The sequence below is a fragment of the Hesperophylax consimilis genome, chromosome 13 (assembly GCF_061612785.1).
Source record: "Hesperophylax consimilis isolate HC1 chromosome 13, BYU_Hcon_1.0, whole genome shotgun sequence".
NCBI classification, from domain to species: Eukaryota; Metazoa; Arthropoda; class Insecta; order Trichoptera; family Limnephilidae; genus Hesperophylax; species Hesperophylax consimilis.
Window position 1 is genome coordinate 24,236,941 of NC_142848.1, and position 288,358 is coordinate 24,525,298.

General features: G+C 34.7%; 11 protein-coding genes across 12 annotated transcripts; 6 read left to right on the forward strand and 5 right to left on the reverse strand.

Moving 5' to 3' along the window:
* Nucleotides 1–21,253: 21,253 nt before the first annotated feature.
* Nucleotides 21,254–69,753, reverse strand: Nedd4 (E3 ubiquitin-protein ligase Nedd4). Of its 2 annotated transcripts, XM_089638901.1 has the most exons (20): nucleotides 68,934–69,753; nucleotides 59,475–59,554; nucleotides 56,185–56,266; nucleotides 52,862–52,900; nucleotides 50,167–50,339; nucleotides 45,385–45,547; nucleotides 43,583–43,707; nucleotides 41,492–41,609; nucleotides 37,712–38,293; nucleotides 31,732–31,843; nucleotides 31,041–31,139; nucleotides 30,364–30,534; nucleotides 28,942–29,066; nucleotides 28,190–28,331; nucleotides 27,621–27,830; nucleotides 26,889–26,995; nucleotides 26,281–26,414; nucleotides 25,398–25,626; nucleotides 24,831–25,000; nucleotides 21,254–23,037 (listed from the first exon to the last, which is right to left on the reverse strand). In XM_089638901.1, exons 1-20 carry the CDS (start codon nucleotides 69,099–69,101, stop codon nucleotides 22,935–22,937), a joined length of 3,132 nt encoding a protein of 1,043 aa, XP_089495027.1. In that variant the 5' UTR covers nucleotides 69,102–69,753; the 3' UTR covers nucleotides 21,254–22,934. The 2 variants fall into 2 exon arrangements, with proteins under 2 accessions (XP_089495027.1, XP_089495028.1); XM_089638902.1 differs by lacking the exon at nucleotides 37,712–38,293 and having other exon boundaries at nucleotides 52,862–52,918.
* A 1,002-nt stretch (nucleotides 69,754–70,755) lies between these two features.
* Edc3 (Enhancer of mRNA-decapping protein 3) lies at nucleotides 70,756–83,768 on the reverse strand. The gene is made up of 6 exons (XM_089638603.1): nucleotides 83,317–83,768; nucleotides 77,130–77,497; nucleotides 74,275–74,537; nucleotides 72,812–72,956; nucleotides 72,112–72,316; nucleotides 70,756–71,927 (listed from the first exon to the last, which is right to left on the reverse strand). Exons 1-6 carry the CDS (start codon nucleotides 83,472–83,474, stop codon nucleotides 71,453–71,455), a joined length of 1,614 nt encoding a protein of 537 aa, XP_089494729.1. The 5' UTR covers nucleotides 83,475–83,768; the 3' UTR covers nucleotides 70,756–71,452.
* A 1,267-nt stretch (nucleotides 83,769–85,035) lies between these two features.
* Nucleotides 85,036–104,613, forward strand: GatB (glutamyl-tRNA(Gln) amidotransferase subunit B, mitochondrial). Its single transcript, XM_089638604.1, has 5 exons — nucleotides 85,036–85,570; nucleotides 94,899–95,069; nucleotides 96,161–96,313; nucleotides 96,906–97,078; nucleotides 103,682–104,613. The coding sequence occupies exons 1-5, from the start codon at nucleotides 85,145–85,147 to the stop codon at nucleotides 104,331–104,333; spliced, it is 1,575 nt and encodes a 524-aa protein (XP_089494730.1). The 5' UTR covers nucleotides 85,036–85,144; the 3' UTR covers nucleotides 104,334–104,613.
* Nucleotides 104,614–105,196: 583 nt separating this feature from the next.
* On the forward strand, nucleotides 105,197–168,887 carry LOC149418644 (adenylate cyclase type 10-like). The gene is made up of 32 exons (XM_089639138.1): nucleotides 105,197–105,314; nucleotides 106,954–107,111; nucleotides 108,237–108,512; nucleotides 109,431–109,531; nucleotides 111,348–111,525; nucleotides 114,246–114,365; nucleotides 116,081–116,300; nucleotides 116,824–117,020; nucleotides 118,286–118,359; nucleotides 119,439–119,599; nucleotides 120,612–120,762; nucleotides 126,109–126,213; nucleotides 127,234–127,485; nucleotides 128,201–128,472; nucleotides 129,441–129,527; nucleotides 130,422–130,584; nucleotides 132,625–132,739; nucleotides 135,009–135,149; nucleotides 139,220–139,323; nucleotides 144,918–145,034; nucleotides 145,845–145,893; nucleotides 147,000–147,113; nucleotides 149,365–149,477; nucleotides 151,556–151,737; nucleotides 152,937–153,093; nucleotides 155,505–155,639; nucleotides 155,727–155,848; nucleotides 156,847–157,046; nucleotides 159,380–159,545; nucleotides 164,554–164,805; nucleotides 167,735–167,873; nucleotides 168,641–168,887. The coding sequence occupies exons 1-32, from the start codon at nucleotides 105,208–105,210 to the stop codon at nucleotides 168,782–168,784; spliced, it is 4,872 nt and encodes a 1,623-aa protein (XP_089495264.1). The 5' UTR covers nucleotides 105,197–105,207; the 3' UTR covers nucleotides 168,785–168,887.
* A 138-nt stretch (nucleotides 168,888–169,025) lies between these two features.
* Nucleotides 169,026–175,959, reverse strand: LOC149418645 (neuralized-like protein 2). Its single transcript, XM_089638903.1, has 2 exons — nucleotides 175,102–175,959; nucleotides 169,026–173,913 (listed from the first exon to the last, which is right to left on the reverse strand). The coding sequence occupies exons 1-2, from the start codon at nucleotides 175,787–175,789 to the stop codon at nucleotides 173,801–173,803; spliced, it is 801 nt and encodes a 266-aa protein (XP_089495029.1). The 5' UTR covers nucleotides 175,790–175,959; the 3' UTR covers nucleotides 169,026–173,800.
* A 1,701-nt stretch (nucleotides 175,960–177,660) lies between these two features.
* Nucleotides 177,661–181,419, forward strand: LOC149418646 (uncharacterized). Its single transcript, XM_089638605.1, has 2 exons — nucleotides 177,661–178,330; nucleotides 180,902–181,419. Exon 1 carries the CDS (start codon nucleotides 177,923–177,925, stop codon nucleotides 178,304–178,306), a length of 384 nt encoding a protein of 127 aa, XP_089494731.1. The 5' UTR covers nucleotides 177,661–177,922; the 3' UTR covers nucleotides 178,307–178,330; nucleotides 180,902–181,419.
* A 945-nt stretch (nucleotides 181,420–182,364) lies between these two features.
* Nucleotides 182,365–203,230, reverse strand: LOC149418647 (inhibitor of Bruton tyrosine kinase). Its single transcript, XM_089638904.1, has 14 exons — nucleotides 203,076–203,230; nucleotides 202,464–202,843; nucleotides 201,618–201,810; nucleotides 200,949–201,166; nucleotides 200,009–200,206; nucleotides 199,199–199,429; nucleotides 198,380–198,669; nucleotides 195,033–195,336; nucleotides 193,929–194,051; nucleotides 192,064–192,406; nucleotides 191,571–191,760; nucleotides 190,264–190,465; nucleotides 187,323–188,654; nucleotides 182,365–186,605 (listed from the first exon to the last, which is right to left on the reverse strand). Exons 2-14 carry the CDS (start codon nucleotides 202,632–202,634, stop codon nucleotides 186,462–186,464), a joined length of 3,939 nt encoding a protein of 1,312 aa, XP_089495030.1. The 5' UTR covers nucleotides 202,635–202,843; nucleotides 203,076–203,230; the 3' UTR covers nucleotides 182,365–186,461.
* Nucleotides 203,231–204,799: 1,569 nt separating this feature from the next.
* ND-18 (NADH:ubiquinone oxidoreductase subunit 18) lies at nucleotides 204,800–208,212 on the forward strand. Its single transcript, XM_089638606.1, has 3 exons — nucleotides 204,800–204,936; nucleotides 205,025–205,193; nucleotides 207,440–208,212. Exons 1-3 carry the CDS (start codon nucleotides 204,890–204,892, stop codon nucleotides 207,794–207,796), a joined length of 573 nt encoding a protein of 190 aa, XP_089494732.1. The 5' UTR covers nucleotides 204,800–204,889; the 3' UTR covers nucleotides 207,797–208,212.
* Nucleotides 208,213–216,617: 8,405 nt separating this feature from the next.
* Stoml2 (stomatin like 2) lies at nucleotides 216,618–226,180 on the reverse strand. Its single transcript, XM_089638607.1, has 7 exons — nucleotides 226,024–226,180; nucleotides 225,798–225,905; nucleotides 224,060–224,267; nucleotides 222,780–222,968; nucleotides 220,377–220,648; nucleotides 219,294–219,422; nucleotides 216,618–217,656 (listed from the first exon to the last, which is right to left on the reverse strand). Exons 1-7 carry the CDS (start codon nucleotides 226,066–226,068, stop codon nucleotides 217,411–217,413), a joined length of 1,197 nt encoding a protein of 398 aa, XP_089494733.1. The 5' UTR covers nucleotides 226,069–226,180; the 3' UTR covers nucleotides 216,618–217,410.
* Nucleotides 226,181–256,169: 29,989 nt separating this feature from the next.
* Nucleotides 256,170–259,364, forward strand: LOC149418650 (transmembrane reductase CYB561D2-like). The gene is made up of 3 exons (XM_089639139.1): nucleotides 256,170–256,211; nucleotides 256,883–257,075; nucleotides 259,060–259,364. The coding sequence occupies exons 1-3, from the start codon at nucleotides 256,170–256,172 to the stop codon at nucleotides 259,362–259,364; spliced, it is 540 nt and encodes a 179-aa protein (XP_089495265.1).
* A 9,098-nt stretch (nucleotides 259,365–268,462) lies between these two features.
* LOC149418651 (transmembrane reductase CYB561D2-like) lies at nucleotides 268,463–272,925 on the forward strand. The gene is made up of 3 exons (XM_089639140.1): nucleotides 268,463–268,504; nucleotides 270,632–270,824; nucleotides 272,621–272,925. Exons 1-3 carry the CDS (start codon nucleotides 268,463–268,465, stop codon nucleotides 272,923–272,925), a joined length of 540 nt encoding a protein of 179 aa, XP_089495266.1.
* Nucleotides 272,926–288,358: the final 15,433 nt, after the last annotated feature.

Below are 288,358 nucleotides of genomic sequence, written 5' to 3' on the forward strand. Positions count from 1 at the left end.
CTCCAAAGGTAAACAACAAAATCACTTTAGCATGGATCTATGTGAAGCATTTCTTGCAAGCAATATCCCTCTATACAAACTGACAAATCCTGCCTTGAAGGATTTTCTCAAAAAATATTGCCTAAATCAAAATATACCGGATGAATCTACTTTACATAAAAATTACATACCATCAATTTATCTACATGTGCTGGAAGAAATACGCAATGAACTCAAGGATAACATCATATGGATTTCAGCTGACGAAACCACCGACACTTGCAGCCGTTACATTGCAAATTTGATTGTTGGTGCATTAAAACTTGAACCTTCACCTTCCTATTTGGTGGCCTGCAGAGAACTTGAAAAGGCAAATCATTCTACGATCGCCAGATTTGTGAATGAGGGTATAAAAAACATATTTCCTGAATCTTCTGCGGTTGAAAATGTGTATGTGTTGCTCTCAGATGCTGCCCCCTATATGATCAAAGCAGGCAAAGCCCTCCAAGTATTTTATCCCAATTTGATTCATGTGACGTGTTTTGCTCACGGAATTCACAGACTCGCCGAAGAAGTGAGATCCACGTTTGCGAATGTAAATAACCTGATTTCATCAGCAAAGAAAGTGTTTCTTAAGGCGCCTGCTCGTATAAAGGCCTACAAAGAAAAACTGCCAAATATCCCTTTACCTCCTGAGCCAGTAATAACACGTTGGGGTACATGGATCGAAGCTGCGATGTTTTACCATGAACATTTTGAAGCCATCAAGGGTGTTATCAATGACTTCGATAGTGCAGAGGCTTTGGCAGTTTTCCAGTGCAAAGAATCGTTTGACGACGCCAGTATTAAAAAAAAAACTAGCTATGATTACCACTCATTTCGCCTACATACCTGCAAGTATAAAAACGCTTGAAACTCATGGATTGGCGTTGAATGCATCTATCCAGGTTATGAAGGAAATTCGCCTTATGAATTCCTCGTTGCCAAAGCTATTCCCGAGTAAACTCAAAGCAAAATTTGAAAACATACTGAATAATAACCCAGGGTTTGAACCTTTGTGCCAAATTGATAACTTCATCAACGGGGCAGGTGAAATTTAGCCCGGAACAATAAGTTAAAAAATCGCACCCAAATTTAAATTCTGTACAGCCACATCAGTAGACGTAGAACGTTCCTTTTCCGCTTAAAAACTTATATATTAAGCGATCGTAGACACAATTTGTCTACAGAACATTTAGAACAGTACTTAGTCATATACGTTTTTAAAGGTAAATTCTAAATTTTATTGTTAAATACATTTTATAATTGATATTTTCGAAAATATAATTGTTATCCTTGAGAACTAATAGCTTACTAAAATAAAAAAAATGTAAAAATACGACTTCCTGTATTATTTCATGTTGCATATTTTGACCCTTTTTATGGATTTTCGTGCATATTTTAGCTATTTTTATTGCATATTTGCATGCATATTTTGGGCTATTTTTGTTGCATATAATCCGGTCTCTAGTGATGACATTAACGTAAGGTAAACATAACCAAGAAGAGTGGATAAATATCTCACAAAATAGTATTGTTGTTGTAATAACATGATAGGATTGTTTAACATATTGGCGAGATTATACTAACAGTGAAATATGATGTAGGGATGTCGTGCCTACAACCGAAGCGTGTGTAAACAAGCGTTAAAAAAAGAGAATTAAATGAAAAGAGAGAGAGAAGAATACTAAAAGTTTCACTTCCGTTGTGCGTAGGCTTGCCACACACTGTATTTTTTTAAAATATTACATTTGGTTTTTATTTTTTTAATTAATCATTAATCAATTATCCTTAAATTCATAACGCGATTCAATCAATAAAAATTACAAATGGGTTCATATAATCAATTATTTGAAAAATGTATCCAATGAATATTGATACAGTACTTCTTGGTTCACCTTCTAAATATGTTTTGAGCTTATATTATTGTATTTCATGTTTATATTTACAAATTAAATTATTGTACATGTCATATTATTGTAGAGTTTGTTATTCAGCTTTTGATAAAACGCTGTCCTGAGAAAATGAGCTGTGACGAAAGATACTTTAAAGCTCATTTTCTTTCTTAGGACAGCGCTTTGTCAGCTGGGACTTTGTGGTCTTGGGTGACATTTTACTTATGTTTTAGGCTAATGAATTGGGTTTTCGGTAGGTTCCGAAGCAGAATTATATTGTCTATGGTCGGGACTTTTTTTAAATTTCCTCTTTCCTTTGTCGATGTTGTGGTCTGACGTCACCGATGCGCGGTGTCTTACAATTTTGCCAGATCTAAGGTAATATAAAAACACAACCGATATTCCGCGATATCCCAAAAGAGGTCCACCTAAATGATAAAAAAACTACCCAAGGTCAAGTTATCTGCGGGCTTATTTCTAAGCACTTTCAATCTGTTTATAAACCTCACAATCATCACAATGCAAACTATTCACCACAAATATCTGAAGATTTCTGTAACGAAAGCCTCGGTATGATGGGACTGTTTCGCCCATTGAGTTATACATCAATGGTTTCGCCCTCAACAATATTAATTAAATGTAAGAATTTGAGAACCAATATAGTCCAGTCAAGTTAAACATGAAAAGGGGGTTGTGCTTGCAAAAGGTCCAGTCATTCTGAATTTTTTATATGTTGTTAGGACCTAAACCAGTATTAAAAAAAAAAATTTGCAACTTCGAAAGTGCTGTGCGAGCGGCGGTGGACCTAAAAAACCAGGAAATTTTCGGATTTTTTTCAGTTTTTGCTCAATATCTCAGTAAAGGAAGGGTCTGACCGGTGTAGTCGGTATACAAACTTTTAAAGTAGACTAAATTTGCTATAATTTGAAACCAAAGCAAGCTATATAAAGCCATTGGTTTTCAAGATACAGTTCTTCAAAAATAGGCAATGTTTTCCAAAAAGTGAAATTTTTTCGAAATTGTCACCTATTTTGTCAAATAATTTCTAAAATACGCATCCCACGTCAATTATTGTATAAAATAAAGTTGTTATAAATTTAATAAGCTTTTATTCGAGACTAGATTGATATCTGTAGACTAAACGGTTCTCTCAAAAATGGCAGATAACCAAAAACAGTCATAAGTGGGTTTTGGGTGAAATGCAAATAAACTGTTCTCACGTCTTTTTATGGTTTTATTTATCAAACAGTTTTGATGAAAAAAAGAAAAGATATTACATCTATCGGAAATTACGTCATCTTCAAACATTATTTTATATACCTACATACTAAAATGCTTGATAAATTACATCAAGGACAAATTACATGTACACAAAAAATAAAACTAATATAAATCATGTAGGTATTGTGTCTTGGTTGCCAAATCATGTCTTTCTTTTTATCTTAGCTGGGAGAGGCGCCCAGTCTGTAGTCGGGTCATCTTCATCGTCCGAGCATTTCAGCTCCACATCCGGGACGTTAATGCAAAATTTGCCACCGCATGACTGACAGAGGACTGAGCAGTGGAGCCCAGCCTTTCTACACGAGCAGCTCCCAGAGCATCCTTTCTTGCATTTACATGAAATTTTTCGCAAAAGGGCAAGAGGTGCGGGATCCATCGTGGTGGGGATGGAGGTGAGTCCTTGAGAAGACAGCTTTCACCCCCATTCAGTGGGATTCAGGTTGACTCCCCGCCACTTCTGCACTTGGAGGTAGCACCTTGCTGCATGGTGGCCTGCAGCATCTTCCGTCGGTAGCAAACGGGCGAGGTATATGTTTGTTGAAGTGACAAACGTCTTATACCTCAGGAAATCCAAAGTATCCCTCGCGATGTCACCCCCATATAGAGCCACGAAGCACTTGATACCTGCTTCACTCACGGCTTGTGGGGTAGAGTCTGGCCGAAGGAAGACCTCCACTTGCTCAGCAAGTGGTTCACTCTTGCTCAGAAGGTGAAGTGGTATCGCACCCGGCAAACGCGTGGGTAAATAGTACCGTTCCTGGTAATTGTCGGGAGTCCTGGTTGTTGTAAGAGGTCGTAGAGTAGTGACAGCAACCAGCTTCACTCTTCGTGCTCTTCTGAAGATAGACGTTTGTCTCTTCAGCGAATAAACCATTGAGAAGAACGAGCAGGTCGACATGTTCTCCCACTATGACGACCCGATTGGCATCTGCTCTTTTTGATAACGCCATCATGACGATCTCTCGATCAGCATATTCTTCGGCAACAGCCACTTCTACTCCCTCCTTCTGAAAGGCGTTACAGAGAAGAGTTATAAGGCGTCTCTTATTGTTTTCATTGCCCAATACATGCTCTTAAGCAATTTGAATTACTGTGGATTCATCGAACGTCAATTCGCAGCTGGAATGAGCTGCGTAGCGCCAGAGTCGTTCCGCTGTTTTTTTGGTAGCATCTTTGGGGTAGCCGTCAAAAACGATGGAGACGTTCTTCCCAAAGTGGTTTCGGACGTAGGTGGTATAACGCGCCAAAAGTGCTCGAACCGTGCTTTTCCGCTGCCACACGACCTTGTGCAAGAGGTAGCCACCATCCAAAATGACGTGAGTCCTGGCATCTATCGGCGTGTGGCTGGAAAGAGGAGTGAAGGCAGAGTACAGAGTAGATTGTGTGCCCTTGCGCATCCCTTGTTCATTGAACAGAGACATCGGGAACGAGGCCAACTCATACTTGAAGTCATCCTGTTCAGATTTATTTGCAATACACACTCGCTGAAAAATTGTGAGCGGATCCACAGTAACTCTTCTGTTTTTGTCCGGCAGTTTAACGGTTGAGGTGATCGATGCCAGCGTTGTAACTTTATTTTTCCGTTTTATTACTACCTTGTCGTACATTTTCCCGACAATTTTTATCACTCCTTCCGTTTCAACTCTCTGGGCTGTGTGGCAATTAATTTCAGGACCTGCCAGTAAACCACTACTGATAGAAATTAAACTGTCAGTTTTGGGAAATGGAGGGTGGAGAGCAAACCAGTTTTTTAGTTTTTCCACATCACTATTATCTCGGATGATTCGAGAAGGTCTCATGTCTACATACTGCTCTCCAGTAGGACATGATAAGCTGCAAAAACTTTCCAGTTCTTCACAAATGTTCAACATAAATACCATTCCTGTTGTCCACCTTGCCAGAACACTTTCGGAGATTCCCCTTCCTTGGGTCAACCCACCGTAGGTTTTCATGGATCGCATCAGCTTCTGCTCAATTGTTAGGTCTGACCACAACCCAGACCAAAACTTGTCAGACCGGCGAATGGTGAAGGATCCTTTTGTGAACATGTCGTATTCACTTTTATCCATCCGATCTTGTAGAGCCATCATATCCTGAAGATAGAGGTGCGCGCTCTTAGCATACAAAAAATGTCCAGCTGCGTGGAAAAAAGGGAGCATCTTGTGGACAGTGTACAAATGAAGGTTCCAATCACCAGCACGCTCTACCTGGATGAATAGTTTTATCAAAGTGGTCATACGAAAGTATTGGACCCACAACTGTGATGTTGGACCATTCGCTTCAATTTTCTCCAAGGCACTTTTAAATTTTGCCTTTAGTATTTGGTAGGTATCAATTTCTTCTGCTGATATAGTGAGAGACCTTTCAGTGTCTCGCAGCAATTTTTCAGTCTCGTCTCGCTCCTCAGGAGTTATGTCAACCTCATAAAAAACAATGCTGGTCAGTGTGAGGTTTGCCAAAATGTGGGCTCGAACAGCTCGTGAATATGCGTGCCCATTCAAAATTTTGTCAACACTGTGGCCTGCGTAGATGGTGGTTGGTAGCTCTTTCAGACCGCTCCCACCCATTATTGTGCCAATGCATCCCATAGAGGACAGTAAGAGGTGAAATCCACCAAGCCCTGGAAGGGCCGGGTGCGGGTAAGGAGGTCAAGGGGGGGGGGGACAGTAAAAATATTTGGCTAAAATATTAGTGGTGCTTTTAAATTTGGGTTAAGTAAGTTTCTCAATTATTGTAATCTTTAAATTTGACTGAAGGTCGTTATACTAGTCGATAATTATGCCATAAAATAAACCCATGATGACTCATGGGTATAGGTACTAATGGGTACTTGAAATTTGAAATAATCGAAATTATATTATAACCCTAGGATAAACCCACGATGATTAATGGATTTACTTCACAGCACAATAAAACCATAAAAAGACGTGAGAACAATTTATTTGCATTTCACCCAAAACCCACTTATGACTGTTTTTGGTTATCTGCCATTTTTGAGAGAACCGTTTAGTCTACAGATATCAATCTAGTCTCGAATAAAAGCTTATTAAATTTATAACAACTTTATTTTTAAAATATTTGACGTGAGATGCGTATTTTAGAAATTATTTTACAAAATAAGTGACCATTTCGATAAATTTTCACTTTTTGGAAAAAATTGCCTATTTTTGAAGAACTGTATCTTGAAAACCAATGGTTTTATATAGCTTGCTTTAGTCTCAAATTATAGCAAATTTAGTCTACTTTAAAAGTATGTATACGGACTACACCAGTCAGACCCTTCCTTTACTGAGATATTGAGCAAAAACTGAAAAAAATCCGAACATTTCCTGGTTTTTTAGGTCCACCGCCGCTCGCACAGCACTTTCGAAGTTGCAAAAAAAAATTTTTAATACTGGTTTAGGTCCTAACAACATATAAAAAATTCAGAATGACTGGACCTTTTGCAAGCACGGATGTACATCTTGACTGGACTAATAAGGGATTAGGTCCTGTTGGTATTCCGCCAATATTTTTGAAAATGTGCAGAGATGTTCTTGCCAGACATGGTTTAACAAATCATTACAAGAAGGTGTTTTTCCAGTCAAACGGAAAACGGTTTTTTTAACCCCCATATTTAAAAAAGGTTGTAAGAGCGATATAAAAAATTATAGACCCATCTCTAAACTTCATTGAAAAAGGAGTTACGTTACATACTGTTTGAGTCAATAATATATTGTATATAACTGTCTATAGCACATGTAAGTAAATACAGGGTTTTCCAATAAGAGGTGTTATTTTGAATAGCCCGCTATTTCGGTAGATGTTATTTTTGAAGCTGTCATTTTTTGACATTTGACAAGTAGAAACTACGCCATTAATAAAAATGGAACGATACACGCTTCAACAACGCATTGAAATTATTAAAATTCACTTGAGTGAATCAAATGCAAATCATCTTGAGTGATGAGGCCCATTTCCACCTTGGTGGCTTCGTCAACAAGCAAAATTGTCGCATCTGGGGCTCGGAAAACCCAAGAGTTATTGTTGAAAAGCCTCTCTATCCTCGACGTGTGACTGTTTGGTGCGGTTTATGGTCCGGCGGAGTCATCGGACCTTACTTTTTTGAAATGAGGCTGGAGCAACAGTTACGGTGAATGGATTGCGCTATCGAGAGATGATTAATGATTTTTTATGGCCGGAATTGGATGATATTGATCTGGGCAACGTTTACTTTCAACAAGACGGCGCTACGGGCCACACAAGCAACGAAACCATTGTTCTTTTACGAGTGAATATCAAAATAACACCTCTTATTGGAAAATCCTGTATATTATCATTGAGCAACACGGGTTTTTCCCTCGGCGTTCCACAACAACTAACTAAACTTTTCGAATACTCCCAGTACATCCGCGATAGCTTCGAAAAACGTTTACAAGTGGATGCCATCTACACGGATTTTTGCAAAGCATTTGACCAGTTAAATCAATCATTACTCATCAAGAAGCTGGAAACGTTTGGCATAAATGGAAATACTTTGAAATGGTTCGAAAGTTACATTACAGAAAGAAAACTGCAAACGGTTGTAGGAGGGTACTCCGCGGATCTTTTTACTATAACGTCGGGGATTCCGCAGGGCTCGCATCTTGGACCTTTGCTGTTTTTAATCTTTATCAACGACATAGTTTTAAGAATAAAAACATCAAAATATCCCCTGTTTGCCGATGACCTTAAGTTGTACAAAAAAATTACATCATTAGAAGATTGAACCGATTTGCAAAAAGACTTCAAATTGTTCATCAAAATGTTTTAAAAGTACAGAATTAACTTTAACATTATATAAATCAATTGTGCGAAGTATTCTCGAATACGCATCAACAATTTGGTCTCCCAATTATGAGATTCATAATTATAGGATTGAATCCATACAAATAAAAACTAACCCGTGTAATTGCTTATCGTGAAGGTTTATCTGGTCAATTCGGAACATATAATGACCGAATTTTGCACTATAAACTACACTCACTGACAGCCAGACGTAAACTTTCTGATGTACTGCTTCTACACAAAATTATACATGCATCAGTTGATACACCAAACATTTTATCCCAAATTAACATCAATATACCTTCTAGAAAATCAACAAGGAGGATAAGAGACATATTCTATATTAAAGCCTACCACACAAATACAGGATATTTCTCCCCTGTACAACGAACATTAAGAAATTATAACATTATACATGGCTCTAATAATGAAATAGACATTTTTAATGACCAATTTAAAAAAAAACGTATTACCATTAATCATATTAAGCTGATATTGTGACGAAGCCCTTTGTTTAAAGAGAAGCAATATTGTACCTACCTAATCAGTGTCTCACCATTACATGTGTGACAATAACAGATCGTTTATGAACATATTTGTATTTACCTTTTACCCATTGTTATTTGTCATTTACTTCTGCATATTTAGCTTTTGTTATTACTATAATTTTTGGTATTATTATCTATTTAAACATCCATGTATGTAAATTTTTGGGCACCATGCCTGTTTTATGTAGGTACTTAAATAAAAATAAAATAAGTTAAGTTGTTTGTTGAAAAATTGAACAACAGTTTAACCCTCCCAAACCAGAGGAGGTAATACACATCTCTAAGTTGTTTTCTGCGTAACATACTCTATAATTTAGATAATCCTAGAAAAACTATTCGTAATCAACCTGCATAAATAAAATTATTCCGTAATTATTTTTTTAAAGATATTAAATAATATCTATTCAATCCCGACGAAATTACTCTCCCTTCCCACAGCGGCTCCCCATTACCTTAAAAAAATCCTCGCCACAAACAAGGGGCGAGTGCAGATGTTAAAAATACATTTTACTGGAAAGGGCTACAATAATATGTATTTATCCAATGTATATAAACCCTAGTTTAAGACAAAAATTGTACCAGTCTGAAGATGGCCCTAACAGGTTGAAACCGGTCACGGTCAAATAAAAACAAGTGGAAAAAAGTTTAAAATTGTGTTCTTTATATATATTTATAATGGAATTGCACCACGAAATAACAGTTTCAAATATTAAAATATTAATATGTATTTGTTTTACGCTCCATTTTGTATCTCTTTTAGCATTTTGCATTTCAGGAGAAGATGGACTATGTCCAGTTATAACTGTATCTACAAAATAAAAATGGTAAATGATATTTGAGTTTTACTGGAAAGGGCAAAAGAAATATTAAGAGACACAATAAGGAAGTTGAGTCCATTTTTTGTTTTTTTTTTTATCAATGTTCGCATTCAAACTTAAATACAAGTATTATTTTTTTTTTTTAAGTTTGTTTTCATAGTTAAATTAATTCTCAAAGCTTAAATTTTATTAAGCCCGCCAAAACGAGCGGAATCCGAGCGGTAAGAGGCGGGGTGTGGGTGTGACGTCATTCAAACTGTGAGAACCACGTCGCTTAAACATTTTGTATGGAAAAAAATTTAATTCTTCAATAAGGAATTCCAGTAATTTTTTTACCAATGTTAACCGTCTATTAGAATTGATGTTATTAAAAAAAAAAAAAAAAAAATGATTAAGATTTCATAGTTAAATTAATATTTTAAGTTAGAATATTTGCTTCTCCCGCCCGGCACGGTATTGAAGACGCTATTTGTTGACCGCCGCGCAGAAAAGTACAGACCAAAAGTAAAATAACGGTTTACAGCCCAGTTCACTGTGAGACTTTTCTGCGCGGCAGCCTGAAGTGTATCACATGTAATGTGACATGCATAATAATAAAAACTTCTAAGCGATGCAATAAACAACATACATATTATTATAAAGCACTATACGAATATGTATCTTTGGAAATCCATTTCATATAATAATAACAACAAATACCTACATATATTTGACAATAGATGGGAGCTATTTTTTTCACATAGATCCTATTGACAAAGGGGTTTCTCCGGGAATGCAGCTGGTTTTCAGCAGTGCCTTATTATATGGTAAACAAAAGATGAAATATTTAAAAGCCATCACCACATTATAATTATATTATAATGAGTAGAGAATAATTATCATATCATGCGAAATCAATAAATATACCTGGTAAATGTCAGATGGGTAGAATTCGCAATGATTATTATACTGTAAAAATGTATTATATTTATCGTAACGTACAAATGAACACAATTAATAATTTGATATACTTACTTGAAAGCTTTAACTCCACAACCGGCTGTGATTTGGCCCAAATAAACGTTTGGCCTATACACCTCTCTCATCTAAACCGACCATCTCTCATGTAATAGAAAGAGATGCACCATAAACATTGCGGTGACGCGTTCTACGTACAGCCACGATACAATACATGTGACGTCAGAATTCTTTCGACCAATCGTGGAGCGTATTCAGTTTATTGCTATTTAATGCTTTTTCAAGAACGTTTAACTAATTCTAAGAATAATAATATAGAAATATTTATCTATTTAGAATCAATATTTTTTGATCTACATGAACATATTTTTTATAAGTCAAAATATTTTTCACTCAACTTCCTTATTGCTCCGCATTACTTGGGGGACCTTAGTGACCCCATTTTTACATTCAAGTACGTAATGGTTAAAAACAATAATATTTTAACCTGAAAAAAAATACTCTTTTACGACTTTTTTTACATTCATTTTTTAGTTTTTGCTGTCAATCAGTAAAAATCAACCTGTAAAAACTAAGTTTTTTTACAATAAGGTATTTTAAAACTTTTTTTTGGTTTGGCTGAGGATTGAACCTTCCTACCCAGGAACTGGAGCCGAAAACTCTACCATCCTCGCCAAATGCCGATTGGGTAGAACCGACGTTTATTTCATATTTTAACTGCTTTAATGTCATCCGATTTCAGAGAAATGCGCATATCTCCGCGTGTGTGTATGTGATTGCCACCAAAAGTTGATTGAATGCATTGTCATCGAAAACGAGTCTATATGTCAAGTTTTAGCTAGATCGGATATCGGGAAGTGGGTTATTTTGCGCTTCCAAAATTTGCATTCATTCATTACCGAAAACTAAAGTGAAATTCAAATAAACGTATTTAATAATGTTCTAAAAATCAAATGGTGTTGTGGCGGTTCCTATTGCATATATCACCACGCTAGCGCATCTGTGGCTTGCACACTGATTGCAGACCCAGCTTCATTCCATTTATAAAATATATTATTATTAAAAACTAGTACTTACAGGTGAAATGATATTCCATTTGTTTTGAAGTTCACTTGGCGTGTCGCATTTTCAAAAAGTTGCACTGAACAAGATGGCATTTTTAATAAAACGAAGACGAGCTGTACTCGTCAAAAACACAAACTCGACTAAACGAACGAAATCTTTACATATTTAAATCACGCTCAGTAGACCATGATCCGTCGACAGTCGGGCATCCCTCATAGCATATCTCCTTATATTTTATTATCTTTGTATTTGTTATATCTCTGCTTACTTGCAGATTTCTGTGTTAGGAACTCTTTGATAAAGTAAAAGGTTCTTTACTATAATTGCGTTTATTTACGTTACAATAAATAAGTCTGGATTTAGCTACACTGTTCATTACCCGAGCGTTGGTAATTCTCTGTTTCTAGAAGCTTGTTGTCTGGCAATAATATCCCACAGGCAATTGCTACACTCTAGCGACATCTGTCGGACTCTGGAGTAAGCTTTATGACTGGTGCCATCTATCGCTTGAAAACCCAACTTATTACCAAACATCACAGTATTCGATAAACTAATCCGTGATTTGTCGAGTCCGTATTCAATACCTTCCTTCACAAGGTAATAAGGGTCATTCACACAATATACCTTTCACATCGTTAGGTATACAAGCAAAAAATGTGTTATAACTCTCGGTGCAGTGGGTTAAAAAACGTATTGTTAACAAAATGTCTGAAGAATGAGTTTGTGAATTGCTTGTAAAGTTTGTCTGTTTTACATACATTACATATGCAAAATTACATACATACTACAATATTAACCTGTTATATTTCATCAAACATATTGATATTTACCACAAAAAATGGTTATGCTCTAATTTCAGATCTTAGATTATAAAAATAAGTACATTCAGTGTGTGCTGTCAAGTGTGAAGGGTGAATTCCTCAACCTAATCTATACGTGATCCATCGGCAGTTATACCCGTAAGTGGATTTTGCATATCATGTGATCCATGAATTTTCAATAAAACTTTCTGCGTGATAAGATAGATTGAGTTAACCGGTTCGCTGCCACAAAATTTTGAGGCTGTAAACAAACTAAACTGTTTAACCAATCGGGGACGGCGGCAGTCGACTTGTTAACTTTACTTTGCTGACATCATAGATCTATCGATGTGCAAATTTACCCAACAGACACTACATTAATATATTTCAATTGAGGTGCCGCCATACGCACTAAAGATATACGGGGTTGGAACGGAATTCGTTAAATTAAGTTGTACATAATTGAAGTGATAAAGTCAAGACATTACAAAAAAAGGAACACAGATAATTCCGATTTACAAATAACCTAACAGTATTTGATTTCCTCCTACTACCGTTAATAGATGTGAAAAATGTTGTTTGTGCCATGACGGAGGACTTAGCCAGACGAGGAATTGAACCCGAGACATCTGGGAGGATCTGAAACTTTGGACCACTCAAAAACTAACCGATCATAATACAAAAAATTCAATAATGAAACCCATCATAAAATATGTATGTGTTTTCAATTTAATTTATTTCATATATTAAAAATGGACAGTATAATATAATTGAAATAATTTGATAATAATATAAATATTTTTTATCATAATAATAAACTTAGATCAGTATTGCTAAATAACTTTAAGGAATTTTAGTGTTTAAATAGAGTCTATGAATTGGACGAAAACATTAACATTTGTTACAGAATTTGTCTTCAAATTGAAAAGTTGAGGGGTGAAGTATTAGCGATGTAAAGAGGAAAGTGAAGCTGAGAAATTCATTCCATTCAATCAGAAAACATTATCATTCACTTTCCAAACTAATAAAGCTAACAATTATTTGATTTCACATGTGTATTTTGTTAAACAAAAGATCAGAACAAAATACAAATTCCTTTGTACAATATCATATCCTTAAAATATATTCAATGCTTCAAATAATGGTTTAAATAATAATATAATTGGAAAGAATGAATAAACAAATAAAATTATGAATTATCTACAGGTGATTATAATTTATATTATTTACACTGTAATCTCAGAATCACTCGAAAATGTTCAGATTCCATTTATCCTTAACAAATTATAGTTCTAGCATAGGCACTTAATTAATGTCAAACATTAAAACAATTGTGTATTTCTTTCCATTTTACACACAACATACAATGCTTATCCGCCAGGGCTTGGCAGAAACGCATTCTGTAATAAAATTACTGTTGCAATCAGTTTTGTGGCATTCGCTAAATTAATACATAATACAACAATAAACAAATTAAATACCTTTTTACATCCGTATACATATTAGTTAACTTCAAAAGCAGTATAAGTAAAATGATGAGACGTTTTAAGCTACATCACATCTGATGACCACCAAATTGACCATCAGCGTCATCTTGCATTTTTTCACTCTAATTTTTTTTACATTTTAAAGGGTCCCCGTTAAATGCAGATTCCCGACTGATTTCAGCTTTTGATTGGCTGACACGCACATCAACATAACCGTTATGCTTGACAGCTGAATACAATTTGAAAAGCTAAAACAGAGCGATTATAGATGTATAACGGGGATCGTTCACAAATGACAAAATAACTATTGTCTCTTTACATAAAGGCTACCTGAAATCTTTTGATGCAGAGGAAAAGTTAGTGATACATTTAAAGGGTAATTAAAAAATATATGTGTAACATTTAACATACAGAGAAGAAGGTAATATTGATAAAATATCAACACATACCATGTTTAAAAGAAATCATTTCGCTGAGATCAGAGTAAAACACAACCAAACAAAACGTCCAAAATCTAGTGCCTTTTTACAAATTATAGATAGATTTCTCTCCATTTCTAGAGTATTGAAAGATTTCAAATTCGTGTTACATGATTATAATAATTATTATTCAATACTTATAATTTGATGATTAGAGCAACTTAAAGATTTTTTATTCGGTCGAGGAAGGATTTCTAAAGCATTCAGCAATTTTTTAAAAACTTTTTATCATGTTTACAGAACCACAGCTTTTAAAAAAATAGTAACATTTTACTATTTAGAAAAGTGGTCTTTATTGACGTTTGAACAAATACAATGTTTTTGTTAAGTCAGTTATCCTTTTTTATTCTACATGTGAGCTGTCAAAAGAATTTTGAACAAATACAATGTTTTTGTTAAGTCAGTTATCCTTTTTTATTCTACATGTGAGCTGTCAAAAGAATTTTTCCAAATATAGGCAAAAATGAGTCAAATAATAAATGATTAGTTCACAATTCCGTTAAAACAACTGAGATCGTCCATATCGTCAGTTTTAAAATATCAAAAGCCGACCCAGTATCAAAAAAAAAAAAACCTGTGTCGAGTTTTATATAAATAAATAAATGGCAAAGCAAATCAGATTAATTTCAAAAATAAACTCAATTTTTTTTAGGTATTTCCACAGACATATGAATATATAGACTAGAAATTAAAGGTGAGGGGTAAAATCAACTGTTGAAGAACGAAGGGGGTAAAGCTGACTGTGATTCGTCAATAAATCAATCTGACAGTATATAGGCATCTCGCATTATAATATCACCATTTAGTTCTTAAAAGTAAAATCTGCTTTTGAATGAATAGACATTTTTACATGGGAGCGCAAATTACTCGCCACGTTATGAACAAATTTGCGAAGTCCAAATTCGGCAAAAAAAATTTCTTCTATTTTCAGAGTCGAATATTTTGTTTACGTATTTAGTTAAGACACTTTTATAAGTGTTCATAATTTACTTCCCAGTAACAACGATGCGCACACTTGAGAATCGCTACATTCGACCAATGTTGGCTCGATGTGATAGTATATGTTTCTACAACTGATTCACATTATACGACGTGAATAAGCTTAAAATGATGCTTACATATGGAATGTAATACGACAATTGGGTTTATTCTCTTTTTCACATCTATTTTTACAAGTTTTCATATCACAAGCCACTATTTTGCCGTGTTATTTCATAAAATGCCTCGACCATAGCTCGACGCTAGTTCGAACAAGAATGATGACGTCACATTCTCAAGATTCACGGGAAGCCATACGCGAGCCCAGCCGGCTCCAATGGAACCGGTATGGGTAGTGGGGAATAATACGCTTTTAATCACTTAGGGCAGGTCTACTAATATTCATATGTCTATGGGTATTTCCATTTTTAATTACAAAAATTATTGCCATTAATTTTTCCAAGCCAATAAAGAACGCTCATTGACAACATTCTACCGAGCATAAATAATGTTTTTAATTTTTAGAAAATTTTGATTTTTTTATGTTTGAAAGTTTTTTCCAAAGCTATTAAATATTTTATTTTAGAAAAAAGTTTAATAATACCATGGCAAATTTTTTCCAATAATTAATACATTTTGGACCAAAAACTTTTATTTTAAATTCTGTACCTATTATTGAATCCTGTTAGCTTATTTAAAATTAATAAGAGAACTCACACTTGTAGTTGAGCAAACTCTGTAAAATTTTAGACACAGCAAATCAATTAGTCTTTTTTTTTACTTAAATACTATTTTTTACACCGGTTATGTAAATTATTTAATAACTAAACCATTTATACTCGGCTAAATGTTGTGGATTTATGAACACAAAACGAAAACATCATTTGTTTCACTGATTCACAGTACATTAAAGTACAAAATAAGAAATGCCAACTACATTCAATAAGTTAGTTATAAGTGGTTATTTTCTTGAGAAACTTCAGAAAAAATGCTTAAATATTTTCTTTAAATCTTCAGTTATGATTTCTAATTTCCTTGAAATGTTCAGTTATAACTGTTTGTTTTTGTTAAATCTTCAGTTAAAAGTGCTTTTATACATTAAATTTTCAGTCATTAGTGATTATTTTCTTTAAATCTTCAGTAAATAGTGCTTATTTTCAAAAAATCTTCAGTAAAAGTGATTAATTTCCTTGAATCTTCAGTTGTAAATGTTCATAATCCACTCGAACGACGGGTGCTCAGTTTTCGATTTGGTTATTCGATTAAATTAATGTCATTCCTCAAAATATTAATAATGGAAACATACAAGAACAGCTTACTGCGGTTTAAAGCCAATGAATCCACCCAGATTTCCCCGTTTATCCTATATTTTAAGGTTCTATAAATTTGGCACATTATGGCAAGCGATCGCTCAAGACGTTTTGCAAACTGGCCATAATATGCCAAAAATTGTTCGAGTGGTTAGTAATGGTTTTTTAAATCTTTATATTTATTATAAAAGCACAAATGTATTTCTCTTTCCTATGTCTTAAAATATCAAATGAGAGAACCTGCTGCCAAATGTAACCATGTTACCAACATTCTCTATATGTATATGTAATTGAAATATTATAGAAGAATTATTAAAGACAATGCCAGTAGAAGATTAGAACCTTTTAGAATGGTGCAGTAGAAGAAAAACTTCAAGATAAAGAGCGGTTGCCTCTAGACTAAGTTGAAACACGGTAGCATCCAGGCGGTAGCATAAATAATAAAACTCTCCCATGAAAACAGTGGAGTCATCCAATCCGTAAAAATGGGTTTCTAACAACAAAAAATACTTTAAAACTTGTTGTTTCCGCTAACTTTCTAGCTGACAGTACTGCAATTTTGTTGGGATGTTTCAAACTCCATCACATTTGGTGACCAAGACCCGCCCTAAGGAGCTAGCAGCACTGATCCCTGGTGCACCAGTGCACATGCGTGCACCTCAACGGACACGAGCGGAACACTCGTTAACAGTTGATGTTGGCTTTATGAAAATGGGTCTTTTCTTCCGACTCCTTTTTGTATAAGTTGGCTCGTATGTGGAACTAGCTACCGATATCTGTTTGTCTAGATTTGTGCAATCCAGGCCTATTCAAAACCCGCATTAATATATCCCTTCTTACAGCCCCTACCTTAACCCGTCCCATAATGCTGCCCAACCAGATCGCGACATAGTTCCCCTGTTTTTACAATGTACAAACAGGAGCGCTCTTGGGAGGTGTCACATAAAAAAATAAATCAAATCGACAATCAGCACCATTTTGAATTTTTGATATTTGAACAATACCGGTTAAACTAGTTTAATGCCCATTTTAGTTTTTGATTTATTTGCAGTCAGCTGTCCAGCATAATTGTCATGAGATTATGAACATTGGCATTATAATGGAACTATTTGTGGTCAACTGTTAAGCATAAAGGTCATGTCGTTATGAGAATCGGCGTATAACGGATCTATTTGCCGTCAGCTCTCGAGAACAATGGTCATGTTATTATGAGAATCAGAATATAGCGGATCTATTTGCCGTCAGCTGTTCAGCATAGTGGTCATGTTGTTAAGAGAATCGGCATGTAACGGATGTATTTGCTGCCAGCTCTCCAGCACAATGGTCAGGTTGTAATGAGAATCGGCGTATAGTGAATTTTGAAACACCCCAACCAAAGACTTATTTTGTAAATAGACATAACTGAAATACCTAACTAGTTCTTAAGAAGAGACACAAATAAATCAAAGAAAATTCCCATTCGTTCCCAAATGTACAAGACTTTCACACAATCATCTGAACATGCCACTAATGTTTGTCAGTTGTGCCTCTTCTAAGATTTTTTTCCCTATATGTTACACAGCGCTAAGACTACCACAATTTCAATTCCAACTTCAATATTATAAATGAAACAAATAAATATGTACAACTTTATCACACTAATTAGTTTACTTTAAGATTTGTCTTTCATCCTATTGGTTCTACAAACAGATTGTGATTTTTTGTTGTTGTTGACCTTTTCAAAATTAAATAAAAACAGTAGGTACTTAAAATTTCTTCAAAAATAATTTATCATTACAAAATGCAATGGTACGGCTTACCGAAGTTAAAGCCAGCTATCGATCTCAATGGTCAATTAAAATCCATTAAACAATTCTTACTGCATACATAAATATAATATGAGGGGGTACCCAAAAGAAACCGAACTGATGTTGGGGGGCTTAGTTTTTGTAGTACCGGGTTCTGCCGGAAGAACCGTGTACAGCTATCTTTCCTCAGTCGTCGTCCATTTTTGAGAACCAAAAATGTTTGTGGTTCTCAAATGAAGAACAAACTCTGAATGGATGACTCCTCTCACATCGAAAAAACAAATCAGCATTGTCTTGAAGTTTGATCTCACTTGACGAGCTTGGGGAGAGGTGAATTTGCAGTCTTCCATTGTATTGTCGCTTTGTTTCATCCATAGCACCATGATTCATCACCTGTGACGACCTTGGATAAAAATTTTAGTTCATTTGGAACTCTATTCACGAAAATCAGCCATCTCAAAAATGACAAGCACACAAAACAACAGTCACCAAAAAATTCACACCAGCCGAAAGGACGACTTCTCCAGTGCAGTGTTTGGCATACTGACTGGGGAAAGGTAGCTGTACACAGTTCTACCGGCAGAACCCGGTACTACAAATACTAACCCCCCCCGCAACTTAGGTTACGTTTCTTTTGGGTACCCCCTCGTATATACAGGCTCATACGACCAACGTTTAAACATGTTTCAAAACAGCTCTAAATGCCTATTTATGGCAATGTCAAATGTAGCGGGAGTTCAAACACCTTAACCTTAACTGAGCAGTTATTCGCCGAAAAAGTTGTAAGCAAAGTCGTCATAAAAGAGACTGTGTATAAAAATTATTAAAATATTCTTTAACATAACTTCAGGGGGTATTTACCAAAACTGTTAAGTAACTACTTATCGAGTAACTTTAATCATAGGATTAACATGGCAGTAAAAACAGACATTTACTTGATGGGTAGCATTACTCGTAGATGGTGAAACAGATTATATACACTACTCAACAAGTAGCACTAATCAGCAGTTTACTAGAGGTAGTGAAATACCCCCTTCAATCATTAATTTGTAACAAAACAGTGATGGTAAATATAATTTAGCAAATAAATGATTTCATAACAATTTAAAAAAAAAAAAAAATTGCACAATAATACACGGAGATGCAAACCCAACATTATTCAAAATTGACTATTTTACAGGATATAAAAAAAAACGACAGCAAGTTGAAGCATTTGAAATTATTTGAACGATATTGTAACGAACCAATCTCCATGCATCTAAAAAATCTGATTAAACTTCTAATGATATATGTACAACTGTTGTCGTTGTCAAATGGAATTTCAGGATAATGAGGTGTTGTAGGATATATCATTGTGATGATGGATTGACATCAGTGTGATGCTATTTGATTCTAAATTAAATTACTCGCAGTAATAATTAAGGAACTTTAAGTTTCGAGCATACATTCTAACAGTCGGTCAATGACCATTTTCTATGCTAGAGTAATAGGATTAAAAAAAAAATTCCACCTAAATGCAAACATATATATTGTTTTTGATAAACTTTCGATTGCAAAGTGAAAAAAGTCACTGACCAGACTATTCTTTTTACTATAAAAAAAGTTACGTCCTTATTTGTAATAAGAGATAAGTTCAACAAGCCTCCTTTTATTAGAGCTAAAGAATAATTCATTTAAACAGTACAGTGCGGAAATGTTATTTTTTAATATGGCAACATATAGTAACTATCCGAAACAAAAATAAAACATTATTTATCTTACTTTAACTATTGAAAAAGATTGATGTATTTTATCAGAAGTCTCAAAATCGATTATAAACCGAGGTATCTATTTTCCGATGCAGTAAAAATTCTCAAAAAATAGTGAGCTCCTCAATGACGTTACAATATATATAGAAGTGCTGTAGAAATGTAGAAGTGGCAAGCAAAAAGTATGTCAATTGTAGTTCTTTCAATTTCGTAGTTTTTGTACTAACGGCACTGACTTGATCACTTAACACCTCAAAATCCCAGGCCTGTACTCTAGTCAGCCTTTAGGTACTATTCGACCCAACTTTTAAATCTCCGCTCGGTCCTATCGTTTAATTTGTTCATACACATATATTCTATGAATGTCTATCTTTTTCAAACATGAACAATGTTTGAATTGAGAATTTACTGGAAACATTAGAGTGTTTCTCAGCTCGTCTGCCATGATAAGCCGGGTCGGTAAGCATTCGACATAAACCGAGTGCTGTAAGACCCTATGCAGAAAAGTAAGCTTGCGACAGAAGGTAACGGTACAATTGCTTACCGAACCCTGAGACAACGGGCTTACTTGCCACATTTTATCTTAATTTCGTGAGACATAACAAGTCTAAATGTATTGTAACGTCATTGGAGCTCTGAAATCATGAAAATTCTTTATTCCCGAATGTGAGGAGGTTAGTGCAGCCCCCTCCCATATTCGGGAATAGAGAATTTTCATGATGTACATTTAAGGTCGAAGCAGCTATTTTAAGCTAGCAACGTCAGTTACACCAAGAGCTGTGGAGCTTTAAAATATTCAATATTCTTTTAACTGTAAAAAAAGGTGCCGTATTAATAGATTACATATATGTAATTATTTATCAATAATTGTTCAATAAGAAAAAAAAGAGTGCCGAAATCTTAGGCAAAACCCAGTAAGCAATAAAATGAATATAATAATTATTAGTACAAGGTTTTGATTCAAGACAAAGAATTGTCATCTTCGTGTTTTATTTCCTGTATTAGAAAAAGCAAAATGACCTAATATTGCATTTACATAATGATCTTAAAGTGAATTGAAGAACAATATTGTACAAGAAGAGAGAATTTTAAAAATGAACTAGATTAAAAAATTGCGATTTTTTTTTACTAATAATTTGCCTAGCTTTTAGGAAATATATATTTTTTTAAATAAGTTATAATACATTCAAAAATATTTTAAAAGCTTCATATTTTTAATAATAACTAAGCATTATTTTATTGATTATTGTATGTTGTGTAATGAAGGACACACCAGTGCATTACGAAAAATATATAATTTTATTTATTTACAAATTTCACACAAAGAAATCTATCTAAATATTACAATGGATAAAATAACAGATAATAAATACCTTCTATACACAAACAGGAATCTGTACAATTCGTATTCTATCATTAGAACGGCATTTAGAAATATATTAGTGACCAAATTATGGTACAGAACATTACAAATTCTGAGATTTAATTGAATATCTAACCTATAAATTGAAAAAAATATATCAAAGATTCAGTCCTGCTACTCCGAACATAAAAACATTTTTCTATTGATTTCCACATTTTAACATCTGATGTACAATCTCTAAATCTATTTATATAAAGTGTCTGTTTGTTTGTGGCGGGTGGCATGGATTTGTTTTTTATACAAATCTACAGTTTTATTCCGATATTGTAGAAAAAAATTTGGCAGTCTTGACCTTCAAACAAGAGGAATATCACTGTACACATGAAATTTCGAAAAACTTTGTGAAAAGCCCGGGCAACGCCGGGGACTTCAGCTAGTACCTTATAATGGACGCCTTAACATTTTCTAGTTATCTTGGAGAGCCAACTCAACCTCAACACAGGCTTGTCCTAGTGAGGTTAAAAATTCTCACATAAAAAGAGATACAATGCAAAGAAACAATAAACAATTACAATATTAAAAAAAAAAAATTATTTGAAATTAAAAAGCGGAAATCAATACAAACACATATTCATATTAGTTGCATTCTCGATTTTATTTCGGTTTACAGCTCAGATTTTCAGTTAAATATTAGATTTTGTAATATTCCGTACAAGAATTGGTTGCTTGTTTGGAGTGTCGCTAAGCTGATGATTCTTCACTTCACCGGTATTTTAGCAAAAGACATTAATAAGTTTTAGAAACTTTATACACAAAATAAAACTTATATTAACTGCTCGTACAGATTGAAACGCATTTTGTTTTATTGTGATTTTTGATAGGATTTTTTTTATATTATGCCACGTTGCGCTATGACAAAAAAATTACTTTATTATTGTTTTTATAATTTAAAATTTGTTTTGCACTTATTTGTATGTATGTTCATTCATTTATACTTTTGGGATATGTGGGATTGCACTAACCTCCCCACATTCTGGAATAAAGAATTTATTATTGTTACTATCGCAGAGCCGTGAAAATATCACAGATACACAATCGTTCGCGACAAATCGGTATCATTTTTTAAAATGGCGATTAATCTAATTTTCTCTTGAAAATATTATAATAGGTAGGTACTTTACCGCTTTTTTGAATTTTTCAAACAAACGCTTCCAATTTTGAATATGACACTTAAATTCCAAGCAAATCTGAGTTCCAGAATTGAACAGGAGTTATAGACAGATAGACTGAGTCACAGCCGACATTAGTATCTTTAATTATAACAACAAACTAAGGAGATATATTTGCAAATAGAATAAGTAACATACGACATAGTAATGTGATCACAAATATACAAAGATGTCAAAATTACTAATAAGTTTTAATCAGCGCCCTCTAATGATAAGAATATGAAGCGTGCATTCCCTTCTGTAATATCAGAGTAAATATTATAAGGAGCAGGTTAGTGTATGTGTATGTTTGTGTATGTGTGTGTATGTGTATGTATGTGTGTGTATGTGTATGTGTTGATTAGAGATATATATGAATAAATAGTTCAGTCGACGCCGGCGAAGCCCTGCGAGCCCTCGATGGCTTTCACCAGTTTATCTCGCAGCTGCTGGTAGCTCTCGTACGGGGGTAGGTCCAGCCGGTTGAAGCTGGACAAGGAACACACAATCATTAGTCATGTAAAGAGTTAACTTGTAAATGGCTGGTTTCAGTGATTTGCCTGCAACACAAATGACAGAGTTACAAGGCATTGTGAGCAGCTGCAGTTGTTCAATAAGGGGTCTCGGGCTTTACCTAACACCCCACATTATTTTCAGACAAATTACTTCATAACCACTCGAGCGATGGATACCCAAATTTGGGTAGGTGATTTTTATGAATTATATGTGTCCATATTAATATTTGAAGGCATAATATTAATTACATCGAATGGCCGAATCGAAAATTGAACACTTGGTAAAATCCATCGCTCGTGTGGCTAAATAATACTATATAAAAATACAAACAATCGGGATCATATTTAGCAGCAAAGATACAAGATAATGTGCAATTGAAATGAAAACTATCATAAAGGTAATACTTAAAATACATAGAATGATTGACAGTGACCATTCAACATGTTTGACGTACTAGATATAATAAACGCCAAATATACATAAAAACACTACTAACGTACATTTTTGATCAAAAAACAAAATTTCAACAAACACTGATAGACCAGTTAGACGAGCATACGTACAAAACATAAAAACTCTGTTGATAAGCACAAGCTTTGGATAAAGACACCACAAATACCAGCCAATAAGAGCATTTCACAATCTTGCACTCGACATAAAAATTTTGGAAAACATTTAATTAAAAAATGGATTAAAGAACGAAAAAGGATGTATGTATTATAAAAAAGGATGTATGTACTATAAAAAAGGACGTATGTATTGCAAAAAAGGATGTATGTACAAAAAAAAGGATGTATGTATTACAAAAAAGGATGTGTGTATTATAAAAAATAATGTATATATTATAAAAAAGGATGTATGTGTTACAAAAAAAGGATGTATGTATTACAAAAAAGGATGTATGTGTTACAAAAAAGGATGTATGTACCTATTACAAAAAAGGATGTATGCATTACAAAAATTTACCTACATAGTACACATATCATACACAACCGGACTAATAATTAAATTCATATTGCTTAGTTTTTATAACTACATACTTAATTACTGTATTTTATTTTATTTCTTAATTTTTCATTTAAATTATAATTTTGCATAATTTCAGTACAATTCATTTTATTTACATACAATTTGTCACATAAAATTGTGAAATGGGGGCCTCAGCACACGTAATCTCCAAGTGAGGCTCACATTACCAATTAAAATTTTATAAAAAAATACAACTTTGTATAAAAAAAAAAATTATGCCTATAATTACTGCTATCTGTTGACCCGTTTGTAAATGGAGATAATCGCCTAGCATAATGATATATATATACCTACTTCTTCTTTCTTCTATGTACATAGCCAGGCACAAACACGTTTTATAAATGTTCTGTTTATGTCTCAAAGAAAATAAATCCATAAATGTAAAGAATGGAGAGATGGAAAATATGCAAATATTTGTATGTGGTCGACATGCGCCACAGTGCGTCGATTTTACTACTCGTTCTAGTGGTCCATAGCTTGGACAATGGAATGGTTTGCAGACCTACATGTTTCCTCCCTCCTACAACGTGGGTCTCTTCAAAACTCAGCTTGATTCCTTTCTTTCCTCATAAAGACCCTTTATATAGCATCCCCTAAAGATTTCCCTCATTGCCTCAAGGGTTTCCTCGTTGGAGGAGGTTTGATGATAGAATGTTATAAATGGGTGTAGATTAGACTAACAACTTGATATCTCAAATATCAGGTTGAGATCACTGCTGATATTGAGGCTTGCTTACCACGTGTGCGCCCTGGGGTAGTTGTCAGGGGTGCCCCACTTCTCCACGGTGAAGAGTTGCGGCCCGTTGGAGCCGTACAGCTCCTTGAACCCATTCATCGGCACCCGGGATGTGCCCGTCACAAACTGCAGCAGGCGAGATCTCATCTCGTTGGAGAATGACAGAACCACCTGGAAAACATTAAAAATCAACATGAATGACATGTATTCCTTCCTCCTGTTACATGGGTCTCTTCAAGACCCATGTTCACTCCTTTCTCTCCTCAAAATGACCCTCTACACCGCGTCCCCAAAGATGATACAGGCCCTGAGGGAATTTATCCTAGTATCCCTTAGAGAGATTATATTGTAGTATCCCTTAGAGAGAGTGTATAGAACTCTACTTTCACTTTAAATTAAGGTAAAAGGGTTTATGACAGTAGCAGGAGAAAAAGAGTGCTAACCCCCAGAACCTCGTAACAACAAGGTGGTTGGTAGTATCCCTTAGAGAGAGTGTAGTAGAACTCTACTTTCACTTTATATTAAGGTAACAGGATATATGACAGTAGCAAGAATAAAGAGCGCTTACCCTCCAGAACCACTGCACGACGAGGTGGTTGGCATGGTAGTCTCCCTTATAGAGCGAGTTGGCACGCCAGTCGCGTACGTCGATGTGCTGGATGCCGCAAAGCAGCAGCTCCAGCTCATGCTCATCAAAGATCTTCAGCAGCGGCAGTGGCACCAGTCCGCCAAGCCCCTCCAGGAAGGCCGACATCTGCTCCTGCACGCGGCTTACAAATCTCCACTGGATCACCAGCCTGTCATACATTCAATACACAACTCTTACATATGACATACACAGGCATCGTGTCTGCATATTTTTCTGTTTATTTATTTATTTACGCCCTATTTCGGGGCTTTTGCATGTGAATATTAAGAAATATACATTATTTATTGTACACAACTGATTAAAAATACATTGAAAATACATAGTTTATGAGAAAGCAGTTAAAAGGAGCTATCAGCGGTATAATGCCGTTATAGGCAAAAAGGCAGCTGAAAATTTTCAATCCACATTCTGATTAACCTACTTTTTATTATATTAGGTTGGTAAAGGTCTCTTATATCAGAATGTAACCATTGAAAATTTCCAGATCTCTTTTTGCTTATGACGGCAGTATAGTAGTCCCGTAGAGAAGTCATAGTTCTGGCATATTCTGTCTTTTTCATTTTCATAAAAGAAGTGTGAAAAAGTTGTTGATGACATATGTACGACCTTTGTCTGGGACTACTAAATACCTTTATTGGTTGAAATAAAGATTTAATTCGAACGAGCCATAAGTAATAACAATGGTAAAAATATTTTACAAATTCGAATATGTAATGTTTGGGAAACATAACCTCAAGACAGCTTACAAAGATCAAGCTTCGAAACCCATAATAGGTAAGGTTAGGTTACAATTCTGACGTACCTGATGTATTCATCCTTATTAGAATTGTCAACTGCAATATTGGCACCGTTGGGTTTAAGTTCTCTCTGATTTGTTTTTCCAAATTGGTCTTCGTCTACACAGAATGTCACGTCTAATTCTGAAGGGTCGTTTTCCTAAAAAAAAAAGGATTAAGGCTTGGTAAATTGGTTGTTGGTAATTGGTTTAAGATAGGAAAATGCATCGCATTCATTTCGGGAGGCGATTTCACATAAAAAGATAAATTTAAAATTTCGAAGATTTTTTTAATTCAAAAGCCTGAAAATAAAATAATCCTCCTCAAAACAAAAGGAAATCAAAATTCACAAAAAGGCTTCAAGAAGAGCAAGTTGAATAAATGGATATTACTATTAGGTCTATACTATCATTTGAGTTGCAAAACGCACTCTAGAAGTTTATGCTATTTTCGAGACATTTGAGAAAAACCATTTGAACCGTTTTTTTTATTTATTCAATTTGTATTCTTTTTGTATTCAAGGAGTTCCAAACTGTTTTTCATGACTACCTCGAAATTAACAAACTGCGTGGGTTTTGCATCTCCAGAACTTAATATGCAATTTTTAATAAAAATATATGGGTAATTTTAGTACCTTTATCCACATGAGCGAATTGTAATATTCCCAATCCACTGATTCCATATCTTTTAAGTCTATAGATTTTCCTAACATCATTTTATAAAAAGGCCTAATGAAAAATGCTGAAACAAAAAATACAGAGGCCATTAGAAATGTTATAAAAAATACACCATTACAAAACAATAGAATTTAAAAAATAAGGGGAAATTTTTAGTGTACAAAATTAAACTGATATCTTGCTACAGTCAACTTTGCAGTTGTTGGGCAGAAGAAAGGGTGTGATTTATTGGTAGTTTTCTGACATTCCTTGATAACTTGTCACATTGCGTTCCGGATGGGGAATAGTTTTTATTTTTGATCGAACATAGATTTTTTGGAAAGAAAAAACTAATGGATTCTATAGATTATTCATTTGTTACTTCCTCCATTGGCAGCTTGCAAAGTTAACCGTTGTTTGATAAAAAGAGTCAGACATTTTGTCATTGGAAAAATAAATGTAATATTAAAAAACAAAGATGTTCTAGGTGCACTGTATAAAATAGTTTATGATCTTTTTTAATTTGACCACAACACAAATAGGCCGATTGAAGCTGATAAGCGGAACGACACTGCGTACGGGTGTCTCTGATTCAGAGACCCTGCAGAAAGCCCAGGATCTGAGAGACTCTAACTACCATGTGACACCACAATCGTAGATGATCCTGCATTTTGAGGTCTGAGATTCAGAAGAAATAGAGATGATCTTACCGTCTAGCAGCTTCCCGTGGTACACAGCCATGCCGGCCACCCGGCCGATGAACTTGAAGTAGTTGAGGTGCTCCTCGTTGCACACGCCGCTGGCCGGGTTGATCTGCAGCGTGTAGTTGTCCATGGCCGAGTACTCAAACAGGCCGTAGTATGGGTTGAACATCTCCTTCGACAGCAGGAAGAACCACTCACGGGCCAGACCGCCGTAATCTACAAAAAAAACTTATTTATCAATACAAAATCCTTTGCTCTCAAGTTAAAGAACTGTTGGTCATCTGTCTTCACCATTCGGGTCTAGACAATATAATATAATACCATGTCAGTTATAAACAAACATCTGTCAGATTATAAATTTATTTTCAAATATTCGCACTTAAGATTTTGATATTTTGGGAGAACTCTGCAGATTGAAAGATTCATGAATGCACAAACTTTGTCATTTATTTTATCCATTTTATTACTTCTTTACCTGAACTACAAGATATACAGTAAAATCGTCAAGTAAAGTTTTTCAATTGTAGAAATAAATAATATATTTTTTATATTTGCAAAAAATATACATTTCTTACCTAAACCAACTTCAGACTCAAATTCAACCCAGAGTTTGGTTTTGAGCAGGTCCAGGCGGCCCACGCAGCTGATAATTCTGTAGGAGTCCTCCAGGATGGAGCCTCTTCTCACCTTTATCTCAAATTTATTTGGTACATTACTCTGAAATAATAAAATAAAACAAAAAATCAATATCTCCTCTTCATGTTGTGGGCTGCATTCGTCTTACCTATGGTTTGGCCGGTGACCGGATAAATCATTACATCTTTAAAAAGTTATATAACGTCATGGAAAGTTATGAAACAAAAACTTTATTAACTGGGTTAAGTAGGTTAGGTTAGATTAGATTTTAAAAAAAAAAATCATCGTTTCTAATGACTTTATATTACTTTTTAAAAGTGTGTTGAATTGTCACTGTGTTGAGTTATCATGGAACCGTAAAGCTTTGACTAATTCAAAGTGTGTAAAGCTTTGACTAATTCACAGTGTGTAAAGCTTTGACTAATTCAAAGTGTGTAAAGCTTTGACTAATTCAAAGTGTGTAAAGCTTTGACTAATTCACAGTGTGTAAAGCTTTGACTAATTCAGAGTGTGTAAAGCTTTGACTAATTCACAGTGTGTAAAGCTTTGACTAATTCAGAGTGTGTAAAGCTTTGACTAATTCAGAGTGTGTAAAGCTTTGACTAATTCAAAGTGTGTAAAGCTTTGACTAATTCAAAGTGTGTAAAGCTTTGACTAGTTTAAACATTTTGTTGTAAAGTAGTGTACTCACAGGTTTACGTAATTGATTCTTTAGATATTCATATTTCCTTTTGTAATCTCGGGAGTAGGGCACGGCGGGCCCGGCGATCTGAGGGTTGGACATGCGCGGGTCTTCCCACTGCGTCGTTCGCGTATCTGAAAACAACACATCACACAACTTTATAATGTGGCGAGATGATGTATGAATGTAAATGAAGCATCCTAAGACAGAGATGTGTACAATTCTCTCTGGCTGCCCCTGCGTTGGTAATGGGGTGGTGGTCGGTTATTAATAACTGCAAAAATCATTCTAATAATTTCTCTCCGGCCTGTCGTCTTTGGGAATGCTGTGAGGAGGGTTTTTTTGAGGAAGTAGTTAATCTAAGTTATTCCAGAGCTGAGTTAAGTTGTAAAAACGACCACTTCTCAAGTGAAAATTAACAACCGGTGCCGAAAGGATCAATGATGCTAGTTCTTCAGAGCACCTTCAATTGAAATAATAACCAATCGAGCGATGGAGATTTCCGGAAGTTCAGTTTTCAGTTCAATTCGATTTAATTAATATCATACCTCCAAATATTCATACGGAACACATGAACTGCTTGCTGCGTAAGAAAAGTTTTCAAAGCAGACGTTTATACTTGAAAGAATGCGTTTGATTAAAATAAAATAAAAAAAATACAATTTCTTATTAAATACTCTAAAAATACATACATTAGAAGATAGACGTAAAATAAACGATTTAACGTTCTTATTCAAAATATTTAACTCTAAATTCGACTGTTGTGAACTCCTGCAACTTATAAACATACATACACCCACAGTAACAACATGACAAAATACAATATTCTACAGCAGCACACATAAGCGTAACTACATTGCCCACTCTCCGATACAACGACTTCACACCATGGGAAATCATTACTTGGGTGATGTTGACATATTCAATACCAACTTGGCAAGTTTTGTGGATCATTTAAAACATTTATTTCAACAATACTCCTAAACACATCATGTAAACCAACAAATAGCTGTAATTTTCTGTTTTTGTTTCTTGTGTTTGTATAACTTGTTACATAGCTTCTATCAAATGTAATTTTATTCTTATTTTTTATGTTTGAAAGTATTTGTCAAATTAAAATTATACTACCAACCATGTAAAAGCCCTCTGGGCGTTAAATAAATAAATAAATAAATATGGGAATCCATCATGGATTGCCCGTTTATGCAAAAGTTTTCAAAGCAGACGTTTATACTTGAAAGAATGCGTTTGATTCAATATGGGAATCCATCATGGAGCCCGTTTCTGCAAGTTTTTTCGGGTATTTTGGAGTCTTCCGATCAGAGGTGGTTACCAAACTTCACAGTGGAGCAAAAACCAAGTTTAATAAACTATACATTGTCTATATTCATCAAATGATAATAATAATAATCAAATAATATCACAACTCACTGTGATCTATAAAGAATATCCTCCCGTCGGAGTGCAGCCTCTCTTCCCAGCCTTCGGGCAGGGGTCCCAGCTGGTCCTCGGCCGTAACGGAGGAGGAGCGCCGCGAACCCCCGCGGGCTCCCTCGCCGCCTCCGCTCTCGCCACCACCGCTGGGCATGGGGGACGCTCGACCTAAAATAACCACAGACAATTTAATACTGTTATTAATTTTTTTAAATGTGGGTAGTTAAAGTTTGATAAATAATAAGAGAAAAAATTGAAAGCCACTGCATTGTTTAAATTGCTTTAAACGGCAAAATTTCCTGTAAAACCATAAGTTTTGTAAGTGGGTACCTACCTACTTAATTATAAACCATATATTTTATGCAACAATTTTTTAAAATTTCAATAGGAATTATACAATTCGTACAAAGAAATGTCACTATCTCAGTGACAATTCTTTTTTAAAACTTTCTTCAGGCAGGCAACATAATATTTTTTAAAAAAACAAATTAAAAAAGTCCAAATAAACAAAAAAAATTTGAAAAAAAAATCTTCATTGAACCATTTAAAACGGCCACCATCTTGAACCGGAAGCAGAATGTGTAAACAAATTTACAGACAAAATGCAAAACGGTCGAGTTGGTCGAAAACAGACAAGGCTCAGTCAATAAAATATTATTTAAAAATGTATTTACCTGTTCTGGGATCGACCCATGAGGTGGTTTTTTCATTGTGATCTATGAAGAACATTCTCCCGTTGGGCGCCAGCTGCATGGTCCACCCTGTTGGTAAGCCTGCAAAATTAATACCTATTCACTCTTCCAAACTTACTGGCAACTGAAGTTCACTGGCAATGTTGCTAAGCTGATAAATTACAAGTAAAAAATATGTGTTTTTTAACATAAATTTCAAATAATATCAATTTAATTTAAAAGTACCTACATAAAACCGTCAAGCAATTATTAATTTTCTACATAATAATTTTTGAAAGCATTTTCTAGCAGTCGAAATCCTTGGCACTGGACCCAGAGTTTGTAGGTTATTAAATAAATTTAATTAAAAAAATTAAAAAAACAATTATATGTACACCGTATATTTGCGCCATGTCCCAGAGTGGTAGACTCTGATAAAAACTACAATAAAGTAAATCAACCATTCAGCCTCAAAATGTAGCTTAAAATGGCGTTAGCCATGTTTAGTGACCAGAAATGAATAGTCGGGTGCTTAGCCATAGTTGAGCCATAGTTCTACTGGCTCTAGGCAATTGGGACTAGTGTAATTGTACAGAATTCATTCAAGGTAGCAAAAAATACTTTTTATCAGGGTAATCATATAAAAAGGGAACTTCTTAAGAGGGTTACACTGTAATACGGTGTATTTCCAAACCTTCGCTGCCAGGGACTGGCTGCGCACTGTTGGCTGAGCCCCGCCCACTCTGACTGTCCTGCGAGGTCTCCGTTCCTGAGGTGGAGTGTCCCGAGTCCACGTTATCTTCAATCTGAAAAATATATTTATTACTAACTGGAAAACTGAGTGTATTCGGTGGGCAGTTTTTGAACCCTATTTAAAAGGTGCCTACTTTGAATTGCTGATAATACAGTGAAACCCTCATAATACATTGTGCGCACATTAAAAGAAATTACAAGCTTTAACCCTTCCTTGCCGGTGCTGTCAACTGATTGGACATGTCTATAATTATTGTATTGTATTGTTCATATTTTAGGTGTTTACAGCAATACATTTATGTATTGGATAAAATAGTTTAACCACTTAATACTCGTTTATTTTTTTTAACAAAAATGAAACTAAAAACATCAGGTTATTTTATTTTTTATAAAGAGTTAACATAATTTAAAATTGACTAGTTCAAAAAAAAAAACAAAACAGAAGCAATAAAAAATGTAAAAAAACTTAACCATATTCAAAAAAATAAAACAAGACTAACTATAATAAAAAAAAATGGAGAGCGCAGTTTGTTTGTTTATACAAGTCAAAAGACCAAACTGCGAGCAGTGTTCGGGTTGTCGCGGTACGATACACGCGCCGTCCGCGAACACCGCTCGTTCAAAAGCATTAAGTGGTTAAATATTTAGTATTTAAAATGCAAAAGAAAAAAATATTTTTTCCACATTTTCAGCACTAATACACAATATGTGACTGGAATATTGACTCCAAAACTCTTCTGACCTCAAGTATATTCTGTCAGAATATTTCCGCTTTGCAATTAAATCCAAATAAATGGAATATTTCTGAACGTAACCGAAAACTACAAACTGTTTTGAAAGGTGATTTTGAAATACGCTTCCAAATATTATTATTAGCAAAAATCATATATTTTTGAAATATTAAATTATTTAATGCAAACATAAAAAATAAATAAAAATGGCTCACTTGACGATTTTGCAACTAAAATTACTGATAACAAGATAATATGTAAAAACGCATGCATTTTATTAAAAAAATGTTTCTACAAACGTTATTGTAACCATATAAAAATCACAAAGTTTTTCAAATTGCGATTGAAACCTCTGGTTCCACTAAGGTGCACATTTTAATTCTTTTGTTGTTAATTTACAGATTTGAATACAAAGTGTGGTGTTTTTTTTCTTTCTAACACTGTTTAGATCATATTTCAACACCATGACAGTAAGGGAGATACAAATTTTAAATCGGTAAGTGAAGGGTTAATAATTCGTGTTTTTTCGCTCCCTTGAAAATTTATAGTAAAAATGGTCTAATTAATCCCATAGGCCGCCAAAACTCTCTTATATGGTTCTTCAAGCAACCAGAAAAAATTTCTTAAAAAACCTTTTATTTGAGATAAATTATGGGGATTAATTAGGGAAACCCTTATATTTGAGATAAATTAAGGGGATTAATTAGGGAAAACCTTATATTTGAGATAAATTAAGAGGATTACTTAGGAGAACCATATATTTGAGATAAATGAAGAGGCTTAGTTAGGGAAATATAAATTAAGCCATTTTTCAATTTCAGGTGACTGAAAAAAACAAAACTTCTTAAATGTGGAAACTTATTATGTGGGAATCTTATATGATGGTTTCACTGTATAAGCGCTGAGAAAATGTTGCTTTAATTATTGATTTGTGACTCAAAATGTGAAAAATAAAAATATCTTGTGATTATTAATGGAAATTGACAATTTTCAATTTAACCTGTTAACTGCCCGTGTCACCTAAAGGCGCCAATGCCAGCATTACTCACATGTCCATCGCTCCTAAAGGTGTACCCGATCAAAAACTCTCTAACACTGAGATCCGACATCATGACATTGGCGTAGCTAAAATTTCTAGGTCAACACAACTAATTTCAGCTTAAAAACATAATTTCTATCATGAGCTATTGAGCTCAAACATTCATTTGAATTTAATTTTTTGAATGCAAATCTTGGAAGTAGAAATTAACCCGCTTCCCGACATCCGATCGGACAAACTCGGCATATAGACTCGAATGTCAGTCTTATCCAATAGGGATTTGGCTTGGTTGGTAGAGTTCTCGATTCCAGTTCCTGGATAGGAAGGTTCAATCCTCAGTCAAACCAAAAAATATAATTAAAATTTTGGTTTTATTAGACATTTGAAAATAGATAATAAAAAAACCTTGTTTTTTACGGGTTGATTTTATTATTATATACTGTCCATTTTTTTTAAATTTTGAAAATATTTATTGAAATAACTTATATCACGTAATTAATTTATAAAAGTATTGGCGTGGGATAAATATTGACAATACAACGACGAGGGGCAGTTAACAAGTTGAAAACTTTTAAATGTAAAATATGCAACCAAAATAGATCACTATACCATGACAAATATTTATGATGATATCATTACATGACATGTAAAAATATGTATATGAAAAATCACCAGTGAAGTTAATTTTTACATTAAATAAATAAAAACATGCATACAAAATATAAAGCATACCCAGGAAAAATAAATAGATACATATATAAATTGTGCTATCATATACATTGTGTAATATAATAAGAACAAACATTTATAATAGCAAAAAACATAAAACAACAGGCTAAATGTATCGATACAGTGCACATGCAGTAATTAAGGTGTATGTACATACTACATAATGTGTGTATAAAGAAATAATACATGGAAATAGCAACATTTACAGAACACACTTAAGTTTGCAGTCGGTGGCGTTTCTAGTGTAGATTTTGTGGTAACAAAAAAATATGTAAAATTTTTTTAAAGTTTGTTGATTCGTTGGTTTCAACTCTGGTCCCCTGCAAATTTAAGTGTGTCAGGTCGTATTAGGAACGATTACCAAATTATGGACGAATACGGCGATTGAAAAGGAAGCCGGCAAACGTGCAGGATAAGACAGAACATAATATTATAGTACTTTGGTAACCTGCAAATTTAAGTGCGTTAAGCCGTACTAGGCACGACTAACAAATTACCGACGAATACGACGATTGAAACGAAAGCCGTCAAAGGTTCAGGATGAAACAAAACATAAAATTAGACAAATAAATGTGTAAGGTTGGAAAATCTTATAAGTAGGCTTCAAATTAGGCTATTTATTAAATTTATAATTATAATAAAAACTGCCTTGAACGATGGAGATTTCCGGGCATTCTGTTTTGGATTCGGCAGTGCTAATTCAAAAAATCAAACCTTCAAATAATATGAAAACATTTAAAATTCCTTACTGTGGTTTAAAGCCAATGAATATTTCATCACTTATCTTATATTTGTATGTTTAATAACCGAGTTATTTGGGGAAATTTAAAAATAAATTCGAAAAAATTGTGTACCTAAATTTAGGCAGTCATCACTCAAGGCCTAGAGCGATGAGACCTAAATATGGGTAGCCATCATTGGACTGGTTAAATGGAATGAGTGGGTTTTGCATTAGTGATATAATCTGGTATAAGATTTTCCAAGAGACCGCATAATTTTTTTTTCTTATATGGGAAAAAGAAAAAAACTAGAAGTGCCTTATAAAAATTTGAAAGGAAACAAATGTTCCATGTAGCCTATTTAGCACGCGCTCTGTCTCACTTGCAATCGCCTGACATTTTAAATCTCCATCCCATTTGAATATCGAAAACAGTTTTGTATTGGAAATTAGAGGCCCGATTGGCAAAATATTTGGATCACGAAACGTTTTCGGATCAAGGCATTTCTTATCTTCTTCCTTATTCTGTGGAAAAACCTTATATGTGGAAAACATCTTAAGAGGGTTTCACTGTACTTAATCGTGCCATAAGTCCTTGGATTATTATTTCTTTCACAAGTGATATAGACAAAACAATAATAAACAATAAGACAATTTGAAACACTAAAATACAATACACGTTTCTGTTTAATTGCATAATATTCTACTCTACTCTGTTATATATATTTTACTCTACTCTGTCAGAGGACCATAGTAATTTATTTAAATATGTATTTTAATAACAAATTCGAACAAAAGCTTTTAGAGTCTACAGTCGACAGTGAGACGATAATGGGACGCAATGAGCTAAAAATTAAAAATAATTTTTTAATTCTACATAATATGTTTTTATACAAATGACGTGTGATAAATATATAAATAAATGGGCACAATTACAGTACAACTAATATGAGAAAGCATTAATTAGCATCTCCATCTACTCAGTCACCGAATAGAGCCACAGTTTAACGGGATGTTGTGGTTTACTAGGTGTAAAAATGAACTGAAAACATATCATTTAAAAAATAGAAATATTTATTGTCAGCATTAAATAAAGCCGTCTATCATAATAAATGGGAGTTTTTACAGACAGCACCATGATATGAAAAACTGATTATGAAAATGATTCAATGATGGTTAAAATACAATGTTTTTTTATATAACCTCGGCTTACAACTAAAATCAAACAATTTTTGTTGTTTTGGAATAACTTAGTGAGTAAAACCTCAAATTGTAATATTTAATTACTGAAGATAATATTAGCGATTGCTAAACGAAAATCTGAATCAGAAAAATTAGAGAACGGTCACATCTAGGACTCAAACCCAGGAAATTACCAGGATTCCTGGGTTCGAGTCCTAAATGTGACCGTATCTTTTTCTGTTTCAGATTTTCATTTAGGAATCGCTAATATTGTATTCAATAATTAAAATCCAACAAGTTCATTAAAAACAGATTACAGTAAAAAGCATTAAATATGGTCCAGTAGGGTAGTTAACCCTATTAAATATGGTCCAGTAGGGTAGTTAACCCTACAAAATATTTTTTATAGCGGCTTTGATAAGCCTCTCAACCATAGACATATGAATATTAGTAGACCTGCCCTAAGTGATTAAAAGCGTATTATTCCCCACTCCCCATACCGGTTCCATTGGAGCCGGCTGGGCTCGCGTATGGCTTCCCGTGAATCTTGAGAACGTGACGTCATCATTCTTGTTCGAACTAGCGTCGAGCTATGGTCGAGGCATTTTATGAAATAACACGGCAAAATAGTGGCTTGTGATATGAAAACTTGTAAAAATAGATGTGAAAAAGAGAATAAACCCAATTGTCGTATTACATTCCATATGTAAGCATCATTTTAAGCTTATTCACGTCGTATAATATGAATCAGTTGTAGAAACATATACTATCACATCGAGCCAACATTGGTCGAATGCAGCGATTCTCAAGTGTGCGCATCGTTGTTACTGGGAAGTAAATTATGAACACTTATAAAAGTGTCTTAACTAAATACGTAAACAAAATATTCAACTCTGAAAAAAGAAGAAATTTTTTTTGCCGAATTTGGACTTCGCAAATTTGTTCATAACGTGGCGAGTAATTTGCGCTCCCATGTAAAAATGTCTATTCATTCAAAAGCAGATTTTACTTTTAAGAACTAAATGGTGATATTATAATGCGAGATGCCTATATACTGTCAGATTGATTTATTGACGAATCACAGTCAGCTTTACCCCCTTCGTTCTTCAACAGTTGATTTTACCCCTCACCTTTAATTTCTAGTCTATATATTCATATGTCTGTGCTCTCAACGCACTGTGGGTTGTGCCCGTATGTATGTTTTTCTGCACTTAGAGGGATAATTAACTCTTTTTGGACCAAAACAGCCTTAGTTGCAAGCCGACGATATATATATAATATATAACTCATTGAATGTTTTTCAATTATTATTGGAACCATTTAAGACACATGCCGGACAACATCAAGATTGTCAACATTACTTGTAAAATAATGAAATTAAAAAGTGAAACAATGATGGTATTATTATTGTACAATCTTGAGTGTAGTCGGTATTAGATTTAAATGGGAATCAGTTGACAGTAAGCAATTGAACGATGGAAGACAGACAAAGCACACACGACGGCCACTCGCCCCCCCTTACCTCCGAGATGAAGGAATCTTCAGAAGGGTGGGAAGAGGGCCGGCGGGGAGACACGGGGGATCCCATGAGGCTGCCCGCCAAGGGGGAACTGAAATGGTTTTCGTCCATGGTCAACCCCGTTACCGCATCGCTGTTCAGAGCCTCCGTTACTACACTCTGCTCTGTCGCTGCACTTTGCGACAATTCATGTTCGTCATCTGTCCCGGTTTCACCAGGCGCATCATGTGTGGCATTTTCATCATCAGCGACATCGTTCGAAGTAGCTTGTTCGCCACTTGTAGAAGCAACTGGGTCACTTAAGGTTATAACAACATCTGCTGTGTCAGTTGTATCTGTTTCGTCGCCTTCGAGTATCACAGTGTTTTCAACAGATACATTAGACGATGCTTCAGCCGTTTCTTGGTTATCGTCTTCGTGGAATTGAGGCAGAGAGTTGGCTTCCTCGATGAGCTCTTCTTCTCTCCGATCCTCGGCGAGTTGTGAGAGCTTGTGTCGCAGCTCGGGGCTGTGAATGGGGGAGGGATTGGGGGTCCCCTGCTGGGAATTGATCCGACTAATCTGATCGCTGTGTAGTCCATCATCCTGTTTGTTTATTGAACAGTTTTGAGGTAAACAAGGGACAAACAAACATATTTAATTGCAAATCATAATTAAAAAAATCCCAAATGAATCCACCATCAAAATTCAAAGATAATTAATTATTTGATTACGACAGATATTATTTTTGGTGCAGTCATTTGGTCGGTTGGTTTGTTAGGCAGCAGCGCGGCATGAACAATTGATGGACGCATGCAACAAAAAGTAAATCATTACGGACATCATGCAAGTACTGCTACGAGACAACTGCTACTAAATTAATTTATTATAAAATTGCAATTATTAAGTAAAACAGTACATCAGATCTATATGAAGAAATAATTATACTAAACAAAGCGAAAAGAAAATCCTTCTTTATCTATCTCAAAAATGAGTACACAACTTATTTGTTCTAGATGCGTATCGTATAACATATTGTTGACAAATAAACGTTAGCCCAGCATCACCAGCAACATCCAGATGAAAAATCATTTTTATAATAGAATACAGTAGAAAATGGGTAATTTTACATTTAATGCATAATGTTTTGCTCGAAATGCTGCCCTTGTCTATTGTAACTCTAGGTTTTCTTTATTTTGTATTGAAAATAAATATGTATAAACATGATTATTTGTTGGTACAAGCCATTAAAACAAGCATTACTTTTTGCAGTGTTAGATTTACCAATAAGCTGAACTGGTAGGTCCTTGTCCTTAAAATAGGCTCCATCTTACGGGAATCCAACATACAGACTCTAGTCTGAGATAGGAACCATTGGCTCCTTTCTAATAATGCTTGGTTAATTTTCATAGTGGAATTTTTTTATGAAAATCAGTCTCAAGGATAGTATAGCTTGTGGGCCAAACGGAAGGTAAATCCGGCACTGAATTAGTCCTGAGTCGATCGTGATAGACCCAATCACGAATCACCAATGATCGATTGGGTACACGATTTAAAAAAAAAGATTTGATCGATGAGCTGTCAGGTGAGTCAGCACCCGTGATACGTGTGGCAAGCTACCATAGATGTATAAGTTCTGTAGACCGGGTGTCTCGAATCTGATTCTCGCGACAAAGAAATAGAGATGGTAGATACTTGAAATAGGCTGTCTTAGAACAGCAGTGGCAGTCCATTTTAGATTAACCACCCCTATTTTCATGTCTTGAGAACGAGACTCGAAATGCCCGGTCTACACAATTTATACATCAATGGTCTATCAATGACATTTGTACTTTTAACCCAATGATCGACCCAGGTCATGTAAAATATATATATATATATACATATATATTTATTTTTTTTACATTAACCCCATACGGGAGGCCCTGGGGAAAATAATTTCCCTCAGGGCCTATGCCATCTTTTGAGATGCTGTGTGGAGGGTCATTTTTAAGGAAAGAAAAGAGAGGAAGTTCTGGGAAGGTAAAGGGAATGAGGTTTGGGTAGGAATCTAGGGATCAGTATGTTCAGGAATAGTTTTTCATATCTACTGAATAATTTTATTTTTGGCATTTGGTCAGTATCGTTTATTCGACAGCGATACATATAAAATGTGTAAGTATGTATGTATTATATAATAAACAGTACCTTTAAACCAAATATGGAAAAAGAAGAGACATAATACCAATTTTAAAAAAATGAGCAGTTCTTTAAGCTTGCAGAGTCTTTAACCCAAGCAAAGTCCAAGAGATTATTCAAAATCAACAAAAAGAGTTAAAAAAAACACAAGTGTATTTATATAGTACAACAAAAGTAATTTGAGGTTAGTATGTCATGTGAATGTATATTATATTCAAGCAATTTATTTACTTCAAATCAAACCATTCAAAACTTTGTAGACCGACGAGTTGGGTTACCTTACTTACACTTTCGGTAACTATACCGCTGTTTTGCTTGCTAGAGCTGACCATCTTACCAGTCACTAGGGTTTATCATTGTTTTTTTAGGACATTTCCGTTAGTCCTCTATGTATTCTAGCAACTATCGCATGGTAACCGGATAACTTAACACAATGAAAATTCAATACACCTTAAGAAAGTGATATAAAGTCATGAAAAGTGATGAACCAAAAACTAGGTTAACTCTTGACAGGCCAAGATGTTTTATGGGCTTTTAAACTATAGAAATCCCAATTATTCAGTCAATTATTAATGGTAACTTATGTATTTGCGCAGGAATACGTAAAATACTAAAATGTTATGTCAAGTATTTAAGCTAATATAAGGACGATAGTAAATTTGGGTACTACCTACTCCCCCACATGGCTGCAGGATAGTTAAATAAATTATGTAGATTAGGTTTATATGTTACTTTTTTTCATCGCTTTTAATGACGTATCATTTTTTAAAGGTTGTTATTGAATTGAATTGTTATCATGGAACCCTGTCGCATGTTTCTAATAATTTCTTTCTGCCACGTTTTTTGTTTGAATAAGTTTACAAAATGGAATCTTTTTGCAAGTGTAAACATGGATTCCGCGATAACTCATCAAAATTCAACACACCTATAAAAAGTGCTTTAAAGTTATGAAAAGTGATGAAACAAAAACATCACTTTTGACAACAACATTGTTTAATCACTTCTCAAAACTTTATAGCACTTTTTATGGGTGTGTTAAATTGTCATTTTGATGAGTTATCCAGTCACCATAAACATGACAACCTAATTTTAAATCAAAAACTAGAAATTTAACAAAAGATGAGGTAGAGGTGTTTGTTTGTTTTTACGAAATGCCTGTTTTATTTTTTAATATATTTTGTGTCGGATTGGTGAGAGAACGTACTGTAATTCAAACGGGAAACTTTATACATATAAGCTTTGTGAAGCGAATACGCTTCCGATTGCTGTTGTACATATGTATTAATAAATATTGTTTAATTTAGCATTTTGTCTTAGATTTTAATAGAGGACTAAAACAATTCATCTAGAAAATAAAACATTCCGATCTAGTTTAAAAGTTGATCAATTTTGATTTAGTAAATGATGTTGTAATAATAAATTATTACATTGGTACTGACTTTGAAAAGAAAAGAAAAAACTTTAATTTTTATTAGAAACATATGAATTTTGAAAAAGAGCATTCATTCATATATTTTTAAGTACCTTACATAAAGACAGATCTATAAGATAATATGGATGAAGCAAGTGATATTGATAATGTAAAGCAAGGCCGTACAAAGTGAGGTGAGTGGAGTTGGGACGTACCTGAGGGTTGGTCTGGGTCGCCGGGACGTTGGGTGAACTGGAGTCATGGGAGATGTGAAACCTTCTCTGGAACTCCGTCACCGCTGTCTCCATACGATTCGCGTCGCCACTTTCATTGCTGTAAATAGTACAAGTAAAATAGGATTTGATAAATGAAAAAATTCATGCATTGATGAAACTTTGGAGAGATAAGACAGTTTTCAGTGAAGAAACATGAAAACAACAGAATTATTCATGTTAAAAATATTTTATTACGTAGAAATAAGAATAAAACAGTAGTTAAATTAATATTATTTACATCATACTATTCCTCACAATTTAAATTAACTTCTGTCTCCTTATAACTAGTGCATATAGGGACAAGTGCATATAGGGACAAGTGCACATGGGGACAAGTGCGCATGGGCACAAGTGCATATGGGGACAAGTGCAAACGGGGATAAGTGCATATGGGGACAAGTGCGCATGGGCACAAGTGCATATGGGGACAAGTGCAAACGGGGATAAGTGCATATGGGGACAAGTGCATATGGGGACAAGTGCGTTTGGGGACAAGTGCATGTACTCGAAGGTACTAGTACAATAGTACCAAAATGCATGAAAAATTACACATACATACATTCTTCTTGGCATTATTTAGTAGAAATGAAGATCTGCTAAGTCCACCCAAAATAAAGTGATAGAACACCCCTCTAAGAGGTTAACCCTAGTTATTTTCGTATTTATTTATTAATAACTTGTCTTATTTCACCAAATATTGATACTATCGACTTAGGAGTGGTCTCATTCGATTCAGCACAAATAAAAATATCAGTGTCAACGCGAAAATACCTCCTGTGTGCCAAAAAAGTAATTGTTCAGAAGGAGTTAAAAGCGGATTTTTAAAAACACGCTTTTACATACATTACTGAATCTAAATCTACAAAGCGTATTTTTGATATTTAAAAAAAAAACTGTAACTCTTAACCCTCGATCACTCGCGCGGTTTTTTGCGTCGTGGTCACTCGCGGGGTGTTGTGGCCACCCCACATACTAAAAGTACATTTTTCTACATAAGTATAGTATCAGTTAATGGAATTATACCAGCATGTTATTATTTAGTGTTGTATGACGTATGTAAATAAAAAACGTAAATTTTATAAATCAACTTTATTACTGTTCTACAAAACATTATAATAATCAGCCTTTTTAGTCAAAATATTGAGATCTTTCTTCAAAGAACCAAAAAAAACAACTTCTTAGTTTTTAACATGAACTTTCTCATTGAAAATCATAAATATAAGGGTTAATTAACAAAATCAAATAAAATTTTCTTATTTATCGTAACAAACCTAATAAAGTAACCTCCGCAAAAGTATAACACGAGCACTCGCGGGGTGTCGTGACCACCCCACGCAAATTGAAACGTCCTCACGTTGCGAGTGCTCGCGCCACACTGCCCCTCCCTCCCCGTGTCGACGGGTTTAACGGTCACATAAGGTACTGAGACGCGCGGACTCTTAACTAGACAAATTATTGGTTACTTTGTGATGTGACATTATAATTTAAAATTAAACAATAACTTTGTAAACATCACTTATAGGTAAATACTTAATGCCGACCGGGTTTTGCTACAACCGTAGCTTCATCAGGGCAGTATAATACTAAACATCTAATATCTAAATTAACATGTGTTGATATCACGGTGAGTGGACAGTCTGAGCTACAGTGGAAGAGGTAGGGATAGGTGGGAGATTGAGAGGCGAGTGCTCTTTGTCAATAGGGAACAATCTGAGTATAGGACTTTTATTTAGGTTTATTTGGTTGTTGATGACTTTGCTATTGACGTTGAAGGAAAGCCAAAAACGTATCCTAAGGGCCTCCTATGCGGAGCTAAAGTAAAAAAATACATATATTTTTCATTCCCAAGATAAAGTCAAATTTTCAATATTTATACTTTTTTGTGTGAATTTATTACTTATGGCACATTATCAATGCTATGTACACGTTGTGCACCAATACACTTAAACTATGTCTTTGAAAGCTTCCTACGTGAGAAAGAGACTAAAGTCATTTAGGGCTCCATGCTAGAAAACAATGCGAGAACCTTACCTTAAGGTGGGGCGCTCCCACTGCGTGCTGCGGGCCACGTGGTTGACGTAGTAGGTACGGCCATTGGCATCTTGCCGCTCCTCCCAGCCGCTGGGCAGCGGGGGCTGGTTGTCACTGACCACCACCTGCAACATACATGCAGACATAACATACAAGCCACTGAACACAAAATCCCTATTAGTGTAATAAACTGATTTAAAATAAAACTGCTCTCAACAATTTACATAAATCTTTCGAAGACTCCACGCAGACCAATGAAATCGATTATAAGTTCAAATACTAATGTACTAACGGACGGATTGCAGTCATTGAAACATACAAAACGGGCAACCCTTGAAATGCCAACGAATCCTTAGCGAATTTCCTAGTAACTCACGGCACTGTGCTATTTTGAACCCTAAAAAATGTTCCTAGCATACTATAATAAATTTTATTTTCTTGGCAAGGAAATAATGTATCTTAAAATTATTTCAGTTTGTCATTTTGTCACTTGCAAATATATTTATTTTATCTGTGAAAAAGCACATCGCATAAATAAATACCGATCGCGAATTCCGGACTATATTCTTCTTCTTCTTTCATAAGGTGGGGGGGTCAGAGGGGGACATCTAAGTCTGCCAGCCATTCTAGGGCCTCAGGCGTCACCATGTGAACCTCATCAATCTCGCCGGGGAATGAATGGAGCGGGCATTCGTTGACCACATGTTCAGTGGTCTGCACAGCACCACATTCACACATCGCCGACTCTTTAAGGCCCCATCTGTGCATCATGTGGGCACAGCGGCTATGGGAGCACCATAATCTATTGATGGCGGACCAGGTTTTGCGAGGCAGTAAGAACCCAGGCTGTCTCTCGGTGGGGTGCTGTATGAGATGGGCATTTCCCACGTTGGCCGTTTGCCACTCAAGTTTCCACCTATCTTCTGGGGTGAGAGGTAATCGGAGGAGCCTCTCTCCTTTCGCCCAGAAGGGCTTTCGGGACTTCAAGCGGCATGCCGGGTGGGAGACGACATCTTCGTGCAAAGGTATTGCGCTTTTTTGCAGCGCCTTCTTGTATTCCCTCAGTGTTGCAATTTCTCGCCTGATGTTTGGCGGGGTTATCTCTACAAGTACGGGGAGCCAAGGGAGAGGAATAGATTTTAAAGTCCCGCTGATGGTTCACATTGTGGCATAAAGCTGAACGTCTACCATGGAAGTGTGGGCGCTTTTAGCCCATACTGGAGCACAGTATTCAGCCGTTGAGAAAACCAGGGCAATGGATGGTGTTCTGAGCGTGTTGGCGTTGCATCCCCAGCTAGTTCCAACTAGCTTATTAACTAAGTTAAGCCTTGTTCTAGTTTTTTACCCACTGTTTCCATGTGTTACCGGTAGTTCCAGCTCCTGTCCAAAGTAACTCCAAGATAGCGGGGGTGGGGGTCATGGTAAATATTTTTTCTATCAAACTGAACACAGAGTTTGGCATTCGCTTGTGAATTACTAAGATTACTAAGTTTTCGACCCATTTGGCTTTGGTCGCCAATTGAGAAAAATATTCTTCCATAGCCTTCAGAATTGAGGATATCTTCTGCTGCTTTAAAGGTTTTGGCTCGATCTGTGACGGAGATGTCATCTGCGTAAGCAAATTTTCTGCCTTCAGTGTGAGGGAGGTCTCGAGTGTAGATATTAAAAAGCGATGGGGCCAGCACTGAGCCCTGGGCAAGGCCATTATTGAGGGGTATTTTTTTGCTTTTTCGCTCCGACTAACATTACCACTATACGATAAAAACAATTTATGAAGATTAGTATAATAAATAAAAACTTACCGACTCCACAATCCCCGTGGGCGAGGGTGGTTCAATAAGTTCCCATTCCTCCGGCTGGGCGGGGGACGCCTGACCATTGATAGAGGGTGGAGGGCTGCCGGAGGCCGCAGCTCCGATTAGCGCGTGGTAAATCTCCAGATGACCGCGCACACGTGACCTAGCACTGTGTACACAGAATAAAACACTTATACATATGGTTTAAATAACATACTTTTTTTCAGTAATTAAGAAGATAAAACTGCTCATCTACTTATCTTGGCTTAAAGCCAACACATAGTATCTCCACTTGGTGGCAAAAATACATTATGAACTAGAACTAGTAAAAATATAACATTTCTAACACAGGTATTTACAAATTTCAACGAGTTAAAATCAAATTTTGCCAGAAATATATATATTTTTAATAGGTTTATTTCCACAAATATTTGTGGAGATACAATATCTTAGCTTTAAGCTATGATTGTTTAACTTATCAAGTGCCAAAAATGCCTATTGGATATGAAAAATTTGTATCCATTGAGCGCCAGTGTATCCGTATGGTAATTTGATATTAATACATTTTGTTAGTGGGATTTTTGTCTTCAGGGAGCTCGGCGTTGCAAAGGTTAAAAGAACATTTATAAATATAAAAATGGAGTTTCATTAAATATGAACTTGTGGTCGGTTCTAGCTGAAAGTTTCTCAAAAACCGACATAACTACGTAACTTCTTAATACATAATGCATTCTTTTACCCTTTTGTAGCACAAAATAGATGCGTTTTCAGACCAACTCATTTTATGCAAGTTTTTGCTAGTTCATACAAGTAGATATCAATCGGTTTTATGCTCAAAATTTTAGATAATCAATAAAATCTACAAATGTATAATTGTATGTATAAGTGCAATCATTTCCAAATCACGATTGCTAGATTGCACAACATGATTACATGAGCTTTTCTATTATCTATTCTTCTACAATGAATAAGCAGAAACATGCTTGTGCTGTGATTTTTTCACTCGCAAGAAGTGTGGAATGTTCTGATATGTCTAAGACTACATATTCGCAATACTGTACACAATTTCATGAATTACAACAAAATAAAGATAGCGAAGCCTTTGTCTGTTTCCCTTGCATAATGTTTTCTATTCTCTATACTTCTACAATAAAGAATCAGAAACGTGCTTGTGTTGTGATTTTTATCTCACAAATATGGAATGGTCTGATGTTATGTTTAAGGTTATTTGTAATACTGTACACAGCTTCATGTGGTACAACAAAATAAAGATGGCGAAGCCTTTGTCTGTTTCTACTGCATAATGGTCTGAGCATTGGACTTAGAGTTGAGAGATTTCAGGTTCCATTTCCAATCCAGAGTAAAAATCTATTTGCACAAATATGGATGCTGTCAGTCTGCTTCTTCATAGTTACGTTTGATGTAAAACCGTTTTTTTTCATTCATGTTACGAGGCGTATCCAGAAAGTAAGTGTACTGAGGCTCTCACGACCGAATGAATTTTATTTTCGATATGTTTGCTACACTTACGTGTAGCCTGACTCTTCCCCTCCGCAACGAGACCGGGTCAGTACGTTGAGAAGTGTCGACGCGACAACACGTTTTGTGAAAAATGTCAATCCAATCTCAATTCAAAGATATAATTAGTACTTTCTGTGAGATGTAACAGATAACTCAAATACTTGTGTATGGTATAATGATTTACGTCAATAAAGATCCCATCTCTTCCAGGAAGTGGACATAATCTGTAATAATTATTAATTGGTAATATATAAGTTATTATAATTGGATGCGGTGTCGATGCGCATTTTTTTTGCAGATCCAAAAGTCCAGGATTCCTGAAAAAGTGTAAAGTCCTGAAAAGTGACAATTTATAAAAATGTTCACTATGTTTATTCCTACAACTAGTATAGTTTTAAGCAGTTTTAAAACAATTCATAATGCACATGGTAATACAGAAACCAATAAAGCTGTATAAACACTCCAATATAAATATTATGAATAAACAAAATAATATTTTAGTGAAAAATAAAAATTAATAATCCTGCATAATTTGGGTTAACGGCCCTCAGAATTGAACAACGACAATTCAAATGTGACCAATTCTTAATGATAGTAACGTTTTTGATTATTATTAGTATAAAGATAAAATAATAATAACTTTGATTCAGACCTTCCAGACTCGAGGAGCTAACCCCGAATTAAAAATAATAGAACTACATAAAGGATTTAATTTATAAAAATTTTGACCAATTAATTATATTGAAACACAGGAAAAATTGGAAGAAAATATTGACTTTTCTGAAATCCGATTAGTGTTTCATTAGAGTGTTGAAAAATTTTAATTTTACAATAATGCGAATTTTGCCATTTTGACAAGAAAACACGAAATTTGCAATATTCTGATGTTTTAAAATATTTCTTTCTCTATGGTTTTTACAAGCTTAAATAGCCATAAAATGAAAAGAACCTAACTTAAAAACCTAACCTAAAAAAAACGGAGTTCTCCACTTTTTTGCTGCATGTTTACATATCAACTGCTTTCCCAAAAAAAAAAGCGAAAATTGCCAAAAATAATGCGAATCTCGCCGAACAATAATGCGAAATTTTCAGGTTCCTATTACATTTGTAATAAATGCCTGTAATGATGAAATGTGTTAAATTTGTGAATTCATTATTACCTTACAGATGAATATTTCTTTAGAATGGTGTGATAACTAAGTTCTATTGATTAAAATAAAATAAAACTTACAGCCATACCCAACTTAAGCACTACGCTCTTTGAACAAGTGTCTCGGAGATATTTTTCCCAAATATTTTATATGATGTAGGCCAGTTAGTTTAGTCGTCGCGAGTTCAATCCTCTGCAAGTCCTCCATCATTGCTCAAACAATATTTTATGCTTATATTGATGGTAGTAGGAGGAATTAAAACATTATCAGGTTATTCGTAACCTCAAATGTTTGTCTTTCTTTAACCTTTAGAATACAATCTATCCCACCACACAACACATTTGACACAATGTATGTGTTTTTGTATATTATGGTTTGTGGAGTTGTAAAACCCGCTCGAGTTTACGAGTTTTGCTAAAAGCTTCATAACTCAAGTTTTGGGAAACGTAGCCTCATTCTAAAAAATGTTTTGGAAAGATTATGAAATCCACTATCGCATTGTGTTGTTATACGTAAATATTTGCGTTTCTAAATATACATTTTATGAAAACGTCGAAAATATGTAAAAATCGCTTACCATTATTTCAAAGCCGTGAAAAATGTACTTTTTTCTGAGTATCATAAAGAAATAACATTTTATATATTGAAGAAATATAATTAAAAACTATTAGTCACCTCAAAATATTAACCATCCAAACTAAAATATTTTTAATAAATTATTTAGAAACGCAATAAATTATGAACGAACAAGATGACAGATTCAATCGGCTTAGATAATGCACCTCTACGTTCCATAGATACTCTTGAATACAGACGCGTAGCGTTATTCATTATCGATACTCTGTTTTTAAATCATGGCAATCCGTATACTAGTGATGGAAATAAATCGATTTTTGTAAAATCTCACGCGTTTACGTGAAAAGACGTTCTAATGTCTTGACCGCTATTATCATATTTACGTCTTTTGACTTTCTAATGTTCGGAGTGATTAATACACAATGACAAATTATTTTTTGTTTGTGTTTTGATTGTTCGTGAATTTCTTTTAAATCACAATATGCACGAACTATTAAATTAAACGATTAAACTTGCACACATGGCTGATATATTCGAGCATTTGAATGAACTTAATAAAAAACTCAAACTTTGGCAGAAAGATGTTTGGAAATGTAACAAAGGACCAACCACAGTACAATTGAAAACATACAATTAATTGTGGATCTGGCCCAACAACATTTAAGTATGCTTCAGCAAAAATTTTAACAGTATTTTTATTCCATTAATACGGAACAATACGATTGGATTCAAAATCCTCTTGCAACCAATACAATAAATTTTACAGAAGCACTGCCTCTATATAATTCGAGAGGAATTTACAGATTTATATAATGACATGACTTTAAAACTTCACTTCTCCGTAGTTCCATTAGATGTTTTCTGGATTTACATTATCCTATACGAATATCCTCGCATTTTCGACACAGCAATCTTAACAGGACTTCCATTTTCAACGACATATTTAAGTGAGCAAAGTTTTTCAACGTTTGTATTAATTAAAAATGATAAGTGGTCAAAGTCGTGCTGTCAAAAATCGAGCCGAATATAAAACTTTTGTGTTCATTGAAACAAGCGCAGGTATCACATTAATTTATTATTATTTTATAATTAATAAATATGTTATAGTTATATGTGTGTATACTTTTCAAATAAAATAAAAAAAAAACAAAAAATTTGTGTATCAATTTAATACCTATATATTTTAGCTATTGGTGTGCCGTGGAATTCTAGGAAGAATTTTGGTGTCTTAGGTGAGAAAAGGTTGCGGAGCACTGATGTAGATCATCTCCCGAAGTTTGTGCACTTTGTGCACCCCATACACCCTGTATATCAAATGATAAGCATACCTTATAACACATCACTTATTGAATTTAATATATAGACAGCACGACTCATATATGTGACACATATGCGACAATTGCATAGATCAGGTAAATAAACTAGTTTCAAAAGTGGGGTATGCCTGTAAGCAACTACAGACCACGTGGGAATAAATAATAACAAGGACAGCTGAGGCGCATGCAGCGAAGGGGCCCCGCGCTCCGCTGGGACTACTTACGCTGACCTTCGGGGCCTGAGGGGGTACTTGAGGGCGGGGGCCGGGGAGGCGGGAGAAGGGCCCTCGCGGGGCGCTCCGGCCAGGGGCAGTTCAACCATACCGAGGAAGTCATCCCTCGACAGACGGTTCTCGTCAAACACCTGCAACACAACCTTGTGCTCGGACGGTTTCACCTGGATTGTCGTAAATAAACATTAGAAAATTGTTAAATATTATGAACAGACACCAAAATAAACCTACATTTCCATATTTCATTGGTCTACCTTCCACTCTAGCGACTAAATTCACATTAAAGTATTGTGTAAACTATGGTTAACCACAGAAAAATTAAAATGTACAAGTTTTATGAAACTACCGACCGCAATTTGAAAAAAAAGTTTGAGAATTTTTGCGAAATTTTTATTAATTATAATAAATTATATTTATATGAAACTACAGAAAAGTGAAGAGACGATAACATTTGTCTAATAAAATAAGTGTGTTTTTGTATATTTTTTATTAATTATATTTATATGAAACGACAAAAAAGTGAAGCGACGATAACGTTTGTAATTCATTTGTCTAATAAAATAAGTGTGTTTTTATATATTTTTTCGCTATCAGTAATTTTAGTTACCAAAAACGTCAAGTGAGCAATTTTTTTTATGTCTGCATTCAAAATTTTAAATATTTCAAAAAATATAAGTTTATTTCTAATAATAAAATATGAGAGTGTATTTCATCACCTTTCAAGAACAGTCTTTAGTTTTCTGATATATTCCATTTACTTGGATTTTATTGCAAAGTGGAAATACTCCCGACCGTCTGACAGAATATGGCCGAGGCCCGGGGAGTTAGTAGACGGTGACCTTCCACTTATTTCGAAGGTCAAATTGATAAAAGAATGCTGCATTTTGGAATTTATTGAAATTTATAGGTTTTGATCTTTGATTGAATGATGGATTTCGCAAAATAATTATAGAATTATTTAGTCACTGCTGTGGACGAAATTGATAAGCCCAATAATAAATATACCTAGCTTTGTTTATCAGTACAATATAATGTGTTCTTGTTCTTTGTAATGAATCTCCTATTCAAAGAATAAAGAATGAATCACATTGTCACTACCATCGCAATATTATGCAGGACTGATAAACAAACTGGTTACATGAGGAATATCTACATAGAAATTAACAAGCCACAATAAATTATTGCTCTTCACGGAAGTGTCACTGATAAGAATGAAAATGAAAAAAATCTTTTTTTACCAAGCAACTTGATTGTACTAGTTCACGGCAGTTTCAACAAAAGTTTTGGTATTAACTTTTCAAAATATAAAAATGCGCGCCACAAATTTTTTTTATTATCGATTCATACGGTGCTTTAAAAAGACATTTTTCAAAAAATAATCTGTGTGCGAAAGGAAGAAGAAATATGTCAAAATAATTTTGCAAAATTTTGTGGTTGACGTGTTTTTCTGTTTTTCATACACTGAATCATAACACAACATATAACATGGGCAGTTTGTATTGCATCCTGTCACACAATTTTGAATGGTTTTTTTCATAGTTACGTATTATAGAAAAATGGAAAAATATTTATTTTTAACATACAAATTTATTGATTAACTTTATGTAGTCAGTTAAATACAACAATCGAACCTGGATATATTATTTATCAATCATTTAGATCAAAAGGGAGTGAGTTTTTACCATGTCCACGTCATCTCTATATTCAATTAAACAAAATCTCATTTCATTATTAATTTTAGGAATGTAAGATTGAATTTTTGGTGTCATAACTTACATAATATATATTTTTTAAATATACAGTTTAACGTAAAATTGGACCAGCATTGAAAAAAAAATCGCATTTAACTTTTCTGATATAGAATATGTTACTTACATTCCGTGACTGTATTAATTTATTTATTAAAATTATGTACAATTCACATATACATCAACAATGTTTTGTATTTATTAAGTGATAAATTGAAGATGTCCACTGAAGAAACTACATTATTACCCTCCATTAGTATTCTGCACTGAAACCTGACTTTCAGTAATCCAGTATCGGTGGAAATTTTTAAGTGATACCTAAAACTAATAGAGGACAAGTACAAACTATCGGTATTTGCCCATACCTGCTTTCTTTTAATATGCCCGACATCTCTCGATCGCTTGCAAATAGGAGTTAAGTAGGGCGGAACAGAGATAAAGTATCGAATCGGGATTCACGGTCATAAAAACCCTCATTCTAGGAATTGAATTATTACAATAACAAATAATATACTATCCTTTTGTTGAAATACCAATGTAAACGAAAGGCACGAAGATACATATAATAAGAAGATTTGCATTACGATTCGTTAATTATGGACATATAGTTGAGACCTTTACAAAGAGATTGGTATATAATATTCATACAAAAACATTGAATAATTCCGTCTTTTCTGCCATTGAAATGAAGCCGGCGCAAAAGGTAGAATTACCCTTCCCGGCGTTAAGCATCAATCGACCAAACGGGTAGAAATACCTTTCCCGGCCGAAGTGTGTTAAGAAAGAAACCATTTCATAACAATTTTGGTTTCAAAAACATTTCTAACAATAAAGTTATTAACAGAAAGGTATAAAAATACAACTTATTAAATATTTTGGAAAATTTAAAGAATATTAGCTTAGAACTAAAAAGGTTAGTAAAAAAAGTAGGTACTTACCCTAAATACGAACTCCTCATTCCAAATGGGATTCAAAGTCTGGAAACGAAAGATAAACTACTTGAATGAGATTATCAGTTACACATTAAGGCAAAGAAATAAAATACAAACAAAAAAAACCAAAATAAAAAAAATAAGCTACAAAAGAATAATCAGTATTAACATGAATTAATCATCATTATGTATTTATTTGGATTAATTACGAATGATTTATTTATAAATTTTGAGGGATTATATAAGGTGTCCGGAAACTAATGTTACAAGTGGAAAATTGGTGGATCCATATCACATTTGGAATCGATCTTGCGGTATAACTTTTTTTAATTTGAACTTTCGTTTTCGAGTAAATCAAGTCTGAAGTTGGAATTTATTGCTGAGAAAAAAGAAAAAAAATGGAAATGCCCAAATCGAAGTTTTGTTTTATTGGATTTTCTGTATGATTCATCAATTAGTTTCTGGGTGTATATTGTACAATCGATTTTCTTAATTTAATATTGACTAGCACCAAATTTTTTTAGGAATGCCATGTAGCCCAGTGGATTTAATTTTTTTAAGATTTAATCAAATTATTCATTTCTTTTTAATTAACTTATCTTGAAAATACTTGGTGATCGGCTGTCAACTTTTGTGCTGTTATGCTTGTCGGCTGATTGCAATTTGGTCTAAAGCTGAAGTGGGCTGAGAATTAGCGTTTAATGGGGACAGTTGAAACGTTGAAATTTCAAATTGACGCTAATCGTCGATTTGTTCGTCAAATGTGACAGGGGACAACACACCTTACCAGGCGCGGCTCGCGCTAACGCTCACTCAGGCACTGAACAGCCATACGTCTCGTGTAATATTATTATCTTGTAATACAGCCCTTGGGTTAGGGATCCTATTTGGCATTGACATTATTAGTTTTTTGTTTGTTTTACAGTTGAAAGGGAACCTTTTGTTTACATGTGTTTTTGTTACTTACTGCAAACTTCACACCAAAATTCATTAGCTCAGTAAACAACCGCACCGAAAGGTGAAACGTTTGTTAATTATCAGATTTGTTATGTAGAATTATTTTGGTATCTCTTTTCTTATATAATTATAAAAATCTCTTCATATAATTGAATAAAACTCTTTTAAAATTAATGACGTCATTTTTTAAATTTTATACTATAGAAACAAACAGTGCATGAGTTACAGCGATGAAACAATATACAGGAATAAGATATTTCATGTTGGGTACCTATGATATGTTTCCTTGTAATATCTGCTAAGTGGTATGTTTATTCCTTAATTACCAGGTGACGCCTGTATGCAGTATATAGGTGTGTGGGTAATGTATGTGTGAGTGTTTGTGTGGGTGTGTCTGTATGTATGCGCATTGAACAGTTTATATTATTGCCATGATGCCACGTTTGAATTTGGGCAGTGAGTCTGAAGAAATGTCAATGTTTGAGTTATGATAAATGTGGAGTATATAATAAAAGGGTCGAAGAATTGATCTCTGTAAATAGGTAAGATAGCCACACTTACATTTAAAAGTTACATATATATATATATATTACGTTTTGATGAATTACTCGGTGAACCAACAAACATTTAGGGCACCGGGCGCGCCTGCACTTGAACGGGCCTGCCTACCCTTAGTACTAATGATTGCTGACTTCAAATTAATATCCCGATCACACCCAATGCAAACAACTGTAATTAATTTTGTCTAAAATTTACTTTGAATTCCGGGTTAGTGATTTTGGTCCAATAAAAATTATTAAAAAATATAATTTCAGATGTGACGATTGAAACATTAAAAAATACCTAATTCTATTTTTCAATAAACATATTGAATTAATGTCGCCGTTGTTACAATACTTGGTGGTGTAGTAGTCAGCATAGTTGCCTTCCAAGTAGTTTGGGGTTGAATTCTTGGCCATAGCAATTTTTTAATTAATATTTATAGGTATAATTTTTAATACTCTACTTGAAAAGAAGGTTGCAAAAATTAATGTTTAAAAAACCTAAAATTATAATATCCCGTGATTCGGACTAGTTGATAAACAATAAACATGATGGAACAGGTTTTCCGCTAATTGTTTAAAGTTTATGGTAGCAAATAAGTTATCTCCAAAGAAGGCCAATATAAGGAGAAAAAAAATCTGCTTAATATTACTCTTTATTCGCACAGGCATTGCTTGAAATAGAGATAATAAAAGTATTTATTTAATGATTCATTCACAATAAATGGTCATTTTAATCACACACTAATGTCCACAGTACATCAAACAAGAAAAGTACACAAAGTGTAATTAAATATGATTCAAATTTAGTTTTCAATTTCTGATGACCAGATCGATTAAAATCAAGTAATTACCTTGAATAAATGCACCATATGAGAAATTCGCAACATATTGTTATTAATAATTCCATTCTTAAAAAAAGTGTCTTCCGTAAGAGATCTACGAATCACTCTTGATTCTAAATTCATAATTGATGTACACACATTAATGACATTAACCTGTGGAACACCAGGCTTATTAACTTTTTGAGGGAAATCAATAATGGAATCAAAAATGAACTCCAAAGTGTTTCATGTGCAAGCGATTCTGTTTTTTGCAAAAAAATTATGCACTTTCTCATGGCATACAGGTTAAAAACGCATTTCAAAAATTCCAGCTAAGACGAAATTGAAATGTCAAAGACAGCCATCTTAGATCATACAACGGTGTACTATTCAAGATTAAGTGTATCATTCACACTTTATCACAAAATAGATTTTTTTAATGGATTTTAAAAATAGACCACTTACAAAATATTGTGTATATATTTCATAAAGATCGAAGCGTCCTAAGCATTATTTTTTTGACTTGATTTGAGGACGCTCTCCGGTGTACTTTTACTTAAGCGAGCAGATATACGTTAGCCTAGCTGCTCTGCCCCTTCTTAAGACTCTCGGCTTTATATACACAAACAGTCAGAACGAACCTAACAAAGAGATGCCAGACTTGAAGAAAATGAACTGTTTGAACAAGCAGAAGGCATTACTGATAGATTTTTCAGTAAAAAAAAAAACTTTAAACGCTGCTGGAACTAGAATTGTTTTAAAATTATTTTTTAGGTATTTTTAAAAATCACAATATGGGCTTATTTTGAGGGCCGGCCAACAGTCTGCCTTTAGATTATGCTTTCTCTTGTTTTCAACTTCTGGTCTTTTTCGTAAAGCCGATCTTATATCCTCTGCATAAATGATATTATCGTATATATATTACGGGAAAATAATGATATAAAGAAATAAATTTAAAAAACTGAAAATAAACAAACTCAAAAGAAGAGCAATGTAAGTAAAATACCTTTTTTTTGGTTTTCGTGAAAACTGAATCCACCACAACGTCGCCATTGACAGTGCTGAGGTCGACGCGTACATATGGATCGCTGAAAACAATAAAAATGTATATTGAATTAAACTGTAAGGAAGGCTCTCAACTAGCCATCAGGAGGTTGTGGGTTCAAATTCCAGCATGAGTGAGTAAATTTCATTCGATTAATTTTCACAATTTATTCATTTAAAATAATAACATATTGTCAGTGTTGTGCAAGAAGTAATTAAGTGACATTTTTGGTAAAATTGAGCAATAAAACATTTTGGGTTGTTTTTTTATTAAAACTCTGAGGACAAAAATACATTCGTACGTTTTTGGCTTAAGGCGATGCACTACGTCGTGTAATATTTTAAATTGAGCCGCTATCAATAACAACCCTTACGTAGATGGCGATAAGGTTTAAATTCCCACTTGACACCATTCGCCTGTTTTGATTTATGCAAGAAAAAAACATGGCCAAAAAGTATCTTTTATTTTATTTTGTGGATGTTCAGGCATAAATATTTAATTTTTTTTCGATCATTTTATAAATAACTTAAGTTGTCACATTATACAATAAAATCATAACCGAAAATGGGTTCGTAAGTAGGAAATTTTTAACTTTAAAGCAGTTTTCATAGGCCTTATAAATTATTTTTTTCTGGGCTTATAAAAAGACTTCTGTAAAAAATACTCAATTATTTCAAAGGCCAAAATGTACTCTACTCGCAGTATTTAATTAAAGCATCTGAAACATTTTTAGGCGGCTAAATTTTCAAACCAAAAACACGTGATTTTGCATTACTACGTATTGCATCGCCTTAAGAACAGCTGCTCTAGGGAAAGAAATTTTATAAAAATAGAAATCATCACGTCAGTTAATGATTTTATATTTTCTTTGAATGTTGCGCTACACTGACGATATCGTATATTTGTGGCATGTTCCAGAATGGTAGATAATTTCAGCATCACCTTGTGGAAAGGCTATCATTCTTTGGTGTTCAAATCTGAATAGCCAGTTACCTCCCCACCTTCCTCCTCCCCCTCCCATCTACCTTTAGCCTCCCATCACTCTCCAATTGGGGATGCCATAGTCTCAGTTGGAGTAATTAGAGGACAGTTGGATCAGTCGGGACTCAGCAGTAGAAAACTCTTATGTGAATTAGTTTTCTTAAAAATTGGTATAGATCACACTTCAAAGGATTATCTGTTCCATGCGTGTTGCGCTTCCTCCCCAATTGAACCAACATTTCGGACAGTCTTGCAGTGTCCATGATCAGGTTGAATTTAGTTGTTAGTTTTCAATCTTGACCTTATTGGTGTTAATGAATTATGTAAAAGCTGACTTGAACTTGAGATGGTGAAGCAAAACTGGATCAATATATTCAATGATGGGGGATTAATTTTAACCTTTCAAAATGTCAGCAGGTCTATCTGTTCCACATAAAGTACATGCTGTAGAATGCAGATCTTTTAAGGCACGGAAGATTCATTAATATGAAGCAAGTAAAAATTTATAAATCTACTAAATGTATAATAACATTGACCTTTTTTAAATAAATGCTCCAACTCTAAGCAAACAAATCTGTGTTTCTTTTTCAATATTAACCACTTAATACTCGTTTTTTTTTTAACAAAAATGAAACTAAAAACATCAGGTTATTTCATTTTTTAACAAAATTTAAAATTGACCAGTTCAACAAAAAACGAAACAGAAGCAATAAAAAATGTAAAAAAACTTAACCATTTTCAAAAAAAATAAAACAAGACTAACTATAATAAAAAATAAAAACGATAAAAACATCTGGCGAGCGCAGTTCGTTTGTTTATCTTGTATAACGCAAACAAGTCAAAAGACGCGAGCAGTGTTCGGGTTGTCGCGGTACGATACACGCGCCGTCAAAAGCATTAAGTGGCTAAAAGATAACTACATAGTATAATAAATAAAGTACGTTTTGCTCAGCTCAAAATCAATGCATTGTACATATCTTAATATATAAAAATCACATGTCACTGTGTTTGTAAACGCTAATCTCCGAAACCGCCCAACCGATTGCAATGAAATTTTGTGAACGCGTATGGTTGGTTCCAGCTTGAAATATAGGATAGTTTTGGACCCAATAGGTGGCGCTGTTGTCATGATCAAATTTGATTGAAAAAAAAAATTGTGTTCAGATTTCATTACCAAAATCATATACAACCACAAATTTTAACGTCCCTACATAGAAGACGGTCTGTAACGGGACAACGTCTTATATTATAAAATGCATTCCAAATGGTTGAGTTAAATTCTAACTGGTTTCTAATGTTAATATGAGTCGTGTAATTTCTATACCCGCTATATCAACTTTCATTGATTTGGAGAAAACTGCAAAAAACTGTCACATCTCTAGCGTACATAAGTAAATGCATAACAATTTTTTATATAATGAATTGGAGTAATAAAATTTCGAAAAGCATTTATTTTTCTATATATGTCTAGCAATAATTAAGTAATTTCGATAAATAAAATGGATATAGCGGATTTTGATACTCACTTCGTGATTTTGAAAGTCAACTGAGCCGACATGGCGGGTTTAGAAACTCACGAGTAGATCATTTTGACACACGAGCGTGGCGTCAGAGCGGCGGCCATATTGTATTTTGGCAAAATAACTGCTTGTGATTCGTTGAATCCGATATAGCGGATTTTGATAGTAACTTTCTGTATGATATAGCGGATTTGGTTTCTCACTCGCAGTTTTAACATGGTTTTTGGTCGCGATAAGGAGGGTTTTGAAACTCAATTTTAGGCTCCTCTTGTTGCTCGCAAAAATGTGAACAAGATGTCATACTCAGATCATTTTGTCAAAAAATCGGATATAGCGGGTATAGAAATTATAGGATTCATATATAAAAATTCAGCCTGCATATGTTTGTGCTCGCAAAACTTCGAAAGCAGTTGACCGATATCGCTGAAAATTTCAAAGTTTGTTGTTATTAGTGCCAGAAGTGTTTAGAGGTAGAAATAGTAGAAGAAGTAGGGGCGCCCGAGGAATACTTAACGCAATATCTCTGTACGGTAATGAGATATAGAGTCGAATTAAAGTCGATGTAATGTAGTTGTTTAACAGTATTGTGGTATACAGTAGTGAATGGTGGAAGAAATCGGGGGCGCCCGTGAAAGACATTAGCAATAGCGAAGAATCGCGGGGGATCCACTAGTATATATATAAAACAAACAAAAAAAAAATTGTTACACAGATAAAATTTTTTGTATAAAATAAATAAACAATTGTTACCTCGCACCGAAGATGTCTTTCTTAGCCAAGGCATGGCCGGCAATCACCTTCAACCGAAGCAAACAGGAGTTCTCGTCCGACTGGAAGATAAAAAAACAAAACAAATAAAACATAGGTTTTAACAAATGGAAATTCTTCACTTTATTAATATTTGGAGGCCATCAAAATAAAGCAATGTGAAGTAGTGTCAACCCATAGGGGTAGAAAAAATGCACTTACAAAGGGATTAACCAACACCCGTGTGTGGAATTACATAAAACAGTACCACAAGCAAGAACTAAACGCAGTTGACAATGCGGTTCGTGGATTAGTTGGTTCAAATTCCGGAATTATTTAATGTGTACAACTCATAATGATACTCCCTCCCTAAACACGGGTTTTTCTGAATTAGGAAGGAATTAACTTACATCAAGAAACATATATTTATCTTAAATACAAAAAAAATTCATTGTAATTTCTTATTTAAAAATTTGTCAACAATATGAGATATTATTTACTTATTTATTGGAAAATTTGTATAGCGCCGCTTTTGTGAGATATCACCTCAGGGGCGCTTTACAGTTGATGCAGGTATTACAAAAAATATAAATATTACAAAAATAAAGTTAAATAAAATGAAGTAAAGGAACATGTGACACGAAGATAGAAGATGTACGATTCATGAAAATGAAAATTCAACAGACCTTTAAAAAGTGATAGTCATTAAAAGTGATGAAATAAAAACTAGGTTTAATAGTTACCTATATACATGCTGAAGAATGCAGATCTTTTAAGGCTCGGAAGAATCAATAATATGAAACAAATATAAATTTATAAACCTATTTAATATTATGTAACCTATTTAACGTAGTTTTTGTTTTATCACTTTTCATGACTTTATGCCACTTTTTGTAGGTGTGTTGAATTGTCATTTTAGTGACATACCCGGTCACCATTATGTACATGTATTTCGAAAAATAATTGGGATTTACAACAGCTGATGCTAGAAACTTTTAGTGAAGTTGCAATGGATAACTCTGAATCAGTTAATTAGTGCACTACATTGTTGATTTTAACAGCCACCTCTCGTCTGGAGCTCCAAAATTCATGAAAAAAAAACAGTTGACTCTGTGCAGAAAAGAGTGGTCGGTTTTATAGATTCACCTATCTTAAACACTGTAGTTGGGGTATTCCGATATATCGGCATGACACTTTATGCCCCTTGAGTGCGACGTGCCGATATATAGGCCGGGCCATAGAAAACGTCTTGCGTTATCTACCGGTACAAAACTGGGCCACCGCACGTGGAAAACGTGTCCCTGTCAACTGCTCATTTGACATTGGTAATATTGACAATTACTTCTTTTTTTTTCGGTAATTTTTTACTCAGTTCGAGGTATTTACTTACAGATCGATTCATTTTCTACTGGATTATCGATTCATTTTCTACTGGATTATCGATTCATTTTCTACTGGATTATCGATTCATTTTCTACTGGATTATCGATTCATTTCCTACTGGATTATCGATTCATTTTCTACTGGATTATCGATTCATTTTCTACTGGATTATCGATTCATTTTCTACTGGATTATCGATTCATTTTCTACTGGATTATCGATTCATTTTCGACTTTTTATACTTAAACACTGACAGAACGGGCAATAATCATTACATGTGTTTGTAAATGTAAATATGCAAGTTAGCTGTAAGTCTAGTTTTAAGCCATACAGCAGTATTATATATTAAGACCCATATGGTTACAAATATGTATGTATTAGTTTTCAAATCAGTAGTTATAAGTCTTAGCTGTAAGTCGCTAGCTATAAGTCTAATATGTGAGTCACTAGTTATAAGTCTCAGTTGTTAGTTGCTAACCATGTACATAAAAGTCTTAGTTACAAGTCACTAGTTATAAATGTTATGTAAGTCACTAGTTATGAATCTCAGCTTTGAATTATTAGTTATAAGTTAGGGGCCATCAAGTATTATGTAAGCACTAAAGGGGGGCAGGGGGGTCTTTGCTTTGCTTATTTTTGATGACATGGGGGGGTGGGGGGGTCGAGATAGTGATTACGTCAGCACTGCTCAGCAGTAGTTATTTTTTTTTACACATTGTCTATGTTTGAAAACAGAATACATATTCGGGGATTCCCACAAATAATTAATAAGTTTAGGTACTCGCTTAAAAAACAGAATACATTAATAGAAAAATGCATACAGGTACCAATTTTTACGTAAGCATGGGAGGGGGGGGTAAGAGCTTTGCTTACTTTTGGTGACAAGGGGGAAGAGGGGGTAAATAATTGTAATAAATCTGCTTACGTAATACTTGAACGGCCCTTTATAAGTAAAATAAAAAAAGTTGTAAAGCGACTTTCCCACGAAAACTGCGCTCCATAAATAATCTAATCATTATTATTCTAGTGAAACTAAGAAAAAATAATAAATGCACTTAACGATTTAACAAACGGACTGCAGTCTGATGAGTGAGAGCAGCTAAGGATCGCTAATCCAGAAAACATAAAGGGGGGCCTATGTCCACAACTAAACATAAAAAAGCTCACGAAGAAGTGGAATAATCCAACTTTTTCTAATATAACTGTTGTCCACTTTCAAATTAAATGTTTCACTTAAGGTTGAGTCATTGAGACTGAATGAGGACATTATTAATGAAGGGGTTCATTATTAATCTTTTGAGGAAAACCACAAGTTAAAAGGACACTTAAAAAAATATATAAACAGATGACTCCGAAATTTCCTACCAGGGAACCCAAAAAAGACAGCCACCAATAACTGGACAGCTGTCCAAATGATGGAACGGAGATGTCAAATAATAATTATTTTTATTTTAAAACAGTAAACAAATCATTTTATTTTATTTTTTCATTATTTAGATACAACCGACATGTTTCGTGGGCTATACTCAACTCATGACGGGTTGTTTCAGAGAATTTGAACAATTCGTCAAATTTTAACATTCGTTTTCGGGTTCTGTGAAAGTCCTATTCAAATTCTGCAATTATTTATTTATTTAATTATTTATTTCATCCAAATCCAAAATATTTTTTTCTGTTTCAGTTTACAAAATTATTATGTGTTAGTCAAATCAAATTAAATACCTTTATTAAAATATTCCACTACTTGATGAAAAAAACTTCAATAGGGTATGCTTATATATTGAAATTGATGTACTAAATATATCAACAACATCGTAGTATTTGTTTCCTAGCTGTTGAATCCGTCGCATAGGAGTGTGATATTGGACATTGAATTATAATTATATCATTATACATAGAATATAGTTTAATAGAACTAAATTAAAACAGACTAACTAACTAACAAACCATCACGCCATTTCTCCGCAGGGGTAGGCAGAGAGGACGGACCACCAAACAACTCGGTCTTGGCACACACTTCTTGCCTCATTCACATTCATACATCATCTCATACATACTCTTCTATTATTCTGACTCTTGACATGGCCCGACTGGAGTATCTGATTCACTTGATCGTGCCATGTCTTCCTCGGGCGTCCCCGACTCCTGCTACCATTCGCATTTGCATAATATATCCTCCTTACACTCCTATCTTTGCTCATTCGCTCTACATGCCCAAACCATCTAAGCGTCCCTTTCTTAATCTTACTCATTACGCTTACGTCAGCCTTGCACTCTTTGCGGATCTCCACATTCCTCACACGATCAAACATGGTTTTACCACACATACGCCTCAGGGATCTCATTTCACCAGCATTCAATCTACATTCATCCTTTCTTTGCCAGTTCCATGCCTCACTTCCATACAACAAGGTAGGTACCAGAACTCCGTTGTGGACTGCTAACTTAGCTTCTTTGGACAAATTTTTGTTAGCGCCAACTGCGTTCAGTCTTCCATTAACGAAATTACCTGCATTTACCCTTCTTTGAATATCTCTGTCAGCCTTCCCATCTCTCTTAAACATACTTCCTAAATACACAAACTCATCCACCTGCTTCAAGTATTAAAACAGAACTTGAAAATGGACGTTGAAATTTGATGAATTGTTCAAATTCTCCGAAACAATCCGTCCTTAACCGTTCAGGCTGATTTGTTCGGTTTGCGAAAAAACAGCTATTACGCGTAGAGTCAATTTGTTCACTTTTATATCATATAGTCTCACACAAATCGTTGTATCTCCCTTACTTTTATGGTGAGAAATATGAACTCAACAGTGATAGAAAGAGGAAACACCACGCATTATATTAAAAACCAGAAGATAACCACAGAAGAATTAAAATAAATACCTCTATTCAGTGGCGGCTCTTCTACGATGGTCTTTTGGTCAATGATCTCCCAAAAGTGGAATAATATAAAAAAAGGATTTAACAAATTACCCAATAATTAATTTAGTATTTATATTCATGCAGATTTGTATGTTTTTTCGATTCGTTCCAGTGCCATTTAGCGTCCAAATAAGAAGCTATTAAATATATGTAGCGTGGGTCACTTTAAATTTTGTCCCAAAACTATCTCCTTTCTTTATCTTTGCTATACAAAAGAGGTAACCACTAGCCACTAGCAATATGTATTAGCATTTCATATTTTTTTTTTTCGATTGACCTTCAACTACTGGACCCCTAGAACCGTCTCTTCTCTATGAAACCAAAGGTTCCGACCGCAATTTGAGAAAAAAAATTTTTATATGAAACGATAAAAAAGTGAGCTGTCAATAATGTTTATAATTCATTTGTCTAGTAAAATATGTATCTTTTTATCATTATCTGCAATTTTATTTCAGTGTTTAGACGAAAAAACTTAAGATGATCCATTTTTTAAACTTTTCTTATGTTTGATTTCAAAATATTAACATTTAGAAAATTATATGTTTATTCGTTTGGTAAAATTTGAATGTGAATTTTACCACCAACCACAGTTTTTCATCAGTTTTTAGTATTTAGATAGATTCATACATTTTCTATTTATTTGGATTTTATTGCGAAGCGGAAATGAACAAAAATTCTCCAACTTTCTGACAGCTAAGCTAAGAAATATAATGGTTAATATGCCAGAGACCGGAGGGGTTAAAATTTATTTGAATAGAAAAAAGGTTAAAACAAAGGTTTTATTATTAGTATTATTTTAAATGGTGACAAAAAAAAATTGTGCTAAAAGAAATAATTATTTTTTGTTGTTATTTTATGATCATCAAGTCAATCCACACTATGCAAGTGCATTATATAAGCATAATAAATACAAAACAATACAAGAACCCCAGAGATCAAATGGGAAAATAATTCACCGACTCCAGATATTTTCATATAAGAGGGTTCGGCTCGGTAAAACTCCTAACCGGACCGATAAATCCTACTGATCCCTCAATATAAATAATATTAAAAAAAAATTGTTTTACTATTATTGTTATTATCAATCCTATTTTATCATTATATACATTATTTTATCATTGAAAACACTTCGACCATTTTTACTCTTCCAATGGTGAAATCAGAAACCACAGAAAATATAAATGCCAATGGTGCTTTCCACTATCGGCAGATATAAGTTGGTGGAAGTTATATGCATAAACCATGTATGAACACCGTTATAGAAATAATATGGTCATGCCTTTGAATATTCATTTCCGTACCTAGGCCTAACCTATCAATCCTTGCATACATATTCATGTGAAGATTGAATAACCACAATGACACCGTTTGTGATATCAAACCATCTTTTAATCACACTAAGGCCCTTTTTCCACTGCCGCGACTACCGCCGTACATCTACGCGGTATATTTACACACAGGGGAATGGAAAATAGTGCATTTCATACAATTTGATATTTCGGCCATGTTTTTTTTCTTGTTTGATGTATTCGTATTGAGCGTGGCCAGCGATTCTAAAATTTACCCATTCTAGTTTTGAAATTATCGAGAATTCAACAATGATAGGTGGCAACGCAGGTCTCATGATGTACGGACTACGAGCGAAAAGTTGTATCCCTTTGGGAAGAAATACGACTGCTTGAAAAGATTTGCTCTTACTCTGCTGTTATGTTTTTTTTTTACCTTGGCAAAAGCACAGAGAAGACTATTATGTAGGCAACAAAAACATTTCTATTAGCAAACACAATGAGAAAATCTGACCCATTCTAGTCTATGCATCCTCTTTCACTCACAAATGGACCTTGTAATTCCTACCCAGGTTTCAAATATTATTGTAGGATTAACATTGTAGAATTAAGAAAACACACAGTTCTACAAAGAAAATAAATCTTGTCTTCTGAGTCAATTACCACAACCGGACGGTAGAACGGTTACAAAAGATATTGTGCTAATCAAATAGCATATACGTGTGAGAAATTGTTATAATAATTTAGATTCAGGGATCACAAAACGAAGTTGTGAGTTTGACTTACCCCGTACTCAAAATCTTCCAGCTGATAAATATACAAAACGACAACTGTTTTTTTTTTTATTAGTTGCACCAAATGATTCAATGTGTGAGATTCGAGTATTTATTTACAGTATTCACTTTACTTTGGAAATGTTTTCATAATATAAGTACAGAATCAGTATGTAATAATCATTGAACGTTCTTCAGATAAGTATCGATGTTTCGTTTAAAAATATTTATAGGCACTAAGTTGACATTGTTAAATTACAGTTAGGTATAAACCAGTTCTACTTACTTGTTCGGTTTCGTCAGGATTAGGGACATAGCCGTATGCTGTAGTTTGGGCCATCGCCCAAATGTTAATTTACGTAATTAATAGTCAGCAGCCTTCCAAACAAAAATATTCCATCTGAGGCATACGCGTGACAATTTTTGGGAATGGTTTCGCCAAAGGACGACTTCTCGCGTTAACATGGACGTGTTACTAATGAACTATTTAACCAAAATAGGGATTGATCACAAACTTAGGGCCGTTTGAACACAGATTGGGTATATTTTGGCATAATATGATTAAACAAATTTACATAAAAGCCTTATGATGAACCTTAATATCACTGCTGTCAAATGTCATGAGAATGACACATACTCTAGCGACAAATTATTGAACAATATGAACTTAACATTTTCCAGTAAGAACTTTATTTTTATCGATACATATTTACTACTCTATTTATTAATAACTTACGACCTCAATAATGAGTTATTTTGTATTAATCGTTTGTGTTTCATTGTTCTGTATGAATTATTTACGAATTGTATATTTATTCTTTATTTTATTTGCGTAATATTTCAAAAGTAAAGAATATTTTTTCTTAATGGCAACTTTGGTAAAAACTGCGCGAAGTTTTGTTAGTTCGAATCAGAATAAAGTATGTGTACAAACACGCCTTTATTTTTGAATTCGGTTTTTGTATTTTTGCGAATTATTTTCCCGCTATAATTTTAGACTAAGCTGGTTGGAAGAGGTCGGCCCGATGCAATAAATCCATCAATATATAATATGTATAATTCAAACGCATATAAATACAGATAGTGTTCAATTTACTCAATTAAATCCCAATCGATGGGATATTTCTGAACATAGGTATCTGAAAACTAAGAGCTGGTTTTTAGAGGTGAAAATATATAAAATACACTTTAAAATTTTGTTAAATATAAAAAGTTTTGCAAATGTAAAAATGTATTCTAAACATTATGACCACCTCTCTTTTTTGTCATTTCATATAAAAAATAATTAATAAATATATCCATTTTTTTTCTAAAATTATTGTCGGATACTTTGTTTTTTAGAGGTGTACATTTTAATATAAGTATTCTTTGATTAACTTCTATAGTTGAATATAAAGCTTGTGTTTTCTCTTTTAACACCCTTTTGTTCTAACTATGACGGTAAGGGAGATACAATGATTTCTTTGAGACCATACCAGTCAAAAAAGCAAACGAATTGACTCTGCGGGTACTTGCCGGTTGTTCCCAAAACAGAATGTGTTTTCCAACAAATATTTATCTATTATCAATATCAGGAGATCAGAAACATCAACAAAACATTTCAACAAATGATAATCTGAGATTCATACTATCACTGATCATAGCTTCAGAAATCATTTGATTATGTTTCCTGCAATATAATATTTTTACTTTCTTTCCTCAATTAATAGTTTGAAACGAATTCTTGAATTTATCTGTATAAATAAAAATGTAAATGTTTGTTTGTTCAAAATCTTAAATCTCCGAAATCTTTGAAATTTTGACAAAACGTTGCATTCTAGTACGTGTGTTTTTATATACCTGTATTATATAGATGTCACCTGTGACAGATAAAAACAGCGCCATCTGTTGGAAAAACATGTTATCTGTTGGATGTAAAAGCAACACGAGCTATTGTTTCTCTATCTTCATAGACAGACTGAGCCAGAGCAATGCGTGGCTGGGTACATTTAGATACTCAATATATATATATTTTTTTTTTTTTTTTTTTTCATAATGGATTCATAAATTTATTTTAAAATACTTCATCAGTTTCAGTTTCATAACAATGAGAAACAACAACTTGTATTGTACATATTAATATATGCATTAGAAATGTCATAAAACGGTTCAGTCTTAGGACAGGTTGTTTCGGAGGATTTGAACAATTCATCAAATTTCAATGTTGATTTCCGGGTTCTGTGAAAGTCCTATTCAAGTTCTGTTATTATATCAGCATAGGGTAGTTGCTTGACAGAACTGAAATAAAAACAGAACTTGAAAAAATCTTTCACAGAACCTGAAAATTAACTTTGAAATTTGAAGAATTGTTCAAATTCTCCGAAACAACCCGTCCTTAATGGTTAATAATTTACATAATACACCCATACACATTGACTAATACCATCAATGTCCATAGTATCATATATTGTAGTATTTAAGTACTGGATGCATTCTGAAGATTAGTTTATCCCTATCTGAACAAAGATCTTATTTTCTATCAAGCCTTATCTAGAAATTATTCTATTCGCCCGAAAAAGAAGAAAAAAGAAAAAGCCTGTGCAATGAAAAAAATATTATGAAAGGAATAATAAAGATATTATAGAGTATATTATTATAGGTTAAGTTTTGTTTTCAATTCCTCGGAGATTGAAGGTGAAATTTAAAAATTGCTCAATTGCTCCTTGAAAAACCTTATTACAGAGCTAGGTATACTCAGGGCCGCCCCTACGCAGCGCCCTTGAGGTGATTTTGCACAAAAACGGCGCTATATAAATCATCCAAATATTATTAGTATTATTACGCAGGTGCAATTGGAGAAGTTCACTCTGGACACCTAAGTGACAAGGCTCTGATAATAAAACACCTAACCGTCATAACACATTGCCCTTGAGATTATTTTTCATAAAACGGTTCTACACAGAAATACAAATCATCCGAATATTATTAATTACGGTGATCACCTGCCTGGGCGTCTGCCGGTTATGACAAGGGGAGCCAAAATTTTACTTGCGCCAGGCGCTGTTTGTCTCAGGGTATACTGTAGTCATAGTTGTAATCCAAACAATGAATTTTACCGCTATATTATGGAGCGATCTTCTGGGTTCGAGAGAAGCAGAAGGTACAGCTGAAGATCGTCTTCTGGCTGCCCAGGAGTTAGAGCGAGGTCTCTGGTTGTTCATGGCCCTCTGGGCGGGAGAGACGACGGGCGCAAAGGCCGCTATATGCTGCAGGGCGGCAGGCATCTTGGTTTATCATCAGGAACAGCTTCAATATATTCAATGTCCCCCTTCACACAAGTACTAAACGCAATTATTCAAAAAATAATTTAAGTACTTTCATTTATCACACTGCAACACCCTTCCAAACAGACCAGAATGAAGAATTTAAAATTATTTTATAGTACCTACTTAAATTTATCACTCTGGCAACTACGTCGTAATGAAATTATGGTTGTTTTCGTACAAAAATATTCAATAAAATGAATATTTTGAAAGTTTTACTATTCTACATGTTATTGCTGATGTTGAATATTGTTTGTCTATGACACGTGATTAGCTACATTTGCACTCAAATACGCACTTTTCACAATAAAATTTAGCTTCCTGCAATGGAGCAGAATTATGATATATCTGTCTTTGTACTAATTAAAACTTTGGAGAATTGGACAAAAACTTGCACAAATACTTTCTATAATTTCACTTCAAACATACTACTGTTTCTTCTATGATGCAAAAAGCACATTAAAAAAAATTATCTATCTTTACTTATCACTTGGATAAAAATAACCTGATATTGATCAATGCTCAAAAGTTACACTGATTTTAGCCGTGGACACATTTTGCAGATATAATGGGTGCATTACCACAAGAGAGATAGCAATAATTTAATTATTAAAATCTCAGCACAGCCAAAAGATAAAGTAAGAACAAACAGTTGGCGGTGTTTATCAAGGTCCTAGTAATCAGTGCGAGATAACGCAGCACAAGTCAACACTTATGACATACATCTCAGAGAGGAGACAAGATGCTGTGAAAATTAATGAAACAATATGAAATTTAGTTAGTTTTATAGTTTAATTTTAGAGTTCCGTAAATAAATTCATTATTTTTCTTAACTTCTCCAGAAACTCCAAAGATGACAATACACAGTGGTACTTACATGTATATTATTTCAGTCCCTACCTGAATATTTTTACGTAGATAATCTTTCCGTAATATAATATACACGGTGTCCGAAAAACTGGTGATTTACATCACATAGAGAACCCAGAAATTATTTTTTTTTTGATCTTAGCATTTGATTTTTTTTTATAAAACTAAAGGGTTAAACAAAACTATTAAAGCCGGGTCTACACGTCGACGCATTTTAAAAGAAATTATATAGCTTACTTTAACCCCCTAGTGATTTTTTTCAAATTTTACCTAAAAATGGTAAATAAATTACAGTGATTTATTTACCATTTCCATGTGACAAAGATAAAAAATAAAATGAAAAAATTTAATTTTTTTTTACATTTTTTTGGCAATTAAAAATTTTTGACCCGAGTCAAAACGCTTCAACAAAGTTTAAAAAAAAAAACGAAAGCTCAAATCAAATGTGATGTAGATTCATAATTTTCCCGGTTGTACTACAAGTTTCTGGACAACGTGTACATATTTACGAGTATTAGATATGCTGTTGAATTTCTGAATTTTCCATAAGTGTCAAACCTCACAAAACACATTTTTAAATGAATAAACAATATTATCTGATAAAAAAAACATTTCACCATCTACATATTGTTCTTTCATCGTTGGGTGGGAAAGGTTATCATAAAAATAAAATGTTTTTTTTAATATGTCAACACTTTTGTATTATTTTTTTGTCCAAATATTCGTTTTAAAAAATTGATAAAATAGATCAGTAAAATGAGTGATACAATAATTAATGTAAAAAAAATAATAAAACGCACACAATTGTCATTTTAATATTAATATTGTTCGTTTGGTGAAAACTTCTAATGAAATGATTATTTCCATTCATACAAAATAAGAAGTAGTCATAGCATTAAAACGGTAAAGAAAAAATATCTGTTTAATTTCTTAGTCTATGTTTGTAGGTGACATTACCATGAAATAAAATTAGAGTAAAATTGTAAGTAATAAAAAAAATGCAAACCGAATCTGTCATCGTCAATTCAATAGAACTATTCAACTTTAAACATATTTCAATAAACTGTCACATAGATAGAATTATTTAAATTGTCAACAACGTATTAGAGAAATCGCAAACATTGTTCAGTTACACATAATACATAATATTTCGATGATTTTACTAATTATTCTTAGTGTGCCAATTGGGATTGACAATACGTAAATAATATGTTCACAATACAACACATCAAGACACATTTTTTTTAAAGAGACAGAAAACATGGACATTCAATCAATCTAATTCGCACCGTTGGATGGCCATCTGTCATAAAGGTACATTAGTTTAAAATCACCGTAAAACACGGCCAAAATGTTTAAGTTATATTTAATATGTCAAAAAGAAAGCATTCTAAATAGGTTTTGTCGAATCTGATCAGGTTTGACAGCGGTTTACGAATGAATTAAGAATCATTTGGATGGAGAGGGATCACAAACTTGGATCCGAAAGGGGAGCTGTATTTGATGCCGAGATCTGTGAAGATCTTTTGAGGGATCGCCACGTTGCAAAGATATAATTTCCCATTGTCGAGGGAATGGGAGAGGGGTAACCCGGGCAGGATGGAGTATTTGGTGATGATGCCGGGGGTTCCCACGGCCGGGGGATCCAGCGCCAGGACGGGGGCCCTACTCTGGCTGGTCCATTCTGTCAAGTGGGGGTAGGCGGTGGGTTCCTCAGTGTCCTCGGAGAGGGCGGTGATGATAAGGTCAACGGAGGGCAGGTCTAGGATGTTGGTAGTGATCTTGTTGCCGGTCATCTGGTAGACGTTGAGGTGCTGGCGCAGAACGCCCTGGATGTCGGCGCCGGCCACCAGCACCACGGTGGATACGCCGTGGCACGCCAAGTGCCTGGCACACGTCACGCCAACGGCGCCTTGCCTGCAAATATTAAAAGTCTTAATTATATTCTTATATTCATCAGAAAGAATAGATCATATAATAAAACAATATTGTTATCTCTGTTTGTCTAAATATTTTAAAGGTAACATGTTGAAGTTATGTTTTATATATAATTGACGCGATGATAGCTCACACTTGCGAGTGAGCTATTCAATAGGCTCACCTGTGGGGCCCGATGAGGAATGCCACGGTGGGCACCTGGTGCGTGTTGCAGGGGTGCAGGCGGCGCCCCCCACCCAACAGCTGAAGCGCCACTTCAGCCCCCGCGCGCCCCAGAAGCTCACCACCGCCGAGCCCCACTCTCGCACACGCCGTACTCACTCGGCCGCGCAACTCGCGGGTCACGGTCGGGATCACGAGGCCGTCATCTGGAATGAAGCAAGAATGTGATTAGATATATGCAGCCAACCGCTGCAACATAATTTTCAAACCCCAATCGATCGCATTGCGAACAAAACCTTAATTTAATCGAGATAGGTACCCCAGTCAAATGAATGAAGACAGATTTGAAATTGAGGAAATGGAATTTTAAGAGTTATCAGGATATCACCGGTTACGGCTAGCGACTGTTGGTCAAAAAAACAATCAGCAAATGTCTAAAGTAAACATTAATTAAATCAGTAGTTCCGCAAAACAAAATCATTTGAGTTTGACATTTCCTGATGAGGTACTGTTTGCTAAGCCATAGGTAAAATTTAGCAGTGTTTCCATCAGAGGGCAATTTTTTTCCCCAATATTGATCAAATTATTCATTCTAATTACAAAATGTGTCAGTGTTGCCATGATAGGACAATGGATTTACCCGATATTGATAAAATTATTTATTCTGCACCAGCGCGGTAATGCCCAATATAATAAAATACCTGTCACATATTCCAATGCACCGCGGCTTTCTTCAGGAATAACTATAGCTCTGTAGGTTGCCGGCTGTGAGGTGAGAATATTCTCATCATGCCGATACTTCTGCGTGCTGAGATTGTTACGCCTTAAGTGGTCAGTTTGCCTCACCTAAAATAAAACACAATGAAATATGCATTACAATTTATGTGAATTGTTTTAGCGTGTTTAACACATGGAAAGACTGCAATACAGACATTATCAGGGACGGTAGGAGAGCTTCTGTGTATGACAAGTAACTTCGAAAATGGCCAGAGAGAAGGTGGAGATAAAAGGTTCCTCTCCACATGTTTACATTTATTTTACGGAGTAAATTCTTAGTTTCAACACTTTTCAAAGATTATGGGAAATGCATCGACTAGAGATAGATTGTAATTGACATTATGATTGAAATATTAACAGGTTCTTTGCCAATTCTACCATTTGGCAGAGTTTGAATATTTAAAGAAATTCCGCACCCGCCAAATGACGTGTAAATCCAGCACCAATACAACTTTCAATGCTGGATTTACTTAGATGTAGATGGATAGAATACATTTAGGATGGTTCTGTGCTTGAATGAATCAAAAAATATTGCCCAAAATGCGGTTTTATACTACTTAATCTAGTTACAATGTGTTGAATATGTATGACAGCACTTTCCAAGTTTTCATATCGTAGTTTTACAAGCCTTCACTGTCCAAAACTGGCAGAAAACCTCCTAAGTCACTTTTTTCAAATATTTATAGCAGGGTCCTGGTCTCCATTAAACAAGTGAAAGAAGTTATAAAGCTTCAATTTATAATGGAACTTTGCAATGTTAAATCTTTTAATAAAATTATGCTTGTCCATCTTATTGCTCCTAACTGTCTGGATCTATTGGGACTATGGCACCTCAATTGGGGTCTGAAATTCGTGGGGAGGGGAAGGAGATAGGGTCGAGGAAGGTTGGGTTAGGTTAGAACTACCTGACCATTGAGATCTGGTCACTAAACTCATCTACAGTAGAAACCCGTTAATTCGAACCCTGATAATTCGAAAAAATGCGTAATTCGAAATTGTAGCCAAAAAAATATCCCGGGAAAATTTGTTTCATACAATTTTTTTTTTTCTGAAATTTTTTTGTCCATGCACATAAATTTATTCGGCGGTGATTACCTGCGAGCCGATTGGCTGCGAAAATTAGATTTACACGGGAATAATTTCTATTATTACGAATTTACTCCAAAGATACTACCCGAATTTGAAGGGGTGGCTGAGGAAAACATTCCTAATTTCGTGGGAATTGATTAATTCGAAATTTGATTTTTGATGTCCCGCAGATTTCTAATTAACTAGGTTCTAGTGTATTACCATTTCAAGTAATGTTTATATCCTGAACTGTGACCTTTTACCAAGGTGATACTGAGAGTATCTACCACATTGAGCAAATAAACAAATAATAACATACTACATCAGGCTTCTGCGCCTGGTTCAATTCCTCCCACAGCGCCTGTTTATCAAACAGGGCTAGGTTCTTCTCGAAATCAAAGTCTTGCGTCATGGTCTGGTCGTCGCCGGGCGTTCCGAAGCAAGCGTCGTTGCGCTTCTTCTGCTTGTCCTGCTTCTTGTTGGGGGTGCCGCCCATCCCGGACATCCCAGACATCCCAGACATCCCCGGCATACCAGACATGCTGGACATGCCCGACATGCTCTGCTGTCCCATGCTCATGCCTGAAATTTCATAACAATATTAATAAATATTAAAAAAAACATGTTACTCCATATGCCGGACTGCAAGCGATTAATTTTACAATACCTTTTTTTAAAAAATCATCGTGTCTAAATAAGATGTATGGTAAGCAACAATATTCAAAATTTTTTTGGAAATAATCTTGTTGCCAGCGAGGATTAATTTGGATGCCGAAGTAGACTTAATCTCATCATACCCGAGGGCTTACGCATTAGAAACAATAAAAAAAAATTCTTCAGTTTTCATTTAGAAAACGTCTGTTGTTTGAAAACGTACCGATTAGGGCAGGGGGGGAGTATCATATGTGATACTTGAGGTCTTAGTCACATACAAAAACGGTTATTTTATCTTCTTCATCAATATTATTAGGAACTGTTTTTGCAGCTTTATATGTAAAAACATGGGCAGATTAATAAATAACAAAATAATCTAATAGATTATGTAAAAATTAGTTTTTTAATAAATGTGTAAAAATTTCTATCTTGTGTATATATTATATTATAGGAACTATTTTCATTGTGGACAAAAACAAATTACTCAAATACCCAAGACATCAAGACTTTAACCATTTTACTGGACATCATTTTTCATCATTGGAAAATGCATTGCCTTTTTGGCATAAGATCTCCATGCAATAAAAGGGTACCATGCCACATCCTGATTGCTGGAGGTCCTGTTTGTCTCATCGCCATGATGTCTATTTTCATTTTCGTTTCTCAATCCTGACACTAAAGAGTATCCAAATTTCCACTTGAAGCTATGGTAATCAAAGACCTCTATGGGAGCGTAAAAATTATTGGCTTTCGAATGATATTCAAACCATGATGCTGTAGTGGCAAAATCAAAAAGTGATTACAAAGTGACACGTTGTGGATAGGGCTTCGTCTAGCAGATCAACCCCCCACCCCATGTATTTAATAAATAAATCATTTTGTTGTAAGAGTTGACATAAGCTGGTTAAGCTATAGTGATGTGCAGTTTATCTGATTATGACTATCTCTTTCATTCGTTAGGGGGTTCGAGGCTCGTGATGAAAAAGGAAAATTAATTAATCTGCTCTTGAGCCATTTTATGTTGGCAATTTTACCATGGCTTATATCATTGCCTCTCACCATACAGTCACTAGGACCACGATTGGTTCATTTTAGCTGAGAATTGGTTCTAAAATTTACAGTTTTTGGAGAACTTACTGTTCTTTATGGTAACCAGCGCCAAGAATTGTTCTTTCTTGAAGATTTTTTAATGGTATTGACGTTTGTTTAGTATTGAAACAGTTTTGGATAATATCTACCATTTTTCCCATCATATACCTACTATCCATTTCCTTCCTTATAAACAGCCTTACGCACATTGGAAAGAAGATGATTTGTTGCACTGTAAATTGCCGCAAGTCAACATTCGAAATCGTGTTGTGTAGCAAGAAGGTGCAATCGTCGTGTCATCGTCGTATTATTCACATGCTTTGTGCTCTGTTTGCAAATATTAAAATCATATTAAAGATTATCTCGTTTTGGAGGAAATTTCACCCCGTGAACAGTGCAAGTTCGTCGAGAGCCCTATTGTCGGGATTCTTGGAAATTCAAGGTAGGCTGTTCCTTCATTCCACTTTTCCCGTGATTTTTCAAAACCCAATTGAATGAGCTTTATATTGTCGTTTATTTTGTGGATTTGATTTACAGTTCATTTCCGTGTAATAGAACACGTTACATTGTGATATGTAATACCTGCCTAGAGCCTGTCTACCTGTAAAGAGTCAGCCAGCATTAGCAGGTAACAACTTCCAACATCGTTTTGTTCAGATGAAGGATAATTGGGTCACCAAGAACTTTTAGGATTGTGACCATGTCTTGTAACGGGAAGTTATCTGCAGTTCCTCCAGTTACCATCTGACTCCACATCCATAGTATCTTGACTCAAATGCTCTACTTGTTTGCATGTCGTCGTCATCATCACTACCCTAGCGATGGCTGCATTCCAAATTTGAATAATTTGGGATCATAGGCAGTAACAGCTCTTGTTCAATTTTGCTGTCATTCATCTCTGAAATTATTAATAAGTTAACCTAAAGGCCCCAGGTATCGCCTATGATACCTATGATACAAAAAAAAACATGAAAACCTTCAAGAAAATATTATGACTAGCTGCACCCCGCCGCAAGTTACCTTGGCTCAATCTGTCTGTGCAGAAAGAGAAACAATAGCTAGTGTTACTTATATGTCCAACAGATTGCGCTATTTAAAAAAAGCATGTTTGTCCAACAGATGGTGCTGATTAAAAAAAGCATGTTTTTAGATGTCACAGGTGACGTCTATATGATAAAAAGTAAATAAAAACGCATGTGTATTCGCAATCGGTGAAGAACGTTTGGAGATTTAAAATTTTGTTACATTTTTATTTGTATAGATTATACAGATGTCACCTGTGACAGGTAAAAACATGCTTTTTTTTTTAAACAGCGCCATCTGTTGGACGTACAAACAACATGCGCTATTGTTTCTCTATCTGCACAGACAGACTGAGCCACAGCAACGCGTGGCGGGGTACAGCTAGTGTACAATAAAAAAGAAACATACCTCCTCCATTGCTGTTTTTGTTCGACCTCCCTTGAATATCAATAGGTTTGCTCTTCGCATTATTGTTGCCATTATTGTTTGACGGCTGTGGTGCAATTTGGAAACCGTTTGTGTATCCACAATTCTGTTTCTGGTTTTGATTCTGGTTTTGGTTGAACTGTGGCGTGGTGAAGTTCTGGAACTTTTGGGATATAAAGCTACTGTTGGGTAGGCTCTGACTGCCGGGGTTTCCATCGCTGGTGGAGGGCAAGGGCTCCACTGGAACGACTTTCTGCGACTTCTTCTTGGAGACCTCAACTGTACTATGCGGCTTCTTCTTAATGTCAGAATTTGCTTCAATTATTTCAATTTCTTTTATGTCTGAAGCTCTGCAATAAACAACAAATGTATTAATAAGATTAAAAAATAAAAAAAATTATTAGATTGAGACCGAGACTGTATAAAAGAAAGGTCCCGAGTTCGAGTCTCCGTTATATAATCATAGTATTAGTATTTTGCTATTTTTTATTAGATTTTTGTTGTAAGTACCTATCTTATATTATATTATATTTTTGTTTATTGCAGAAACAAACAGTACATAATTACATAGATGACAATAGTTACAAAATTATAAAAGTTAGTAAAATAATTGGTACCAATGACATGTCGCTGACATATATGCATATGAGGTATATTATACATTTTACGGTTAAGTTACATTTTTAAGTTAAGTTAAATTAGTGTGCTGGGGAAGGAGAGAGGTGCGTGTGAGTGTTTGTGTGTGAGTAAGTGTGCATGTGTGTCTGTGTGTGGTTGTATGTGTTATGTGGGCGAATTCAGTGTGCTAAAAAAGTTTTTCTTAAATAGAGGGAGAGAATCAAAAAATATATCGATAAAATATATAAAAATATAATAATTATGTATGTATCTTTGGAGATATCCACATTTCTCACATGATCATACATGGTTTTACCACACACTAAGGGATCTCATTTCAACAGCATTCAGTCTACTTTCATCCTTTCTCTGCCAGTTCTATGCCTCACTTTCATACATCAATCAGGGTGGGTACCAGCACTCCATTGAGGACTGCTAACTTCGCTTCTTTGGACAATTTTTTCTTAGCACCAACTGCGTTCAGTCCTCTATTAATGGAGTTACCTGCATTTACCCTTCTTTCAATATCTCTGTCAGCCTTCCCATCTCTCATAAACATACTTCCTAAATGCACAAACTAATCCACCTGCAACAAGTATTCCTCATTCACAACTATACTGCACAATGTTTTCGTACTCTCTTTTTCAAACATCATTACTTTAGACTTACTTACATTCATCAGTAACTCATTCTTCATGCATACTTCGTTCATCCTAGACACGAGAGACTGAAGATCTTCCATACTAGTGGTGAGTCCAAAAACGACAAACATGTTTGCACAACATGTTTGGAGTTGAAAAATGCCCAAACTGTTATTTATAATCCGCACAAACAGTTTGTCCGTTTTGTCGACTCTTCTAACTTATATCAAGAAAGCACGAGTATGAATGAAAAAGAACTATTCCAAACGAATAACATTATCTTATTCTCTCGCACTAACGTCGTAATAATATGTAAGAGTGAGATAGGTCTGTTGCAGGCGAAAAACAGTACCTGTTATTCCGGGAAAAAACACTATCTTAACGTTTCACACTTAAGGCCCATTACGGGTAAAGAGCGAGAAGGCAATCCACAACAGGTAAGGGCTGTTTTCTGTAAGGCACCCTGTTTAGCTGTTTTTTCCGGGAAAAAACACTATCTTAACGTTTCACACTTAACACCCATTACGGGCAAAGAGTGAGAAGGGAATCCTGTTATTTTTAAAACGGGTTGAAATTGAAATCACATAAATAAGGGGCTGTTTTCCGTTTTCCATTCAGTTGTTTATTATTACAAAACGAGAACGAGAGTAACGAGAAAAACGAACAGACCTCACCAAAAGGCTTGTATACTGATTGTTGATAGTGTAAAGTTGTTTATTTTCTGAACGACGAATTCTTGGTTATGTGAATATAACTTAATTTTAATGATACCTAGCTATCTCGCCCCTATAGATAGCAGGGTTTTATTACTTTTATTGTTATGGGCTGTAACTTACAGTTACGCTACTAACCCATTACTAATTCACACAAATTACCTCAAAAACGGCTTGTTTTTTTTCAACAGTTTGGGCAAACAGTTGACGTTTTACAAATAACAGTTTGTTTTCGTTTTTTAAAAAGAACAAAAACGCCCACCACTATTCCATACTGACGGGTAGGAAATATGCATACATTATTTAAATAACTCAAACATACAACCTAATAACCTATTTTGTGCATGTTTACATCTCCATCTCCCCTCCAGCGTTTTAGGGTCATATACGACCGGGCGTCCATATTTTGTAAAAGTATTTTTCTCTATCATGCGGAAAGAGAAATAATAATTCTTTCCAGTTTGCCTCAAATATTTAAACGGGAATCCATTAATAAAATCCTAAAAATAGCCAAAATAAATAATTCATATTTCGCGCCGCTATCGTAACAATCGGTTTAACTTTAAAAATTATTTTTTATCATATAAACGCGATAAAAGTTAAGTCATAGATTTCTTACAAATTCACCAAAAAAAACAATGTGTTCTCTCAATTTTTTCTACGATTGGAGTAGAAAATTAAGTAAAAATGTGGTTAGCATTTTTGACAACATTTTTCACATTTGATATTAAAATTTTATTATTTAGAAATAGTAGCATTTATTTTAAATGCATACACCGGAAAGACATTTTTGTCTAGTTTCTAAAATTTGTTTTGACGGAAAATTAAAAATAAGATAAATATAGCCAGTGGCGGCTCTTCTAAGAAGATCATTTGGGCAATGACCTCCTAAAAATATGCTGCAATAATTTATAAGATTTAACAAACTACCCGACTATTAATTTAGTTTTTATTTGTCCAGATTCATAAGTTTTTTCAATTTTTTCCAGTGTCATCTAGCGTCCACATAAGAAGCTATTGCATTTCCAAGAGTGGGTCACTTTAAATTTTGTTAAAAAAAAACGATCTCCTTTCTTTCTCTTTGCTATAGACACAAAGGAAGTAAACAATATCATGTCTGACGTATGCTTAGTAACATACAAAATTTATTTTTAAGGTGTTTTTGGATATTACAGCGGTGAGATAGAAATATCTACGACCTAGGATTATTAAGGTATTAGAGCAGAGGTTCCCAAACTTTTTTGCCCCGTAGACCACTTGCCAAATATATTTTTTTCCGTAGACCCCCTGCCTGCCGAATATTGAATTTTCCTAAAACTATTAACGTCACATGTGATAATCATTTATTTTTTTCGTAAAAAGATTCCCTTCCCTTGCCTGCCCTACAACCGGGTGACGATATAGTTCCTCTGTTTTTGCATTGTGAAGACAGGGGCGCCCTTGTGAGGTATTACACCAAATGAATAGCGCTTATTTCGATCAGTTCTTCGATCAGTTTCGATCAAATTCCATTTCCACAGTCAAAATGTCCTCAAACTTAGTTTTGAAGTCTGTATGAAGTACATCTAAATGTTGAACGTCATTATTACCCTGGACATTTTTATTAGTATGTATTAAGTAAACTGTGTTATTTGTGTTAGGTGTATTGTGTCATTTACGGAACTCCTAAATATTGAGTTGAGGTAAATGGGGGTCCGTTCGTATGTACCCCCATTTGAATCTCGTGGACCCCCAAATTTTTTTCTTGCTGACATAGACCCCCAGCAAGCCGATATCGACCCCTGGGGGGTCCATATAGACCACTTTGGGAACCTCTGTATTAGAGGGAGATGTGAAAAAATGTGATGAACGATAGCAACTTGAATATTAGTTTGTGAAATTATGCTAATCATTGTTGATGTAATTTGCATGGATTAATTTAAAATGTCAAACTCTGTGGATATCGTATTGAAAGAAATCGCAAACAATTAATTGAATCATGACAGACATATTCAAATAAAGGGACAATTAGTTTATGTTACAAGAGAGAAAAATAAAGAGGTTAAAAACAATATTTTAAAATGAAAAGTTATAATTTTTGTCAGTGGTTTTGCGGGTGCAATGTAATGTATATGTACTTTTGCTTTGTTTGTTTACTTTTTAAATCTACTTATAAACAATGGATGGAGGTTGGAGTTAGTGATTTAAAAAAAATTAGGAGGAAAAGATCTTTCAAAAGAAAAAAAACATTAATTAGTTATGTGTAATGTAAATAATCTTAAATAATATTGTACGGCTTCAGAATATGCGAATAAATTAGTCGGCAAATTGGTTACATACTTTGGAGTTTTTATAATAATACAATACGCAATAACAACATGTATTAACATTTCGTATTCTTTTTTTTCGATTGATCTTCACTTCTGAACTCCTAGACCTACCTCTGTATATAGCGCATTTAAAATACACAGAAAACATTGCAAACTTAACAAATTTATTGAAAGTACTGAAGGATTAAATAGTTGTGTCTATTATTAATTAAGTTGAAATCAAGTTTTGCTATTTTTTTTTAATGCTTGTGCAAAAGTATCTCAATATCAATTTTTTTTATAAATTGGCATATATTGGCTTTGAGTGACAGAACATTTTCTTTTCATCGTCGTAGGCTCTTATTAAAGTTATTGAGATGATCAAACATGTCACGAAGATAGGCTAGTTCTAACAACCAGACAGAATTGCAAATTCTGATTTTTCAGAATCAATCTTCAGCCGTATGACGCCAATCTGGGTCTAATATTTATGAGATGTGCACACCATTACTGCCATGGTAACTAAAAACACAGTGTCTTTCTTGAGACTCTCAACTGAGTTTTTAGTTACCACGGCAGATTAACACACTCTAATTTTTTTTTTTTTTATTTACTAAAAGGGGATAGTGCCTTTAAAGTTATAAAACCGCCGAATTAGAGCATAATTTTAGAATTTTTGGAAAAAACCGAATAGTACCAAAGATATGAGCCATCAAAACGTTTGCGGCCAGCCGAAAAGCGTGTCATCACAGTACATGCATGACAGTACTGAAGCACGGCCATTCGAACTACAAATTGTACCGAGATGTCACGAGACACAATTGCATATATTTTAACAATATTCACTTTGCAAGCTCATAATGCGGTAGTTTTTGGAGATATTGAAAAACTATTGTTATTATCTCAATACAGGGTTTTCCAATAAGAGGTGTTTTTTTGATATTCAATCGTAAAAGATCAATGGTTTCGTTGCTTGTGTGGCACGTAGCGCCGTCTTGTTGAAAGTAAACGTTGTCCAGATCAATACCATCCAATTCCAGCCATAAAAAATCATTAATCATCTCTCGATAGCGCAATCCATTCACCGTAACTGTTGCTCTAGCCTCATTTTCGAAAAAGTAAGGTCCAATGACTCCGCCTGACCATAAACCGCACCAAACAGTCACACGTTGAGAATAGAGAGGCTTTTCAACAATAACTCTAGGGTTTTCCGAGCCCCAGATGCGACAATTTTGCTTGTTGACGAAGCCACCGAGGTGGAAATGGGCCTCATCACTCAAGATGATGTGCATTTGATTCACTCAAGTGAATTTTAATCATTTCTATGTGTTGTTGAAGCAAGTATCGTTCCATTTTTATTAATGGCGTATTTTCTACTAGTCAAATGTCAAAAAATGACAGCTTCAAAAGTAACATCTACCGAAATAGCGGGCTATTCAAAATAACACCTCTTATTGGAAAATCCTGTATAATACACATTCATCAAAATAAAATTTTAAAATATGAGACGACCTCAAATACCACAATGAAATGTAACACTTTAATAATTATAGTTAATAAAATATGTAAAGCATTTAGAAAACATGATATTTGGGTATTCCTACAATAAACTAGTTATTTACGATACAAATAAACTAAAGGTGAGGTTAACCTCATTCTTTCGAAACCTCGTATATATATTGCGAAATTGTTTTCTTTCTTTTTAATGTGCACATAAAAGGTACACCAACATTTAAAACTATAACAGATTGAAAGATTGTATAAAAATATAGAAATTATTTTAATTTATCATTATATTGAGTTGTAGGTACATTTGACATTTCGACATTACAACAATGCATATTATTCAATAATATTATGATTTTCAAAAAAATTGAAACTAGACGTAAAATACATGTAAATGACTTACTTTAATGTGACTTGAGGCTTTGGGTACGGAAAACCATTCCGAAAGGCTCTAGTGAGAGTGATCGTAGAACCATCAGCTTCTATTATCGTCCCCTGATAGCATCCAAGGGGCTCGTCGCAATTTATAGAAACACCGCATCCGATCCAAGAAGTCATCATCGGAGATATTTAAAACTTATAGCTACCAAAAATTATAAAGAACCCGAGTTTACGTAATTTATTAAATTTCTAAATGAACCATACGCGAAAAACATAAATGCGTATTTCATAAATCACCGCCTCAGCGATCGACCGGATTCGATGTAATCAAAATTTTCGTACAGCCGTTTGGTTTTGGTTATAGTTAAAAAGTGGTTTTTAATTTAATATTTTCGGGATAACTGTTTTTATTTTAATGTGAACAAAAATGTCAAAAACACTTTTACAACATTTCCCGTTTGCCGTGGCTCTCGGAGCATCCATAGAAGAAAAAATAATCCATTAATTTGACAGCTGACTTTCATAGACATTTCGGAAAATATGGATGAAGCTATTGGACATAATAATATGTGAGAAAGCCGGACACATCAAAGACCTAAAAAGCCCTGTCCGGAGTAATTCGAGGACAATTTGAAACCGAGGGGTGAGGGGAAAGATATATTATGGAAAATTCCAAAACTTTTTAACATTAACTCTACACAGGAGGCCTGAAGAAAATAATTTCTCTAAGGGCCTATGTCATCTTTTGAAATGCTGTGTAGCGGGTATTTATCGAGGAAAGGAAGGAGACGAAGTCCAGGAGTCACGGACATATGAATATTCCTCCCACTGCGGTGCAAGGCGATGGGTAGAGAGACTAAAGAGAAGTAAAATAATAAATAAACAGAATAAACCACTCACCCGGGCTCCCCTGCTAAATCACAAAACGTAGATATTCACTTGGGGTAACCTATGGTCCCAAGGTTGTTCGCCGCCCCAAGAACCATTCAATAAATGATTATTGGGGCGGCGGTACCTAAACCCGCCTCCAATTTTTTTTTTTTTAATGAAAATAATCATAAGTTGTTATAACTGCATTAACAAGACAAAAATTAAATAATAATATTTGGCATTGAAACGTGTAGATTAGTATTAATTTTAAAATGGTGTAAACAAAGTGTTTCATTTTCATATAAAATAATAATAGTTCGTTGTGTACCACTTTGCATACAAATCAGTTCAAAAGTTGGTCATACAAGATGGCTGCCAGGCAATTTCCCCTCACCCTAGATTTGGCTTCAATACCATTGGTACAAAATTGCACTATTGCTCTGTTTAGGTCCATGCGGCACATATGCGGCGCCATTTGACTCGGAAATATTTGGACGCGGTCCAAATTATCGAAAATTACACGACTGGGCCGAGCCAGGCCGGTTTGATCTACTAATTCACCGTCGAATGAACCTTTTGAATATATGAATTCAAATCGTACATAGGTAGTGATGGGTACATAAAAAAGTTTTTTTTCCACACATATTCAACAAATGTAATTAAAATAAAAGTCTCCGGAGCAGTCTCAGCCTAGTGAGGTGGGTTCACACAAAAAGTAATTGTATCTATTTATAAAAAAAGCCGTTAGTAACATAAGCTCGTTTTTTGGACCATTACCATGGATGCATAAATAAACTACTCACATAGAGGAATGATCCAAAAACCTAGGTACAAAAAAATGCATCTGGCAATACTGGCCACTACTGTCAAATATTGGCAGTTGACTTGTCAAAATAAAGAAATAACCTCTTACCTTTGCAATAATTTCTTTGCGAAGTAAAAAAAATGCAAAACAATTGATAAACACAAATATCAACAATATGATTAATAATATTTTAACTGGTCTTTCAAAATCTTGTTATTGTAAACATTTCAATCTTTGCGGTAGGAAACTCCAGAGTTCTTCAGCAAAGGCAAAAGCAAAAGAATGGAAAACTGTTGTAGGTTTGGAAGTTCACGCTCAAATTTCATCGAATTCTAAACTTTTCTCAGGGGCGCAAACAGAATTTGGAGCACTGGTGAATAATTGCGTTTCTCCCTTTGATGCTGCCATTCCCGGGACTCTGCCCGTCCTTAACAGGCGGTGTGTGGAAGCGGCTGTGATGACAGCTGTTGCGCTTGACTGCACCATCAATAAAGTATCTACGTTTGACAGGAAGCACTACTTCTATGCAGATCTTCCAGCTGGGTATCAAATTACACAACAGCGAGCACCCATAGCGCAGGATGGGAAACTAGAGTTTCAAGTAAGTACCTAGGCATTTTTATACAGGAAAATTGGACACGGTTTATATACTTGTTTTAATTTAAAAACAGGTAATTATATATGGAGCTCGTGGGATTGCACCACCCTCTCTGAGATCTGGAATAAAAAATTAAAAAATATATACACGGTGTCCGGAAACTCGTAGTACAAGCGGGAAACTGGAGAATCTACACCACATGGGGAACCCAAATAAACATAAAGTTTTTTGATTTGAGCATTTTCACAAAAAAAAAAAAAAAAACAAAAAAAAATATTTTTCGGCTATTTTAGGGTTAAAGTTTTTTCTGGTGTTTAGGGTTGAACAACAGATGTTTTAACCCTGCAGAGCAGAAATATTTTATGATTACACCGGATTAAATGAAGGGTGATTTCAAAATAATGCTTCAAATCCGAGTTTCTTCATCATTTGTTTTACTTTCAAATAGTTTTAATTAGTTGGGTACTTTGATCTTCAGTAATAATTTATAAGAATTTGATTAAAAAAAAAAAAAAATCAACTTCTAACTCGATTTACTCGATAACGAAAGCTCAAATCAAAAAAAAATATACTACAAAATCGACTCCAAATGTGATGTAGATTCACCAGTTTCCCGCTTGTACTACGAGTTTCCGGACACCCTGTATATATACATCCCTAAGCGCCGCACTTTTAGGCACAGATTACGGAAATTACACTTTGTTTCAACAGTTATTACCATGAACAACTAACTATTGCTAAAAATAAGTTATTTTTTTATTTATTTCTATATAATATTTACTGTGTTCACATAATTATTTATATTTGTACATGATATATTTCAAACTTATAACTATAATATGTTGTGTGTAAGGTAGGTTTGAGAAGGTGAAACTGTATGTGAGTGATATTGTGGGTGTTTCGTGAACACCTCACTAGGAGAACCTGTGCTGAGGTGTTTACGTGGTTTTGTATAGGTGTGACAAGTATTTATGTGTTGTAGAAGAAAGTTTTTATTTTTTATAAGTTTTAATTTTAATTTGTTTTTTTTTTTTGGTTTTTGTAAATTGAATATTCATAAAATTTTAATGGTTTTTGTAAATTGAATATTCATAATAAATATGTAAAAAAATATATTAATATATATTAACATATATGTGAGTGCATATATTTGTATTGTAAGTGTGAGTATAGTTGGTAAAATCTCGAAAAACGTGTTTATTTATTATACACTTTTTATGGTTTAGTTATGTTTGGTTTGGAGTTATTATGTTTTGAAAAAATAAAATATCTTGGTTGTTGATCCAGGATGTGAAATGTTTTTTGTGAATGTTTGCGGATGTATTTGTAGTTAGTAGTTGCTTCAGAGTAATGGGCATACAATTAAACAGTTTAGTAGCGTAGTATTGAAAGTGTCTTTGTCCGTGTGTGGTGTGTGTTATTGGTATGTTTAGTGTTTTATTTGTTAAGTATCTGGTTTTTAACGAGGTTTTTGTTTGAATTGGAATATGGAGTTTGTGTTGGAGGAGGTGTAGTAATGCAGATTTGGCATAAAGTTGTCTTATTGACAAGACTTCTAATGTTTTGTAAATTTCGCTTGATTCTGTGTCGAATGGTACTCTTAAGATTATTTTAATTATCGCCCTTTGAATTGGGTCAATAAGGAAGTTGAGTCTTTTTTTAAAATTTTTTTTATCAATGTTCAAACTTAAATACTGATATTTTTTTTTTTTTTTTTTAAGTCTGTTTTCATAATTAAATTAATTCTCAAAGCTTAAATTTTATTAAGCCCGCCAAAACGAGCGGAATCCGAGCGGTAAGAGGCGGGGTGTGGGTGTGACGTCATTCAAACTGTGAGAACCACGTCGCTTAAACATTTTGTATGGAAAAAAATTTAATTCTTCAATAAGGAATTCCAGTAATTTTTTTTACCAATGTTAACCGTCTATTAGAATTGATGTTATTAAAAAAAACAAGAAAATTGATTAAGATTTCATAGTTAAATTAATATTTTAAGTTAGAATATTTGCTTCTCCCGCCCGGCACGGTATTGAAGACGCTATTTGTTGACCGCCGCGCAGAAAAGTAAAGACCAAAAGTAAAATAACGGTTTACAGCCCAGTTCACTGTGAGACTTTTCTGCGTGGAGGCCTGAAGTGTAATCACATGTAATGTGACATGTATAATAATTAGGATCCGGCAACGCGGTGGCTTTACCAGTGCTGTACTCAAGGGAAAAATAATTACCTACTTATGAAACACTTATTTATAGACCTCTTTCCAGTTTTAGTATGCCAGGAGTCAAGTATGTTGTCAACAATAAAACTCTATTGACTTAATAAAAATAATTACATATAGAAAAGTTTTCTCGGAGAAGCCTATTAGAAATAACTTTCACACCTCTTATTAATAATATCTTTATTTAATACTTACCTGTTGTGAATTCGAACAGAATGTACATTGTACATGATGCAGGATTAATTCATTTTGACGTCAACATTATTTTTATAATATAGTATAAGAATCCATTCCATATTTTCTGGTGATAAATTATACCTATTTTCAAAAATCCACTCATATAATATATAGAAAATGATCGTTCAACATCGACAGATGTCAGTGGAGCAAATTTATAGAGTTGTGTTGAATCGATGGTAACATTTAAATTTTCACTAATGCTCCGTAATTTATCGTAGCTAGGGTTTCTATTTAATATGGCATAGAATCTTTTTTCTGCCCACTCTTCATTGCTCCACGATAAAAGAGTACTTATTTCATCTATAATTTCGAACAATTCGACGACAAAGCTTAGGATCCTCGAGTTTTTTAAAAGCATTTGGAATTGTTCCGAAATATTCCATTATAAAAATTAGGTCACCCTTAATACTCGCATCTTCAAACAATAATTTAGCTATTGCCACAGCGTCCTTTTCATTTAAAATTGAAACTACACTTTTTATTTTTTCGAAATGTTGACCATAGTAAACAGCAGCTTTGAGCCAAGTTGCCCAACGCGTTAATATAGGCTCTGGTGGTAGTGCAATATCTGGAATCATGGTTTTAAATATGTCTACTCTTGTTGGTGCTTTCAAAAATATTTTTTTAACACAGGAAATAAGATCATCCACTTTTTTATATTTATCCCGCACAGTTGAAGCGACTAGATTTAGTGAATGAGCCAAACAGGTAAAGTGTATCATATTGGGAAAAACATCTTTAAGTTCGCATCCGGCTTTTAGCATATAAGGGGCAGAGTCTGTTTTAAAAATTAAAAGTTTTTCGAAGTTATTGACTGCAGATTTCTGCCACAAAAAAATTAAACTGTTTTTTACAAAATCCTTTATGGTTTCGGCATTGGTTTTTGGTAAAACCTTGCTAGCAATCAAATATAACCGAGTTACAATGTCTCCTAGTAGTTTTACGACCAGATTAGCTATATTGCGTCCAAACTTATCGGTCGTTTCATCAACTGTCGCCCATATATATGAATGTCCTAATTTTTTTTCTGATATCGTTAATTTCACTACAAAACACTTTATTTAAATACACTTTTCGGAGAGTAGATTCACTCGGAAGATTCATAGTCGAACATTTACAACAAAAATATTTCGAAAAAAAAGACGGAAATTAAAATTGTCTACTTTTGTCCATGGGATATTACAACATAGCTAAATCAAAATATAAATCTGTTTTAGACTTATCATTTGTCTTCATTATCAAATGATTTCTGCTTGAAACGTGCTTAGTTACTGTATATTTTTTTTATTATTTTAAAGAAATATCACACACGTCACAATAAATCACCCCACAATCAAATTTTAGTTCAGGTGAAACGAAGGTTATTGCCACGTTGGGCGGTATTGAAACGAGATTATAAGGTGAAGGGCATGATTACCTCAGGAAATGTTGTAACATAAGTGTAGTGAATAAAAGAAAGGAGAAAATGAATTCCAAAATACAACATTTATTACTACATCTTTTAAATAACATGAGAACTCTTTTAATTAATGACAAATATCTCAGGCGTGTGCATCAGCCGAAGGTTGAATGCACGATTGGAAATTTAAAAATTGCAATGAGAGCGACAAATGGATGGTGACATTTAATGTAAAAACTAACCTGATGATAAGTAATAATGGGCGCCAAGCGATGCGGTAGGCAAAGCTATATTTATATGCAGAACGAAGGATGACCAAAGGTAAAATTATTAAACTGCGGCGTCATCACCGTTTGTAAATTGTCAGCTCATGGCGGAGTTCGTGTCTTCCCTGCTAAGCGATGTTCCGGAAGCGCAGCCAGTTGAATACTGAATTCTCGAGCTCCTCGTCTTGACCGTGAGCCCGTCCCTCGTTGTCGCCGAGTTGCCATAGTTGCAGAGTTGCCATAGCTAGCAGCTGTAAATTAGAGATGGGCACTGAATGTTGCTAAAACTCTGTAGCGGGCAGGAAATGACTGCTACACAGGATGGGGTTTTATCCACTTATTTATTAGATTAATTGAAGGTACTATAAACGCGGCCATAATTCGTAACTAATTTCTAAAAAATGAAATATTTTCTATCGGCTTGTCGTTTAAAAATATTTGTTTTAAAGTAAGACATACCGATACTATTGTCTCTTTTCTTTCCCATATTTTGTTCATTGAATAGAAAAAGACGAAATTATTATTATCGATTGCCTACGTGATACGATAAACAAAAGTATCAGATTTCATCTTTCCTGTGCTGAGCTTCAGTTAACAAGTCAAGTAAAGTCATTTTTACCACAAAAAGGACAAAGAGCAGTACGCCATATAATATTATTTTAGTGTAATTGATATAAACCTTTCCACATAAACTCAAATTTTGTATACCGTAGTTGAATCACAGTAGCTGACCTATATAGTGATATAGTGATATCAACAACGAAACTGGATTGTCTATATTAATATTTTTTAATTTTAATTTTAACCTTGATTTCATATTTTCTATATACAGGGTGTCCGGAAACTCGTAGTACAAGCGGGAAACTGGTGAATCTACATCACATTTGGAGTCGATTTTGTAGTATATTTTTTTTTTTATTTGAGCTTTCGTTACCGAGTAAATCGAGTTTGAAGTTGATTTTTTTTTTTTTTTTTTTTTTTTTTTTAATCAAATTCTTATAAATTATTACTGAAGATCAAAGTACCCAACTAATTAAAACTATTTGAAAGTAAAACAAATGAAGAAACTCGGATTTGAAGCATTATTTTGAAATCACCCTTCATTTAACCCGGTGTAATCATAAAATATTTCTGCTCTGCAGGGTTAAAACATCTGTTATTCAACCCTAAACACCAGAAAAAACTTTAACCCTAAAATAGCCGAAAAATATTTTTTTTTGGTTTTTTTTTTTTTTTGAAAATGCTCAAATCAAAAAACTTTATGTTTTTTGGGTTCCCCATGTGGTGTAGATTCTCCAGTTTCCCGCTTGTACTACGAGTTTCCGGACACCGTGTATATAAAAATCAATGTACGTTTGGATGTCTGAATTTGGCGATTTGTTGTTCACACACCTGGAAAGGTTTCTATGTACCTAAAAGTGAGTTCTGGCAACATAAAATTTGTGCATAAAATCCATTGTTTCCTATCCGATTGCAAAGAAAATTTGGTGAGTTATTGTGTGGATGCAAGAGAAGGTTTCTATATATAATGGTGAGCTCTGGTGTTTTGAAATTTGTATAAAATTCCCTTATTTTGTATACTATTCATCTGATTGCGATGAAACTTTGGCGAGTTGTTGTGCAAGTTGTTGTGCACACGCCTGGAAAGGTTTCTATACATAAAAGTGAGCTCTGGCATTATTAAGTGTGTATAATTTTTTTCCTATACCATTCTTCCTATAGCAATGAAACTTTGGCCAGTTGTGTGGATGCTAGGAAAGGTTTCTGTAAATAATGGTGAGCTCTGCGTTATGAAATTTTAATAAAAATTCCCTTTTTTCTGTATCATTCATCCTATTGTGATGAAACTTTGTTAAATTTTAGTGTTGCGCGCGGTTAGTGTCAAAACAAGCAGGGCGAGAAGGGGAGGGGTAACAAGGGAAAGGGAATAAAAATAATAACATGACATTTATATAGCGCACTTTTGTGTTATTTCACTTCAAGTGGAACGGGGACGCATGGGTAAGGACACGTAGGGATTATCACTCTTTCTTTGAATGGTATAGCAACGCATGCAGGGCAGGCGCTAGTATTTCATAAAAAAAATACAATCGATATCACAAAACATTCAGTATATATTTAGGCACAAAAATGTGGTTATTCCCCGTATGAAAATTAATTTCTTTAAAAAATAATGTAAAATTGAGAATTTGTTCAGACCAAGCCTCTAGTATGTATACTATATGCAGCTGCAAAAGGACAGTATGTTTAAAACGAATTTAACCCGTTGAATAACGATAATTTAATTGTTTTGCCTTTAATAATGAGCGGCCCTGGAATTCTTCAAAAAGCCACCGCGATTCCGGATCCTAATAATAATAAAAACTTCTAAGCGATGCAATAAACAACATATTATTATAAAGCACTATACGAATATGTATCTTTAGAAATCCATTTCATATAATAATAACAACAAATACGTACATATATTTGACAAATCCAAATAAACGTTTGGCCTATACACCTCTCTCATCTAAACCGACCATCTCTCATGTAATAGAAAGAGATGCACCATAGACATTGCGGTGATCCGTTGTACGTACAAGCCACGACACATGTGACGTCAGAATTCTTTCGACCAATCGTGGAGCGTATTCAGTTTATTGCTATTTAATGCTTTTTCAAGAATGTTTAACTAATTCTAAGAATAATAATATAGAAATATAGAAATATATTTAGAATCGATATTTTTTGATCTACATGAACATATTTTTTATAAGTCAAAATATTTTTCACTCAACTTCCTTATTGTCATTCTTGTAGCACTTCCCCAAGCTAGTATTCCATATGTGGCAATGGATTGACACAGTGAAAAATATATGGATCTGAGTATTGTTAGAGGGAAAATGTTTTTGATGGACTTCATTAGGTACATGACTCGTTTTAGTTTATTAGTGATGAAAGTAATGTGGTCAGTCCAGCGTAAGTGTGTATCAATAATAACCCCTAGATATTTTATTTGTTTTACCCTTTCTAAATGTTCGCATTGGCAATTAAATGAAGTTTGTTCACAGTCTATGTTAGTTGGAGGTTGGCCTATTCTTATTCTTAGTTTGGGTTAATTAAGTAATTTATGCGTACTTAGGTTGAAACAAAACTAACCCAAGTGTCACTCCATCCAAAATTCCAAATGGCGACAAATAAATAATTTTATAAGGTGAATTTTAAATGAAAATGTAATTATAATGCATCTATTACCATCTATCCCCATGTAAATCGTTGTTTCTCGTAGTAATTAAGTTGAAACAAAGTGTAATTACCATAATCTGGTAATGTTGGTAATGTAGTTTTAGTGATTTGTCTTGTATGTAGTATTTTTATAGTTTACTTTTTATTTTATGTTTCTGTTACGTTTTACTAATATTGTTTCATATTTAGTTTTATTATTATTTATTTTTCACTATACTTGTAATCACAGTTTTAAATTTGTGTATTCATAGATCTATTTTGTACCTATTTTATAATGGATTACGTCTTCATACTGTTTTCATCTTATTAATAATATTTGGCTAATTTATATAGCGGCGTTTTCGTGAAAAATCACCTCAAAGGCGCTGTACAAATATATTTATTAAATAATAAATACTAAAACTACTGAATTAAAACTAGTGACTTACATATAAGACTTATAGCTAGTGACTTACGACTAAGACCTTTAACTACTGTCTTAATGACATATATATTTACTTATGTAGAAACTTACAGCAAACATACTTCGATAAATACTCTTTCTAATTTTACTAGTGCCAGAAGAAGAAGGAAGTTCTACAATATTAGGGTGTTTCATAATTGATTTTAGAACATGGGTGCAAACTTCGCCCAATGGTTTAGCTGGATTTATAGAAAAGTATACATATGTATCTTAAATGAATTAATGAAATTAATTGTCAATCTTTACCGTATTTAGATGATTCATCTGCCAACAATTAAACCGGTTGACGTGTTATGTTCCCACTAATATTGTCCATAGGTAGGCAAGTCAATAGCATTTTGACTTTATCATGAGTAGTTGAACGGAATCACCAGAGAATTTATGTGTGTGTATCAACAATTACAGTATAAAAAATAGGAAAAAAAAGTAATATTTGGATAGAATGACGGATTTATGGAAATGAGTGTCTGAAAAAGTGAGTTTTTAATTTGGATCTAAATTCTGTTGGGCTGGTTATACATCTCGATTCTATAGGAAATCTTTATTCCAAGCCTTAGGGCCGGATACTCAGAATGCACGATCACCAAACTTAGTGTTCGGATTTGGCTTAGGCTCTTTCAGCTTTCCAATTGCGATGATGTCGCTGTTCAAGAGTTGACTGCCTCAGACCAGTATTTTCCGGAATGCATAGCTCAGAAATATACGGTGGCGCCATTTCGTTGATAGCTTTAAACACCATCCAGCATAACATGTACTGGATCCCTTCAGGACATTTCAGCTAGTGAAGATTTCGGAGGTGTTCTGAAATGTGCGAAACCTTGGGTACCCCGGTGATTAGACTTGCTGCAGTGTTGATCACTGATTGTAGTTTACCAGTTTGGCATTTAGGAAGAAATACATAGATGCCGTTGCAATAATCAAGACGTGATACTATATATGAGTTCACAAGTAGTTTAGTTGCCTCTGTTGAAAGGTTCCTATGAACTGACTTAAGTTGTCTTAGGTAGAAGAACCCCGTGCTAACAGCCTTGACTCTAACCTGACTTTTAACGAAAGGTCTGAATCCATATAAACTCCCAGAAGTTGGACAGTTGATTTTGCAGTCAAGTCGGTCAGAAAAATCTATCTTCTATATAATATAGATATTCTCCTGTGTACACTTCATCATGTATCACTTATATGTAAAAGCCTTCTTAGGCGTATAAATAAATAATTTGTGCCTATTAGAAATGCGGCGGTTTGGGAAATATTTACCTAAATACACTGTTAGATAACAATGAGAATCAATTATTTTTCAACTGGAAATGGAACATAATGCATTTTTATGTGTTTCAAACTCCATCACATTGGTGAACATCAAATCAACGATCAGTGCTATTTTGTTGTGTTGAGTATATTAAGTTTTGAAATTTGAATGCTCGCTGTTAAATGCTGATTCTGATCATTAGTTTTTGATCAAATGGTGATCAGCAGTCAAGCATAACAAGATGACCGTTATTAACCCTTCACCTGCTTTAGGTGTTCCAGTCGGGGTTGAAGCCTTACACAAAGTCGTCCACTATAAAACAGATCCAGCTGGAACAGGACAGCGGCAAGTCTCTGCACGATGCGGAACTGGGGCGCTCCTTGGTGGACCTCAACAGGGCCGGTACACCACTGATTGAAATCGTATTTGAACCAGACTTAGAGGTATGAAAAAGTTCTTTGCATTTATGATCTTTACTCCAATTGTTCTGATGAACCAGATTCCTCCACTAACAATGTGTGGAGAGCCAACATTCTGTATTACTTACGGAGATCTTGCTTACTTTTAGGTTTCTCAGATTGAAGTTATAAATGGTTTTCTCACAGTGAAATCTCGATCAAACGTTCCTCAAATATATTGCGTCGATCTTTCTTCTGAGCATTGTTTTACCGCATTAATCATTTTAAGCCTGCAGTCTTTGTACTATATTTTACTCGATCAATTGTTTTTCAAAATATGAGCATGCAAAACCATATTTCGTAAATAAATGTTTGGTTCATATTAATGGTACTCGTAAACAATGAGCGGAACATTCGAAATTTTTGACATTAGTCATTAGACATTCAAACACAGCTGCAATCTTTTTAATGTGTGGAAAATATTTAACTAGAAAGGTACACACTGCCACAATGGTAAAGGGTCGAAAGAGAAGATCTCCCTTTTATTTTGCATCAACAGCGACCGAACTGACATACGCGAGCCCCTCGTCATTGGCAAATCGCTGAAGCCTAGGTGTTTTTAGAATACAAAAACTTTACCTGTAAAATATTATGCAAGCAACCAGACATGGATGACTATGAATATTTTTAATTTGTTTTTGAGGGGTCTTGATTCAGAAACGAGCGTAAAACAACAAAATATTTTATGGTTTTTAGACAGCTCAGCCAAATGTTATGACATTTGTATGAATGTAGCTTTTTTCTATATACCTGCATACATTGTTTTCTCGCATTTGTAGACGTTGTTTTTTTCAATGAGTCCCTTCAAAAACTATAGTTAGAGATTTCACTGTATTTACATAATTGAGTGGACTAAACTTTGATTTGTTTCTTAGTAAGAAGACACCGATTTCATGCTTACGTTGGAATTACATTCTTTTAGGATCTCGTCATTTGTAATTCGGTTACCACAAATTACATTTCAGGGATTCTACTCTATTCATCCTATTTTCACTCTCCGCCAGTTCCATAGCTCACTGCAATGGAACAAGAATAGATCAGAACTCTGTGAATTATACCTAACATTGACTATGTAGGATGGAGAGGAGGCAGCCTCGCTGGTGCGGGAGTTGGTGCTTATCCTCATGCGGCTGGGCTGCTGCAGTGGACGAATGCAGGAGGGGGCCCTGCGGGTGGATGCCAATGTGTCTGTCAATCTGGCTGGAGAGAGCTTTGGGACACGCACCGAGGTATTTCTCTTCTTATGTTGAAATAATTGAATTTGTACAATATTCTTCTGGTGCTCTCTCCTGTCGGAGAGTTGTTATAATCAGGGCAATCTTACAACCCAGCAGAACAACAGATGAACAACTCTGTGGAACTGTATTCACACCTGTTTATGTAGATTAAGAAGTCATGAACTGCGGTAGAATCATACTAATTCACCACTTCGGGGTTTGGCACCTTGAAGTTAAATTCAAATGAAAGCAATCCAAATAAAAAACATGAATACATATTTATGTATTCATTCATGATAAAAACGCAAGTGTTTGGTATATTAAAAACCATCAATGCATCTGTGGCAAGTAACTTCTCTCGCACATGTGATTAGCCAATAGTGCCAATTCTGATATTAAACAGTCTAAACACAAATTAATTCCTTTTACGAATTTATTCTTCTAAATACGACTTTAAAATTAAATATCAAAGCCACTTAGGCATTAGAAGTTAGAAGTAATTGCTTGAAACCGTCAATTCGATTTTGTACCAGTCCATATATTTCCAGCGTTACATGATATTGAATCACATTAGATAGTGCTTATTTTGTTTTTATTTGAACAGATAAAGAATATAGGTTCTGTTCGCGGTGTGGCAGGTGCCATAAAGTACGAGGCGGCGCGGCAGGTGGCAGTCCTGGAGGCCGGAGGCACCATCGTCAACCAAACCATGACCTGGGACGCTCTCCTCAAGGCCACCCTGGCCATGAGAGACAAGGAAGTTCAACAAGACTACAGGTATTATTTTGAAATATATTAATTATCACAAATGCATCACAAAGGAGGATAGGTGAATGAATCTAATTCTAATGACTGCTTTGTTAGAGCTATCCTCTCCTAGTTTTACTAGGAGAAGATAACTTAGTCCTGCATCATTACACAAGCAACATCTTCCTTTTATTTTTATTTATTTATTTATTGCATCTCACTATACATAAAACACTTTTTTTCACATAAAAATCAACCTCACTAGGACTAAGCCTATATCGAGGTTAACAATTTACATTTAAGTGAAGCAAACATAAGAGTAATCACAAACATAAAGTAATTCTACATACAAACACAAAATATTTCAAAATTAAAGAAAAAATAACTATTAGATGTGTTACCAGATGGGTAATTTGACAGTATATCGTAACAATATTTGAACCATAACTAATCATTAATCATTATTCAAAAGAAGAAGCAAAGTAGATAATAAAGACAGATAGGGTGACATTCAGTTTTTAGAAAATGGGACTTATATAAAATCTTATTATTTAAGAAAGGACAAGGATGAAAAAAATATAGTCAATACAAAATATAAAATATTCCATCATTATAGTTTATAATGATAGAAGTATAAAGTAGAGGAAGAATAGTAAGTGAAGGACCGACGACCTGAAATAAACTTCTGGTTTTGGAAGTGTGAGAGAGTCACCAAGAATTGAAAATATAAGACTCTTGAGGGTGGCCGGTTTTTGAACACATTGACGGACCCTTTGCAGGAAAACAGAGGTTTGTGATATGACATATGCCATCACAATTGGATCGTCTTAAACCATATAGAACTAAGTCAAAAAACTTACATTTGAGAAAACGATGGTTTTGCGTTTGGTAATGCTGTGTAAATACCACCATCACTATGGAACTAAATTGTGACCTAAATTTAAGATAAAGGCTTAGATTGAGTTTTGAACATATATTTATTATTCCAGCATATTTAACATATCAATTAAAAATCATTTAAAAAAGTTAGTTCACTCTGGTTGAATACTTCGGTAAGTTAGTTCAAAGTTAGTGCACTCTGGCTGGTTATATTATGTGACTAATCTCTTCCATTGCATACATTAAGTGAACTAAGTTCATTCTTCGAAAAACTCGTCGTCTGAAGCAAGTTCTAGGCCATCAACATCTTCATCACTTGCATTTCCTGATTCTTCTTTTGTACGCAATGCTTCAAAAAATGGGTGATGAATCGGTGGAACATACTTTAATAGTGACATTATGTCATTCTTCTTTGCTTGTGCGATTCGATTTCCTGCAGGGTACAGTTGGGTTAAAACTACCTTGCTAACATTGAATGGTTTTCCCCGGAGTCGCTTATTGAGGTTCACTTCATAGAATTCAACTGCATCGTTGAGAGTGTACTTGAACTTCAAAATGCCTGGTCTTGATTTCACAACACATATTAAACGCATTTTTAACCATTCTACTTTCATTTTTTTGTTAGCGACAGTGGTTTTTTTCCTGTTTGTGAGAAATGATAAAATCGGTTTGGTAGAGACAAAATTTTCAGGGATCATCGTCGAGACTTCAAAGGATTGCTTTCGTGGTCGACATTCACGAATAATAGCGTTGTAATCTTCCACGGAATACACATTTTTGTGATACTTTAGATGTTTTTCAATGTCCCCAAAATCGCTGTCGTTAGGAAGGAAGCTATGTCCTGGCACTGGAAATTTGTGTTCTATAATGTCGATTGGGTTGTCATCTCTCTGAACAATGTACATTATTGCTGCTGCCATCTTGATGTTCCGGTTTTGTCCACCGCAAGAGTCGGACCAGAGCACAAGGTGGTTGGAATTAATTTCGTTAGATGCTAAGTATTTTAGAAGACATGATGCAATTTCGTTTGGCCCACGAGAAGCAAGTCCTTCGTGCCAAACATGCATAGTAGCCTTATCATTCTTGCATTCATGCATTCCTAGGTTATAAACTGAGAGCTGACGCTTATAATATGCTTCACCTGTAGATATCTTGGGTATTGGCAAAGTTTTCTGTAGGTCGAAAGTCAGCATTTCAATTTCTCCTTTTTTTGCAAGCACTATATCATTTTTTTTGGAAGTCTGCGTAGCTTCAACACGGGCGTGGTGAAGAGCAAGGTCTGCTTTCAACTTGTTCATTTTGTCTTTGTCTTGTTCTGACAAAGGTTTTCCTTCTTCTGCCCTTATTTGCACATTAAGGCTATCACAAGTCTTGCATGTATCCTTCTGTGGTGTCTTGAACTTGAGATTAAAAGATCTACGAAAAACTCTCTCGTATGATGATTGACTTACTGGCTTATTGTTTTTGAATTTGCAATCATCGCAATACAACCTGTACATCATGCATAGGTTTAACCCTGGCTGCAGATACTTGCAATTGGGGTTTTTGATACGCGTGTAGTGACTGATGTAGCGAGGAAAGCTTTTAATGTGGTCGTGAACGAGTTTTTCAGTGGCAGCATCAAGTTTATTTCCTGGCACATGGCGCCCCCTGTTATCGGTTAACTTTCCGGATCTACCTTTTACAAGAGCTCGATGCACACGAGCACTGTCAATCCGTAAGGTATTCAAAAACATCAGTTTGCACACCTGAATGTCCTTTTGGTCCCCCTTTAAATAATACGCCCTTGACTCTTGTCTTCTAGATGCCAATCCTTTCACACCAACTCGTTGTTTCACACTGGTAGTCTTCACAGAACCAGCAAGAAATGCAGTTTGGGAATCCCAAGACCCGTGCACATAAAATCTGTCATAACATGCCTTTTTGTTGGCAGTACTTAGAAAATTGTAGCACTTACGTCTACAAGTGCATTTATAATCGATAAAAGGTTTGCCCGTCATAACCTTTCCTTTGGATGAAGTGTATTCTTCTGCCGAATTTCGGTGCTTTTTCCTTAAATTTTTTCGCCACTGCGCAGCATCAGCATACTTGCTTTTCACTTTTTTTGCCCCTTCGTGTAAAACGGCATTAGTTGGCAGTGGCAATGCGTTTCCCTCCGGGGAAGAAGTCTCACTATTTTCAGCATTTTCGGTGAGTTCACGTCCCGCATGAGGAGAATTTTCAGCGCAAATGCGATCTGAAAAACAAAATAATTATTATGAATGGCGAATTTCACTTATTTTAGTCTTTAATTCAACCCTACACTATCTCTAACCATCAAATACAGCAGCCTTCTGTATCATGTTGTTTCAAGTTTCCCCTACATTGATTCAACCATACTGAACTAACTTTTAAAGTGTGAATTTTATTGCACTTAACCTGAGCTTTCCAAAATTATTATTCAACTTATAAATGCTTAATAATAAACACAATCTGCAGTACTCAACAAAAACATGATTTTTTATTTATTTATCAAAATATTGAAAGTTATCATGATTTTGCTACTTAGTTTACTTTGGTTGAAGACTGGAGTGGCTAAGAACGATCCCAGTTCAAAATAACATTTATTTCCAAATACTAGTAATTATTCAAATAGACTTACCTTCTGAATCACTAGGAACATAAGTTTTATCATTGTCATCTGACAATTCACTGAAATCTGACATGGAACACTCTGAAAAGTCATCATTTCTGCTGACCGACGCGCGACCTGTCATGTAGGAAGCCATGTTGGATACTGAGTTAGTTTAGTGTGGCTTGAGAACTAATGGAAGAATGCTCGTTTCTGATTGGTTCACCGTGCTAAAAAACTATCTATGATTGGTCAATCAACATGGTTCTCTCTGGCAAAGGTAGATTATGATTTGGAGCCCTCATTTCAAGCACTAACTCAAAAACTGCAAAAAGTGAGTTAGTTCACTATGGTTTCAGACGATCCAATTGTTTTGTCATACGACACGTGTGTTTATAGTGAAGTCAATGGAAATAGTATAGAAGTCTTCGCATTGTGACACGAATAGACAGGGTGCAGCAAAACAGACAGGGCTGTTTTAAAGGGCCGGTACATATTGTGTCGGGAGGGTAGTGCTGTTTTCAGTTGTTATCATGGTCGTCAGCCAGCGGGCAACTTTTTCCGGTGGGGCTATCTGAAAGAAAATGTTTTTAAACAACGTCAATAGTTGTTATGTCAATGAATGTATTAAAGCTGGATGCCAGGAGACTGATTTATAAGTTGAATATCTTTAAAAATAAATTGACCAAATATGAATCCAATTTTTAGACCTGGACTTCACTGCGATTTCTAGTCGTTCGATTGTTCAGTTGTAAAAATAAAACTGATTGTTTCTAATTCAGGTACACACACTTGCGACTAAACAACTTGCACTAGATTTTTGGTTGCCACGGTTAATTGCGCGACTAGAAATCGCAGTGGAAATGAGGCACTTAAAAAAAAAAAATTTAATTCTTCAATATGAAACACCTGCTAAACTGCCAAAACGGTTTTTTATTTTTTTTTATTATTAAAAAGAAAACTCCCATAAGGCTTTTAAAAACATGTCAAAAATTTACAAAACGTCATACAGAAAAAACAAATCAGTACAATAAATACTTGTCATTTTACAAACATAATACATGTCAAAAATTTACAAACATCGTACAGAAATAACATAACATAACATAACAGTACACACATATAATACATATCAGTACAATAAATACTTGTCATTTTACAAACATAATACAGACACATGTTAGCTATATTTCGCAAACTTAATACACATATAAACAAACATAAAACATACATATCAGTTACATAAAAAAGTAATTATTTTTGCTTTGATGTAGGGTGGAGAGGTTTTAAATATATCGAAAAGGTCTGTATATGTATTGGCAGTTCGCTGAATGAATGTTACTAATACAATTACGTTATTATTAATTGAATACAACGTAGATATTCAATTCAGTGAACGTAAAAACACATGTGGTAATATTCTTTCACATTTAGAAATTATTTATTTATTTCATACCAGCTGGCAAGTCTATCTATATTTTTCTAAAGAATAAGTGCATCATTTAAGCATTTTATATTCTTGAAAAGCTTCAGGTCATCTGCAAATACAATGAATTTAACATTATAAGTAGCACCAAAATAAATCATTTATAAATATAATAAAAAGAAGTGGGCCTAAATGAGAGCCTTGAGGCACTCCTGATGTTGCTTTAAATTTATATGAAAGTTTATTATTCAATTTTACCATGAGTTCGCGCTTACAGAGATAACTTTTCAGCAATTTTAGGAATGATCCACGTATACCAAGTGCGTTTAGTTTTGCGAGAAGAATGTTAATATTTACTTTGTCAAAGGCTTTTGAAAAGTCAGTATATATTGAATCTACTTGTGTACGAGACGTGAAAGCTTCACAAATATAGTGCTCATACAATAGAAGATTGGTTGTGGTTGATCAGCCAGTTACAAAACCATGCTGTTCTGGAGAAATAATATGCCTAAACCTTACAGCAATCTTATCTAAGACGATACTTTCAAAAATTTTAGGGATGGTAGACAATATACAAATTGGTCTTTAATTTAAAACATTGTTTTTATCCCCAGATTTAAATGTAGGTATTAAGTGACTAAGTTTCTATGAACTGGGAAATATTCCACTTTGGAGAGACAGATTAAATATATGTTGAAGAAGAGCTGCAATAAAATGAACACATTCTTTAAAGAAAACCGGTGGAATTTTGTCAGAACCTGAACCCTTTTTTGCAATCTAGAGAGTTGTTTAAGAAATCCAGAGAAATGTAGCATGTTGATAAATCAGTTACATTGGCATATTTAAACTCAGATATATGTAGTAACATTATCATTATTTCGTTCATAAACTCTTGTGAAATAGTCGGCAAAGAGGTCAACTATTTCTTGATCGTTGTCGGCATGCTTACACCCTGAATACATTGACCTAGGAGAGCCATTATTTTCTTTAAAAGAATTCACATAAATCCCAAAAAGGTTTTGGATTTGACTTAATGGTCTGCTCTACATCTGTGATATAATCTGAGTAACATTTTTTAAAAAAATATGGCATTCAATAGAGTTGGTGGATTTAAAATTGATGTGAGCAATTTTTTTGCAATGAATGAATTTTTTTAGTTCAGTCCTTACCCATTTTGGATAACAATATTTTCGTTTAATAATAGATGTCGGTATACAATTGAATTAAACAGATTTGTAGTTTCTTCTACGTTTGTAGACACACAAATAGGGGACCAATTAAACGTGGAGAGATATAGGTGCACTTCTTTATAATCGACATTCCTGTAGTTTAGTGTGTGAATAGAAGGTTGAGGGGTGAGGAGGTCAATGGATTCCAAATAAATGATCACTTGTAAAGGAGGATGGTTAGTCTGTTTAATCTGTTTGTCAGTAGATTATAATAAAGTCAAAAGTGCCTAGTTACAAAGTTGAAAATACTCTTCGTATCACTCAGGTGAAATAGCCTTAGCTTTGCTTACAATAATAATATAACACTTATACATATAGGGCAGTTTTGTGTTTTACACTTTAAGTGCGCTTAGTGACTGAATAGGTAGGTACTTACCAATATTCTACTTCTCCTTCACCTCCCCCACACATACTGGTCACATTAAAAGTCTATGTATTTGAGTTTGAATGTCTGTTCTTAATAATACATATTATTTTGGCTGTTGCAGATACATGCCGGAGCCAAATTTACCTCCTTTGGTGTTAAATATGACAGAAGTGATGGACCCAGATCTGGTTTGTGTACCGCTTCTCCGGAAATCCATCCCGGAACTACCAGCGGAAACGAGGCAAAGATTGATGGAAGTGTACCACCTTACCCCGGAGCAAGCCATTCAGATTGTCAATGAACCCAAACTGTTAAATTACTTTGAAGACATTGTCAAAAATGAACAGAGAAAACCCAAAACTATAGTCAACATCCTCATCAACGAACTTTTGACATCTCTGAACAAAAATAATGCTGATCTTGATTTGTGTGAACTCACATCTGAAACTCTCGGCCAGTTTATAGATCTCGTCGAAAGCAACTACATTAATAATCAAACCCGCAAAAAAGTCATACATTTACTTGTGACAGGTGATAAAAATACGCCATTGCAGATTGTCGACCTAAATGGTTGGAGTCAAATCAATGACGAAAGCAAAATAGAAAAAATTTGTCTGAATGTCATTAAAAATCATCCTGACAAAGTAAAAGCGTACAAAGCAGGAAAAACTAAAGTAATAAAAGCATTTTTAGGACTTGTGGCTGCAGAAACCAAAGGAAGAGCAAATATCAAAACTGTGGAAGAAATTATAGAAATATTGTTGAAGAAATGAATTTGGATTTTTTTTCTTTGTAGTTAATGTTAGGTATTTAATGTTTGCATGGATTTTAATAAAATTTACACAATTTCTTTTTATGTAAAATATTAACCCTTCAGGCTTCTCGCATATTGACTGTTACATTTCTTAAAGATTGTGTCGGAAAGTTGAAGATTTTGTTTGGTCTCAATAAAATCCAAATAAATGGGATATTTCTGGACATATCCGAAAACTAAACACTGTTTTACTCACATAAGGTAAAGCATAATTTTTCACATAATAATCAACCTCACTAGGACTAATAGCCTATATCGAGGTTATACATAATATATTATTGTAGCCCTTTCCAGAAAAAGTCACCTTTTACATCTGCACTCGTAGCTTGTTTAAGGCGAGTAATTTTTTAAAAAGGTAATAGGGAGCCAGAGGTGGTAAGGGGAGAATAAATTTGTCAAAACACTACTCACTACCATAAATCAACTATCTACTTACTACTCACATCTGAATGTTCTTTAATATTTGTTGCCGAATCGAGGCTACTCAGTGTTGCCGTAGTAATGAATAATTTTAGTTTCTCTTCATTAAATATCTACATTATATTGTCAAACTTCACCTACTTATTTTATTTTTGGTTAGGTACTTAAATCAATTTAAATTATTAAAAATACTGTTCCACCAGAAAATGATTTCAAATAAAAATACAATATTGTTTGCTAAAAGTTATTGACTTTATTGTTGACAAAAATCTCCTCGAACTCAATATTGATTAGAAATATCTAATGTAAAAATGGATGAATATTTTAGAGTGGCCGAACAATTAGGTGAATCAAAGAAATTCAAAATATTTCGTTATTTGAATAATGAAGATATTCAAAATGATGAAATTTTAATGTCGATTAGATCGAAGAATCATCAAAAATCAACATTGTTCTCGCAAGATTATAATTCAAAGAAAAATTATGATAAGAAAAAACTGGATTTACAAAAAAAAATAAGGTAAGAATTAGAATTTATTAGAAATAAAATTCCGTTCTATGTCACACCCAAATCTTTTTGTGGTAAACTTGTCGAATTCCGCTGCATGCAAAGGCTCTTTACAAAAACAACAATCTATTTCAACTTAAATATTTAATTAGGTAAATTTTGGATAGGGCCTGACACGCTTATTACGAATAATTTTTAGAAAAAAACTTTATATTCGCCTTAATTACTATAAAAGAAAACTTTTTGCATTTCGGGCGGCGGAAAATTATGCATTTTGATTTTCAATTGCATAAAACCAAAATTCACTTCGCGAATCGATGTGGCGACAACGCGACGCCATTAGGAACGCACTGTTATGTTGGTATCACTGATGCATTAACAAGAGCTAAATACGACCGTTGCTACCTTCGTGGGATGCCGAGGTTTGTGTAATATGGTTTGTGATACAAAGGAAAGTGCCCCTTAATAACGCCTGCTCGCGTCAAGGCAAGAAAAACATCCCAGTTTTCAACTAGTTTACCGGCTACGCTAGGTTTGTGTAACATGGTTTGTGATACAAATCAATGTATCAGGGATACCAACATAACAGTGACGTACCTAATGGCAGCTGATTGCCGCCGCATCGATTCGCGAAGTGAATTTTGGTTAACGCAATTGAAAATTTAAATTCATAATTTTCCGCCGCCCGAAATGCAAAAAGTTTTCTTTTATAGCAATTAAGGCGAATATAAAGTTTTTTTCTAAAAAATATTCGTAATAAGCGTGTCAGGCCCTATCCAAAAATTACCTTTAATTAAGTTGGGCGTTTAAGTAAACATGAAGCACAAAATAGGGTATACGCCAAAGATATTAGAAGAACGAGATGTGCTATGCGCAGTTCGTACTGAGTGGAATTGTTTTGCCGAGTGTCGCTGGTTTTGTTCACCAATACTACTGCACACCTTCGCTTGCGCTAAGGTATCCACACTAATACATAGAACAGATTTCTGTGCGTACACGTCCCGATACCGTTCAAAGTACCCTAATTAGGTAGTACTCCGGCGGCCAACATAGCATATCTCGTTCTTCTAATATCTTTGGTATACGTTGACTACGAGTGCCCAATAAAATTTAACACTTTCCCGACATAATTACTAATTCCTGATGATCTCAAACTGTGCCCGTGGTATTGTTCTCAGGTGCAAAGCTTTCACTTAGAACAAATTTCACTTCGTTTCATTTTTACACTCAAAATAAATATGACATATTTATCAAAATATCCCACTGGTTAGGTTAGGTTAGGTTAGGTTAGCTTTTACCATCTCCCTCCGCATAAATAGTTTTTCTTGTAGTAATTAAGTTGAAACCGAGTGCTATTTAGATATTTTCTTCATATTAAGCGTGCAGCAGAATTCGAAAAGTTTATCCTTTTTGTTTTTGATCGTTTTTCCAATTCATATTATTTGACATTTATTAATATCTTCTATACCTATATATAAAGAAGAATGCCTGTGGCGAGTGGGCGGTCTGGCTTTGTTTTGTTATACAAATCTACAATTTTATTCCGAGATTTATGAAATTTTGCACACTTATAATAAGAGGAAAATTACTGTCTGATTTCGAAAAACTCTAGCAAACAAAAGTATAGTAGAATATCCATCATGTTTTCCAGTCACATCAGAAGCCAACATGTGGAACACAAAATGTCATCTATTGAATATAAAAAAGCCAAGACAATGGCTTCTCTGGTACCAGATGAAATAATCTACAACTCCTCTGATTACTCTGTAAGGGAGTACAATGCAGCTTTGATGTTTGCCGACGTATCAGGTATGGTTTTATCCAAAATTTCCACTAAGGCCAGGTTCAGACTGTGTTTGACATCCAGGAATAAACCTGTTGAAGTGGATGTTTACTACGTAGTGCTAGATGGCTCTGTGCCATTTTATTTTCATGGTGATTGCAAAACTGGAAGAACTGACGTATTAAGTCAACTTCCATTTAACAGTTTCAGTGTTTATTATAAAGAATATAATAATAGATAGTTGCACTTGCCCTATTTCACAGGGTGTGAATAAACTTTCAGTTTATTCATTTTTAAATATGTACATCTGTTTGAATTTCACTTTGATTGATTTGAATTGATCTAGCTGAAACTCAGCAAATAGACTTGTTGTCGATGACAATGCATTCTATCAACTTCTGGTGGCAATCACACATACACAAAGGGATATATATGCATCACTCTGAATTTCAATGTCATTACAGCAGATAATATACAAAATACATGTCTACCCTACCCAATCGAGGTTGTTAGCGCGGTTGACTACAGTCGGAGGAAGGTTCAATCCTCCGTCTTTTAAATGTTCACGTCAGTTTAATAACCAGTCCCTGGGGAGAAATGTTTAATCCTCATACAGTCCAAAAAAAATCTGTGAAATTGAATCATTACTTATTGGTAATTGAATCCATCTCATTAATTTATTTACCGCACTTCCCCCGTCTGATCTTAATAAAACTAGTTTTCGACTGGTCTGGACCATTGGTCGAATGGTCCGAAGCTTTAGGTTCACTTCCAGAGGTTGTAGGTTTAATGCTCCTCCACCACTTTGCAACCTTTTATGGTGATTTGAATATGTGATAATATTAATATACATCCTTAGAGGGAAAATAGTACTTTTTAAAATTCCTTATAGACCTTAGAGATTCATTATAAACAAGGAAGAAAAACCATGCACAGTAAAATCATTAAGATGTGCCTGAGATAAGGTCAATAATATCTTACTTTGGTTGAAATTTCATAATCGAACATTTAAAAAAATAGAACTTCTTTCTTGACCAGAAAATCGATCTGCCCGGGGCCTAACAAATCATTTCAAATATCATTGTTTAATAGTTTATTTCAAATCGGCATAAATCACACATCTTTTAAGTGTATCAAAACATTATTTGTAGGTTTCACCGACCTTTGCGAGAAGTATACCGAGACGGGCAAAGATGGCACATCGAAGATGACACAGATCCTCAACACATACATCGGAGCCATGGTGCAGGAGATTCTCTCGCGCAATGGAGACTTACTGAAGTTCTCCGGAGACGCCTTCCTCGCCATGTGGAAGAGCACCTCCACCATGCCCATGCAGAATGCGGTGCACACGGCCATAGACTGTGCACTGATCATCCAGCGGGATTACGGCACATTCGCAACAGATGTGGACGTTGTTTTAAAAGGTATCTGAAATTAATACACAGAACTCCGCAAACGCCAACTAAGTCTACATCGATGATAGTATATGAAACTGGTTCATGCCGACTGATAGTTGCTTCTAGACGAGCCGTTTCACGATGCACATAAGCCACTCCCAACTTGCAAATAAGTTAATAAATACTTGAATATTGATGTGATGGTTCGAATACACTATGTACAGGGTTTTCCAATAAGAGGTGTTATTTTGATATTCAATCGTAAAAGATCATTGTGTGGCGTAGCGCCGTCTTGTTGAAAGTAAATGTTGTCCAGATCAATACCATCTAATTCCGGCCATAAAAAATCATTAATCATCTCTCGATAGCGCAATCCATTCACCGTAACTGTTGCTCCAGCCTCATTTTCGAAAAAGTAAGGTCCAACGACTCCGCCGAACCATAAACCGCACCAAACAGTCACACGTTGAGGATAGAGAGGCTTTTCAACAATAACTCTTGGGTTTTCCGAGCCCCAGATGCGACAATTTTGCTTGTTGACGAAGCCACCGAGGTGGAAATGGGCCTCATCACTCAAGATGATTTGCATTTGATTCACTCAAGTGAATAATTTTAATGCGTTATTGAAGCGTGTATCGTTCCATTTTTATTAATGGCCTAGTTTTTACTTGTCAAATGTCAAAAAATGACAGCTTCAAAAGTAACATCTACCAAAATAGCGGGCTATTCAAAATAACACCTCTTATTGGAAAACCCATTATAGTCACAATTCATTTCACATACTTTTTTCTGTCCTTTTGATTGCTTAATTGTTTATTTACTAGTTGGGGGTGATTGACATGCGTTGAACGGCCCTTCTGGAAGCAACTATTGAATGTTAGTTTTTTTTTTTAAACATTTTTTATTACACAGTAAATTTTATCCACCTGCGTTTAATTATTCTAGTGAAAGTAGCCCTTTCTGCCGGCCGGGTGCTTTTCAGTCTTATCGGCGACAAGGAGAACACTCACTATGCCGTAGTTGGTCAACCCGTATGGGATGTCAAGGTAAATATATATTTACTTCATACCTAATAAAAGCAAATCTTTAAAATTCCAGTAAAAGCAATACCTACTACAAATGAAACATCTGTAAATTCAATATGGGTGTTTAGGAAAATGAACAATGTCCAACCCGTCTATTTAATATGCACGGTATCCGGGGGTAAAGTGCACTAACTTCGTGAGGTGATTTGAGATAGGAGTAAAAAAGATAAATAACTTTTTCCGAAATTCCAACTTCTTTTTTCCTATACAAAAAGACATACCTACTAAAAATCCTTAGGACGGGTTGTTTCACAGAATTTGAACAATTCATCAAATTTCAAAGTTAATTTTCAAGTTTTGTGAAGGTTTTATTCAAGTTCTGTTATTATAGACATTATTTTTTTAATCTTATGTTGACATCATAGACTCAATTAGACTAGACACGGCATGTAAGTTTTTAGATTCTCACGGCCAAAAGCATTTTTGTTGTGTGTTTTTGGGGTGTTACGCCGTGTTGCGCTAACTCCTTCTTTAGCCGACGTTTCGGACAGCGTTGCAGTGTCCATCATCAGGGCAGATCCGGTAGATCCGAAGATGTCTCACATCTTCGGATCTACCGGATCTGCCCTGATGATGGACACTGCAACGCTGTCCGAAACGTCGGCTAAAGAAGGAGTTAGCGCAACACGGCATAACACCCCAAAAACAAACAACAAAAATAGACACGGCATATTCATTTAAAAATAACCTCAACACAATTTTGGTTTGGTTCACGTGCACATTTATGAAAAGGCCCACGCACTGTGTCGCATTGCGAAATGGGCACTATGCATTGCGTTTTACCTTTTGTTGGTCTAGAGCAGGGGTCTCCAAACTACGGCCCGCGGGCCGTATCCGGCCCGCCAGTGTCTTCCATCCGGCCCGCGACATCTTATGACCAGTGTCATCAAGGACCCGCGACAGCTAATGGCTAAGACCTTGCTCAGAAGGGGCCAAAACTCCGCAAATTTTTTCGTGCGAATAAATAAATATGCTCGTTGGCGAGGTACTTGGCACCAATACATTGCGTCCACAAGCATCGCGCGAATATATCGAGAGGATTTTTTTGAAAAATCTTTATTTGATTCGCAATGATATCAAGGTCTGAGAAACGAGTATCAAAAATTATCTTCAAAGCTACGTTATCTAAAGCTATATTTTCATCCCTGAAAATTCTATTGTCTACCCCCCCCCCCCTCCCTAGGACAGAAAATATGGGTGTCTAGAAATTAAAACGGTTTTGGCCCTCTGAACTCACTGGAGTAGTCAATGTGGCCCTCCGGCTGAAATGTTTGGAGACCCCTGGTCTAGAGTAAGCTATTTTGCTTCTCAGCTATGCTAGGCAGGTTCATTTTTTCAATCACAAAAATAACCCAGTTCCAAATATTTAAATTTGAATTATGTCCATATTACAACACCTCTGACAACAAATTCTCCATGGTTTCGCTTACGAGTTTGAACGCTTGTACAAGGAGTTTAAACAGAGTTGGGTTGTTAAGTTTATCTCCATATTTGTGACATACGCTACGTGGCGTTATTTTTAAAATGTATTTAACTAGACAGGGCTAATCTAGTATAATACATCAATGGTTGACATTGAATCACTCAAATAAATAAACAATGTCGTTTATTCTATATTCTTGATTTATTTTATGGGTATAAATTATGGCTGCCCTGAGGTCAATCTGCCTTGTCAAATAGCGGCTATAAATTGTGGCCGCTCGGAGGAAAAGGGTTAATTTATGTATGTATTTCATATATTCTTGTCTCATCAGATCCTCATGTTATCTAACTTTAGAAAGCGGAGTATCTGAGTAAAGCTGGGGATGTGGTGGCGTCTCCCAGCGCCTGGCAGTACTTAAATTCTGCACAGTACATTACCAAGCCGATGGATGATGGGATCCACACCAATATCCTGGGCATTGGGGCCACGTGGAAGCATGTGGACACGGCCATCGTGGATTTGAGGAATTCAGGTGAACAACAGACTCACTGACTCAACATTTCAACGCCAAGAAATTCCACAAAAACACAATTGACTTGGCAATGAGGAATTCCTGTGAAAAATATTATAGCTAATTTATAACCTAGAACAACAGTATTCGATTCTGAATTAGTGTTGGGCAGGACACGATATCAGAATGAGTTTTGTATGAGGTACTCAAATACGAATGAGGGGTCAGAATATTTTTATATTCTGGTTAAAATAGTTCTTCAGTGGTATTGGACACTGACTATATAAAAGTTTTATTGTGCGTATATGGTTATCAGGGCCATGGTTAGCAGCAAAATCATATGACGCGACTTAACAAATCGGGAAGAGATAAATTTTTGCTGCCGCTTCAAAATAATACTGGCATATAAGTTGATGATACATTTAGACTTGTTAATCATAAAATGTAACAAGTAAGAAATGTTTATAGTAAATTCTTAATTCAAATATTGCTCATGTATGACAAAGACACACATTAGAAAAATATATCTGAATGGACGAAATACGGACGGAAAACAACCGTATTATTAATAAAAATAAAAATAAGTAATTTGCGTGTATTTACCAATGAAATATAAATCCTTGGCTTTTACTGGTATTTGCCAAATAATTGAAACACTTTCTCTTCACACGCTAGGGGATTTAGGAACTTTTTAAGGTAATTTACTTAGAGGTAGCACTCGACCTTACGCAACGCATGACAGTTTACTAAAACTACGAAAACGAAACACTACAATTGACGTACTTTTTGCTTGCCACTTTGAGATTTCTCCGCACGTAATTTTCAATGCCTGAATTTATTAAGACTAATTAAAACAACCTAATTTCAAGAGTTTACCGGCAGGGTTGCGTAGCATCACATATAATCAAATCAATTATCATTTGCGCTGTTGTATTTATGTAGTTATTAACCCCTCCAGCATTTGAGGATCAAATATGACCGGGGGTCTGTATTTTATAAAAGTATTTTTATCTTTATTTTCTATCACGCGAAAATGCACATTTTTTTGACGTTAGAAAGAGAAATAATAATTATTTCCAGTTTGTCTCAAATATTTACACTGGAATCTATTAATAAAATACTAAAAATAGCCAAAATTAATAATTCGCATTATATTTATCATTTTATTTATCTTTAAAAAATATTTTTTATTATATATACAAGATAAAAGTGAAGGTATAGTTTTCTTAAACTTTCCCCAAACAAAACGAAAGTGTTTTAGAAATATCGAGTTCTCTCAATTTTTCTATGATTGGAGTAAAAAATTAAGTAAAAACGTGGTTAGCGTTTTTGACAACATTTTTCACGTTTGATATTAATATTTTATTATTTAGAAATAGTAAATGTTTATTTTAAATGCATACACCGGAAATATAATTTTATCTATTTTCTAAAACAGTATTTGTTTTCACGGAAAATTAAAAAATAAGATGTATATAGCACATTTGAAATACACAGAAAACATTGCACACTGAACAAATGTGATCAATGTACTAAAGGGTTAAAATAGATCCCAACCACAGACATAGGAATTAATAGACGAGAAGATAATGGCGAGGGGTAAAATCAACTGTTGAAGAACGAAGGGAGTGAAGCTGACTGTGATTCGTCAATAAATCAATCTGACAGTAAATAGGCATCTCGCATTATAATATCACCATTTACTTCTTAAAAGTAAAATCTGCTTTTGAATGAATAGACATTTTTACATGGGAGCGCAAATTACTCGCCACGTTATGAACAAATTTGCGAAGTCCAAATTCGGCAAAAAAATTCGGTTCTATTTTCAGAGTCGAATATTTCGTTTAAGTATTTAGTTGAGACACTTTTATAAATGTTCATAATTTACTTCCCAGCAACCAACCAGCTTTGTGTTTCGCGTCCAGACGTTTCTCGATGTGATAGTATATGTTTCTAAAACTGATCTATATATACGATGTGAATATGCTTAAAATAAAGTAAAATAATGCTTATATATGGAATGTAATACGACAATTGGGTTTATTCTCTTTTTCACATCTATTTTTACAAGTTTTCATAGTACAAGTCGACATTTTGCCGTGCTATTTCGTAAAATGAACCGATGATGCCTCAACCATAGTTCGCACAAGAATGATGACGTCACGTTTTCAAATTTCACTTGAGGCCATACGCGAGCACAGCCGGCTCCAATGGAACCGGTATAGGGAGTGGGGATAATACGCTTTTAATCACTTAGGGCAGGTCTACTAATATTCATATGTCTATGATCCCAACGGTTAAGATTAATTTTCTTTTAATATTGTACTTGCTAAATTTTAATATTGTACTAGCTAAATTTTAACATTGTACTAGCTAAATTTTAACATGGTACTAGCTAAATTTTAACATTGCACTAGATAAATTTTAACATTGTACCTAGCTAAATTTTAACATTTTTACCAGCTAAATTTTAACATTGTACCTAGCTAAATTTTAAAATTGTACCTAGCTAAATTTTAACATTGTACTAGCTAATTTTTAACATTGTACCTAGCTAAATTTTAACATTGTACTAGCTAAATTTTAACATTGTACCTAGCTAAATTTTAACATTGTACTAGCTAAATTTTTCCTGTATTTGTTTAATTTGAAATGATTAACAACAACTTATAAACTCTTTTCAATATAAGAAACAATTCATTTTGTAATAATTAATGATATTGATACTATTTATTTTCCAGCTGTTCTCTCATCAGATACAGAAATGGACACTACCATGTTGGATTCAGCAGATTCAGACTTTTACAGTTCAAACATTGAGATGATGATTCAAACCTACACAAATATAAGTGTTACCAATAGTACGTACCAACACTTATTCTGTAGAGACTGTACCCAACTGTTATTTTTTTAGAGAATTTTGTTTTTATTGTATGACTAGCTCACCTGTGAAAATCACCTAAAAATTTATTTTTATCAAATAGATATAAAAATTAAAAAATACTATAAATTTATATATATATATTTTTTTAAATTGCCGTGGCCGAGAATCCCAATCAACTGCTTTGAAGGTTTGGAGGCAACCATGTTGACCATCACACTATAAATTATTTAAATTGCCGTGGCCGAGAATCCCAATCAACTGCTTTGAAGGTTTGGAGGCAACCATGTTGACCATCACACTATAAATTATTTAAATTGCCGTGGCCGAGAATCCCAATCAACTGCTTTGAAGGTTTGGAGGCAACCATGTTGACCATCACACTATAAATTATTTAAATTGCCGTGGCCGAGAATCCCAATCAACTGCTTTGAAGGTTTGGAGGCAACCATGTTGACCATCACACTGTAAATTATTTAAATTGCCGTGGCCGAGAATCCCAATCAACTGCTTTGAAGGTTTGGAGGCAACCATGTTGACCATCACACTATAAATTATTTAAATTGCCGTGGCCGAGAATCCCAATCAACTGCTTTGAAGGTTTGGAGGCAACCATGTTGACCATCACACTGTAAATTATTTAAATTGCCGTGGCCGAGAATCCCAATCAACTGCTTTGAAGGTTTGGAGGCAACCATGTTGACCATCACACTGTAAATTATTTAAATTGCCGTGGCCGAGAATCCCAATCAACTGCTTTGAAGGTTTGGAGGCAACCATGTTGACCATCACACTATAAATTATTTTAATAACACAGCATAAAATTTTTAATGTACCGAAAAGATATGAATTATAGCACAGACATGTAAAAAATCAAGTGATATCCAATATTAATAATGCCATATTAAAACAATTCTCTGTTGAAATATTATATAGGGTTTTCCAATGAGAGGTGTTATTTTGATATTCAATTGTAAAAGATCAATGGTTTTGTTGCTTGTGTGGCACGTAGCGCCGTCTTGTTGAAAGTAAACGTTGTCCAGATCAATACCATCCAATTCCGGCCATAAAAAACACTAATCATCTCTCGATAGCGCAATCCATTCACTGTAACTGTTGCTCCAGCCTCATTTTAGAAAAAGTAAGGTTAATGACTCCGCCGGACCATAAACCGCACCAAACAGTCTCACGTTGAGGATAGAGAGGCTTTTCAACAATAACTCTTGGGTTTTCCGAGCCCCAGATGCGACAATTTTGCTTGTTGACGAAGCCACCGAGGTGGAAATGTGCCTCATCACTCAAGATGATTTGCATTTGATTCACTCAAGCGAATTTTAATAATTTCAATGCGTTGTTGAAGCATGTATCGTTCCATTTTTATTAATGGCGTAGTTTCTACTTGTTTCAAATGTCAAAAAATGACAGCTTCAATGGTAACATCTACCGAAATAGCGGGCTATTCAAAATAACACCTCTTATTGGAAAACCCTGTATTATATTATGGGTAGATTCCCACTTTATTGCTTAACTGAATAATTATTATTAAAATATTGACACTTAAATTCAAAGCATATTTGTGTTCATTGAATGTGAAGTAATATTTTACTTCACGCACCGACAACCGAAATTAGTACTTTTGATTGAGACTTGTCTTTATTGTTATTTTTTTAAGGTGTGTTATTATCTTTTGTTCAGTTCGACAGAGTGTGCATTACGCCATGAAGAACAACTTGCAAGAGCCGTTGCGCCGCTTTATACTCAGTCCCGTCATGAAGGCCATTGAGAATGACGAGCCCATGGAGTACTTGACAGAGATGCGGTTCGTAGTTATACTCTTTCTGAACGTGATCACCGATGTATCTGATGGACAAGTATTGCTTCAAGTCGTGGATAAAGCCTACAAAGATGTTTGCAGGTGAAATGTTATTATTTTTGGCAATAATATAGTTAAATGTAGGTAAAGAACACCCGATTAGAGAAATTGAGAGAAGGAAAAGATTTTATAACAAAAACAGGAAAATACCTCAATGAGGAATGAGTAACAAACATCCAATTTAAAAGAGAAAATATGGGGCAATGACAGTAATGTCAGGAATTGGAAAATGAATTTTCAAATATACGTACGGTACGAAAAGGTTAAAAGTTGCGATAAAAATGGCTAATGTACAAAAAGAGCTAAAATATTGTACAGACTAGTAATCAAGAGCAATATATTAAACTGTAACGACCGTGCAACTGACGAAAGAGACTGCACGAGAAAGTGAGAATTAGGGACTACAAAAGAGTTGTATAATATCTCTTATTCCTTATCTGTTACATTGTGCCAATTGCAGTTTTTTTACTATTATTCCGCCATCCCAATTCACAGTTAATACTGTCATAAAGACATTAAGGAACATTAAATAGGTGTATTGTTTACATTTATTTTATCTTTGCAGGTTGGTGAGAGCCAGTAATGGTACAGTGAACAAGTTGTCACTGTTTGATAAGGATATGATGTTTCTGATAGTATTTGGATTGCGAGGACTTAAACAAGAAGCAGAAAAAAAGTACGCCCTCAACTGTGCCCTGGAGATACGGACTACACTCTATAAACATGATAAAATCAATAGTGTTTCTATTGGTGTGACTTCAGGTAAACCTACATCCTTCCAAAGGTGGCCTATCATTGTGATAACCATAGACTTCCAAATTAATATACTTGCCCTAATGTGATTTCCCAGTATCATTTTAACGAGCTAGAGGTAAACCATGTGACCATATTTTTGGCGCAAGGAGGGTTCTAAAATGATTTGAATAAACTACCACATCAATCGTACATTGACCACCAAAGAGTGCACATTGAAATAGCCAGACCCTGCGCAGAAAAGTAAAGTTCGCTAAAATAAGGCAAAAGTTTGCAGCGCAGTCTACTGTGGGACTTTCTGTGCAGAATCTGGATCTTTGTTTTCAAACGAACCTCCTGGTGTGGGGATGCTGGGGTTTATCCTTAGGACAAAGATATATACCATCATCGACTTTTCTGTAGGCGTTTTTAAGATATACAATTCCGTAGTACATTATTTTGATGTATCTCATAAGGTTTAGCAAACGTTCACAATGTAGTGCCCGAAAATATATTTTTACAATTTGATTATAAAACATTGACTTTTCTCTATTTTCTACAAATATAATAAGCATGTATTATACATGTAAACCTTCCGGAAGAAATTCTCTAAATGATAGTGAATACCCTATCAAAATCGGTTTCGTAGTTTAGAAGAACTAAGTGCACAAACAAATAGACGCAGATAGCGACTTTATTTTATACTATTTAGAGATTTGTAAAAGTGTCTAACTAAATATTCTAACAAAATATAACATTATGGAAATAAGCCCGAACTTTTGTTTACCCGATTTAGGGTTTGCGGGTAAGTTTTATACGCAGCCAGCAATTTGCTAGATATTGTAAAAAGGACTAGTATATCATAAGCAGATTTTATTTTCGAGGACCGAATGGTGATTTTACAATGTGAGTTACCTGTATACTGTCAGATTCATTTATTGACAAATCACAGAAAGGGCGACAATCACGACGTCTCTTGCGCTCTGCGCAACTTAGTTTGTTCCTCTTTCCCTGATTGGCTAGTCTATTAATTTGAATATCTATGGTGGTAACCTACATCCTACAGACTTCAGCCCGAACCATGCCAAGCCATGCGATAGTCTTCGTCCACCACATCAAATATAAGGGGGATCAAACTTCCTTAACCTTAGTTTATCTGGCTTATTGACTAGCGCCCTTGAAAAGAATTTGGCAAAAACAGGCAATATAGATTAACATCTATCGTAGTTCAATTTTGTTACTACATAAGTGTGTTTTAAATTATGTTATTGATTTCTTATTCTTCCATTATTCAGGTCAAGCTTATTGCGGAGTTGTTGGTCACAAATTGAGGAAAGAATATACTGTCATTGGATTATGTGTCAATAAGGTAAATTTGTATTTTCAAAATTATAGTTATATTATGTACCTAAACATACATGTTTACATTCTAAACAAGTTCCTTTCATGGTTATCAGCTGGGAGATGTATAGACGAGTTCTATTTCAACCACGATAACACAGGGAATGACTGACGTGGCCAGATATGTTTTTCTCCAAAGCTTTATTTTCAAGGGTTTGCATCGGGAGAGATTATTTATTAGTATATGCACTTATTTTGACCGCTTGTGGGCGAGAATATAAAATTTTGTCAATTGAACGCCGGCCTTGACTGTCGGAAAGGTAAAAACAAACTTTCTTTTGTGGGATTTTGTACCTCAAAAAATATCATATGACAGATGTTGATATGGTTGAATTAGCTCAGTGGTCAGAGCAATCCTCCGGCAAGGCAAAAGTCCTGGGTTCATTTCCCAGATAAGACCGGATCTTTCTGAGAGTGGTTAGTATTATTATCAATGATTAAATGATACTACAATATTATCTCTTGGTTTTTTTCTCTAAATGCGTTGTTGCTCTGAAAATGGAACAATTTGGCTTGCCGAAACTTTCCAGGACAACAGAACAGACTACTGGAAAACAGGATGTATGGTCACACAAGCATGGCGGACTAAAAATACATTATAAATGTGCCAAAACCAATCTAAAAAATTTATTTATTTATATTGTTCTGGTTGCAATTTAAAATTTGCATGTAGTTATAATTTTAGGCCCAGTTGTATTGTAGTATTTCCAATGTAACATTTTCATCAAAGTGTCATTCCGAGCTTTTATTTACATTTAAGAGGTCCCTGTTAAATTGTTTTAAGCTTACAATCAACATGATAGTTGTCTTCTACTGATGATCACAATTTGTTCCAAAGGTGAAACGGACTTAGAGCTCGGCATTTAATGGGGACCTTTCAACTGTCAAAAAAAAAAATGGCTCTGAATGGCGATTTGATGACAATGTTATTTGAATTTCTGTGAAACGACCCAACTTAAATCATTGTAGAAAAATAATTAGTCAATTAAAAATATATATTTTTAAAATTATTGCCTAGTTATTATGTAGTTTTTATTGAATTTGTAGGGTGCCCGTTTGATGGTGGCTTACCCTAATAAAATAACATGTGACAAGGAAGTGTTTCTCCAAAGCAAACTTAACGAGAATGTCTTCACCTTGATGCCGTTCAAGGTGCTGAAAGGGTTGTCCAATGTGGGGCCGGTTTATGAATATTATGCAGAGAATTCGTGAGTTAAAATAAATTCATAAACAAAAGTTGTCAATTTGTCCAGAAGAACTGTTTTATTATATATTATTCTTTGTCCTCATTAAAATTGTCCAGAGAAGCGAAGCCAGCAGTCCACAAAGGAGTGCTGGTGGCTCGTAGTTACCCCGATGTGTGGCAGTGAGACATGGAACTGGCAGAGGAAGGATAAAAGTAGACTGAATGCTGTAGAAATAATGTGATCCTTGAAGCATATGTGTGGTAAAACCACGTCTAAGATCACCTGAGAAATTTAGAGATTCGCAAAGAATGCAAGGCTGATGTAAGCGTAATAAGCAAGTTTGAGAAATGGACACTTAGATGGTTTGGGCATGTGGAGCGAAAATATGTTATATATTATTTTATTTTTTTTCTACTTTTTGTCCGGGTTAAATCTTCCCCACAGGAAAAACTAAACCCTTCCACACACTTTTTCACAAATGATCGTCTAGTTAATCAACATTATGCAAGTGCATTATATAAGCAAAATAAATACAAAACAATACAAGAACAACACGTCAACTCACCAGAGATCAAATGGGAAAATAATTCACCGACTCCAGATACTTTCATATCAGAGGGTTTTGCTCAGTAGAACTCCTAACAGGGCCTATAAATCCTACTGATCCCTCAACATAAATATTTAAAAAATCTTTCGTAATCCTACATGTATTTAAAATCACTGATTTTTGCATTTTTATATATAAATTTTTGATAGATCTAATACGCCTAAATTTTAAATGAGAGAGCTAGGTATAATGCCAGTAGCCAAAATAACAAATGGTAATATTTTTAAAGTCTGAGAATGCCAAATTCTTTTTATCTCATTTCGTAAATATATTTCATTATAATTGTTAATTTAATTTTCAACATATGTTCAATTCGTATGTATATTTCAGGCGAGTAATTATTGCTTACAATAATTTTTTAGAACCATTAAGATATTTTAAAAGATAATATTATTTTCATGAAAAATATTAAAATAACTTATGCAGGTCAAGGATCAGAGACTCTATTAAAAACCTAGTTGGCAGAGATCAGGAACTGTCGCAGTTTGACGAATGGATTAATAAATTTTTGCACCGCGACACTCTTGACAAAATTCCCTCAGACTCTAACCTTCCATCCAATATTCTCATAATAAAGGTAACAATATCATAATAAAAGTTACATTTACATTTCTTAGTACAATTTAGTAATTTTGGCGTCACTGGGTGGCTTACCCGTGCTGAGGCCTCCATTTTTTAATATAAAAAATATTCATAACACATTTAAAGAAAATATATATAATGTTGGTGAAGAAAAAAAAACTAAGATTAAGATAAATTTAAACTAAAAATATTGATTTAAAATTAAAGTAAAACAAAATTTAAATAAAGTAAAAAAAATTATATTGGTTTTGTATTTTACGTGTATGTAGGTTTTACTATTTTATGTGATGAAATTTTGGTAATACAGTAGAACCCCGTTAATTCGAACCCCGATAATTCGAAAAAACGCGTAATTCGAAATTTTCGCAAAAAAAATTTCCGCTGAAAAATTTTTTCATACAAAATTTTTTTTAATTCGAAATTCGTTAATTCGTAATTCGAAATTTATTTTTGTCCGCGCACGAAAATTTGTTCGTGTAATTCGAAAAAATTTGATTTTTGCGAAAATAAATCATAATATTTCGTAAATCTGAATCTAAAAGTCAGCCGTGGCGGTAAAACGCCGAAAATTGTATTTTTACGTGGTTATACATCGTCCTAATTAGTATTATTATTTTGTAAATCTGAATCGATTTACACTGGAATGTCGTATTTTTTCAAATTTATTTCGAATATCCGAGGTTAAAGGGCCGAGAAAATCCATTTTACGCGGATATATGTCGTAGTTTTACGAGTTTACGCCCAATATCTGCATTTAAAGGGTCGGCCGCGACGAAACTCGGCCGCGTAATTTCGATTTACGCGTAAATATATCGTATTTTTACTAACTTTACTTCGAATATCCGCGTTGAAAAAATACGGCGCGACGGAAATCGGCCGAAAAATTTCCATCCATGCCGAAATATGACATATTTTTACGAATTTACTTCAAATATCTGAACTTAAAAGGCCGGCCGCGACGAAAAACTGCCGACAAAATTCGATTTACGCGGAAATATATCATATTTTTTACGAATTTATTTCGAATATCTGAATTTGAAGAGCCGGCCGCGACGGAATACGGCCGCGAATTCTCGTTTTACGCGGAAATATATCGTATTTTTACGAATTCAAATTCAGATATTTGAAATAAAGGGCCGGCCGCGACAGAAAATTACCGCGAAATCTCGATTTACGCGGAAATAAATCGTATTTTTACGAATATCTCAATTTAAAGGGTAGGCCGCGACCGAAATCGGCAGCGAAATCTCGATTTACGCGTAAATATATAGCATTTTTATGAATTTATTTCGAATATCTGAATTTGAAGAGCCGGCCGCGACGGAATACGGCCGCGAATTCTCGTTTTACGCGGAAATATATCGTATTTTTACGAATTCAAATTCAGATATTTGAAATAAAGGGCCGGCCGCGACAGAAAATTACCGCGAAGTCTCGATTTACGCGGAAATATATCGTATTTTTACGAATATCATAATTTAAAGGGTAGGCCGCGACCGAAATCGGCAGCGAAATCTCGATTTACGCGTAAATTAATAGCATTTTTACGAATTTATTGCGAATATCTAAATTTACAGTGCCGGCCGCTACTGTAATCGACCGCGAAAATAAAGAAATAATTGGTATTAATACGAATTTATAGCTAAAATACCACCCGGATTTGAAGAGGCGGCCGAGAAAATCGATTTTCGGCGTTTTTTTTTTTTTTTTTTTTTTCATAAAATTTCGAATTACGTGGGAATTCGTTAATTCGAAATTTGATTTTTGATGTCCGCTGGATTTCGAATTAACGAGGTTCTACTGTATTGTCTTTTATGTTCTTTAATCCATTTTGTATCTGAATTTATTTTTCTTTTCCTCAATTTTATTTTCAAGTGTTAGATAGCTTGGTATTGATAGTGTCTTTGTCCAAAGCTTGTATTTACCGTCGGAGTTTTTATGTTTTCTTTGTACGCTTGTCTAACTGGTCTGTTAGTGATATTTTGTGTATGTTGAAGTTTGACATTTTCGTTTTCTTGGTCAAAAATGCAGTTAAGTCACAGACATATGAATATATAGACTAGAAATTAAAGGTGAAGGGTAAAATCAACTGTTGAAGAACGAAGGGGGTAAAGCTGACTGTGATTCGTCAATAAATCAATCTGACAGTATATAGGCATCTCGCATTATAATATCACCATTTAGTTCTTAAAAGTAAAATCTGCTTTTGAATGAATAGACATTTTTACATGGGAGCGCAAATTACTCGCCACGTTATGAACAAATTTGCGAAGTCCAAATTCGGCAAAAAAAAATTTCTTCTATTTTCAGAGTCGAATAATTTGTTTACGTATTTAGTTAAGACACTTTTATAAGTGTTCATAATTTACTTCCCAGTAACAACGATGCGCACACTTGAGAATCGCTACATTCAACCAATGTTGGCTCGATGTGATAGTATATGTTTCTACAACTGATTCATATTATACAACGTAAATAAGCTTAAAATGATGCTTACATATGGAATGTAATACGACAATTGGGTTTATTCTCTTTTTCACATCTATTTTTACAAGTTTTCATATCACAAGCCACTATTTTGCCGTGTTATTTCATAAAATGCCTCGACCATAGCTCGACGCTAGTTCGAACAAGAATGATGACGTCACATTCTCAAGATTCACGGGAAGCCATACGCGAGCCCAGCCGGCTCCAATGGAACCGGTATGGGGAGTGGGGAATAATACGCTTTTAATCACTTAGGGCAGGTCTACTAATATTCATATGTCTATGAGTTAAGTAGTGTTTTAACGTATAATTGGCGTACATCTAGTACATCACAACTGTTGAATATTTGGTCTGCATCAGTCAGTCTATGTTTTTTTAGTATTACCTTTATGATCGTTTTCTGTGCAATTTCTAATGAAACGATAGCCCAGTTTGTTGCTCCTCCCCAATCAACAATTCTATATTCTATAATTGATTGGCAAAGTGTAAAATATATTGTTTTCAATTGTTTTATTTTATATATGTTTCTTATGTTTGGGAAAATGTTTATTTTTTTGAGGAGTTTATTTGTGATTTGTTTGATGTGAGGTATCCATCTAAGGTTATGGTCAATTGCGATTCCTAGATACTTTATTTGTTCTGTTTTTTCTAGAGGAGGGCAATCACAGATGTTGGTGTTTAAACATTTGTGTATTTTTATGGTGTTTGTGTTGTGTTTTGGCTGTCCCATGCTATTTATACTGTAGGTTGTGAATATTGTTTTCGATATGTTTAGTGTAAGTATGTTTGAGTCTAGCCATGTTTTCACCTGCGAGATTCCTAAATTCGCTATGTTATATACATTATTCCAATCCTTAGATTTAAATTTTATTTATTTATTTTTTAATTTACTGTGTCTTCAGCATAACTAACTATTTCACCATCTATTTTCATGCTGTAAAGTTCATTTATGCAAATAGTAAATAGAACGGGCCCTAGTATGCGTCCTTGTGGAACCATATATCTAGGAATATATCCGTACCTAGATGCAACCCGAAAGCTACACGACACCATTACGAATACCTAGGGCTGAAGCTGTTTAATTTACCTGTTAATAATTTACCTGATAAAAAAACTATTCCAAATATTAAAAAAAATCAAAATTATATTTTGCTCCTAAAACCAAAAGACTGATTGATTATTTTACGGATGATTTCAGATATATATTCCAATGCTGTTTTGTATGCATTTTCACTTATTCATTTATTGTCCAAAATCTAATATTTTAGTATTATACTGGAATTTTTTTGTAACGTAAGTGTATTTTTATTATTTTCAAGTAAATAGACTAAAAGTTAGACCCGAGAATATTTCTCTACTAACTGTGTAATTAAATTAGTTAATTAAGTGTGTTACATATGTAACATGATACATATTATTAATTTGTATCTTTGCTATTTAATTTCAGTAAAAAAAAATGTTTTACTGAAAGTGATATATCATGTCCAGCACTTTGTTTTAGGAACCGACTTCTTGTTAGGCTACCTCGTTTTGGAATGCAAAGGTTTGTTTAAACAAAACACTAAAGTATTTGGTATCTACTGAAAGTGATATATCATGTCTAACACATTGTTGTAGGTACCGCCTTCCTGTTAGGCTACCTCGTTTAGGAATGCAGAGGTTTGTTCTAAAGTAGTTTGTTATTCTACTGAAAGTGATATTATATGTTCAGCACATTGTTATAGATACCCACTTTCTGTTAGGCTACCTTGTTTTGGAATGCAAAGGTTTGTTCAAACAAAACACTAAAGTAGTTGTTTGTTCTGCTGAAAGTGATATATCATGTCCAGCACATTGTTGTAGGTACCGACTTCCTGTTAGGCTACCTCGTTTAGGAATGCAGAGGTTTGTTCTAAAGTAGTTTGTTATTCTACTGAAAGTGATATTATATGTCCAGCACATTGTTATAGATACCCACTTTCTGTTAGGCTACCTTGTTTTGGAATGCAAAGGTTTGTTCAAACAAAACACTAAAGTAGTTGTTTGTTCTGCTGAAAGTGATATATCATGTCCAGCACATTGTTGTAGGTACCGACTTCCTGTTAGGCTACCTCGTTTAGGAATGCAGAGGTTTGTTCTAAAGTAGTTTGTTATTCTACTGAAAGTGATATTATATGTCCAGCACATTGTTATAGATACCCACTTTCTGTTAGGCTACCTTGTTTTGGAATGCAAAGGTTTGTTCAAACAAAACACTAAAGTAGTTGGTTGTTCCGCTGAAAGTGATATATCATGTCCAGCACATTGTTGTAAGTACCGACTTCCTGTTAGGCTACCTCGTTTAGGAATGCAGAGGTTTGTTCTAAAGTAGTTTGTTATTCTACTGAAAGTGATATTATATGTTCAGCACATTGTTATAGATACCCACTTTCTGTTAGGCTACCTTGTTTTGGAATGCAAAGGTTTGTTCAAACAAAACACTAAAGTAGTTGGTTGTTCTGCTGAAAGTGATATATCATGTCCAGCACATTGTTTTAGGAACCGACTTCCTATTAGGCTACCTCGTTTAGAAATGCAGAGGTTTGTTCAAACAAAACACCAAAGCAGTTTGTTGTTCTACTGAAAGTGATATATCATGTCTAGCACATTGTTGTAGGTACCGCCTTCCTGTTAGGCTACCTCGTTTAGGAATGCAGAGGTTCGATCAAACAAAACACTAAAGTAGTTTTACATGAAATCCATAAGAGTTGTTATCAATGTAGAATAAATGGTTAACGATAAAGTTTTTTAGGTTTTCATATACACATTAACACAACTGTTGTAATATTATTAAGTGTTTGTTCAATCTGTTTAAAATTTATTTATTAATTTTTAGGGTGAAGCCACAATAGGAAAAAAGCGATTATTAGAGGAAATGATAAAACTGACACCGCCATCTATGAATGTCTGTAAGATTGCACTAACCAAAACTGATAAATCTGTAAGTTACGTGTCAGTAATTATTGTCAACAGATAAAATATAAAATAAAAACCCTGACTTCAGAGATGGTAGATAAATCAATGGCATGGCAAATCAAATTTATCTCTACATGCATCAATCTATCAGATCTAATTTTCTTTGCCTACTGACCTTCTTTACGGCACTACAATTCACTGAATCATTTAATTGGGTGCACTCAACTTAATTTTGTCAGCTTGATTATTACCATGTTTATAGTTAAATATACAGAAATATTCACCCTTTTAGGGTGAATTACCTAATACAAAAACAGAAAATAGGGACACGCTTAATACGCACCTTTGAAAAAACAAGTTAGATAGTAGTTAGATAATAATGAGAAGTAAGTATTTCAGTTTCCGGAAATGGAATAGACATTTCGTTAAAATGAAAATCGATTGTTCACTTGGCGGCCATTGTTAAAGTTTTAAGGTTATCTTTTCTCTTCTTTTATTTAACTCAAAATATGATCCTAAAATAGATTCATAGTTTGGTTTTATTTTTTTTTTTTAATATTTTTATGTTGAAACATGAAAGAAATTTGTCAAATTATTTAAATTTCTCTTTTCAGGAAACTGAAATACTTCTCATTATTATCTAATTGATGAAAGTGTTTTTAAAATAAAATGTGTTTATTAAGCATGTTCCTATTTACCGGTTTATGTTGTACACTTATCGTATACATTTACCACAGTAAATATGAAAAATAACCAAATGCTGACAGGCTGAAAATCAGCAATTAATGGGTACCCTTAAAATGTAAAAATATTAAAAATGGCACTGATGGAAAATTGAGCCCATTTATTATAAGCAGTATCAAAGGTCGATTTGCAGTCTTTTCAAGACCCTTTTTTGTTTTTTTCTTCTCTTGGACAGACCTTTAACACAATATCCCCTATGATGGCAAACGCCCCCAGGGAAAGCAGTGGCAGAAAAAAAGAAACGTTCGGGCCTTTTGTGTGGATAATATAATTTCAAATGAATCTTTTCAATTATTTACAGCTTGCCTACAATGTTCTGAGGAAAATCATCTATTTCGGTTTGTATTCATCGTTTAATTACGATCAGTATACCATTCAAAATCACGAGGCGAGGATTCTAGAAGTGGTTGGAACAGGTGTTTCCGGGGGCACACTGTGCTTCATTAATGAAATATTAAATGTGAACTTCCCCTCCACAAGCTCTTACATTGAAGCAACGGAAAATCAGAGGGACGCCATCTGTAAAGAAGTATTGACAGCGGCAAGTAAAATGGTAAGATTGCATCCTTAGTTCTTATAAATTTCTAAAAGAAATGTGATCGATACACTGAAAGACAACCACAGAAGCCACTTTACATAGGATCCTTTTGATATTGTGCTACATTGCTATCTACCTCATTTTAACACCAAAGACTCCGCTAAACGAGCAATTAGTTGCTAAATTGCACAAGTTATCGGCATCTGCTTTTCCTCTTCAAGAGCCGCATTAATAAATCCCTTCCTACAGCCCCTACTTTAACCCCCCTGACAACGCTGCCCAACCGGGTGGCAACGTAGCTCCTCTGCCCTTACACTGTACAGACAGGGGCGCTCTTGTGAAGTGTTGCATAAATAAAGTTAAGTCATCTTCATGTATTTAAATCCCAGGGTGGGATTTGGTCTTCACAAATGCTCTCATTCACTTTCAGTCCTCAGGCCTTCCCGTCCTGCTCTAATCCTCTTATACGCAGTATAGCCGCCTCTTTCAGCGAGTTCCACCTATGTCTGTATACTACTGCTATACATAGTGCACAGTGTAATACTACCGCTAGACATAGTGCACAGCGGTAAATAAGCAATACGAAAGAACCGACATCGTTTATATTTTTAATGAAGTATAGCCTCTCTCCAATATCCCATACTCCTCAAAAGATATTTGTCTCTTCTCCACAGTTAGATATTTGGCGTTTGAGCGGTATTGTTTATTTGTTGACGATGTGTACTTTCAGATTTTCCAAGTCCTTCACATTGTAGCCATCCACAGAGGAGACTGCATAGATGAACTATCGTGGGCTCTTTTACCCTACATTCTGAACAGTAATCATGTTGCGCTCATGATCACGGTAGAACTGCGCGTGACCATGCGCTATGACATTCTAACGGCCGTGTTGGACAACCCTAACATCACAGTCATGCGTCTGACGGGAATCAACAGATGGCACCACTCTGCCATCGTGTGCCAAACTCTGCATGTCCAAGCCATTTCTCCTGATCTTGAAAAGTGAGTTTTTAGTTTTATTTTATTTTATTACCTACTGACATTTTTTTTTCTTACCTTGTAATATTTTATGGTTGTTTATCAGATATGTCAAATTTATTGGTAAGAGGGGTGAACATTAGGCATTCACAAATGGTTTATATCTCTTCTATAAAAACAGCCAGCATATAAAAAAAAATACAAAGTAATGCCTTAAAAGAATATTTTTTAAGTAGGTACATATAAAAATACGTAATTCTTGTTGTGTTTTGTCTTATTTATTTTTCTCTCCTTTTCTATTCCCTGTATTTGTAATTGAGCATAATCTATTTTTACCAATGTATTAGTGGGTAAGTACGTTTTTGTAAATTCCTACTTTGGCTTTGTTCTTATGTGTGTATCCCCGTCTGTTTATTTTTTTGTTTCTTCTAGTTAACCTCCGTTTTTCTATTTTTGTTTTTTTGTATGTGAAACTTATAATTTTGATTATTTTTATATATGAAACTATCAAAATACAAGTAAAATTGTACCTATTAAGTCCCACCTATGTATTGTAAGTTCCTCCCGTCCTACAATGAGTTTTGTAACGCATCGGGATTGCTCTAGCAAGAAATAAATAATATTTGGATAGAAAAATGAATAGGCAAATATATGTGATAAGTACATTTCTGCACACATTCTAATTGCTGTTGTACATGCAAAGTGCAACTTTTATAAACAAAAGGCCGCCTGCAGGTATTTATTAATAAATATTATAAATATGTACCTACAAGCAGCAAAAAACCTGTGAAAGCATATATTTTTTTAACAATAGTTAATAAATACTTGAAAATTGTTAAAACAAAGTTATATGTAGCTAAAATTTATTTCAAACACTTTATTTTGCCCTTTTGATTGCTTGATTATTTATTTGCTAGTTGGGAGCGACTCATGAGCATAGCGTGAAATCTGTCTGTCTGGAAGCAACTAATGATCATTTTGAATTCATTTAGGATGGTGCAAGTTTACAGTCAAGGACTTTTTGGATGGATAGAAAAGTTTTTAAAAATCCTATTACAATCAGGGCAGTTAAGTATAAGGTGCCTACTGGTTTTGCAGTAGGTATACAGACAATTCTGTTTTTACACGGTTTTTAAATAAAACGGTTCAAAAAGCGTAATGGTAATATGTATTCGTACGTAGAACTGGGATAGAATAGAATTGAATTGAGATAGAATTTCATACATCTAGTTTATTGTTGGACAGCGACATATATCTACATTGTACAATGGAACCTGTATCTCATTTTCCTACACATAATGCACTGTCTTTTTACACTCTATGGTACTCTGTGGAACTTATCCACAGAATTGAGATAGAATTTCATACATCATAGTTTAGGGGCCGTTCAAGTATTACGTAAGCAGATTTATTACAATTATTTACCCCCTCTTCCCCCTTGTCACCAAAAGTAAGCAAAGCTCTTACCCCCCCCCCATGCTTACGTAAAAATTGGTACCTATATGCATTTTTCTGTTAATGTATTCTGTTTTTTAAGCGAGTACCTAAACATATTAATTATTTATGGGAATCCCCGAATATGTATTCGGTTTTCAAACATAGACAATGTGTGGGTTGCCAATGTGTAAAAAAAAAACTACTGCTGAGCAGTGCTGACGTAATCACTATCTCGACCCCGCCACCCCCCCATGTCATCAAAAATAAGCAAAGCAAAGACCCCCCTGCCCCCCTATAGTGCTTACATAATACTTGAACGGCCCCTATATTGTGGGACAGCGATATTGTACAATGGAACCTCATTTGCTATCTCATTTTCCTACACATAATGCACCGTCTTTTTTACACTCTATAGTACTCTCGAACCTATCCACATACCGTGAAAAAACATAATTACGTGTACCTATTATAATAAATTAATTGTGAGTCAAATTAAGGTAGAGACAATATTAAAACTACTATTTATGTTTTCTAAGGCTTATGACAAGAGATGAAGCACTGTCCATAGGTGCGGTGATGCCAATAATTGAAGATATGCAATCAGGGAAAGTTAATCAGGGGACATTCTTGACTAGCAGCTCCCAACCGAGTATCCAAGACAACTTAAAGGGGTGGTCCATGTTCCAGTCGACTTTCAGAGTAAATATATTATAATACATATACCTATATATTTAGTTAGGAAGCAAACTGTAATTTTATGTACAAGTATGAACGGAATAATAATAATAACGGGTCGAGAAAAATAACTTTTTCTCGACCCGTTAAGTTCCATTAAATGAAATAATGATATTTATTTTTCGGAATAACTTTATTGAGTAAAACCTCAAATTGTAATATTTAATTATTGAAGACAATATTAGCGATTTCTAAATGAAAATCTGAAACAGAAAAATCAGAAAAGGATACGGTCACATCTAGGACTCGAACCCAGGACCCTTGTCTTTCCGGGGCACTGCTCTACCAACTGAGCTAATGGGACCCTATCAGATTCAGTAACATTTAACTGTATCATACTTCGAATAAGAACTACCAACATTGTCTTCATTTTTTCACCGCACTTTGCGGATGTTGGTAGTTCTTATTCGAAGTATGATACAGTTAAAAGTGACCGAGGGGGATAGGGTCCCATTAGCTCAGTTGGTAGAGCGGTGTCCCGGAAAGACAAGGGTCCTGGGTTCGAGTCCTAGATGTGACCGTATCCTTTTCTGATTTTTCTATTACAGATTTTCGTTTGGAAATCGCTAATATTGTCTTCAATAATGAAATAATGATACGTCTTTTAAAAAATGTTGACTCTTTTTTTTTCCTTCTGAATACTGAGTTTGAAAAAACCCATCAAAACAATGACGATGCCAATAATACCGTTGAAAAGTTTTTAAAATAATTTAACAAATTTACGAGGGTAACCGAATAAAATAGAACAGTAACAAAGCAGAGAATAGTTTAGGTTAGGTTTCAACGGCCTCCATGGTCGAGGGGTAAGGCTATCGACTAGCAAGCTGGAGGTCACGTGTTCAAATCCCGGCGTGTGCAATAAAATTTTATTTTATTCATTTGTGATATTTTTCAACAACATACCCCTATTGGGGATGTTAGAGTCTCACTGGCTCCAGATGGTTGGGAGCAGTTGGGACACTTGGGTAGTGCGGTTATTATTATTTTTCTTCAATGTTTTGTTTTGATACAGTATCGGTTATAATAATATGCATTTAAACCTGAAACAAGGAAAAAAAAACCATTCATCTGTTCAATATTTGGTTTCTGAAATCGCATAGCCAATAGCCATCCCAAATCAAGTCAGTTATAATAATAATAATAATATCATCTCTGGGATCTCCCGTGCTGAGGATTTCATTTACATATGATCAAATTTAGTAGTATGGATAATATAAAGTAATTATGAATATATTGAATAGTGTTTTTTCTGAAATAATTATAAAAATATTACATGGTGTTTTTTTGATCAGTTGAGTGGTTTCGGTTTCAGTTTGTATTTGGTGTCAGTATATGTATTATGTATCTATTTCTAATCTCCCTGTTTTATATCCAGTTTTTTTTTATTTGAGATTTAAATGTTAAAATATTGTTGTGAGTTTTGAATGAGAGTGGGATTTTGTTGTAGAGTTTAGTACCACAGTATAGGAAGCTTTTTTGCCCAAATGTTGCTTGTTGGATATGTTTTTGACCCTGAGATCTAGTGTTTCTAATATATGTGTTAATTGTTATTTTTTGTATTTATGAATGTAAAGGAGTATTGTTTTAGAGTAGAGTTGTTTAAGTGACATGATATTGAGAGGTTTGTTGAAGATTTATCGATCGTCATCCGATAATATCCTATTCTAAGAGCGATTGGCAAAGAACCGTGTAGATCTTTGTTAAGTCTTTTTCCGGATCAGGAGACTTGTTGAAGGAGACCTTTTGACCTCTCCAGCCGGACTCTCTCGACCCATCACCTTGCACCGCAGTGGAGGAGATGGATTCATAAGTCCGTCACTCCTGGACACATTGACCCCCACCCCTCATACCTTTTTCCTTCCCTGAACTTTCTCTCCTACCTTTCCTTAACAAGACCCTCCACACAACATCCCCAAAGATAGGCCCTGAGGAAAAATTTTTCCTCAGGGTTTGTAGTTAACTTGCTGTGTAGAGCTAATACAAACAAATATATATATATTACAGCACAGTGACCAAGATTCTTCAACCAGTTTTACCACTGACGCTGAGATATTGCGGGTGGCCATTCTAGCTCCATCTTATACTTTTGACAGCATGCAAATGGAGGTCACTTCCAATGGTAAAGTAAATATAAATAAGGCCTATCTAGCAACAATCAGCTGATTGGTCTTTTTCGATAAATTCATAGATTAACCAACAGTTTGACGAAAAAAATTCAAAAACAATTATAGTGAGGAAGGTTCCGGAAAATTCATAAAGACAGACCTAGCGGATGAAGGTTAAGATACTTAAAATAATAATAATTTTATAATATATTAATTAATTATAAACTCCATGATGGGCTTTTACATGATATATTTTACATGATTTACTGCGTGATGCAGTGACAAGAAGAGTTTTTTATTTTAATATTTGATAACGAAATATAAAAATTAACATAATACATAGTAGATGTAAAGTTGCATTTAAGTGTAATTATATATATATATGAAAAGAGAAAGAAAAAATATAAAAATAAGAAAATACAAAAATATGTACAATTGCTCCTATGTGATGATCACAAATAATAATATTATGATATATTAAAACATTAATTTTTTAGTCAATAGAGGTTATTACACATTACACATTAGGGACCATACACTGTTTCTCCATAATCCGATATTGAGAGAACAAGACTAACGGTAATAATCTTATGTAATTTCACTAATACACAAGATTATCTCCTGCATTATTCAACAGACGAAGCTTTGACCAGCGTCACGGTGACCTCTTTAGATAGATAATGAGCTTGTTACACATTAGGGACCATACACTGTGTCTCCATAAGCCGATATTGAGAGAACAAGACTAACGGTAATAATCTTATGTAATTTCACTAATACACAAGATTATCTCCTGCATTATTCAACAGACGAAGCTTTGACCAGCGTCACGGTGACCTCTTTAGATAGATAATGAGCTTGTTACACATTAGGGACCATACACTGTGTCTCCATAAGCCGATATTGAGAGAACAAGACTAACGGTAATAATCTTATGTAATTTCACTAATACACAAGATTATCTCCTGCATTATTCAACAGACGAAGCTTTGACCAGCGTCACGGTGACCTCTTTAGATAGATAATGAGCTTGTTACACATTAGGGACCATACACTGTGTCTCCATAAGCCGATATTGAGAGAACAAGACTAACGGTAATAATCTTATGTAATTTCACTAATACACAAGATTATCTCCTGCATTATTCAACAGACGAAGCTTCGACCGGCGTCACGGTGACCTCTTTAGATAGATAATGAGCTTGTTACACATTAGGGACCATACACTGTGTCTCCATAAGCCGATATTGAGAGAACAAGACTAACGGTAATAATCTTATGTAATTTCACTAATACACAAGATTATCTCCTGCATTATTCAACAGACGAAGCTTTGACCAGCGTCACGGTGACCTCTTTAGATAGATAATGAGCTTGTTACACATTAGGGACCATACACTGTGTCTCCATAAGCCGATATTGAGAGAACAAGACTAACGGTAATAATCTTATGTAATTTCACTAATACACAAGATTATCTCCTGCATTATTCAACAGACGAAGCTTCGACCGGCGTCACGGTGACCTCTTTAGATAGATAATGAGCTTGTTACACATTAGGGACCATACACTGTGTCTCCATAGTCCGATATTGAGAGAACAAGACTAACGGTAATAATCTTTTGTAATTTCACTAATACACAAGATTATCCCCTGCATTATTCAACAGACGAAGCTTCGACCAGCGTCACGGTGACCTCTTTAGATAGATAATGAGCTTGTTACACATTAGGGACCATACACTGTGTCTCCATAGTCCGATATTGAGAGAACAAGACTAACGGTAATAATCTTATGTAATTTCACCAATACACAAGATTATCTCCTGCATTATTCAACAGACAAACCCTCGACTAACGTCACTGTTACCTCTTTAGATAATAATGAGCTTGTTACACATTAGAGACCATACATTGTGTCTCCATAGTCCGATATTGAGAGAAAAACACTATCGATAATAATCTTACGTAATAAATTAACCTCAATCTATCATCCACCATTATTATGCAGCATCAACAAATAGAACAATTAACATAGTTATTTTTATAAAGAACGATGAACATTTCTGGGTTATGAAGGACCTGACGATATTTGAATATCTCATACTACCATTATTATAAGCGGATGATGTTCCTTGTCCAATGATGGAGGGCTTACCGAGCAGAGGAATTGAACCCAAGACGCCTGAATGGGAACCCAATGCATTTATCAACTCAGTCACTGACTGGCTAATGTCATGCATGCTTTTATTTTATAATTTACCCTTTTAATAAATTTTTTCAGTGACATTTTTGAAGACTTTTGACAATCTGAAGCCATTTGAAAAACTCCAGTTGAAATGCAGTGCTGCTCTAGGAGAGATCTTCAGCAGAACATTATTACTAAATGTAATGAGGAGTAAATCAGACGTACAAGCAGCAGCAGGTGTGTTTATTGCAAGATATAATATTATTATAGGATAAAGTGATATAGTATACTGAGCGCACTAAACAAAGAAAACTGGCATCAGCATTTTAAAAAGACTTTTCGACTTCTACGCCTCAGACCCACCAGTAAAGTGGATTATCTGTTCCTGAAAGAACTTCGACATTTGAAAAAGTTCATCCGTAGTAAGGGAAAAGTTGCCCAACTTTGGGCACAGTAGATATTCTTACAACAAACATATTCAGTGACAGAAAGCAACATTTAATATTATCCATGTATTCAAATTTATTGTAAATCTATTCTCTTAGGTCCTTCTTCCACAGAGATACGCAAGTATCTCATTTTTTTTTTTTTTTTTTTATATTTACTCCACACAGGAGGCCCAGAAGAAAATAATTTCCCTCGGGGCCTATGTCATCTTTGGGGATGCTGTGTGGAGGGTCTTTTTTTGGAGAGGAAGGAGTGAACATGGGTCTTGAAGAGTCCCATGTTGTAGGAGGGAGGAAACACAGAGGCCGGCAGTTCGTTCCACAGCCGAGCTGTTGAACTTAAGAACGAATCGTAGAAGCGACCCGTTCTCATGTGACAAGTGTCAACTGTGTACAAATGTTGGGCGCGCGTTTGGCGTGTATCCCGACTACGCACCGGTGCCGAAGGGATCAATGACGCTAGTTCCTCAGAGCATCTTCCATTGTAATACCGATAGAACAAGGACAGCATACCTACCTGACGCCTGTGCTCTAAAGATTGCAGTCCGTTTGTTAAGATTGGGGAATCTATCAAACGGACCGCCCGTTTCTGCACAGAGTCAAGGGTTTTTTTCAGGTATTTTGGGGCTCCAGACCAGAGATGGCTGCCAAATTCGACAGTAGGGCGCACTTGCGATTTGTACAGGGTGAGCAGTTGTGTACTATTAAAGTATCTGCGGGCCCTGTACAGTACGCCCAGCTTCTGAGAGGCCAACTTTACTCTGGCTTCGATGGAGCCCCCGTACCTGAGCTGGTCACTTATAGTTACACCAAGCATATCAATGGAAGGCCTGTTCGGAAGATTGCTTCCGTTGAAGGAGACTAGATTATCATTTGGATCCCTTTTAGACGTAATCAGACAGGATTGGGTCTTTGAAACATTAAATTCGACGAGATTATTTTTACCCCAGGAGGAAATACTCTCGAGATAACCGTCCATTCTCTGCTTCAAAGCCCTCCGAGCCGTTGGAGTTTGTGTGCCCTTTGGGGGCTTGTCAAACAAAAAAAACTATCATGAACTGTACTGTCATCCGCGTAACAATGAATCGGTGCACATGTCAAAAGGTCATTGATGTGCAACAAAAACAAAGTCATACTTATGTTGTGTACTCATGTCGCAAACAACTTGTCATGCACAGATTGTATGCGTCTCCACTGAAATTATGAGACCCATATCGCCAACAATCATTGTTGAATTCTCGAAATGTCACAACTAGAATGCTTTGATAAACTCACTCACAACCAAACAGTTGCTGTAGCTATCATTTTTATACAATGACATTGTTGACTGTTTTGTTCTTAACATTGATCTAAAGCACACGCATTGTTACAAAATGCCTAACACAATTGACGTCATGTTTAAAGTCTCGACAACGTTAGTGGCAACAACCTCACCCGAATGGTCGCGGGAGAGTGTGTCGCCGAAGAGTTGAAAAATTGTCAGTAACATGTGCTTGTGTACAAATCTCCATGCAGACGTATGGTGGTAGTTTCTGAGGTACTTAAATCATCGTGCATCGAATACTTTTGTATCCCTATGGAAGGAAGGGCCTTACCCTCCTGTGATTATTCTCAAAGAACACTTACATATTGACATACCTAACTGTGCAGGCGGCCAAGGAAGGAACTAACATTAATGAAAGTGTCCCGAAAGTCTTTTAATATGAGAGAGACGGCATGAAAGCGATATATCATAAAGTGTCATCTAAGAAAATACCTACCTTAAAGTTAATACGTTAAGTACAGTCTATTGACTATTATTCTGTCAATCCAATATCACAGTAAAAGCTTAACATAAAGGACCATTCTACTAAAGACAATTACATTACACTAACGAATGAACAAACCATGTTTTTAAAATCCATAATTTTTGGTTCTATAAGATCTTACACAACATTGGAAGTTTTTTGTTTCACTGACAGAGATTTTGGAATACAATTACAGACACTCCAAACAACGCAACTAGCAAATATCTGTGCTTTCTATATTTGTGCGCTTAATTCTTCTATGCAACGGATTTTGAAAACGTTTTCACTATCATTTAGAGCAAGGCTGCCCAACCCCAGGCCCGCGGGCCACAAGGTGGCCCCGGGCCTGGGGAACGAATTATAAGTGGCCCGCGTGAACCATTTTCAAAAAACCCGCCATTTTGAAAAAGTGTCGCGGGCCCGCGGTAAAACAAACAATGCAGCTTGCGCGCGGTCACCAGTGTTGCCAACGAAGGCGACTTATCGCTATTTAGGCTACTCAGAACGAGAATCAGCGACGAAAAAATCTAACCTGTTGAACTTACTTTTTAAAACATTGCGTCCGAAATGAAATCCTGTAGCCACCCCCCCCCCCACCCCCATGGAATTCGAAAAATTGTTGTGGGGAATCACATATGATGTTTTTGGGTGCGCGGAATTTTTTCTCAGCGAAGTTCCGTAACAACCCCCCCCCCCTTGGATTTCAAATATTTTGTGGGGAGCACTAATTTTGAATTTTTTTGTGGGGAATTATGTTTTATAGAAATTCTCTAACAACCCTCCCCCCATGGATTTCAAATATTTTGTGGGGAGCACTCATTTTGAATTTTTTTTGTGGGGAATTATGTTTTATAGAAATTCTCTAACAACCCCCCCCCCCCCCCCCCCCATGGAAATAGGAACCGTCAGGTATTCAGTGGCCCGCCAGTGATTCAAAATCGTCAATTTCGCCCAACTGTTAAAAAGGTTGGGCAGCCTTGATTTAGAGAATATCTTCAGAAAGGTTAATATATATAATACATGCATAATTTGCAAGTAGCAAAAAGTCAATGTTTTGTAATCAAGTCATAAAATAATATTTTTAGGCGCTTACATTACTAACGTTGGCTAAGCCTTACGAGATTTATCAAAATAATGTACTACGGAATTGTATATCTTAAAAAGGCCTACAGAAAAGTCTAGGATGGTATAAGTCTATCTCCTAAGGATAACCCCCGTTAGCTAGTAAATAATAAAGCAGTCAAAAGGGCAAAATAAAGCATATGGAATCAATTATGACTACAAAAAATGTATTCGGGCGTTCCCTTCATTGATGTTATTTATTCTTACTTGCTAGATAGGAATGGATCACGTGTTTTGTGTGGATTGTCTGGACAAAGCTAATAAGCGAAATGTTGGGCAGTTCCATGTTTGCACCTTTACGTATCAAATTTTGATATTTTTCTGCAGGTTTTGCGAAGCTATTCGATATAGGCTTTCTGGAATGCGCCGGGGGAGATTTTACCCACGAAGAGAGTGGGATATTTATTCGCCCCCTGATGGAGCCAGTTGTCAACAGTGAAAAAAAATGCCATTGCATCGGACTCCGTATTAGAAGTAAATATGTAACTTTTTTTTTGTGATTACCGTTCAAGAGTTTCAACTTCTCGGAGCCATATACCTACCCTATTTGAGGTATGTCGTGAACTGAAGGAATTTAGGGAAAAGGAGGGTTGGAAAGAACTTGGCTATTTAAATCTGGTCACCAAATACAGCTAAAGCCATTTCAAGCAACTTTTTGATTTCGAATGGTGGTCTATCACCAGAATGATAATTGACGATAATTTAATTTATCTATTTTTATGTGAATACCGCAAAAGAATTCCAACTGCTCCCAACCGTCTAGAGCCAGTGAGACTATGGCGCCCTTAATTGGGGTATGTTGTGAGGCTGAAGGTAGTGGGGAAGGGAAGGAGATATAGTGGGGTAGTACCTGATTATCATATATTAGGATAACAACCATTCAACCACGGAGTCCATCAAATTGACGTGATTCAATATTATTATTTTTTAAATTTGGCAATCATTTTTCCAGATGATAATGAAGATCTGCCTTACTATTCCTGGTGCGGATACATGCGCTTTTGCAATACAAAGTTCTTTACATATGCGTATGATTTACTAACAGAAAATCAGAAGGTTTGTAAAGCAATTAAAGATGTTTCATTAGATATTTGACTGAAGTACTTCTATCTAATATATGATTTATTCTGCGTGTAACGGCAACAGCTGGCAGACTTTCGGATTTATAGTTGAGACTAGTGACTTTTTTTATTTGCTTGTAATATTTTTCATACACACTATACTAGAATATGACAAATTTTGTCACACGAACTAGAAGGACTTCAACAATGGATTGTGTATGGCTAATGAAATAATATGTGTGTTAACCCCTTACTAGAAGGACTTTCACAGTGGATTATGTACGGCTGATTAAGAAATAATATGTGTGTTAACCTCTTACCAGAAGGACTTTCACAGTGGATTATGTACGGCTAATTAAGAAATAATATGTGTGTTAACCTCTTACTAGAAGGACTTCCACAGTGGATTGTGTACGGCTGATTAAGAAATAATATGTGTGTTAACCTCTTACTAGAAGGACTTCCACAGTGGATTGTGTACGGCTGATTAAGAAATAATATGTGTGTTAACCTCTTACTAGAAGGACTTCCACAGTGGATTGTGTACGGCTGATTAAGAAATAATATGTGTGTTAACCTCTTACTAGAAGGACTTCCACAGTGGATTGTGTACGGCTGATTAAGAAATAATATGTGTGTTAACCTCTTACTAGAAGGACTTCCACAGTGGATTGTGTACGGCTGATTAAGAAATAATATGTGTGTTAACCTCTTACTAGAAGGACTTCCACAGTGGATTGTGTACGGCTGATTAAGAAATAATATGTGTGTTAACCTCTTACTAGAAGGACTTCCACAGTGGATTGTGTACGGCTGATTAAGAAATAATATGTGTGTTAACCTCTTACTAGAAGGACTTCCACAGTGGATTGTGTACGGCTGATTAAGAAATAATATGTGTGTTAACCTCTTACTAGAAGGACTTTCACAGTGGATTATGTACGGCTGATTAAGAAATAATATGTGTGTTAACCTCTTACCAGAAGGACTTTCACAGTGGATTATGTACGGCTAATTAAGAAATAATATGTGTGTTAACCTCTTACTAGAAGGACTTCCACAGTGGATTGTGTACGGCTGATTAAGAAATAATATGTGTGTTAACCTCTTACTAGAAGGACTTCCACAGTGGATTGTGTACGGCTGATTAAGAAATAATATGTGTGTTAACCTCTTACTAGAAGGACTTCCACAGTGGATTGTGTACGGCTGATTAAGAAATAATATGTGTGTTAACCTCTTACTAGAAGGACTTCCACAGTGGATTGTGTACGGCTGATTAAGAAATAATATGTGTGTTAACCTCTTACTAGAAGGACTTCCACAGTGGATTGTGTACGGCTGATTAAGAAATAATATGTGTGTTAACCTCTTACTAGAAGGACTTCCACAGTGGATTGTGTACGGCTGATTAAGAAATAATATGTGTGTTAACCTCTTACTAGAAGGACTTCCACAGTGGATTGTGTACGGCTGATTAAGAAATAATATGTGTGTTAACCTCTTACTAGAAGGACTTCCACAGTGGATTGTGTACGGCTGATTAAGAAATAATATGTGTGTTAACCTCTTACTAGAAGGACTTCCACAGTGGATTGTGTACGGCTGATTAAGAAATAATATGTGTGTTAACCTCTTACTAGAAGGACTTCCACAGTGGATTGTGTACGGCTAGTTAAGAAATAATATGTGGGTTAACCCCTTACTAGAAGGACTTCCGCAGTGGATTGTGTACGGCTGATTAAGAAATAATATGTGTGTTAACCTCTTACTAGAAGGACTTCCACAGTGGATTGTGTACGGCTGATTAAGAAATAATATGTGTGTTAACCTCTTACTAGAAGGACTTCCACAGTGGATTGTGTACGGCTGATTAAGAAATAATATGTGTGTTAACCTCTTACTAGAAGGACTTCCACAGTGGATTGTGTACGGCTGATTAAGAAATAATATGTGTGTTAACCTCTTACTAGAAGGACTTCCACAGTGGATTGTGTACGGCTGATTAAGAAATAATATGTGTGTTAACCTCTTACTAGAAGGACTTCCACAGTGGATTGTGTACGGCTGATTAAGAAATAATATGTGTGTTAACCTCTTACTAGAAGGACTTCCACAGTGGATTGTGTACGGCTAGTTAAGAAATAATATGTGGGTTAACCCCTTACTAGAAGGACTTCCGCAGTGGATTGTGTACGGCTGATTAAGAAATAATATGTGTGTTAACCTCTTACTAGAAGGACTTCCACAGTGGATTGTGTACGGCTAGTTAAGAAATAATATGTGGGTTAACCTCTTACTAGAAGGACTTCCACAGTGGATTGTGTACGGCTAGTTAAGAAATAATATGTGGGTTAACCCCTTACTAGAAGGACTTCCACAGTGGATTGTGTACGGCTGATTAAGAAATAATATGTGTGTTAACCTCTTACTAGAAGGACTTCCACAGTGGATTGTGTACGGCTGATTAAGAAATAATATGTGTGTTAACCTCTTACTAGAAGGACTTCCACAGTGGATTGTGTACGGCTGATTAAGAAATAATATGTGTGTTAACCTCTTACTAGAAGGACTTCCACAGTGGATTGTGTACGGCTGATTAAGAAATAATATGTGTGTTAACCTCTTACTAGAAGGACTTCCACAGTGGATTGTGTACGGCTGATTAAGAAATAATATGTGTGTTAACCTCTTACTAGAAGGACTTCCACAGTGGATTGTGTACGGCTGATTAAGAAATAATATGTGTGTTAACCTCTTACTAGAAGGACTTCCACAGTGGATTGTGTACGGCTGATTAAGAAATAATATGTGTGTTAACCTCTTACTAGAAGGACTTCCACAGTGGATTGTGTACGGCTGATTAAGAAATAATATGTGTGTTAACCTCTTACTAGAAGGACTTCCACAGTGGATTGTGTACGGCTGATTAAGAAATAATATGTGTGTTAACCTCTTACTAGAAGGACTTCCACAGTGGATTGTGTACAGCTGATTAAGAAATAATATGTGTGTTAACCCCTTACTAGAAGGACTTCCACAGTGGATTGTGTACAGCTGATTAAGAAATAATATGTGTGTTAACCCCTTACTAGAAGGACTTCCGCAGTGGATTGTGTACGGCTGATTAAGAAGTAATGTGTGTTAACCTCTTACTGATTCTTTAGAAAGATTTTCACAACCGTGCAATAAATTACCTCGAAAAGAATATTCGAAAGTGTCAAGCATGTGGAGGGGGAAGCTTCAATAAACTATTGGGAGTAAAGAAAGATGTAAGTGAAAATAATATGTATAATAATACACACTTATATGTATACAGTAGTTGCGCCAGTGTGGTACCTAAATATAAATTAATCGGTTTGAATAACTGTAGTTGAATTGCCTAAAAATATGCATTCCTATTTCCTTCAATTTCAATTCCCTAAACCCCTACAATCATAGACAATCTTCAGTGTTCTTGTATTTGTTGAATGACACGCAAGTGTTTGAATGTTCGTTCAAAACCCTCGCTCTGCTGTTGAACGTTGAACGCCGCCTACATAAATAAACCACGCACTAGATCGATATCTGCGGGCTTTTTGTATGAAACAAATTGGTCCTAAAAAAAGCATAGATATGCCAATATATAGACATTACAATTCTCATTCGTAGTCTATTTATTATACTATGTATACACCAATGAAAAACTCTGAAATTTTTTTCCATAGACTTTCATTGGTGGATATAGTTAGGCAATCGTATGACCTCACAATATTTCGGTTCCAATTTTCGATCGGAGTAATACCCCCCTGGCCGCCTAGTTGGAAAAACCCGCAATGCGATCTTGTATATCGTGAACTCCCGCCGCAGTTAACCTGTGTTATCATTGTATTATAATAGAAGAGAGGCACTGAGAAGCAGACCAAGGTAATTCTCTGACATTTCCCAGCCCTTTCCTTTCCTTACCCCTGCATTGCTAGGCAATTCAACATTATTATTGTTTTTATCACAACCGCAATGAACGTAAATTACTGAACCTTTACGGGTAAATCATTTTAAAGAGACCTAGCGTGTGTAGTGGTGTACAGGATTGATAAAAAATAATGAATATGTATTTACCTTAATAATGCTTGACATTTGGATGCATTACAAATTCAAAAATCTTTATTTTTTGTACAAATAAAACATTGAGTACAAAGCGTATAGCTTACAGGTACATCATATTTCTTACAGTTAACTCAATAAACAATATTTTCAAAAAATATGTGTAATATATTAATGTGGACATTATAACTAACTAACTAACCATCACGCCGTTTCCACACAGGGGTAGGCAGAGAGGACGGACCGACAAACAACTCGGTCTTGCCACACACTCCTTGCCTCATTCACATTCATATATACTCTTCTATTGTTCTGACTCTTGACATGGCCCGACTCAAGTATCTGATTCACTTGATCGTGCCATGTCTTCCTCGGGCGTCCCCGACTTCTGCTACCATTCACATTTACATTGTATATTCTCCTTACACTCCTTTCTTCTCTCATTCGCTCTACATGCCCAAACCATCTAAGCGTCCCTTTCTTGATCTTACTCATTATGCTTACATCAGCCTTGTACTCTTTGCGGATCTCCACATTCCTCACACGATCATACATGGTTTTACCACACATACGCCTCAAAGATCTCATTTCAACAGCATTTAATCTACTTTCATCCTTTTTTTGCCAGTTCCATGCCTCACTTCCATACATCAGGGTAGGTACCAGCACTCCATTGTAGATTGCTAACTTCTGTTGATTTGTGGACATTATAAAGTGTAAATATTCCTAAATCGCAAGTCTAAATTTAAATAGCTTACTTCTAATTCAATTTTTTTTTAATAAATATGATAATAGATGAACATCGCTATGCATCCAGTATCTTTGGGCATTTTCAGGGTAAGAGAGGACTGCAGGCGGGTGTTCCTCCAAGCAAACTAGTTTTTGAAACTTTCGATACTATCGGTGTGCACAAATACATTCAAACATGTCCTCTTTGAAATGATTTGCTTGTAACCTCCTTGAACAAAGGTTCCATATTCAAATTCTCATTGCTCCAATAACATTTTTCGTTGTTTATTTTTCAAATATATCTGACTTAACCTTTAGGACCCGAGCCCTGCAATTGCAGTGTTGAAAAATTGTGCCCACGCACGTCATGAAGCACTGCAATTGCAGTATCGACCTTATACATTAATTTTGCCTTTGGATATTACTTCTACTGGGTTTTTTTAAATACAAAAATTAAAATGTCACTTTGTCAAGTATGTTATTGTCTTCATGTTGGCCTTAACAAAAATGTATTTTTATTTATTGAATATTCTTGCCGGCTCCTACGAGTAAATGATTATTAACCCGGTGAGTGCCAATAAACGATTAATCGTTGTTATTTTTTTTTTAAATCTCCGCATCCAAGGGATATATTGCTTTAAGATGAAATTTTAGATTTTCAAAATAATAATTACTGTTTTTGACAAGAATTTTTATTTTCTTTCATAAAAATTATTTTATTTTGTTAGTGCGACACCAAAATTAATCGACTTAATTATGAATTATTGTTTTTTGCAGGTTACACAATCTTCAGATGACATATCGGAAGAGTTTACGTCGTTCTTAAGAGATGGCGGGTTCAATTTCAAATATTTTAAGAAACCCACTTATACTGAGGATTTTCCATCGACTCAAGTAAGATTCACCTATGGCAGCATTTATCCCATTTCACTATAAATAATTTTTTGAGAGATTTTGGGTTTAATTGAAAAATTTCTAAATGATAAAAAAAAAAAAAACTCTATCAAGAAAACTGATATCGCCAAATTACATAAAACCTTTTGACTCTTAGGACAACAGAATTGACTGTTTAAATGCCAAATTGTTGAGTTAAAACAAAAATATTTTCATGATAGTAGGCCCTTGAAAGCACCTACTCATAGATTACGGAAGAATATTTTTTTTCATTTTTAATAATGATTTTTAAAGTTTACTAAGGACTGGTTGTTTCACAGAATTTGAACAATTCATCAATTTTAAGAGTTGATTTTCAAGTTCTGTGAAAGTTCTATTCAATTTCTGTGAAATTTCTATTCAAGTTCTGTTATATAATTATTAGCCAGTTGTTTCACAAAACTGAAAAAATAACAGATCTTGAATAGAACCTTCATAGAACGTGAAAATAGACATTGAAATTTGATTAACTTTGAAAAAACCTGTCCTATTAACACTTTGATTTGTATTGGAACTACTTTAGAGATGATGCTTGGGAAAGTCGCTGCAGAAACGCAACAAAAAAAATCATTAAATCGAAAGAATTTTAATACTTGAAATATTTAGATCAATTTCACAAGAAGTAAGGGAAATTTGAGTTTACAAGACATGCCCACAGTACAATTTTATAGGTTTATGCAAAGATATTAGAAGAACTCTAATATCTTTGGGTTTATGTCTTCAAAGTTTTACAAATATGTATTGATAATCAAAAAAAAAATTTTTTTTTAGAGAACTTCTGATGGACCGCGAAGGGAATCTAGAAGACTCTCTATTATAAGTAAGTATGTAACAGTTAATAATAGCAGGTAGCGACATTGAAGTGTTGAAAGTTTAAGCAACATTAAAAGAGTCAGTGAATCAAAGAATTACTCGATAGGTCGCCACCACATTGAAATGTCAATTTGTTTATGCGATTGGCAATAATTTGAATTTAAGTGCAATTAATAAAGGATTTATGAAAAATCATCTGTAGGGTGCTGTCCAAATATATATATTTACAACTGGCTTACAACTAAGATTTATAATAATAACTAGTGACTTACATTTAAGCATTTTACCTAGTGACTTATGACTAAGGGTTGACAGTACTTCAATTGACCCGTCAATATTTTCGCCCCAGTTGCTTTGTGGACGCCTGCAAAAACAGAAGGTAACTTTTGATTTCACTTTCCATAACTCTGGACAATCGCGATATAGTGCAATTATAAGTAAAACAAAATCTCGTTCTACATTGAAACTGATTTGCAAAAGACTCGACAGATTTAGGTTGTTTACTGCCTGGAGAGCAACTGAGCAAACGATTGTCAATCGCATGGCGAAACGATCACACCGCTACGTCGATGCGCTTAGTCAAAATATCCATCAATTGGAGTTTGCAATTGTCAATCGCTTTTGTAAACTTTCAATTATCATAAGCATTGACAATTGATATAGAACCTCTCCGAAGGGCTTAAGGTAATATATTAGTGCAAATGGAATTAAAGAATACTTGTTATATTGTTGTTTGACTGACTGTCACATTTGAAATCTTTGCAAATTGTCAATTAGTGCAATTGAATTTTTTAATATTTAAATAGTCCCCTATAACCGTTGATTCTCGGGCCGACTGCGGATTGTCAAATTTTGGGCTAGGTTGTTTGATCAACTGTTGATTCAGTCGTCTAGCATAACAGTCATCATAATTTAATCAAACGCTGACAGGCAGAAAATCAGCAGTTTTCAGGGACTTTTCATATATCAAATTTTCATAATGGCATTGTTCGTAATTTGTAACGGTTGGTCGAACAACTGACCCTGCGACTTTCTTGAATAATTAATATTATATGTTTTCACAAATCCACTTTAAAAATAATTTTAGAAAAATTTTACTGTCCTATTTTTAAGGTCAACGGTATTCTGACGGAAGCATTTTAAATATGGGTAGCTTCTCGAAGTGTGAATGTGAAATGATATTGGCCGCCATGTACACACAAATCATTGGCCACTGTCGTCTTGCTGGTAAGAATATTTAAATATGGGTAGCTTCTTGAAGTGTGAATGTAAAATGATATTGGCCGCCATGTACACACAAATCATTGGCCACTGTCGTCTTGCTGGTGAGAATATTTAAATATGGATCGCTTCTTGAAGTGTGAATGTGAAATAATATTGGCTGCCATGTACACACAAATCATCGGCCACTGTCGTCTTGCTGGTAAGAATATTTAAATATGGGTAGCTTCTTGAAGTGTGAACGTAAATTGAAATATGAAATTGGCCGCCATGTACACACAAATCATTGGCCACTGTCGTCTTGCTGGTGAGAATATTTAAATATGGATCGCTTCTTGAAGTGTGAATGTGAAATAATATTGGCTGCCATGTACACACAAATCATCGGCCACTGTCGTCTTGCTGGTAAGCATATTTAAATATGGGTAGCTTTTTGAAGTGTGAATGTGAAATAATATTGGCCGCCATGTACACACACATCATTGGCCACTGTCGTCTAGTTGGTAAGAATATTGTGTCAAAAAAAATAATACTGAAAAGTAATAAAATTTACTCCTTTTGAGAGTACATAATATGTAATAATAAGATATTTAATAATATTATTATTAAATATCTTTGCCAATGATATAATGAAATATACAGACACAAAGTCGATAAGAAGCGAGGCAGAAAGAAGAAATACATTGACTTATCGAAAAAAGCTGTCACTTTGTGGCTTGACATTATACTTAAATGAAAAGTTATGTACTTTCTTTTTAACCACTTTATTAAAATTTATATGTCAACTAGTTTCGGTTACATATAACCTAACCCCTCCAGGGCAGTATTATTGTAAACTGATATAAGTGAGAAACTGATGAGTTTGATATAATTACTGTCCTGAAGAAACTAGTTGACTTAGGACGGGTTGTTTCGGAGAATTTGAATAATTCATCAAATTTCAACGATCATTTTCGGGTTCTGTGAAAGTCCTATTCAAGTTCTGTTACTATATCATTGTAGGCTAGTTGGTTGACAAAACTGAAATAAAAACAGAACTTGAAAAAATCTTTTACAGAGCTTGAAAATGAACGTTGAAATTTGATGAATTGTTCAAATTCTCTGAAACAACCCGTCCTTAATGTATAAATTCTAAAAAACTGGTTAAGTTATCTGTCTTAGAATAATTGTTTTTTAAGTATATTTTGTTTAGTTATAAAATTTAACATTTTATATCTAGTGTACATCTATTCTAAAACTATTATAAAAATATTCCATCACCTACGCACTAATATTTGGACTTCACAAGATTAAGACATAACCCACGAAAAACTGCAAGACCTTTTGGCTTCCTTAATATTTAAAGGGAGTTCATTGAACATTTTGAAACCTTTTGTAATAAATATTGTTTTGTGTGTGGCCAATAAATTTATCTTAGGAAGCCTTAAATCGGTGCAGCTTCTCGTAAGATAGCCATGGACGGTACCTACTATTAATACTAACACCTTTTAACATATAATCTGGTAACATTTTATTTATTAACTTGTATATAAATACTACGGTATTATAGACCAAACATTGCCACACACTTAGAATGTTGAGTTGGCTTTGCATTGTTTTTATCCTAGTATATCTGCAAAAGCACAATATATATATATATATATATATATATATATTTTTTTTTTTTTTTTTTTTTTTTTTTTTTTAAAAAGAAAGACAAACATTCCCAGGTTACGAATAACCCAACAATGTTTGAAAATCTCCTACTATAACTATATAGACCTCATACTTCTGTTCTGAATTATTTTCATTCTTTTAACTTGCGTTTTATTGCTAAAAAAAATGACACTTGTCGGGTGGGATGCTACAGTGTGTTGAAGACCAATTTCCTTGTTTTAGTGTTTAATTTTCCTCTTATCCTAACTTAATTTAATTAAACTTTTTTTGCAATGTTTTTTAGTTAACATTTTTTTGTCAGTGTTAAGTTTGAATTAGGTATGGATAATGATTCGCAGGAATTTAATTTCTTGTACTTCTTCAAGATTTTGATTGTCTATGTTTAGGATAATAATTCCGTTTTGTGTTTTACCTGACAACATGAATTTATTTCTAAAATAAAATTAAATCTTTATTAAAAAATGTTTAGACAGTTTAGTAAGTAGGAGCTTACAGTGCCTTGCCTTTTGCATTATTGTGCCTTTGCTTTCCACTTACACAGTGCTAAGTGTCTAATTTTACTATATGAAAAAGAAATAATAATGAAAATAATTTCTTTCAGACAAAACTCAAACACTCTTGGAAGCGTACATAGAATATTCAGAGTTAAAAATTAACGAGCAAAATATACAAGAAGCGATGATGGTTTTGTGTGAAGTTGAGAAATTGGTCCACGTAAGATTTTTTAAAGTTTTATTTAATGCTATTCTTCAGCTAGATTGGTAGCCAGCCATTGAAGCTCTGTCGAAGGTAGTCTACCATTAGAGCAATCTTCTTTGGTGTTCAGGATGCAGCTCATAAAAAAACGGAACACATGGAATTATAAGATATTTGTATTGATAAGTAAGTACACGGTTTTCCAATAAGAGGTGTTATTTTGAATAGCCCGCTATTTCGGTAGATGTTACTTTTGAAGCTGTCATTTTTTTACATTTGACAAGTAGAAAGTACGCCATTAATAAAAATGGAACGATACACGCTTCAACAACGCATTGAAATTATTAAAATTCACTTGAGTGAATCAAATGCAAATCATCTTGAGTGATGAGGCCCATTTCCACCTCGATGGCTTCGTCAACAAGCAAAATTGTCGCATCTGGGGCTCGGAAAACCCAAGAGTTATTGTTGAAAAGCATCTCTATCCTCAAGGTGTGACTGTTTGGTGCGGTTTATGGTCCGGCGGAGTCGTTGGACCTTACTTTTTCAAAAATAAGGCTGGAGCAATAGTTACGGTGAATGGATTGCGCTATCGAGAGATGATTAATGATTTTTTATGGTCGGAATTGTATGGTATTGATCTGGACAACGTTTGCTTTCAACAAGACGGCGCTACGTGCCACACAAGCAACGAAACCATTGATCTTTTACGATTGAATATCAAAATAACACCTCTTATTGGAAAACCCTGTATATGAAAATTACATAGAAAACTATTTTTTTTTTTTTTTTTATTATTTTAATATAGATCATAGTTACATTAATACATACATTTTTTTGCAAAATATAATATTTAGGTACATAATTGGTCATGTATACCTTATCAGAAAAGAGGAGCTCTTGTGCCTGATAAGGGAGCCACGATTCTTACTTCAGTGATTCAATGTTATGTGTAAAATATAAATATAATATATCCATATATTTTTTTAATATAAGTTTTACAAAGAAATTAATGTACGCTGATAAAATCTTTAATTACATAAAGATATTAATCTCTAATATTTATCAAATTCTCAACTACGTGCGCTTTAACATTTAAATCATCAATGATATAAAGATATTATCTAAAAAAATTCCACGATCGGTTAACAAAAAAATAAATATATTTTTTCAATAAGATTAATGAATGAAAGATATCAAAAATTTGTTGGCCCATATAATAGCATTAAATTTCCTATAAACAATAAATTTATGACTTTTGGAAAAAATATTGTACCTGTTAAAATTAATTCCGTGGCAAGAAGACATGACTTATGAGGGGAACTTCCGAATTTTCATGTTTTTCGGGGTGGCTTTATTTGAAAATATTTGTAACCTTTTTTTAAATAGCATTCGGGAGTGTGTGCTCAGATAAGATCATGTATTTTAGTAAAGGCCTTATTGTTGAATAATTATAAATGGTCCAAATCAAACATACTAATTTCGGTTGTATGTGCGTGATGTAAAACATCCCTGCGTAATAATTTTCAAAATTGGAACTAATCAATTCAGACAAGCGATAAAGAAGGTAACAAAATAACCTTATTTTAAATAATAATTCTATATATGAAATAGTTATTTTTGTTAAAATTTTAGACAGATCTAAATCTGAATCACTAAGGACGGGTTGTTTCGGAGAATATGAACAATTCATCAAATTTCAACGTTCATTTTCAAGTTCTGTGAAAGATTTTTTCAAGTTCTGTTTTTATTTCAGTTCTATCGAGCAACTAGCCTACAATGATATAGTAACAGAACTTTAATAGGACTTTCACAGAACCCGAAAATGAACGTTGAAATTTGATGGATTGTTCAAATTCTCCGAAACAACCCGTCCTAATTCTTACTAATTATTTGTCAATGAAAAAATGTAATGACAAATATTTGTTTTTGACAGGAAAACATTTCTTAAATAAATACTTTCAGCTTCACAAATCCTACAAAATTATTATATCCCATGATTTTTCAATAATAAAAATTTATCTTAACTTTTATTCAAAATAATTTATTTGAAATTCAAAATAGAAGTTTAAATAAATAATTTTGTTGGATTCCAGAGTTCAAACTTCCATTTGCCAGAAAATAACAAAGAGTTCACCGCTTGGCAAATGAACTTCATTTTTGGGCGAATTGCCTCTCTGAGGGGACGGGCCCTACTGGAGTACGGGGACTTTGACGAGGCGCAGAAATATCTATTCAAAGCCATGACATTGTATGAACACCCTTTTCCCACCACGAGGTGACAAAACATACTATATATTATGATACAGTTTACTTACTCTTGTGATAATATAATGATAGTAATAACTTGTGTTTCGATTTCTTTGTTTAACCCCTAGAGCAATTTTGGGAGATATTTCTCCCAGACATCAAACATCCATAGGGGCTTTTTTAAGATATTTCTCCCAGCCTGAACTCATAAAATTTGTGCTATTTATTTTAAAAGTGTTAGAAAGAGAGAACACCACGCTTTCAGTTTCTTACAAAATTTTACCATAGACACTCCCAAAAAATTATAAATAATCCTATTTGTCAAAGGTTTGCAATTTTTTAGTAAATATTTTTATATAAAATGAAAAAAAAGGAAAATGACAAAAAATTTTATAATATATGTTATAATTACATGTTTTTTAGTTTTGTGTAAAGTGGTAATTACAGTTTACACAATGAAAAATATTGTTAAGCGATTTTATAAAGTTTATCTATGTTTGCGTTCAAAATTTTAATATTTTCAATTGTAGAATTTTATTACATTCTAAAATCTGAGAGAGTCTTTCATCTGCTTTTAAAAACAGTATTTTATTTTGAAATACATACATTATGTAGGCATAATGAGCAAGATTAAGAAAGGGACTTATTTAATTTTTATATACCTGGAGGTAAAAATCACATATCACCCAAAGGGGGGTCTCTATCATAGAGCAATACATAGACTAATCACTACTTGATATATGGAGTCCCCCATATATCAAGTAGTGATTGGTCTCTTTTAATATTCCTTTTGCCTTTTTCTAGAACCACCTAAAGATTGTAAAAACAATTTAAATGTAGCACAAAACTCTTGTTTGGGGATGTGCATATCCCGCTCCAGTGCGGAAGGGTTAAACTAAAAGTGTTTAAATAGAATATATTTACATGAAACGCGTCAAAATCTAGCAAATTCAAATAAAAGCAATTGATTGATTATACCTCAAGGCTCCTATTTAGGGCCCCTATTACTTACTTTGTATATAAATGACATCCAACATGTTATCGGAAATTCTGATTTCCTATTTTATGCAGTTGATATGAAAATATATAAATATGTAGGCTCTGTAGATGATTGCAACAAGTTACACGAAGACATAAACTTTGCTAAACTTTCCAACATCATTTTCAAGTATGATACAAATTTTTCTTACGATTTGTCATAATATTATAAAGTTTATATATTTTCAGAAAATCCGTCACTATAAAGTTGTACATTGAGAAGGCTAAGCAGAAGGTGGCTTTGGATTATTTACCAAACTTCTTTGTGGGAACGGTTACTGGAATTAAGAGCACTTTTTTGGACCAAGTTTCAGAAACATTGAATTATCTATTCAAATATTTTATGGTTTGTTATTCTAAATTACGTACAGCTTAAAATTAAATGGTTTAATTAATTCTAATGATTAGGTATGTAATTTGATAAAAAAAATGTAGGAATTCATTAAGGGGGCACATATTTTTTCTTTATGGCAACACAAATTAGCCTATGATCATGATGAAACTACTTTGTAGAGAGAATAGACATTTAGTAAGCCTATTTGGAGAGCGGTTTATTTATGCCTATTAGGTACGCCTTTTGGAGAGTTCCGCGCAGTCAAACAAATAGTGAACCAGATTTTTCATAAAAATTAAGTCATAAGGTATATGAACGGAAATGGTTTCTTGTGATAGGGGTCGATTAGTAGATGAGAAAAAAACTTTTTGCCAACCGGCGACCTGGAGCATTCGCAGGCAGCTGGATTTAAAGTTTGTAAAAATTTTGAATTTTATGTCATCCAGAACACAAATGAAACCAACTAATAAGTAGTCTAGATCAGGGGTCTCCAAACTACGGCCCGTGGGCCTTATCTGGCCCGCCAGTGTCATCCATTTTATGACCACTGACATATACACATAACACTGAGAAACGAGTATCAAAAAAATTATCTTCAAAGCTACGTTATCTAAAGCTATATTTTCATCCCTGAAAATTCCATTGTCTATCCCCCCCCCTAGGACGAAAATATGGGTGTTTACAAATTAAAACGGTTTTGGCCCTCCGAACACACTGGAGTAGTGAATGTGGCCCTCCGGCTGAAAAGTTTGGAGACCCCTGGTCTAGATCATCCCATTGAAGAATTTTTTTATCTGCTGACCAGCAGCCTAGCAGATTTTGTGTATGTATTTTTTTTGAAAAATTGAATTATTTTCATTATCTTTATTATTATTTTTATTTCATTGTGTGTTTAAAAACACAGATTAACAATTTTTTTTAAATAAGTGATAATAATAATTAAAAATAAGTGATAATAATAATTAAAAATAAGTGAAAATAATAATTAAAAATAATTTGAGTGCTCCGATCGGAAGGGCGAGCCTTTCGACGCGAACCAACTTATGAACCCGACCGCGGTGCATCTCACCGCTATCGCGTGCCTATATTATTATAATAGTCCTCGTAATATTGCTGTACCGGACAGCAGATGGATTACCTAAAATGTTATAAAACCAAAATAATTGTTTATCTGCTCTCGCACGATGAGTCATCTTGATAAGATTTTAAATCACCGTACACGTACCATATTGCCATTTCAAGGATGAATTACTCGTACGACAAAACCGTGGGACCTTAGTAATTAATTCTTGGTGCTATTTCGCATTTGTTTATAATATTACTGTTTAGATATAAGAATAATTGCTCCACGTTAACAGGTGTAGAAACTGTTGAATTTTAACCCAATAAATACGCAAATAACTGGCCCAATCAATCAGTTGTCCGAGGACTTTCATGAAGTTGTGTTTTATTGCAAATCCTTCCCCAAGGTACCCCCCCGAGAGGAAACCGGCATTTTACAGTCGATGTCACTGGCGGAGGTGTCCATTTCAATTGCCTAATAGTTTATAGTGGTTGGATGTTCAAACAACCGCTGTTTTAAGAGCTGCTTTCGACCGGAAAACAACGGAAACTTCCAAATCCTGTCAGTTCCATATAGCTTTCATCCATATATCGAATGCATGAATGAAACCAACTAATAACTGTAGTCTCGATCATCCCATTGAAGAATTTCTTGCTTTTTAAAAATATTTTTTTTTTAGTTTTAAAAGTCATTTGAAAATAGGATTCTATCGTTTTTTACAGGTTGATTATTTATGTTCTCTTATTTGTCAGACTGTAGGTAATAATTAATACTTTATTTATATCTATTTTGCAGGTTGATTATTATGTAGGTACTCTTATTTGTCAGACTGTAATAATAATAATAAATAAAAAGAATTTATTCCAGAATGTGTGGGGTAGTGCAATGCAATACATTCCATATTTGAAATAATATACATAATTAGAGTAAGAAATATAATGATAATACGTAGGTGATTCCGATTGGCACAAAAAAGCGGGAAAAAAATGATGCTTTATTTATATATATTTTGCAGGTTGATTATTTATGTACTCTTATTTGTCAGACTGTAATAATTAATGCTTTCTTTATATCTATTTTGCAGGTTGATTATTTATGTACTCTTATTTGTCAGACTGTAATAATTAATGCTTTCTTTATATCTATTTTGCAGGTTGAGTATTTATGTACTCTTATTCGTCAGACTGTAATAATTAATGCTTTCTTTATATCTATTTTGCAGGTTGATTATTTATGTACTCTTATTTGTCAGACTGTAATAATTAATGCTTTCTTTATATCTATTTTGCAGGTTGATTATTTATGTACTCTTATTTGAAAGACTGTAATAATTAATGCTTTTTTTATATCTATTTTGCAGACCATCGATAACTTTTATTGTGCATATTTAGCAGCAGTTTGGTCGTTAAATTGCGCCTTAAAGTCAAATACCAATTTTGCATTACTCTGTGTTGCAAATGCTAATATGATAACAATAGGAAAACGCTATAATAAGGTAAGTACCTACTTAAGAATATATTGACTGGGCTTAACGAGTAACTTTGAAAACAAATGAATATTGTTGATTTTTTTAAATACATAGGTGAAGCTATGTTGCAAGATAGAAGCTTGTGCAATGAGAATGTGCTCCAAGAATAAATTGCTTCTCGACATTACTGATGTGAATGCCGTTACCCACTTATTCAGCAGTATATTTCTCTTCAGGTAAGAAACATATTTTTAATTCACTCCACGGAGTAAGAAAATATTGTCTTTTCACCAGTCCTAAAAAATCAATTACGCCTTGAAAAAATTTCTTTCAAAAGTAACAAAATGAGGAGAATAGGGTGCAAAAGAAATCATAAATCGACAAGATTTTGAACACAAGATGGGAGAAGAGGGGATATTTATTTCAAACAAAAGATAGATATAATGATGAAACAGTAAAATTTAATAGCAGTGTTGTTAGGCTGAAGAATGTGAGGGAGCATAAAAGGTTGGAAGCACTTAGCTGTTCAGATCTGTTTACTAAACATTGTTAAAGCTATTTCAAGCAGTGTATCAGCAAAACGATTCTAAGTAGGCACCCTCACGGGTCGGTAAGGTATCTAGCAGTAAGAAAGCATGATACTGAGAACGCTCCGTTCCATATATTTGTATTGGCGCCCAAACAAGAGTTGTTACGGCAAGGCAGCGGTGTTGCATACTTCCATTGCCTGCATTCTTAATACACACGGTTTATGTCGATTTCTTTCCAACCCATGAGGGAGGGAGCGGGATTAGATAAAAGTGTTTCAAACTTTTGTCACTTTTGACAACTATCAAATGCTCGATCGGCGCCTTTTTGATGTTTACTTTTGAACGGTCCACGTTAAATTCCGATTCTTGGTGTGTTTCAGCTTTTAAACAAGTTGTGATTAGCTGAGAAGCTTAACAACATGACTATTATTATTTTTTGTTTTTAATGAGTTTTTATTATTCACAATGTACATTTGTTACGTATAAATTTTTTTATAAAATTAGCGACCGGTTTCGACACGTCCGTGTCGAAACCGGTCGCTAATTTTATAAAAAAATTTATACGTAACAAATGTACATTGTGAATAATAAAAACTCATTAAAAACAAAAAATGTCTAGAAATTGTTACATAGTGAATGCCAAAGAAATACAAAAAAGACTATTATTATGTTTAATATTCAAAATGTTGATATTCTCATCTTAGAATTGTCTACGTAGATGCCCAGAGTGGTGTAGAGATGGGATATAAAGTCCTGCAGAGTATAAGTAACTCTAAGTCAAGGTACGATAAGCCGAGAGTGCTGACCTCCCTGTGCGGAGTGCTGGTGGCCAAGAAGCTCTACTCCAGTGCTTTAGAATTGTGCAACGAACTCAAACACATGGTGACCGACCAAGATATTGGCAGTAAGTATAAGCAAGTACCCTATAACATTAATTATACCTCCAACTTTGCGCCTTCTGGCAGTTTGAGTTGTGCGCCTTGGTTTTCTATCTGTGATGTATGTTAATAAGTTGGGTATTCAAGCGATAGATGGCACTAGTCATAAAGCTTACTCCAGAGTCCGACAGATGTCGCTAGAGTGTAGCAATTGCCTGTGGGATATTATTGACAGACAACAAGCTTCTAGACACAGAGAATTACCAACCCTCGGGTAATGAACAGTGTAGCTAAATCCAGACCTATTTATTGTAACGTAAATAAACACAATTATAGTAAAAGAACTTTTTAATTTATCAAAGAGTTCCCAACACAGAAATCTGCAAGTAAAGCAGAGACATAACACTATCATACATTTTAATGGATTTTATGTGAAATTATATTCTTTATTCTATGTTAATAAATTATAAAAGTTTTAAAAAATTAGATATCCCACACATGTCCTTACTGCTTTTTATGCTCTTGAATAAAAAAATATTAATTATTAGATAGGAAAAATATGCCAACCAAACACGAACACACTTTGGACTAGGCTTATCAGCCGTAAATATCTACACAAATGGAGTTCGTACTCGGCCGGACTCAGTACCGGCCAACTGGAAGAAAAATGCATACCGAACAGGGTCCAGACATGGCCTGGAAAATGTTAATATTATATATATATATACACAATAACTCAAAGCACGTACAAAATTCTGTTTTTCTTCCTTCACATAATCCGCATTAATAAATCCTTTCCTACAGCCCCTACCTTAAGCCACCTTACAAGGCTGCCTAACCGGGTTGCGACAAAGCTCCCCTGCCTTCACAATGTACAGACAGGGGCGCTCTTATGAGGTATCATATTAAAAAAATACAAAAATGTGTTTTCAACATCAAAATTGACAATGATTTATAACTTCAACTTTAGCACAGAATGCTAGATGGAACTAAAATAACTTTGAAATTTTTATAATTATATTTTCATAGAGTAATCCCCGTTTTACGTAATCAAGAACATTTTATTTACTAGGTTTTAACGAAATCATTTCATCTTCATATAACCAGTCAACGTTTTTTGGAATCTTGAAAACGTTTTTTTTGTTTGTTCATAAACTACACCACGGAACCTACTTTTTGAAACATTTTTATAGATTTTAATATTGATCAAATACAAATTAAAAAGCGCAAAACACCGCCACCAAGCACTCAATAAATTTAATTTGCTGCCACTGAAAGGAACATGCTACACAAGCTCCTTGTAGCGAGAGTTGTTGATATTGCCATTATTTCACTGGAGATGGACGTTTTATTAATATTATAGGGTATTTGGATAAGCCAGTTGTTCATTTTTAATTAAGTACATGCTAAAAAATTTTTAACCACACATAGCGTAAATTACATATAATTTATTTCTGATTATGACTTCAAACTCTATCATATTTATATATCATAAAAATTGGCCCCATTTTGAATTTTTGACATTTGAACAGACTGTTTTAAATGACGATTCTCGACCCATCACTGATCAACTATCGAACATAGCAACATGACCATTGTGCTCGATTGCTCATCTTAATTTGATCAAAAGCTTAAACAGGCCGAGAATAGGCGTTTAAAAGGGACCATTCAAATGTCGAAAATTGAAAATGACGCTGATCTTCAATTTGACGGTCATAATACCTATGTTGAATCTGTCACATTTCTTTAGTTTAACTTTTGTTTGTGATGAACTTCAAACTCTCTTCTCCCATCTTGTTTTCAAAATCTATAAATCTATAATCAATTTATAATTTCTCTGAAACCCTTTTGTTACTTTCGAAAGAATTTTTTTTTCATGTCGTAATCAGGAACTCCCGTCCTATTTATTTATTTATTTTTTATCAATAATGACATTCTAACATAAATACCAGCATGTATTGTTTTAATGTTATAGTTGGTTTTAATAATTAAAATGATTTCCAAAATTTTCATTTTTTGGGTCTCCCCAAAATGCACCAAATCTGTAATGTGTCACCATTGACAAAGAACCCACGTTTTATTTCAACAGGCACTGTATTTTGTATGGCGGCATCGAGAGCCGAGACATTTTTTATTCTTAGGTTATGAGAGGATATTGTGTCAGCGCTCTATTAGCAGCAGACACATACCTGGACGGATGGCGAACCTCGTGCTGGAACTACGCGGAGCACTCTTTCAAATTGTCCAATAAATAACTGCTTTTAATATTGAAGAACACTAAGTAAAATGTCGGCATCTCGCCGTTACTGTTATTGTATTGTACCAGTTTCATAAAAATGTTAATTATTTCTAATTTTAGACAAAACATGGTACTATGCGAAAACTTTAGACTTTCACCTGGATGCGGGATACACACTTGAAACCTATGATTCCTATTGTAACTTTTATTTGGAACATGGAGAAAATATTATCAAAGAAAATGACCCACAATCTGGATGGCATTTTATTATTAATTTGTGGGTTAGGTATGTTTGAACACTGCTTTTTAAACGATTGTTCACGTATTGGTATTGCAACCAGAGCCGAATCAAACACACTACTCATACAGATGCGATGTTGCGTACAGTATGTTTCAAACTTGTTATTTGACTTCACAAGAACATTCCAGCGAAAATTAAATTTATTTATTTATTTATTAAACGCCATAAAAGGCTTTTACAATAATGTGATACATGAGATAATAAGTACACAGTGGTACATAGGCGAATATTAGTATTACATTTAAGAACACAACAATATGTATACAAAACGACATTGAAGGTGATACAGCTGAAATTTTCTTAAGGCATAGAATGCTACGATAATAGAAAGCACTTCATTTAAACAGGATAAAATATACAGAAAAGGTGACTTGCCAACAGATATAATCTAGCAAAATATTATAATAGCGCAAATAGTAGTGAGTTTATTGTTACAATCAAATTTATCTCCACTTGGCCACTATGGCCGGCGGGTATGGCAAAGTAGCTTCAACAATTCAGGGCTGTCAGAGACTTGACAATTAAAAATAACATTTTTCATTAAAATAATACATCCGTTAGCCAACAATACAAGACATCTGAAGCAAGTAGTTTATATAGATGCTATACATATACATTTCACATATATGTATATGTATATTAGGGTGTCCCAAAAAAATTAAAGTTGTTATTTTTGAACGCATACCCTCTAATTTTGTTTTAATAATGACAAAAGACTTATAAAAAAAATTTCGTTTACTTTGGACAACTGCAACCTGTGCCGACTTGCATCGAAAGATGTCAGTACTTGTACATTAAGACGCCAGCGAGCAAACGTGTTGATGAGCTTGTAGTAACTTGCTATTTTGTTAGTAAACGAAAATCACTCGTTCAGGCAAGATGTTGTTAGATTTACGCACTTCTAAAAAGAGTATATATTTTTAATAGGAGTCGTAAAACACCAAATATCGGGTTCTAAACTGCCATCTAATGGACAAGTTCTTGAAGTTTTGTTCTACAATATCCGGAAAGTGAATTTAACTGTCAATATATACCAAATATAGCCATAGTTGGTATTAAAAGCTGTGTTTGAAGTAAAAATCAGTCAAGTGACTACAAACCCTGACATAACACTCTTCAAAAAGTTTCGAGATAACTGTAAAAATGTTGATCCCGATAAAATTCAGAGCTACAGAGAAAATCTCACATTGCACCTAACCGCTTCCGAAATCGATGATTTGCTTGACTTTTACCGTACTGCACTGACAACTAAAATACTTGGGGATGACTATTGAAAGTTTTTAGAGCTCTGTGTGATAGTTTTAGGAGGAGATACAGCGAGAAAATTTAAGATTCGGCCTCCAGGTGCTCGATGGATGGCAAAGGCGCTTTATTCCTTGAAAATATCATTAATTTGTGCGCAATTTAAAATTACCGGAAAGGATAAGGCGGCACTTTTAGACGTTTGCCTGTTCATAGTAACATCCTATGTCAAGCCATGGCTACAATGTATTATAGCAGTTAAAGCACCTTACCAGGACTTGTGCTTTTTGAAATCGATGAAGGCTTAAGAAAAAAATGATGAAAACATCTCAATGGCAGCGTTATTTCTGTTCAGTAAGCAGTTATGGTACTTGACCGATGAAAGATCTATTTTATAGCTGTTTGACGACGCTGTGGATCAAATAACTAAAATAAAAATGCTCGAAATATCAAAAAAAATAATTTATCAACCCATGACAAACGTTACATCCCATCGAAGGAAGATCTTGATGGTAAATTGTATGGTAAGTTTATTAAGTAGTTTAAATTATGTTTTGTATTGAGGTTTTTGTTCATATCATAATTTAGTGACTTTTGTTTCAGAGAAAAATATTTACGACTTCATTTCAGTCAAGAGCAAGTATTTGTTTGATCGTCTGAAAACAGATGCCAGTTTTCTTAACGAATTACCTACGATATGGTCAAATAATGTTTCGTATCAAGAAGTCAGAAAGAAGGTGTCGCCGCTGAGGGTAGTGAATGATACAGCTGAAAGAACTGTTAAGTTAATGCAAGATTTTCATGGCTTAATCTCAATTTCGAAGAGGAACAAAAATAATTTTTGTTACGATGCGTTCAGGAACACCGGAAGATTTATCCTGACTGTAAAAAACAAACTATGAAGAAAAAATTTAATCAATAAACCATTTTTAAATATGAAATACTACATAATTGAACATTTGTGCATTTTTAAATTTTATTTATCCGACAAAAATGAAAGTTGAAAATCCTTCCATATTAACTTTGTACCATATGTTTGGCATCAAGTCGGCACGGGTTGCCGGTGTTTAATCAAAATAATATTTATTATATGAGTTATTGGGATCAAATGAAATAAAATAAGAGGGTATGCATATTTAAATTCATGAAAAAAAAATTCTTCCTTATGTCCTGGGACACCCTAATGTATATATGTGGAATGTATATGTATAAGAACATATTATATTTTGACCGGTCAGTGGTTGAGTGGGCATAGCGCTTGGGTCTCACCCGAGCGTCGCGTGTTCGATTCCTCGGCTGGCTAAGTCCTCCGTCACAACACAAAACACAAGCAACATTTTCGGCTTTCTGTGGTGGTAGTAGGAGATTTTCAAACATTGTTGTGTTATTCGTAACCCGGGAATGTTTGTCTTTCTTTTTAAAAAAAAAAAAAATATATATATTTTACACATAAAGAAGAACATGTCAGTATGATGCAGTACAAACAGACATTTAACATTTCACAAACATATCAGTTACATTCACAACCAAGTATTTTTGCCTTGATGCAAGACGGTGAGGTTTTGAAAATATCAAAAAGGTCTGTATACGTGTTGGCAGTGCGGTGAAAACGCGCCAACGGTGAATGATACAAATAGTTAGTGCTATGATTGTCACTGTGGAAAAGGTGGTGGAGTCGAGTTGATTTAACAGGGACACGAAAATTTATAACACTTAACATTTGAGGGCAGTCTATGAGATTGTTCAGTAATTTAAAAAGTATAAGAATATCAATAGTTCGCCGGGTAGAAAGAAGTGGTAGATTTAGACCAGACTTTAATGTATTGTAGCAGATATCTATTACAGGCTGTCTCAATTTGAATTGAACGTATCGAAGAAATTTTCTTTGTACTTTCTCCAAGCGGTGTAAGTTACAGGTATAAATCGGAGACCATACAGGAGATGCATATTCTAGGTGCGATCTCACAAGAGAACAGTAGAGTAATTTAATTGACTCAATGTTTTGAAAAGTCCTTGTGTTACGCATTACAAAACCTAGAATTTACATGGCCTTATTGGAAATTGTTTCACAGTGACAATCAAAGGTAAGTTTTCTGTCAAAAATAACACCAAGGTCTTTGATAAATGGTACTAATGCAATTTCATTATTGTTAATTGAATACAATATGGTTATTGGAGTCCATGAACGGTAAAAACACATGTGGTAACACTTTTTTACGTTTAGGAATAATTTGTTTATTTCACACCAGCTAGCAAGTCTATCTATATTATGCTGAAGGATAAGTGCATCACTTAAACATTTTATAATCTTAAAAAGCTTTAGGTCATCTGCAAATAGAATGAATTTGACATTTTCGAAACATAAAGATAAAGTTAATTTATAAATTCATATATATGTATATATACATTCATACATACTCTTCTATTATTCTGACTCTTGACATGGCCCGACTCAAGTATCTGATTCACTTGATCTTACCATGTCTTCCTCGGACGTCCCGACTTCTGACTCCTTTCTTCGCTGATTCGCTCTACATGCCCAAATCATCTAAGCGTCACTTTCTTAATCTTACTCATTACGCTTACATCAGCCTTGCATTATTTGCGGATCTCCATATATCTCACATGATCATACATGGTTTTACCACACATACGCCTTAGGGATCTCATTTCTACAACATTTCTTAGTAATGCTTCGCAAGGATATCGCAGCTAAAAACGTATACAGAGTCAAGAATACACACAACCCAAGTATTTTTTTTTTATATTAACTCCACACAGGAGGCCCTGAAGAAAATAATTTCCCTCAGGGCCTATGTCATCTTTGGGGATGCTGTGTGGAGGGTCTTTTTGTGGAGAGGAAGGAGTGAACATGGGTCTTGAAGACTTGAAGTATGTGTTATATCAACTCTAATTGCGTGACCTACAACTGGCCACAGGTAAAAATTTGGCCTGTACTTATAATATGAATACTGAAACATAAAAGGGTGTAAGTGCCATATTAAAGTAAGATTTTTTATGAATAAATTCCCTTTTTTCTGTCACTTACAACCTTTTGGAAACGAAAATGGTGTAAGTGCCAGAAAAAAAAAAAAGTTGTTTTTATTGAAATGAATCTATATAAATAAAAAGCAATGCTAGTATGTGTATGCCCTATAAACTCAAAAACTAATTTTTCTGAAAATTTTAAAGTATGTTCTTATTAGTGTCAGGAATGTTTAGACAGTGGTAAAAATGGTGGAAGAAGTTTATGACGTACGACGAAGACAACGCATTTACTCTGCACGGGAATTAAAGTCGATATAATATAGTGTAAGTGTTTTAATGGAAACAATATGGTATATAGTAGTGAATGGTAAAAAAGTCGGGGACATCCGAGGAAGACATGGCACGATCAAATGAAATAAAAATATGTATGCATAGTAAAATGTGGAAAATGTGAAGAATGAAGAAAGGGGTGTTAGGAGAATGTATGACGTGGAAGTGTTTAGCAGGAAAAGTCGAGGATGCCTGTGAAACAATTGTTAAAAGTAAACTTTTAAATTCCTTACAATACTATTCCCACAGTACAAATGCACCCGGTTTTCAGGACCAGAATTCATAACCTCAAAACTTTACTCCATAACCATGAGCAACACCGGTAAACATCAGCTAGTAGTAAATAAAACATACTATCCATTTAGCAAATAGTAGTTCCTTTTTCGGGCACTTACAACCTATTAAGTTTCCCGAATTCATTTTTTTTTTCTAGGTGTTTAAGGACCAAAGAGTGGGATACGACCGCAGTGTGGTTTGAAAAGGCCCAGCATTACAAGGACATAGTGTTCGAGGGGCGGGCTTATATCCAGACGGCCCTCCGCTTCTTCGAGGGCCTGCTACTCACTCTTGTCTTAGAGATGGATTCCAAAAACGAATACGAATACACAATCTCACTCAAATACGTTGAAGAATCTGTTGAGATTATTAGAAGGCAGATTCGTTTCAATAAACTGCACCAACCAAGGTATCAAAATATAATTCTTATGAAAACTAAGTCCCATAAATAAATATACCTTTTTATGCAAAATTCCTAGTCGCATACCAACGATGTAAGGCAGAAAAGGAAGTTGGGAGGGAAAAGAGAAGGTTAGGGGGTACCTGGCTATTCAATCTGGTTATTAAAAATGACTAAAATCATTTCGAGTAACCTTTCGATTCTGAACAGTGATATGATTCTTTCACCAGGGGGCCTACTCTGTATCTTTCGAAACTTTCCTGCCGCCGGTTTAGCCACGTCACAAATTAGTATTAACCCTTCCCATTACGGAGTTAAAAATTTCCTCGTCCCTCGGTACTTTAAATATTTATAGCACTGGTAAATATTTATATATTGTAATTAATTAACGAAATACATAAATGTATTGCGGAGGAATACCTAAAATTTGAACTCTGTCTATATTTGGTGAGATATTTTATTAATTAGACACAATGTTCGCTCAGTTGACAGCACCGGCAAGGAAAGGTTAAACCACGAACTTACTGGTTTGTTAACCCGAAAGATACAGAGTAGGTCCCCAGGACGATACTGATAGTATTTACTAATATGTCTAGTTATCGAAAGTACTAATTTCAGTTGTGCGTGAGTCCTGCGGGACACCTCGTGATTTTTAATGGGTCTGCGCTAGTAATACTATAATATGTACAGTAATTCCGCACGCAATACCTCGAATGCACATGAAAAAATTTGTTATGTTTTTCTGTCTCTTACAGTCCAACTCTGCGGAAACGAGACAGTGCAATCAAGTTGTTATATTACAAACGTTGTGGTATTTGGCTCTTGTCAGAGCGACTTGTGATTAAAATAAAGATTTTTTGTTATTCATTGAAAAAAATATCACTGGATACCTAATTGCTGTTTAAAGTCCGTCGGGTATGTCCTGATACACCCTGTTAAATAAAGGAACTGTTGTAACAGGTATCACTTTGTTTAATCCAATCGATTTCAATATACTAATCATTGAATAGAGAATAAACAGAGAAAGTGACCTTATATCCCTGAGAGAGAAAACAAATACATTACTTATTTGCATTGCATAGTCGCACCCTTCTCTTGCCATCACGCATCCCTTGTTAGACTGACTTGAATAGTTTCATCGCCTACATTCTTTTTTTTTTAAACTACATTGTCAAATTCCAATTGTCCACCCGGAATTATGCGAAATTAAAAAAAAAAAAACATTACTCTTACATGAAAACCTCACTTTTAATCTCGTTTATACAATAAAAAATTACAATATATTTGAATTAGAATAAGAAGAGAATAACAACAACAAAAATGAGATTTTTCATTCTTTGTTAGCGCAATATAAACGTTGATTTCTATTTACCTACACATATGTAAAACATTTATGTTATTAAAAAACATCACTTTCATTGAATTCTTATTAAATTAACGAGGTAACAGTCAATTAAAGAATAATGTGTTTGAAATAACCAAACTTTTTCAAGAACGTAATTACACGTGTTAGTCTGCGGAAAATCCAACATTGCCATTTCTTTGGGAGCCCAGTTAAAGATATTTTTTATTAGTACCAACTCGAATTTCATAGTCCTACAAAAACACTGTTTAATGAATGTGAAAAGGTTTTACTTTAGTAAGGCTATAAGAATATAATGTTAGAAAAATACTATTCAAACTGTTATGTCGTTATAATTATGTTTATTAGGTTATGGAGTAAAACAGTAAATTAAAATACATATTTTGAAAATTGATTATTATTTCTTTGATACTTCTTACTACAGAGTCCTAAGCTTGCCAGAAAAATTATTATACTTAAATACAATATTGTACATTGGATGAGACCCCACCGCATTCCCAACAGCGTTATAAGGAAACATGGTTTCCTCCGTCACCGCACACGTCAAGACTCTATTTTTTATTTATTTTACGAAGCTTTATTTTTTTAACTATTCTAGACCCTCCAATGTCCTGCAGAGGGGGTTAGCAAGCAGTATGCAAGTACTTACGTAGTTAATTTAATACTAAAGATACCGCAATCTGAAAATAGAAGAGTAACTAGAAGTCACTAGTTAAAAGTATTAGTTGTAAATCACTAGACATTAATCTTAGTTAGAAGTCACTAGCTATCAAACATAGTTATAATTCACTAGTAATAAGTTATAAATATGAGTGATAGGAATAGATTAAATGCACAAATTAAGTCATTAAGCACCCTTTAGGTGATTTTCTCACGAAAACGGCGCTATACAAATAATTCAATCATTATTACCAACAAGAGATAATTTAAAAGACAAAGACGGAGATATAAAATCAAATATGTAAGTATACAAGGTTATGAACTTGCATCATCGCGTACTCAAGACAGCTAAAGCGCTTTCGCCGGGCAGTCCCATCGAGAATGATCTCGGCGATCAGTTAGACCGCAAGCGAAACCCGTTTTCCATTTTGTGTTTTATTTAAATGGAATAAGTTATGTATGATATATTTTTTGTCGCCCCCAAATGTCAAGCCACTGAATAATAACCATGGAAACGGTCTGGCGTTGCCGCCATTTTGGCAGCCATTTTCGTGCTACTGTTTGGACAGAATTCTTTATTGGTATGCCAGGCCCTCTCTTATGTATTTTATTTGGTCGTAGATATAAATACAGAAGGAGACACCTTGGTCCCAATCTGTTGCTCCTTGGGAGTTTGAAATGAGAAGATAAAATTTGATTCTGTATACAAAAACAGAAAGTCACTGCGCAATGCTCCATTGATAAGTAAAAGTGACAACAGACATCTACTGACATTATTAGTGAGCAAATCATGGGATCATAGTTTCAAACTGTGTTTTTACAAATAATAATTTGAACAGATCTTCAAAATTATATTAAGTATAAGTTATTTATTCTGTATGTATAATATATTTTTATTTTAACACTTTGTTCTAGATATTATCTTCTAATGGCGTATTACCGTCACATCCTGTACAAAGATGAAAAAGTGGAGAAATATTTAGAAAAATGCCTAGCTGCCGGCACCGAATTGAACGTTGAAATTGTCGGTGATTGGGTTGAACATGCTAAAAAGGTATTCAACTATTTTGTGTTCATTTTGAAAATTCCTTAATACAGCTGTGTAGGCACTAAAGAGATAAACTAACAGAAGTTTTTTATGGGCTTTATGATGTAGGCAAAAAAAAATCTAGGTTAAAGATCAGATCAATAAATGCTGTTTACTGATCTGATTTAATTTTGTGATGAGAAGTTATTTTATAAAAAAAAATGCATAGTAAAAAATCAATCTGTAATAAAATCTTTGAGAAATGCTTATGTGTCCGCTTGCACATGCGTGATTGCCACCAAAAGTTGATAGAATGTATTATCATCGACAACGAGCGTATATGCCGAGTTTCAGCTCGATCGGATGTCGGGAAGTGGGTTAATTTCCGCTTCCAAGGTTTGTATTCACTCATTCACGAAAACAAAAGTGAAATTCAAATAGATGTATTATGTGAAAATGTTTATGCAATTAAGTTCAAACCACGTAATTCCATCTTTTTAAGAATGTAAAAACAAGCTTTTGAGTGGCTGATTCAAAACATTGATGAAAGGCCAAAGTTTTCCGCTAAACCCTTTTACAAAACAGAACAGACGCTGTTGAATAATCTTTACTGCAAATTTTTCAATATTTTATTTAGCCAAGTGAGCCGTTGGAAAAGGCTCGTGATTCGCACAAAATGGGCTCGCGGGCCGCGGGTTGCTCATCAATGTTTTACACCATACCACAGAAGAAGGTGATTCCTACAGAGGCAATGACTGATAACTTGTTTGTATAGCATTGTTTAAATTTTTCAGGGGTGGAACAATACACTAAGCCCTTTAGAAAGAGACCATTGGGTGGCTCATTGCGAAACCGGTTCGGAAATCCTTTACGGAGGGATGGATTCATCCAACACCATCCCCTATACCTTTCCATCGCCCAAGCAGAGATTTCGTTAGCAATTACATATTTACTTTTGCAAAATGAAAAATTGCCCCGCTTTCCCTCTTTTTAACAATGTATTCCATAGAAAATAAAATGAGGCAAATTTTAATAAGAAAATCTTTTATTCAATAAAAATAAAAACATTACAATTCATTTTTTTACATTCACTTAAATTAATCATGGTTTATTTCATATACTCAACCCATATCTTACGTAATATTGTATAATGTAGTACATTATATCAACAATATAATTATTAAAAATTAATAAGCATAATTAGGTGTGAACAAGACCAAATTAGCACTAATATCATAAATTTTGTACAACACTTTTCATTTCTGTACAAGTAAAATGTTACATATATAAAAAGAAAACAATCAAAACATCACATTGCAAAATCAACAAAACAACATAAATTAGAATCTATTATTTTACAATACAAATTCAATTTGAGGAATGTATATATAAGAAATAATGTGTAGCCGAAACGAGAGTAGACCTTGGTGATACTTAACAAATAGACTTATTAAAGAAGCTAACTCCATTTACTCTCGGTTACACGGTATTTTACAATAAGTGTACTTAACTGGAAAGAGGCCAATGCTACGAGGAAGTGTTTCCATTCAAAAATATTGCATTTGCAAAGCGTAACATATTAAAAGATGATGAAAATAATTTATTATTTCTTATCCAAAGTCCAAACTCGAAATGAGTCAGGCAACTACTAAATATCAATAGAAACTCTCTGAGGGTGTGTTCCCACTTCCGTTTATAAGTCAGACGATGTTTCATTTTAAAATGGGATACCCTGGTTCAGCAGTTCTTAAACTTTTCAGTCTAGTTACCCCTATGACCTAATTATTAATTACATGTTACACTGTCCTGTTAGCTGTAGAGGTTATAAGAAGTTGTTCTCTTATCCAACACGATTAATAGTCATCTCCAGCCCTTTTTGTCAGATGGAAGGCCAGCGCAATGCATCTAAAAATCGTTTGAATAAAATGCATTTAAAAATCGTGTCGGAACTCGTTCGCTCTTAGGTCTGTATGTATGGAGCTGTTCGCACTTGTTGCCAACATGCGCCTTACTAGACCCCGAACAGAAGTGGGAACAGCCCCCGAGGGAAATAGTAGGTCTATACTTCAAGAAACATACCCCTCTCAGCTATTGGGAATGGAAAGCAAACGAAACACAAAAAAAGAAGAATCAATTAATTTATGATGCCAATGCCCTGTTGACCTCAGGCCTTGGACTCATTGTGCCCATTTGACCTGATTCCTTCGACAGTAATCCGGTCCCTTTGATAAAGTACACCAAGGTTGTCATTGTAGTGGAAATAGAGCAGTGGATGTGAACAAACTTCCACAACATGTCATTGATTCTACTAATATAAACTAATTTAAAACTTGGATTCTTATTTGGAGAGAAGAAAGGATTAACTTATGTTAAATTTGAAAAACACAATTACTGTGAAATCAGATATGAGCGCATCAGCAGAATGTTGCCTGCTCAATAAATAATAATAATCTATTGGTGCTTTCGACTCCCTGTAGCTGCATGTGTTCCCCGAGGTGACGGTGTCCTGTTAATAGTCCTACTAGTTCCTTCAGTGAGTGCACTGTCCATATTGAGTGGCTGCCTGGTTCATCTAAGATTTGGCCCATTTACGAGTACTTTGGATTGTCTCATTCCGGATCCCCTCTCCCTGTTGAGACAGGAAGAAGGCTCAGACACCTAAGGAGTCATGTTATAGAACCAGAAAGCATCGCCCAACAGCCAGACTGGGTAATGTAAATACCACACATGAATCCTAACTGTTTCCAGTTGTCTGGAGCCAGTAGGATTAGAGCAATCCCAATTGTTAATTACAATAGATAAAATGTTATTCGAAAACCATACATTTTTTACATAAAACATTTTTAGGATTTCGTTCATGCTTTCGCTTATAACAAGATACATTGTTTATTTCACAATACGACATGCAATTCTATTTAATTTTTAGTCCTGCGCCAAATAACTGCATCCCATTTTAGTTGCTTAATGTTTTCAAGACGGCTCTCTCAGAACCAATTAAACTAAATACATTCACACCATTGTAGGTTTCAGGACAAATCATCTTCAACAAGAAAGGCTGAAGATTGAAAGATTTCCCGACCTTGGAATGACTGTTTTGTGGCATTTCAATTTGTCTCAAGTTCCAGAGCATCCTACCTGTGCCGTCTAACCTAACAATAGAAGAATATAATTTAACCATTTGCAGTATAACAATATAATATCTAGTTTTCAAAAATTTCATTTTAAACAAAAAAATGATGATTAAAAACCTTTACAGAACTTAAAATTGTACCAGTCTGAAGATTCCCGTAACTAATGAAATCAGTACGGCCTTAAATAAAAAAGAGGAATTTAGTAATACAGATCTTTAATCTACTGATAAGAACCTAGGTACAGACTCTCTCCGTAATCCGAGACTCGATTATCCGACAATTATTATAATTCGCCGTTATTTTTACTACTCGAAAGCACAAAATTTAACTCTTTAATTTTCCCATATTCGTATGTCAAATTTAGTAGTCCGCCGCGTGTTTTGACTGGAGCGCCAAGCTTTATACACTGACGAGTTGGGTTCTCTTACTCTTATACACTCAGTTAGTATACCGCCATGTAGCTTGCTTTCGCAGACCAACTTACCGGAGTCATTATTGTTGTTTTAGCACATTTCGGTTAGTCTTCTGTGTATTCTATCAACTGTAACATGTGTTTCTGTTCGTCTCGTTCCGCCACGGTTTTTGTTTGAATAAGTTTACATAATGGAGTCCTTCTTGCAAGCGTAAACATGACATAACTTTAAACCACAAAATGTAAATTTTACAAAAGATCGATAGCGGTTTTTTTACGAAATACCTGTTTTAATTTTTAGCATATTTTGTATGCATGCACTATAATCCACCGCTTTCACTAATTGGACACTTATCCAGTTTTTGGGGTGGGGGATTAGTGAAAGAGTACTGTATATATATTATTTACAGAACGAAATTAACAGTGACATACAAAAAAATACACAATAAAATAACGCTATTGCTAATAGAATACCGGTTAATAGATATGCTAGCTAGTCCTCCATCATTGCACAAGCATCACGTAGAGGAAGGAATACAAATACACACAATATAAACTGTATCAAGTAATATTTCTAATATAGAAACATGAAATTTGTAAATTGAACAAAATAACATATCTATCTAGTTACTTTCGCGCACAGGCTTCCAAGCTGATAGTGTAGGGCACAGCAAATTATTTAAGATATATTTTTTTAAACTATAATAATGCCAACAACAAAGAATCCCATGACAGAAAAATTCAAAATACATAAAAGCTACCCTTGTAATGTCGCATTTATAATTAAGTCTTAATATGTCACAAATTATTTAATTTTAATTCATTTATAACTTACTACAGCTATGTTATAACTTTGCCCAGTCTACTCACCAATTTCCAGTTTAAAGCATTAACTTAAATTCTGTACAAACATTCGACTAACAAATATATTTTGTCTTTCACTTTTTTTGATGGCTTTTAATAATAATTAATAAATTCAAAAGTTTCTTATGTGAAATAGCTTACATACTTGAATATAAGAAGCACACTTAAGTAACCATCGATTTAATTTCTTATATAATGTATTAAACAGTTCACTACCACAAAATTTCGAGGATGTAAACAAAAACTAAAATCAAATATTTCCAATCGGGACCGGTGGCAGCTAACGGGTTAAATAATGTTTGGGGCATACTTAACTTTTTTTATTGTTTTCAGAGCTTACAAATATGCTTACCGGATTCTGGATGCGAATAGAAAAATACATAATTAATTTTTCACTCATCGTTACTTGTTTGTATTAGAATTCAACATGTTTCTGTTCCACAGAAAAATATTTTAAAATGTTTTACAATTAATCACAATGGTTCCTACCACAGAAGAGGTACACATATAAATAATACTAAATAGAAGTGCCTTCTATGTAGATTTGAATGGGAACCAATGTCGCCAAATGACACAACACATTTTGACTGTTGGATCGAGACAGTTAATCAAATTTGGAATTCCGGTAAGCAATCATCATAAACAAGATGCAAGACTCCGCGCAGAAAAATAAAGCTCGTTAAAGTAAGGTAACAGTCTGCAGCGCAGTCTATTGCGGGACTTTTCAGCAGAGGATCTCACGGTTTATGTTGATTCCTTACACTTACCGTTCCATGGGACGACGGGCTTCGTCTTTTTTACTGCCTGATATCATAATGCAATTCCACTTTATTTGAATGTCAGACAGTTGTTTACCTGAATTCTTATTGATATTTTATGTTTAGCCGAGTAGGTCCCTACTCCAAGAGTGGATAAATGTATTTAAATATTGTTGTGTCGAATTTTCGATTTTTTGTGATTAAGAATTTAGAAAAAGAAACTAAACCTTTAATGAACAAATCGCAAACTTCTTCATTTAATAAAATATCACATTATTTTCTCTTTTTAATGTAACATTACCAGTACACTCACTGAAATGATAAACTGATAGAAATGTATTGTAGGCGTATACGTTTGCATGAGTTGGCTAATTTTTTCCTTTGATTCGGTGAAACAAATCAAACAATTTTAGTTGTGGGAATTTTTAAAAACGTAAATATTTTTGCTCCAAACACAAAATATATTATCTCCAATTTAACGATAGTATGAGATGCGGCCTATCTTTGTAGTTAAGTACCTGCATTTAATTTTGCACGTACATGCTGAACAACACGACTTTTAAAAAATATGGGAACTAAATGACGGCTGCGGTTGAAATTGTACTGAGATTCAAATGGTTAAGTAGGTACTCACTGAACCTGATGATTTTGAGATTCAGTTTGTCTCTGGTTCCACAAATAAACTTTAAAATTAGCATAGATACATATAATTTCATACACATCACAATGGTTCCCGCGAAGAGATGTCAATTTGGGAAGGAGATTCATATCTTTGAGGTTTAGCCATTTCTAAGCTTGAAGTAAGAACTCTTTCATACATTTTGGCAGGGGCAGGGATTTGACTGACTGGAGATCAACATACTGAAGAATTGCATCGCGGCACACGTTTTGAAGGGATTTTACTGAAAGGAAATTGAACATTTCATCAATATAACACACCATGCATATATTTATCTGAATTTTTTTTTAAATAATCTTGGTTTCAACTTAACTGCTACAAGAAACAACTATTTAAATCTGGGAAAAAAATAAGTTATTCGGTTCTTAGTTATCGGTTATTTTAATAATTTAGGCGTATTTCCCATTGACATCAGAAGAGATAGATTTGCCCTTACATGAAATCCGGGTATTGTTGCGAGGAGCTGGAGATGAACCACGTAACAATCATTTAATTTAACAAGGAGAGTTCCAGCATGTCTTGAATAAACGACGACATCGTTCGTACACGGCGAGCAAACATCAAAATAACGCGACCTACCGTGGAAAAGTAAAGGTCGCTTAAGTAAGGTAACGGTTTGCAGTGCAACCCATAGTAGTGTCTGAGTGCGCTTTTCTAGCTTTTGTGTGACAATCCTAAATATATGTATCATGGGCTGGAAATGGACTTGGCGTGCATGTGTCGCTTCCCCGCTCCTCATAACATGGTTTGTTCCCCTCACCCTTATCTTCCTATCTACCGTTCCTCATGTCTTTGGTATTTCCTAACCATCAAACATAACTTAGTACAAACGTTAGATGAAACATGGTGGTCGCACGTGAAATTTTGAACTTTGATTGGGAAAAAATGCAACTTAAAAGCATCTTCTAATATCTCCCCCGATATAAAAAAGTTGTTTCTTATAGTTAACGTGTTGAAACCAAGAGTTATTTTTTTTTTTTTAAATTGCATATAAAGCGTGAATTCAGCAACATACAAAAATAACCTAATTTAAAGAAGCAAAATAACAACAACAAAAAACAACCCATAACATAACCAATATAACACATATATAAGTCTGCCTTCAGTCGCATTTCATGGAATTAAATGATCTTGAATTTCCCAATATAATTAGCACTGAGGGAAGTAATAAATATATTATTTTTAGAATGCAGCATTAAATTTGGTAGAAAGATCTATAGCTCTGCGACGAAATCAGATAGTGGAGATTAAAAACAATGTTAACTAGATGTATTGTAGATAAAGTTGTAAAGCTTATTGGCAATTAACTGAGTGACTAAAAAAGAATGCTTGACAACAATTGGCAATAAACTGGGGAGTCTATCCCAAGACCGAATGAATAGTTTAAAAAAGGGAATCAGTCAGAACTTACCTCCATAAAGCTGGACGATCTTAACTTGTTTAGTAGTACCGTAAACGTCAACAACCGCATGCAGCGGGCCCTTCTTGTACGGTATATCTTTGGTGCAGGGACCTTGATCCTCACCGTTTATGATGAAATGCATTTCTGCCAAATCATTTTCATCGCCTCTCTGCTTCCTCAGTGGCACAAAAAACACTCCGATCCTACTGCCCGTGTCGGTGGGAAGGATATCCTGGGGCATGCCGCTCTGCGTGGGCGGTTTCAAGACCAACTTGGATATGTAGCCTCTCGGGGTTCTTACTGCGTGCCCATCTCCCAACACAGACTGCCTACTATCACTGTCCACCCTCTGCGAGTTTCCTTGATTGACTAGTTCAATTAACACATTGTTCTGAGTTTTAGATATCGGGAATATCCAGGATGTGCCCATGTTGGCTAGATCCGGCAGGGCGTACTGCGGCAGTCCGCGGTCCCCGATTGCCGCGGTCTGCGGGTCTATCAGCGTCAGGCCCAACCTCATGTAGCCGCTCCATCCTCTCTCATTCATCTCTATCTCGACTAGAAATATCTCCCCCGGCAACAGGGGCTTCTCACTAAAAGTCAAAGCATTTGCGAAACTCGTTTTTCTGTACGCAACCGTGTTGTCTTCTCGGAGAATAATGTTTGACCCATGAAAGGGATGGAATCTTGACAACATTTTAGATGTTTCACAAGACGCACCGCACTATATATATGGAAATCGTTTGCGAAGCGTACTTATTTCGCCCATGTTATAGAAATTAAACACAAATTACTGTACGTATGATTATAAAAAAATGACGTTCTCGAATAGTAAATATTTTTGACTTTTTACTTTATCTGTGACTTCCAAACCAAAGAAAAAAATTTATTGACAGTTAGTGGCTAAAACAAATGCAAGGAAAATGATTATTTTTGAACGACAACATTTTTTCTTTAAACTGGACACACACGTGGGAGATTTTAATTGGACCGGTCGCATCGTTTACACGGTCCAAATTAGGGGGATACGCACGACCGAGCCGATCCACACTGAGCCAGGCCAGTTTGATCTATGTCATCATCAAGTAGTGTAGATCTCCAACTTGCAAACTGAAATCGTATATGGGTACATAAAACAGTTTTTTCTTCACAAATATTCAACAATGGTTTATCTAAAATAAGTACTTATTAAAAAATATTAAAGGTAAAACAAGCTTTTTTCCTCAAATATTCATTATAATTAAGGTTTATTTAAAATATGTTGTAGTGAAAATATGGTAAAAATCAATAAAGCAAAGAAATCTGTTAAAAACAAACTTTTTGTTATAATGCATCTGTTTTACAATGTCTTTAAAAATATGGTTTGACTGAGGATTGAACCTTCTTATCCAGGTACTGGAGTCGACAACTCTACCAATACCGATTGGGTGGGACCGACATAAATTTCATATATTAATTGCTGTAATGTCATCCGATTTCAGAGAAATGTATTTATATATATATATATGTAAAGAAAATTTGTGAATACAGTCCCAACTGTCTCGATCCGTCTGGATCGCCTAAGTCTATGGCATTTCCGATCGGGGTATGTTGTGAGGCTGAAAGTAGCAGTGAGGGGAAGGATATAGTGAATAGGAAGGTAGGGGTGTACCAGGCTATTCAGATCTGTATGCTATTCATCAAATAAGCTAAAGCCATTTCAAGCAACGTTTCAATTCTGAATGGTGGTCTTACACCAGGGTGATACTGAAAGTATCTTCCACTCTGGAACATACCGCAAATATACTAGGGTAAGGTGCGGTAACTTCGGGAAATGATTCTTCATTATTTTAGAAGTAAAAAAAGATAAATAAAAAAACTCCAATATTTTAAGGTAATTAGTAGATTAAAAAAGTTGAATTGTTGGTTTGGGGAAATAAATATTCTTCTTTGGAAAAATATTTCAGTATTAGAAAATAAACATTGGAATTTCGAAAAAAGTTGTGTTTATTATTTCTTTTTTACTTCTACCATCATGTAAAATCACCCCACAAAGTTATCGCACTTTACCCCGGCCACCTGTATATTATTTTTAATTAATTAATTGTGAAATAACACAAATTCATCAAATAAAATTGGATTATTACGCCGGGATTTGAGCCCGCGACCTTGTAATAGCTAGTCAAGAGCCTTACTCCGCAACCACGGAGGCCTTCAATATATGTAGGCGTGTGTGTACGCGATTGCCTTTCGTTGTCATCGACAACGTGTCTATCTGCTGAGTTTCAGCTAGATCGGATGTATGGAGTGGGTTAATTTCAGCTTACAAGATTTGCATTCATTCATTACCAAAAACAAAAGTGAAATTCAAATAAATGTGTTCAAAAAGTATTTTTTTTTATAAATTGAACAAAGGCTCATATAAATAAAATAGCTTCATATTTCAGGCCATACCTCCCTTCTTTTCCCCATGGGCTGTCCGATTCGAGGTCTGAATTCATACTCATACTGAACAGATTTTGGAATGCGATTCGTACACACACGGCAGAGTCGGCGAGCCATTGGCGCGGGTAGCGCGGGGATTTGCTACATACGGCTGAACCGAACCACGGCTCGGTTGATTTTGCCGAAATATAATCCGAGCCATTAGAGTTTTCGCACGAACGATCAGTTTTGGCTCGGCGCGATGCCATTTGACTCGTTAACTGCGTCGTGTGTGTCCAGCTTAACAAGATAAAATAGTTCAGATCTGAGATCCGAACATAACCTAGAATTTTCTTTTGACAGTTCATCTTCATTTTTTCGTGTTAAATATCGCTTTTTATTTATCACAGAACAATATCTAGCCAAAATGAAGGTTGGTGCAGTATTATTAAGAAATAGGCCTCGACTGCCGCAAAATGAAAACAAAGTTCCATTTGTTGCACTATTACCTCTTGAACTTAAAAAGTCAATTTCTGGCAAAGAAAACAGAGCAAGTCAGGTGGCCTGCCTAGAGGAGATGGCTGTTATGTTTTCATGCCTGAAAGCCAACGAATTTAATGAGGCACTGTGTCCCAAAGAGGTCGGCGGATTCCAGAAGTGCTATAGCATGCACAAGCAGTCTGAAAGCGAGAAGCGTGAATTAGATAAGAAAGGTCTCCTGGTTCCCGGAGAGAGAAAACTGGGATTTAGACCGGTCAACAAAGTATTGAAAGAATACCCTCCTGTAAAACCCCCTGTAACCCACAAATAAAACATTACACAGCCATATATACAGGTGAGAAAAATACACTTTTATAATCATTATTTCTTGATTTAACCCATCAGAATAGAATTGCTGATATTAATTATATCCAGACGTGCAATTGGAGCAGTCCACTCCGGGCGCCGAATTGCCAAGGAGCTGATAATACCTATCACCTGAAACAGCGCCCTCCTTAAGGTTTTTACTAGCGCCGTTTGGCTCAGGGCCTTCAAAACGCCGTCAACAGTGAAATATTATTATTGTTAAATATACGGAGGAGCGCCTCATCCAACCACATTTTCCACAATCATTTGTTTATGTCATCTTTTTAATGGTGCAAGTTTATGTTTAAAAATAAACGCCAATATTTAACTGTTGCGTAAGGGTTTTATTTTTACATATCCACAGTAATAACGGAAAGTTTCCAAACTAATTTGGGATAATAGACATTCAAATTAATAGACGTGCCAATCAGGGAAAGGGGAACAAACATGTAGTGCGGGAGCCGGCGTGACGGTCCAACTTCGGGTGATTTGTCAATAAATGAAACCTGACAGTATACAGGCAACTCGCATTATAATATCACCATTCGGTCATCGAAAATAAAATCTGCTTACGAATTACTACTTCTTTTTACAATGGCACACAAATTGCTGGCTGCATAAAAACTTAACTATATACCCCATATCTGGTAAACCAAAGTTTCCCAAAGTTCAATATTTTGTTCAACTATTTAGTATAAAATAAGGTCACTATCCGCATCTGTCTGTTATTCTAAACTACGTAACAGATTTTGATAGGATTTTCACTATCATTTAGAGAAATTCTTCCAGAAGGTTTATACACGGTGTCCGGAAACTCGTAGTACAAGCGGGAAACTGGAGAATCTACACCACATGGGGAACCCAAAAAAACATAAAGTTTTTTGATTTGAGCACTTTCAAAAAAAAAAAAAAAAAACCAAAAAAAAATATTTTTCGGCTATTTTAGGGTTAAAGTTTTTTCTGGTGTTTAGGGTTGAATAACAGATGTTTTAACCCTGCAGAGCAGAAATATTTTATGATTACACCGGGTTAAATGAAGGGTGATTTCAAAATAATGCTTCAAATCCGAGTTTCTTCATTTGTTTTACTTTCAAATAGTTTTAATTAGTTGGGTACTTTGATCTTAAGTAATAATTTATAAGAATTTGATTAAAAAAAAAAAAAAAAAAATCAACTTCAAACTCGATTTACTCGATAACGAAAGCTCAAATAAAAAAAATATATACTACAAAATCGACTCCAAATGTGATGTAGATTCACCAGTTTCCCGCTTGTACTACGAGTTTCCGGACACCCTGTATATACATAAAACATGCACATTATCGGTCGGTGGCCGAGTTGACATCGCGCTTGGGTCCCACTCAGGCGTAGTGTGATCAATTCCTCGGCTGGCTAAGTCCTCCCTCACAACACAAGCAACATTTTCAGCTTACTGTGGTGGTAGTATTATCAGGTTATATTCAAATATTGTCAGGTTATTCGTAAACCGGGAATGTTTGTCTTTCTTTTGAAAAATGAAAGTAGAGAAAAAATCTATGTTTTGTAATTAAGTTGTAAAAAAATATTTTTGGATGTTTACATTGCTAACGCTGGCTAAACCTTACGAGGTACATCAAAATAATGTACTACGAAATTGAATATTTTTAAAAGGGCTACAAAAAAGTCCGAGATGGTATATGTCTAGAATAAGGATAACCCCCAGCAACACCGGGTACACGTCTGCCAGTGTGTTATAATTTACCCACCTCGCTCAATTTTAGCGTCGCTACGCCGGGGATTCGTTTAGAAACGAACATTCAGATCCTGCGCAGAAAAGTCCCACAATGGATTGCGCTGCAAATCTTTGCCTTTTTTTTAAATTTTTTTTTTTTTATGTGAGACCTCACAAGAGTGTCCCTGCCTGTGCAGTGTACAGGCAGGGGAACTATGTCACCACCCGGTTGGGCGGCGTTGTGAGGCGGAATAAGGTAGGGGCTGTAGGAAGGGATTTGTTAATGCGGGCCTTGAAGAGGCTCGGATTATAGGAGGGAGGAAAAACAGATGCCGGTAGCTCGTTCCACATACGAGCCGACTTACACAAAAACGAGTCGTAAAAACGGCCCGTTCTCATGAAGCCAACGTCAATCGTGAACGGGTGTTCAGTTCGTCTCCGTTGAGTTTCGCGCACGTGCACCGGTGCATCAGGAATCAATGCTGCTAGCTCCTTGGAGCAGGCTCCATTGAAATACCTGTAGAACAGACACAGCATGCCTACATTGCCTTACTTTACTTTTCTATGCATGGTATGGTTATTTCGTTGTGCACTCTTCGATGGTCAATGTCTGATGTCCTCCAACCTTTCTGGTGCCAAAAATATGGCCTACAGCTTGTCGAAATGATACCCAGACTCCATGTTAGGACGAGTCTATTAATTTAAATGTCTATGGGGATAACACATTAAATTCCAAATTATTTATTTATTATTATGAATACTTCATATACATTATTGACCGTATGACCAGGTGGCAATTTCTTCCAACCAACCTACATTTTTGTAATAATTTTATTTTATTTTTTCTAGGTATTTTAGAGAAATTCAAAACCAAATGAAGAAGTGCAGCAAATGCAGCATTATTTTTTTTCTCATTATTTTAGAATAATGTCAAATAAACCTGGACTTTTTTTATTAGTTTGAAAATTGTGAACTTGTCCTAAAAAAACATTTCTGAAAATGCTGTTTGAAAGAAACCACAAATGGATTCTATTTATCAAATAAACTGATCACATTAATTTTAATTAAGGATGGGTTGTTTCGGAGAATTTGAACAATTCATCAAATTTCAACGTTCATTTACAAGTTCTGTGAAAGATTTTTTCAAGTTCTATTTTTATTTCAGTTCTGTCAAGCAACTAGCCTATAATGATATAATAACAGAACTTAAATAGGACTTTCACAGAACCCGAAAATGGACGTTGAAATTTGATGAATTGTTCAAATTCTCCGAAACAACCCGTCTTTAGTGTTATATTCAATTGAGTTAGTTTCATTCAGCTATATGTATTAACATAATATGTACAATGTACAGGTTTATAAACAAATAAAAGATAAAATTAATTTTAAATGGTTTTATTTATAAAATAAGTATACATAATATAATATAATGTCAGAGGTTAATTACTGTGAATAGGTAACTCCAAAATTAGCTTCTTTGAGTTGCACACAAAACCAAACCTTTATTTCATTTCCCATGTATGCCACAAATAGTGATGGATGGGTTCCCGATGATACATATTCCCGAAACAGGGAATATTACGAGAATATTCATCTAAATAGTGAAATATCCAGGCTAACTAATGAGGTTGTCTCCTACATTGAAATTTCATGTTTTTTACAAATGTATAATATATATTTGGCAGCAGATGCGTTTGCCCAGCATAATTTAAAATTAATTTTACTGTCATTATTAACTTAATTTTTTTAAAATTTTATTTAAGAAACAAACTGTCATTTATATATTTAGCATAAACATCAATTATTTACAATATTAGACAAATAATGTTCCATTAATTCTAGCCGTTGATTCAATATTTGCACCTATACAATATATATTTATAAATGACAAAGAAATATAAAGAATAAACATTATAAAAAATTCAAAAATGTTTTAAAAACAATTAAAGACAGTTAGTAGTAATACAGTTTTCGCATGATTATAATAAAAAAAAAACAATAAAATAAACTAAGATGATAGGATTATTTCACAAAATTAGAAAAATTAAGTTTTTTATTTTTCGGAATAACTTTATTGAGTAAAACCTCAAATTGTAATATTTAAATATTGAAGACAATATTAGTGATTTTTAAACGAAAATCTGAAACAGAAAAATCAGAAAAGGAAACGGTCACATCTGGGACTCGAACCCAGGACCCTTGGTAGAGCATTGTCCCGGAAAGACAAGGGTCCTGGGTTCGAGTCCCAGATGTGACCGTTTCCTTTTCTGATTTTTCTGTTTCAGATTTTCGTTTAAAAATCACTAATATTGTCTTCAATATTTAAATATTACAATTTGAGGTTTTACTCAATAAAGTTATTCCGAAAAATAAATATTTATTCTAGACTTGCAGAAAAAGTCAACAGATGTCGCACATTAAAAATAAAAAATAAGATAGGTTTATCTAAAAGACGCTGTCTAGATTGCATTTAGTTCGGGTTGAATCTTGCGATCATACATAAAGATAGTTGCCAATAAAAATGTGCGGTGAAAAAATGAAGACAATGTTGGTAGTTCTTATTCGAAGTATGATACAGTTAAAAGTGACCGAGCAGGATAGGGTCCCATTAGCGCAGTTGGTAGAGCATTGTCCCGGAAAGACAAGGGTCCTGGGTTCGAGTCCCAGATGTGACCGTTTCCTTTTCTGATTTTTCTGTTTCAGATTTTCGTTTAAAAATCACTAATATTGTCTTCAATATTTAAAAATTAAGTTATCAGTTTAGTAAGTTGCATTTTGTATGTTTTCAAGTTACACTTGAAAATGTCTACATCTCGTAAGGCATTGTGAGTTTTACAGACACGTCCTAGAGTTTTGCGCATATTTGGTTTTACAGTGTGGTGTTCTAAATAAGTCAACGAATTCAGGACAACGAAATGCAATATTTTCTAGCAGATATGATGAATCAACAAGAGTGTTCACGATCTTGTATAAGAATAGGGCATCAGAAATTTTTGTGCGTTTATATAAAGCGGTAGGGTCAAACCGATGATCGCTAAAGCGATACAATAGGTGTTTAATAAATTTGGATTGGATATGTTCAATACGATCAATGTGTGTTTGATATTGAGGATTACAAATGACTGAGGCAAACTCGAGTTGTGACCTTACATATGACATATAGCAGAGTTAGTATGTGTGCTATAGTGAAAGGCTTTGTAATGCGTATAATATTATACATTTCATAAATATAATACATTTTCAACATAAAAATAATTAAGAGACGACCTATTTTTATTTAGAATAAAAAAATAAATAAATTCCTGACTTTAGGGAATTTATATTTGGTTGGGGATTATTCCCGTTTGCACATCACTAGCCAGCAACATAAAATGTTATATACATATGCGGGGAAATATAGGCGTGGTTTTATGCCACGGGCATTCAAAAATTAAGGTATTTATGAATGAATTCCAAGTTTTCAGTTTGTACATATTTTTATAACATTACAGTTTTGAGTTTAAATCCGTTTATACAATGTATTTGCAATACCAAATATAGTTTTCTATCTATCTTGAAGAAACTGATTTCAGAGTTACGTACTTGTAGTAATTACGCCACAATATAATTATTCTTTGTCAAGAATATGAAACACATTTAATATTGAACACAGATGGACAATGGACACATGCAGGGGAGACATAATAAAGCAGTAAAAACTCTCAAACTGTGAGCTTTGCATCATGAAATTTGTTCAACTTTTTAAATTTCAATATCAAAGTGAATATTTTCAATAAGCAATGCAATCTCCATTCTGAGTATGAGTTATGGATCTTTTAAATATCCATTTAACTGCTAAAGCTATGTTATTTAATTTCAATCTCAGGCAGAGCCAGGTAGTCAAACTAGTAACATAAAAATTAGATTTTTGCCATTAATGAACTAATTACAAAGGATTGTTGCTGTCATTTGACATTGGGTTATTAGGTAATAATATGTACATATATCTTATGTAATTATTTGAAATCATAATGACTAATTCATCCCAATACAACAATAGAGGGGTTAGTGCAAAAACACTTTGGTAAGTGATGTGTTATACATAAGAATGCGAGTATGTACATACTTACAAAAGAATATAATATTTCACATTGATTTTAGTTATTACTACCAAAAAAAAACTATATTGCTGTAAAAATATAATTCTTATCCTAGTTTTGGTACTACAGCAATGTGATAATGCCCAATTTTGTAGAAAATTTAATATACAAACATAATTTTTTTAATATTTTTAGATTGTAAATTAACCATATGCCATATGAATGCTATCCAATTTCCGCTAACCCGAGTCCGTCTCACCTGCTTCTACTTGTACTGCTCTATTTTTAGTTAACGCACGTGACCTTCAACAGTTTTGAACCGTTTTCGATCGAATGTGTTATGTTTAGCTTATTTCACAATTACGATATTGTTTTGGCATATCATCAGGGTTCGAAAAGATTGTAACAGACAGTTTTGCTCAAAGAGCGTTTATACCAAATAATCTTGCCTAAAATGGATTCCGTTCCCCCACACACTTCATTGTGTATTATGGTGGTCAAAAAATTTAATTTAGGCAAAACTTCATAAGTATCATAACTATTGCGTGGATTACGATACACAATGAAACAACTGCCTTGAGTTTTGACTCAGTTTTTCTTTTGCGATAGTGGAGTCGTCGTGGCTACAAGTTTTAGCAAATGTTTATTTATTGATACCATCAGCCTTTCATTGAAAATCGGTAAATTTGCGCTTCTTTGGGGGTAAATGGCGGTTACATTGTTTTGCCCAGCAATAGCAATACATTTGTTACACTTTGTCGCTTACTATGTAATTTTTTGCATATAATACAAAACATATTCTTAAAAATAATATTTTTACTATTAAACTATCCCAAACTAATCAAATGTCCGTATTATGGTGGAAACATAATACAAATCCATATAAATAAAAATGTTAATGTTTGTTTATTCAAAATCTTTAATATCCTAAAGTTTTTCACCGATTGCTTTGAAATTTTGACGCAAAGTTGCATTCGAATACGCATGTGTTTTCATATACCTATATTATATAGATATCACTTGTGACAGGTAAAATATGATTTTTTGAAAAACAGTGCCATCTGTTGGACGAAAAAGCAACACGCGCTATTGTTTCTCTATCTGCACAAACGACTGAGCCACAGCAATGCATGGCGGGGTACACCTAGTAAGAATAATATAATAACAATAACACAATGATATACATAAATATGCTGTCAAACTAATAATAATATAAACACGAAAATAATAATTATTCAACATTTCCATTCACTAAGTAACCGCCATTTATCCCCAAAGCATTGCCATTTAACTATTTTCGTAATGTAAGGTGGAAAGTATTCAATAAAAATACACATTCACAAAAAAGTTTGTTAATACGTATATTCCTTAAAAATGAGAAGAAAAAATAAATCATCTCTTGTAAAATTTCATTTTGGTCAGTTATCATCTTTTGGCGAGCGTGGCATCATATTATAATGTATCGCTATGTATATATCCGATATAGGTATATTAACCGTTTGATTGCCAATCGTCGACTTTCGTCAATTCGTGTTTTAACGAAGATTGCCGAACGTCGATTTCCGTCGATTGCGTCAGTCGTGTTCTGATTCGCGCGTACGTCGGGTGTGGTGCTGCGGCGTTGGTAAATATTATTCTAATATTATCTTAATAGTTGTAAGATCGTAGTAAACCGTTTAAATTTCAGATTCATTTATTATTTTTTTTATTTTAGTTAATTGAAAAAATATAACGCCGAGGGCGTCCTCTGAAATGTCTGACAGCGGGAGCGACGATTTCCACTCCTCTAATTCAAGTTCGAGTAAGAGTAGCTCTGATGACAGTGATGTCAGTGATGTCATACCTGTGTTTCCCAACCGCAGGATGCGAATTTCCAGTAATTCTTCGGATCGTGACCAAGAAATGGAGAGTAACACCGGAAATTACTCATTTTCAAATGTACCTCCCGGAACCAATTCTTCTACCGAAAATTCTCATTTTTTCGAAACGCCTGGACTTCGGGATCCTCCTCCGCGTGATTCTAAACCAATATCATATTTTGATTTATCAAAATGGTTGAAAATTCAAAGAATTTATGGGGTTTTAAAAAAATATATAGTTTCATAAAAAATAATGTTTTTTTGGTGGCATTTTACAAGCAAATGTATGAATTTTTTGGCACTCAAACGGTTAAAAATGATATTTATTCTTTAAATGGAAATAAATAAGGATGAAAGGAACGGGTCTTATCTTTATCCTAATCTTTTTACATTTCTGTATGTTTCTAATTCATATTATCTGCATATTATTTACTGTTTCAATAAATATAATCTGTTAATTTCCTGTCTGCATTAATTTAAGGTTAGTATAGATCTATTGATCCATTGTGGTGCAGCAAACTGATAGCACTGAACCCGCTTAACAAATATTTTTTCATCATCAGCTGCTCTTGAGGTGTAATACTTTGTTAATTCTTCAATGGCTTTGTCTTCCAGCTGCAAAGAAAAAAATTAAATCAATTATAAATAACTAGCTGAAGTGTACCCAGAGTTGCTGAGGATTATCCTTAAGAGATAAACATTTACCATCACAGACTTTTATGTACGCCTCTTCAAGATTTACAATTCCGTAGTACATTATTTTGATATATTTTATAAGGTTTAGCCAGGGTTAGCAATGTAAACATCCAAAAATATGTTTTTTACGACTTGATTACAAAACATCGACTTTTCTCTACTTTCTATAAATATAATTTACATGTATTATATACATAAACCTTCCAGAAGAAATTCTCTAAGGGATAGTGAAAACCCTATCAAAATCCGTTGCATAGTTTACAAGAACTAAGTGTACAAACAGACAGACGCGGATAGCGACTTTATTTTATACTATTTAAATAATACTGTTAGGTAGCAAAGGATATCACCAGAGTCAGTCGAATTGATTATTTTCCGCTTTCACCAACGAAACTGAGCCACTTTTACTGAGGGTCGACTTAAATAAAGAATATTGGCGTCACTAATATGGGAGTGTAATTTTCGCTCAGTTTTGGATGGTGGAAATGGCTGTTACTATCGCTCATCACTATAAGGACCATCGCTTCAATACATTCCTGACTAATGAAGCGGTACAGGGATACTTTCTGCCTCTCTCAAAACTACACATTTATCAATACTAAGGCGGATAATCAACAAAAACATTAATTTATTTACCTGTGTCATAGCAAGAGGTTTAGTCATCATTTTGGTGAAATTCTCTTTTTGCTTTCGTTCATCTTGAATAATGTCAGAAAAGGTGATTTTATCTTCTTTAGGTTTGGCAATAGTCAAATTGGCAGCGGGTTGTTCTATTTTTTGCCACGGGTTTTTGCGTACTGGTTCCGGCGCACTTGCCGAGACATCTGCCGTTTGTCCGCCCCACAGGGACTTCTTCATATTGAGCTTATCCAACTGCTCAGCTAAAGAACAATCTCTGCTCTCCAAAGCCAACTTCTTCCTTTGCTTTTGAGACAGTTTGGTGTTCACGACTGTCACATTTAAAGTTGTCTGAGGACTCCGGCTCAAAATCTCTTGCGATTGATTACTTTCAAAATCCCATTGAGAAGTTGGTGATGAGGATGTCCTCGGAGATCCGAAACTGTCGTTCCTCGAAATGGGGCTTTGAGCGGGAGGACTGCTTGCAGATAAACTTGCATCGTAAAAATGATCTTGCTTGACAAGTTTGGTGAATGATTCAGGATAGCACTCCAAGATGCTCGAGTTTTCTTTGGCCGCATTGATAACCTTGAGTCGAGCTTCTACAATCTTTTGCGGTTTTTTGACTTTAACCCAACCGCTGCTTTTAACATTAGTATCTTCGGTGTTAGATATTTTGCTTAGAGACAATGTTACATCCTCACTTCTATCGTTAGATAAGTCAAGGGATGCGACAGAGCTCACCGACTCATTGCGTTTTCTCGCTTTTTCACTTTCAGTGAAACTGATATTTCTGACTTTGGTTTTCTTCTTTCCGCTGCTCGCTGTGAGGTCTCTTTTGACTTCATCAAAAGCTTCTTCTTCGTAGATCTCGTCTAAGTTTACAGGGAAGTTACTGGCGCTCAGAATGACATCTTCATCACACGGAGCTTCAGAAAATGGAGTGATGATCCTACTACACATAGCCGGATTAAAATCTGCATAGTATTCACTCAATTGCAGCAAGAGTTCTGGGGAGACTGTCTCCAAAGCTTTAGTTTCAAGTAATGTTGGCAGATTCAGTGAGATATATTCCATGCAACATTTTTTAAGTTGTGGACAGTTGCATGTGCTGGCCAGTTGAAATATTTCTGGAACATTTTTCAATGTCAGCAGAGTAGAGAATGTTACTTCACACATTTCCCTCAGACGTGTTATAAAGAGTTGATCCGAAATGACCAGCATGTTGCAAAGGAATTCCAGATCTTCAGACTTTGCAAGTTCGGGGCATTCATCTGTATACAGGAAATTTATAATAGGTTCCAGTATGGAACTATGTATCGGAAGAGAAATCGTTGCATTAGTCGAACTCTGAAAAAAACAAAAATCATTATTTATTTATTTATTTAAACGCCATAAAATGGCTTTTACAATAGAGTGATTACAGAAAAAGTAATGTGTACACAAAAATATTATTGCAAGTGATACAGTTGTTAATTGAAGTGCAGTTAAACAATACATAATTAAAAGAAATATCTACTAGTGTAGTAATAGTTGAATGAATACTAGGTTTGTATAAGACCTGACATAAATCGAGGTATGAGGTGTTTATGATAATGAATAGTAATTAATATAAAGTAAATTGTATTAGGGCCTAGAATTTTTACATTTTTTTTTAATATTTCGAGGCTGAATGCGAAAAAATTAGAATTTTTTAACGAAAACTGCCCAACTCAATTGAGAAATTATTTCTCGTGTTTGAGTTGGGGAGTGTTGAGAGTCATTATGGTTTATAGGTTGTAAAAATTCACTAGTTGATGTAGCTAAAAATTAACAAATAGTTATAAAACTAGATGATAAATTTGATAACACAATATAATTAAGAAAATAAGAAATTTAATTAAAACTAAAAAAAATATCTTAAATAATATAATAGTTATTAAACTTAGAAAAAATAAGATATAAAAATAAAAATGTACTTATTAGGTACGAAATAATAGAAGGTAGGTACAGTACTAGTTGTAAATTTTTCAAAGACCGAGCTGGCAATCTCGTATAAAATGGGTACTTAATAAAATGCAACAACAATAAACGCATATTAGGAAGCGCATAATATAACTTAGGATATGTAAAAAAAATATATGTAGTTTTTTTTTTTTTTTTTTAATATTAAATCTTGTTTATATATATTTTTTTATTAATCATTAATCAATTTTCCTAATTATGCATACATACATGTATTATACATATATCAGAGTTTTGTTGGGTATTTGAGATATACATAATTAAATTATTACAAACTGATTTTGCGCCATCTCTCAAATAACCAACCGAGAAACTAAAAATGAATTAAAATATCTCCATACTTAATGATGCACAAGATTATTACAACTGTGCAGAATCGAAGACTAGTAATACTAATTTAGGTCATAGACGTCCAAATTTACAGACCTGCCCTAACATAAAACCTGGGTACTATCATTTCGATGAGATGGAGGCAAACCACGTGAACACCGAAGAGCGCAGATTGAAATAACCAGACCCAGTGCAAAAAAGTAAAGATTGCTAAAGTGAGGCAACGGTTTGCATTGCAGTCCATTGTAGGATTTTTCTGCGCAGTGTCTGAATGCTCGTTTTTAACCGAACCGTCGACAAACCGGATTACGATGCAAAAATAAGTAAAGTGAGTAAATTATAACACATTTGTAAAAGTGTATGACTAAATAGTGTAACAAAATATTCGATTTTGGAAACAAGCCCGAACTTTTGTTTACCCGATTCGGAGCATATTTTGTTTTCGAGGACTAAATAGTGATATTACAATGAAAGTTGCCTGTATACTGTCAGATTAATTTATTGACAAATCACAGAAATGGAGATGTTCACACCGCCTCCCAGCTCCGCTCAACCTGGTTTGTTCCCCTTTCCCTGAAGGGCTGGTCTTCCAATTTGGATGTCCATGATGTAAGGACATATTTACCTCAGTCCAGCTGTGGGCAAACATTCCATTGAAATACTCCAATCTGGCGGCCAGAATACAGCGATGAGCCTCGATGTAATATTTGTCCTGGCATTTGATGGTCGTGTCCCATAACTCCGTCATATTCGTCCGCTCAAATCCAAACTTGGGAATCTTTGCTTTCTTTTCATCTTCTTTTATCATCACACGTCCATTAGAATAGCTGGAAATAAATAATAATAAATTAAATAATATATTAAGATAGGGCTAATCAGTATCTAAGGGATTCCAGGCAACAGTTTTACAGGGTCTGCAGTTGTGTATCTGTATCTGCGGGCTTTGTACAGTACACTCAGTATCTGAAAGGATTCATCTTAACTCTGGCTTCGTTGCCTGAGCTGGTCACTTAAGGTTACACCAAAGGCTTGTTGCAAAGATTGCTTTCATTGAAGGAGACCAGATTATCATAATTAGACATAACTGGGTCTTTGAAATATTAAATTCAACAAATTTATTCTTATCCTAACTCTCTCAGGAAAACCATCATTTATGCTTCAAAGTCCTTGGAGAAATTTAAATATCTGTGCCTTTGGGGGCTTGTCAAACAAAGTACCATGAACTGTACTTTCATCTCTCTAACAATGTATTGGTGAAGATCGTTAAACACATATACAGGGTTTTCCAATAAGAGGTGTTATTTTGAATAGCCCGCTATTTCGGTAGATGTTACTTTTGAAGCTGTCATTTTTTGACATTTGACAAGTAGAAACTACGCCATTAATAAAAACGGAACGATACACGCTTCGATTGGGTCCTTGAAATGCGTGAAAATGATCCGGAATTCCATCGAAAAATCATCTTGAGTGATGAGGCCCATTTCCACCTCGGTGGCTTCGTCAACAAGCAAAATTGTCGCATCTGGGGCTCGGAAAACCCAAGAGTTATTGTTGAAAAGCCTCTCTATCCTCAACGTGTGACTATTTGGTGCGGTTTATGGTCCGGCGGAGTCATTGGACCTTACTTTTTCGGAAATGAGGCTGGAGCAACAGTTACGGTGAATGGATTGCGCTATCGAGAGATGATTAATGATTTTTTATGGCCGGAATTGGATGGTATTGATCTGGACAACATTTACTTTCAACAAGACGGCGCTACGTGCCACACAAGCAACGAAACCATTGATCTTTTACGATTGAATATCAAAATAACACCTCTTATTGGAAAACCCTGTACATGGTGGTGTGTAGACAGTTTTTATCAAATACAAGATCTAGTATAGTAAAAGAAAACAAACTTTTGCAATAGATCGTAACTGAATGAAAACTTACTAGTATCGTGATAGAGTCTTGTATAGCGATGTAACCTGTAGTTTCTTGGCAGCTTCTTGCAAAAGTCTGACGGGATCACAAAAGTTACTATTCGTGTTGATGTTGCCATTCTCCAATTTTATTTTATTCTGTTTTGTCTTTTTGTTGTTGACTTTCTTCGTTTTATTCTCTTTCTTGTATGCCTCAAATGCTAAAAAATAAAAATGTATGTATATTAGACAATATAAAAAACACATAATACATTGACAATGGATGTTGAATCAACATACATTACAAAATTGTAATGAAATTCAGGAGAGTAATTTCTTAGGTTGGGTTATTTCAAATTCTCATAACATTAGATGACCATTATCAATCAGCTTCATTTATATTTATGACATATTAATGGTCCCCAATGTCCATTCTTGGTCCTTTACAGCCTTTGATCAAATTAATGATAATGACTGTTGTGAATTTGTTTTATTAATTAACTAATTGTATTAAAGTTTCTTACCAGACACTTCATCAGCATTATGAATTATCAACTCTCCACTGACTTCATTATTAATACTTTGATTTTCGTCTTTAACAACACTGGACTCCCTTTTAATTTGTATTTGACACGGCCCGGTATTAATAAGATCGCACGTGCCAGTGTACAAATACTGTAATATCTGCTTCATGATCGCGGGATGGATATTGTCCACTTTTATCGTTAGTTTTTCAGATCTGTCCACATTGTTTACAGTAGTTTTTTCTGCATTAGTTTCAGAATCTTGTGGGCCGCACAATTTAGCAAAGTATTCGCTACCATTTGATATGACGAATTTGTGAGCCGGGAAGGTTTGGTTATCAATCTGAAAATAAGGTAAAGTTCAAACATTGTTTTATCGTCTAAAGTTGGGGTGTTTCAAGTTCCATAACATGTCACATCAACATTGTTGAACATAAAATCGACGATATGCACCATTTAGTGTTTTTAACATTTGAATAGTACCGGTTATACACTGATTCTTGCCCTGTTTCAGTTTTTGATTGAAATAAAAAATCAACAGAGACACATAATCAATCACAACGGACAAAGAATCGGAATCACTGGGACCATTCAAATGCCACTGAATTGATAAACCGGTAGAAGTGTGTTGCAACTGCTTAAATGTCACCGTATTCAAAACGGATTTGGTAATCCGCACTTGCCTTGATTTTATGGTTTTTTGAACTTTAAAAAATGCTCCTAGCAAAATAAAATATATTTTATTAACTTTGCAAGGAAATAAAAAATCTTAATATTATTCTAGCTTGTCGTTTCGTCACTTGCAAATGTATTTATTTTATCTGTGAAAAAGCGCATCACAAATTCCAATTTTTGTATATAATTCACATTACTGTTTTTATCGAAAGATCATGACTTATTTTTATTGTGAAAAACGCTTATTTAGCAGGAAAATATAATAAAACTTAAAATTTTTGTATTTCTTCGTCATATAATTTACCGTATCCGGTAATTGACGGCTACACCAGAGCTAAACGAAGAAAACCAATTTAAAAATTATACGTTAATGTTAGCTCAGAGGGTTGGAGCTGGCAACACGGTATCACATCCTCATACATAAGCTCACATTTCACCACAACCTCAAATAACACATCTGCCCTGATGATGGACACTGCAATGTTGTCCGAAACGTTGGCTAAAGAAGGAGTTAGCGCAACACACGGCATAACACCCCAAAAACAAATAACAAAAATACTTTTGGCTGTGAAAATCTTAAATCATATTTGAAGAAATGTTATGTTTATTGTAAAAATATAAGTTACAAAATGAAAAATTATCTTGTTTACATTCAAATGTTGTATAAACTAACTCAATAAATAATAAAAAAAATATTATAGTATCCGTATCTGATGTAAATACAATATTTTGGCAAGGACTTTTCTTTAGCATAAAGATAAATTATATTGTTAATGAGAGACATATCTGAGCGCATAACAACACTGCCTGGACAGTAGGTTTAAAAAATGCAATATTTGAACACAAAAAAATATAGGCTATCTTTGGTACATTTCAGTACTTAACTCGTTTTCAACCAAAATTGGAGATACAATATAGTGTAACTCCAAGCACAAGAACCAGTTTCTTCTTTGGTGATATTGCGATTATAAATATATTTTGTACCGATATGTAATTTATATAACACCACTGTTCCCACTTATATCTATATTAAAGTGGGTACAGTGGTGTCTATATTAAATAAAATTATAAAAATAAAATATATTTTAATTCTAAGCCTTTGTATCTGAATAGGCGACATCAGTTTTCTTTATAATAACATGTGTTAAGATATTTATTAGGGGATAATAATGATATTGTAAATTTTAAACCTTTAGGATGACATCGTTGAGCAGATCGAATTCATTTGCTTCCTCCAGTAACCCAGTCATGTCAGTCCTCAATGTTGATGATGTAATTTGAGGTAAATCGAGAAGACCGCTGTTCGGTGATACCTGTTATAATATATAATAAAAACCACTATTAAGCACAAAACAAAGAAGAACGATTTACCGGTTCACGGCAATCATTTTTACATTAGCTCCACACCGGAGGCCCTGATGAAAAAAATTTGCCTCCTGGCCTCTGTCAACTTTGAGGATGCTGTTGTGGAGGGTCTTTTTAGGGAGAGGAAGGAGAAAAAGTTCTGGGAACGAAGAAGGTATGAGGGGTAGGTAGGAAAATGGGTGTCAGTGTGTTCAGGAGTGATGGACTTATGAATGTATCCCTCCCACTGCGTTGCAAATGCGATGGGTCAAGAGAGTCTGGCTGGAGTGGTCAAAAGGTCTCCCTCAACCAGTCTCTTCCGATCCGACCCGCCACGCAGTACTTGGGCAAACGCATCCGCCACCAAGAACTAAACAAACCTCACCCCATAAACCTGGTCACCCCTGCTAAGTCACCAAACGTAGCGAGATTCTCAAGTGCGAGTTGCGAGAAATCGTAATGTGACAGCAGGTAGCACTTCTGGTGAAATGACATCACTTTGCCAGATTGTTTTTTTTTTTAAATATCTGGCTAAATAAATGTAACTAATTCTTCGAAATCCCAGACAACTAAGAAATTACCTAAACCGAATCTGTCTTCTGTTTTCAATTCCTGATGTAAATTAAAATTTCGAGATCGAAGGTACGATCGAACCTGAAATGTTTTTCCTCCCTGGTGCAATAATTTCTGCGATCGCTAAAACTGCAAGAACGTCTTCCTCGTCACAACTCATCTTGACAGTTGACAGCGAAAAACTGAGAGCACACACGTCTTCCTCATCAGAAATTTACAAAATAATGACAAAATGTCTATGTCCACCGCGCCCAAATGTTTCAACAAAGGGAGGAGACGGAATGTGGACGAAAACAAAAATGTTTCGCGTATTGTTTGTGGAAACAATCGCAGGAGACCCTGCATAAGATGCACTAACAAAAACATAACTAACAAACCTGTAATACAGCAAAGTTATTTCCTTTGACATCTCCGCAAATATCAACAGCCCTATGAATATTAGGCAATCTTTTGAGCTTGATGACCATGCAGTCGTCTTTATCGATAAACTTGTTGAATTCAGACTTGGCGGCGAGGATCTTGTCAATGTCCTTGGAGGGCGGGGGTGCCTTGGTCTGGCGGAACTTCTTGGGCACGATGGTACCATGGAAGGCCTCGCCCTGCTTAGTGGTGATCATCACGGCCTCGCGGGTGAATGCGGTCTCCATCACGATGACAGGACGGCTCATGGAGAATACGCACCTAAAAAATAACAACATTTTCATGAATATTTATAAGTATATGACGGTAATTTTAGTATGGAGTGATTCAAATTCAAACACATTTAGGACGGGTTGTTTCGGAGAATTTGAACAATTCATCAAATTTCAACGTTCATTTCCGGGTTCCTGTTCAAGTTCTGTTATTATATCATTATAGGCTAGTTGCTTGACAAAACTGAGATTAAAACAGAACTTGAAAAAATCTTTCACAGAACTGGAAAATGAACGTTGAAATTTGATGAGATACGGAGTCGAATTACAATCGATGTAATGTAGTTTTTTTAACAGTAACATTGTGATATACAGTAGTGGATGGTGGAAGACGTCGGAGACGACCGAGAAAGACACTATCAATAGCAAAGCAAAAACTAAAATGGACTGAGATCACCATTTAACGAGGACCATTCAAATATAAAAAATTAGAAATGGCGCTGATTGTCGATTTGATGATCATCAAATTGAGTAGGAATTTGATATAGGGGGAAGTCCCCAACGCTGAACGGCAGGTAGTACCAAACGAATACGAAAACTATAGCAAAAAAGCAAACGAAAATGGTTGTTTGTACAGAAAAAGAGCTAGTGAGGTCACGAGAGGCGCGGCAGTCAATGGGTACGCATAGATGTAACGGATCTATGCTTCTGCATACTTTTCATTTCCGCTTGTTCTTCTGCTAAATTATAACAGAAGTTTAATGGAACGTTCTAGGATGAGTTCCTTAGCAACTGTGGCGGGGCGTGGGAGTTTGGGGCGGAGAGGGAGTCGTGGGGCACCAAATTTTAGTGGAGCTGGCTTGAAAAGAGGAACATAGTAATCATAATAAAAATAAAAAAAAATTATCCACACTTCCGTTATATCTCTAGTACATACGTGGGGTTACTTGAAAACATCTATGTATAAATGAGTTTTTTTTTCTTCTGTTGGCCTGTTGTTCGGAAATTGGATAAGACAGGCGATTTTGGTTCTACTTAACCTTTCCGGGAGTAAGTTACGTAATTCTGGCTGTGCTCTGGGGAGTGAGTTTTTTTTTACATAAATAAAGATATATATTTTTTGATTAAATTTTATGATAGTATGCAAAATAAATAACAGCCGATATCTCTGTCGATGATGATGTAAAATGTTTAAAATTAGTGTAAAGTCACAGGAATATGCCCATAGATGGCAATACGATGCATATTTACAGAATATGCATCGAATATGAATATGCGACCCCTGTCATCCATAGCCGTCCATACTCCTTTGGCGAAAGTGTGTACCGTCGTTCATTCGCGTCCATACTCCCGGAAAGGTTAAGGATAAGGAATCGTCTTTAACCTCAAAATTAGTGACTTTTGGCTATCATCCGAGAGAACTGGAATCGCAGTTAACCCATTGGCCTCAAACGACGCCGTCCCGGCGTGTGTACGGCGATGTGTCTTAAAATCAAACGACGCCGTCCCGGCGGGTCTGATGTCTATTGGCTTAAAAACGAAAAAGAGATACATTATTGACATTTGTGTTTAAAATTTTAAATGCCAATCGCTCTGTAGATAATTAAGCATTTATTTCGTAGTAATTGGCAGGACTCCGTTGGTACAGTTTTTTCCTGATATTTACAATTGAAATTTTGTTATATTTAAGCGTCATTGATTTTTTTCAAAATGGCGTTTGGTTCGGGAATTGACAAGCTTGTTCGTAAAACGCATGGTGGGCGGCTAACAAGAGCCCAAATTGCAAAAAATATATATAATGGTAATAAGTATGTATAATGTACAACTTTTCTTAATCCAATTATAAACAGTTACAGTTTTTATTAAAAAATATATTTTTATATCCTCGTTTAATCATATTGTTATTTTTTTTTAACTACTGCATATATTTTTTACATAACTTGATTCAATGCACAAGTAAATTAAAAAAATTGTTTTGTTTGAATGTTTAGTTTAAAAGTTATGTAAGATTTAGTACACCACTGCAGATTTAAAACTTTTGGTACAAAATTAATTCGGATGTGAAGGACAATTTTTTAGCCAAACAATTCGGAGGCCAATGGGTTAGTGAAAAAATCTTTAATAATTTTAGGGTTAACCCCTAAGGCTAATAAAGGAAATAGTAATGATGATCCATGGGGGGGAGGGGGGTAGCTAGAGAATTCCCTGTCGAAAAATTCCCCACATTTTTTTCATGTCCTCTGGTGCAATTGCTTTGCGGATAATTTGTATTTCGGTTAGAGGAACACTCTTCTCAGCGTCTTGCGGCTGGCTGAGTATTGCGTATACGGGATGCAAAAGACATCCAAGACTTGAAAGACTAGCAGTACTCGCAAGAAGCGCAATACAAACTCGCAAAACATGCAATACTCGCAAGCCGCGCAATACTCGCAAGACATGCAATACTGAACTGTGGAATCTATGTACTGAGATACATCCGTATACGAGATATGATACAAACTACGAACGTTGGATTGTTTTTTTGGTGGTTTTATGTACACTAAAAGAAAAAAATGTGTGCATATGTTCCACGGAGACACCCAGAGGGTTTGTCACCTTTGATCTAAATGGTGTTAGAAAGAGAAAACACCACGCTTTATATTCAATTCTAGATTAACCCCAGAAGAAATAAATCAGATAGGTTATTAAAATTAAGAATTTTATATTAATTATTTTCGTGAGGTGATGATAATGTTTGTCTAATAAAATGTGTGTTTTTATATATATTTTTTCATTATCAGTAATTTTTACTTTTATTTTTATGTTTGAATTTAAAAAAATGTTTTTCAAAAATTATATGTTCTAATAATAACCATTTAAGAGCCTATTTCCTCACCTTTCAAAAACAGTTAGTAATAGTTTTGGATTTTCTTGCAAAGCGGAAATACTCCGACCTTCTGACAGAATATGCCTGAGGCCTGAGAGGTTAATTAGAATTCCTTACCCTTATGTAGAACCAGAATCATCCCTAGTCTGCAGGCTGCAGCCCGGAACAACTCAGAAGTACTGCATTCATACCAGCCACATAGATTAAAAACATCATGAATACCAACCTAACAAGTTGATTGTTTGTATCCTGCCACAGGTAGACATTGCCCACGGTGGTCAGCAGCAGAACGGACAGCTGCTTCTGGTAGTCCGTCAGCTTGTCGCCACCGGCCGTCTCGCCGCCTACCACCTTCACGTTCTTGACGTTGTGCTGGCGCGAGGCGATCTTCTTGCACTGGTACTGGTGCAGTAGGTACACGTCGCCCTTGCTGGTCACCGCCACTGTGGCGCCGTCGCTGACCGCCACGCACTCAATGGTGTTGGTATCGTCCTGGCTGCTGCTGAACCGAAGCACCTGAAATTAGGACACATATTTTACTTAGTACTTGACTGGCTTTACTACCGGTAAGTATCAGAACGGTCTACTTCCATCCTTTCTCCTCCTTCGGCCAGTTCCATGCCTCACATATTATTAAAGCTACTAATTTCAGTTGTCGGTGAATGCGTGCGTGATATAAAATATTCCTACGTATTCTTGCGTAATGTGTAAAATCATTCATGTCCAAAAAAACTTGTCATATTAAAAATATGAACTGAAATAAATCATATCAGAAAAGTGATAAAATATGTCCCTAAATTATTTTATTGATTAAAAATTCTTTATTTGAAAAGTTTATTTCTTTTGTTTAAATGTTTGACAGATGCTTAGATGAATTAACATAGTGAAGGTACTGAGACAATACACATGGTTTCACTGAGCTAGGTCCAGTGAACATAGTTTAGCGGCCCGTTCATACAGCTATTTCATTATATTTTTTTACATTAACCCCACACAGAAGGCCCTGAGGAAAATAATTTCCCTCAGGGTCTAAAAATAATCATACCTTTTTAGGAGTGACCACCGTTCTATCCCCGTCTTTGGGGTGCCCCAGCTGTCCCCCGTTGAGTCCCCACGTGTAGAGAGCCCGGGAGCTGTAGGCAGCCGAGTGATAGCGTGCCGCACATACGCCCCGTGCCCCAGCCAGCTTCAGCTTGGTGGTGCGGGGGGCCAGCACGCTCGGAGGCGGAGGGAGCAGCCCCAGCTGGTGGTGATCATTGAGGCCGCAGCTCATTATCTGCAAATCGGATTACACCAATAATATTCTTTGTATTGCGCAGGTTATAACGGGATACTGAGGTTATTCAGCTAGTCTACGAAATCGGGAATCCCTCGGTTCCGCACAGATGTGCCTGCAGGAAACTGGTGGAGAGAGATGTGGAGTCTACGATATGTTCTGTAGTTTGTATGTGTGCACATTCACACAATTTAGAATTCCTTAGGCCTCATTTATAGTTCGACTTCAAAATATCAAGAACCATAGATGTACAACTTGGCCCGTACTCCAAAGATAGTCTATAGTAAAGTTTTTCATTGATAGATGTGGTTAGTCAATAATTTGACAGCATAAGACATGGACATTACCATGGTTAGTTAGATTAGTCTTTTCTAAGGTTCCAATTTTCTATTGGAGTTATACACAGTTTCCAATTGTCACATTCCATAATTCCAATAGTTTTTTAGCAAGGTTATGGCTACGGAGAGGTAGGGAACTGGATAAATTACATTCTCGTAGGACCCAAGCATATTCTCATTTCAAGACCAAACATGTATATATATTTATTTTCAAAAAGTTAGTTAGCAGGTTAAAACTCACAATCCCTGAAGCGGTCAGCAGTAAGGTGTGGTCTCTGCCCACGGCCGCCTGCACGCACGTTTCGGCCATCTGCAGCTGGGTGGGCAGCACGCACGTGGCCCCGCTGGCCGTGCCTAGACGGCCGCCCTCCCCATGGCCGCACGCCCACACGCGGCCGCACGCGCCCACAAACACCGAGTGGAACTTGCTCAGGCATACCTGGAATGATTAACATGTGATGAGTGAGGTTGATAGCATTGAAAGATTCTGTAGGTCCCAAATACTGCAATGGGCCGGACACAAAGGATGCCTGATGATAGGACGCCGAGAATTGTGACCTTGAAGTGAGTGGGAGGTGATTCTACATGATGGTAAAGGTAAAAATTTTAAATAACTTTTTTTGAAATTCCGTTGTTTTTTTTTTCCGATAGTAAAATATTATTTTCTCCATTATGCAAACAATTCAACTGTTGAAATTTCGAAAAAAGTTTTTATTTTCTATTTTTACTTTACTCCCGAACATCTTGTATACAGCATTTTTTGAACACATTCAGAGTGGGAGATACTCTCAGTATCGCCCTGGTGAAAGATCACCATTCAGAATGGAAACGTTGCTTGAAATAGAAGATGTTTTTGGTGACCAGACCTGAACAGCCAGGTCACAACATCCCTCTTCTCCATCCCTTGCCCTTCCCCAGTCCATTCAGTCTCACAACATATCCCATTTATGGGGATGCTATAGTCTCACTGGCTCTGGACAGTTGGGAGTCTTATGTAGTATTCAAATAAAAAAAATAACAATAATCGGCTTTTCCACAACCCGACGAATACGACAAAAGGGAATATCCCAAAAAAGTACATTATTTCATTTTCACATTACATATATATTTTAACCCAAGGCAGGGCAGTTGCAGATTACCAAGGGTATCACGCTATCTAAATTATTTTTAAATGGACAAACTTGTTTAATATAGATGTTTTGCTTTGTGAAGGTGGTCAGAAGTTCAGGAGTGTTCCGCTGGTGCTGGGATCCGGTGCCCGAGGTGTAGTTGATGTTGGTCCCCCACACATACACCTCGCAGGGCACCTGCTTGCTCAACTCTAGTCGTGGCGGGCGGTCCAGCATGGCGTGGTCCATTGCAGTGAAGTCATCGTTGTCCATCACATTGGGGCTGGCTCCTAAAAAAAAAGAAAAAAAAATTTCCCAAACCAATATAGATACCAAATACGAAAATTGTTAGAATTTTGCTAAAATTGATCCCATTTTATTAAATTTCATCAAATCTGATCCTATTTTACTAAAGTTGTTAGGATTTACCAAAACTGTCTCATTTTATCAACATTGGTCCTATTTTACCATCTTACCAAATTGATATCATTTTACCAATTTTTTTTTCTATTTTACCATAACTGGTCTGATTTCACCGAAGTTCATTCCATTTTACCAAAACTGATTCCATTCCACCAAAATTGGTGTCATTTTAACATTATTTGTACCATTTCACCAAATGTGATTCCTTTGCACCAAAAAAAATTGGTTCCATTTTACCATAATTGGTCCATTTTTATTACAAAATTGGCAGCATTTACAAATGTTAGCAAAACTGGTCCCATATATCAAGAAGCTCACCTAAATGCATCAACGCGACAGCCGTGTGTATCTGGCCATAGAAGATGCTCTTGTGCAGGGCCGTGTACCCTGACTCCACATCCCGGATGTCTATGGCGGGGGAGCCCTGGGGCGTGGCGGGGAGGCTGCGAGAGAGCCACTCTACCAGGTGGCGTCTGCCTCGAGAGGATGCCATGTGCAGAAGGGTGCGGCCCTGTTGGGATAGTCACACATGGAAATATTAAGGTTCTTCTTTTCTTCCTAAGTCTATCTAAAGCAAATGTTAAAAGTCTTCTTACATTTGCTTTAGAAAATTCACCTACGGTGCCAATGTCCCGCCCTGTTGGGATGAAGTTTTAGATACCTGGGACCCTAGCATGAAAGCCAACATCGATATGATTAAAGTCAACAATAATGGTTATTAGTAGCCATTCCCGAGCATTGCAATAATCACATTTGACGGTTGACATTGACTAAAACATCAGTGTATTCCAAGGCCATAATCCTAGGAGTGAACACAATATGGAATCTCCATTCTCAGTCCAGAGAAACAAGAAGAAAATCAAAGCGGCCACGGTAGCTAAACCTTTACAGCACCGGCCGTGTTACCAATCTATCTCATTAAACGGCAAGTTTTGACATAATATATGTGTTTTATTGCACTTCATATATCACATATGCGATACCCGAGTACGGGGTTAGCCACCATCAGTTTAAAAAGCAAGTCTTTACAAAACTCAATTTAACAGTACAATACGTAGTGGAGATTAATAAGTAATGTATGTCCGAGCAGAAACTATGAAATGCTGTGTACTTTACTACTAATTGTACTTTGTACTATTTGTGATTGAATCAGACGTTTCGTACCTTCTCATCGGTGCAGCGGAGGAAGTTACAGCAAGTAGTACGGAAAAAACTGGCCAGCGCTGCGTCTGTCACTCCCCTCTTGGTTATAGCTGCTGTCAATATCCCCCCGTGGCACTTGGAGCGACATTTCCTCGTGCAATCACTTTCCAATACCATCTTTGACTGACTCATTGTGAATAAGAAATTATACAAAATTTAAAAAAAATATATTATTTTCTTAGAGATATTATTTTTATATTATAGTATTATTATAATTACTAAACATTTACATATAAAAGAAATAAAAAAGCTAAAATTGATTTAAATGTCTTTTGAACCCCCCACCGATGAGGGGGAACGTTTTTAACTTTTCAAACAGCCATGATTGGAGGTGACACCAGCTGAAACATAAATATACATCAATCAATGCAAATAATCTATGGCTATTTTTAATGTCAAATTGACACAACTCTTTTAGGACTCTCATCATTCGACTGAAAAGACTTTTTGACATATTTCAAATTAAATGTTTTAGTATTTATTTTAAACCTGTTGTGCAAATAAATTTTGGAATAATGTTAGATCCAATTACATCATGTTGTGCAATGTTAAATGGTACAATGTTTTTCTTACCTTTAAGAATGTATAAACTGAACAATAAGGATATCAGTGGGAAAAAACAAAACATCCATTATGTATTTTTCAAGAAAATCGAGGAATTTCATAAGATATCTAATAATAAAACGATTATAACGGGCGCCAAAAATTCATTCGAAGACGTCAACAGACAGCTGTCAAATGATGCATAGATAAAATTTATGTTTTTCTAAGACGTGGAACCGCGAAGGTGGAGCGTGGAGGTGGAAGTACAGAACATATTATGTTTTTGGCTAACTTGGAAGTGCTAGTAGTTTCTGCATGAGTATAGCATTTACTTATTACGCTATGCTACTATATTGTGTTTTCTGTGAACACACAAGTCCAAAAAATTATGTTTTTAATTTTCTCTTATTTAATAACCCAATTTTTTTTTTAATCATACGTTTTGTCCATAAGTACAAATACCTACCCACTTAATCATACGCCGTGTATATTATTTTATGTAACTTTTTTATTTCAAATGTATTAAACAATGTTTCCAAGGGAACGTTATTTTAGCTCACTGAAAATTATTTTATCAAACTTTCTTTGGGCAGGTAGGTAGCATAATATTTGATTATTCTGATTTGACAGCTAGTAGTAGGATCCACGCTCATGCGAACTATGGCGGGATAAAAAGTTACTCAGTTTCAAAGGCGTCCACCATATTGAAGCGGAAATGAATTTACACACAGATGAAATGCCAAACGGTAGAAGCACAAACCAATGAATGCTTTTTACTACTTCGGCATTCCAACAATATTTAGACGAGAATCCTTTAGTATTTTCTTGAACGGCAATACTTTAGTACCTATTGTTTAAAACGGAAACCCAACATATCAGTTTACCCGGCAAGTTAGTTGAGTGGACAAATGCGTCGGATTCCTAACCAGGCTTCGCGAGTTTAAACCACTGCTAGCTAGGACCTCTATCATTACATAAACGACATTTTACGCTTACATAAAAATGTGAATTTTTTTCTAACTTCTGTGTCCTCGATGTATATCATTTTAGCATCTAGCCGAGACCCCTTCCGACAATGGGCCCTATGGAAAATTTTAAGAATTATTTTTGTCCTATATCCTCAATGTGTTCCATTTTCATAGCGTCGCCATAGATGTATTTTACCTTACAAGAAACTTAATTCTTATCGAGGCCTCCTGTGTGGAGTTAATGTTAAAAATAAAAATGAAATCCAACTTTGGCCGGGGCTCCCAACCTAAGGATGGAACCCTAGGCCGGGGCTATACAGTAGTCCGGCCATGACCGAGACGACGAGTTACGTCTGTATCTTGCACTAAGCTGGTCACATTTATTAAAATATAACAGATTTTGTGATTTTGGCGCCAAATATAAATTTAATTTTTTCTTCAATTTTTTTACCACCAATTTGTCTTGAGGGGAGGCAGCTGCTAGACGCGACGCCCATGGTTGAAGGGTAGGTATTTTTGTCAAATTCTACAGAGTTATTCTTTGATTCTAGTTTTATTATACCTATAATTATTTTAATGCTAAAGCCAGAAACAAAATCCATTTTAGATTGGACTCGAGTGTGCAGAAAATTATGTTCGCCATATCCATTTGTTCAGGGTCTCGTAGCATTCGGTTTATGTCTATTTGCTTACCGATCAGTGGGACGACAGGCTTAACTCCACACATTATTCTCTCTAAAGAAGTACTTGTTTTAAAAATTTTGTTATGGCAAGAAAAAACTGACAACCATAGAATATTTCGCAGTAGATAAATTTGGATCTGAAAATTTGTTGTTGAAGTTATTGAATAACACCTTCTGTCGCGGATATCTCAAAATGCTGCGAATTATTTCAAATTCGCTATGTGCCCGAGTTACCCAGCGGTAAAGATTACGCGAATAATTTAGCAATATTTTTTCCCTCGAGATTTTGTACGTCTGCGTTCTAACAAAAATATGATTTTTTTGACAGGTCCGTGGCCCCACTGTCGACTTCAAGTGTAAATTTTACCGATGATCCTTTCAAAGCTTTGAATCAAAAGGAGGCACCCACAGTAGATGTTAAGACAGCAACCACCTCGCCAGAGGAGATTGCGAGGAGGAAGACTTTTGCCGCTTCTACAATCGTTGTCCGAAGAAACGTAGGTTGACTGCACTACCAAGATTTTTATTTAATCTATATTTCAATAGTCTTTCTTCCCCCTTGAGTTTCATTTGGTAAATATTTGGGTGAAATGCAGATCACGCCAAACTCTGGGAATTGAATAAAAATGCACTTTCTAGATGAGAAAAGTGTGTAGAAACTCATTAAAAAAAGAATTAAGGCGCGGAAGAATAAATTGAGGGAGATACAGCCGATCAAAGTTTAATAAAATTGCACTTCGCGATCTGAGGGTAATATTCGGTTTTTGGGAGTATAACCGAAATTGAACTTGATTTAGACTAATTTAGGGCTGGGGAATCCGAATCTGAAAGAATTAGGTGGGGGTCGGCACTATTAACTGAGTTATAGGGTTTTGAAACTTCGTACTCGATACATAGGAACCATGTTTTATTTATCAATTATGACTTAAGAAAATCAAATTAACAACTATTTACTTTTGAAATTTCAGTAGTGCCAACCAAAAAAAAAAGTGTTGCCATATAATAATAATATTTTTTTACAAAATAGGTTAGGTGTTTAGTTTGGGTTAGAGTAGGCAGAAGAACATGGGAAAAAGGTGTTAGAATTAAATCACAAACCAGTCTATACAAACCTAGCGTAGCCCACAAACTACTTGAAAACTGGGATATAACTCTAAAGGGGACGCGAGCAGGCGTTATTAAAGGGGCAATTTTGTGTAACAGGAAATAACATGGAAAAAAGGTATTAGTATTAAATCACAAACCGTCTATACAAACCTAGCGTAGCCCACAAACTACTTGAAAACTGGGATAAAACTCTAAAGGGGACGCGAGTGGGCGTTATTAAAGGGTCATTTTTTTGTTATAGAAAATCACAGTTAGGTTAGGTTATATATATACATAAATTAAGTATTTACAAGATTTTAAATAATAAACTACCAATCTGGCAAATGATATTTAATTTTCAGAATTTTCCATGCATTGATATTATTATATGGCAACACTTTTTATTTTTTGGATGGCACTACTGAAATTTCAAAAGTATTAAAAGTTTTTAATTTGATTTTCGTGACAAAATATGGCGGCGGACTGTCCGAATATGGTGATAATATCAGATCGCGAAGTGCAATTTATTAAATTTTGATCGGCTGTATCTCCCTCAATTTATTCTTCCGCGCCTTAATTATTTTTTTAATGAATTTCTACACACTTTTTTCATCTAGAAAGTGCATTTTTATTCAATTCCCAGAGTTTGGCGTGATCTGCATTCCTCCCAAATATTTACCTACGACTACCGTTTTTACTACTACAAAAAATTGCCCCTTTAATAACGCCTGCTCGCGTCCCCTTTAGAGTTATATCCCAGTTTTCAAGTAGTTTGTGGGCTACGCTAGGTTTGTATAGACTGGTTTGTGATTTAATTCTACCTAATCCAACCTAACCTAACATGTACGGAATATTTTCTCAAACGGTAGTCGTAGGTAAATAATTACCTTTCATTTATATGCTCGTGGTTTAAAAATAAAACCCGTCAAATTGTTATGTTATGAGGGCCAAAATAAGGGTCCCGTTCGAAAAGTTGGATTCTGTTTTAAACCGCTGTCTTTGAAAAAAGCATATTTTTATTGTGGTACTCGTCACACTCCAAAAAGATGCAGCCGTCTTGCAACACATTTTTTTATGCGTACACTTATATATTTTGGACCTTTACAAAGGTATTGGTTTTCAATATTCTTTTAAATTATCGGGTAATAATTCTTTTTCCGCCATTGATGAACGCCCAAGAGTTCTAACTGCTCCCAAACTCTCGTACCCACCTCACAATGCTGCCCAACTATACTTTACACTGTACAGACAGGGGCGCTCTTGTGAAGCCACATAAAAAAAAAACATTTGCAGCCAGGACTATGGCATCCCAAATTTATTTATTTCTGGTTTTTTTATGTTAAGTTACTTAGTTACATTAATTTGTCCTAATACAATCCTTATACATAAAAAAAAAAAAAAATAATAATTAAGGTTAATTGTGACAATTTTTTTAAATTTATGTTTAAATTAGTTTATATTTTCTTCTAATTTTATTTCCTTTGGTAATTTGCCAAATATCTTCATTGCTCAAATTGAGGTATCTTGTGAGAGGTCGGTTACCAAATGTATTTCTGGCAACATTTCAATCCTGAATGGTGATCTTTTACCAGGGCGATACTGAAAGTATCTACCACTCTGTGTATCTACCATTGAATTTTGCTGTTTTGCGTTGCAGGAAGATATGACATCCATCACGGGTGTGCCTGAGGAGCACATCCGTGGGCGCCGCGTGCGCATCTTCATGCCGACCAAGAACGCCATGCAGAGTGGCACCAGCAACCTTAGCCACTGGGAGATGGAGTTCGACACCCGCCAGCGCTGGGAGAACCCGCTCATGGGCTGGTGCTCCTCTGGCGACCCGCTGTCCAACCTCAAGCTGAGCTTCAAGGACCAGGACGAGGCCATAGACCACTGCGAGAAGAACGGCTGGGCATGGTATGTGGACGTTGCCAAGACCACCAAGCCCGAACGCCCCAAGAACTACGGAGTCAATTACTCCTGGAACAAGAGGACCCGGGTCTCCACCAAGTGAAGACAACTAGAAAATATTCACCATATGGACTTAATGATTTTAAATACAAGAATAATAACTCTGCAGGGAATGTAATGCTACGTATAAATCCGCGAGCCGAACTGCAGAACTGAAACTCAACTTATGGGAAAGAAACGAAGCAACCCCAAATGGCGCGAAACGCCGCTTGCAGTTGATTCGTTCCTTTCCCGTAATTCGTGGTACGGTTCTCGTTTCGATTCGCAAATGTATACGTACCCTTAGAATGGATAGAATACAACACTGTTCAAAGAATCAGAAGAATGGAATGAATTTAATTTTTTCAGCTAATCTCTGAAATTAAAGATCATTGAGTCCATAAAATGAACATATATCAAATTATAGAACATTGTATATATTCTGTTAAATTATTATTATTAAAATGTTTTTCCCGTTAATCATTGCATTGAAATAACAGAAAACTACGTAGTCATTCATTTGTCCGATCCCCGATTATTCTTTCCATTTAGTTTTCATTAAGCATTGTTCAGAACCCCAATATTTATTGTATATATTTTCATTAAATGTTTTCTGATGAACATTTATTAACCCCTTCAGTAATCATTTAAAAATTAAAAATGGAAAAAAAAAACCTTTTTTTTATCAATGAATTTTATTTACTCGAAATATATATCCTCATATAAAAGCCATTTCGGGCCCTTGGGACTGAATATTGATGTTGTGGTGCATAGTGTGAAAAAATAATTAAAATTTTTCTTTAGTATGAATTCCGAATTCTGGCACATAATAGCCGCCCGAGTATACTCGGGCGTGGTCCTTAAGAGGTTAATTAATTAATTAATTTATTGGACAATTTGTATAGCGCTGCTTTTGTGAGATTGCACCTCGGGGCGCTTTACAGTTGATGCAGGTATTATAAAAATATAAATATTACAAAAATAAAGTGAAGTTAAGTTAAGTAAAATGAAGAACATGAATGGGTGACACGCGACTGTGACGTTCGACGAAGATGGAGACTCTGCAGCAAGTATCCTAGGTGATGAAGAAACTGGAGCAGCTGCTGCAGCGAGAGACACAACCGCGTCCACCAACAGTGCCAGCACGAAGTTCGTCATCCATCCAGGTATGTGTCTGCTGCTAATAAAGCGCTGACATAATATCCTCACATAGATAACAAACCTTGGCAACAACGCTGTGACGTTCGGTGAGTCCATCATATCTAGTCTATTAATAATAATAATAATAATATTTGGATGATTTATACAGCTCTGCTCTTGTGCAAAATCACCTCATCTCTCCTAGTCTATTTTAGTCTCTCGTAGTCACTTCTTAGTTATTCATGCCACCTACTGCATCTTCTCGACCCTTTCAGACCCTTTCCTGGCTCTAATAGTCTAATACCTAAATAAAATAAAAATCCAACTAAGAAATTAAAAATTACAATTTCTTCTATTGTGTCGTGGTCCAACGATTTCATACATCTGTCTCAGACTTAGAGGGCTCACTTATCGTAGGCTGTCATAAACAAATTTTTGAACCAAAATCAAAGAGCAGTGTATGTGTGTCATCTGAAACAAAAAACAAAAATATTAAATAAAATATGGCTTATCTGTTTCGATATCCTCGGAGAGGTCCCGTAAATCCCGAACTAATGACACCACTTGACACTTGAGGGGCCAAGCTCCAGTCGCATTGAGAGTCTTTGTTCTGTCTTCACTTTCCAAATTTAATCGGTTTAAAATGCTATAACAATTGCAAATTCCGGCTAAACGGTAAAAGTTACGCGCATTTCGTGAAATAAGAAGGTAAGGACTATATAAAACAAGGATGTTGAACACTTTTCAGCAATCTCTTAACAAGGGAAACCTTCTGAAAGGATTAAACAAACCGGAGCGGTTAAATCACGTCCGCTCTTCTCTTATCTTCTGACAAATAAAACATATTTTTGTTTGCACAATACTGCATTTATTTTTTTTTTTATTTTTTTTTTTTTTTATAGTCGGAGGCGGTTTACTTACGTTCCCCGCGAGCACTTAGGCCATAGGCCCATTGTACTATCTCCCATTTTACCTCATTCCCTTGCCAGTAACCCGGTCCCTTTTATGAAGTTCACCAGGGCTGTCATTGGATATGTGGCGATGTCTTCTGGTTCCACACTGTGTCTTCCCAGGTATCTGAGCCTTATTCCCAGCAGAGCGGGGCATTGGCACCATAGGTGAATTGGAGTCTCTTCCTCCTCTTCACATTTCCTACAGATGTTGGTGTTTTCCACTCCCAACAGTTGCATGTGTCTCCTGAGATGGCAGTGTCCCGTTAATAGTCCTACCAGTTCCCTCAGTGAGTTTCTGTCCATATCGAGTAGTTGCCTGGTTCGGTTAGGGTCCGGTCCGTTTATGAGTACTTTAGATTGCCTCATTCCGGGTGCCTTCTTCCATTCCTTCCAGTGTTGGGATTTGACCCACCTCTTGATATGTAGTTTGGTGTGGCAAGCTGCTACTCCTACGGCCGGCTCAGATCCCACAAGTGGTGCTTTCGCCCCTTTCCTTGCTAGTTCGTCAGCCCGCTCGTTGCCCTCAATACCTTTATGTCCTGGTACCCAGAGCAGGGTTACTTTATTGATGGTCGCCAGTTCTATAAGGATAGTCCTGCATTCCATCACCAGTCTGGAGTCGCATCGGTTACTTTCCAGTGCCATTAAGGCCGCCTGGCTATCAGAACATATGTTTATGTTCTTATTTCTGTACCCGATACTCATATTCTCCTGTGCGCAGGCTAAGATGGCTTTCATCTCAGCTTGAAACACAGTGCAGTGCATTCCTAGAGGTATACTGAGTTCCCTCTTAGATCCCTGTAGACAGACCCCGGCCCCTGTTCCTTCCTCCATCTTGAACCCGTCTGTGAACCAGATTAGTTCCTGTTTGGAGTTTGGACCTGGGACCGTGTCCCATTCCTCCCTTGTGGGGTACGTCACTTTAAACAGCTGTCCGAAGAAGTATTCGGCTTGTTTGCCGTCCTGCTTCATCCCAGCCGTCGGACTAATTGCCCTCAGTCTTATTCCTATCTCCGTGTGACTGTTTCTGTGCAACTCTCCTCTCCATTGGCCATTGCAATGTAACCTGTAGGCTGCCGCCATCGCCGCCCCCTCTATTTCTATGTTTAGTGGGGGTAGGTTCAGCAGCACTCCCATGGCTAGTATTGGAGTGGTTCTCATGGCTCCTGTGATGCTTCCGCATGCAAGTCCCTGTATGTGATTGAGTGTGACCATCACTGTTTTCAGTGTTGTTCTCCTCCACCAGACCAGGGCTGCGTGCATGATCCTTGGTTTTACAACGGCTGTGTAAAGCCATTGCATCATTTTAGGTTTGAGACCCCACGTTCTGCCGCAGATTCGCCTAGTTGCCCACATCAGAGCACAGGCCTTTCTGCCTACAGTTTCCACCTGGTTTTTCCAGCTCAGTTTGGCATCTATGATGACTCCGAGGTACTTAACCGTGTCAGAGGGTTCTAATTCCTTTCCATAGAAGGTTGGATTGCTCCATCCTTCTAGTTTCCTTTTACGCGTAAAGATTACTAGTTCTGTCTTGTCTGGGTTGACTGACAGTCCTGTTTCTTCACACCATTCTTCCACTGTTGCCAGTGTTGACTGTATAAGGCCTCGGGTTGTGTCTGCATCCCAACACCTTATTATGGTTGCAATGTCATCCGCATACCCTTGCGTATATAGGCCCCTGTTGTTGAGTTTCCGGATGAGGTTGTCCACCACCAGGCTCCACAGCAAGGGTGATAAGACCCCTCCCTGTGGACACCCTCGTGTCACCAGCACTTTGATGCTTACCTCACCCCTTGTCACCGTAAGTATCCGGCCTGAGAGCATGTTCCTCAGCCACCTTCTGGTGGTTTTGTCGAGTCCATGTCTTTCTGCCGCTTCATCAATGGATTTAATAGTGGTGCAGTTAAATGCTCCCTCTATATCCAGGAATAGCCCTACCGCCAGTTCCCCAGTCGCTTGTGCCTGCTCCAGTTTGTACACCAACCTGTGCAGTGCCGCGTCGACTGACTTACCTGCTTGGTAAGCAAACTGTAACTCGTGGAGGGGCTTCTCTTTCAGTGCCCCGTCCCTTATGTGCCTGTCCATTAGCCTCTCCATTGTCTTCAGAAGAAATGAGGTGAGGCTAATTGGGCGGAATGCACCTGGTTGGTCATAGTCAGCTCTCCCCGGTTTGGGTATGAACACTACCCTTGTCTTCCGCCATGGTATGGGGATGTATCCGAGGGCACAGCATGCCCTCAGGATCTTCGTCACCGGAAGTAGGATTGTATCTAGGCCCCTCTGTAGAAGTGCCGGAAAGATTCCATCCTCTCCTGCGCTTTTAAAAGGGTCAAACCCTCTGATTGCCCATTTAACTCTGGAGGGAGTAACTATTTTAGCCGCAGTGTCCCAGTCCTTACCTTCCCGTGTAACTCGGGCTGGTGGTGGACCGGTATCATCTGCTTCTAACTTTTTGTAGCCGGGAAAATGTTTCCCCAGCAGTACCTCCAACTCCTCCTCCCAACTGTTGGTATATCCTCCATCAGCTTTTTTGAATGGGCCTTTTGCTGCCCCTGGGTCTTTTGCAAGAATTTTTTGGATTCTTGCAGTCTGTGGGATGGTTTCCACCTCCCCACAGTATTTCTCCCAGGAGCATGTTTTGGCTTTCTGGATTGCCACCTTGTACTCTTTCTGGTATTGCTTGTGGGCATCCCAGTTTCCTGACTTTTTGGCCTTGTTGAAAGCTTGCCTTACTATTTTCCGTAGCTCCTGCAGTCTTCTGCTCCACCACGGTGTTTTGTCCCTGGTACTTGTCTTCAGAGGGCAGCTATTTTCGTATGCCCTTATCATTGAGTCCCTCAGTACTTCTACTGCGTCCTCAATTTCTTCGGGGCAGCCGTATTTAGCTGGGAATCTTGTCATTCCTATATTTAGTTCCTCCGAGTATCTAGTCCAGTCAGTTGCTTTTGGGTTCCTATATGTATCGGTCCCCGTTTTGCTTGTTTCTCCCTCTAGTTTAAATTCTATGTGTCGGTGGTCCGACAGGGATGGTTCGTCCGATACTCTCCATCCTGAGACTCTTAATGTTCCTAGGGTCAGGTCTATCACCTCCTGTCTGTTACTTATAACGAAGGTGGGTTCCCTACCTCTATTAAGAATCTCAAGGTTCACTGTCATCAGGTATTCCAGGAGGTCCTGTCCTCGTTTGTTGATGTCCGTACTCCCCCACACAGTGTGGTGCGAGTTAGCATCTGCTCCGAGTATCAGTTCCCTACCCTTCTCCCTGCAGTCTTGGACGAGTCTCGTTATTTCCCTTGAGGGTGGTGGTTCCACAGAGTCATAGGGCATGTATGCTGATGCCACAACTACTTCCCTGCTTCTTTGGTCCAGCATGACCTGTAGCTTCACAGCCACTAAGTCCCTACCGCAGTGTTCGGGTAGCAGTGTGCCAGGTATCCCTCTGATGAGAATACAGGCCCTGGGTCTGTCCCCCGACTCGTTATAATAGATTAGACCTTGGTTCATGTTTAGTCCTCTGACCTTCCCCCTATAAGTCCAGGGTTCTTGGATCAGCGCGACGTCCACACTGTCCCGAGTGACTCTACTGCTAAGCACTGCAGTCGCTGCCGGACTGCGGTGCAAGTTTATTTGAATGAACTGTAAGTTTTTAGCCATTACTGCCTAATCCTTAAGTCATTCCTCCTATTTACGCTCCTCGGTGTTAGGAGAGCGCACCGTGAAAGTGGCCTTCCTTATCCCGACATGCGCCGTCATCCCCATCTCCCTCAGCACCTTCACACTTTCCTCGTCCACACTCATGATCAGGCGATACATGTTCTTATCCCTGATCGAGTCGTGGACGATCCATTTTTTTGTGTGTAGCCGGGGAGTCTGGTTCTCCAGCAGTTGTAGCAACCTCTCGGTGCTTACTGCTCCATTTTCGGGGATTACTGCCATAACCTTTACGTACTTTGGCAGTTCCTGCAACCAGTGGCGGCTCGTGACTTTTGGGTGTAATAGAGTGCTAATATTATAAAAAATGGCATTTCTGATGTTGTTATAGCTGAAAATGATTTTTTTTTTTTTTTCGAAAATCGATTTTTTGTATGAAGATTTTCAGGAAATTTCAGTATCGCCGTGCGCCGCACGGAATTCCTGAAAATCTTCATACAAAAAATCAATTTTTCTAAAAAAAAAAAAAAATCATTTTCAGCTACAACAACATCAATTAAGCCATTTTTAGTAATATTAGCACTCTAGTAACCCAAAAGTCACGAGCCGCCACTGCCTGCAACCCCACCACCTCCAGGTCGCAGCCCTGCCATTTCCGTATGGTCGGCACCATCTCCCTCAGCCATGTCTCTGACTCCTTGTCGGAGCAGGTCATTTTCAGGACGCCCCTCTGAGTGAAGCATTCGTCGAATCTGGGTTTGAACTGCCCCTTTGGGATGCTCAAAATCAGATCCGCGGCCGCCTCACTCACGAGGGCCTCCTGCTCTTTTGTAAATTCTTCCTCTCTGTTCCTATGTACTACAGCCACTCGAATTTTATTTCCAGCGGCTTCCGCACAGGTAGCAGAGGTGAGAATTCCTCGGGGCTTTTTCCTGGAATTTCCCGGTGAAAGCCCCAAGGGTTTAGGTTCAGGTGAGGTTCTTCTCCTCTTCCCAGCCTTCTTTTCCCCGGGCGTTCCAGGTTGCTCCCGGTTACCTTCTGCGGTCCCCGTTAGCTTCCGGTCTGTCCCTGGTTTGCCTTGCCTGGTTCCGGCCTTCGAGGTCCCTGGTTGTCCCCAGCGGACTTTTACAGTCCCTGGTTGTTCCCGGTTTCCTTCCTGCCGCCCCTGCTTCTCTCTTTTGAGTTTTCTCCTCGCAGCCCCACTGAGTTTCTTCCCACTGATGTGAATTTTTTTCACATCGTCTGACAGGGACTTTACCTTGTCTTCCTCAGCGGTGGTTGTTGGAGTGAGTCTCTTCTTTAAGTCCCCCCCTCTCCGCTGGTTCCCCGAGGGCCCCAGTTGGAGTCGGGGGTTCTTAAAGAAGTTATTTTCCAGGTCCCCTGATGGTCCCTGCATTTCCACGTCTGGATCCCCTGGGGGATCCCGCCGTGTTGCGTCCGTCGGAGGTCCTTCTTTATGGTTCCCAGAGGGCCCCTCAAGGGAAGAGTCCACCAGGGTGGTCCCATCTCTCCTCTCCACTTCCTCTTGGTTCCTCAAAGGCCCCAAGAGGGATGAGTCCACCGAGGCGGCCTCAACTCCTCCTTCCACTCCCCCTAGGTTCCTTAAAGGTCCCTCGTCAGTGTTGTTTTGGTTTTTGTTTTTACAGTCCATATTTGGTCCCACGAGTATCTAGGGAAATAAAAGGTCCACCCCAGCAGAGCCCCGAATGCTGGGGTAAGGTCTGTATACTCCGAGATGCGACCTTGTGTCTCGGAGGAACCGTTCGTGACACTGTTCCCCAGTGTCATTCAGCCCTGAGCACGGTATCTCACACCTTAGCTTGGGATGGCTATTGCAGGTCGTGTTTCCACTCCCTGAGCGATGGGTTCGCCACACTCCCTATACTGCATTTAAGTATAATAACTTTTCTGGGAAGCCTAGGACTCTGTAGTAAATTTCGAGGAAGTAATTTGTTTTTTTTTTACTCCATAACCTAATAAACATAATTATACCGACATAATGTTCTATATAAACTTCCAATTAGCCCCAGGCTGCACCGCATTTTCGCCGAGCCAGTGTTTTTATTGCGCAATGCAAGTATTTGTATGACAGCTGCCCATTAAATGGACGTAATCTAAAATTTGGCCGGGTAAATTGTCATAAAAAATAAGTTGCTCTGTGATAACAATATTAACTAACAACATACTTAAATATTGTACGCTCGTGTCGGAATGAACAAAAAATTGAAAAAATATTTGACAGGAAGGTTCCTAAACTTTCACTTACCTGTAAAATGATATTCCTGCCATTTTTTATTCAAAACCCTTTTATATTCATTTGTTGAACACTTACTCGGCATCTTCAATGTTTATTTAATAAATTTTATATTGTTTTTAAGCTAATATTTTATAATTAGCGGACTGACAGTTCAAAAGAAATGGGCTATCAACAATGCAGTCACTGGAGACAGACAGAGACAGACGATTGGAATTTGACAATGTAGTTTTAAAAAAAGAATGTAGGCGATGAAACTATTCTCTAGTCTCTGTCTAACGAGGGATGCACAATGTCAAGAGAAGAGTGCAATTATGCGATGCTAATAAGTAATGTATTTGTTTTCTCTCTGTCTTATTAGAGCACTTCTTCTGTTTATTCTTTATTCTATGGAAAATATTAACAAAAGGGTAGGGTAAATTGGAATGAAAAACTATAAATTGTTTTTTTCCGAAGGCAGTTTTTTAATTATGTATTATTATTAATACTAACAGCATTCATCAAAAACATTATTTATGTACACTGGACAAAAAGTAAATGCAAGTTTGACAATGTTTATTTAAAATATTCCAAGCATGTTTCAATTTGTTCTGGGCAAAAAAAAAAAAACAAACAAACCACCATATTCATATTGTGTTTCAGTTCTAAGCTAGGCGTAATATGCTTCCAATGTGGGACTAACTAACTCTCAAATTTTGACATTTATTGTTCAATTTTTATAGTAAAAAAATCTTCTAAGGCTAGCATTACACTTGTAAGTTTTTTTGTAAATTTACGACTTCTAGCCAATGGGCGCATTGGATTTTCAAAATGCAAGATGCCCATTGGCTAGAAGTCGTAAATTTACGAAAAAACTTACAAGTGTAATGCTAGCCTAATAAAACATATTCAAAGTACCTACAGTATTGTTTAGTCCATTGAATGATTGCATCAATAATGGCAACACTAACAACATTCCCGAGTTACCTATAAACTGACAGTATTTGAATTCTGACATCTCCCATCATTGCTGCAAAATGCTGGCAATTTCAACACAAACTATCCAATTCCCCCCTGACATATTTTGACACAATGTATGTGTTTTGGTGAAATTCGTGGATCACATATTACCATTATAACCAATACACGACATGGATCACATGCGACAGCCGCATAGATAAGTTAAAAGCTAAAATTGTAACTTGTGCAATGATGGAAGTCTTAGCTAGAGTATTGTACCAACAATTCCGGGTGTGAATCAGTTAGTAGATAGACACATTACATACATCTTATGGGTGTGCAGAGATGAAGTCAAAAGCAGTGTTTTATGGAAGCCAAATCAGAACCCTTCAAGAGATAACAACCTGATATAATAATGCATACAATAGATAGATAATAGACAAAAGAGTTATGGCAAGAACGCCTGCTAACTGTCGCCGAGCTATGACCAAACTGCACGCACTATCAAAGCAGCAAAGAAAGTGATGTTGGGTAGTTAGAACACGCCGCTTTGTGCAGATGCACTTTGCAGAAGTACAGGTAAACAAAGATGGCGACACCTTTGTGCGGTTTCATGCTAATAATGGTTCATCTCCTTTATTTCTATTACGTACGCATTTATGTAACAGTTTAAAACACGTTTGTAAACTTAATATTGTTTTTAACAATGATACACCATAAACATTTATAAATGGAATCTATTTAGGATTTCTTAGGATCATCATCACCGAAAGGTTTGGGCTTCGTGTGTTTACTACGTTCTTCATCATCGGAGAAGAGCTCTTCGGCTTCATCATCCATGGACTTGGTGGAGATGGGGGGGGCAATCTTCTTCCCCGCGGCAGATCCCCACTCGGAATAGGGGGCGTTTATGTCAATTTCTTGAGACTCTATTTGCGCGGTTTTGTTCAAAGCGTTGGCAGATATTGTTGAGTAAATCGACATTGCCTGGAAAGATAAAAATGGTAATTTTATTATATAAATACACGCGTTGCTGTGGCTCAATCTGTCTGTGCAGATAGAGAAATAATAGCGCGTGTTGCTTTTACGTCCAACAAATGGCGCTGTTTAAAATAAAAGCATTAAAAAGGATAGACAGAGTATCCACCACTCTAGATCAAATCAGAATGTCATAAAAAAATCCAAGTTATTTGAAACCATTTTCAGACAAACAAACTTTTCTTCAATAAAACTCAAAAACATCCCTCTCAAGTAGAAATCAAGAATACAAATCTGGCTGAAAGAGGCCAATAAAAACTAAAAAAAAAAAAAACTAATAGAAGACAAATAAAATAAAATGATTTTGGTCCGCCGCGGCATCCTAGTGAGGAGGATAAAGAAATAACATCAATATATGTACAATGCTTTACATAGTCGCTAAAACAAAAATAAAATTCAATTTTGATGCAGTCAATTCAAAGAAAATATATAAGAAATCAATTCACATACACTAGAAAAGAGTTCCAAAGGCTAGAACTTGTGGGAATGTTTTGGTAATTCATTTGGGCTGACACTTGCAACTCAGATTACTTCAAGTTTTAAGATAAACGGAGAGAAGTGGTGTCTTTGTGCCCGGACTAAGCTCTTTATTTCTGGTGAAAGCTATTCTAGCAATCTAGTAATAGCTTAGATCTTTGATTAAATCATAGAACTCGTAATATTCCAAACAAAAGATTAGTCACTGAGCCGTTAACGTTAAACAAAACAATCTACTACGCACTTTGTCAATCTTTAATAGAGTATGGTATCATAGCATGGGCAGGAGCAAATGCTGCCGCCATTGATCCAATATCTAAAGCTCAGAAACTTATAATAAAGATTATCCTCAAACTACCAATCACAAGCAGTTCGGATGAAATCTTTAGGAAAATCTGTGTTATGGACATTAGGCAACTTTATGCCAAAAACATACCAGCGTACCTCTTCAAACAAAAAACTACTTTTGACAATATCCAAACTGCTCGTGATACTAGAATCAAAGGACATAATCTCTTACAAATCCCTTTTGCTAAAACAACTTTTGGCCAGAGAAATTTTAGATATTTTGCAACAAGGCTATATAATGCTCTCCCACTAGCCATTAGACTCAACGAATTTTTTTCAAAATATAAAACAGACATCATGTCTTGGATCATCAGCCAAGACAAATCCAAGATCAAATATTTTATAAAAATCCCCTCATAAGTATGTACTAGATGCTGATTAACCAATTTATCATTTATTATTTATTATTTTTTATCATTTTCACATTATCATTTAATGTTATGAAATATTATATGTATCAAATAATATGTAAACATTAATTTATGTACTCAATACGTCTGTCTCGACACAGGTTTATCCTAGTGAGACAGACATTGAAAAAAAACCTGTAAAAAAAACTTTATATTGTTAATAAAAAAATTTAAAAAAAAAAAAACTCTTTAAACACACGACGTTTCAATGCCAGGTGCCCCTGTATGCGGTACTGTTTCATTGTTACGTGTTCGCAAGAACAGTTGTGACGTCCACATGTGGGGCATGGCCGCTTACAACCCAACTGCTGTGACATCTGCATACAACGGGTTAAATAAGTAATTGTGTACCTGTCCCACTAAACTGGTGATGTCTCCAGCGTTGGCAGGAAGGATGAGTGTGTTGTTGGTGCGCGCTAGTTTCTTAAAGGCTCGCACGTATTGCTCGGCTATGGACAACGTGGCCGCCTCTTTTCCAACCTGAAAGGAAACAAGTAATACATAATACTTAATTATGCAGATACATACTTATTAAACATAATTGTATCTCCACCTGGTTTTTTTGGGTGTGTGTGAATAATAATGACCTATCTTAGCACAGGAAACAGCTAGAAAGGCGAAGTACATTCCATAATACAAAAAATATTTTAGTAATTTTATCAAAATTCTTTTCAATAATGCAGTAAAAATAAACTTATCTTAATACCATAATTATGAGACATTAGGGTACAAGTTGATATAAGTTATTTATTTTTTTTAATTTTTATAATGATTCATTGAATTTTTTTTATTAAATTTATTTGAATATTGAAGACAATATTAGTGATTTCAAAACGAAAATCTGAAACAGAAAAATCAGACAAGGAAACGGTCACATCTAGGACTCGAACCCAGGACCCTTGTCTTTCCGGGACACTGCTCTACCAACTGAGCTATTTAAGTATTACAATTAGAGGTTTTACTCAATAAAGTTATTCCGAAAAATAAACATTTATTTGAGTTCTCTCGAGTACCATGCCCAGGCTCTTGCCCGTATCTTGGTAGTTGTGTAAAATTTAAAACACGTTTATTAGTAAGGCCCATATTATGTAATACTCATTAAAAGAGTAAAGAAAAAATATATTCTTCCCGTCCCTTTTTGAGACATCAATATTCAGAATTGATTTAAGAATAATGGGAATACCTTAAGCGTTGAGTTTGTTTCCAACCAAAGAGATATGACATAACTGGTTAGTAGCTGAGTGGACAAATGCCTTGGGTTCCCACCCGGACATTATGGGTTCAATTTCTCTACTATCGGTATATATACCAAGTCCTCGATCATTGCTCAAGCAACATTTTACGCTTATAACGATAGTGTAGGAGGAATTCAAATATTGTCAGGTAATTTGTAACCTTGGAATGTTTGTATTTCTTTTAAAAAGTATTTAGTACCTGGCTCCTCAGAGCGTTAGCCACAATCTCCAGTCCTTTGGCTCTAGCCTCCGCCACGGCGATCATAGCTTCCGCCTCACCATGGGCGCTGTTGATCTGCTCCTGCTTCTGCGCCTCAGAGCCGAGGATCCGGGCCCTACGCTTGCCCTCGGCCACGTTGATGTCGGCCTCCCGCACTCCCTCCGACTCCAGCACCGTGGCCCTCTTTCTTCGCTCGGCCTCCACCTGCATCTGCATGGCCTCTTGGACTCTGGACGGCAGTTTGATGTCCCCTGAAAATAGTTATAATGATCAGAAATTAGATTAACTTATTAAGCTCAGAAGGCCGGTCTATCAGGGATCAGGCATCTAGGTTGTACTGAGCCCCACACACAGTGGTTTGTCACAGTGAACACAATGGTTTGTCACATGAGCATATCGTTTTGTAAAATACAATAAACATTCTTGAGGGGATTTTTCACAAAAACAATGCTATTCAAACATGAAACAAAAAAAGTCCATGTGAGGAACTTTTGGTCATCCAATAAATAATTCTGAACATTTAGATGTTTCTTTAGAGCCACAATAAATAAGGACAAAAGGATTGATAATCAAAAGCTGTCATTTATTAAATGCATCTACTTGAATTTCGATTTTGTTTTCTGGAATGAATGAATTAATGAAATGGAAACTTGAAGTGAAAATTAACCCGATTCCTATATCTGATCGAGCTGAAACTTGGCATATGGACTCGTTGTCGATGACAATGCATTCTATCAACTTGGTGGCACACACGCAATTTCTCTGAAATTGGATAAACAAAATAAATCTCAACACCATCCAATTAGGATTTGGCTTAAGTGATAGTGTGGTTCACTCATTTTAGTCAGTCTACGGGGAGGAAGGTTTAATGAGTATGATATTTAATTTATTTTTACATACATCTAAATATTAATAGCAAAAATTCTATTTTTAGAGGTTGATTATTAAAAAAAATTTCATTTGATTTAATAATATTACTCTATAAAAAAGATTTCTTCAACTTTACACCATAAATACGTTTATTAAAAGTATGTTAGAAATGGTAAGATTACGCAAAACAGTTTTAAAAGGTTAGATAGCACTAATTTGTTTTTCATAAATACATGATGAAAAAATTACGATTATTAATGATTTAACAGTAATTCGATATGAATCCATCTCGGCATCATTTTCGTCACCTCATATTTGACCACATTTAAAAATGGCAAATTTTAGTATTTACACTGCTCTGACAAAAGCCCTTTCGCAAAAACCTGAATAAGCCAGGTTCTTCCTAACCTCCTTCTTTCACATCCCCCTCCCCACTCTCTTGAGTCTCACAACCATAGAATAAGGAAGAACCCAAGAAATGCTTGTGGGCGTGTTTCGTGATCCAAATATTTGCCTAATAACGGCTCAAATTTCCAATACAAATTTGTGTTTACAAAATTCAAATATTATAAACTAACTAACTAACTAACCATCACGCCGTTTCCCCGCAGGGGTAGGCAGAGAGGACGGACCGCCAAACAACTCGGTCTTGGCACACATTCCTTGCCTCATTCACATTCATACATCGTCTCATACATACTCTTCTATTATTCTGACTCTTGACATGGCCCGACTCAAGTATCTGATTCACTTGATCGTGCCATGTCTTCCTCGGGCGTCCCCGACTTCTGCTACCATTCACATTTGCATCGTATATTCTCCTTACACTCTTTTCTTCTCTCATTCGCTCTACATGCCCAAACCATCTAAGCGTCCCTCTCTTGATCTTACTCATTACGCTTACATCAGCGTTGCACTCTTTGCGGATATCCACATTCCTCACACGATCATACATGGTTTTACCACACATACGCCTCAGGGATCTCATTTCAACAGCATTCAATCTACTTTCATCCTTTCTTTGCCAGTTCCATGCCTCACTTCCATACATCAGGGTAGGTACCAGCACTCCATTGTGGACTGCTAACTTCGCTTCTTTGGACAATTTTTGCTAGCGTAAACTGCGTTCAGTCCTCCATTAATGGAGTTACCTGCATTTACTCTTCTTTCAATATCTCTGTCAGCCTTCCCATCTCTCGTAAACATGCTTCCTAAATACACAAATTCATCCACCTGCTCCAAATATTATATAAAGATACAAATGAGTGTCTCATCCTCTCTGGTCATAAGTCTGTACCTGAATAAACACCTGTACAATCTACCTACACGCTCCTCATCTGCAAACGCCACAGTATTGAAGGCACTTCTAGTTTTATTCTTTATTCTATGCTCACAACATACCTCAATAATTGTAAATGTCACTGTCCCACCGACTCTGGACAGTTGAGATTTTTGTGCATTATTCAAACAAAAAAATCAATTTGTTTGGAAATAAAGATATAATGGACTTACTAATTTCGTATCTCAAGCACGTGATGCCCCACGCCTCGCTGGCCTTATTAATAGACTCCACGATTGACACATTCAGAGACTCTCTCTCACGGAACACCTTGTCCAAAGATATTTTACCCAGTTCGCTTCTCATGGTGGTCTGCGCCAGTTGGGTAATGGCAAACTCCGGGTCTTCCACACCGTAAGATGCTGGAATGAACAACCAATTATTATTAACAATATTTTAAAACATAAATATGATATGGTATATATACATTTACGAACTGAAATGCAAGCCAAGCCACAAATTATGGTAAAGGACGCTTCGTTCCTTTCCCATATTTAAATGAGACATGAAGCAAAAATATAAGTTCCACTTTTGTACCTCTAATTGACCTCGAACGCTCTTACCAAAACTACCGAATTAGGGCCGTTCAAGTATTACATAAGCAGATTTATTACAATTATTTACCCCATCTTCCCCCTTGTCACCAAAAGTAAGCAAAGCTCTTACCCCCCCCCTCCCATGCTTACGTAAAAATTGGAACCTATATGCATTTTTCTGTTAATGTATTCTGTTTTTTTATTGATTCATAAGCAGCGCTTATAAAATAGACTAAGGATAGAGGACTTTAATGCACATAATATTCATTTAAACAATCTTTATTGACACGGTGGGAATCCCCGAATATGTATTCGGTTTTCAATCATAGACAATGTGTGGGTTGCCAATGTGTAAAAAAAAATAACTACTGCTGAGCAGTGCTGACGTACTCACTATCTCGACCCCCCACCCCCCATGTCAACAAAAATAGGCAAAGCAAAGACCCCCCTGCCCCCCTATAGTGCTTACATAATACTTGAACGGCCCCTTAGGTCTACGCACACCGCTTATAGCGTTCTAATGGTGGAACACGTTTCGACAAGATATTAGTATGCAATAGCGTCTCTAATTGTATAGCTCGGTAGGTATTTATAAATACCGTGTACTTTCTGACTAATCCGCCACCCAAAAACTTTGCAATTGTCCAACTAGTGAAAGCGGCAGATAATATATTATAGAAATATTGCAAAAAATGTGTTTTGTAAAAACAAACGAACACCGTTATCAATCTTTTGAAAAATTTGCGTGTTTGGGATTGATGTTAAGGTCTCATGTTTATGCTTGCGAGAAGAGTATACTTATCAAACGCATGTGGCAAAATACTGGCGAATGTGAAAAGTGTATTTTAAGCAGTGAAAACAAATAGTATAATGAATTTGCATAGAAAGATTGTACAAAAAAGAAGTCAATGGTTTACCTAGATAAGCGTCGATTATTTTTAAATAAAGAACTCCGTCAATATTGAGCGTAACATTGTCAGAGGTGATGGCTCCCTGCTTCGGAACATCAATGGCTATTTCTTTGAGACTTTGGACATATTTGATACGATCTACTATTGGTAATAAAATATTCAATCCGGGCTCCAATATACGATAAAATTTTCCCATTCTTTCGACAATCCATGCCTGAAAGAGAAAAAAACAATACACTTTTTAATGAATAATAAAATATACACTAAAGATTAAAGGTATAATTTATTAAATTAAGACAGACTATTTAAATTTGATGAAGCGGTTAATATTGTAGTATGTAGTGAGATGTAGTCAGATTTGAATAAGAATGAGAGAATAAGGGGTAATAAAGTGAAATCTTGATCAGAATGAGAGAATAAGGGGTAATACAGTGAAATCTTGATCAGAATGAGGGAATAAGGGGTAATAAAGTGAAATCTTGATCAGAAAGAGAGGATGAGGGGTAATACAGTGAAATCTCGATCAGAATGAGGGACTAGGGGGGGTAATAAAGTGAAATCTTGATCAGAATGAGAGAATAAGGGGTAATACAGTGAAATCTTGATCAGAATGAGGGAATAAGGGGTAATAAAGTGAAAACTTGATCAGAATGAGGGAATAAGGGGTAATAAAGTGAAAACTTGATCAGAATGAGAGAATGAGGGGTAATACAGTGAAATCTCGATCGTACATTCCCCGAATAATCGTTTTCCTGCATCGGTTGTTCCCCGAATTAATTTCATTCAAAATTCGCAAAAATAGATTGCATCGATACTACCTGTTTGTATCGTTTTACTGCATTCATTGTTTAAAGCAAGCAGTTTTTGTACTAATAGATCAATCGTCTTTCAAAATGTGATCATAGAAAACAATAATTAGTAGCTAAATGCTTGGTTCCAATTAACGGTACTCATAAATAAAGGGCAGAACATTTTTGACACTAGTCATTAGTCGTCGTTATGTCTTTGTGGTGTCAAACATAGTGGTGCATGCGTGCCATCTTTTCATTGGGCGGAAAATCTTTGAAAACTAGAGACACATTGTCGTTATAGCTCGAATCCTGCAACGGTGGTAAAGGGTCGAAAGAGAGGATCTCTGATGTTTTGCAACAACCAGCGAAGGAACTGACAATGTGAGCTCTTCGTCATGGGCAAATCCCCGAAGCCTAGGTGTTTTAAGAATATTAAAACTTTATCCATAAAATATTACGCAAGCAAAAAGACATGGATGACTACGAACATTTTAAATTTGGTTTTAAGAGACCTTTAAATAGCATTGGGTAGCATTTTTTAAATTGTAATAGAAAAAGATAAGGTTGCATCGTCCTAGATGCGACCGTATCCTTTTCTAATTATTTGGTTTCAAAGTTTCGTTTAAAAATTGCTAATAATTAAATTATTATTTATGAATTGAAAATTAATGTTTTAAAATCCAAAATTTCCCAATTGCAGAAAGTTGCCTTTTATAGTAATTAAGGAGGTGAATCCAAAGGTTTTAGTTAAAAAAAAATTAAGCGTGGCAAGCGATACCGAATCAAGTTATTCAAAAAATAAAAAATAATTTTTTATTTTGTAATTATTTTTTATTTTATGACATTTATATGAATGAAGCATTTGTCTACATTCCCACATTTTCGGTTTTTCAACAGGTCACTTCAAAAACGATAGTTAGAGGTTTCACTGTAATTATAAATTCTATCCTTACCTCCTGCTGAGGAACAAACATGATGACAGTGTTGATAGGAGTTGAAGATCTATATCTAGCCGCAATGACGAAAGTAGAATTATTTGCCGTAAAAGCTCTCAAAGTATTCTGTAAATAGTAAACGCAGAAATGATTAAATAAATGCATACAATTGTGCAATTACATACTTATATCATTTTTGGGGTGTAAGGACAATGCTATTTGCCTGTAGATATATCAAAGTTACCTTATTCAGTAAGGCCGAAGCCAAACATTTTGTTCGTGACAACATGATTCAAAATCTTGATGTAATCAAGTTATATTATTTTGTATTCTAACCAAACTCGGCACATGAAAGCCGCAGTCACTGACGTTTAGGCTAATGTTGCAAGTTGCAAGGAATGTCAATTAGAGATGTCATCACTTGGGTGAGCTGCACAGTTATCTACAAATAATAAAATATTTCACTGTTTTACGCCCATTCCTGCGTCAAGGTCCCCTAAAACCAAATTTAAAATGTTACCTGTACGTATATACCATACCTGTTTGTTTGCATAATATATTACGGGTAATATTTTCATATTCTTAAAACACCTAGACTTCAGGAATTTGCCAACTACAAGGGGCTCACGTAATATGTCAGTTCCGTCGCTGGTGGCAGAATTCGTTCTTTAACGTCAAAGAGAAACTGATGATACAAGAAGATATTCTCAGTATCGCCCTGGTGTAAGACCACAATTCAAAATTGAAACGTAGCTTGAAATGGCTTTGACAACGTTTGGTGAACAGATCTGAATAGCCAGGTAATCTCTCATTTTCTCACCCCATCTCCTTCCCCTCCCCACTACCTTTAGTCTCGCAACATACCCCATTTGAGGATGCCATAGTCTCACTGTCCCCAGATGGTTAGAAGCCGTTGGGTCTCTTGTGTCACATTTTTTATTTATTTTCAATTTACTTAAAACACTATTTGTGAATGTATTAAAACCAGCAGAATTTGCATAGCCGGTTTCGCAAGTCGACGACACATTTAATATTTTTTTTTGTTATAAAGTATCAGAAAAATTGATTTCGACCCCTTCTATGTTTTTTTTTCTTTTTGAGAAGCCGGTTCCAAAAGCAACTGGATAAAGAACCCTCTCCAAAATATCAGTTTTCGGTAACTGGAACCACAGTGACATCCTATTTCAGTTATAAACCATCTCTAATGTCAATGTTGCCATGAAATAAATTTTAGTTTTATTTTCAGTACATATTTACATTCGTTTATAATAAAATACCAATAGGGAATTCTCGTGCATTTTGTAAATAATTTATTTCAATAAAGATAATTATTTTATTATGTGCCTCTTTTTTTTAAATGCATTTTCAATTTTTTGTAGTTGTTTTAAAAATTGCGTGCTATTTCGGCTCTGAAAACGGTCATGCGCCATTTTGACCGCTACGTCACAAGTGCTACGTCACACCTTTGCCGCCGCCGCCGCCATCGGTTTGCAGGATCTACTCAGGCCGGTCAACAGTGACGTCATCGTTCGCCCTTGAACGCTTGATCAATCACCGGGCGTTTTTAGCTGCATTGAAATATTTCGTTCGCGCCTGTTTTTAAAGTCATTATAACTTTAATAAATGATTTTTGAAAATTATAAAAACTATGTATTCTTGTGTCTGAAGTGTTTCTATATGTGAATAATTAATAATTAATAATAAGTGATTTTTTGGTGTGAAGAGAATTCCCTATTCTTGCATTGTAATATTTATCAAAAAATTATCATCACTCATAAAATTCCATTAAATAAATAATATTATAGCGATTTCTTTGTTTGACCTTTTTCTTTTCTTTTAGGAATCAGTGATTTTAATTATCAACAAATATAATTTGCAATTGGTGGCGATGCTAGTGCAAAATCTGTGGATACAAAAAATCTGCGTTTAAAAATAGTTTATCCGTTTGTTGGTTTCTCTTTTGGCATTCTGCAAATTAAAAAAAAAGATGGCTCGTGGCACTGCGTTCACAACTACATTTTAGCGCTAGGGACGTGTAAATGTAATATCAATTAATAGGACGGGTCATCACAGAACGAGAATAGAAATTTCACAATCCTCAAAAGCTATTAGAGTAATATTTCTATTTATGTACATAATATCCACGAAAGATTGAAATTGAAACGTAATTTTTTTCGTGGATAGGTAGGTGCATAAATAATCGACTTACGGTAGGTGTATTATTAGAATTTTATTTGCAGTGTAATGCACAGTCATCCGTCGGAAACAGCAGATAGGTTCCTTATCATCGACGGAAATATTATATAAGCATAAAATAAGGATAAGATCAAGAAAATATTTACAATTTTCGCGGGGTGATGATGTTCTTGACTAGCAACCTAGAGGTGGCGAGTTCATATCACGTAAATTTTATTTGATTATTTTGTGTTATTTCACCATTTATTCAATAATATATAGTATATTTGCGGCACGTTCTAGAGTGGAAGATACTCTCAGCATCGCCCTGGTGTAAGATCATCATTCAGAATTAAAGAATTGATTGAAATGGCTTTGGTCGTGTTTGGTGACCAGATCTGAATGGCCAGGTCCTTCCCCAACTTCATCTTCCCTGTCTCCTTCCCCTCCCAACTATCTTCATCCTCACAACATACCCCGATTGGGGATGCCACAGTCTCACTCCAGATGGTTGGGAGTAGTTGGGACTCTTGTATGGTTTCTCTCAAAGAACCTACCTAGTTCTTTTCATCTCCAAGCAGTTCAAAATTATTACAGCTTTTACATTGATATAGGTTCTTACCAAACTAATTAATTGTTTAATTTTATTGAGTGATTTTCTTGCTTTTACTTGATTGAAGTATTTAAACCTTTACACTTTGATTGTCACTGATTCTTTTTAAAGTCTCTAACATTCTATAAGACAGAATAATTTATTCTGAATCATTCATTGAATTTATTCTAAAGTAAATTAGCTATCTAAACATTACAATAAACATCTTAACATTTCCCAACTACTTATTCAGGGAGTCGACTGAATTAAAATGTCCAATATAACGGTATAAGTGATGTTGAAGGAATTTTATTAGGTACCTGCAATCGTTGATAAATAGGTGGATGCGAAATTGTCAAATCATTAATACTTGAAATGATGTCAAATTATAATGGCGATGATTTGACATAATTTCAAATCATCATTATAATGATGATGCTGGCGGTAAGTTATATCTTAGGCCAGTCAATAAAGGTTCAAAATGAGGCTAACCCAAGCATTAATTCCCCCGTCGATGAAATTTTTGCAGTCACGTGGAGTATCATTTAGGGATGACGAATGACAAGAGATCCAACAAAATATTTATAGGCCAATCAATAAAGAGTTTGAGGTATGCAAAAATTCCCCCGTCGATGAAATTTTTGCAGTCACGTTTAGTATCATTTAGGGATGACGAATGACAAGAGATCCAACAAAATATTTAACGGGAAGTTAGTTATTTTTAGCAAAAACTGAAAAAAAATTATAACTCTCGCTAGAAAAGTATTTCTTTCGAGAACTCTTCACATATTGTTAGTATTAATTAATATCCACCTGATTAAATAGAAATCCAACAATATTTTTGTAGGGAAAGTGTTTTTTTTTAAAGAGATTTGTTTTTTAATTCTATTGTTACCGGGAAAATTACTCCCTCCAATTTTTGATCACGGAGTGTCTTTATATTGGTGTTTGCTTTATTTAATCAAGAGATCCAACATTTTTTTCTTTTGGAACATGCTTTTTTGATATCAGTCAAAAATATCGCTCCGGAAAAATCATCCGTCCAATTTTTTTACGCCAAGTTGATGGGATAGCTATGTAAAAACGATTTCTGCAAAGATCCAACAAAATTTTGAACGGCAACCTATTTTTTAAAATTAATTTCGAACGCACGCTCATTTCGCGTGCTTTTTGGATGAACGGGAGCCCGCGGGTTAAGGGGAGGGGTGGGGCTAGTCGCACGGGGGGCAAGCGAGCCGTTCGGCGCGAGATATAGCTGACCGCTGCCCGCCGAGTAAGCCGCGGTGGGGACTTGGGGAGGGGTGGGAAGCCGACTTGATGTTTTTTGTGTTTGGTTGTCCGAAAATGTGAAAAATGCATTGAATATTATACCTCAATGGAAGAATGAATGTTTTAAACAAAATCTGTTTCTATTACTGTAAAAGTGTTTTACAGTAACCATAGAATTAAATTAAATTTTACTAGTGGTTTATATGCGAAGTGCAATATAAACAAACTCAATATATATTTTTAAATTATTGTGGCATTGTAAATGAGGTTGTTTCATAATTCTCAAATTCTCAATAAAAAGCAACACAAACAGGCATTTCCGAAAGCGTTGTTAAAACCAATGAAAGAGACGTAAAGCTTCTATAATATCAATTTTAATTTTAAAATACTTGCATAATATAATGTTATTTTAACCAATTCATTATTTTGACAACTGCCTATTTATTTGACAGAAAATTAAATGGGTGTAGTTAGTGTGGAATAATAATATTAATTATAAGACATTATAGGTAACTACAATACAATGACAACAATTGGGATCAGTTCTTACTTTTAACGTTTTATTGTTGAATCAAAATCTATTATAATATGAAAAAAAGTTTTACACCTTAAAAACATTACTCTGCGAAACTAAAATTAGAGATCATTTACTAACTGACCAAAAAATAAAACAAAAATACAATAAAATAAGGTACCTACAAAGGTTGATATTATTTTTGTTATTATAGAAACAGAAGATAGAAAAAATATAGAAATAGAACTACATTTTAAAATACACATTTTTTTCACAATAAGATCATAAGAAATATTTTCATACTATCTAGAATCTAGATAAAACAAATAACATGTCCCACATAATGTGTTAATTGCGAGGAAAAAAATTAAATTAGCTGTTAATATAAAAAAATCTGTGTTTCAAAAAAGGTTTGTTGAATTAATTCGGATGAAATAATTACGCTGCAAACTTGGATTTTTTTGAAGAAGATGGTTTGCACTTTGCAAATCATTTTCACTACTATTGTCATAATTTAAAATATTGATGCCAATGTATTTAAGAAAACATATGGGAGGGGATCGAATAATGGGCTTGACTATGGGAAACGGCGGACTAATGACCGAGCCTTTCCACGCGGTGGCTTCGGTTAGTACTAGACATGGGCAGATTCATTCACAATAATGAATCAATTCATTCTTATTCACCTGGTCAAGTGAACTAATTCATCGAATTCATTCATTTAATTCCTTGATTCGACACTTCATTTTGGTTTTGTACCTAGATTGCCCACATTTAGGAAACTTAAAGAAAGCAATAATGAACCATTTTTTCGCATTCACATAAATGTGTTCGTTTGAAAAAAACATTTTAAATAAACACACAAAAAATATCAAATATAGGGATTTATTTTGTACATTGCAGAAGTACATTTATAACTTTACTTAGAAAACCTGTATTTGTAAGCTTTACACTTTATAGCACAGAGTTCTTAAAGCGAGGAGAGCTTTGGAGTAATTTTAGTAAAAAACAATATGTCGTTCCACAAAATAAACATATTACAAACTTTATAATAAATATGTTATTTTACGAACAAAAATAAAAAGTAATTTTACAAGTCACTAATAAAATCGTTGAAATGGGTGCCGCAAAGGACACGGAAGGCGCAGGGCGCTGGACCTGGAGAGGAATAGTTAGATGTTTATTTTTTAACTCCCATTTCTAAATTGTGGAGCAATGCATCCCTCCATCTACTTCAGAAAAGTAACACCAAAGTTCGATCCTTTTTCTGGAAGACATCTTGGCTATTCAATATGTTGCTTTTTCCTATAAAAAACGACAAACATCATTAAACAATACCAAAAATAAAAAGTCCCACTCGATTTTTCTTTTTTTTGCATAGAAATTTTTTGCTGGCAAACTGAATCCCAGAATAAAAATTATTATTATCTTTCTTCGTAAAACTATCTACATATTTACTACAAAAAGTAGGTAAAATATATTATTTTAGGGGCAATGAGATACGTTCTTAAAGCAATTATAAGAACTACATTATTATTATCCCACTTTTGTATATCCGACCCGTTCACCTGGAATAAGCTTGAAATAAATATATATTATATTTATTTATTTTAATGTTTGCAGGTACTTACCTCAATGGTAATTTTAAATCCATGCGCCAAATAAAAACTGATTGAAAGTCTGAAATTGAGTGGCATACAATTCAGTACAAAAATACAGAAATCAAAACATATTACTTGTTATCATCACACACAATTCGACAGTCAACTGATCTCGTTTTACGTCTACAAGTAGGCAGGTACATAAAAAACATACTTATAGGAACAATAACGTAAACATCGTTTTGTTTCTAGGCGTATTGCAATAATTTTCGTACGTGGAAGGGAGAAGAATATAGGAGATACTTTCGCTTTTTTACTAGGATTCAGATTCATTTTGTGTGGTTGGTATTTCCAGCAAATGTCATATTACTTTGTAGTTGCTTTGAAATCTCGCGAACAAATGTAATATGGCGTTATGATTTTGGTTGACGACCGGTGTATTATCGTATATGTGAAATAATTAAAACGAAATAAAAATTTGAAGTGTATATTTTTTTAGGTTTTCCTTAACATTAAGAGTCACTTTTAGTAATAATATAACTAAATTCAAGTATCAATTCAAATAAACATTCCATATTTACCGTGAAGCGGAATTCCAAATTTACCAAATTTACCAAATCAAATCAAATTTACCAAAGTGTGTTATGTTTTGTTATGAATTAAATTATTAATAAAAATGTATTTTAATTATCGTTGAATGTGCCAACCCTTATCATACAGCAACATTTTTTTATGTTTTTTACCCGGTTTCAGGGCAAATATCAATTCGTTTCAGAATTGAGTTATTAATTATTGACTTATTAACTGCCAACTTTATTTTCGATTTTAATAGAAGTATTGTCATGTTTTTTTTCTTTTCAATGTAACTATGTAAAAAAAGTTTTTTGAAAATTGTAATCAATTTATTGATAAAATTGATGAGTTCAGATTCTTTTTCGAATAAAAATGGAATTTACAAAAAGTCCATATTGGATTTATTAATCCATAAGGAATTGTGGTTTTAAAAGCTCGAATCGAAAGCAGATATACGAAGCGTTGTCAATAAACCATGCAATTTGCCCTTTGTTAATTTTACACAGACTCTAGAAGCGGCCGTCAAACGCGTAGCGTAGTCCCGAATGGAACTAGCCCTACCCCTCCCCTTACCCCGCGGGCAGCGGTCAGCTATATCCCGCGCCGAACGGCTCGCTATCCCCCCGTGCGACTAGCCCCACCCCTCCCCTTACCCCGCGGGCTCCCGTTCATCCAAAAATCACGCGAAATGAGCGTGCGTTTGAAATTAATTTTAAAAAATAGGTTGCCGTTCAAAATTTTGTTGGATCTTTGCAGAAATCGTTTTTACATAGCTATCCCATCAACTTGGCGTAAAAAAAATGGACGGATGATTTTTCCGGAGCGATATTTTTGACTGATATCAAAAAAGCATGTTCCAAAAGAAAAAAATGTTGGATCTCTTGATTAAATAAAGCAAACACCAATATAAAGACACTCCGTGATCAAAAATTGGAGGGAGTAATTTTCCCGGTAACAATAGAATTAAAAAACAAATCTCTTTAAAAAAAAACACTTTCCCTACAAAAATATTGTTGGATTTCTATTTAATCAGGAGGATATTAATTAATACGAACAATATGTGAAGAGTTCTCGAAAGAAATACTTTTCCAGCGAGAGTTATAATTTTTTTTCAGTTTTTGCTAAAAATAACTAACTTCCCGTTAAATATTTTGTTGGATCTCTTGTCATTCGTCATCCCTAAATGATACTCCACGTGACTGCAAAAATTTCATCGACGGGGGAATTAATGCTTGGGTTAGCCTCATTTTGAACCTTTATTGACTGGCCTATTAACGGGAAGTTAGTTATTTTTAGCAAAAACTGAAAAAAAATTATAACTCTCGCTGGAAAAGTATTTCTTTCGAGAACTCTTCACATATTGTTCGTATTAATTAATATCCTCCTGATTAAATAGAAATCCAACAATATTTTTGTAGGGAAAGTGTTTTTTTAAAGAGATTTGTTTTTTAATTCTATTGTTACCGGGAAAATTACTCCCTCCAATTTTTGATCACGGAGTGTCTTTATATTGGTGTTTGCTTTATTTAATCAAGAGATCCAACATTTTTTTCTTTTGGAACATGCTTTTTTGATATCAGTCAAAAATATCGCTCCGGAAAAATCATCCGTCCATTTTTTTTACGCCAAGTTGATGGGATAGCTATGTAAAAACGATTTCTGCAAAGATCCAACAAAATTTTGAACGGCAACCTATTTTTTAAAATTAATTTCAAACGCACGCTCATTTCGCGTGATTTTTGGATGAACGGGAGCCCGCGGGGTAAGGGGAGGGGTGGGGCTAGTCGCACGGGGGGATAGCGAGCCGTTCGGCGCGGGATATAGCTGACCGCTGCCCGCGGGGTAAGGGGAGGGGTAGGGCTAGTTCCATTCGGGACTACGCTACGCGTTTGACGGCCGCTTCTAGAGTCTGTGTAAAATTAACAAAGGGCAAATTGCATGGTTTATTGACAACGCTTCGTATATCTGCTTTCGATTCGAGCTTTTAAAACCACAATTCCTTATGGATTAATAAATCCAATATGGACTTTTTGTAAATTCCATTTTTATTCGAAAAAGAATCTGAACTCATCAATTTTATCAATAAATTGATTACAATTTTCAAAAAACTTTTTTTACATAGTTACATTGAAAAGAAAAAAAACATGACAATACTTCTATTAAAATCGAAAATAAAGTTGGCAGTTAATAAGTCAATAATTAATAACTCAATTCTGAAACGAATTGATATTTGCCCTGAAACCGGGTAAAAAACATAAAAAAATGTTGCTGTATGATAAGGGTTGGCACATTCAACGATAATTAAAATACATTTTTATTAATAATTTAATTCATAACAAAACATAACACACTTTGGTAAATTTGATTTGATTTGGTAAATTTGGTAAATTTGGAATTCCGCTTCACGGTAAATATGGAATGTTTATTTGAATTGATACTTGAATTTAGTTATATTATTACTAAAAGTGACTCTTAATGTTAAGGAAAACCTAAAAAAATATACACTTCAAATTTTTATTTCGTTTTAATTATTTCACATATACGATAATACACCGGTCGTCAACCAAAATCATAACGCCATATTACATTTGTTCGCGAGATTTCAAAGCAACTACAAAGTAATATGACATTTGCTGGAAATACCAACCACACAAAATGAATCTGAATCCTAGTAAAAAAGCGAAAGTATCTCCTATATTCTTCTCCCTTCCACGTACGAAAATTATTGCAATACGCCTAGAAACAAAACGATGTTTACGTTATTGTTCCTATAAGTATGTTTTTTATGTACCTGCCTACTTGTAGACGTAAAACGAGATCAGTTGACTGTCGAATTGTGTGTGATGATAACAAGTAATATGTTTTGATTTCTGTATTTTTGTACTGAATTGTATGCCACTCAATTTCAGACTTTCAATCAGTTTTTATTTGGCGCATGGATTTAAAATTACCATTGAGGTAAGTACCTGCAAACATTAAAATAAATAAATATAATATATATTTATTTCAAGCTTATTCCAGGTGAACGGGTCGGATATACAAAAGTGGGATAATAATAATGTAGTTCTTATAATTGCTTTAAGAACGTATCTCATTGCCCCTAAAATAATATATTTTACCTACTTTTTGTAGTAGATATGTAGATAGTTTTACGAAGAAAGATAATAATAATTTTTATTCTGGGATTCAGTTTGCCAGCAAAAAATTTCTATGCAAAAAAAAGAAAAATCGAGTGGGACTTTTTATTTTTGGTATTGTTTAATGATGTTTGTCGTTTTTTATAGGAAAAAGCAACATATTGAATAGCCAAGATGTCTTCCAGAAAAAGGATCGAACTTTGGTGTTACTTTTCTGAAGTAGATGGAGGGATGCATTGCTCCACAATTTAGAAATGGGAGTTAAAAAATAAACATCTAACTATTCCTCTCCAGGTCCAGCGCCCTGCGCCTTCCGTGTCCTTTGCGGCACCCATTTCAACGATTTTATTAGTGACTTGTAAAATTACTTTTTATTTTTGTTCGTAAAATAACATATTTATTATAAAGTTTGTAATATGTTTATTTTGTGGAACGACATATTGTTTTTTACTAAAATTACTCCAAAGCTCTCCTCGCTTTAAGAACTCTGTGCTATAAAGTGTAAAGCTTACAAATACAGGTTTTCTAAGTAAAGTTATAAATGTACTTCTGCAATGTACAAAATAAATCCCTATATTTGATATTTTTTGTGTGTTTATTTAAAATGTTTTTTTCAAACGAACACATTTATGTGAATGCGAAAAAATGGTTCATTATTGCTTTCTTTAAGTTTCCTAAATGTGGGCAATCTAGGTACAAAACCAAAATGAAGTGTCGAATCAAGGAATTAAATGAATGAATTCGATGAATTAGTTCACTTGACCAGGTGAATAAGAATGAATTGATTCATTATTGTGAATGAATCTGCCCATGTCTAGTACTAACCGAAGCCACCGCGTGGAAAGGCTCGGTCATTAGTCCGCCGTTTCCCATAGTCAAGCCCATTATTCGATCCCCTCCCATATGTTTTCTTAAATACATTGGCATCAATATTTTAAATTATGACAATAGTAGTGAAAATGATTTGCAAAGTGCAAACCATCTTCTTCAAAAAAATCCAAGTTTGCAGCGTAATTATTTCATCCGAATTAATTCAACAAACCTTTTTTGAAACACAGATTTTTTTATATTAACAGCTAATTTAATTTTTTTCCTCGCAATTAACACATTATGTGGGACATGTTATTTGTTTTATCTAGATTCTAGATAGTATGAAAATATTTCTTATGATCTTATTGTGAAAAAAATGTGTATTTTAAAATGTAGTTCTATTTCTATATTTTTTCTATCTTCTGTTTCTATAATAACAAAAATAATATCAACCTTTGTAGGTACCTTATTTTATTGTATTTTTGTTTTATTTTTTGGTCAGTTAGTAAATGATCTCTAATTTTAGTTTCGCAGAGTAATGTTTTTAAGGTGTAAAACTTTTTTTCATATTATAATAGATTTTGATTCAACAATAAAACGTTAAAAGTAAGAACTGATCCCAATTGTTGTCATTGTATTGTAGTTACCTATAATGTCTTATAATTAATATTATTATTCCACACTAACTACACCCATTTAATTTTCTGTCAAATAAATAGGCAGTTGTCAAAATAATGAATTGGTTAAAATAACATTATATTATGCAAGTATTTTAAAATTAAAATTGATATTATAGAAGCTTTACGTCTCTTTCATTGGTTTTAACAACGCTTTCGGAAATGCCTGTTTGTGTTGCTTTTTATTGAGAATTTGAGAATTATGAAACAACCTCATTTACAATGCCACAATAATTTAAAAATATATATTGAGTTTGTTTATATTGCACTTCGCATATAAACCACTAGTAAAATTTAATTTAATTCTATGGTTACTGTAAAACACTTTTACAGTAATAGAAACAGATTTTGTTTAAAACATTCATTCTTCCATTGAGGTATAATATTCAATGCATTTTTCACATTTTCGGACAACCAAACACAAAAAACATCAAGTCGGCTTCCCACCCCTCCCCAAGTCCCCACCGCGGCTTACTCGGCGGGCAGCGGTCAGCTATATCTCGCGCCGAACGGCTCGCTTGCCCCCCGTGCGACTAGCCCCACCCCTCCCCTTAACCCGCGGGCTCCCGTTCATCCAAAAAGCACGCGAAATGAGCGTGCGTTCGAAATTAATTTTAAAAAATAGGTTGCCGTTCAAAATTTTGTTGGATCTTTGCAGAAATCGTTTTTACATAGCTATCCCATCAACTTGGCGTAAAAAAATTGGACGGATGATTTTTCCGGAGCGATATTTTTGACTGATATCAAAAAAGCATGTTCCAAAAGAAAAAAATGTTGGATCTCTTGATTAAATAAAGCAAACACCAATATAAAGACACTCCGTGATCAAAAATTGGAGGGAGTAATTTTCCCGGTAACAATAGAATTAAAAAACAAATCTCTTTAAAAAAAAACACTTTCCCTACAAAAATATTGTTGGATTTCTATTTAATCAGGTGGATATTAATTAATACTAACAATATGTGAAGAGTTCTCGAAAGAAATACTTTTCTAGCGAGAGTTATAATTTTTTTTCAGTTTTTGCTAAAAATAACTAACTTCCCGTTAAATATTTTGTTGGATCTCTTGTCATTCGTCATCCCTAAATGATACTAAACGTGACTGCAAAAATTTCATCGACGGGGGAATTTTTGCATACCTCAAACTCTTTATTGATTGGCCTATCTACAATTATTATTAGACTGATGAATTTTGCACAGATCTGAAGTGATCGGTATTTCACCACTAAGCTAATTATCATAAAACACCTTTCATAAACCGATTGAGATAATTTGAAATACCTAATCCATAAGTGCGTCAGAATAGGTACCTACATTATTTACCTACGTAGAAGTTCCTACCTTACTAGACATAATGTATGTAAGTAGGTACTGAGTGATTATTTAAAAAAAGAGCCGACTTACTTTGGAATATTATTCTACTAAATAATAAATGTTTCGTCAACTTCAAAAACACGCAATGAAAATTTCTGATGGTGCTTAAAGTAAATTAAAAATAAATGAGTGATATTCCTAACTTACTGGACAGTTTGTCTGTACCGCGAACATCCCAAAAACTTTAAATAATAATCGCTCGAATGTGACTACATAATTTCAGTCGTCGACTTGCAAAAGCCGCTGTGGAATTTTTGGGAAATCTGAAGGTGTCACGAAAAACTATTTAGAAAACTTTGAAAATACCTTTTATGCTAAATATCGACATAATTATACATTATTATTTTAATATTTAGCAAAAATATTAATAATTTATTTATTTGCTAACTGGATAAAGCACTGTTGTGGGGTTCAATTACAACACAATCCTGTCTGGCTATGTTAATCATGTTCCTCGATCATTTTTTTTATCGCAGACTTAACATTTTTCCCATCAAAGTTCAAATATCAAATAGATATAATTAAATCTGCCAGACGAGTGATAAGCAAAAATAAATATCATCTTAGTATCGATGATAAAATAAATGACGATGTTTGAAAGAAAGGGTTTTCTAACCATGATTAGGAGCTCTAATTGATAATGTAATTATGATTCTAAAATCATGACGGCCTCCTTGGATGAGTGGTTACGATCCTTGGCTACGAATACGGAAGTCTCAGATTCAAGCCTCAATCAATTTATTAAAAAAAAAATTCCGCACGTTCCAGGGTGGTAGATACTCTCAGTGTCACCCGGGTGAAAGACTTCAATTAAAACGCTTTAGCAGCGTTTGGTGTTCAAGTCTGAATAGCCAGGTACTTCCCTACCTTCATCTTCCCCATCTTCTTCACCTTCTAATTACCTATAGCCTAACAACATACTTTAATTGGGGATGCCATAGTCTTACTGGCTCTCAGTTGCGGGTTGTGACTGCTATGCGGTATTCATATTATAAAATGATAACCACATAAAAAGCAATGATATATGTTGTGGAGTATCGCGCCTTGTTTTTATATATATACGTAATACTTACACTAATGTAACCTACAAATAGTATTAGTATAATGAGGAATTGCGCCTGCACAGGACCGGCCCTGTACAAGTAGGTGCCCCCTCACTACCGAACAAGGCTCCTTCAGTCAGGGCTGGCCCTGTGCAGGCACAATTGGAGCAGTCTGCTCCGGGCGCCGACATGCCTGGCGACAAGGAGCTAAGGAACCAAGGCGCTGACCCAACACCTAACACATGGCCCTTGAGGTTTTTACTAGTGCGAGGCACCGTTTGCTCAGGCCCAAGTGCCTTCAGTGTTGCCAACAACTGAGATATTTAAAAACTGGTTCCAGAAGTGTCCATGTTTCCAGACAATATGGAATTATGGAGAAAATCAGCGCTCGGACGAGTCTCATCTTGGTCTCTTCGTTATGCTTAAAACTATCAGTTCAAATCTTTGTATTTTGCTCATGGCATCCTTTGCCAGTCAAATCCTTTTTTTAACTATGTTTCGCATCCTCTTCCGCCAATTTATTATATACAATCCCAACTATGTGAGCCTATGAGAGCATTCATTCTATCGGTAAAGGTATAAAAATATAATATATTAGTCAAAACCAGTAAAAAATCATGAGTTTTTAGAGATTTTTTTTTTTTAATTTTGTTACATCGGAACGGTTATAAAATAAAGGGAAATAAATTTAAAATACAAAAAAATATAGAGAAATAATAATTATAGGTTAAATTCTGGCTAAATTCTATCGGTAAAGGAGTAAATACTACATTAGAGATGATAACTGCCATTTCAATTAATTTTATATATAATGTTATAAAATTCCAACAATTTTACAAAAAGACAAATAAAATAATTTTCTGTTAATAAATTAAATATATAGGTAGGTACCTAATTTATCGAAAGTGAATAAGGCACATCACAGAAAATCCACCCGATACACAAAATGGTTGGTGTTTTTGCAATGTCTGTCATATTGGTTGTATCATTTACAAATTTTTATCCTTACCCTTAATGCTGGAAAAACAAAATTCTTAACCTTCAGCCTGTCAGCTGCAACCCAACCTACCTACAACCCAGAAGATAATAATTCACTCCTGTCTGAGAACTTGCTCTTCCTGTTATTGCCCAATTCTGGAACAAGTCACCCACATAAAATACCTAGGGGTCATCATTGATCAACATCTTCGCTGGTATCAGTACTTGGCCAGTCTAACCCAACGCATCCGGAAGCTCTCTTATGCTTTTTGAAATCTAAGAAATATACTTACCACCTCAATTCTTAAAACTGTATACTACGCTCTCTGCCAATCCCTACTAGCTTACGGCATTATAATCTGGGGTGGCTGTGCACAATCTACCATCGAACCTCTTCTAAAAGCCCAACAAATGGTAATACGTGTCATTAACAAGCGACCAACAAGATACCCCTCCACTTGACTCCTCATAGAGTATAAGGTCTTAAACATACGACAACTCCACCTAAAATTTTCGCTAATACATTTCCTGTTCAAATATAAAAACAAAACTCTCATACAACACAACTACACCACCAGAACAATAACCAACGGTCACTACAAAGTACCTTCACTACATACCATGTCAGCTAAAATACAAATTTTCTTCCTAGCTCCTAAAATCTTTAACCTTATCGAGGGTGAAATATCACAAAAAACCACATGTACTCTCTAAATCATGTATCAATAAAATAAATAAATATTCATGGCTTTTATTGTATCATTTAGGTATATTTGGAAAAATCAACTTTAAATCACAGGGAGGCATTATTTGTCAACAGATAGACGCCAGAAGGCAAACTAAAAATAATAAAAAAACTGAGTGTCAAGTGATGAACTTCTAAATTCAATCATTCCAAAGATCAGGAAACAGAAATTTCATTGAAAATTGAACAATTGTTCCAGATAGGTATCTTTAATAATAATAGGCAATTCAGATACGATCTCGCAATTCCCGGAACAATGAAAAAAGACACGTACAAATATTATCAGTAGACGATCAAACAAGATATCCAAGCGCGTGTATGCACTCTCATCAAATAATGATCTTAACTCTTAAAAACCCGATGAGTCTGGAATTAAATTTTTTTTTTAAAGATATTTTTTTTAACCCTTGGAATGACATATTTTTATTGGTTCCATGATATTTCATAATAATGAAAATTTAACATACCTTTAAAAAGTGATATAGAGTCATGAGTTATTACAAAAGCTAGGTTTAATAGTTACCTATGTAACCTATTTAACCTAGATTTTGTTTCATTACTTTCATGACTTTATATCACCTTTTTGGAGGTGTCTTGAATTGTCATTTTGATGACATACACGGTCACCACTTTTATTTGATATTCTGATCAGAAATGCTTATGAGGATAACTATCTTTAGAACTACGTAATTAGGGTTAGTTGGGATCAGGTGCTTGTAGTATTATAATCAAAAAAATATATATGTACACATTATATTATTTCTCTATTTTGAATTTGTGATACAGGAAAGTATAACATATAATTATGATTACAGTTTAGAATGACAATAACTTGTAAAAGTATTAATTTTTTAACATATGTATTTTCATTTAAGAGGAAGCTACAAGCCAAAAATGTTTATATTATTGGTATACCTTATATTGCAGGTAATAGGTATTAAAATCGCTTGACAAACGTAGTCCAGAAACGTTCGATTTCAAGCACAAAACTGGTTTTTATTTATTTTGTAAATAATTTTATAAGAAATCAAAAAATTTAATCAAGTGAAACTGTCACATATAATCTTAGCTATAATACTGTTTTTTTTTTTAAATTGTTTCCTTTACGCGTTCATACATTTGTATTGAAATTTTTGTAGTTTTGCATTTATATTTTTTATTGAGTAATTTATTTGTTTTGTTTGTATTCTACTCAAGCGAAACGATAGGAATACCTTCAATTTATCTAAAGCATATTTTTTGGTATTCATAATGTACACCAATTCGTTATAAAGATTAATCAAAATAGTGATTTAGCATTAAAGCTTCGCCTTAACAGGTTTATAGAGAACTTTTTAAAGGTGTTTATAATTATTTTGAAGACAGTGCTTTTACCCATTTGGCCGTCCTTATGTGTGCCGTGCGCCGGCTGACCCATTTTCGTAATAACTTACTAATTTATGTAGATGATTTTTTCGTAAATCATTAATGTAAAAAATACCGGCATAAGAGTTAATAAAAAAATGTAGGTGTAATTATATCTGTGCTATGGGTATCACCGCTCCGGAAACCTTTTATTGGATAACCGACACATCTGCCATTGGTCGCCACAAGTGGTTCGCTGCGTTTGGTCACTTAGCAGGGGTAACCGGGTTCATGGGTGAAGTTTTTTTAGGTCTTTTCACTTACTGGTAGAGACTGGTTGAGGGAGACCATTTGACCTCTCTAGCAGAACTCTCTCGACCTAATCGTTTTCACTAAATTCATTTATGATTATATGCATGTATTATCATTTTATGCACTTGAATTAATAGTAAAACTGCAATGGCCTTGCTCCCCACATCAAACACGAAAATGAATTTCTCAACTGAGATGGGTTAAACAAAAATGTAAAAAAAATATAAATAAAAAAATATGTAAATTAGAGACAAAAAAAGTGTATTCAAATAAATATTTCATAGCAACAATTTTTCATATCCACATAAGTTGTTGCAATTGCACATAAGTTGTTACATATTTTTTCACGAGAGTTCATAATAAATCATAAAGTTTCAAAATGAATTTTTGTTCATTGAGTACCTTAATAATCGGCACGCTTTAAAATATAACAAATATTATTTTCCCGAATTAGATAGGATTTATCTTTCTGCTTGTACATATTATCTCTCTGCTTGTACATATTATCTCCCTGTGTGTACATATTATCTCTCTGCTTGTACATATTATCATAATTAAATAAAGTCCTTGCATTCACCGAATATTCTTAGCCCACCCAGACTTAATTGATAGCTTTTAATAGCCTTGGCTTAAGTTTAAGTTATGCTGAATTATTTTTTTGCGCCCGTACATACGCAATAGGAAAATGAATAAACAGTTTTGTCCGTATAAAAACTCATTTTTGTCAAGAAAGGCACACAAATACAAAATCGTATCGGTGATTCAATCTAAATATTGTATCTGTGTGATTTTCTGGACAGAATTGAGTTTTTATCCGGTAAAAAACTATTTATTCATATTCATATTATAAATACGTACGGGCGCAAAAATAATTATTCGAATTTTACAGCATAACTTACAAAAAGTGTATTTTCATAATATAATTCGGGGGCCTCAGCACGATAAAGCACTCAGTTAGGTCCACATTATCATAAAATTCAGGGCCTCAGCACGGGTGAATCACACAGTGAGGCCCACATTATCATATAATTCGGGGGCCTCAGCACGGGTAAAGTGCTCAGTGAGGCCCATATTATCATATAATTCAGGGACCTAAGCTCGGGTAAAGCTCTCAGTGAGGCCCACATTATCATATAATTCGGGGGCCTCAGAACGGTAAAGCACTCAGTTAGGTCCACATCATAATTATTTATTTATTTATTTGTCATGTTCTCCGTAAAACGGTTATTCACCAATACATTATAATATAATTCGAAGCCTCAGCACGGGTAATGTACTCAGTGAGGCCCACATTATCATATAATTCGGGGGCCTCAGAACGGTAAAGCACTCAGTTAGGTCCACATCATAATTATTTATTTATTTATTTGTCATGTTCTCCGTAAAACGGTTATTCACCACTACATTATAATATAATTCGAAGCCTCAGCACGGGTAATGTACTCAGTGAGGGCCACATTATCATATAATTCAGGGACCTAAGCACGGGTAAAGCTCTCAGTGAGGCCCACATTATCATATAATTCGAAACCTCAGTACGGGTAAAGCACTCAGTGAGGCCCACATTATCATATAATTCGGGGGCCTCAGCACGGTAAAGCACTCAGTTAGGTCCACATCATAATATAATTCGAAGCCTCAGTACGGGTAAAGTACTCAGTGAGGCCCACAATATCATATAATTTGGGGGGCTCAGTACGGGTAAAGCTCTCAGTGAGGCCCACATTATCATATAATTCGAAGCCTCAGTACGGGTAAAGCACTCAGTGAGGCCCACATTATCATATAATTCGGGGGCCTCAGCACGGATAAAGCACTCAGTGAGGCCCACATTATCATATAATTCGGGAGGCTTAGCACGGTAAAGCACTCAGTTAGGTCCACATCATAATATAATTCGAAGCCTCAGTACGGGTAAAGTACTCAGTGAGGCCCACAATATCATATAATTCGGGGGGCTCAGTATGGGTAAAGCATTCAGTGAGGCCCACATTATCATATGATTCGAAGACTCAGTACGGGTAAAGCACTCAGTGATGCCCACATTATCATATAATTCGGGGGCCTCAGCACGGGTAAAGCACTCAGTGAGGCCCACATTATCATATAATTCGGGGGGGCTCAGTACGGGGAAAGCTCTCAGTGAGGCCCACATTATCATATAATTCGAAGCCTCAGTACTGGTAAAGCGCTCAGTGAGGCCCACATTATCATATAATTCGGGGGCCTCAGCACGGATAAAGCACTCAGTAAGGCCCACATTACCATATAATTCGGGGGCCTCAGCACGGGTAAAGCACTCAGTGAGGCCCACATTATCATATAATTCGGGGGCCTCATCACGGTAAAGCACTCAGTGAGTCCCATATAATCAAATAATTCGAGGGCCTCATCACGGTAAAGCACTCAGTAAGCACTTGCATTATCAAATATTTTTTTAAAAATAAATAAAGTATTGTCCCTAATTAAAAAATAAATTATCGCCATCTATGATTGCGTATCTTATAACGTACGTTACGTTTACCCTTAAGTATTTACTTGCTTTGTAAAGCGGGTAAACGTAACGCACACGTAAGGCGAATAAAAAAATTTATGATATTAGAGATTTAGACTTATAATATTTTTTAATATTATAAAGGTAATTAAAACAAGAAATGTATATTAAGATGTACATAAAACATTAGGAATAACAAAACAGTCAAGAATATATCTAAGAGAAAGTTAAAATAATATGGTGGTACTACAAAAATATGACTTAATTTATTTTAAATATTTGTCGTATTTTTTTTCTGTTCGCATATCAGCGGGTAATTGTTAAATAATTTTATTTCTTCATATAAATGGTGAATCTGTGCTGTTGTGGTTCATACGGGTGGTACAGTTGTCCACCAATAGAAGTATTCCTTATGCTAATATTTAAGCAGTGGGGTATTATTTTCATTAAAAATATCTTTGTGTAGCTGAAGTAGTGCAATTTTGTCGTAAATTTTTGTAAGTGGGGGAACAGCGAATTCTTGGAATAAATTTATTGTTGGGTAGTAATACGTTTTTTTTGGATAATTTTTATAAGAATTTTTTTGAGTGGGTTAAGGGATGATTTATATGCACCCCCCAAGCTATGATTCTATATTGTAGTATAGAGTGCGCAAGTGCAAAGTAAATTTCTTTTAATATTTTTAATGAGATAGTATTTCTAAGTCTGAAGAATATATGTATTAGTTTCCTCATTCTGTTTACTGTGGAGTTTATTTGATTTTATTGTCGATAATTATTCCGATATATTTTATTTGTTCTTTACTACTAATATGGATACAATTTCAGTTACAGGGTGTGATTTTAAGAAGACAATTTCTGTCGTGAATTTTAATGTTTACATTTATAATTGAAATATTCTCTGTTAGGCTCAGAGATAGAAAATGAGTTTTTTCAACATTCAAAGTGAGCAAGTTTTTGTCAAACCATTGTTTATTTGCCGATATTTATTGCATTATTTGCAGATATTTCGGCCTCTTTCCAAGAGTTTTCTTCATTCGTCAATACTGTATCATCGGCATAAGATATTATCTTTCCGATGATTGGGAGTTTAAAAAGTTAATTTACATATAATATGAATAGTAGGGCCGAACACAGTTCCTTGTGGGATTTCAAAAATATTTTTTGTATATCACTTATCTCGTTGTTTACTTTCACTTGCTGGGTTCTTTGAAATTGATTATTATTAATTATGTTGATAATCATTAACTATGAGTATTATATATTTATTTACAAATTAACACGCAGTGTTTTTTTCAGATACATACCTACCATATTATACCTTCTAGTTGTCTCTTTTTTCCTTGTTTGATTAGAGATAGATAGTATTTTTTGGTTTGGGTATTTCAAACTCAATCACTAACCATCAATTCTGAATTTTGAATTTGTGTCTTGTCTTGTGATTCTCGGTCCGTTTCGCTTTTGATCCAATGGTGATCAGCTGTCAAGCATAGCGGTCATGTCTTTATGGTTTTACCTGTTCATTTTCATTGATCAAGAGCTGAAACGGGCCGAGAATCGAATAAATGGCGCTGATAGTACGAGTAGATTTGATAGTCGTCAAATGGTTTTTAACACCGTACCCCAATAATATTCAGTAGGTAGTTATTAACGAATTCATCTAAGATTAAGTAGATATTATTTACTAGGTAGGTATCACCATTTTGTAGTTGAATAAAGTTGTAAAAAAGTTTTAAAATTAATCTATTTGAATTTCACTTTTGTTTTCGGTAATGAATGAATTCAAATTTTTGGAAGCGGAAATTAACTCACTTCCCGACGTCCAATCGAGCTAGAGCTAGATATACTCGTTGTCCATGACAATGCATACAATTTTTGGTTGCAATCACGTACACACGTGCTGACATAAACGAATTTCTCTGAAATCGGATGACATTACAGATTAAGTTAAAATAGTAAATAAATGTCGGTCCTACCCGATCGGAATTTGGCGAGGTAGGTAGAGTTGTCGACTCCAGTTCCTGGGTAGGAAGGTTCAATCCTAAGTCAAGACATTTTAAAATAGATGTATTAATAGAAAAAAAAGTTCAGGAACAACTTGGACCGACTTATCCGAGACGCTATCTAGGTTATAAACCAATCTCAATAGAAACTTTGTTTCCATTAAAAAGGTAGATGCCAAAAATATGGAAAAAATTAGTTGTAAGAGATATTATTAATTCTGAATTTGAAATATGAGATCGACAAATATGACGTATTGATACTAGAGCAAGACATGCACACCAACTACTAATACCCAAAACCAACACATCCTTTGGATAAAAACACTACTGATTCCAGGCTGTAAAACTATACAATTCACTTCCAACACAATATAAAACATCTAATCTTACAGAATACAAAAAACACAAATGGAACTGGCTACAATCCTTTTAAATATTTAATTTTGCTATATTTCACATTTGTTCTTGTTAAAACTATGTAAAAATCGATTCTATATTTTAATTTTTATTGTTTCTCTGTCTAACTAATTTCCACTGTATTGTTTACTATTATATAACTTTACAATTGAAAAAGTCCTCCACAACACAGGTGAACTTCTAGCGTGGAGGACGATATACAATACTTTTGTAATAATATTTAAGAATAAATAAATAGGTCTCAATGGTCAAGTTAACTCATTGGTGAATTACTATAACAACCCGGTGAAACAAATTATTACTATTCAATTTGATACAAAGGAAACGAAGGATAAGGTCATCAAACAAAAAAAAAAATAAAGGAATCTTCACTCCCAAGGACATCAGGTACTCAGAATCAACTGAAAAAATATTCATAAATGATAAACTTACCCCAAAGAATAAACAACTTCTTTGGTTAACAAAATCTACCAAATCTTTGGGATATAAATACGTTTGGACGAAGGATGGAAATGTATTACTGAGAAAGAACGAAGAATCCCCTATAATAAGAATAAATGATGTTAACGACATTCCAACCCAATAATCATGTACCTACTAGAGTAAGAAATTTATATAATTAAATTTGAAAATGGATTACTATGACGATTTTTCGGTCCCAGACACTAAGGTTTATGAAAATATGACAGAACTAAATAACTACATAATTGAGGGAAATACAGATTTCAATTTAATAAATTTAAATATAAGAAGCATACGCAAACATTTTGATGATTTCTGTATTTTCCTCGATTCTCTAGATTTTCGTCCAAATGTAATCATACTTACCGAAACGCAAATGCGTGACTCAATACCCTACCACATCTCCGATTATGAGACTTACTCACTACCCTGTAAACATACTTCTCACGATGGTCTCTCAATATTTTACAGTTCAAATAAAATAACTAACGTAATAATTAATATCCCCAAATTTAAGTATTCTAATGCCATACATTTATCCTTCACACATAACAGTAAAACATACTCTATACTTGCTATATATCGCTCCCCTTTCTTAGACTCTAAATCCTTTATTACAGAACTTAAATATTTTATAAATGAAAATAATTGCAATCAATCCGATTTCTCATTTATTGTAGGTGATATAAACATCAACATTGATAATTCGATCCTAAACCCTATTGCAAACGAATATCTAAATGTAATATATAGCGAGGGTTATCTGTCTTACATAAATAAACCCACTAGATATGGCCATCACGCTGATTCTTGCCTCGATCATATATTACTCAAAACTAATAAAAATTTTATACCCAGATCAGCTGTCCTAAAATTCGATATCACAGACCACTACCCAACCTTTTTCGGTCACAGTAAATTAAATTTTCATCATACAACTAAAGAACAACAAGTGGAAAAAAATAAAATTAACTACCAAACACTAAACAATTCTCTAAAAAAAGAAACTTGGAACCAAGTTTTATCCAATGATGACCCAAATCAATCACTGAATACATTCTATTCGATATTAAATAATAATATCAAAAATAGTCTAGAATTAACACGAACACCTAAAAGAAAACATAAAAAAATTAAACCATGGATCACGCGTGGACTGATAATTGCAAGTCAACACAGGAACAAACTGTACAAAATTTACAAAAACCATGAGAATTACTGTATGGTAAAAGGTGTACCATCTAATGGAAATTTACGTCAGCAATACATAATCTATAGAAATTTTTTTAATATTCTTATGAAGAAATGTAAACAAGAATACTATGCAAACCAATTGCAAAAAGCTGATAATGATTCTAAAAAAACATGGCAAGTCATAAATGAAATAACGAATAGAACACACAAAATAAAAAGATTTCCCGAAAAAATTGTAACAGACGATAAAATAGTCATAACGGATGTAGGAAAAATCGCAAATAAATTCAATGATTTCTTTACAAACGTTGCCGCAGATTTAATAAATAATAATCCCTCATTTCAAAACAGTATACATAAATCAACCCAAATAGACATACCCACCCCCGAATATACTCCTAATTTATCTCAATTTAAACGGATAACTGAATCTGAAATTATAAAACACATTGACAATCTTAAAACAAATACAGCCAATGGTCCAGATGAATTAAGCTGTATCACAATCAAGTCTATTAAACAACACATTTCTATGCCCTTACAACACATTTTTAATTCCTGCCTTGAAAAAAACATTTTCCCAAATGCATTTAAACTCTCAATTATTGTACCCATACATAAATCTGGATCGATCTCTAAACTTGACAACTACAGACCAATATCGCTGATATCCCAACTTGCAAAGATATTAGAAAAAATCATAAAGATACAAGTACTAGAGTTTCTAGAATCTAATGCACTCTTGTCACCACACCAATATGGTTTCAGATCAGGTCTTAGTACTGATGATGCTTTATTTAATCTAACAAAAAAATTATACACCAATCTAGATTCGAATATGAAAAGTTTAACAATATTCTTAGACCTAAAAAAGGCTTTTGATACCGTCAATCATAATAAACTGCTTGAAAAACTTAATAATATGGGAATCAAAAACAATTGTCTGTCACTTTTAACAAATTATTTACTTGATCGCAGACAATCCACAAAAATTGGCGTAAATATTAGTAAACCAGCATCTATGAGACATGGGGTTCCACAAGGAACAGTTATAGGTCCGCTTTTGTTTCTAATTTATATTAATGACCTATGTAATATTAGTATTCCGGGAAAACTTTTCTCGTATGCTGATGATACTGCAATCACAGTTCATGGTAAATCCTGGGACGAGGTCTCTAAAAATGCAAATAAGTGCACAATTATTGTCAAAGAATGGCTCAATCAAAACCTTCTAACTCTGAACTGTGAAAAAACTATATATATTCCTTTTTATAATACCAAAAAAGCGGCACCCTTAACTCATCTAAGTATAAGGTTTCACAAAAATACTTGCAATCCTGTCTTATGCACTAACTGTACAGAAATGAAATCGGGGAATATAGTTAAATATTTAGGAATTATAATAGACAGCCAACTCAAATGGACAAATCATATAGAAAAGCTTGTAAATAAACTTAGATATTTAACTTATATTTTTAAACGTTTAAATAACATAGTAGATATCAAAAGAATCAAATTGGTGTATCATGCATTGGTGCAATCATCAGTATCTTATGGAATAATTGCATGGGGGGGGATTTATAACACCCATATTAAGCCACTAGAAATAACACAAAAACTAATACTAAAAATAATGTTGCATAAAGATATGACCTACCCCTCCTTGCAATTATTCGAAGAGGCTAAATTGTTAGAGATAAGAAAAATTTACTGTACACAATGTTTAAAATATATATTTGCTCGAAATTTTCTTTTTATAAAAAATGAAAATCGGTCTAGTAATAGGGTAAATAATGTATTTAAAGTTCCTCTGTGCAAAACAAGGCTTGCGCAAAGACATGCTTATTTTATTACACCAAAAATTTATAATGCACTCTATACCAATACAGAAATCAAATGTGAAAATATATCATCCTACAGGAAACATAAAAATGTAATAAAGTCTTGGATAAATACCATAGATATTAATATTTACCTGCTGTAACATCTGATCTTAATCTCTATTAACTTTTAACAAATCCTTATTAACTTTTATTTTTCATATTTAATCCCGTAAATACAGTAAATAATGATTTTACTATAAATATTTTGATTCTTTTCTTTTCAATTTTCTACAAAGATAAAATATGTATATTTAGAGTAATTTTAACTGAACTGCCTTAAAGAAACACAAGTATACCCACGAACTGGCGATGCCTATGTGGGATTTTTTTGCTATCATACATTTATGCATATTATTATTTTTATGTATATGCTGTTTATGAACTCGTGTGTGTGTACGTGTATTGTGTGTGTATGTTATGTATGGTGTGTAATACACTATATATGTATACATATGTGCATGTGTACATATACTTTTCTGTAATTCGCATTGTTTCTTTCTTTTTTTAATATGTATGTAAAAAACATAATTTGTATTTTAAAACCATGTATGTAACAAAAAATAAATAAAAAAAAAAAAAAAAAAAAAAAAAAAAAGTTGGTTAAGGAACCTGTCCCGGTAAGACAAGAGATTCTGGGTTCGATTTCTAGTTGTGACCGTTTCTGCGTTGTTTTTTTTATCATTGCCTTCTTGTTCCACGAACGGTGTATTACACAATGATCAAATGTAGGTAACATTGTATTAGTTATCTTTTTGAGCGACTAAATTGATGTATCCGTACATAAATTAATACGATGTACCTGCAATCAAACGGGTACCAAAATAGTTGTAAAAAAATCGTACACCTATTAAGCAATAATGTCATCACAATTCAAATGTCATAAATAATGTTATCTAGTACCTAAAAGCGAAGTGCTATGTGATGGTTGACACGTATTTTACATAATTCGAAATGAAACTCTTACAATTATCTATCAAGTATTAGGTAAATGGCAAAGGAATTGATGAATATGTGTGAGAAATAATTATTGGGTACTTAATACCATTTCTATGATACATGCCCTTATGCCAGGGGTCGGCAAACCGCGGGTCGCGAGCCGCATGCGGCTTTTTGCATGGTCATTTGAGGCTCTTCAACAGCAACTCCAATTTCACCTACTCTCAACCAGCCTTATGATATGGAGCCGAAGTGATGGATGAAGTGTTTCTGCATAAGAGTGTCTACCTATTCCCAACCGTCTTGAGCCAGTGAGACTATGGCATCCCCAATTGGGGTATATTGAGAGGGTAGTGATGAGGGGAAGGAGATGGAATCAGTGTTGCCATTTTAGATCTAGATTCAGCTGTAGTCTTGGCTTCGTTTTCAGAAATTATTCAATTATTCTAATTCTTTCCAGATTTCGAACAAATTATTAGTCCCCACACCATCGGCCTCAGAAATGCATAGGAACAAAGAGAATACTACTCTCAGATTACAATCCTAGAAAATAAAACAGTGTTATTTGCACCCAATGATCGAACCCTTCCATAGGGTGTGAAGAACCCTCCTGCGTGTAAGCTGTAGCTACGCCATTATCTGTACATAAACTTGCGACAAACAATGTTTAAAAAATAAATATGGTACAAGTTTCACTGCTGTCCTTGCATTGATATCGTTTTTCAACAGCTGTTTTGAGATAAAACAATCTAAGATTCGGCATTGAGAACAGAGGAAACCACTTTCTTCGACATTGCCACTATCTTGTTACAAACGGTAACAAGATAGTGGCAAGCGATCCATTAGCTACGAAGGGGGCAGTGTGTATGATTGCATTTGAGAAGATACAAAACATCTGAGGGATAGCTGGTGTCATCGTGATTGCTTTATCATCCAGAAAAAAATAAACCCTGCCCTGATGGACACATCGGCTAAAGTAGCAGGAAGCCATGGACATCCAAATTGATAGAGTCCTGACATGAAATCTGGAGGCACATCATCATATTTTGACCATATTTTTGTCACCAGAAAGATCCGAGAATGCTTTGAATAAACTGCGACATCAGTCGTACATTTACCGACGCTGAGCGCGCATTGAAACGACCCAGCGCAGAACAGTAATGTTCGCTAAAATAAGGCATAAGTTTGCAGAGTTCATTGTTGGTCTTTCTGCGCATGATCTGAATGTTCGTTTTTAAACGAACCGCCTGGCGTAGCGACGCTAAAAATGTTGTGAGATGGGTAAATTATAACACATTTATAAAAGTGTTTAACTTAATAGTCTAACAAAATATTCAATTTTGAACTTTTGCTAACCCAATTTGAGATTTGTAGTTTATTATGTTTATAAGCAGCCAGTAATTTGCGCGCTATTGCAAAAATGACTAATAAATCGCAAGCAGATTTTATTTTCGAGGACCGAAGAGTGATATTACAATGCCTTCATTGCCAGTCAGATTAATTTATTGACTAATCACGGAAATTGAGACGGGGTAAGGATGAGGATTGACTGCTCACTTGCCTTTGCTCACTTACTTAGTGGCGGGCCGGATTTGGAGAGACTGGTTGGGGGAGATCTTTTTACCTCTCCAGCAGGACTGCCTCGACCCATCGCCTTTCACCGCAGTGGGAAGGATGAACTCTCAGATGCTTACCCACCCCTTTTCCCTTTTCCTTCCCAGATCTTCCCCCCCTTCCTTTCCTTAAAAAAAAGCCACAGGCCTTGAGAGAAATTATTTTCCTGTGTGGTGCTAATGAAAAAAAATATTTATCTGTTATCAGTATTTACGTGCCAAAGGGGCCACTAAAAGATGCACGTAGAGATGTCGATCAACGAGCGTGTCGCAAATCGCAAGCCTGCGATCTATTACAACTGTCTACGATACAAGATACTTGGGAATACAGTAATGCTAAAAAGTCCGGAATTTCCTTTGAAATTGGAAGCCACAAACGGATTTTTATATACCTGTGAAAGTATCGCCTATGAAACGCTAAAAATGATAATGCAACTCCAAAGGTACTAACATAAGTATATTTTTTCCACAGATTTTCATGTTATAATTTATTCATAAACATAACCATTTAAAATAAATCAAAAAACTTTACACAAATTTAAAATGGTGTATAATGCATTTTTTGGTTTTTTTGTTTTGTATTTGTGTGTATCTCTACATGGAATGTGTGGGACTGCACTAACCTCCTCACATACCGGAATAAACATTATTATTATTATAAATGTTTTATAGGTAGCATAGAAACATTATTATTCTCTAACTTATGGGACGGGTGATTCCGTTTGCTGTTATTTAAAAATCACACTACCTGTAACTTGCAATGATGTTGTAAAAGAGTTTATTTTTGTTGTCATGCCAGATATAAAGACAGATGTAATTCTCGGTATCGATTTTTGGAAATCCTTTAACATTTGTCCGGATGTTTTTAAATATATGAATACGAAGGTGGTTAAATCTGCTCCTCGGGTTATTTCTGAAGTCAGAGGTATCGTGGACAAACAACACTTATCCATACATCAACAAAATTTACTTGATGATGTAATTAAAGAGTATATTTCCATTTCTGGTGACAAACTGGGTCGCACGCATTTAGAGGAACACGTCATAGACACTGGTAATAGTACACCTGTAAAACAGCGTTACTATCCGATTTCACCTCACCTGCTCCCAGCTGTACACCAAGAGCTCGATAGAATGTTAGAGATGGGTGTCGTTGAACCGAGCAGTAGTGTAGCATTTTTCAAACCCTTAACAATCTTAAATATCGGAACCAGGTGGGTTTTCAATAATTTTTATACTTTTTTTTCTAACGATCCAATTTTATATAATTGCTTTTAATTAAGGAACAGACATTTATAAATATATATAAAATAACATCGGAAGAATGTTACATATCGGTAGAAATTCGGAATGCGAATCTTAATCATAATGAATAACACGAGATTTTTGTCGCTAGTGTTTGATTTATCTTCTTTTTCCCGGAGGTAAATTCTACTGCTTTCTTCACTGTAACTTTACTGAATTCAAATTGATTGTGACACACATAATTTTTATTGCCAAATATCCGTATAGGTATTTTAAACCATTTTACGATGTTTATCTCGTTGAAACATGCAATTTATTCAATTGTTTATCTGATAGGTAATAAGTACTTCTGATTCCAGTTCCAATTTTAATTGTATTGATTTTGGATGTTTCCAAACCTATGAGCCTTATTGTCAGTATAGATTTGACTCTATTGTCTGGCTTATACTGGATACATTGACCGTACTTCGTTAGGTACAAAAAAGCTATAAATTTTGAACTTGAACTTCAAGTGGATCATTGTATCCAATATCACAGACCTGGTCGTGAGAATAAAACCATCTCATGTAATAATTAAAATTAATATTAATACATTGGAAAAAATAAACTTCAAAGGTTTTCAGTGGGTTATACAGGTGAAATAGAGATTCTAAATAAAAGTGTTTTAGTAAATTAGTGTTGTGAATGTTTGAATTTGAATTAGTGTTTCTCAATCTTACCGTTTCTACCTCTTTAAAATAGGCAATTTTTAACTTTTAAATTATAAAATTTCTTTCAAGTTTTCAAGTGACAAGTGAAGTTGATTGATAATTGATTTATAACTCAAAATGATCGTCGAAACAGAAAAAAGCTGGGAAGAGTTGACAGAGAAAACTCCAAGTGAGGATTCCACTGCAAAGGGAATAGGCTTCGAAATGACATGGAAAATTTTCAACACGATCAACCACTGCCTCATAGCAATCATTACTGTGGTTACTACTTGGCTGGCTTGCAAGAGTACAATGGCTTATATGGAGTGGCACGTATTGCTGACGACTGTTGGTGTGAGTTGAAGTTTTAAATTTTATTTTAAGTATTTTTATGTGCATTTAATTTGATATTTTTTTACAATTCTTTTACAAATTTTTAATTGTTCTTCTCATTTCTTTTAATTTTGTATTTTGTAGTAATTTTCTACAATTTTTTGATGTGCATAATACATATATAGTCCTCGCCAAAATTTAAATCATTACTTAATTATTTTATTTAAAAAGAAGTTAATTATATCCAGCTCGAAGGACCACTTTTATAAAAAAAAGTTGCTGAGGTTTGAGTTTTCATTTTAATTTGATATTTTTGTAATTTTTAACTAAGTCTTGTAAGAACCATCAAAAATACTAATTTCGGTCATGTGTCTGTCTAAAACTCTGGTTCAATGAACTGTAGAACCCGGGTTTGCCTTGAATTTAAGTGTAATGTTCAAAATTTGACCCGATTGTAACCTATTTACCTAGAATGCGATACTTTTTTACTAGATTTCTTTTATATAAATTTCTTTAGCACGTTTTTAGTACATGATACTTTTTGCCAGAAAAATATTTTCGTTAAAAAATTTGAAATGTTTCTTCTATTAAAATATCTTAAGTAATCTTGACAAGTAAAATCGGAAAAATTCAACAAAGTATACATATATACATTTGAATTATTGACCGTTTGTTTGTAATTTGAATTGCAGTACCAGTGTCTCATGGCCGAGATGATAATGTCTTTGTCAGGAGATAACTCCTGGTCGAACATGCTGCAGAAGTCCACCAAGAAGACCCTCCACGGGCTGCTGGCATGCTGCGGATCCATCCTGGCCATCGCCGGAATATCTCTCGTCATCTACAACAAATCCAAACACTTCAAGTCGAACCACGGGATCCTTGGTAAATAAAAGAAAAGAAAATTTTAATAGTTAATGTAACATAAAATCTGTGATATTGCTTCTGATATTAAAAGCATTAAAACAATATGAATTAGAAAAAGGCATAAAAAAGATAATTAGCTGGGACCAAGACTCCCAGTTAGAAGGAGGTACCGAGTTTGCGCCTTGGTCACAATCGAAACGAAACATGAGACAGAACAAGACATACAAAATTAAAAAAGGGTTACAGTCGCAATAAGGAACTCGAGTTAAAAAGTATTATTGTCTAAAAAACATGTATTCATATAGGTAGTTTAACAAACGCTGACTCTGAGTTATATTATTTATTTGTTTATTTACTAATGCTATTCTTAGGGGCTTTTACAAATGAAAAGTTAAATTTTACATAACCAACCCATCTGGCTAATTTGTTCGCTTTCGGGAACAACTGGTATGGTCTCACAAAAATTGTCACGTCTTCCTTACTGTTGTAGTGAGAAATACGATATAAACGGTGTAAGACAGAGAAAATACCAGGATTTATGTTAAAATGCAGAAGTTAACCACAAAATAATTAAAATGTGTACCTTTATGAAACCAAAGGTTCGAATTCGAATTTGGAAAACTTGTGAGAATTTTGTATTAATTATTTATATGTGAAACGAAAAATGTTTAAGTAACGTTAACGTTTTTAGTACATTTGTCTAATGAAATAAGTACGTTTTTATACATATACATTAAGTTAGAAAAAACGTAAAGTGCTCAAATTGACTTCTAACAAAGTCAAAATATAGCAGTCATATAAAAGTTATGTTGTATTTGTAGTTAAATATATAAGTTTTCTTATGTAGAATTGATAAATCGTTATTTAAAAACAATTAAAACGAAAGTTTGACCGAGTGCGATTGACTTTAATGTTAATCGACAAAACCGAGGTGCGTATGACGTCACCTGACGGCTCTAAAGAATGGATTCTTTGAAATCGGCATTTGTTAAAAAAACAATACTGGTATTTAAGTTAGAACTTTCACAACAAAAAATCTGGAATACCTCGTTCGGAATCGAACTAAGGATCTTACCGGATCAATGCGTCTAAACACTCGGCCACTGTGGCCTGATTTTCTGACGTCTTTTTTGACAATCTCATATTCCAATTTCGGAATTAACAGTATTATTCTCAACTAATTTTTATCGTATTTTTTTAATAAGTTATTAATATTGCATGAATTAATTTTCATTTTGTTCTGTTTTATTGCTTTTAAATGTGTATAATTAATTTAACAATCCCAAAACTTCATTTCGGAATTGTCTAATTAATTTAACAATCCCAAAACTTCATTTCGGAATTGTCTAATTAATTTAACAATCCCAAGACTTAATTTCGCTACAATGATGACAAGCTAGTGTTAAAGTTTGAATATTTATTCGAGTAATTTACACATTTCTCTGTTGAAAAGTTTTGAAAAAATTAAGGCGTAGCGCGTTAAAAACTGAAATTAAAGAAATACGTAGATACTAGTAATTAATCTGATTCGATCATTCAACGTTTGACAAAAAACTTAATATTTCATTGATTTTTTTAAATTTTTAATTATTAGATCATCACATTTCCTCTTTTACCTTTACTAAGTTCGAATTTGAATAAATCACTTCCTCAAAGATATTATTGATATCCATTGAACATTAAATATAAACCTTGGAAATATATCATTAAAATACTTTTCATGTCATTTAAAGATGTACTTTATCAGAATTGTTTGTATTAGGTATATTGTTATGTATTTTTCTGTTATGGTTTGTTATGTCGTTATTTTATTGGTCAATGACATAAATACTCTTATCACTGTCATATATGCATGTATAAAGACTGTTTATAACGCTAATAAATAAAATAAAACGTACATAAAGAAAGTAAAATGAAATAAGGTTTTCAAAGCTCGCATTAACAACGTATCGTGAATGCCTTAATAAGTGTTATTAATATTAATTTATTTTTTCTCTTTTAGGCCTTGTAGCTCTGGTATTTCTGGTGATCACCGTACTGAACGGTCCGATAGCATACTTCGCCACTTTCCTGCGGCTGAAGAAGCCAATTTTCATCAAGATCTACCACAACCTTACCTCCATCCTCGCTTTCATTTTCGGCATTACCTGTCTCTGTCTCGGCTACGAGGAGAAATGGTTTATGAGGAAGACGTCTCAGGAAATTGTGACCACCTTCATCGTCTTCAGCAGCATCACCGCCTGCCTGACTCTGAGAACTCCAATCCTAAACACCATCAGGTTGATCAGAAGCCTCTTCAGACGTTGATTTGCTAGGACCATATATGATAGAAACCGAGGGAAATATGCGACAGAAGGGTGCCGCATACTTACACCGCACTACGTCCAAATTGCACTTACCACTAATGCGGCAGAGCCAATGAAAGTAAGTTGGCAGAAATGATAGGAGGGGCGCCGCTGTGTGCAGATGCGATTTGCACTAGTATGGGTGAACGATATTTGCGATTCGCGTTCATGCTAATAATCATTCATGAACCATCTCCTTTGTTTCTATTATCTACGTCTAGAACAGTTGTCGATAAAACTCTGGGAGTTGCAAAATATTACTATATTTTAAGTTCGGAGGCTAATACCACTTGAATCAAATTTTGAGCTATGCTAAATTGTAGGTTAATCTTAATTAATATTCGGCCAATATACGACTACCAAGTCATTCACTCTAGCGAACCAATGATCGTAAAAGTAATAGGCATGAATTCAAAGACTCTACCGAAGACCAAAGCAAAATAAATCGAAAATACGGCTTTTTCCAACAAATTCCTTGCTTTAAAAGCAATTTGTATTGTAAATACTTGACACTGAATATATCTGAACATTTATTATTAATTATCAATTATTCTGTGTCAGGTGTACAGCTTAGTTCTTCAATTGACTTAGGATTCTTGTTAGGTATTTTTAAAATCATTTCGTGAAGAATTGTACGAAGGGCCGATAAGATTTTCATGGGCAAATAGTATTGTGTAGTTGGGCTTTTGGGATAATCATCAACACGATAACAAACAACCTAATAATAGTAAAAAAGGTATTAAACATGATATTATTAAATGTTATTAATTAAAGTCAACGAAAACCATCATAATTTATATTAGTATGAATAATTAATGTGCTTTATAGTTGGTGTTGTACAAATAGATTTATTCATCATTTATGTAAGAATAGTATTTGCGGATTTTTAATAAAACTTAGTCAGAGTAAGAGAAAAATATTCAATTATTAAACCGTTAATTATTTAGACAAACATTTTTTGTTTGTTTTACAGTCTTTGTTTTTTTTATAGTATTTATATATTTATAGTATTTATAATGTGAGCTCCAGTCAACTATATAACCTCAATGCAATCCATAGTGGAATAAATGTTGTAAAAGTTAGATTTGTCTGTATATATATTAGTTCTTATTATTAATCATAGTTACCTACCCAATGAACACGTCAAAATAAGATGAATGGCTGACATAACACTATGAATCTCTTTTCAGATAATTTGTTTACATTTTATGCACTTCAAAAACTTTCCTGAAAGTGACAGCCATTCGAATTCTATGGAATCAATTATTTACAATACAGGGAGTGGGTACCTATTAATATTTTTTATTTATATTAATAATATAGTTATTTGGCTAATCTCTATTTAAAGTTATTAAAGTTTATATAAAAATACTAACATACATTTGATCCATCCATTCCTAACAATCCTAATCCTCTGGTTCTTGCAATATTCTTTGCTTCTAACTAGGTTTCGGTATCTTATTATTTTTTTGCAATGCTGCACAATTGCCACAGTAGCCTGAATCCAGTGGGACTAAAGCCTCCCCAATGACTGTCTGGCTAGAGAAATTAAGGAGGAAGAAGGTGAGGTGGAAGGAGATTTTTGTGGAACAGCTGGCCATAAGATGTAAAAATACGAGATCTTATATATCATTTAACCCAACCCAACGGATAATCCAGAAGAATATTTATAATATCAGTGGTTACATATGTTTTCACTGTTTGGAAATGTAACCCGCAATTTTATTAGGTAAAAAGGATTCCCAAATAGATTTGAATGGAAAGCAATGCCACCACTGATTTAGTACCTAACCCAAAATGATTAACACCGTTCGCCGTGAAAATCTAAAATCATATCTATAAATAGGAGGCAAGTAAATTTAATAAAGATACTTCTGAAATTAAGTAAATAGAATAATTTATTTTTAATTCGTTTTGTAATAAGTGCAAAATATTATTATCTGTATTTGGTGCGCAGTTAAAACAAAATATTTTTTCTAATGCAAATTTTTTCGGACGTCATTGCGCGTTAATTTAATTAGCAATTGGTATTAGTATCTAATAATGAGTTATCTGTTATCAGTATCTACGTTCCAAGGGGCTTCTAACAGATGCACGTAGAGATGTCGCAAATCGCAAGCTTGCGATCTATTACAACTATTTACGATACAAGATACGTGGGAATACAGTTATGCTAAAAAGTCTTGAAATTACTTTACTGACGGCCCTTCATATTAACGGCCAATTACAAATCAATTCTAAAATTTTACCCGAAATCACCAAAAAATTACAAGCTGTAATCTACATTAGTATTGTATTTCCAGGTTTTTATCACAAACTCTCTTATTAAATAAAACTCCGGCTCAAAAAAACACTTGAAATTTAATGTGATAGATTGACGATGGACTCAATTACAGCAGAATAATGTGGACTCCGACCTTGAGGTTACCATCTCATTTATTATACACTTGGTCTCTCCAATACTCAAAAGCTTAACGCCATCTATTTGTAAACTAATAGTCTAATATCTGGAGCCATCTATGGGTGACCTCTTACAAGAATATTACAATTAGTACATTATAAATTATTTATTTATATTGAACGATCTCGACTATCTGGGAGCGCCAACTACATTTAAATGTTTATTAAAAGGCGTTAGATAGAAAAATATGAGTTTAGTTTTACTACGCTGCATCCATTTTCTTCGATTTAATCTTAGAAATCGTAATATTGAGGCTGCGTAGTAAGCATTGAAAAAGAAAAAAAAGGATTACTGAAGATAGTTTGTTTTGTGTTCGTACAAACAGGTCTCCAACTCGTCTTGAAAGGAGTTTATAAATAAATGGCTCTTTTAGATTAATCAGGGATTTAATTAATACTCCGCGTATTATAATGTTGACTCAATAGTCGACCTAACTAGTAGCTGGCTAATTGGAATCTGAAACAGTAAGTTTCTCTGGGAGCCTTCCCACTGGCCCTGGCGACTACTGGCCACTGGCTCCATCTTGCGGACTTGCAAGATGGAGCCAGTGCACTGCCATCTGTGCGTGCATCTATGAAGCTCTTACTTCTCAACAGTTTGAAAGAGAAATATGTAAATACGAATTTTATTATAATTATTATCATAATTAATAAGCGTAACCGACTGTTGTGAACATATTTAATAAAGCGCGAATTATTTAAAATAAAAGAACCATCTCTTGACAAATGTCTAATGTAGCTTTTTTTTTCATGTCTACAACAATGTTAAATAACTGAACCAGATATGTTATTCAAAATTTTTAGAACAAACTTCGTGATTTTTTTTATTTCGAGGAAATTTCATATAATTACTTTCTAAACTCGGCTAATGAATAGAAATTAACTTTAAAATATTACATATTTTAAAAAACGCTAAAAATTGTTGACGGGAAGTATGACATATTTCTGTCGAAATTCGGATTGCGGGGTGGTCTTAATAATAATCCTAATATATTACAAGGTTTTGGTGGCTAGTGTTTGATTTGTCTTAATTTTCCCGGGGGTGATTTCAACGGTAACTTTAAAACATCCCGTTCGTTTGTTTGAAAGGTGTGTTTTTTTAAATTTTTTACGTCAACCCTACACAGGTGGCCCTGAGGGAAATTATTTTTCATATTCATCTTTGATATGCTGTGTGGAGGGTTTTTTTTAAGGAAAGGAAGGAGAGGAAGTTCTAGGAAGGTAAAATATATGAGGGTTGGATAGGAATCTAGGGATTAGTGTTTGCAGGAGTGACGAACCTCCCCCGCAGTAACCCCTACCGACGCAAAGTTGGAGAGGTCAAAGGGTCTCCCCAAACTAGCCTCTCCGGATCTGGCACGCCATGCAGCTGGTGGGCAGGCGCAACCTGTACACACCTCACCCGATGAACCAGGACACCCCTGCTGAATCACCAAACGTAGCTAATTACTTGGGAAGACCTATGGCAGAGGTTTTGATTATCCAATAAATACTTACCGTGAATAAATACAGTGGTTTAGATCAATTTTTTCAATACATTTATATATATATCCCTGAAATCCAATCGCAATCAGAAGTACTTATTATGAGATTATTATTATGAGAGGTGATTTCATATTTTTTTATCGCCAAGTGTATAGATACTTTTCAAAATAATATTTTAATGATGTTTGCCTCGTTGAAGCATGCAATTTATGCAATCATTAATCACATAATAAGTACTTCTCCTGCAATTGGATTGCATGGATTACATATATCTTTCAAGTTTTATGGATTTAAGAGCGCGCAGGAGCGCCGAGAAATTTTAACGATAGGTATTTGTAAAAATTATTTCTATTTCGTTCATCTCAGCGGAGACAGCAAAAGCGCTATCGGTGTATTGGTGAACCCCAATGCGTGTGTGTGCGTGGCTGCAGGTGTTCGAAGCACGAAACGTCGCGCCGCGCCGGATAGCGACTTCGCGTCAAATTATCGCGATCAGTTCTTATTATTTCATTTACTGTTATTCATTTATTCCAAAAATTAAGTAGGTGCCTAGGTACATATTCGTAATAAAATAGTGATGTCTACATTATTTAATATTGTTTTGTACTTAACTTTATTATTATTATTACTTACTACAAATATGTACGTAGATACATTTATTTTGCCTCCGTAGTTGAGGGGTAAGGCTCTCGACTTCGAGTCCGGAGGTCTCGGATTCAAATCACGGCGTGCGCAAGTAAATTGATTTTAATTAATTTATGTTGTTTCACAATATTAAAAATAATATTCATTAAAAAGAATATTAATTAAATATAATATAAAATAATTGTCTGGAGAAATAATGATACACGCGGCGACTTAGTTACGGCCAAATCAGCTATCAGCTTACAGGGTTTTGTAATACTAGTCCAATTAAGTCGCCAATTGGGGAATCCGCAGTCTCACTGGCTCCAGACGGGAGCAGTTCGGACTCTTGTGCGGTATTAACATACAAAAAGTCACGTCGCAACTCGCAACTAGAGCGCCTGCTGTTCGCTCATCACCTCAGTCACATCGCGACTTGTGCGTAGTTATATACATGTGACTGCCTGCTCCGAGCTCATCTTCTGCACACGCACAAGTAAATGAGACTTGTGGGTGCGTGTATACAGGTTGCTGCACACATAAAAAAGTCATGTCGCAACTCGCAACTAGAGCGCCTGCTGTTGACTCATCATCTCAGTCACATCGCAACTTGTGCGTATGACTGCATGTGACTGCCTGCTCCGAGCTCATGCCATGGAAGCCCACATTATAGCAGAAGGGTTCTCGAGAAGCATGGAAATGCATGGATTGAAATTTAACAAACTAGTTGGTGATGGCGACTCCAGCATCATGAAAAAATAATGCAACAAATGCCATATGGTCCTAACCTTATAGTACAAAAAATAGAGTGCAAAAATCACTTACTCCGCAATTTTTGCAACAAAATGTAAAAAACCAACAACGCTAAAGGCTTTGTACCAGTTCATATAAGGAAAAAGGTTGAAGCAAACGTTTTACGCATGAGAAGAGCTGTAGTTGGAGCAGTAAATTACAGGAAAGAGCAAGAAAACACAGTACAAAGTGATAAAATAAAAAAAATTGAAAATGGACATAAAAAATACCGCAAATCATGTGTTTGGTGATCATAAAAATTGTGCATCGTACTATTGCAAGCCGGAGAAGTATACTGATGATCCAAATTTAGTAAGCGATCTTCGAGATTATGGAATATGGACTGATATCCAACAATTCTTATTGTCTCTAATAGCAAATGCAGAAAGTCTTATTATTGACGTGACAAATAACACTGTGGAGCAATTCAACAACGTTATCGCCAAATTTATAGGTGGAAAAAGGGTAAATTTTACTACAAGAGGATCTTACCAAGCAAGATGTTTTGGAGCAGTAGCTTCGTGGAATAGTGAATTGGCAACCCATTCAAGAATACAAAAGAAAATCCAAGGCCACAGTCCCGGCAAATACACGAAGCACTTTATAGAGAGAAAACGACGTTCGAAGGAGAATACACAAATGTGTCGAAAAAAAAAACTAAAGTATAATGAAAATACGACAGAAAAAAGAAAAAAAGTTACAGGGCCCGATGAAAATTATGGTCAATTGGAATTAGAACCAGATATGCCACCTGAAATATTTGAAACGAAAAAAGAGGAATTTCTCAAAGAATTATCTTCAACGAATAAGGAAGAGCTCGAACGGAATACGGTAGGCCAAAGCAATAACAATCTGTGGGCAATTGAAAGACGTAAGCGGATAACGGCGTCTAACTTCGGAAAAATATATAAGCTTCGGCAAAAAACTTCAGTTACGGGAGTATTAAACTCTTTACTGTACTCACAATTCAAAGGAACTATGGCCACAAATTATGGAAAAGAAAATGAAAGCCTAGCAATAGAGCAATTTTCAAAAAAAACAAGTTTGCAGGTATCCGCTTGTGGGCTATTTATCGATAAAACCAAAAACTTTTTAGCGGCAAGTCCGGATGGCCTTATCGGTGAGGATTCTATAATTGAAATTAAATGCCCTTATAGTGTAGCAAATATGTCACCAGAAGAGGGAATTGCACAAAAGATAATTGATTACTGTAAATTGGAAGACCATTCTTTAACATTAAAACGGAATCATAATTACTTCTACCAAGTACAAGGCCAGTTACATATTACTCGTCGTAATTATTGTTATTTTGTTGTGTGGAGTCCAAAAGGTTTGCTGTATGAAAAAATTGAGAGGGACGATGAAATCTGGCAAAAAATCGTTCCACTGTTAGAAAATTTCTACCACCAATGCCTTTTACCAGAAATAATTGACGGTCGCATACCAAGAAATTTACCGGCGAGGGAAAGGTCTGGACCATAAATTGTTTTAATTTCATTGTGTAGATGTTAAACAGTATTTTTTTTTACAATAAAGCGTTTAAAAACAAAAAATATTAGATCATTGAAGAAGATTGAAAATGTCAAAATGATGTAGGAGGTATTCCCAAAAGTGCATTTTTCTGTAATAATATAACGTATTAAAAAAGTTAAATAAAAACTAAACTAGTTATGTGTATGTACCTAATATGTAGCACAATAAACAATATGGTGCCTCTTATACATATATTTCAATATTCATTTGTATAATATGATATTATAATAACATAATCGATTCAACAACATGTGGTAGATGCATGTACCACTGAACATACGCTGTACCAGCATTCCATCAAACGATCAGTGGTGTATGTACTTACTTACCATCACACATTTTCTTGTAAAATATAATTAAAAAATCTAGAACAATATATATAGTCAAATATAAAAGTTTTTTTTTGGTTCGGTAGTTGTATCTTAAAAAAAAGTGTCCTACAAAGGGATAATATTATGTTGAGTACAACCTTCAAAAGTTATCAAAAAATATTTTAATTAATTTTTGTGTTCCATATCCAACTCGGCAATACGGAACGGAATCATCTCGGGGTCTCTCTGTAACAGGTGTTTTTTTTTCAATTTTTTTCGATTAATTTATTTGACGTAAACAAATTAAATTTGTCACAATATCTTTAGTAAATAAGCTCGGTAAGTATTGGCACACTCAAGATGAGTCACCAAACAGAAAAATAATTTTAAAAAAACATCGATAACTCGGGACATGACAACACTAGTGGACTAGTGTATCGATATAATTATTGAGAATGTCACATCACTTCGTTGACTGTATACGTATTCAACAAAACCCTCTCCGCCCCCCCTCACCCCCGAATACTGAGAGAAAGGGACACATGCACCTCAGCCTGATAATACCTAAATAAAATTGTCAAAATCGAGGTTTTGTAGTCCTCATTTTTCTACTCCAAAACTGAACCGATTTCCAAGATTTTTTTTACCAAATGTATTGAAAGAAAACATTCTATGTCTGTACATTTTGCTTTTTTTAAAAATACATCGTCTTATTTGTATACTGAACGTTTGTTGATGGCGTTAAAAAAGGCAATTTTAACAATTTTTGAAGGGTTATAACTCCTATAAAAAGTAACTTATCAAAAAAATCAAAACGTACCGACACGCTTGCAGTCAATATTCATATTATGTAAAAAAATATTTTCTCTAGTGTCAAAATCCAGAGAGGGAAATGAGGAATACGTTTGTATGGAAAAAACACCACCCGGTTTCCTCTTAATACAATCAACATAAATCATCGGTTTGCCATATAATTTTTTGATACGCTATTAATGATTCCTGTGATGGATTGACTGTATAATCTATATACACTGAAGAGATAAATAGATATAATTGTGGCGTGGTCGTGTGTCCGAAGCGTCCTCTAATTTTCTTACTTGTGATGAAATCCTTGAAATTACTTGGATAGATATAATCAAATTGATTGATTTGTCTAGAGCTTAGGACTCGTAAGTTTTTATGCAAATTGATGTTATTCAATTCAGTTATTTTTAAAACGCACTTCTTTAAATTGTCTGTTAAGTGCTACGTAAAAAAACCATTATCATAATAACATCATAACTTTAAATATCATGATTTTGAATGTTTCCAAACTTATGTGCCTCACTGTCAGTCGATTTGTCTGTATTGTGACTGGCTTATCCCGGATACATTGACCGTACTTCGTTAGGTACAAAAAAGTTATAAATTTGAAGTAGAACTTTTAGTGGATCATTGTCTCCAATGTCACAGACCTGGTCGTAAGAATAAAACAATCTACTTAAAAATAACATAAATTCTTTGGAAACCAAGTGATAAAAATAAATTACCAAAGTTTTCAGCAGGTTACACAAGTGATATTAAATTTTTTTTTTTTTACAAATTTGTATTTTTCAATCTAACGGCTTTGGCAGTTTTTAAATTTATTTCAAGTTTTCAAGTGACAAGTGAAGTTGAATTGATAATTGATTTATAACTCAAAATGCTCGTAGAAACAGATAAAAGCTGGGAAGAGGTGACAGAGAAAACTCCAAGTGAGGATACTACTGTCAAGGGAATAGGCTTCGAAATGATGTGGAAAATTTTCAACACGATCAACCACTGCCTCATAGCGATCATTTCGGTTGTTACCACTTGGCTGGCTTGCAGGAGTACGATGACTTATATGAATTGGCACGTATTGCTGACGACTGTTGGTGTGAGTTGAAGTTTTAAATTTTATTTCAAGTATTTTTAAGTGCAGTTAATTTGATATTCTTGTACAATTCTTTCACAAATTTTTAATTGTTTTTTCATTTCTTTTAAATTTGTATTTTTTAGTAATTTTATACAATTTTTTGATGTGCATAATACATATATAGTCCTGGCCAAAATTTAAATAATTACTTAATAATTTTATTAAAAAAAAGTTAATATTATCCAGCTCGAAGGACCACTTTTATGAAAAAAGTTTCTGAAATTCGATTAGAAATTTTTTGCAACTCTGTAAAATATTTTATTGTCATACTTTACTGCTGTTCTCACCGCTATGTAATACGAGTATTCTTAGTGCGATTTAAACAAGTTTTTATTTTTACCCTTGAAAAATAATTAAATTTTAAAATAATTTAATTATAATAATTAAATTTTAAAATAATTTAATTATATTTGAATTGTTAATTTAAAATATTTTGATTATTTTAATTTTTTATTTAAAAAAATAAATAATTAATCACAAATTTAGTTTTCACAATTTAGTTGATGTTTCTCTTCTGTAGAAGCGGGCGCTTGTGTTTAAAAGGAGCGAGCGTCATGATGAAAAATATTTTTTAAATTTTTATAATTACGTAAACTAAAAATTTATATTAATAAGAAAGACATTTTCATAGTTTTAATATTTTTACATCGAATTTTCTTTAATCGTTTTTAGTAGGCATCGATTGCTCTGATATTTTCGAGTAGACTATTGAAGTATTATAAAGTACTATACTATAGCGTGGTAGAACGATGTTAAATATTCCAATCATTTTAATTTATTTATTTTGTTGACGGTAAGGTTGATTTCATCTTTCTAGTGTTGGTTTTTGTATATTAAAAACCAGTAGGGTCCACCAAGGGGTCTTAAGGCGATGCACTACGTTGTGTAATATTTTAAGTTGAGCCGTTATCAATAATAACCCTTACGTAGATGGCGATAAGGTTTAAATTTCCCCTTAACACCATCCGCCTTTTTTGATTTATGCAAGAAAAAAACACGGCCAAAAAGTGCCTTTTATTTTATTTTGTGGATGTTCAGGCATAAATATTGAATTTTTTTCCGATCATTTTATAAATAACTTAATTTGCCACATTATACAATAAAATCATAACCGAAAATGGGTTCGTAAGTAGGAGATTTTGAACTATAAAGCAGTTTTCATAGGCCTATACATTATTTTTTTCTGGGCTTATAAAAAGACTTATATAAAAAAATACTCGATTATTTCAAAGGTCAAAATGTATTCTACTCGCAGTATTTAATTAAAGCATCTAGCTTTAATTAAATACTGCGTTTCTAGGCGACCAAATTTTCAAACCAAAAACACATGATTTTGCATTACTACGTATGTCATCGCCTTAAGGGGACTTCTTTGCGGTCCGAAAAATAGGTATAAAAATAATTTTGACGCAAATCTTCAATATAAAATTATTTTTGGTTCCATGATAACCCAACACAGTGACTATTCAACACACCTTTAAAAAGTGATATAAAGTCATTAAAAATGATGAAATTTTTTTTTAACCTAACCTAACCTACTTAACCCAGTTAATAAAGTTTTTGTTTCATAACTTTCCATGACTATATACTTTTTAAAGATGTGATGAATTATCATTTTGATGATTTATCCGGTCACAATCCTACTTATCCCTCAATATAATATTTTTAATCTTTTAAGTATTATGTATAAATAATTTATTATAAATTAAAATATAATATCATCAAAAATACTAATTTCGGTCGTAAGTCGGTCGGTAAATGTAGTTCTAGTGTAATTTTCAAAATTGAAACAATTCGATAAAGTACCTACCTACTATATAATATTTTTTGATGGTTTACTTTTCTATAAACGTATTGACATTTTTAAGTGCCAGTACCTACCTAAAAACCTACGATAAAAAGTTTATTTAAAACAGAAATTTATTTTTATAATAGATTCTGTTTTTAAAATGTGCACCTATTTTGTCTCAGCTTCTTCGGGTTAACCTTGACAAGTAAAGCCGGATCAGTCCTACACTTATAATATGCCGTGGTTTTATAAAAATGTATTTGAATTCGATTACTGACCGTTTGTAATTCGATTTGCAGTACCAGTTTCTCATGGCTGAAATGATAATGTGTTTGTCCGGAGAGAACTCCTGGTCGCACTTGCTGCAGAAGTCCACCAAGAAGACCATCCACGGGCTGCTGGCAGGTTTCGGCTCCATCCTGGCCATCGCCGGAATATCTCTCATGATTTACCATAAACCCACGCACTTCACATCCAACCACGGGATCATGGGTAGATAAAAAAAAATGAAACATAAATTAACTTTGAATCCGTGATATTGTTTTTATAACATTAATAGCGTCCAAACAAAATGAATTGGAAAAAGGCAATTGGTTGTGACCAAGACTCCCCTTTAAAAGAAGGTACCGAGATGACATCTTGGTCAATACCTATTTTTTTTCTTCTTTTTGGTGTATTTTCTAATTCATATTGTTTTAATGTTATTAATATTTTACCATTGTAATCAATAACAATAAGACAATTAAGACAATATTATCCTCTAACTAAATTTTCTCATACTTTTGGAAGCTATCTTTTTGTGTGATCACAAGGTTTTACACCTTTTTTTTATTTAAAAATATATTTCTTTTATATAAAAACATAAATATGTAAAAGTAAAAAAAAAACTAATTACAATAAAAATGTTTTCTTTTTAACGTAACTACCCAATTCAATAGAGAAAAACGTTTCTCGTGTTTGATTTGGGGAGTAGTGCCATTAAAATATATTATATTGGGTAAAGAAAAAAAAGAAAGTTTTTATTTACAAAGTAAGAAATAAACAAAATGTATAAAGCATGATAACAAAAGTATAGATAATGAAAATAGACTACAATAGCTGTTACTAAATTAGATACATAGTAAATGTAAATAAATATAAGAATATATTTATTTAAATTGAACATTAATTTAAGAATAAAAATAATATTATTACATTTCGATTAATAAGTAGATAGTAGGTGGTATAAGTACAAGTACATTTTATTCATTTGGAGTAAACAGAGCTGATAATATTGCAAGCGAAGGTACATAATAAATTTTAACCTAGATCAGTGACGATTAACCTTTTTAGCCGGAGGGTCAATTTAATCATTTTCAATTTTTTCGCGAGCCACAGGTAGTAGGGTATATACAACATGGTTAACTTCGCAGTCGATGGTGTCGCAAACCTATTTGCATTTTTTAATTAAAAAATCATAGAACTTAAAAAGCAATGTGTAGTATTGTGTAGGCGAGTTTTTTTTCCAAGGCCAAACCAATAAGTGCCGTTGATTTTTATCATTCTTAAATATTAAAGGATATATAAAAAAAAATACTAGGTGAATAAGATAATAATTATTGATTTTTTTTCAAAAGATTTTTTTTTTATTTTATAAAGCGGAAACCTTTAAAATGCATCAAACATGGATCCAAAAAAACGCTGCTCTGCAAAGGTGGATATTTTTCTACAATTATGGTCGAACCACGAAACCCTGTCTTTTTAAGAATATTTTTGCTATAATGCAAGAAAAAGCTGATTATTTTGAGCGGCTGATTTAAAAACCTTGTAGAAATATTAAAGTTTTCCGCAATACCCTAAAAAACATAACAGAAACCGTTGAAATTTATTTTAGCCAGGTGGTGCGAACGAAAAGGGTTCGCGGGTCGCGGGTTGCTCATCACTGACGTAGATAGTATATCGGATTAGTTTATTGTTTTGATATTTCTCATTTCGTTTTTAAATGTTCACTTCAATACGTCTATTTAATTAATTTAACCGTCAATACCGAGTTTGATGACTTCATTTATTTTTTCAATATTTATTCGATACAAATTTCTCTGTTCAAAAATATTGATAAAAATGAACGTATTTTAATTAATTTTTTCACATAAAAAATAATTAAATGCATCGAAAATAGAAATTCCCAAATAGGTACTAGTCTAATTTATTCATTCAATATTAAACAGGGCTTTCAATGTCTGCATGTATATCGTATCGTTAATCCCTTTAAAGTAAATTAATGGTAATAACGCTTTTCTTTCTTTTAGGCCTTGTAGCCCTGATATTCCTGCTGATCACCGTTCTGAATGGTCCTATGGCATACTTCGCCACCTTCCTGCGTTTGAAGAAGCCAATATTCATCAAGCTGTACCACAACCTTACCTCCATGCTCGCTTTCACCTTCGGCATCACCTGCCTGTGCCTCGGCTTCGAGAAGGGCTGGTTCTTGAAGAAGACGTCTCAAGAAATTGTAACCACCTTCATCGTTTTCAGCAGCATATCCGCCTGCCTGACCCTGAGAACTCCAATCCTAAACACCATCAGGTTGACCAGAAGCGTCTTCAGACGTTGATTTGCTAGGATGAATAACAGATACCAAGGGAAATATGCTATGGAAGCGTGACGAATATTTTCGCCGAACTAAGACCAAATTGCACCGACTACTAAATCGGCAGAGCCAATGAAAATAATGCGTTTGGTGTGTAGGTAGAAATGAAAGGCGAAAAGCAACGCTGTGCGTAGATGCGATGCACTAATATGGGTGAACGATGTTGGCGATTCGCTTTATGCGCGCGGCTTCATACTAATAATAATTTTGAACCATCTTCCTTGTTTCTATTATCTATATCTAGGATAGTTGTTGATATAGCTTTAACAATGGGAGTTGTAAACTATTACTTTATTTTGAGTTCGGAGGCTAATGCTACTTGAATCAAATTTAAAGAATCGCCACTATACTTTTAAAGTTTGGTAGTGAGAATCATTTCGACCATTCATTCACTCTAGCGAACCAATTATAATCTAACCGCGATTATAAGCGAACCAATTAAAAGTATTTGAAATTTACAATAATCAATCGAACAAATCGAAAATGTGGCTCTAATACCCTGACAAATAAATTTATCCAACAAAATTCTTACTTTAAAAATAATTTGAACTTGATACTGAATATATCTGAACATTTTTGTTACCTTCGAGAACCGACATAGTTTAAGTGAAATAAATTGCAAATGAACAAAATTTAAATCACTAAGATAACAAAGCTGAATTACCAATTATTCTGTGGCAGGTGAACAGCTTATTTCTTCAATTGACTTAGGATTCGTGTTAGGTATTTTTACAACAATTTCGCGAACATTGTATCAAGGGCTGATAAGATTTCCATGACCAAATAGTTTTGTGTTGTTTGAGTTTTGGGATAGTCATCAACATGATAACAAACAACCTAATAATAGTCTAGTTTTAAAAGTGAAAACAGTAAAGAAAAAGGTATTAAAGATGATGTTATTAATGTTATTAATTTAAGTCAACGAAGACCACCATCATGTATATTATTATGAATTAATTAATGTGCTTTCTAGTTGATTTTGTACAAATAGATGTAGTCATCATTTATGAAAGAATAGTTTTGCAGATTTTTAATAAAACTTTGTCTGAATAAGATAAAAATATTTAATTATTAAACCGTTATTATTTAGGCAAACATTTTTTTCTAAAGTTTGAAATGAGATCCAGTCAACTATATAAACTGAATGATTTTTTTAAAAACACGTTCCAATAGTGGAATAAATGTTTGTAAAATTTGGATTTTTCCTTTCGATTTGAATTGTTAAGAGTTTCGAACCAGCTGACGTCACAATGGTTGTCAATTGGTTGTCAAGTTTAAAATAGTCGGAACCATTACAAAACCTTTTTTGTATGTTCTTTCCAAGTCTAAAATGACCTCTAGTAAATTGTTATTTTTTAAACAATATAAACCTTAACAAAATTTTATATTTTCATTGCGAAAATAGACATGATTGAACCATATGACGTCACAATGGTTGTAAATCTTCCCACATACCATACAAATGCATCGAGATTTGGGTCTAATAATGACGTCGGGAGCGTTTATATCTGCCGGTTATTTAATCTTTATTCACGATAAATTAATTGTATGAATAACCGTATAGGTGTAATCAATAAAATAAATATGCAAAATTGTATATTGTATAGTTTCTACCTAATATTATTATTAATATTTCATAGTTATAATATTTTTCCTATTAGTAATTGTTATTAATCGCGGGTACCTACCTAATTAACCTGCTACGCGACAAAATAAGATGAATGGCTGACATTACTATGAATCTCTTTTCAGATAATATGTTTACAGTTTTTGCACTTCAAAAACTTTGCTAAAAGTGACAGCCATTCAAATTGTACGGTATTCATTATTTAGAATATATGTAGTAAGTACATATATTATTATTTATGTTAACATTAGTACTTTGGCTAATCTCTGTTTGAAGTTATTAAAATTTATATTAAAATTCTAACTTATGTTTGTTCTACCCATTCCTAACAATCCTGACCCTTGCTGTTCTTGCTTCCAACCAGTTTTCGTCATTTTATCAGTTTTGTGATGCTGCACAAGAGCCACAAATGCCCGGAGCCAGTGGGACTACGGCATCCCCAATTTGGGGACTGTCTGGTTCGAGGGAGGACAAATTTAAGATTATGAAGTTAGGAGAATTTTTGATGAGCAGCTGGCTATAAGATTAAAAATGAGAAATCTTCAATTTCTTAAACATAACTTAACATAACCCAACTGAAAATCCAGAGGAATATTTATAATATCTAATTCATTTATATCAGAGGTTCCCAATCTTTTTTGCCCCGTAGACCACTTGTCAAATTTTGTTTTTTGCCTTTTGCTTTCCGAATATTGAATTTATCTAAAACTATTAACGTCCCATGTGATAATCGTTTATTTTTTTAGTAAAAATATTCCCTTCCCTTGCCTGTCCAACAACCGGGTGGCGGTATAGTTGCTCTGTCTTTACATTGTGCAGACAGGGGCGCCCTTGTGAGGTATTACACCAAATGAAAATGGAGCAGGATAAGCAACGGGAATTTCTTTCTGTAGCTAGCCCTGCAGAACTGCCCCTTAAGTTTTTTGTCAGTGCTTATTCCGGTCAGTTCTTCTTGTCACATGATATCCGATTCTTCAACGTTGCACTTCCATAGTCAAAATGTCCTCAAACTTAGTTTTGAAGTCTGTGTGAAGTGTATTTACATGTTGAACGGCATTATTACCTTGGACGTTTTTCAAAAAGAAGTTGGGGAACTAGGAAAATTCGCGGTTTCCAATGTGCAATGTTTTGCTTGAATATATTTTAATTCTGACGAGAAAAGGAACGTACACTCTATTTATATACCTCAATTAACAACTTTACGAAATATAAAAATACAAATATCAAATAAGTAATTTCAAACAGTCTATATGTGTGTTACGTTTATTGTGTCATTTACGGAACTCCTAAATGTTGACTTGAGGTAAATGGGGGTCCGCTCGTATGTACCCCCATTTGAATCTCGTGGACCCCCAAATTTTTTTCTCGATGATATAGACCCCCAGCAAGCCGATATCGACCCCTGGGGGTCCATATAGACCACTTTGGGAACCTCTGATTTATATGAAAACAATTGTTGCTAGCTTATTTTTCATTTAAATGCTACGGGCATAAAATAAATAAATAAATATCAGAAATGCCTTCGAAATATATGGTGACATTGCTTTCCTTTCATGTGAACTTGTCGCCACTGTCTAAATAGGAACGAAGCACCAGCAAATGGCACGAAATCAATCAAAAGAACAATCACGCTTGCTGATGTTTTGTTCCTTTCCCGAAATTCGTCAAAGGAAATTTTGTCTTGTTTATACGCACCCTTACTTACATTCGTCTGACTTCGTATATCGCCATCCCTTTTGATTTTGACCTGCGCATTATTAGGCCAGTACCCACACTCGTTCATGCTCTTTGATGTTCATAATATGCTTATTCGAACATGTCTCAATATGAATACCGTTTCGCTCGATGCTTTGTTCGATGCGAAAAATATTCAAGGTCCGTAATTCTTGCTCGATGATCGACGGAAATTTATGAATTGTAAAAAGTTATTTCTCCAATGATTGAATGTATTGCTATCTATTTGTGTTAAGAATTAAATTTGATTGTCCTGAAACGGGAAACCTTCCCAGTTGGGCAGTCATAGATTCACTATTCTGTAATTGTATTTTTATCTAATAAATCTAATCTAATCTTAAAAGACAACTAGTCCTAGTGAAATACAAAAATATGAATGGGTGATATTTAAGTTGGAGTAACCTTATGGCTTGTACTATGTTTGGGGATTTTGTAAGGAGGCGAATGAAAGAGTAATCCCGTGGAGACGAAAATAATTCATAGCATCTCCTTTAAGATCGTGCAACGCCGGGCGTAGTAGGTCCGTAGCCCATTGCGACGCGGTGAGATAAGAGCTGGACGAGGCGTGGGGGCAGGGTTGGTATGTCCAAAATTTATTCTTCCCTAGATTCCGGGTCTAAATTTCCCTAGAAGACAGTGGTATCACCTTGGCACCTTGATATGGCAAAAACTGCTGCTGTCGGGGGGGGGGGGGGGGGGGGGGGAAACACTTGAATATAGTAAATTGTTAAGATCAAATACTAGCATTACATAACATAATGATACCTTAATCAGGAATTGTGTGAAGTAGAAGATTACAGTAAAAACATTCGAATAGAGTAAATTTTTAAGGTCAAATACTAGCATTACATAATGTAATGATACCTTAATCAGGAATTGTGTGAAGTAGAAGATTACAGTAAAAACATTTGAATAGAGTAAATTGTTAAGGTCGAATACTAGCAATACATAACATAGCGATGACTTAATCTGGAATTGTGTGAAGTAGAAGATTACAGTAAAAAATATATTTTAATGATAATAATAATCGTATAATTTGTATAGCGCTGTTTTTGTGAAAACTATCTCCGAGTGTATGTCTGATTTGCAGATTAAGGCATCAATAAGTTATATTCATTGTAATTGGCTTCTGTGATTGTGGGTTCTAGTCATACGCCGAAGATTTTAATTTAAATTTAGCAAGGAACAAGAAAATTTGGATTAATAATATCATAAAAATAATAGTTTGGATAATTTGTATAGCGCCGTTGCAGTGAAATATTACGTCAAGGGCGCTTTAAATATAATATATTAGTACAGGTTGAAGACTGATTGAAGTTCATCAGTTTGGCACTTACAGGCATACAGAAGTGAAATGACAGAGGACAAACTGAATATTTAAAGCGTGAATAAAACCTGTACTGTTTAATGCCGAACAAAACCCAGAAGTTCAGTTAATCATAAATACTTTTATCCAATTTGTTAACCAATGTTTTCCCTATTTCAAAATCTATGCAGGTATTTGAAGAAATTAATGTTTTGGAATGTAATATTCCGGATAATGTTTTGGTTGACAAACGGTTTCTAATTTTAGTTTTATTTAGATTAATTTGCGAAAATAGTCTCTCTACTGTTGCACTTGAGTGCGGCAAACACAGCACTGTTAAAATAAATTTTGAAAGCTTAGGAAATTTAAGAGTGTCATCGCCCAATTTTGTTTGACTGATTCTAATCCAAAATTGTAAAATCGAATGGTCGGGCGATGGGCCAAAATCAAAACATTGCAACTCTCTCCACTCTCTATCAAGGTCATTTAAATCTCTCTCTCCTACCAGATTTGGAAATAACATTGCTAGAGGAGCGATCGACTTGCATTGTTTTGACTTGACATTAACCGGATCTAATACTTTCAAATGTTTTAATATTTTCACTGTTTTATCTCTAAAGTTAAATCTTTGTAAAATTTGGCTAACGCCTTCAATATAAAATTCTAAGCATCTCTTTCTTAAATTATCTAGACTTTCAGAATCTATTTCAATCAGTCCGTTTGATATTTTGCCAGCCAGTACACCACCCAAGTACACATTTTCTAATGTAAGAAAATAGCACGGATTATTATATTCAACATCTACTAGCTGGGTCCGGTTTAAATAATTCGGTTCAATATAACAACCTAGAATAGTTTTTAGAGTAGATTCTACACGGCTATATAGGAGATGGATTTTATTTTTTTCTGACTGCATCTCTAAATTGAGATCATAAAAAAAGGTAAAGAAAATTCTAAAAAATATAAATACATTTTGATTACGGGATCTCTGAGTTTGTCTAAAATAGATGCGGCTGCGGGAATGTTTTCCTGAAGATGAGCATGTGTAAAAAATAATACGAGTGCTTCGTATTGCTCTAGCAACCTTTTCACAACCGCGATCAAGAATAACCACCTGGTTTGAGATGGGTGGAGAAGTTTGTGTGGTTTGAGCGACAGAAATTCCTGAAATTCGACTAACTCAGACTGTCGCTTATAACTGTTTTTTAAATAGGAATATATGTCCCATGCTAAATTTTCCAAACCGGATGGAATCTTTTCACATGCATTGCTAGCACACAAGTGAAAAGAGTGACACACACATTTCATTATAAAAAGACCTGGAATATCATTTTTGAAAAGAGAAGAAAGCGAATGCCTAGAACCCATCATCACATTGGCACCATCTGCAGCAAAGCCCACCATATTAGCAGCATAAGGGATATTATTTTTAGTAAAAAAATCTTTAATTTCACTATACATATTATCGGCAGTTGCAGAAGGCACGGGAACTAAATTCAAAAATAAATCTACTACATACTTGGTTAACGCTATTATCAAAAACTCTACTTACTAAGGCTAAATGCTTAATGCTGCTAATATCAGTGGACTCATCTACAATCAAAGAAAATTTATTCTCCCTTAATAATTGACACACTTTGTCAAAACCAACTTTCCCCGTGACGTTATTGACAATTGCTGTGCATTTTCTCCTGCAACATGTAACTTTTTTGGCAATTTCCGAGTCTGGGAAAAGAGCTTGGCCCAACTTGCTCAGACGGTCCATGGCATTAAATGGTATGTTATGTTCTACAGCAAAGGCGGCCAACCTGAAATTACAAATAAATAATTAACAAAATAGTAGATATTATACATTTCAAAAAATGTTATAAAAATAGAGTAGATTTTTTTCATATTAATGTCAAATAATTTAAAAATACAGTTTAGAACCAATAGCGTACCTTATCTCAGCTTCTTTTATTTTTGAAACTTCTGCTGTCCTTTTCTGTATAGCTTGCATACCAAATAATGTGGGCTGGGAAGCGGCAGCTCTGATATTCGTAGTGTGTTTGATACTTTTCGCATGTTTTTGAATCTCTGACTTTCCACAATCAAAATCCTTATTGCAGGCATTACAGTAGAAGAATGTTGGCCCCTTTTTGCTCTCTTTTAACCACCCTTTAAAACTTTCATCAGTTTCCCACTTCTCTTGATATTTTTGGGTATAATAAGTTTTCTTGCACTTCTTGGCCGAAGACGAAGTTGACGAAACGTCTTCCTCATCTGACAGGTTCCTCCTTAAGCCAGAAGTAGAAGGTGTTGAATCCATCGTTTTGGCCTATAATAAATACTACATTATATTCAGGATGCACTTTTAAGTTGTCTTAATGATATATTAGAAAGTAGCAGCTCAACATTGAACTTATATTGTGTTACACTAACACCTAACACCGTTTTATATGTTTATTAATTGGAAAGAGATTGGAATGATTGGAACGTAGTAGATGTACTTATAATATTGTGCTTTTCCAAATAAAACAGTGTTTACTAATGTAATAATATTGCCAATTAATAGTTTCAAACTATGTATGTACTTACCACAGAATTCCTAGTAAAAACCACTAACTTTGTAATAAAAAATCAAATAATTAACTGCAATCACCGAAAGACAAGATAATTTCTTGCAATATTCATAGAAAAAAACGTAATCGGAAACCTATAAATATCTTTGAGGAATCCCCATTAATGGTTTTTATTTTCATAAATACACATTATTTTGAGTTGTCAGTGTTAAAAAAATATTATTTAAGAATAATGGGAATCCCAATAATATAAAATTAGAATAAAACCATTTTCACTAGCAATCCCAGCTATATTGTCATATGTAAAAAAAAAATTTACCACAGTTCGAAATTTCCCTAGATTTCGTAACATTTTGTGCTAATTTCCCTTTCCCCTAGACAATATTTTCTCCCCTAGATCTAGGGAAATTTCCCTAGACATCCCATCACTGCGTGGGGGGCAGTTTGCAGGACGGGAAACCGCCCGTCTCAGTTGTCGCTTGCCATTGGTATGGTACTGACTGACTTAGGTACCTCGACGATGCGACTTTATATAGAGCAAACGCGTTCCAGATTATTCTGGCAGTCACGAGGAGGTAGATGCGCCGTTTCATTGTTTCACTGGTAGGTTCTAATGCGATGCAGGTTGCATCTTTCAACATTCAAGAACCTTCGAGTAGCAATCGCTACATATGTTTTGGAAGTATGGATACCTGCATCGATTTCCCTTTTCTCCAGTGGAGGCACAATCTCCCCTGCCTCATTTCACGAACCGCCACTGCCTACTTAACGACCGTAAACACTAGCTAAATACATTGTTGTGCGTTTATGTTGGATTGTGTTCACTTACTGATACGCCTGCAGATACTTAAATATTACACTGGTTGACTGGGCTGACTTGTATAAATAACTCACAAGTGGACCCTTCTGTCGAGTTCGGCAGTCACCTTTGATAAGTGAAAAAACACTTAACTCTCCAATCCATGTACCTACTACATAAATCTTATCTTATTGGACAAATTATGGTTGAAGACTTGATAGCAGTTTGTAATGATAGGTCTTCTTTACTGGTATTTCAATATAAAGTACTGCGTCATTGTTCTGTTTAGCTCTAGTTAACATTGGCTTCATGACAAACGCGTGCCCAGCACCAGTGTACTGTTGTCATAAGCTTCATTATGGTCATTGTTTTAGAACACGTTCTTATAAAAGGGATGCTGGTAGGTAGGTAGGCACCTAATTCAGTTTAACATTATGCTAGTTCCAAGTGGAACTACGCTGGGCAAGTGGCACGACAAATGACCGTTAGAACCACATCAGTATTAGGCATCAGATGGCGTCCTTAGTTGGGAAAGATAAATATTATGAGCTGACGACCTGGAGAGAATTGCAGGCTTCGGATGGGTGGAAGCCGCTAAGGCCTTTTGACGGCCTCCGTGTTCGAAGGTAAGGCTCTCCACTCGCTAGCTTGGTCGCGAAATCGTACCCAATAAATTTCAGTTTTGTTTTATTGAGTTTTATTTTTCAATGTACATTTGTTACAATCATAAAACTAACTTAAAAATTGTACAAGTACAGCAAGATTAGATTAATGACCTGGCGGGAATTACGAGTGGAGCGAACTTTCGTACATCGATGACTGGGGCACAGATGTCGTTGTAAATTGTTATGTGAAGACTTAATGCACAAATGCACGTACCAAGGAACCGCCTCTGGACTCCTTGTTGATCTATTACGGAAATATTCATTAGAAAAATATCTAATCTACGGACGTTGAACCAATGTTCTTATATTTCTCCAATCATTGGAATTTTTTAAAAATATAATTTTAAGCGGTTCTGTTTTGAAACTAGATTAATCATGAGATTAAGATAACCGTAAGTGAAGTGATGTTTTCACACGTCTATACAGCAGTACCGGCTTGCTACCGTCCACGTATTGGTGCAAACAATTGTAATAAATGGCGATCACCAAGTAAATCTTTACTCTGATATCTTTGCAGACGGCTTTGTAGGAAACAGAATGCTACGCTTTTTGTTATTCGGTGGTCAAAATATTTTCAGTTGGGTTTAAACTGAGCCAAACGGCGCTAGTAAAAATCTCAAAGGTGTTTTGTAATGGTACGTATACATTTGTGAACTGAAACGCGAACCGAGCCACGAATTGCGGGAATGGAACGAAACAACTGCAAGCGTCGTTTCGCGCCATTTGCGGTTGCTTCGTTTCTTTCCCATAAAATATGAGGTTCAGTTCGGCAGTTCGGCTCGCGTATGTATACGTAGCATTAGGTGTTAGGTATTATGGAGAGTCGGCACTAGGAGCAAACTGCTCCCATTGCTCAGGGCCGGAACTGGATTTACTCAAACCTTTTGTTGTTGGTTTTCATGATACCTCTTCAGCGATATAATTGAAAAGTGCTGAAAGACAAATTATTGTCAAAGTTTTGGCTTTCGTGTTATTCATTTTAGAACGACTTATCGCTTGCAAGTAGTATTGTCAGCTCAGCTGTATACCCTAAAATTAATTTAATTAATGAATTTAAATTAGCCAGCATGTAAGAAAATGGTTTTTAGAATATTTTTTAATTACATATAAAAATTAAAATACGTAATTCTTGTCGTATCTTGTTTATTTTTCTCTCCATTTCTATCCGTTGTACATAATCCATTTTTACAAATCTATTAGTGGGTAAGTAATCTTTTGTAAATTCACACTTTTGCTTTCTGCTTATGCGTATATCCCTGTTTGTTTCCTTTTTTTGTTTTTTTTCTTGTTAACTAATTTACCTTCCTTCTTCTATTTTTGGATGTGAAACTTATAATTTTGATATCAAAATATCAATGTAAAATTTTACCTATTAACTCTCACCTATGTATTATGTAAGTTCCTCCCATCCCACAATAAGATTTGTAATGCATCGCGATTGCACTAGCAAGAAAAAAAAATAAACATAATTAACAGGATTCCTTATAAGTAAATTTCTGATACAATATCACTTGTTCGAAAATGTGTTCCGACATCGTGATAATGTATTCTAAATATACTAAAAGCTTATCATGAAATCTGTTAATTCATTCGTTAATCTGAAATCCCGTTTTAACCGGCTAACCAATAATTTTAATAGATTATTAAAAATTAACAATACTGAAGAAATTATGTACTTTAAGAGATTACTAAAAATTGAATAGAATTTTCACAGAACTTGAAAATCAACGTCCTTGGGACGGGTTGTTTCAAAGAATTTGAACAATTGTTTTAAATTTGTAAGTTAATTTTCAAGTTCTGTTATTTTTTTTAGTTGTGAAGCCCCTGGCCAGTAATGATATAATAATAGAACTTGACAATGAACTTTGAAATATGATGAGTTGTTCAAATTCCGTGAAAAAACCCATCCTAAGTGTCATACTAGTAGATAGTTCTGTGAACGACAGACCTCGTGCCAAAAAAAAAATTGTTTCTAACTTTTTCCTATTTAAAAAATGAAAACAAAAGTTTCCTCTGAAAGCAAAAGATTTGTAAGTAGGTACTTATTACCTACCCAATTAATATTAAATGTAACATTTTTACAATTTCAAATAAGTTATAATTATATAATTTGTCCAAAGAAACGTCACTTACCCAATGACAATTCTTTTTTAAAACTTTCTTCATTTAGGTAAGTGCCAGAATATTGAAAAGCTCCATCAAAGTTAGCCGCCTAATCGGAGTTATGTAGCCATCTAGTCAGAGGTAGCCATCTAGTCAGAGTTAGCCATCTAGTCAAAGTTAGCCATGTAGTCAAAGTAGGGCAAGCTTGAATAATATAGTGGATTCAGCAGTTTATTGAAACAGGGAACGGAACGTATAAAAAAAATTAAGGACACATGTTCGCCGTCAAACGGTCAAGTTTCGCTATGCTGAGTCAAAAAGATTAGAGATACCAGGTAGTTTACATAATAAAACATTGTTAAGTAAGTACCTACTTAGAATTTGATTAATACTTTGATCGATACTGATTGATTGTATTGTACGTCATAGGTGCAAAACAAAATACTGGTTTTGTATCGTCACCATCTAACGTGGAAAATATAAAATGATTATCTCATACGATGATTTATGGATTGACTTGAATGCAATTAAAAAAATTGTCGCGGCTCATGCGCAAAAAGTTATGACACATGGGCAAAGCGTAAAAAATCGATAATGATTATTTTGTACGATAAGATAATGTATTATTGTTTTCATTATTATTTTTTATTTATGTTTATATCGTACAAGAGTCTCAAATGCTCCGAACTGACCGGAGATATTGAGACTATGATATTCCTAATTATTACGGTATGCTGTGAGCATGAAAGGAAGTGTGGTGCGGGGAACGGGAGGAGATGGGGGAAGTTGAAAGTTGATATATACCTGGCTATTCGGATCTGACAACCAAAAACATCTGAAATAATATCAAGCAAGGGTATTGTGATGTATGGTAATAAGTTGGGTATTCAAGCGATAGATGGCACTAGTCATAAAGCTTACTCTAGATTCCGACAGATGTCGCTAGAGTCTAGCAATTGCCTGTGGGATATTATTGACAGACAACAAGCTTCTAGAAACAGAGAATTACCAACCCTCGGGTAATGAACAGGGTAGCTAAATCCAGACTTATCAATTGTTACATAAATAAACACAATATAGTAAAAGAACCTTTTACTTTATCAAAGAGTTCCCAACACAGAAATCTGCAAGTAAAGCAGAGACATAACAGGTACGTTATAAGGCTGGATGAAGTTTGAATGGAAAGAAATAGGAAAGAGGAAGGTTGGGAAGTAACTACCTAACTATTCATTTTTGGTCATCGAACATGGTTAAAGTCTTTTCAAGCAACGTTTCGATGTTGAAGGTGGTCTCTCAGCAGGGTGACATTGAGTGTATTATATGTACTTAGTATTTAATATATATTGATTTTATACATTATTTAAAATTTTGACAAAAAACTGATTTTCAACAAACACAAACTAGCACTGATAGACCAGTTAGATGAGCACGATAAGCACAAGCTTTGGACAAAGACACCACAAATACCAGGCAATAAAATCATTTAACGATTAAAGATTATTAAATTTAATCATTTAATCATTTAGAGGATTATTGTTGTATAATATCATAAGTCAACAAATGATATAATTGGATTCTTTGTATTAGGAAAGAGTCTACCATAAACATACACAAGATTCACTCAAAATGATGGATTAGTGGTTCCGAAATGTACCAATAAGTACGGAGAAAAAACTTTAAACTACATTGTGCCCAAGATAATCTAATAAGCTACAATGTCAATCAAAAATAATACCTTACGTACCACTAAAGTCAAATATAATCCAAGAAAATGGCTATCAGACACAGATGATATGTACTGATGCCGTACTGAGGCCCTTGTATAGCTAATTGGAATTCACAATGGAACTTAAAAATATATAGTAAATTGTACCTACCTATGTATGCTAAATATGGATATTCTTTCGAAATAACGTACTTGTCCGATATATAACGCTTATACTGCAAATATTTTTTTTATTTATTTATTAAAGGAAAAGTACATGTAAGTAATAATGTTTACAATTTACAATGATAATATTTAATACTACTCTTCCAGAGAAGCATTCGCTTGTGGTCGGAAGAGGAGTGTACATTATGTTATTGTAGATATACATATAGAATTAAGAGAAGTAGGAAAAAAATATTCTAAGTAAAATGTACTACTAGTAGCTATAATATATAAATAAAAATATGATGCTATTAGTTTCTGGGATAAAGACAATTATTATTAATTTTTTTATTAATATGTATACTATATTAGGAGAAGAAATTGCTTCTTAAGTAGAATATTTACTTTTCATTTTTTTGATAATTTATCTTTAAAATATCTTTTCAAAATGCACAAAGCTTGGCTTTTGTCGTTTATGATTCTGATTTCCCCAGGGAGTTGATTGAAAAAGGTTTTTCCTTGGTATGCATAATAATTTTGTGCAAATGAAGTGTTTAATTTTGGACATGGTAAAATGTATTTAAGTCGACTGCGGTTTTCAGTTAGAAATTGGTACTTTTCTTTTTCTTTTATGATTTGAATTAATGAATTTTTAATGTACAAATCTTTAAAAGGAGGTACTTGAAATTCTTTGAATAAGCGGTCTGTTGGGTATTCCGAAGGTTTTTTTTTAATATGATTTTAATAATTATTCTCTACGCGACTTCTATTGGAAGGAGGTTAGTTTTATATGCGGATCCCCAACTAATGATGGCATGTTGTAAAGTTGATTGAACCAAAGCATAGTATATTATAATATCAAATATAGGTTTTTTTATCGACAAAAAATTTCTGATTCTTAAGAATATATATATTAGTTTTCTAATCTTTTTTACAACTTGACATATTTGGTTTTTCCATTTCAGATTTTTATCTATAATTATTCCTAAATATTTGATTATGTTTGTTGTTTTTAATATTGAGCAGTTTGTCATACAATAATTTTTATCGTGTGTTTTGGAATTGTCATGTATGATAATGTCAAAGTGTTTAGGGGTGTCTTTTGATTGTATTGCAAATGGAATGACAAATGTTTTATCGCTATTTAGTGACAGTATAGTTTTTAGTGTCAAGTCTAGTATTGACGTTTTTCTGTATCTCCTTCAAATTATCAAAAAATTAACAAAATCAACAATAGAAAATAGCTAAAAAGTGGTAAATTCATCTAAATCGAAGATTACGCACTGTCCAGTGTATTTCTTTTCACAAAAAGTGTGTTTTTTGCACCAAAAAGAGTTTTTTGTTTTTCCTCGAGAGCTTGTGTCATAAACTCAAAAATCGGTGCCATAGTTCTTGAATATTAAAGAGTGAAGATCTCAAGTGTAGCAAAGTTATCCATCCTTAAAGGAAACAATTATTCAATAGTGCTATTTTAGTGTGAATTTCACGCTCAGCGAATTTAGAATGAATACTCAATGTACTGCATGCGAAAAAAACATTGAAGTTCCGGCCGACTTTATAGCATGTTCTGTATGTGAAGATGGATATCACATTTTGTGTGCGGATATAGTGGAAACTTCTCGCCGAGGTGCAAAAAATCAATCTCAATCGCAACAATGGAAATGTAAGAAGTGCATTAAAATTCCAAAATCAACTAAACAGAAACTTATCGATAATAACATGAATGAATTCAATTAAGACCTGAAATCTGTTGCCAAAAATCAAAAACGAATTGCACAAACAGCGAAGCTTACAACCACACCTACAATAACCAGTGAAAATCTAGCTTCATCATTCACAGATGGCTCTAATCAGCCGTTAACATTGGAAATATTCTTGAAGGAACTTGAAAAATTTAAAACAACAATGATTTCTTTTGTAGACAATAAACTAAGCATCTATGATCAAAAATATGAAGAAATATTAAAACAAAACAATGATCTACTAAAGTCATTCCAATTCATGGCGGATCAACAGGAAGATCTAAAAAAGCGTGTGACTTCTATGGAAAAATTACAGGTTAAAGATAATGCTGATCTAATCGAATTAAAAAACCAAAACAACATTTTAATTAATACAATCTCACAACAAGACGTCAAAATCGACAGACTAGAATATATGTCTCAAATATGTAATATTGAAATAAGAGGCATTCCAGAATCCATCTCAAATAACTATTTAGAAATTCTCAATAAAATAACAAAAATTATCAACTTTGAGGACTCTTCAGGAAATGTGAACTCGGTAATAAAAAAAATCTATAGAATGGGACCTAAAATAGCTGAAAAAAATCCCAGATCAATCATTGCGACCTTTAATAACACACTAGATCGAGATAATTTCTTATGCAAAATAAAAACATACACAAAGGCCACAACTCCCAGCACAAATAAATTAAATACATACGATCTAGGAGTATCGCAAGATGCCCAACGAATATATGTATCGGATCACTTAACACAAAAAGCAAAATTCCTCCTAGGACAAACTAAACGATTCGCCAGAGAAAACAATTTTAAATATGCATGGACATCTTCAGGACGTATCTTACTGAAGAAAATTGACAGCTCAAAAATCATAACAATAAATAATGCCAATGACCTGCAACGTTTAAAAAGTCAATCTATCTGACTTCTATTTCACTCTGTCATTATGGCTGTTAATGAAGATATCATTTCATGTTCTCATATTGT

What these genes read in the sequence shown, in the direction of transcription:
- ND-18 (XM_089638606.1), top strand. Translation starts at nt 204,890, where the DNA reads ATGCTGCGAATTATTTCAAATTCGCTATGTGCCCGAGTTACCCAGCG. An exon ending in TGTGCCCGAGTTACCCAGCG is followed by an intron (nt 204,937 to 205,024) that starts GTAAAGATTACG and finishes TTTTTTTGACAG; the next exon opens with GTCCGTGGCCCCACTGTCGA. An exon ending in CAATCGTTGTCCGAAGAAAC is followed by an intron (nt 205,194 to 207,439) that starts GTAGGTTGACTG and finishes TTTGCGTTGCAG; the next exon opens with GAAGATATGACATCCATCAC.
- Nedd4 (XM_089638901.1), bottom strand. Translation starts at nt 69,101, where the DNA reads ATGCCTGCCGCCCTGCAGCATATAGCGGCCTTTGCGCCCGTCGTCTCT. An exon ending in GATCGCTCCATAATATAGCG is followed by an intron (nt 59,555 to 68,933) that starts GTAAAATTCATT and finishes TTTATCTTCCAG; the next exon opens with TCGGACGAGAACTCCTGTTT. An exon ending in AAGATTCCTTCATCTCGGAG is followed by an intron (nt 31,844 to 37,711) that starts GTAAGGGGGGGC and finishes TATATTTTTCAG; the next exon opens with ATTGAAGATAACGTGGACTC.
- LOC149418645 (XM_089638903.1), bottom strand. Translation starts at nt 175,789, where the DNA reads ATGTTGTCAAGATTCCATCCCTTTCATGGGTCAAACATTATTCTCCGA. An exon ending in GATCGTCCAGCTTTATGGAG is followed by an intron (nt 173,914 to 175,101) that starts GTAAGTTCTGAC and finishes ATTTCCTTTCAG; the next exon opens with TAAAATCCCTTCAAAACGTG.
- GatB (XM_089638604.1), top strand. Translation starts at nt 85,145, where the DNA reads ATGATTAATAATATTTTAACTGGTCTTTCAAAATCTTGTTATTGTAAA. An exon ending in ATGGGAAACTAGAGTTTCAA is followed by an intron (nt 85,571 to 94,898) that starts GTAAGTACCTAG and finishes CACCTGCTTTAG; the next exon opens with GTGTTCCAGTCGGGGTTGAA. An exon ending in GAAGTTCAACAAGACTACAG is followed by an intron (nt 97,079 to 103,681) that starts GTATTATTTTGA and finishes TGGCTGTTGCAG; the next exon opens with ATACATGCCGGAGCCAAATT.
- LOC149418651 (XM_089639140.1), top strand. Translation starts at nt 268,463, where the DNA reads ATGACTTATATGAATTGGCACGTATTGCTGACGACTGTTGGT. An exon ending in TATTGCTGACGACTGTTGGT is followed by an intron (nt 268,505 to 270,631) that starts GTGAGTTGAAGT and finishes TTCGATTTGCAG; the next exon opens with TACCAGTTTCTCATGGCTGA. An exon ending in ATCCAACCACGGGATCATGG is followed by an intron (nt 270,825 to 272,620) that starts GTAGATAAAAAA and finishes TCTTTCTTTTAG; the next exon opens with GCCTTGTAGCCCTGATATTC.
- Stoml2 (XM_089638607.1), bottom strand. Translation starts at nt 226,068, where the DNA reads ATGTTGTCACGAACAAAATGTTTGGCTTCGGCCTTACTGAATAAG. An exon ending in TGTTTGTTCCTCAGCAGGAG is followed by an intron (nt 224,268 to 225,797) that starts GTAAGGATAGAA and finishes TTTCTCTTTCAG; the next exon opens with GCATGGATTGTCGAAAGAAT. An exon ending in AATAATCGACGCTTATCTAG is followed by an intron (nt 222,969 to 224,059) that starts GTAAACCATTGA and finishes TGTTCATTCCAG; the next exon opens with CATCTTACGGTGTGGAAGAC.
- LOC149418650 (XM_089639139.1), top strand. Translation starts at nt 256,170, where the DNA reads ATGGCTTATATGGAGTGGCACGTATTGCTGACGACTGTTGGT. An exon ending in TATTGCTGACGACTGTTGGT is followed by an intron (nt 256,212 to 256,882) that starts GTGAGTTGAAGT and finishes TTTGAATTGCAG; the next exon opens with TACCAGTGTCTCATGGCCGA. An exon ending in GTCGAACCACGGGATCCTTG is followed by an intron (nt 257,076 to 259,059) that starts GTAAATAAAAGA and finishes TTTCTCTTTTAG; the next exon opens with GCCTTGTAGCTCTGGTATTT.
- Edc3 (XM_089638603.1), bottom strand. Translation starts at nt 83,474, where the DNA reads ATGATGACTTCTTGGATCGGATGCGGTGTTTCTATAAATTGCGACGAG. An exon ending in AGGCGCAGAAGCCTGATGTA is followed by an intron (nt 72,957 to 74,274) that starts GTATGTTATTAT and finishes GTTTTATTTTAG; the next exon opens with GTGAGGCAAACTGACCACTT. An exon ending in TGCATTGGAATATGTGACAG is followed by an intron (nt 72,317 to 72,811) that starts GTATTTTATTAT and finishes GCTTCATTCCAG; the next exon opens with ATGACGGCCTCGTGATCCCG.
- LOC149418644 (XM_089639138.1), top strand. Translation starts at nt 105,208, where the DNA reads ATGTCGATTAGATCGAAGAATCATCAAAAATCAACATTGTTCTCGCAA. An exon ending in CACCCTTTTCCCACCACGAG is followed by an intron (nt 151,738 to 152,936) that starts GTGACAAAACAT and finishes ATATATTTTCAG; the next exon opens with AAAATCCGTCACTATAAAGT. An exon ending in ATCTATTCAAATATTTTATG is followed by an intron (nt 153,094 to 155,504) that starts GTTTGTTATTCT and finishes TCTATTTTGCAG; the next exon opens with ACCATCGATAACTTTTATTG.
- LOC149418646 (XM_089638605.1), top strand. Translation starts at nt 177,923, where the DNA reads ATGAAGGTTGGTGCAGTATTATTAAGAAATAGGCCTCGACTGCCGCAA.
- LOC149418647 (XM_089638904.1), bottom strand. Translation starts at nt 202,634, where the DNA reads ATGAGTCAGTCAAAGATGGTATTGGAAAGTGATTGCACGAGGAAATGT. An exon ending in TCCGCTGCACCGATGAGAAG is followed by an intron (nt 201,811 to 202,463) that starts GTACGAAACGTC and finishes CTATCCCAACAG; the next exon opens with GGCCGCACCCTTCTGCACAT. An exon ending in CGGTGGTCACTCCTAAAAAG is followed by an intron (nt 198,670 to 199,198) that starts GTATGATTATTT and finishes TCCTAATTTCAG; the next exon opens with GTGCTTCGGTTCAGCAGCAG.